We start from the raw sequence: 288,358 nt of genomic DNA on the forward strand, positions 1-288,358 counted from the left end.
ACAACAATTGCAACCCCTGTCCATACTAAAGACCGTGGAAACTTCAGATAAATGGACTATCGGCACATGCTGCGCAACTCTACTGTAGAACCTGACGAAAACGTAATACGCAGATATTCAAAAACCTAACTACCGAAGCACTCAGGTGTAATTAATTTGACACTGATTTGGAACTTGTAATATGTCACAAAATCAGTTTACTTTCCGATGCAAACGAAAAACGCGACAACTGTGGCTATTAGATATTAAATTTACACGCAGAAACTCAAGAAACTGAACTATTAAAGTATGCAGATGATATAATAAAATTCGCTTCTGGTTAGGAACTCGTAAATGACAAATGCGGTTACTTGCCTGTTTCTGGGTCTGTCTTTGTCGGCTACTGTTGCCTGACTGGCTGACTAACACCAACAAGCGTAACTCATCAATTATTTCTTTCTTTACTTTTTTCCTTTTTTTATTCTCCACACTTGCCTATCACGGTCTCTCAGAGGGTCAAAAACTTTTCTTAGAAACCTCCGTTCAAAAGCTACCAATTTCTGTCCAGCTGCCTTCACGAGGTTAATGTCTCACATGCAAGACCAAAATACGCTCTTTTAGACGCTGAACGACTCGCCTTAATTTCGAACTCACACCTATTACATTAAGTGGAAAAACAGCCCCGGTGTTTAAAACTGTTTGTTGTTTTGAATGCCAAATCACTGGTTATTAGAGGTGTCTTTCTATCGTCCGTCTTGTGGGTAGCCGTGTACTTCCTTTTCCCTTCACTAATTTTTATTCTTGTCTTCAGTGCAATGTTTTCATAGGCACTAGTGATGTCAGCGAGATTTGGTTTGCTTTTACTTATTAGAAAATCGTTATTTGTGTAAGTAAAGTGGAGGGGATTTGCTCATCCTGCTTTTAGGCCTCTTGGTTTGTATTTTTGGAAGTTTCTTTCAAATATTTCTAGTACTAGCTCCAATAGTAATGGGGATCGTGCATCTTCTTCCCTGAGGCCAATTTTGATTTCGGATTGCTCAGAGTTCGGTGAAATCGGTGACCAAATTTAAAAGTTATATGTTTAGACTTTTGTATGTCACGCAATAAAACCAAAAGGGCCTTACAGGTTTAAGTACTTACTGGAAACAATACTACGACTATTGGACCACAAACCAGGAAGCGATGTGTTTCTTACATTATGTAAAGTAATTACGATATAGTTCCTGATGCAATGAAGGGATAATTGTACCTTTGCATAGTCCGCCCCCGGTAGCTGAGTGGCGCCGGCACGGTAGCTCAGCGTGTTCGGTCAGAGGGTTAGCTACCCTCTGTAATAAAAAACTGAGTGACCGGATGAACGAACAACCTGAACGGGTGTCATGACACGTCCGCCCCGAGCATATAGAACGAGCAAAGTAGAACAAAATGAGATCAACAAAGAATTAAAAAAAAAAAAAAGTGGTCAGCGCGACAGACTATCAATCCAGGCTGGGTCGGAGATTTTCTCCGCTCTGGGACTGGGTGTTGTGTTGTCCTAATCATCATCATTTCATCTCCATCGACGCGCAAGTCGCCGAAGTGGCGTCAAATCGACAGACTTGCACCAGGCGAGCGGTCTACCCGACGGGAGGCCCTCGTCACACGCCATTATTATTATACCTTTGCATAAAATCAAAACAGAAACGCAGAAGCGTTTTAAATATAGTATCTTAAGATATATGAGTTTCGATAGTGTGAAACAAGTCTCTTCTACCACAAATTTTGGGAGGCGGTGGTATGGACAAAAAAAAAAAACTTCGCTAAACATGGACTCTAAAGTGCATATCAGTAGTAGAAAACAACCAATCAATGTTTATTTCTCTCCACGACGCGTGATTGGTAATAGTAACTTGTCACGCGTCGTGGAGACAAATAAATATGATCGGTAACAGTAAACTTGTTTTTTTTATTTAAACATTTTTTATTGTTTTGATCCACACTACCACCTCTCAAAATATGGAAGTGGAGAGTCTGCAGTAGAAGAGATTTGTTTCATTGTATCGAAGATGAAAAGTGCTCATAGCTCTTAAGGTATGTGTTTCGGAACCCATGTTCACTGAGCCTTTTTTTCTTATAGTATCGTGTACATTCAACTGTATATGTTTACGACATTAATTACAGTTTTTACTCACTGTATGACCACAAAACAAATTAAGAAAATATGAAGATATCTATTCATTCAGAGAATCGAAGGTATGAAACGAAGTATCTGGCTTTCAGAACTTGAAAAATACATTTGAGTCTAGATTAGCCAAAGTAACCGCTCCTAACGAACCATCAAGGCTAGCAAACATAAGAATACCCATTCAAAACGTGGAGGGATCAATAAGTTGTGGAGGTTTAGGGATTAAAATATGATGCCAGTGATGATAATGAAGCTACTGAGGTTTTCCTGTGATGTCTGTCAAAGTATGGATTCAAACTGTTCATCACTAACCATATTTACCATGCTTTGCTGTTTAATAATTATATACAAATTACCATAGGCTATTGCAATGCTTAAAATAATTTAGTCTAAAGAAAAGAATTACACGTGTTCTCGCATCAGGGTAGTAAACAAAAAATGATTATTGCGGCTCTTGCGAAGGTATAAAGTTTAATTGCAGTGTGACGGATGAGAATGGTCTCAGATTGACAATTTGATAATTATTTAGTCTTACACTCGCACCAGCACATTTCTTGATGAAAACACGATCACTCCAGACAGAGGAGCCAGTGTTTCAATTTAACGTATAGGTCAGTATTAATGACGTCAACATTAGACCTTTCTCCAAACCAGTGCAGGAGAGAGAGTTTGTGACATTATCATTGCATATCCAGACCAGACTGTTTACATTAGCGCTTCTGATTTTTTTTTCTATCAGAGTAACAGATCACATTACACGACCACGAAATTCAGCCCTCACATAACATCCTAAGACCGGAAAGAACTAATTAGCTGCAGATACCGTCGAGCGGTAACAATGTCAGTTTCAGAGGTGGTAAACATTACATAATAAGATAGCATTCTGATGTTTGCTGGCAGTGAGACTCTTGTGCTGATATGCGTTGCGACCCGGGATTCTTTCCATGGACGTTTTCAGAACACGGAACTCGTTTTTAACGCAACCCACATCGCTTACAACGAAGTCTACATATTCAGATTCACTGATCAATGATAAATATGGCAATGAGTGACAAAAGAATTCTCTGCGTCGGTGTGATCTGCTTCGACGAATTGTTGTACTGTGAAAACTACCCCGTCGAAGATTCTGTGGAAATGTACGTATGTCTAGAAATCGTAAGTAGTTACTTCATACTATGTTATGTCGTAGAAAGCTTTTATCTATCATTTATTTATAGGTTACTTGTGGTATGTGGAGAATAAGTTTTTATTTCCTTGGCACAATCAAATGTTTGGGAGTTTAACTCTGGTACTACATGTAATCAGAAATTACAATGACACTTAAAAAATGAATCTGGCTCTTATTTGTTGAGAGAGGTTAGGAGACACTGTCAAGGATGCATAGACAGTTGAATTGATACCTTTTGATGAGGGGGATGTTCATAAAACGGCGAATGTATGTTTCACGACAATCACGTTACAATGATATGGAGATCAAATGCTATCGATCGTAGAAGGAATTTATCGTTAATGCTCGATCAGTCATACGAAGAAACTGACATCGAATAACATATTTTTGTGTGTTCATTCGTTGTCCTCCAGCAAATGTAGGGGCAGTCAACTCAGACTGCTGTCAACTGAGTGTATTACATCGCGATAGCGTCACTATAAATCACCTCAAAGAGAAAGACATAAAGTTGAGATCTCCATCTGTCAGACGTGACAAGAATAGTGTACTATCCAATACATTTTCAACACTTCAAATCATCTTGCAAAAATGTTAAAATTTCTTCATTTTTTCTGATGAACTAACAGCTAGACGAAAAATATATGATTACCTTAAACAGCACAGGTAAAATATTATTCAACAGCAAAGACGAAATGAAATGTAAGTCACAAAGTAGTGTGTATATGGTCACCTGCAAGTACTGTTAAAATTATATATAAATCAGTCATGCAGGTTTACGACCGTTGGATTATATGAACATCGGAGAAGATGGAGAGCACAAAAACTTTCTAATCAAGCAATAATGAAAAACTAGCCAAATGATCTAACTTATAACTTGACTATCTTGACCCTCCCCATACAGCTTGGAGAGGTAAAAAGATGACACTAATGATTGACATTAGAGTGCAATAAAAATAGAACCTAAAAGCTGACAATGAATCTGAGCACTATGGGACTTAACATCTTAGGTCATCAGTCCCCTAGAACTTAGAACTACTTAAACCTAACTAACCTAAGGACAACACACAACACCCAGCCATCACGAGGCAGAGAAAATCCCTGACCCCGCCGGGAATCGAACCCGGGAACCCGGGCGTGGGAAGCGAGAACGCTACCGCACGACCACGAGATGCGGGCTAAAAGCTGACATGCAGAGTCGCGCGGCGATAACATTAAAAAAATATATGATCGGCGTTCCAGTGGCCTCCAGTAACTGAAATACCACAAATTTAATTGCTGCTTGTTAAAAGTGATTTTCTGATTATTTCGACGAAACATGGAATGTGTCGTCGTCGTGGACCTCAGTCGTTATCTGCAATAACCGAAAACTGTTCCTTACCTTTTTACTGTTACTGGATCGCCATCTGACTGCTACATCGAACTGGGACATGAATATACTTACTCTGGTTTACTACACTCTATTAACTGCTGGTGGGCTATCATATTAAGTGGCTGTATTTATTACCAAAGCTGACGTTATTCTTTAATAGCAAAGCTGACGTTATTCTTTAATTAATTTGGCTGAAGTTACGTAATTCATAGTTACACTTTTTCTTGACAACAATAAAATTTTTGCAAAGTTTTACGTCGATAGTTTTTTGGGATGGATGCAACATTGCTGGCAAAAATTAATTATATTCTGAAAACGTTTCTGGTAATGAAATGATTTTACAAACGTTCAAATTGGACTTACCTTTTACAATAATCGTACAACTAGCATTGCGCAAACATACCATCAGTAGTCTTGAGTTTCGCAAAGAAAATAATTCAATAATGTTAGTTCCTCTTATGATAATAGTTAGCTGATGTCTCTGTTCATCCGTTTATGATCTCCTGTAAATCATAGCTGGTGACTGGCAGGCACACTGCTCCTCTCAACCTCTTAACTTCAGACCTGCTACCAATTCGCTTCACATCTCGCTTACTACTGACTTCCTACGAACGCTAAAGTGCGGTCTCTCCTGCCAACAATGCTTTCTGGTACAGACAATCCCTGCAACCATTACAAAATGCATCAATGCGAGGTCTTTCCCACTCTTTCCTTAAAACGTATCCATACACGGTCTCTCCCGCCCTTTTTAAAATTATATCAATTTGCGGTCTCTCTTGTCAACAATACTTTGGTGCAGACATTCCCTGCTACCACAATTATTTCCAAAATGACAAATATCAATTATTCCTACTTAATTCTATTAATAAAATATGAACACCTTTCATAAATTGTGGTTTTGACAATAGACAATAGAAATATGCACGTCTTACACTTGGAACAGTTTTATAGTGGTTGGCTCACCCACCAAGGATCTCAATACTTTAGAGCAAAAGTCATCTACTCCAGGGACCTTGTTTTTCTTAGGTCTTTCAGTGCTCTGTCAAATTCTTCTCGCTCTATCGTATCTCTCATCTCATGTTCACCTACTTCATCTTCTCTTTCTACAATATTGTCATCAAGTTTGTTTGTCATATATAGTCCCTCTATATATTCCTTTCCGTTTTCACTTCTTTGCATAGTACTGGCTTGCCATCTGAGCTCTTGATATTCAGACACCTGCCTCTCTCTTCTCAAAAAATCTCTTTAATTTTCCTATGGACGATGTGTGTTTTAAACATTATATAATTCAGTCCGAACCTTCAAGTGTCCCCAAGTCTCTTCCGCGTACAGTCTTCTTCACTATTTTTAAACTATGAGTAAGTTAAGATTAAATTATGTTCTGTGCAAAATTCTATCAGGTGGCTTTCTCTTTCATTCCTTTGCATTAGTCCATATTCTGCGACTATTTCTCTTTATCTTTCTCTTCCTACTACCAATTTCCGTCCCTCCGCCTACCACAACTAAATATTCGTGTTTGCTAACTACCTGAACTCCGAACTCCGAATATGAGAATGCTACGTTTTTTTTCCTGATGACGGCAGCTTTCTGACTCGTCCCCTCCCGGAGACCCAAATGGGGACTATTTACCGCCGTCACCATTTAGGGCGTACTGTAGAGCTGGATGCTCCCTGGCGACAAATATTGTATGTAGTTTCCCGGTGCTTTCGGTTATTTACAGTATCAGCACAGCACGGCCATGTTGGGTTATATCATAAGACCAGATGAATCAGTTATACAGACTGTTGTCCCTGCAACTACTGAAAGGGCTCTTACCCCTCTTCAGAAATCATGGGTTAGTCTGCCCTCTTCGCAGGCATCTCTCAGAAGTGGTTGTACCAACAGTATGGCTATTTACCCCTTTGAGGCACGCAAATCACCCAACCTCGGCAAGGTCTGTGGTTCACGGAGGATGAGGAAGGGCGTGTTGTGGCTATGGACCTGTCAGTACAAGGCGCCACACTCAATATACAAGGGAACTCTCTACGTCCTCGAAGAGAAATGCAATTAAAAATTATTTTGCAGTGCTACAAGTCCAGCATTTCAAGCCATCGTACAGAATTCATTTGCGTAGCACACCACATACTTGTAGGAAGAAGCGAATGCTGTTGGCGCAAGAACTGCAAAGGTTGTTTGCACTACAAACGTTATGAAGAGGTCTTCATGTAATAATGCTGGTTGCGAATGAAGCAACAGTTCAATGACTGCCTGTAATAGAAGAAAAAGAATCAAAAGATAAGTTACGAAAGAAGAATATGACAGATAAAAGCAAAGAGAACGAATAATTAGATACTTAAGGAAAAAAGGTAAATACGAATGCAAGAGAAGAGACAGTAAGAGGGAAGAAAGAGTGGAGAAGGAAGATACGAGGTGCAGATAACGGGAAGAACAAACTGAGCGTAAAAACCATAAGAAAGAAGAGAGATAGAGAAGAACTGAGAGGAGAAGCAGGAAATATGAAGGAGAGAACGAAGGAGATCTCTACAGTAAAAAATCGAATGTCCATGTCCATCCAAATGTAGTCCAGCTTACATGTATCACCTCTGGCTTAACATACAGCGCAAATAATGAGGCAAATATCAAGAAATAGTGCAGAAAGCGGAGCTACCCTCGCGTCAAGTGCGAGACTCAGACAACCAAAAGAAAAAAAGGCGCACAAAAATAACAACAACTAGAGGAAATAATGCTAGAAGCACAGAATCTAGGATTTTCTCTTAAATTTAGATGCTACACATTAGCTTTAAAGTTTTTTGGTCCTCTCAGAATATAAAGTTGCGGTACTATACGGGAACAGCTGAGATAAGGAATGACGGCATGCATTGCAAGCATAGCGTGAAGTGACCCCGTGAGGCGGTCGTCTTTCTCAAGTACTGACTGGAACCCACAAGGCGCAACGTCCGATATAAACGGTGTGATCGAAAAACTAGTAATGACTGAGAAGTGACTGAAAAGTGACAAATATTCAGAGTTACTTCTTCATACTTCACTTAGTGACCAATTGGCCACTGTCATAGTTACTAGATTTGTATCAGCTAAATGTTGAAATTGCGTGTTTAATAATCATAGATGTCTAAACCAGCATCGAGACGCTACCAACATGAGGGCTCCAATCACCTTCGATACGTCATTATTACAGAGAACACAAACTTGCCTGTGGCAGATTTATTTGCCCACTTAATCATCACCAAAACTGCAGAAGCAAAACACTCTGTGTTTTCATTTTTCCTGTAAATATATTTTCATTTAAAGCTTAGAATGATGTCCAGTGAATACCGCAGTCATTTTATTTAGTCTGTGTATTCTGGAAGGTTGTGACGTTATGAAATGAATTAAGGAATGTTCTTAATCCCTTGCTTTTTGGCGCTCGCCGCGGTTTCGTAAGTGTTTTCCTGACGTTTCGCCATGCACAACAGGCTAGCATTGTCAAAGGCTGAGCCGAGGCCGCGTCGTCGGTGTGTGGGTGTGGATACTCGTCTTGCTGCAAGAATGCCGATTTCCTGTATCAAGGTGCTTGGCGTGGCCCTCTACGAGCCTGCTCGGCCGAACACACGGTATGTCTCTCCTCTCGGGCGGTAGCCATGCGGGGTCACCGAATCCCTGCATGGCTTTGAGTTTGGCTACTCTGAGCACATGGTACTCGTGGGATTTCGCTCGATGTAAACGGCAATAACTGGGAACAAGAAATCGCAGATTCGATAGGCCACGACCTTGCCTATGTGTAATTCCGATACACGAGGATAGACGTTTCACCTTCTTACTTTCCACAAGGAACCAACATTTAGGTGTGATTCCCGACTGAGAAAGCCACTGCAGAATATTTCTTTATATGACGACGTTCCTCCTAGTTACTTTGTGCGCTCAAGCTGACATCTTAATAATTTACATATGCAAGCGTGTAGCACGCTTCATGACAGTATGGCATTTGTTACATGCCGTCTTCATGATGCTGAAATATTAATGGCCAGCAGTGTAGAAGAGACACGGAACATCCAATGAAGAGCGATACATTTCGTCACGGAATCGTTTAGTAAACGCAAGAGTGTCAACGGAAACGCTCAACAAACTCTATGGCAGCCGTTAATGGAGAGGTGATGTGCATCATGGACGAATTTATTGATGCGTTTATGTGAGCATACATTCAAGGAAGAGTCTTGAAACATATTACCTTCCTCCTACTTATATCTCGTGAAATGGCGACGACGACAAAATTAAAGAAATTAAACTCGTATAGAGGTTTATCAATAGTCGTTCCTCGCACGCGCCATACGTGAATGGAAAAGAATAGAGGCGAAATGACAAATCGTGCTAGGATTACTATCTGCCACATATCGTAAAGTGGATTGGAGAGTACAGATGTACATGGGGATGTACATGCCGATATCAGGGAACGAACACATCGAAAACTTCATTAGACATTACAACCCTCGTGTCTATCAGGCAGGGACAGAGGGATTCTCGTTCAGTTGAGGATTACAATTGAAGAAAAACTGGCCTAATAGGCGTCCATCTCTATGACAGGCGAGTGAAAGATGAAACTACTGTTCGATCACGTGGATCCGTTTGTTCACCGATAGCCCCAAAACAATGCACCACTCCATATCCGCCTAATTGTGTCGCAATAGTTTTAGGAACTCTCCATGGACGTGAAGTGGTTTGTGTGGGCCAAAATACTATTTAGCACATGTGATATGCCGCAGGCACACATTCCCAGCAATCATCACAAGTTATAGGCTGTGGTTAGGTGATCATAGATGAGGATGGCTGTCAATGTATTTGATGTTTCGTGGAGTCATACTGAGATGCGTCGTCTCTGTCGTCAAAAGGTGAAGGATGCTAAACTCTACAAGGTATATGAGCCTAACTCAGCTGCTCGTGAGTGTTTATTGGTCTAACTAGATGAGTAGTAGAATCCTGTTTCACGAAACAAGTACACTGTTAACCACGAAAACTGCAGCACCGGGAAGGGTATGATGTAACGAATTTTACTTATTGTGCACATACAACACAATAGGTGATATTAGGGTGTACAGGATACGAAATTAATTTGTAGGGCTGCCACTTCTGGCAGAAACAGCATTAGTATAGCTGGGCATCGTGTCGAACTGAGTTTGGTTGTCAGATTGAGCATATCATTCCACGCTGCTTCAACACTCTGTGCCAGTCAATCGTCATGGCTGGCGACTGGTGGCGCGCCAGTGTCCATGATCAGATATTTCCAACTGGTGAGAATACGGAGAATGAGCTGGCAAGGCAATGGTTGAAAACCCTCAGCATCGAAGTAGGTCATGTTATTGGTCTTGCCATATCTTGTTGAAAGATTATGGCAAGGAGACGTCAAATGAAGAGCACAGCCATCGGCCTTACCACTTCAGGTATGTAACGCCTGCTATCACAGTCAGTGGCTGTGCGAACAGGAGGTGACCGTACTGTGTACCCAGTGGCATCACGTACCATCACGTCAGGTGCTGGACCCATATCACGATGTCGAATGCGATCTGGCAATAATCGTTTTCTTTGGAGGTCCCACACAAGGAAACGCCCGTCGTGATGGTGTAGGTAGAACAGGGAGTCATCTCGAAAGACGACATGGCGAGTCTCCCAAGACCAGTGTAGTCGTTGGTCGGGCAAGTGTTTGCGCGACTCTCTGCTGCTATATATTCTACGTATATACTGAACGCCAAAGAAACTGGTGTAGGCATACGTATTCAAAACAGAGACACGTAAACAGGCAGAATACGACGTTGCGATCGGCAACGCCTAAACAAGACAACAAGTGTCTGTCGCAGTTGTTAGATCGGCTACAGTGGCAGGTTATCTAGATCTAAGTGAGTTTGAACGTGGTGTTATAGTCGGCGCACGAGCGATGGAACACAGCATCTCCGAGATAGCGATGAAGTGGGGATTTTCCCGAACAATCATTTCACGAGTGTACCGCCGTTATCAGGAATCCGGTAAAACATGAAATTAAAACATGAAAACTCCGACATCGCTAAGGCCGGAAAAAGATCCTGCAAGAGCGGGATCAACGACGACTGAAGAGAATCGTTCAACGTGATAAAAGTGCAACCCTACCGCAAATTGCTGCAGATTTCAGTGCTGGGTCATCAACAAGTGCCAGAATGCGAACCATTCAACGAAACATAATCGAAATGGGCTTTCGGATCCGAAGGCCGACTTGTGTACCCTTGATGACTCCACGACACGAAGTTTTACGCCTCGCCTGAGTCCGTCAACACCAGCATTGAACTGTTGATGACTAGAAAGATGTTGCCTGATCGGGCGAGTCTCGTTGTTTCAAACTGTGTCGAGCGGATGGACGTCCACCGATATGGAGACAACCTCATGAAACCATGAACCTTGCATGTCAGCAGGGGACTGTTCAAGCTGGTGGAGGCTCTGTAATGGTGTGGGGCATGTGCAGTTGGAGTGACATGGTACCCCTGATACGTCTAGATACGACTCTGACAGGTGACACGAACGTAAGCATCCTGTCTGATCACCTACATCCGTATATGTCCATTGTGCATTCGGACGGACTTGAGCAATTCCAGCAGAACAATGCGACACTCTTCGCGTCCAGAACTGCTACAGAGTGTCTCCAGGAACACTCTTCCGAGTTTAAATACTTCCTCTGCCCACCAAACTCCCCAGACACGTACATAGTTGAGCATATCCCGGATGCCTTGCAATGTGCTATGCTCAGTTCGCAGAATTCCTCATCTATTCTAAATCTTAATAACTAACTATATGAGTGAATGCTTATACATACATATCACAATATTCAGACGCCATTTTCTGTTTTTCACTTGTTCCTTGTGTAGTATTTTTTGAATTTCTTGACAGGGTTGTTACTCGACAACTGAGACCAGGAGGGAACGCTGCCAACAACTGCGCCGTTCTGGGTGAGCTGGGTGTTCAGTGCGACTTGTTTGGAACGCTCAACAATAATTCACGATCAGGAAGGTACGTCCGATATACATAGCTTTCTTATCAGTGTTTATAGGACCTACGTCAGCAGTCTCGTCATTCTTATATGTAACTTCGTTGTTGTCGTTGGGAACGTTAATATATAAAATCTCGTCAAATAAATAACCTAATGAAAAACCATGACAATGATAAAATATCAGGATATTTTAAAATGATTAAATACACAGTAATGTATTCAAAAATGTCTAAAGAGCTACGATTTGAATATTTTCAAACTTAGATGTTAGAGCCAGACTTAAGTTACTTGCTGTTTGTTCTATTTTATCACCTTTGATACGATTTCTAAAGAGATAACAAAATTTAATAATCGTTTGACTCTTACTGCCTTTAAGAAAACAGAGAGAATATACTCATACAAGCCATAGGTTGCCTTTTCATTTCCAAATTGGGTGCACTTTTTCAAGCTATGAGGTTCTGTTGTTTTTACTGCAAATCCCTCATAGTGGCGATTCTTCTCGTTAGTCGAGGAAACAGTGTGTCCAAGAGCAGAGTCGTTATGATACACCCAGAGTAAGAATGAGCAATGCCTCAGTAGCTGGAATGAACTACGCTGCAGCCAAATAATAAATTTTACTGATTACAGTTTGTTGTGTCTCACATCCAGCTATTGCTGTCTCCGCTGACGGTTTGATCTGTGCCTGAACAGCGATGGCATTCACTGTGTGTAGAGAGAATGTACACTATGGTATTATGTGCATTTTGAAATTCGCCTTGTGTCTTAAACACGCCGCGTGGTATTAGCTGAGCGGTCTAAGGCACTGCAGTCATGGACTGTGCGGCTGGTCCCAGAGGAGGTTCGAGTCCTCCCTCGGGCATGGGTGTGTGTGTTTGTACTTAGGATAATTTAGGTTAAGTAGTGTGTAAGCTTAGGGACTGATGACCTTAGCAGTTAAGTCCCATAAAATTTCACACACATTTGAACACTTCTCACACCCGCCTTCCTATTTTGTCAAATACGCACATGCTCTGATACGAAGTATAATATCACTTTGTTGTCACTGTAAGTGAAGGAGGATGTCCGAATTATACGGGATCTGTCTTTCCGCTATGTACGTACAGCGAATAGGTCATAGTACAGTGGAGGAGTCACACAACACAGATGAGGAATATCCTGATTGAGCGCACCTCATCTACACCAGTGTCTTCAAAATTACATCTATCTCTGGATCTTAGTATAGGCGAAAAAGTCACTGAGCAGCCAGTAATTTCCTCATTTTACGATGCTACAGAATAAGGGTAATGCATTCATCAACTCAAAGGTTAGTTTGAACACTACAGTGCGGTAGTAGGCATCATCCTTTGCGTTTTTCCCATCTTCTGAGTTACGCAGCCAGTGATAGGATATACGTTCTAATATGGAGAATCACAGTGGAGCTTTTGTATGGAGGCACGTGAATAAAATGCGGGTCCACGTGGTCCACATTAAAATCTACCCGTCATGGTGATTCCTTAGGGGTCTCACACAGACAAAACTTGTTTGGGCTTTGAGTGAGGACTTGAAATCACACTTAATTTGCAAACTGCACTTAAAAGCAAACTGGATTTCGGTTGGGTTTTTAAGACGTAAAGTTTCGACCTTAATGTACGACATTTGATCTTCAAAGGACGCAGTATCTGAGATGTATGCAGACTCCATGTATACAGCGCGTTACTTGAAAACAGATGCTGCTATGGATGAAACAAAACATTTCTTTCTTTGTCAAGCCTCCAACGTTTAGTTTCCTGATGTAACTTCCACCATTTTTATGCCACCCATCTTCTTCTTTCAGTCTGGATTTGAGCGAGGAAGCAACCAGGAATGTACGAGACCTAATTTTTTGGGGCACCGTGATTTTTACCGGCAGCGTTCAAATGGCTCTAAGCACTATGGGACTTAACATCTGAGGTCATCAGTCCCCTACAGACAGGGCCTTGAACTAAGGAGATCTCCTTTCGGCAGAGAAACTAGAATAATTTTTGATAGCGAAAATGCAAAAGATCTGGAATTATTCAACCTTACACTTACCTAAATGTCCTCATTCATGTATGCATCTGTGATTTCTTTTGCATTGAAGAATGTCCCGGCAGACAATAGATTGAGCCTAAACGAGAATTTGAAATATTATTTATTTAGTGTACAGCTTTTACTGTCGGAAATCTCAGAAGAGATGCTTGGCTCGCCTTCGATGCAGCTCTTTTACTTAAAATGAAAATGGGAAACGACAGTAAACCATTTTCAAGCTAGCGGACGGATAGATTCACACTACATTGCCTCCCGAATCCATGGATTGCTAGTTAAGAGGCTCACCACGCAGAGCTACCCCAAGCTGGTGCAGAATTTGGAAAAATTGGTTGTTGTACATTGTTTTAAAACAAAAGAAAATGCTTCACAACAATCGACTAAATTCTGACATTGCATGTTTTTCCTTTAATTGTGTATGTTTACTCATTTGATAGTGCACGAGTGCATGCATATTTTAAGATTTAATTGCGCATGGGACTGCTGGCTTCAGTTACAACAGCGTAAACAGATTTTGGACGAAGAGGGAGAGATGCAGGCATAGTCGGCTAGGACGAAGTCAAGCAGCCTGCTGAAATGTTTTTCGAAACGAATGAATTATAGAATGTGCTGTCGTTATATGCCCCTTCGACTCTCCTTGAGAAATACTGCAATCCCAAAGCTCTACGAACCTCCAAATATCGACTCCAGTGCTAGCATTAAACTGCTGTTGATAGGTACAAGGTGACAATTATTGAACTACTAGGAAAAAAAGAAAACCTAAATTAGTTACAAACTACGACGTGCCCACACTTTATTCAACATCTAAACGTCACTAAAGATTCGGATTTAGGTTATGACACGTTCGATATGCCTGCCGTCGTGGGCGATGATGTGGCGCAGACGAATAGCGACATTTTTTCATGACCCGCTGAAGTGTCGGAACATCGATGCTGTCGGTGACCTGAATTGCTGTTTTCAGCTCAGCAGTCGTTTTGAGGTTAGTGCTGTACACCTTGTCTTTAAAAAAGCCCTACAAAGAGGAGTCGCATGTGTTCACATCCGGAGAATATGACGGCCGATCGAGGCCCATGCCAGTGGCCTCTGGGTACCCCAGAGCCAGAATACGCTCCCCAAAGTGCTCCTCCAGGACATGAAACATTCTCCTGCTTCGATGAGGTCGAACTCCGTCTAGCACGAACCACATCTTGTCGCAATCAGGGTCACTTTGGATAATGGTGATGAAATTATCTTCTAAAACCTTCACGTACGTTGGTAATCACCGTGCCATCAAGGAGTATCGCACCGATTATTCCGTGACTGGACACTGCACACCACACAATCACCCGTTTAGGGTGAAGAGATTTATCGATCGCGAAATGCGGATTCTCAGTCCCTCAAATGCGCCAATTTTACTCATTGACGAATCCATTCAAATGAAAGTGTCGCTAAACCAAAACATACTAATTCCCATCATGGCTTCCGGCCAACCACGCAGTTTGAACGTCCTAACGCACGCCGTTCAAATTTGACGATTTTATTTCGTATTGTTCAATAATTGTCACACTTCAGAAAAATGGAGTCAGAAGTGTCTGCTCAGATCACATTTCGCCACATTTTGTGTAAATGCATGTGAGGTGAACCAGTGATCAAAAGTTATGTGACAAACTGTGTGGAAACAGTGCACTGAATAGCTGTTGATCGAGACACCAACCTGACACGTAACAGGACGAAGAAATTTTGCAGATGACATGCTGTAAAAAAAACGACGAAAAAGAGCACAAAAAAGGGATGTGTAATAATGCAGTTCATCTAGCGAGGTAATTTTAAGAAATAAAAATTTGAACCACTGAAGATGACACATAAGTGTCGAAAAATGTCTGGGTAAATACAAAAATAAATTGCGTTTGCATAAGGCGAATTTTCAAAACAATCTAATTTTAAATCGCAAACACGGAAGAACATCAAGAGGAGCTTCAAGCCTTAGTAAAACGAGAACAAACACAACAATTACTACAAATCTTTATTCATCAGGAGTATAGTAGACAAGCAGCGTTAACACATTAATCGGCTCACACGACGTAGTTGGGTGGCATCAACAAAACGCTCTCGAAGCCAACAAAGGCGGCTTCCGAAGTAATAAACGTTACGCACGTGGTCACACAATTCAGTCTGAATACAAACTCAATCTGATTCAACATGTGAAAACTAAAGAGCTCCCACAGTATGAACTCGCGAGATTTTCGTGATTTTGCAGAGAAGATCTTCAGCACTGACGGGGAAATATTATTTTGTAAACTATGTGCAGTTAACATGACTGTAGAAGAGCGCTTAAATTTGCAACAACGCTCTAATACCGCCAAACATAGCAGAAATACGAATATCAGTGCTGAAAATGACAGCAGAAAACCGCTATTATCTGAGCAAACAGGTCCACTTTCAATCGTGCAATCGTCCTTGAAAGACTTGTGTGACATGATGAGGTCTTGCAACATCCCATTGGGTAAGCTGAAAAATCCACGCTTAAGACTTCTCTTGGAGAAGTACACAACACACCCAGTTCCAGATGAACCTACGTTCAGAAAGAACTGGTTGTCCGTGTTCTACGAGGAGCAGCTCAACAAAATACGAAGTAGTGTTGCTGACCAAAGGTCTGGGTGTCTATAGATGAAACCACCGACGTGGGTAGGCGCTATGTTGCAAACGTTGTTGTTGATGTTCTAAAAGTTGACGGGCCTGGAGAAATGGTCCTCCTAACGTGGGAAGCTCTCGGGCATTTTGTCTGAAGCTACTGTGGCCGATTGGTTTGAACAGAGACAACTTTTTGCTACTAGTAACAGATGGTGCTTTGTGCATGGCTTATGCGGCCATGGGGCTTCAGGTTCTCTACAACAGTATTGTATACTCACTTGCCTCGCCCGTGCATGGCTAATGCGGCCATGGGGCTTCAGGTTCTCTACAACAGTATTGTATACTCACTTGCCTCGCCCATGCGTTATACAGAGCTGCAGAAAAGGTGCAGCCAAATTACTCTGATACGGACAAATTAATCTCCCGTGGCAAGAAAATCTATATGAAAGTCTTCTACAGGTGCAGTAATTACCGGAATTTCACTGTCCCTCCCGGTAAGCCTGTTCTTACATGATTTGGCTTATGCTGCTGGGCATTATTGCACCAACTACACCAAAATAAATACGATCTTTTGTCGCATTGATAGCGGCGAATCAAGTGTTTCAAACCTGTGAAAGAGGTCTTTACAAATACCTTGTCTGGACACTTGGCATACATCAACGCCAACTTTTCATTGGTATCAAAAGCCACTACGCGAATGGGAGCTGCTGATACTCCACTGTGTAACGCCTTGGGTATTGTGCAACATGTGCAGAGTGAGTTGGATCGAGCTCGTAGTCATGTGGCTGAGAAAGTGAACAACAAATTGCGAAGTATTCTTCAGCGGAATCCAGGATATTCTGCACTGTGCAAAATTAGTGATAGTCGTTCTGGGAATGCCACAACATTTGAAGACAATGAATCAAAACTGGCCTGCAGTTACCTTGCCGCCTTCAAATACACTCCTTTGGCGTCCTGTGATGTGCAGAGCAGAGCAAAACATGAAAGTGCAATTTATGATCCAATGAAGCTCTGCAGAAACTGAGTACTGGCAGGACTTTTCACTTTTTATAATACTTTAAACAAGTGTTAACATCACAGTTCGAGCGCTTGGCGTCGACTTTCGCAATGTGCTGAATACATGCCCTTGTTACATTTCACCTAGGTACTGAGGTGCTTTCAACACCCACTTTATGACGTCGTTTTGCTGAGTCGGTCACAAGAGTCATACACTTCGCCAGGCAGAACCGTGGCGTAACATATTAATGCTCTACTAGCGCTTAGCCTGTTCGTTGGCGACATTGAAGGGCCTATCAGCCTTCGTTGCGTAATCCAAAGCTGGTAAACAGAACGAGAGGTGTTCTCTCCATGGCCTTAAAGCGAATACTCTATACGCTCACGTGTCAAGCCGATTTTATTTATAACACCACTGCTCATTAGCTACGACAAGCAAAATGAGAGTAGTAATAATTGTGACTACCTGGAGACTGGTTCATTAGTCACAGGCGCTGACATAATCTTAATGAAGTAGATTTTGTTTCCTTGATGTGAACTGTTTACCCAAGAACCTGTAATTACCTTTTTCTCTTTTTATTACAGTTTTGTCACAGAGCAACTGGAATCATATGGTGTCAACCTGAAACAATGTGAGATTGTAGAAGGCAAAGAACTACCTATGTCGACGTGTATAATTAATAAGAGGAATGGATCGCGAACGATACTGCACCACAGTGGCGATTGGCCTTGGGTTTCATATGAGGCTTTTCTTAAAATAGATTTGTCGCAGTATACGTGGATTCACCTGGAGGTATCGTAAACTGGGAGACATAACATATAATGCATTGTGTAAAGCTCATTAAGCGAAACTGAATGATTACAGACATGTTCTATGTTACTTTTTTCTGTTTTCAATTTCCTGTTTTCTGTTTTCAATTTTTGGTGGAGGCAAGAAACTTCGACCAGCTGAAGAAAATGGTAAAAAGGATTCATGCGTGGAATTCTGAAGAGCGAAGACGTATTCCGATGTCACTGGAAATCGAGCATTATCATGACCATTGTCTGGAAATGATACCCACGGCAGATCTTGTTATGGTCAGCAAGGATTTCGCGAGAGCGCTCGGATATAAGTCAATGTCTGATACACTGGATGGACTTCATGGATACCTCAAACCTGGGTAACCTCCGTTTTCTAACAGATTTGTATGATATTTTAATTTTCACTACGAAATTCTTACGCGCACATTGTCTTAATGTGTTACATGTTCTTTGATGATTAGCTATGAGCCTCTGTATTACTCGCACTCTGGAAAAAAGGGTCGAGGCATTTTTTAATTCGATACATTATACAGGTATGGAAAACTACCTATTAAACTGCAGCATTCGTTTTCGCCTTGATATAGCTGGTTTAGAAGTAGCGACTTTGAGAAGTAGTCAAAACGTGCTTGGTCCCGGTTTCGATCTCAACAGCTGCATAATTTCTGTATAAAACTCGTCTGCCGGCCGGGGTGGCCAAGCGGTTCTAGGCGCTACAGTCCGGAACCGCGCAACTGCTACGGTCGCAGGTTCGAATCCTGCGTCGGACATGGGCGTGTGTGATGTCCTTAGGTTAGTTAGGTTTAAGTAGTTCTTAGTTCTAGGGGACTGATGACCTCAGCAGTTAAGTCCCATAGTGCTCAGAGCCATTTTTAAAACTCGTCAACAATGGCGGCCAAATACTCCGGGTATAAGGAGTCACCGTCGTTCTGCCAACGGTCTTGTCAAAAGGGACAGAGGAACGGACATTTTCATGGCAGTCTCTTGCATTTGGGAACTGGCTCTAAATGGCAGAAAAATCAGCAAGAACATGCAGTAGGCAATCGAAGCGGCTCCATTAAAGAAACATAACGTGTATCCAAAGGAGATATGGTCTGTAGTTGAAAAAGTGTGATGATGATCTATTCATTAGCAATGGACGGGCAGCCAAGGGGAAGGTAGCGCTCGGAAAGAGTCTGAATAGCCAACGAAAGATTAGGATTTTACAAACCGGCCTGTGGAATGTCATATGTTTGGAGGTGGTAGAGAAGCTAGCAAGTCTGAAAAGGGAAACGCGAAGGCTCAATCTAGATGTTATAGGAGTCAGTGCATTGAAATGGAAAGAAGGTAAAGATTTCATGTCAGACGAATATATGGTAAAATCAATAGCAGCAGAAAATGGTACATCAGAAGTAGGCTTAGTTATTAGTAGGAAGGCAGGGAGAATGACTTAGTCAAAGCATCTCAGTAATAGAGTTGTTTTCATCTGAATCAACAGTAAACCAACGCCAAAATCAGTAGTTGAGATGCACGTGCCGATGCCACAATTGGAAGACGATGAGACACAAAAAGTATACGAACATAGTGATCGGATAGTTCAATATGTAAAGGGGGACGATAATCTAATAATCATGGGAGATTGGAATACGGTAGCAAGGGAAAGATAGAAGACAGTGCTATGTGAGAAAGGCTAATTGATTACTAAGCAAATTTTAGGTAGTAATAGACAACACACTGTTCTAAAATTACAAAAGAAGAAGGTGTACTTGGAAAAGGCTCAGACACACAGAAAGATTCCAGGTGAATAACGTCAGGCTTAGACAGAGATTCGACATCAGATATTCGATTCTAAGGCGTGAACAGGAACAGATTTAAACTCGGGTCACAATTTCGTAATGATGAAGAGCAAACAGAAGTTTAAAAGAATCGTTCAGAAGAATCAATGTGGAAAGAAGTAGGATACAGAAGAACAGAGGAATGTTGATATGTATTCCAAGTTCTCTATGGCTACGATAATTAATATCGAAATAGATAATACTGTTGATGGGAACTGGCATCTCTAAAAAGGGGAACCACAGAGACTGGACAGTCAAACATAGGCACAAGGAAAGTGAAACCTTGGGTACGGAAGAAAGATTTCAATTGATCGACGAAAGAAGAGAGTACAAAAACGTTCACGGAAAACCGGAATTACGGCAATATAAATCACTTAGGAACGAAATAAATAGGAAGTGCAGGAAAGAAAAAGTGAAATGGCTGCAGGAAAATATGAAGAAGTAGAAAAAGAAGTGGTCATCAGAAGGTTCAAAATGGCTCTGAGCACTATGGGACTCAACTGCTGTGGTCATCAGTCCCCTAGAACTTAGAACTACTTAAACCTAACTAACCTAAGGACATCACACACATCCATGCCCGAGGCAGGATTCGAACCTGCGACCGTAGCAGTCGCACGGTTCCGGACTGCGCGCCTAGAACCGCGAGACCACCGCGGCCGGCGGTCATCAGAAGGACTGATGCATCATATATAAATGTGAAATCAAAAGCAGGAGCAGCAACATTAAGTGTGCAATTGGAATTCGCTGTTTAACGCAGAGATGAGAGCGGGTAGGTGGAAGAAGTGCACTGAAGGCCTCTATGAAGGGGATGAACAGTCTGATGGCGTAGTAGAAGAAGAAATGGGAGTTCATATAGAAGACTTAGGGGATTCTGTATTAGAGTCAGAGTTTAAAAGACCCTTAGAAGACTTACGATCAAATAAGTCAGATGGAATAGATAAAATGAAGTGTAAATGATTTAGATAACATACCAGACCCCTTAGTAGCAATTAATTCTGAGCGAATAGATGGTGTCATGACGGGTACAGGGATTAGTGGCCAACAAGGTCGTTCTAGGGCGAAGTAATACCGTAACATCCAAATCCAACAAAAGAAACGCAAAATATGTCCATTTCAAAAAGGTAGATAACAGTTTGCTTGACCCCTTTCTAAGAGGCAGGCTCCATTCCTTCCAAACCAACTATCTATCCGTAAACCACATGTTGATTGAATTCAAGGAAACTGAGAGATTTATGCCAAATAAATTGATATGAAATAGAACTGATCCCCCATGGTACACAAAACAGACTAGAAAGCTCTTGCAGAAACGACGACAAAAGGATTCCAGATATTGAGACTGCAAAATCTCCAGGATTGGCAATGTCTCGCAGAAGCTCGAATTTTAGTGCGGAATAATTTACAAGTAGATACCCTATGCGTAGTGAGCAACTTAACTCACTCAATAAAGCCAAATCTTCTGGTTCAGGTAGTATACAAATTAGGTTCCTTTGGCAGTATGCAGACGAAATAGTTCCATTTTGTAATCAGATACGACCGCTTACTCGACGAAAGGTCCGTACCTAAAGACTGGAAAGTAGCACAAGTTACAGCAACACACAAGAAAGGCAGTAGAAGTAATACGATGAGCTGTAAACCTCTATCACATACATCGAATTGCAGTATGATTTTAGAGTACGAACTGTGGTCGTGCGGTAGCGTTCTCGCTTCCCGCGCCCGGGTTCCCGGCTTCGATTCCCGGCGGGGCCAGGGATTTTCTCTGCCGCGTGATGACTGGGTGTTGTGTGATGTCCTTAGGATAGTTAGGTTTAAGTAGTTCTAAGTTCTAGGGGACTGGTGACCATAGATGTTAAGTCCCATAGTGCTCAGCGCCATTTGAACCATTTTTTACAAACTGTGTTCGAACGTTATGAAATACCTCGCGGAAAATTATCTATTGACACATAGCCAGCAAGAAATATCACTCCTGTGAAACACACATGGCTCTTTACTCACACGAAGCAATGGGTGCTATCAACAGAGGATCTCAATTAGATTCCATATGCCATCTGCTTGTATCACAATTGTGTCCTTGATCGAGTCAGACTCAATAATGATTGGGAAAAACGTGATAACTAATGTGGGCACTGCAAGCCCTTAACTTTCGCACTGCTCGTTGAAGTCTGTGGGTGGTGGTACGTCACCGGTGCTTTTAAGCCCAAAGTTTAACACAAGTATGCATCAAGCCATTTAACAGCAGGACAACAATTTACCGGACTGACTTATGAAATAAATAAATAATTGAAAAGTGCAACAACTAAATGAAATCCCGTATGATACTAATGTGAACGATATCAGATGAGTTGATGTTTCAGCGAAATGTTTGCTTCAGAAATCTGCATATAACAATACGAATCGTTGCTTTATAACGAGAAAATTTACAACAAAATTTATAAATAAGTTGGATAATAATAAAATCAATAGCGCAATTGTTGTTACTTAGTGCAGGCAGGGCATTTACAGGCAATAGCATGCGTAAAAGGAAATGCCGTGTGGCTAGGGCCTCCCGTCGGGTAGACCGTTCGCCTGGTGCAAGTCTTTCGAGTTCAAGCCAGTTCGGCGACTTGCGTGTCGATGTGGATGAAATGACGATGATAAGGACAACACAACACCCAGACCCTGAGCTCTCAGAAAATCTCCGACCCACCTAGGAATCGAACCCGGGCCGTTAGGTATGACATTCCGTCGCGCTGACCACTCAGCTACCAGGGACGGACGTAGCAGGAGTGGAATAAGTACATAAAGCCGTGTTTTAATTAACTTCCTCGTTAAGCGGTGGCAAAATCACAGAGTGCGTTGGTACGAAATTCCTCTAACGTTCTTGTAATTTGATGCAGCTCTCAATACTACTCTATCCTGAGCAGCCTCTTCATCTCGAATAAATATTTCAATCTACGTCCTTCTGAATCTGCTTACTGTATTCATATCTTGGTCTGCCTCTGCGATTTTTACCCCCCCCCCCCCCCTCCCAAACTTCGATTCAGTACTAAATTGGTGATCCCTTGATATCTCAGAATTTGTCCTAACAACCAATCCCTTCTTCTAGTCAGGTTGTGCCACAAATTTCTTTTCTCCCCAACTCTATTCAGTACCTCCTCGTTAGTTACGTGATCTACCCATCTAATCTTCAGCATTCTTCTGTAGCACCACCTTTCGAAAGCTTTTGTTCTCTTCTTGTCTAAACTGTTTATCATCCATGTTTCACTTCCATAGATGGCTGCATTCCATTCTAATATTTCATAAAATACTTCCTAACACTTAAATCTATATTCGATGTTAACAAATTTCTCTTCTTCAGAAACAATTTTCTTGACATTGTCAATCTACATTTTATATCTTCTCTACTTCGACCATCGTAAATTATTCTGCTGCCCAAGTAACAAAACTCATCTATTACTTGAAGTTTCTTGTTTCCTGTTCTAATTCTGTCGGTATGACCTGATTTAATTCTACTACATTCCATTATTTTTGATTTGCTTTTGTTGATGTTCATCTTACATCCTCCTTTCAAGACACTGTCCATTCCCTTCAATTGCTCTTCCACGTCCTTCGCCGTCTCTGACAATAGTTACAAACCTCAAAGTTTTTATTTCTTCTTCCTGGACTTTAATTCATACCCTATTTTTTCCTTTGCTGCTTGCTCAATGTACAGACTGAGTAACATTGGTGAGAGGCTAAAACCCTATCTCACTCCCTTCTCAACCATTGCTTCCCTTTCATACCCCTCGACTCTTATAACTGCCGTCTTGTTACTGCACAAGTTGTAAATATCCTTTTGTTCCCTTATTTTAGCGCTGCTACCTTTAGAGGTTCAGTGAGAATATTCCAGTCAATGCTTTCTTTGGAATTGGAATTATTACATTCTTCTTAAAGTCTGAGGGTATTTCGTCTGTCTCATACATCTTGCACACCAGATGAAAGAGTTTTGTCATGACCAGCTCTCCCAAGGCTGTCAGTAATTCTGATGAAATGTCGCCGACTCCCTGAATCCTTGTTTTGGCTTAGATATCTCAGTTCTCTGTTAAATTCTTCTCGCAGTATCACGATTCCGCATCTCATCTTCATCTACATCCTCTTCAATTTCTATAAAGTAGTCTACAAGTTCATCTCTCTTGTATAGACCGTCTATATTCATTCCACCTTTCAGTTTTCCCTTCTTTGCTTGAGACTGGTTTTCCATCTAAGCTCTTGATATTCGTACATCTGCTTCTCTTCCCTCCAAAGGCCTGATAATTTTCCTGTAGGCGGTATCTATTTTTCCCCTAGTGAAATATGCTTCTAAATCCTTAAATTAGTTCTCTAGCCTTTTCTGCTAAGCCATTTTTCACTTCCTGTCAATCCCATTTTTTAGACTTTTCTATTCCCTTTTGCCTTCATCATTTACTGCATCTTTATAATTTCAGCTTTCATCAGTTAAAATCAATATCTCCTGTGTAATCCAACAACTTCTATTAGGTCTTGTGCTTTTACCTATTTGACCCACTGCTACCTTCACTATTTCATCTCTCACGGCTGCCCACTCGTCTTCTAGTGCATTCCTTCCCCCTATTATTGTCAACCATTGCCTAATGCTCCTTCTGAAACTCTCAACAGTCTCTGGCCATTTCAACCTTTCCGGGTCCCGTCTCGTTAATTTCCTACCTTTTTGCAATTTCTTAACTTTTAATCTATATTTGATAACCAATACATTGCGGTTAGAAACCACATCTCCCTGTGAAAATGTCTGACAATTTAAAATCTGGTTACGAAGTCTCTATTTTTACGATTATATAACCAATCTGAAACCTTCCGGTGTCTCCAAGTCTCTTCCACGTGTACAATTTTCTTTCATGATTCTTAAACTAATGCTCAGTGCAAAATTCTACCAGTCATTTCTTTCCCTCAGTCGATATTCACCTACAATTTTTGCTTATCTTCCTTTTCCTACTACCGAATTCTTCTCCTCCATCACAGCTGAATTTTCGTCTCCGTTAACTACCTGAATAATTTCTTTTATCTCATCATACGTTTCTCCAATCTCTTCATCGTCCGCGGAGCTGGTTGCCATATAAACTTGTACTACTGTGGTGAGTGTTGGCTTTACGTCTGTCTTGGCTACAATAGCGCTATCACTACGCTTTTATAGTTGCTTTCCCACATTCCTATTTTTTTATTCATTATTAAACCTACTCCTGAATTATCCCTATTTCATTTTGTATTTATAATCCCGTAGGCACTTTGACAAGAGGTCCTGTTCCTTCTGCAACCGAGCTTCACTAATACCCGCTATATCGAACTTCAACATATCCACTTCCGTTTTTAAATTTTCTAACGTATCTGAGCGATTAAGGGATCCAATCGTTTCACGCTTCGATCCGTAGAACGCCAGTTTTGTTTCTCTTGATGATGACATTCTCCTGAATAGTCATCGTCCGGCGATCCGAATGGGGGACCATTTTACTACTGGAACTTTTTACCCACCAGGATTCCATCATCATTTAACCACACAGTAGAGCTACATACTCTCGAGAAAAATTACGACAGAAGTTTTCCCTTGCTTTCAGCCTTTCGCAAAACCGGCAAGGCCGTTTTGGTTGATGTTACAAGGCCAGATCAGTCGATCATCCAGACTGTTGCCCCTGCAACTACTGAAAAGGCTGCTGCTCCTCTTCAGGAACCACACGTTTGTCTGGCCTCTCAACAGATACCCCTCCGTTGTGGTTGCACGTGCGGTACGGCCATCTGTATCGCTGAGGCACGCAAGCCTCCCCACCAACGGCAAGGCAGGTGGCTCTCTAACATATGCAGTGTAACCTTAAGTTCATAATCATCAAGAATATCGCTGCTAATCTAGAACAAATTCGTCACAAAATCTGAAATCATAACATCCAGTGAGATTAGTAAAGTTCACCGCTGCTTATAAATAGTTAAATAACGATAAAGTTCGCTTGAGCGCAAGGGAATCAGTCTCTAAAAATGACTCGAAAATTCTAAGTACTGACCGAATTCAAAGTCAACAGCTCACTCCCACACATTTCTTCAGAGTCATGAAATATTTTCAAGTGTTCACCTCGCGCACACAAAATATTCGAAGTCCTTTAAGCGCTGTGAAACCGTGCCGCGCATGGCCACCCTGGGGATCTCACCGCTCTTAACAAACCGACGGATTCACACCGAAACACCGTGAGCTCTGCTGTGCGAGTGCTTTAAGGACTCTATCTCGTTATCACTATTCAACTCAAGACGAATGAAAAGGAATTAGCATGTGCATTTTCAACTTCTCGCGGCGTAATGAATAATCCATTAAATTTCGGGCATGCAGCCGGACGATACGCGGCCGAAATATCAGTAGAAGAAATTTTATTTGCGCGGCTGCATGCCCGAAATTTAATGGATTAGGAATTAGCATATTTCATCAAAATATAAAAGTATTAGGGATAAATTTAGAGAAATGCTTACAGATGTTGACTCTGACATTATTGATATATCGGAGCACCACAATTCCGAGGCTTCCTTTACCAGGATACAGATTAGCTAGCTGTTTTTCAAGGAGTTCTTTTCAGAGTGGTGGAGTGGCTATGTGTGCAAAAAACAGTATTCCATTTGAGTCCCTAGACGCATCACGGCGTTGCACTGAAGAGATACTTGAATGTTGTGCAGGGGCAGTTGAATTTAGTGAAACTAAACTTCTAATTGTTGTTGTTTATAGATCACCTAACTCTGACCTCAAAGCATTTATGCTCAAGCTAGAGAGTGTTCCTGGTTTACTTTATGGAAAGTACCAAAAATTAGTTATATGTGGTGACTTCAATATTAGTTTTGTATGTGATTGTGCAAGAAAAAGGATGTTCGTTGATCTCCTAAAGTCATATGATCTGATGCAGATTGTGTTTTTTCTAACCAGGGTGCAAGGGGACAGCAGCACAGCCACAGACAATATTTTTATTCATTCTTCATTACTGAACGAGCATTCTGTTAGTAAAAGGGTGTATGGCCTTTCTGACCATGATGCACAAATTTTAACACTAAAAGGCCTTTGTACTTAAACCAATGTCATATTTGGTTACAAACTATGTAGGAAAGTTAATCCAACAGCAATAGAGAGTTTTTTAAACCTTGTCAAGGAACAAGAGTGGCAGGATGTTTATAGTGCCGATGACATCGATGATAAATGCAATGCTTTCCTTAACAAATTTCTCATGCTCTTTGAGAGTTGCTTTCCATTACAACGTTCTAAACGGGGTACTAGCAGTAATAGGCAGGCCAGGTGGCTGACTAGTGGGATAAGGATATCTTGTACAACAAAGTGGGAATTATATCAAAATGTTAGAATTAGTTACAAACAAGCTACAGTACCCCATTTCAAACGGTGTTGTAAGGCGCTCAAAACGTTATTACGAAGGCGAAGAGTATGTGGTGCAAATAGAATAGCTAATTCACAGGATAAAATTAAAATAATAGTTGTGAAGGAAGTGTCTGGTCAATCAAGGTCGACGATTTATAGTGAGTTCGTAGTAAAAATATTTCTGTTACTGATAAGTCATCTATGTGTACAGTATTTCACAATCACTTTTTGCGCATTGCTGATGAATTAAATAATAACTTAGTTTATATAGGGAATCATATAACTCTCTTGGGAAATGCTTTTCCGAGATTGATGTCTGAAATACTCCTCTGTGATACTGACAAGGGAGAGATTGAGTCAATAATTAAATCACTGAAGACTAAGTACTCTCATGGATACGATGGAGTGCCTAGCAGAATATTAAAGTACTGTGCAGCACATGTTAGCCTTCTTTGTAATTTTTCCTTTAAGAATGGTCAGTTTCCGGAACGATTAAAGTACACAGTAGTAACGCCGCTTTATAAAAAGGGAGAAGGGATAATGTAGACAATTTTAGACCTATTTCTACGCCGTCAGTGTTCGATAAAGTCATTGAAAAGGCTGTGTATGTAAGGATAATTGATCATTTTATATCACATAATTTGCTGTCAAATGTACAGTTCGGCTTTCGACGTGGTTTTATAACTGAAAATGCTCTATTCTCTTTTCTCTGTGAGGTACTGGATGGATTAAACAAAGGTTTCGAAGGATATGCATATTTCTTGATTTAACTAAGGCGTTTGATTGTGTTGATTACAAAATATTCGTCCAGAGTAGCTCACAACGGGTTCACCCTTTGCTTTGATAACAGACAGCAAAAGGTCATTATTCACAATGCTGAAAATGTCTGTGATGTGTGGTCTGAGTGGGGCTCGGTTAAATTGGGGGTGCCCCAGGTATCAGTGTTGGGGTCACTCCTGTTCCTTATTTATGTAAATGATAGGCCCTCTAGGATTACAGGTAATTCTAAAATATCTCTGTTTTCTTGTGACACTAGCTTGGTAGTAAAGGATGGTGTGTGCAACATTGGCTCCATTTCAAACACTGCAGTTCATGACATAAGTTCATGGCTTTTAGGAAATAAACCAACGCTAAGTCACAGCAAGACTCGGTTTTTACTGTTTCTAACACACAATTAAACGGAACCTGACGTTTTAGTTCACAGAATGGGCATATGATTAGTGTAACTGAACAGTTCAAATTTCTAGGTGTTCAGATAGATAGTAAACTGTCGTGGAAAGGACACGATCAAGACCTTGTTCAAAGACTTAATGCTGCGATTTTTACCATTCGAACGGTATCTGAAGTGAGTGATGGTTCGACACGAAAATTAGTCTACTTTACTTATTTTCATTCGCTTATGTCGTATAGTATTATATTTTGGGGTAACTCCTCCCATTCTAAAAGGATATTTTTGGCTCTGAAAAGGCCAGTTCCGGCAATAAGTGGTGTTAAGTGCGTGAATCTCTTGTCGACCCCTGTTCACGAATCTGGGTATTCCGACATTGTTCTTGATATATATATTCTTTGCTGTCATTTCCTGTTAACAATATCAGCTTATTCCTAAGAATAAGCAGCTTTCATTCGGTTAATACTAGGCAGAAATCCAATCTGCATTCTGATCGCACTTCCTTGTCTCCTTTGCAGAAAGATGAGCAGTATACTGCGCCATCCATTTTCAATAAGCTACCACAAGAATCCAAAAATCTTAGCAGTAATCCACAGGCTTTCAAATCGAAACTAAAGAGTTTCTTCATGGGTCACTCCTTCTATTCTGTCGAGGAGTTCCTTGAAAAATTAAGCTGATTTCTATGTTATATTGTCGACTGCGTTTACTTGAACTTAAGGCTTGTCTTTTTTTGGGTTCATAAACAATTTATTTTATCTGTTATTACTTTTATATTGTAATTTCATGTGCTGGTACGTCCCATGACCTTGGGGATTTCCTCCTCAATTTAGTCCAACGGAACCAGACGGGTAAAATAAAAAAAAAATCATGACGGCCACTCCCTTATCAAGACACACACACACACACACGCTCTCAAACACACGCAACGGCCTGATCGGCTAATTTCAAGGCTAATTAACTCGGAAATGGCGGAACGTATCGAATTTTTTTCTTAACATTTATTTTTCAGCACAACCTACTCTGCGACACTCTTACAATCTTTTCAGACTATCTGACCACTCTGTATATTAGCCTTTCCCCCAACGACATTTTCTGTGTACTCGTTATATGCATATACTCCAAATATTCCATCTCTGTCTACATCCTCCTCGTCCCTGGAGATGTGCAGTGTTTATTTATTTCAGTCTGTAATTGTAAATGAAATAATATGAGCTGCCTTTACAGTACCACAGCGAGAAAAAGGTGCTATGTTGACAGTTATCGCTTTGATGTAGTAGTCGATAGCGCTTTGTGATTGAAAGCTGTCCAAAGCGTTCCCAACTGTGATGACTTTCCTTATGCTGTATGGACTATTGGGGTATCTTGTCACTATGGTATGTATATCAGTGGTCCATTTAATACGTGTACCATGCTTTTGTTCATCTACACTTCCTCATCGCTGTCTCTGTCCATCTTCCTCTCCACTGACTGTGTATGTTCGCTCCCTAAGTCTCTGTGTCCACCATCCCTATCTCTGTCCATCTCATCCTTCCCCTCTCTATGACCATCTCACACTCACCCCTCTCCAACCATATCCTACTCCTCTCTCCCTCTATTTATCAGTCTGTCCCTTCCCCCTCCTCTGTCCAACTCCTCCCCACTATATCTGCCAAATTCATCTTCAATTTCTCACGACAACTCCTCTTCCCCCTCCTCTCCCATCTCTCGCTCCATCTCCTCCTCCCTCTGTCTCTACGTCTATCTCCTATTCTCAACCTCAGTCCATCTTATCCTCCCCCTGTCGCTGTCTCCTCCTCCTCCTCCCCCTCTTTAATTGTATCGAATGTTGGGGTGTCTTTTCACAACAGTATATGTAGCCACGATCCATTTCATACATGTACATATGTATATCCACCTCTCTATGTCCATCTGCTCTACCTCTGTTCCAGCTCATCACTCTCTATGACCATCTCTTCTTCACCCTCTGTCTATCTTTTCCTCCCCTTCTCTCTGCCCATCTCAGGTGGGAACCTGTCTCTATCATCTCCTCCTACAGCTTCTGCATCTGACCACCTCTTCCTCCCCCATCTCTCTCTTTCCATCTCCTAGTATCTCCTACCTAACTGTCTCTCTTCTTCTCCCCCTCTCTCTCCACCTCATTCTCCACCTTTTTTCCCCCTCCCCTCCTTCTCCCTCTCTTTGTGCATCTCCTCCTCTTGCCTGTCTCTGTCTCACTCTTCCTATCCCTTATCATATTCTCCATCACCTCCTTCCATCTCTCTCTGTCTGTATCCCACAGCCACCTCCTCCACCCCCTCTTTTCTGTCCATCACCATATGCGCCCTCTCTGCCTGTCCATCTCCTCCCCTCCTCTCTCTCTGTCCACTTCATCCTCCTACCTCTAGCTGTCCATCTTCTCCTCACCACTTCTCTGTCTCCACATCTCCTCCTCCCTCCCTATGTCCATCTCCTACCCCCACCTTCCTGTCTGTCCATCTCCTCCCCTGTTTCTCTGTCCATCTCCTCACCTCACTCTCACTATCCATCTCATCATCTTCTTCCTTCCTCTTTGTCAACTACTGGCGTGTTTTGTCGCCATGATATATGTATCAATGTTCCATTTACATCTCTCTCCCACTCTCTATATCTGTCCTCCTCCTGCACCCCCATTTCTTTGTATGTCTCTCCCTCTCCTGTTTCTCTATATCCTAATTTCCACCTCTCTGTATCCATTTCCCCTATCTCTTTCCATCTCATCCCTGCCCTCTCCATGACCATCTCATCCTCACAACTCTCTGGTCATCTCCTCCTCCCTTCTTTCTCTGTCCATGTCCTTCACCTCCAACTCTCTGTCCATCTACTCCTCCTTCAATATCTGTCCATCTCCTTCTCCTATTTGTCTGTGTATGTCATCTTCACCCTATTCTCTGTCTGTGTCATCCTCCCCACTCTATCTGCCAAACTCATCCTCCAAAATCTCTCATGCCAGAACTCCCTCTCCCCTCTCTCTGTCCACCTTCTCCTCTCATCTGTGTCTGTCCATCTCTTCCTGTACTCTCTATATCTCTCTACTTCCTCCTTCCCATTCTCTTTGTCTATCTTCTTTCTGTACACCTCATCCTTCTGTCTCTATCAGTACATCCCATCCTCCTCACACATTCTGTCTCTCCATCTCCTCCTCCCCATGTCTCTATATCCATCTCCCATCTCTCTGCCTGTCCATCTCCCCTCCCCCTTTCCTGCTCATCCTCATCATCCCTCCTCACTATCTATTCCTCCTACCCTCCTCTTGAAGCCCCTACAATGCATACTGATATGAACCGCACAACAAGCCTGTAGTAGGGTCAAAGGGTAACCCTCAACTACAATCTGCTCATCTCTTTCACAGTTGTATGCAGTGGAGTGGCCTTCCTAATCACCTAATCTTAAACTCTTTGGGAGTGTTTGGGCTGCTCCCAGAATGTGTTGATCAGCTCTGAAAGAAAAAATAGCATCCACTTGTATAAGTTCATAAACGCTGCCATTAGCAGAAAATATACTAAACCTTATCGCTTTGCAAGGTAATCATACTTTGCCAAAATATCAGTTTTCTCACAGGAACTTGACATATGTACTCCATAGTTTTCAATTATGTGACAACTTCAGATGTGAAACTTTGTTTCATGATTTTATTTACAATGTGTTATGTTTTCTATATGTTGGTTTACGTAGACATATCACGACACTGCACTGAACAGATACTTGAATGTTGTGCAGGGGCAGTTGAATTTAGTGAAACTTAACTTCTAATTCTTGTTGTTTATAGGTCCCCTAACTCTGACCAAAGAGCATTTATGCTCAAACTAGAGTGTGTTCCTTGTTTACTTTATGTGAAATACAAAAAATTAATTATATGAGGTGACTTCAATATTAATTTTGTATGTGACTGTGCAAGAAAGAGGTTGTTGGTAGATCTTCTAAACTCATATGCTATGATGCAGACATTGAACAAATAAATTGTTGAAGTATTCTCATTTCTATGATTTTTCCCTTGATTTATGGATGTGTGTTCCTGTTACAGAGCAACATTGGTGGTGCCGTGGGGAGAGCAGGGAGCGGCTGCAAAAAGTCCTGAGGGCGTCTTTTTTGTCCCCGCCTATCCTCCAGAGCGCGTGCTGGACACGCTGGGCGCTGGAGACACCTTTTGCGCTGCGCTGCTGTCAGCGCTGTCTGGCGGCCACCCACTGCAGCACAGCCTGCACTACGCCTGTCAAGTTGCTGGAGCCAAGGTCGGCATGCACGGATACCGCGGACTTCAGGATGTTCTCAGGGAGCGTGGTGTACGCTGTCAACACTAGACGATATTTGTCCAGTAGTAGGTGACCCTGAGGAGCTCTTTTACAATATGGGCGGTACATATTCGAGTGACTAAAAAGAGATTTGTGATAATTACATCGAGATTAATTTGCTACATTTACAGAACTTTAGAGTCTGGTAATTGTTTCGCTGGTCTGCCATCACACATCATAGCTAGAGTCGTGAACAGATTATATTGCAGCGTAGTTCGATCCTGAGGTAAAAGGTTTGAGACCAGATTGTGCAGAAAATAATTGTCGCCAATATTTCAGTAGAAGGGTAGCAGAAATGGTGGAACTAGGTTAATATTCACCGGGCCATGCACCAATGCAGTGAACTAAATCACAGGTATCTCTACAATTTCTCATAGAGTGATGACATAAAACAATCATCTTGGTTGCCAGTCTGCCAGATGGGGAACATTAACTTTATGGACCTCTTGGTCCAATCTCAGAAGGGTATGCTGTATCCTAGAATCCACCTTTAGCCAATTCACTTCCTTTCATTCCAAACCCGTCTATGATAGTACGAGTTGAAGCGTGATACTAGGGACACATCAGTCACTTGTAAAGAACTCGAATTACTGTGCGATAGACAGAAGGCTAAGGTCACGTGAAACCTTCTCACCTCTGTGACCTGCTGAATGGCACTGCTGAAAACCGACGCAAAGATCTCTGGTTCAGTACCCGATAATCTTCTCAAATCTGTATTGCAAAGCTTTGGGAAGGATCCACCCACTTTCAAGAGGCCAACTGAGAATATGTTTGAAATAAAGATGCAACACAATTGACATTCGAGAACGGTTTGCACCAAGATGCGGTCACAAGACTCACATCAGTACATAGGTACATCACTCATTTACAGAAAGAAAAAAATGGGTCTCCATGTAGTCCAGCATTGAACCAAGAACTATGCAGACTATTTCCATGGACACTCTAAAAGTCTTTACAGAGCTCATCATATGTTCCCAAAGCTTTTATTATCTTAATGATTATCGAAATATTACATGACACATAAAAGTATGTTGCCCATGTCGGAGTCTAAAGGTGCATTTGGACCTGTGTGTCTACTGTTGACTCAGAAACAGAAAAAGGTTCATGCTTCTTATTCAAGACGTTTGCATGTCTCTTCCCAGTCACCAGCAAAGAAGCCTGTACGCTTTGTTATTGTTTTGAAGATGTCCGTTTTAATAGCAGCAGCTCCGGTTGCAGCCGGAATTGTTTTGCGACAAATACTAAACCGAAGAAAGAAGCTCAAGTGCTGAGTAAATTATATGTTCTGTGCTGTGATACCTGTGTTAAAGTAACTGATGAGATCAAGATATGAATCAGTGTGTTCATTAAAACTTTACTTGGATGTTGGCTAGTGATTTTGAAATACATCGGTTATTTATAAAAGCCCATGAGTCACACAAAGTACGTTTTTAGATAAGTGGAAAGTCTATGCGGAGTACAATAATTTGACGTAGCCCTAGCAAGTTGCTTAAGGTAAAAATAATGTAACACATTTTAATAGAGAAACACAAAATAAGGAACACTGTCACAGATTTTTTGCAAAATTGTTAAAATACCTTTATTTTAAGAAGTGTCCAACATTTAGAACTCTGAAGCCATTAAAATATGTGATGATTTTCTATTTCACATTATGTAATGAATTTTCTTTTATTATATATCAACTGATGCATAACACCAAAAAGAAAGATATATACTGTTGTGCTTTCCTAAAAAACTAGAAAATACTTATTACACATAAAATAATAATTTTTATACTTTATTTCATTGTTTATTCATGGTCTGTGTCTAGCTTTTGGAAGTATCTAGGCCATTCCATTAATTTATCGTAAAGTCAGCATTTCATGTGGCATATATTGACAAACCTCCTGTACATCCAGATCATTTTTAGGGATAAGCGCTATGGAAGAATATGCGTTTTCTGTAGGAAACAGTAGTGTCTCTACTAGCTTTTGCAGATGAAATAAATCTGTCATTAGTGTATTAATATGTGTCATCTGCAGAATGGTGACATAATTGGAGAACACCATGAAGTATGTGACAGTAAACAAACCGTTCCTGTCTTTACGTTGTCCTGTGACTTTAGAAGCGACTGATAAAGCGTTGTTGTTGAAATATAGGTACCATTAACGCTTGCGCTCATTTTTCACTAGTATTACTGCAAATTTACTTTACTTCCTTAATTTTAACATCACTTTTTCGTACTCAGAAGATTAACATCATTACGCCGAATTAATCGTTTTATCACTCCAAATATTACAGAGAGAGTATGAGTGATGCCTGATAGGAAATTAATGCACTATTTTATTGAATGGACTTGCAGCAGCGAACGAGACAAAAATCGAACAACATTATAGTCTCTGTTCTGGTCATCACGTATTGATGACAATAGATAAGGCTCCTTAACTGTATGCGAAATTTCATCCTTGATGTATTTCACAACAAATGTGTAGATTAGCTTTGGTCTCTTTTCTCATTCCCCATTGTGTTAGAAGTAATATTGTGATTTACCAGTTTTGACATTGTGTTCACAAATTCAATGCATTACACATATTACTCCATTGCATGACCACTCTTGTCATTACATGTAATAAATGTAATTCACCTCCACATTCTCGAATTTCATGCAGAGTCATTTTTAAATGGGAATATTAAGTTAAGTATGACGATTACCGAAATTTGGGCACTTCACCATGAAGTTGACATATAAAGCTTCATGTAACATGAAACCGTTTTTTGGCTTATTAGTTAGGAAAAACTTTTTTCTTTAAAAAAATCATGGAATTGAAAAATATTAACTTATTGCATGGCTAAAGGCCACAAACAAATTTGAAACAACAGCTGAAGGCCTGAACAATTTAAAATAAACCCCTCCCCTCTTATAAAAAATTTCCTTTAAAGTATACACATGGCTGAAGGCCTTATTAAAAGGGGTTCACGTAAATCCTCGACTGATGACCACACATAACACATCAAACAACTAACGGCTTAGGGCCTGGATTACAAACAATTTCAGATAGAACCAATATTAAGGAAATTTTTTTTTATTTTTAAAATAAAATCAATCTTCAAAATTTTAATTCAATATAGCTGAAGGCCTTTATGTAAAATTTAAAAGTAACTGATTTAATACACAGCCTAAGGCCTCGCACAATACTTCAAACCAAAATGAAAATCACAATCTGAAACAAGCAGAACAAATGGTGCTCAGAAGTGTTCCAAGGGTCAGCCTGAGAAGGTAGCTCAAATGTAAGGTAAGGTGAGAAAGGCAGCCAAAAGTTGGAGTTAAATAATCGGATGACAACCCATACTAGGGACTTCCCAAGGACTGACCAACAATTTAACCAATTCCCTTCCATCCAACCAATGGCACAACGATGGAAAATATCGGCCGAGGACGAGGACGAGGATACGAACAGCACTACGTCTCCAGATATTCGCATTTAAAAACAGGCAAGGGAACAATAACCACTGTAAGCAAATATGACCCAAACTATTTAAAAGGCTGTTGAACTACACACCGTGCTGGACAGCATCAACACAACGAGGAAAGGCACACTGCCGGAAAAGTACACTAACGACCAGGGCAGGTAACTGGGGCGTTAATGTCCACAGGACAGAAAATACTGCTGGTGTACTTCAAAGGCATGTAACAGTCAATTTAATAATTAATCATAATACAGGATGACGGCTGCAAGATTTTGCCGACCCCAACACATCATACGTTGCTGCTAGCCCGAATAGCCCAGGGAGCAACAACCCACAATTGATCAAAGAGATATTACAATAGTTCAGGCTTCATAACAGGTTAACTGATCACTCAACTGCAGCGACCAGGTTCGGTGGGCAACGAACTTTGTCACTCTTGCAGCTAGCGCCTCACAATCCGACAGGGCCTGCACACCGCCAGCAGTCCAGGCCTGCCCTCGAGCTACGGAGAGTTCCTTGCTGCTCTGTCCCAACCGACAGACTACCATACACACCACCACCACCCGGAAATACTAGTGGTCACACCAAAGATAGTACGACAGTATTAGTATCGATAAGCGCTGCTGCTGCCACTCAACGAGGCAAGCCAGCAACTTTGTTACACAAGTAAGTAAGTAAGGAAGAAACAAGATGCCACTCGATGTGACAAAATGCCAAAGAACAAACAGCATGAATGCGAGCCACACACGGCTCAACCACGCACATGCCTGAGGCCTTTATACAAATAAAATGGCCATCAATGCTTTTAGCTTTATGCAAACAAACTGCTCACTTGCTTGTGGCCGTTATATAAACAAAATGACCATCAGACGCTTCTAAACTAATTTGTTTATGATGCATAACTGGCATCTTAATTTCTATAATTTATAATCGACAAAAGGCCACTTCCCCTCCCTTGTGGGTGGGTTTTGGACCATACGGGCAGTATGGGAATGTGCATGTGGTGTGGATAACAAAATTAAATACAATCTCTCTCATCAACTTGCGAAAAATCCAAGTTTTTAACTGTTCACAAATTCTGTATCAGCTCAGAGCCCCAACATGCTACTGCATGAAACAATTTACGCACACATTACACAGCACAAACACTTCAATGGGCCCCCGTAAATGTGTTTCGACTTACAAGTTTTGCTAAGTTTCGTCTATGGGGCACCAACTCACGTTTGTCGCAATGCACCCAATGTTTCATAAAAATATTTAATATAAATGCAGGCAGGATTTGCTTGGCAAAAATCACATACTCAAGCACTTTTCAAAGTTTCACAATTTCGAATTTATTTCCAATAAGATCATAGAACAATCGAAAGTCACAGTTCACAATAAGTTAATTTCAGAGCCCGATTGAATTTCTTAAGTTCTTGGAGGTGGTTCAGTAAACTATGATTAATCGTGTTTGTCATCTTCAGAAATTCGTGGAAATTCCACAGTACCTCAAACTATAAATTCCACAATGGCTTCACACATAATGAGTTCACCATTATAGAAATAATAATGATAGATTAGTACATTGTTGGAAGACTGCCACATTGTGATGTAGGAATTACATGAACGGAAGTGCTGACAACAATAAGATTGTTGTATTTCAAAATCAGTAAGGTGGAAGCTGGGGATACAACAAGCAAATTGCATTTCAATATTTGGAAGATGTATGTTGAAAATCAAATGCTGTATGTTGAAGACCAGTTTTAGTGGATCATTTGTCGATGACAAGAATTTAAGGAAAAGCAGAACCATGCAGTGATACTCTAAAATACACCTGAGGTGGAGTGGTGTAGATAATCTGTTTTTAGTATAGATTTGTTGTCGAGAATATTACGAAACATTTATTTGCTTAAAAAAGGATGGTTACATTGTATCAGCATGTCATGCACTGGGCACTGTATATATTGTTATCCCATACATTAAAATAAGGACACATCATAAACTGCTCCCACAAACACTGTTACTCCCCATATCTTAAGAAAATGAGCAATGACTCTAAGAAATTTAGACTAATGATTATGAAAGAAATTACTTCCAGACTTCTGCAGCAGACAGAAGAGATATATGTTATCCATACCCTAAATTTGATATTAAAGTTCTTCCACTCTCGAATAGCATGTGGGGAAAATGAACAGTAGGCTTGTTCTATGTGTTGTATTGGAAAAAGATCCACACCCGTAAGGATTAAATTCATTTTTCTTTCCCCAGATGTAAAGCAGATTACTGAGCATGGAGACAGTGCATGCTACAGATTTTGATGTCCCTATTAATACATACTGATCGCAGTAAACTAACTGGTGGTCTGCATCTTAAAAATATTATGTAGCTCTCCATTGAGGAACCTTGTTTAATATATATTTCACATTAATTATATTGAAAAAATATGATCTACTCATAGCAGTGTTCCCAATCAGAGGATCCCTAGCAGCATACAGTGCACAATGACATTGGCAAGAAAGAGAGCTTGTATTTCTAATCACTGCAATAATGTGAGTGTTATTAGTAAGTATCCAGACATATTTGAAAGTCCCTATTGATACTGATTAAACGAATATCACACTAGACTAATTTGGGACTGCACTATCCAATGATAACATAAAAAAGTTTTGTTCACCACAACCAGACACAATTTGTCACTTTACGTCGACACTTGCAGCCTATGAAGTACCTGATGTGTGATATTTGTTTTTGTGGACTCCAGCTACAAACTGCAAAAACAAAATTGCAAATATAGTGTGAAACAGTAGAGAAAAACATACCTGATGACTCTTAGGGGAATGACACACAATGCACTATGAGGGAAATAAAGAGACAGCCGTCTGCCATAATTGTAACGTTAGTTACTGGTTGATAAATTCAGCAACGATCATTTTGTGAGAATGAGTGGCAAATACTACATCTACCAAACCGTAATTTGATATGAATTTCATAAACATTTGAACTCATATACCTCTGGAAAACTATAAAGGCCTTGTGTCACTTAGAACTGATGTTGTATTCTGTGTAATTTGTATACCAACACTCTATTAAGCTGACAGAATGACTTACATCTGTATTATTCATGTATAGTTTAGCATATACATTTTAGCCCATTGCTACCAAGTGTGCTCTGCGAAGATAAAGTAGTAGAACTGCGTATGTTAGGTGCTCTGTAATATCCGTTTTATACATACTGTAAATAAGCTGTGTTGAGCAAAGATGAAATTTTAAGGGAATTACATAAGAAAGTGATTGAAGCTCTCATTTCTCATTTAATTATGGTAATATATATGGAAGGATCTTAGAAAGACTTGGGTGGAGCAGTGGGGAATGGTATTGCGTCTTGCTTATTTGCCCCTGTGCATTGGTTGGGTGCTGGAGTGCGGTGGAGAGCTGGAGAGCTCAGTCTCCTGTCAAGACAATGTAAAGTCTGCACTCTTAATGTGTTTATGCACTTGCAATGACAGTTGTAGGCTTCAATGTGCACTGTGGTAGTGAGCCTTTACTCGATGGCTGTACTGAAGGCAAGTGTTGCTCCCAGTCAGCGCTAGGTGGTGAGGTGCATTAGGGATTCACTGCATGGAGCACTGAAGACGGCCTCCATATTTTTTTTGCTTAATTTAAATAAACCCCATTGGTGGTGGTAGCAGTACAAGTGTAGTTAGTTTTGTGTGTACCTACATGCCTGTAGAAACGTTCCAACTTAGATTTCATGCTGTTATTTACAAGTCGTCCATAATCTTATAGTGACAGAGCACTCTAAGGCAGGCTAATAGTGACAGTGGGGACTGATGACCTTAGATGTTAAGTCCCATAGTGCTTAGAGCCATTTGAACCATTTTGAATAGTGACAGTACTGTTTTTAACACATTAATAACGCAGTGGTGATTCCTTACAGTGAAATGTAGACTTAGTAATTAGCAAAAGAGTATTTTTGCACTGTGATAACTTTTAAACATTAAAACATTGGGATTTTAATGTATTTGTTTAAATAATGTACTGTGCTGGTATTTGTTAAATATTTGAAGCCTCATATTAATGTGTGCCTTCTTGAAAAGTGGGTATTTGTGGAATACTGGGAGAAAATGGTCAGACTTTTAAGGAATTTCCCCACAACTGTAAATAGCGTTATACATTGGCATGTTTGCAAAAAATACCATTGGTTGCAATGCTCTGCTGCAATTTGCAAAACCAAATTGCGAGTATCACCAGAATTTGCTGCTGCTACTGCTGAAGATACTTCATGATGTTGATCAGCCAACGTACATAACAAGAATGGTAAGTCCATCTCTTGATTGTCATACCCTGATGTGTGGTCAGGGGGGTCAACCCCACCAATAGGACTGCACTAAGGGAGTAAGGGAGGGGAGGTGGGGGTTTTGGATCATAAATTATAATAATTAAGATCACAGCTGTGGGTCGTAAACAGATTAAGGTAAAAGCATCAGGTGGCTGTTTTATTTATATAAGGGCTGCAACCAGGTTAGCAGTTTATCTACACAAGACTAAAAGCATTTTCAGATGGTTTCTTTGTATAATGGACCTCAGGCAGAAGTGTGGTTTGTTTACATAAGGGTTATTAAGTGGGTGGAGCCTTATGGCCAGTTTGTTTATATTACAAGAACAAGAGGCCGCTTGATCCAGTATACCCACTGCGCCACTACTCTCCTGTGCTCTTCAGTTGTGCCAGACCGCGGTGTGGGGCACTCCACAGACATGAGGCTAGCTGACATAAATCTTACTTGGAAATCTGTTACACGACTGATTGAGGTTTAAATGCCTCAGCTCTAGCTCTGGCCAGTCTCCCGAAGTTGCGGGAGGTGACTGAGTCACCATAGATCAAAATGGGTCCCAAAACACCGTTCCACATCCGAGGTAGTTAACACGCGCTTGTGAAGTAGAAATCGACTGGGAGGTACACCAGTGGTGGATGAAACTTTCACTGCCAGTATTTCGACAGCAAGTGGAGAGCGTAAAGCTGCCTATCGCCAGTCTTTGCGCCAATGTCCTGGGTTAAATCCCTAATCTCTCCACAGTGTCCCATGAAGTGAGGACACGTGGTTGTGTTGATAGTGATATGCTTTCTACTACTGTCTTTTATTTATACGCTAAGACCAAAAAACGGGGCACCACGAAGGAGTTATGCAAATCGGTCACAAACCAATATCCATCCAGGTACTGAGGGAAAATGCGTGATTTTAAACTTTGGCGGCAGATGGATGAATGTGTAGCGCTGCAGCTGCCAAGCATAGTAAACAGGGAACATCTCGATAGCAGGGCATAAAGACTTTGCAAATTTTATTCTGTGTTCTTGAACAGTAATCATGCCTCGCAGACAGGCACGTGAACAATATAGGCAGACGTCAGCATTTGAGAGGACGTGTTGTTGGGCTCAACGATAGCGGTTGGATTAATCACTCGACATTTGAATAGGGGCGATGCCACTATTCGACGAGTTTGGGAGGAATATATGAACCATGGCCGAACAAAGTGTCAAGAAGCGTGCGGTCGACCTAGAGAGACGACGGAACTTGAGGACAGAGCAATCGTCAGAGGGGCACCCAGAGCCCAGGGTTCATTATTATTGTCGATCCGACGTGCAACTGGTACGTCATTGACCACAAGGATCATTAATACGTGGCTCAGAGAAAGGGAGCGACCTCGTGGCGCCTTGCGCCATCTACCATTGACCACTGTACACCAACAAGCCCGTTTGCAATGGTGTTGGGCACATTGTGTATGGAATTTCATTGAATGGAGTAGAATTGTGATGAGTCCCGCTTCGAACTTAGCCCCGATGATCAGTGAAGACATGTATGGAGATTCCCGAGACAGCGGTCGGACACCAACCTGACTGTCGCCCGCCATAGAGCCCCATAATCACGATGGTCTGGGGTGACATTTCATTTCACAGCAGGACCCCTTTGGTTGTCATCCATGGCACCCTTAAATCGCAGCGATAAGTCGATGATGTTCTACGTCTCGTTTTGTGTCCTTCATGGCAAACCATCCTGGGCTATTTCGGCAAGATAACGCAGCCTGGACACGACGAGACTTCTGCTTTTCTTCGTGCTTGCCAAACCCTACCTTGGCCAGCGAAGTCGCCGGATGTCGCCACAAGAGGGAACATTTGGAGCGTTTTGGGTAGGGTCCTCCAACCAGCTCGGGATTTTGACGATCTAACGCGCCATTTGGATAGAATCTGGCACGATATGCCTCAGGAGGACTTCCAACAACTCTACCAAACATTCAAAAGACGAATAACTGTTTGCGTGAGAGTCAGAGTTGAACCACCGCGTTATTGATTTGCTCAATTTGTGAAGCTCTTTCTCTTGAATAAACCATCCAGTTTTTTTTGAAATTGTAATAATTTGTTTGTCTTTACATGTACATTACATCTACCGAATTCGTCCCATTCGTATAATTCGTGGTATGTCAATGACATATTCAAATGTGTTTGTTGGAAATCGAAAACAAATCTTACGGTCTATCGCACAGCGTTATGGGTTTATTACAGCCGATAATGTTCAAATAGAACTGACCACACTGTACACGCACACGCTGTTCGTAATTGTAAAGTATTTCAGCCTTCTATTCTTGAACCTTGAACACTTATTTATTGCTTGAGACAGAAAAGACACTTCGCTCTATGCATGGAGCACATCTAAATGTTAATGATCTTCCCTGCATATAAATTCGTCTACTTTAGGTAAGCCTTTAAGCTTCAAATAGAGTGATAATCAAGCCTTTTACTGGTAGCAGACAGTTGTATGTAGGGAGCACGTTCCCAGTTCTCTTCACGGGAAGACTCTTGGCCTAGGTCCCTGACCTGCTAATCGCTGATAACCTCTGCTTCTCGATTCAACGTTCGTTGTGTAAAGGCACAGATGTCGCCAGCAACCAAGTGCACGAAATAGAGTTACGTTCACATACAAAAGCCGCACAGCAATCCAAGTGAAGGCCATGCTGCCTTGAACAGCTGTCCAAATGTAAAGAGGTAATTCCACCATGTGATAAGCATGACGTAACGTGCTACTGTCTCCATGTTTGCCGTGTGCTAGTGCATACAGTATGTTGATAGCCTTAAGATTCAGAGACATCATCCACGACTTTGTTCAGCGTAGAGTCCTCACGTTTTCTCCGCATTCAGCACCGCGTGAGTGCGTAGACAATGGCGGGGAATGAATTTAAAATACTCTGCATTGGCAAGGTATGCCTTGACGAACTGCTGTACTGCGACAGCTATCCCGTCGAAGATACAGTTTTAAGGTAAATATTCGTGCTGTTTACTAAAAGCAATAGTTTTTAAGTGCCTGTTTGTTTTCGTACTTGTCCTGTTTGATAAAAAGAATATAAAGTCGCCATTAGTCTTTCTGAAGTATTCCCAGGTGAAACCTACGTAACAGATATGTTAGGACTAGAAACAGAAATGCAAATTTCAAACAAGAGGGCTAATTTCAATAAATGTTTCAACACGTCTCTATATGATCCACTTCTTGATTCGTGTTTGGCATATAAATGCTTTCCTTTTTCTCTGACATTTCAGCAGTATTTGTCTCCACATTGTCTCACCACTGCGCAAACGCTACGTTGGTGGTGAACAGTTCATCACAAGTTGCGCAGTATTAAGATCAATACAGTAAACAAAAATTATCTATCGTGAGTCATAAAACAATAAGTAATTCAGTTCACTGACTTACGCTAGATAAGGAAAGAAAGTTCTCGCAATTAAAGTGACAGATTATAAAATAAAAAACTTGTTATGAAATATGTCTGACATTTATTTCATACCATATATTCATCAACATGAAACGTGACACCAAGGAGGAACGCTAAAACAGACTTTAACGAATATGTTTTTCGTAAGTTATCATTTCTAGCAATTAACCGATCTCACTGCACTGTCGAAATGACCTTCAAAACTGATTCTGTACTTAAATAAAAGTTTGTACGAAATACTGTTACTGCTGTCTAATGTAAACAAGTATCTACTGTCTTTATTTGTAAATGAAGTTGCACCTCCAGCCAGCTATTTACGAAAGGAATATTTTTAAATAAGTAAATTCTGCGACGTATTCCGGATTAAGCACGCTAATACATAGGCTAGTGACAGCAGAAGTTCAGTAAACATTAGAGATCGAATGGTCCAAGCGGACAACATAAGAATGTTTATACTTCGTACTTTTTGTTGTTTTCACAGGATTGATGTCGAAACCATTCAGTTCACTTGGCTGTCATTTATTATATATTTACTTAAATGATTGAAAAATTTATCCACAAGTTCTTTAGTTATCGTGTTTTCCTCACAGCAGAAGAAGGCTAAGTGTTCAATGTCTGTTTATAATGTGCTAGATATTTCTGTTCCTGTTTTCTTCAACCCAAGCTATCCTGCAGCTTTATTTCTAATGAAGCAATACATTTATTGGTGTTATCGATCAATACTGTGCCACGTTAAATCAAATTATGAGCAGATTCATAATTTCATTACGAAATATTTTTATTTGTATAGTAACATAAACATGATAAAATCCTTTGTGACTCTCGACTGTATTTCTTAGGCTATGTCTCAGTGTAGTATCCAAAATGCACTCCATTCTTTACAATTTTTTATTCAAAAACTTCTTCATTTAAAAAAGTTGTTGGCTTCAATCAGGTCAAAATTAGTTCTTAAATTACCGGTGCATTTCAACTATCATTACCAGAGGCTTATGTACACTCTAGGGAGAAGTGTTTCAGCGGTTTCAAATGTTACTTATCCTCAATTTTGATCATTTTTTATTTTTATTTATTTTTTTATCATCCCCAACATCCTCTTCAATATTTAGGCCTGTGGGTCTTTTTTCTTTTTCAAGTTGAATTGTTCTTCCATCTGATGAGGAGTCTTGCTACATTCTGTTGTACGACTGCATTATTTTCTGTTGAATTTACGCTGGCGAATTAGGAAGATGCTATGTCATACGAAAACTCTTCAAACACAGCAGCACATTTCAATTGCTACGATACTTACTGTTGTGCTTTATAACAACTGAAAGTCGAACTACCCCTACGCTCAACAGAACAAAACACATGTTGCCGTGCCTGATACTAGATCAACATTAAACAACGTATCTTATCATTGTGTAAGATTATTTGATATATTAGAGATGATACAAACAAAAGAACTGTCGAACGACTTTTCTGTGCAATAGTTTGCTAACCGCCTTTATTTCTCATTCCATGTATGGATTGTAATGTTTTCTCATTTATTCATGACTGGAGAAAAAGTAAACTGTTCTTTGCTCACATTTTTAAAAAAATCTGTGAATATAACCAGAATTATTCTACTGTTTGCTTTCTCGTGGTTACATTCCATATGTATGTTATATTTAATTGATACTTTAATCGGTATAAACAACCACCTAATTTTCTATATACTAGTCTATACGATTTACAAGTTATAGTATTAAGAATAATTTTATATTTCTTAGGCTCTTGTACTTGACCAAACATGGAAATATTGGGTTTCATCTTTCGAACAGAATCTTAAGTATGGTAAAAGATTATTTTCAGATAGTACAAGAATGAGATAGTAAGTTTACATCGAGAATTTTGAATAAACTGTATTACAGAAAGAGACACTGAGTTGGAGAATTAAATACTGAATCAGCTATATGGGTGATGTGATGTGGCCTGGTATCATAAGACAGTTAAATATGTTCTAACAACTTTGAAACTCCCAATATAATAAAATTCAAATCAAACGCACTTCTATAAATTTCTTGAACCTTAATACAGAGATTAGCGCAAAAAAAACATTCAATTATCAATTACAAAACGCAAGAGTTACCGAAATTGTAATCTCTGCAAGCTTACAGTATCCACAGACACATATGTGCCGTTTCCCATTCCACGGTGCATCTCTTCGTATCAGTTTCATGACTTGAATGTGCATTTAAAAATCAAATTATAATCAATTAAACTTACATTTTCTGTAAAGGGTCTAGCTCTGATTTGATTCATACCTTTCTAGGAAAAAATAAAAAGCGCTAAAAACACCGTTTCCCTACGTTGGCTAATAGAGAACAATCAATGACAAAAACTGGTGCACATCCCATATACTGGCACATTCCAGATAGTCAGACAAAAACGTAAAATCCGGCATGTACAGGCCTTCATTATAAAATAACAATAACATTCCTAAGGTTTTCAGTAGTAATGACAAAACGAAACCTTTGGCACAGAATGGTATGTGTAAGTTCACTTACAAGCACTATGAACAATTGTATGCTTGCCATTCGGGCAGAGGTATGACATTTAATTAAGTTGTCAGAGCACGAGAGAAACTAGAGACTAGAAAAGATGGATTCATCCTTTGCGATGCATCTTTTAACACAGAAGCAACCACCTTGTGATGTTTGATGCACTGTAAAAAAAAACAGAAGCACTTGAAAACAGTAAATATATGACTCAAAATTGCAATTTACTTTAAATGTCAAAACACAATTTCCTTTTTCCCTTCGTGAAAATACGTTTCACTTACACAAATGTTTGATTATAATAGTAAAAACCATTTTATTGCTGCGCTCACTTTTTCAAATAACAGTTAACTTTGCAACGTTTTCAATATTCTGTGTCTGTACACTCATCTGTCTTACTAAACGACTAAACTGGTCCACGGTCACCTGGTTCCAGTTACAGGTTGCTATCTAACGACTGCCAGGGACAATAAAAATTTTACTTTCAATATTTCATATAAATACAGACCAGATTTAAATATTTAAAATACTGTCATAATCCACACATTTAGAGCTGAAATCTTATGTTAAACGTTTAACACAGTAAGACTAGTGTTACAGTTAGAAAGCGTCCATATGTCTTGAGGCAGAATAATTCAAAGAGCCAAAATGACCCAGATTCTGATCATTTAGTATTTGAGAGTGAGAGCAATTAACGACTTCCTACATTCTGTACACATAATTTCAAATATTTACGAAACTTTTTCTGCTAACAACCCCCATCCCTCCTCCCAAGGGAATCATGAAAAGGAAAAAGTTTATCGCTTACTATAGTTTCGCTGTTCATGCAGTAAAACTTGAGCACCAGGCATGAATTATTAATTTATTGCTTCTTTACTACTAGCTCTATTAACAACACACTTTACAACAGTATCCACATAAACCACCGAATGTATCTACAATGTTATTTGTATAGGGGACTCTTAGATTCTTCAGGCGTTTTTTTTATCAGGTGTTTCGGAGGATACTTGCAATTTCGTGTCTTGAATGTGTAGCTGGGGTCAGACCAGACATACACCAAAACTCACGTCTTTCACGCGACACCGAGTGCCGATGAAAAGCGTCGGTTTATTCCCCACTGCAAACAAAATAGTTTTAAAGCGGAGTTTTCCGTGCCACTTCGATAGAGTGGTCCCAAATTAGTCTATTATGATACTAGTTTTATCGATATGTATTATCAGGGACAGTAAAACATGATGAATAACAAGAACTCAAGGGCGACTGCGAAGCGCTGCTGCATGGCGGTAGCCAGTGCTGGCCAGAGCTATCCTATCGCTGCTGGAATACTGATTATTCCTTGTGTTTTACTGTCCCTGGTAACGCATATCAATAAAAAAAATATCTCACTAGTTTAATATGGGACCGCTCTATCGAAAGGGCACTTAAAATTTCGTTTTAAGAATAATTTTGTTTGTAATAGGAAACAAACTGACGCTTTCTGTCTACACTGGGTCTCGCATGAAAGACGTGATGAGAATTGTCTGTTTGGGCCAACTCCAGCTACACATTCAAAACATGAAATTGCAAATATCTCCCAAAACAACAGAGAAAAAACTCCTCACGACTCTTAGCTGAGACGCCCTGAATATATACATATAGTTTAGGTGTAATGACATCGTGACCAAACGAATGCGTGAAAAATTAACTTCTGCTTAAAACAGAGCATAAATTTGCCAGAGTATACCCATCCATTGTTTCATAGCGAGAGCACTTAGTGATCTCCAACAAACCTTAAACTTCATATCAAACCTTTTCTAAACTTTTTTCTCACTTACATGTTTAACGTCAAGTATTTAACACATTAACTCATTTGTAAAGTAATCAGACATTTGAAGCTGTTTTATACATGAGAGTTCGGCGGAGGGAATTTACTGGCATTTTATAAGATGCATGTCGTTATATATGTGGTCGTGACATTCATTTGTCACCTGAGGACTGCCTGAAGCCCCCCCCCCCCCCCCTCCTTCCCTTCCCCCCCCCCCCCCCACACACACACACACCAATTCATCGGCTATCCAACCGATTTTTTTTGTCGTTTGGCTTCTTGGGTATGGTCATCCGACAGCATTTTTTTTTTAATTCTTGTTTCCATTTCTCTAATATTTGATTTCAATTTCTCAACAGAGTCCTTGATCGGAAGTTGAGTTCAGGAGGCAATGCTGCCAATAACTGCAAAGTTTTGGCGGAATTGGGTGTCAAAAGTGATTTGTTTGGGACGCTTAACGTTAACTCTACAACTGGGAGGTAAGTTCTGCATGATTTTATTTTCTTCTTTTGGACGCACTTAGCAACACACTGAATGTGACAACTGTTTTTTTTTTTTAATTTTGGAGATTGTTCGTCGAAATGGGTAAACTAACTGAGAGAATCAAAACATACAAGTGAAATGAAAGCTAATTATGCAGTGCTTGTTACTTGAGGAAGATGTATATTAGGCAAGAGCACTTTCCTGCCACGTATAATGTCAATATGCCATACCACTCATACAGTTCAGTCCCGCCATTTTGATTCTGCGAAAAGTAGAATCCCACTGTCAGCTAGAAAAATCATGTTATAGGGAGTAGTTGTTATTGCTGTTGTTGTTGTCTTCAGACAGAAGACGGTTTGATGTAGCTTTGGACACAAGTGTATCCTACACAACTCACAGTATAACTACTGCAACCTACATTCACTTCAACGTGCTTATTGAAGTCAAGTATTTGTCTCTTTGTAATTATAGAGTGAAAATCAATAATAGGCTAAGTGCCAAAGACTAATTCCGAGTTATTCAGGTTTTTTTTTGTCTTGACAAAAATATTTTGATGGGAAAGCCTCAATAACACTTCTTTATTTTTTCTACAGTAAGAATCACACAAGCACTGCAATTTTTTAAAGTTCCCTTCCTTTCATCAATGAAAATACATATTTTATTCTGAAAAACGCAGAACTTGCTAAATGCCACACAGCTATCGGCAAGAAGAGGTAAGTGCCACTGAAAGGAATCTCAAGTATTTATCAGTTTGGTTAATGATAAACATTTTTCAGATACATTTTACGGACACATTGTTCTGTGATTAAATTATTTTTAATCCTTCTCTTAACTTTATAAAGTACAAAGCAATTTTAATTGATTAACGTTCGAAAAACGTTCTATTAGCTGCTTTGAAATGCTGCAGCGTCTGTTGCAGATACTTTTTATTTTCAGCAGACGAGTTGTTTTTACATTGTTGTGACGGTAAAACAAAGTCCTTTATTATGTAAGTGGGAACCCCTTACTTGAAAATCTTGTAGGTGCTCCAGTCTTCAAGTCCGTTAAACATTGTTCTCCTCTCGACGACACTAAGTGCAGTTTCTTTCACTTGAATCCAACCATGTTTGGAAATATTTATTTTCGTTGTGTTAATATGTGTATCGGCTGTTTTTTTAAAATAAAAGTACTCAGATTGAAGCATAGTAACCACATGGATTCGTGAATGGCGCATGGAAAGAATGATTGACGGTAAACCTCTGCATTACCTCTAATTTCACTAATTTTCTCGTTGTGCTCATTTTGTGAGACGTATGTGGAGGGCGCAATATGTTGCCTAACTCTTCCCAGAAAGTACTTTCTCGAAATTTCAGTATTAAAGCTCTCTTTGAAGCATAACGCCTCTCTTGTAACGTCTGCCACTGAAGTTTATTAAACATCTCTGTAACGCTCTCATATCGTCTAAACAATCCCATGACGAAACGCGCAGCTCTTCGTTGTATCTTTTCTACCTCTTCTAGCAGCCCTACCTGGTAAGGGACCCAGACTGATGAACAACACTCAAGAATTGGTCGAACAAGCGCCTTGTAAACCACTTGTTTGTTGGATGCTAACATTCCACCACAATTTCTAAAATCATTGGGGGTAGTGGCAACAAAACGACTAATAACACTAATATATAGAATCTATGAGACTGGCGATATACACACATAAAAAAAAGTTTTGTATCACCTCGGATCCGAAAGTTCTGGAACCTGTACAGAAAATTGGAATAGAGATCAACATAAACATCATTTCCGCCCTTTTTATTCCTCATGAAAACCACACATTGCATGTTGTACCACCATACAGCGAAACCTTCAGAGGTGGTGGTCCAGACTGCTGTACGCGCCTGTACCTCTAATACCCAGTAGCACGTCCTCTTACATTGATGCATGCCTGTATTCATCGTAGCATACTATCCACAAGTTCATCAAGGCACTGTTGGTCCAGATTGTCCCACTCCTCAACGGCGATTCGGCGTAGATCCCTCAGAGTGATTGGTGGGTCACGTCGTCCATAAACAGCCCTTTTCAGTCTATCCCAGGCATGTTCGATAGAGTTCATGTCTGGAGAACATGATGGCCGCTCTAGTCGAGCGATGTCGTTATCCTTAAGGAAGTCATTCACAAGATGTGCACGATGGGGGCGCAATTGTCGTCCAGGAAGACGAATGCCTCGCCAATATGCTGCCGATATGGCTGCACTATCGTTCGGAGGATGGCATTCATGTATCGTACAGCCGTAACGCCGTCTTCCATGACCACCAGCGGCGTACGTCGGTCCCACATAAAGCCACCCCAAAACAGCAGGGAACCTTCACCTTTCTGCACTAACTGGACAGTATGTCTAAGGTGTTCAGCCTGACCAGGTTGCCTCCAAACACGTCTCCGACGATTGTCTGGTTGAAAGTCATATGCGACACTCATTGGTGAAGAGAACGTGATGCCAATCCTGAGTGGTTGATTCGGCATGTTGTTGGGCCCATCTGTACCGCGCTGCATGGTGTCGTGGTTGCAAAGATGCACCTCGCGATGGACGTCGGGAGTGAAGTTGCGCATCATGCGGTCTATTGCGCACAGTTTGAGTCAAAACAAGACGTCATGTGGCTGCTCGAAAAGCATTAATCAACATGGTGGCGTTGCTGTCAGGGTTCCTCCTAGCCATAATCCGTGGGCAGCGGTCATCCACTGCATTAGTAGCCCTTGAGCTGCTTGAGCGTGGCATGTCTTTCTGTATCTCCTCCATGTCCAAACAACATCGCTTTGGTTCACTCCGAGGCGCCTGCACACTTCCCTTGTTGAGAGCCCTCCCTGGCACAAAGTAACAATGCGGACGCGATCGCAGCGCGGTATCGACCGTCTAAGCATGGTTAGCTAGAGACAACACGAGCCGTGCACCTCCTTCCTCGTGGAATGGCTGGAACTGATCGGCTGTCGGACCCCGTCCGTCTAATAGGCGCTTCTCATGCATGGTTGTTTATGTCTTTGGGCGGGTTTAGTGACATCTCTGAACAGTCAAAGGCATTGTGTCTGTAATACAATATCCACAGTCAACGTTTATCTTCAGGAGTTCTGGGAACCGCGGTGACGCAAAACTTTTTTTTGTGTGTGTACTATCAAACTTTCGGAAAACCTTGATCCACTCAGTTTCGAAGAATGGAAGAGCCGACAAGTGAGAGAATTGTTGTACAATTAGCTTAACAGCGCCTGCATACAAGTTCCTGACAAGAATAATATGCGGAAGAATGAAAAAGAATATTGACAATCTGTTAGGTGACGGTCAGTTTGGCTTTAGGAAAGATAAAGGCAACAGGGAGACATCTATGACGTTGCAGTTGATAATGGGAGCAAGACAGTAGAAAAGTCAAGATACGTTCGTAGGATTTGGAGACATGGAAAAAGCGATCGACAGTGTAAAATGGTGCAATATGTTCGAAATTCTGAGAAAAGTGGAGTAATCTATAGGGAAAGACAGGTGATATACAACATGTACAAGAACCAAAACTGAACAACACGATGGGGAAACCAAGAACGAAGTGCTCTTAGTAAAAAAGGGCGTAAGACAAGGATGTAACCTTTCGCCCCTACTGTTCAATGTACACATCGAAGAAGCAATGACGGAAATAAAAGAAGGGCTCAAGAGTGGGATTAAAATTCAAGGTGAAAAGACATCTATAGAGAGTTTCGCTGATGACATTGCTATCTTTAGTGAAAGTTTAAAAGAATTAGAGGATCTGTTGAATATGAGAACAGAATATGGACAGAGTAAATCGAAGAGAGAAGAAAGTAATGAGGAGTAGCAGCCCGCCCGCTTGGCCGTGCGGTCAAACGCACGGTTTCCCGGGCGGGAAGGAGCGCCTGGTCCCCGGCACGAATCCGCCCGGTGGATTTGTGTCGAGGTCCGGTGAACCGGCCAGTCTGTGGATGGTTTTTAGGCGGTTTTCCATCTGCCTCGACGAATGCCTGCTGGTTCCCCTTATTCTGCCTCAGTTACATTATGTCGGCGATTGCTGCGCAAACAAGTTCTCCTCGTTCGCGTACACCACCATTACTCTACCACGCAAACATAGGGGTTACATTCGTTTGGTGTGAGACGTTCCGTGGGGGGTCTACCGGGGGCCGAACCGCACAATAACCCTGGGTTCGGTGTGGGGCGGCGGAGGGGTGAAGTGGACTGCCGTAGTCGTCGTGAGGTTGTGGACCACTGCGGCTGCGGCGGGGACGGCGCCTCTCCGTGGTTTCTAGGCCCCGGCTAACATGCAATACAATGACGAGTAGCAGAAATGAGAAGAGCGAGAGACGTGACATCAGAATTGAGCATCACGAAGTAGACGAAGTCAAGAAATTCTGCTACCCAGACGGCAAAACAATCCATAACGAACGGAGCAAGATGGATATAAAAAGTAGACTATCAATGGCAAAGAGGGTATTCCCGGCCAAGAGAAGTCTACTAGTATCCACAACATAGGTCTTAATGTGAGGAAGGAATTTCTGAGAACGTACTTTTGCAACACAACATTGTATGGTGGTGAAACATTATGGACCCGGAACAGAAGAGAATGGAAGCATTTGAGATGTCGTGCTACAGAACTATGTTGGATCTTAGGTGGACTGATAAAGTAAGAAATGAGGCGAGGAAAGAAGCATATGGAAAACACGACAAGAAGAAGGGACAGGATGATAGGACACCTGTGAAGACATCAGAGAATGACTTCCATGGTACTAGGGGGAGTTGTAGGGTGCAAAAACTGTAGAGGAAGACAGAGATACGAAGAGATCCAGCAAATAATTGAGGGCATAGGTTGCAAGTGTTACTCTGAGATGAAACGGTTGGCACAGGAGAGGAATTCGTGGCGGGCCGCATCAAACCACTATGAAGACTGATGACTGAAAAATGCTGGTAGCTGCTTCCTGAAGTTTCACAGAGGCCCTGTAGTATTCATCATTCCGTCTCCACCATGAACATGATCATTTTCATGTACTACCAGCATTACTACTATAGCATAACAGCATCGACATTGTCATCACTGACTTAATTTTAACGGCTGTGTAAAATCATGTAAAAAGTTTTAAACGTTGTAAGTTTTGTGTACACATAAAAAACCAGATTTTACTTTCATCTGATTTACATTTGCTAAAATTTTTGTTAGGCATGTAAAAATTTGAACAATTTTATCCACTAGCAGCCCAACTCCTTGCCGGGAATTCAAATAACAATAAAGAAACAAATGAAGTCTATCGGTATAAAGCGTCCATTGCTGAGTGCGTAACCTCTGTCTCTATTAAAGTCGTTGACACACATTCCATTTTCTACAGCGCCTTTGATTGCTCAGTGCCAGTAATTTGAGTGCAAAATGGCTCTGTTCAGCCATCGGCTACGAACATGTATAGCCATTAGTTTCGTGTCTGCAACATCTTCGGTTGCAAGTTCGAACACATGCCAACGCCAACATTTTGTCACCACAATCTAGTCTGCTACAAACCGGATTTCTTTGATCCTTCACGATTGTGAAGGCCTCATGCTGACCTAGAGCTTAACAGATGATATGAGCGACAGTGTAAGTTGACATTTCTCACATACCCTTCATGTTACCAAACACGAAGGTCACACTAAGTGTAAGAAAATCCTTACTCTGAGAATCAGTCGCCATACTTTTTATTTTTCGTCGCTTATTTTCTGGTAACTCTCGTCGGATGGGGTGATACAGTGGTGAAGATATGAGTTCAATGATGATGTTGCTGAACACTGTATAACTTACAGTGCTCGATGTCACGGTCATAAGCGCTGTTCCCAAAATCGATTATATCAAGTATGTTCGAAAAAGGTTAAAATTTAAAATTTTCCACTACAACTCATAAGCTACACCCTAGTCACACACATAAAAAGTGCACACCACTTATGATAGAGCGTTTACTACGTCAGATATTACAACATACACTAAAATAAAAAGAATTATCAATAGAAATTAACTGTGTTGGCCTATTGAAGAAGTTTCTTTCCACCCGACTGCGTTTAATTCGTGACTGCACAGTTACAAAGTGAACAACTTCGCCATATGCTGTGACAATCGGCAAGTAACACAGTCTAAAGATGGCGTGGCAGGGCGCGCGACCTGTTTTGACAGCTGAGGGGCAGGGCCGCACGTGGCTCGCCGTGGTATCAAGGATGCACCAATCTCCAGGAGGTGGTGGTCAGGTTTTCGGGCACTGGCCGCGGGGCAGAAGACAAATTAGACTCCGCTACTGATAGGAGCCAGAGCCTGCGAAACAGCCCAGCTATCAGAAGGGCAGCAGGTGGAGAGGTGCATTACTGGCAAGTGTTACTGAATGCCGTGCAGTTGCGATCGCGATCATTGGCGGTCGGCATGGCTTGCCGGACGTTTGTGGTCACCCCCTTCGCCAGATAGTTTGAGCAGCGATCCCTCAGGCGAGGATAGCCCTTCCTCGTACTCGTGTCCGCTTTCAAGCCGCCGTCTCCGCATCTTACCCGAAACAGCCAGTACGTAAGGAGCGTCCTTCTTCTAAATCTTGACTTCTTGAAATCAGGTTGGCAAATGAAAATACCGACCATAAGTATTAATGATCCCCCTCTGAACAGTGCATTTTAGACACACTATAGTAGCTGCATCTAATACCAACATATTTCCAACTACCTTTCCATTGTGCCGAAATATAAAGCTTGTTTTCAATATCTGGAAACCGAAATATTGAAAACTTTTGGGAAACGAAACCAGTACCTTCGACTATATCAATATGTAATTAGTTCTTTCCAGCATAAATATAACAGCATCCTCACTCCGTTTGTACGGTGGCTTCTTTCCACACTTATGGACTGCGACAGAATTATCCCATCGCCATGGGAGGAACAAGAAAGGAACGATGTAAAAAGAAATCAAATGTTCGCTAAGCATTTTCAACGCTGCATTTGCGACTATTTTAATTACTACGACTGACAGTCCAAAAAAATAAGGAAAGAACGAATGGGCACATGAATGGTTGAAAAGAAGAAAGACATAATCCATGTTAATTTACTCACCAAAATGCGATATCCTTTACTACAAAAATTTATTAATAACGTGTTGCGGCACAACGTACAAGATAGGTAAAGAAAATACTGTCACTGAATAGGAAATTGCAGTTGAAAATTGTTAGATGTAACTGTAATTTCTGATGACAACAGGGTCACTTGAGTGACCTTTAATGTTGGCTTCGTTAAGCTAAACCTCACCGCTTATTGTACTGTTGTAACGCCTGACACACTCTTTAATTTTTTGAAGTAATAAATTCTGATTCCCTTCACACTTTGCACAGGTTTCAGAATGTCAAAATTATAAATGGGTATTTACCATTTCGGCATGTCTAAAACTCAGCCTAAATAGACAACATCGTTTTTATGCAAGAATTATAGTGCACTTTATTTATAACTAAAACTTAATATAGCGCCGATAATACCAATGCAGTATACTTAACAGCTTTAACGAAACAATCCGCGAAGACTTAGTGCTCTTCATAGGTTACTTTTTAATGTATATTAGTCTTGTTTTTGAATATGGGCAAAGGCTTTCAAGCTACACCTAATGTTGCCAGTCTCTTTATCCTCTTGCCCAGCTTCAAGTACTTCTTCTTCCCCGTCTTCCCTTCGAGATTCATCTCCAACTTCATGCGCACGCACTTTTTGAGCTCCACTCCCTTCTTTCAGTACTCCACTAAATAAGTGATTCTAGGGTGAGAGTTCCCAATAACATTATTTATATTGTTGTTCCAACCTTCAACGACATTCGTCGTTCAGTGCCTTTTTTCGAAGCAATTCCACACTACTATGGGGATATCCTCACTCTGTAACCACTTGGCCATGAATTAGTTAATATATTGAAAGAGTCTTATGTTATTAGCAGATTCTTTCTTGAATCTGAACCCATCCGTGCACACATGCTGACAAGAAGTCTAAAACCTTCGTTCTTGTTGTAATCCTCAGTTAGATAGAGATCCTTACGTTCTCTCCACAAGCTCTTCTTTATATGGAAATCACATCCATTTACTTTACTTGAGTGGAAACTTGACGAATGGCCGATACCACAGCTGCCTGAAAATCGACGTTCACTTCTCTAGGACACTGGTTTAATCAGACGAACGTGTGTGTCTTTCTTCTTATTAGGGAACAGTGTAAATACAGCAGGAAGAATTTTTGTTTCATCACTGGGACCTCCTAACACAGCGTGTGTGATGTAGATCTGTGCAAACTGCCTGCTGCACCTTTTAAATGTTCCGTCCATTAAAAAAATGGGAAGACGTTTTTAAGCTACCTTTTCTTTAGTTTCGACTACGAAAGAATATTCTCTCCTCTAATCCATCGTCTTCTAGAAGGAAAACTACTGCCATCTCGCATTTTTAAGAAATCTTCATGAAGATCAATTTCATAGGAATTCTTGGACTCTTGTTGGTTCGCCTGAGCTCTATGCAGCTGACGACACAAGATCCGCTTCGTATATTCTGAGTTAGGAATCACTGTATCAAAGTCATAACCATTGTAAGAAAGCATAGGAATACAGCAATCGGTCGCAGTCTTGTTGGGTTTTTTATTATTCTTGTATGGAATTGCAACTGATTGCTGTATTCCTATCCATCCTTATAAAAATACGCAGTCGTTGTGCACAACCGTACCGTATGGGATCACGCTGGTGAAAATCCATAACCATTATTATGACGATTTCCCATTTCAGCCACCATACATCCCGGATAGCTGCGCTGTTTCTTCCTCGAGCGCTCTTCTCCGCCCTCTCCACTTGCTTCTCCACTTCTAGAACTGCATCATCAGGTGGTCTACACGGCTGTTCTGATACGTTAAATACTTTTTAGTTCTTCGATTGCATCCTTCTCTTGCAATGATCCGATTTTTGGTGTTAGCACACAGCACATCCACGTAAGACCAACTTCTTTAAGTTCCTTCACCTCACTATACGCGTAACCACTGTAATGACCAGAATGCCTGCCCTTGGTCGTTGTAATAACTTCCGTTCTGATGGTCACAGTAGGAAGTTCGGAGCCAAAGTGAGCATAAGGACTTGTGTTTCGGCCAGCGTGGCGCTATCCCTTCGGAGCAGGGAAAACATTGTGTCTGTCTAGACACCGTCCAGGGGAGTTCCAGCGGTCGGGTGGCGTGGGAGGTGGAGCAGACAAGGGTACCCAACTATTCGGAGCAGGTAAAACCGCAAATATCCGGAGTCACATGTGTCCGCTTTCGCTATTGTCCAGACACCGTGTTACTGACGCTGTGGAAGCCCAGCCCATACGACAGTTATGAGACTACAGTGGGAGGTTTCCCCTTTGGCGGGAACGAGTGTCTGAAATATTCATTGCGCGGACACAGTCAATAAAAATCAAACTAATACAAATATAAAATAAGGAAATACACGTATTAAAGAAAAAGTTATCTTTTTAAATAACTATGTTGGTTTCATCATGTTTGTAATTAATTATTAGCAAATTTGCATATAGAAACTACCAAATTGATTAAACTGTGGTTGGGTTAAAAACTAAGATAACGAGAAAAAGTCCAAGGGCACCGTCAAAAATCTGGTAAAATTCTAATTTAGAATTATGTGCCATATTATGCTAGATTTAAGAGAAATGTGTATTTGAAAATTTGGATGACGACAGGTGAGGCTGTTTAAGGGCAGCGGCCATCTGGGCTTAGGGCATTGCAATCTGAGTCTCGAAAGCAAGAAAACGTATGATTTCATGAGCGGTGCGTTGGTCGCACAGTTAAAGTGAACGTAGAATTTTTCTGAGGACATTTCTGTGAACTTGTCATAATTTTGTGCTACTATCAGGCAACATATCAGTGGACTTGGAATTTTCGCCAGTAGGTTGTCTAGATAGGACTTGTAATATTCGCCAGTTAGCTTGGTCTTTGATTTCTAGAGCAAGTGTTGGACTTGTGCTATTTTTCGATGTTCAGGAACTGAATGCTTGACAAAATTTATTTACTTTAAAGTAAAATCAATGTGAATAGTGAACATTGTTTAATTTATCACCAGCCTCATTCCTGCCTGCTTTTAATTAACTTGTGATGTAGTCAGTCCGACTATTTACTGTGTGATACATTGGGCATGTGGTTGTCCCCTAGACTTTATATAGCTGTATTAAGAATCCATCACACACCTCGTATCCTTAACTTCATAGCACCAAACGGACACAAAATCGTCGCACGGTGGGCCCCTACATCGATGTCACAAAATTCGCCACTGCATCAGCGAAATCAGAAACAAGCGCAATGTACCCAGAAAGCAGAATTTGAAAACGGGTCAGTGAAAATATGAGACGACAAGTGGAGAACCTCACTGTGACTTCTAAAGCAAGAAAACAGGATTAAGGTTTAATGGCCCATCGACGGCGAAGTGATTAGTGGTGGGTCAAAGTTCGAAATGAGGAAGGATAGGCACAGAAATACGCCACTTCCTTTTTAAAGGAACCAACCCGGCATTTATCTTGTTTATGAAAACCACGTAACACATAAATCTGTACAGGGTGTCCTAAAATGTTGCGACAATTTCGAGGCCTTTTAGAGCGTGTCTTTAGGAACCAATCGAGGATAGCAACTCGTGTCTGGAAACTCATTCGACGACGAAGTTAAAGACGCCAGCTCCAGTCACTGGGCCACTTCTTCGGCAATAAACGTGACTTTGCACGCTGAAGGACCGTAGGCACAGCACCTCGCAACATTGTTTATTATTCAGTGTGGCACCTGGTTGCCACGATCGCCAGTGTAAAAAGGCTTTGTCTCCTATGAATGCGATGCTCTGTTGCCTTGGTGGATGACGGATTTGTATACAGGTTTCCATCTGCAGTATGTTTCTCTCCTATACACCGAAAAACACTGAAGATTTTAGAGGGTTCCAGATCAAAACCTACGTCCGAAACCGTTATCCAGTGAGGCAACAGGACATCGGATTCATAGGAGACAAGGCCTTTGTATGCAGCAGCCAGCTCCATCTTCTGCACTTGATAACAATCAGTCGCCATCACTTATTAACGAACAATATAGCGAAATGTTTCGCCGTCGGTCCTTCGGCGTACAAAGTTAGGTTTGTCACCGAAGCGTTAGCCTCGTGGCAGGATCCAGCGCCTCTAACTTCGACGCCCTGTAGCGTCCTCGGATGACGTTTCCAGACACGGGTTCCTATCCTTCCTCAAGACACTGTGAACTTTGTCGCAACGATTATAGGACACCCTGTATAGCCACGTGAGATTTAAACCTTGGTCGTCGTGAATACAAGTCCAATGTGAGAACAACTGCGACACATCTCTCAGCAGTGACTTCTAGTTCAAACTTAGTGTTATCCCTCGTTTTCAACCACTGCTTCCTCAAGTGTTGAAATAAAATTTTGTTATTGGTCTCAGAGAAGTTATAATTTTACCTATTTTCGACAAGAAAATAATAGTTTACATTTTGTAATCAAGCTAACAATGCCTTAACTTCTTTTCGGAGCCATAATACCGCAAACTACGACTTTAAACAGTTGTCCAGCGTCGTAAATAGGCATTTCTCGTTGTCCCCTTTCTCTTTCTTTTTCTTCTGCTCGTCATAAGTTTTGATCTCGTAACGCCGTTACTACTATATTCAATACATAGATCTTGTTCTGGCACAGTTGTTGCTTAACAGTTCTTATGTAGACTTTATAAAATTAAGTACAGTACCCTGCTCTGACGTAAGAGAGGAACCGCAGTCGCTAATCAAACTGGAGTAAATAAATTAGTGAAATATATTGCAACAAGTTTATTCATGGGCGACAGTCTGTAAGTGGTCTAAGTCATGGTAACCAATTCACGTCTATGAAGCGTCCACTCCTGCAAACCTAGAGCAATTTTTTGATGCAGTAAAGATTATTTTATCTTTTCTTAATTTTTCGACACAGTCACACGAACATCTCTCAAAGGCGTAGGCGGTGTCAATCAGCCAGTAGTCACGTCGAGCTAGGCATTGTGAAAACTGATGTCACTGTGTCGGCATAAAAAATAAAAGAACTTTAATTTCTTAATTTCTAAAAGAGTACATCATTTTTTTTCAAATTAAAGTTTATTCCAGTTAAAAATACGAGTCGTAAGATTGTAGGTATACCGATTTCGGCTGTCTGGTTATTACCAATAGCCCAGCAGATGTACATTGTCCAATGGCTGAGTTATAAAGTTATAAAGCATAATTCGGCCAGTGAGGAGATTTCTATTCTGCGTGACACGTTATATGTTATGATGCAGTCATTGGGCAAGATCATTAGATACACTATTTATAATGGATGGATAGTCAAAATCAGTAAAATCAAAGTATTTTGACTTGATTATTTTATTGCAATAACACTTACTGATTCGCATAAACTTCCGGTTGTTCTCGCCTAATACGGCACACACACACACCCACACATATAAATATATAAATATATATATATATATATATATATATATATATATATATATGTGTGTGTGTGTGTGTGTGTGTGTGTGTGTGTGTGTGTGTGCGTGAGCTTTTTCAAAGTTTTATGCTTACGTTAGCATAAAAAGATTTCAAATTGAAATACGCTACGTACTGACAGCGTCTAAAGATCAAAACGGGATATTTTCCCGCATCATCTTACAGAATAACATGATCTTACTTCAGATTACAAACTTTGTAGTATGTTCGATGATAATGGTGCCCTATTGCTTTTTAGCACAAAGACATGTAATTTTTCTGGATATTTATTCTTGCTGTTTTTTGCACAGCCTTATTAAAGAAGAACTGGAGTCGTTTGGCGTCAACGTGAATCAGTGTGAATTAATTGAAGGCTGTGAAATACCAATAGCGATATCCATCGTTAATGAAGGAAGTGGATCGCGAACATTCCTGTACTACACAGAGGACTGGCCGGAGGTTTCGTACGAAGCTTTTCTAAAAATAGATTTGTCACAATATTGTTGGATTCACGTAGAGGTATGTTCTCAAAATAATTCGATAAAGATTTATATTTGTTGTTGCTGTCTGGGCCAAGCATGTTATATAATATCGCCTGGTACTATTTATTAATTTTGCTTTTATCTGAAATTTCGTTGATTCTGTACCGTGTCATCCAATCCATGTGTACTGTATTTTCTCCTGGACGTAATTACACCTGTCCGTTATGTCTGTTCAGATGCGGAAAAATGACCAGCTGAAGCAAATAGTACAAAGGATTACTGAATGGAATTCGAAACGTGCGGCTTCTGGAAAACACAGTCCAGTTCCAGTGTCTCTGGAAGTAGAGAACAACGATGATCGGTGTCTGGAAGTCATGCCACTTGCTGATTTCGTCGTCGTCAGCAAAGACTTCGCTAGGGTTCACGGATACAACTCAATGCCTGAGGCGCTGGATGGTCTTTATGGACGTCTGAAACCTGGGTAAGATATTGCAGCAGTTTCCTTCAAAAAAATGAAGGTACTGTTGCACATAAAGCGAATGATCGTTTCCCAAAGCGGGTATCAAATTCTGTTCCCTACCTTGCGAAACAATTTTCTTTGGTTCCTTAGACAATATTTGACGAATGTTGACTATGTTGCATGAAAAAACATTACATACTCGTAAATCGCGTTTAATAAATATCGCGGAGAGGCCTCTGTAGATTTGGAATCAATTCAAGGATACAGAATGACTTTTTCACTCTGCAGCGGAGTGTGAGCTGACATGAAACTTCCTGGCAGATTAAAACTGAGTGCCAGATCGAGAATCGAATTCGGTACCGAGTTCGAATCTCGATCAGGCACACAGTTTTAATCTGCCAGGAAGTTTCAAGTCAAGGATATATATTTTCGCAGGTGTTCTTCATTTTTAGCGTCCATCTGAAAACTGTATTGGAAATGCTTCATGTCTCCAGTGTTCAGTTTTTCTCTTTCCTGTTCTGTTCTCATGGAGAATTGTATTCCAGATAGTTTTAGTCATTTGGGTCATTCATTTTGCTAATTCACGACCCTCACATTGATCACTGCTGCATTACATCTAGTCCCTAATGAGATTCATTGTTGGTAATAAGTACTACATCTATTAAGCGAACACCAGACAGAGAAACGATCTATACGCTGAGGGTGTTCAGAACTAGTATAAATTATTCTGCTTAAGATAGTATCAAAGAGGCTTCAGTAAAAACTGCAAGCCCTTCGTAATAAGCTGTATAATAGAGACCAGTTTGAGGCGTTTCGTCCGACGTATTCCTTGTATTCCATATAGAAATGTCTGCGATTCATTAAGCTGTGATTGTTGCTACTGGGTTGGTGCATAGGTTCCATATGTTTAATAAACCAAGATACACATACTGGCTTTATTGATCAATAATATATTCTCTTTCATTATTTACAACAGTCTAGCAACGCTGTGGTTACTTTTTCACTCCGCGATTATAGAAATCACGTTGGTTCGAGGCGAAGAACTCGTAGAACCTTGTTTGGACAGCATTTTCATCCGGAAAGGAAGTTCCGTGAAGGTTGTTCGACGGAGAGCGGAAAAGGTGAAAATCTGATGGCATAAGACCAGGTGAATAAGGTGGGTGCGAATGAATTCCCAACCTAACTCCTGTATTGTCTTTTTTGTTAGTATAGCAGAACGCGAGCAGCGTCATCGTGGATCAGCATTTCTCGCACTGTTCCTGGTCGTTGTTCTTGGATTGCATCTGCAACACTCTCCAATTGCCTGTAAATGCCAGCAGTGATGATAACGCCTCGGGGAAGAAATTCGTAGTACATCTCTTTCACCAGATGCAAAACATTATCTTTTGTGGATGTGCGCAGGTCTTAGTACGGGGAGTCGCTGGTTTGTTTGGGCTCAACCATTCCTTTCTTTTCCTTATGATAGCAACGACAAAGGATAAGAACAGTCGGTGTTGTTCACGAACCAACTGATGACGATCAAGCAGAGATGCATATATGGCCACCCACATAATTTTGTGATTTTGGCTTAGAGCATGCCATACGCCCCATTTTTGAACCTTCCCCATCTCATGCAAGTGTCGCACAACGGTGGAATGATCACAGTTCATCACTTTTGCCGGTCCCTTGAGCACACTTACATGGATCACTGAGAATGAATCTGTTGAAACGATCTTCATCAAACCTGAAGGTTTTCCTGAACGTCAAGAGTCAGTAATGTCAAAACGATACTCCTTCAAACGAGAAAACTATTTGCTTGCCGTGCTCTGTGCAATGGCATCATCCTCATACAAGACACAAATGTATATGGCTGCCTCAGCTGCTGTCACCCCTCTATTGAACTGAAGAATATCTCGGAAATGTTCCAATATTTCCACTTGGCACCCCATTTTCTGTCGTCCACAGCCTCTCTCATTATCTCAGTTAGCATAATGACATTATGTAAACTCAAACAACAACAGTGAAGTACAAATAAAAAACGACAATCGATATATAAATCCTTAGCAATCGGAATATCAACATGCAAAACAAAATCGCTACAAATTATGCACCAACCTAATAAAATGAGGGGAAGTTAGGATTTTTACTTGATCCAGTCGTCTTGATCTGGATTTGCTATGGTTTCCCAAATTACTCCGGATGAATGTCGATAAAATTCCTGATGACAGGTGTAATCTAGGTCGACCTAGTTATAGTCACAATATAAACTAATCTAACTCAACAACAGACAATTCCAATGAACCTTTCTCACGCCCAGAGCAATTAGTAAACTTATGTAGACATGCATGATGACTTCGTGTGTAAACACTGGTAAGTGACAGTTGATGAGAAACAGAGTTATTGCATGTAAAACATGATGTGTGGTCTGCCTTATTCGTGTTAGTTGATAGTTCCATGATAACCGAGAAATGGCATCTCGATCTCTGATTTCAGATTCTCACTAATGGCAACTTTTTCAGGATTGTCACGTGTAAACAGTGGTACGTGCCAAAACATGGCTACCACTAGTAATAAGCTAATAACATGTGTGTGCTTGAGAAAGGTAAACGCTTTATAGGGACGTTTCGTACAAATGAGAGATGACGTGGACAGGTGCTATTAAGACAAAGATTCTGAATATGTTCCTCAGCGCAAATGCGTTCAAAACGTTTTTGCTAGTCAGGCAAGCGCGAATAATTATTTAAGCAAGTAAAAAATTTTAGGTTGTATCCATTGCCACTGTTTACGTGAATTTAGGTGACAGTGTGAACGCGGGAAGGTTAAGGCTCATTCTTAACTTTGTTTACGTGCTGTAATGAGGTGACAATTAAATTAATTTTATATTGTGTTTGATCATAGATTAATTTTTAAGGTTGTTATACTTCATTATTGCAAAAATTGGTAACACAATTCTTAGCATCATAAACTGACACTATTCAGAACTTTTAAATCTGTATTTTTGAGAGGTTTCACAGCAATCTTTCGTTCAATCGTGCAGCAAGTAAAGAATGATAATGACATTTTGTCAAATGGAAGACACGGTTGGAGACCGTGGCTGTTATATGAAATAAATTGTTGATTTTAGGTTACTTTATTCAGAAAGTACCGTTACCGGTTATGAAATTATATATTTCATGATCAGAGATTTTCATGCGTTCGTCAAAACATATGCTGCATTGGCTTAATGGTGCTGTGAAATGTCCGCGGGAGCATTTGTTTCCACTGTTTTCTTTAACAAATCATATTCGTAATGTTGTTTCTTTCACAAAAACATACGTCGGTTTGCATCATTAACACTTTGGAGAGCAAGACCACAACATTATTGTGCTTCAAAGACCGCACCCGAGTATAGATCGGGCCGCGATTTTTTCAGCATACGAGCCCGCAATCGCTCGAAAACTGAACTTGTGTCATAAATGCAATGACCTGCCCCTTGACTGCTGCTGCCCTCTGTGGTCAGTTTCTAGAATTATTTCGACAGAAACATTAGCAAACTTACCAGCTGCTGTCGTGAACGGCTGAGTCAAAGATCGCACTGACGTATTTCATGTGTGTACTCGTTAGGTTTCGCAGTTTGCTGTAATTCTGCTACAAATAAGTCACGTTTGTTGAGTGAGAATGAAATTTTCGAAACTCAAGAGGAAGAAACTGCTCAAAAACTCACTTCACACTGTTTTCTTGGGAGGACAATTATATTTTCTGCCACCATTATTTTAAAATTTGTAATACATCAAAAAACTAAAGTAAATACGAAAAATAAATTTTGAAGCTTGGCCCTTTTTGAATATGTGTTACTCTTGAAGATACATCAATTAACTATCTGCAAGTAACGTTTTAAAAAACGGCATAAATGGTCAGTTTCCTAAGCCCAATATTCTTCTAAGTGGCCAGTCTCGAAAGTGTTAAAACACTTTCACCTGGTCACAAAACGAATTTACAAAGCGCACCACATGTTTTGAACTCAGTTACAACACATGTTGTCGTCTTCCTAACTCCATGCTGGCGAGCCATCTGGCTTGTGCTGCTGACGGCGTAACTGTCAAAGATCTTGTATCTCCCCACCTTCAACAGGATGGAATTCGTTTCAAGCTACACTTCCATATGATATTTTTGCTTCTTATGCTTTCAAGAATCGTTTCCTGTAGTTTGTCCTCATTTAACAAAATCACCCGGTAGACACGAAAGCTAATTACCGTACGAGTACCAGACTTGGTAGCATTAATATCAAGGAAATAGGGAAGAGAAATAATGCATAATCAATTCAATTGAAACACTTTTAATGTGCTGCTATGGTACATCATACCATTACCTACCGATACCTTTACTGCTACAAAAGGGGCGTAATAAGGCGTCCATCACTGTCCAGAAGGATCTGAAAAGGCAGGATTGCAATCTGCACAGCAGAGCGAAGCATGTCCGTAGGTATGCTCTTGATATGCTGCGCTTCACATCAGCACATATGTGAATGTTCCCCTTGTAAACACTGTCCCTCAGGTAGCCCCACAACCAGAAATCACAGGGCGTGAGATCAGGTGATCGTGCCGGTCAAGTATTTGGAAACAATCGGCTGATAATTCGATTGCTTACAAATGTATTTCGGAGAAGCAGGTGATCTTCACGAGCGATATACGGTGGGGCCCCATCTTGCGTGAAAATTGTTGAGTTCAGGAGAGATCCTGTAGGGTGGGTATGACACGCTGGCGAACCATATCGCAGTAACTCTGGCCAGTCACACTGCACGTTTTTGGTCCTTGAGCGCCAAAGAATGGGCCAATGATGAACAATGTAGCCGCAAAGCTATGCCATACGGTGTCACGTTCACCATACAGAGGAACTTAATGCACTGTAAAAGGAGATGAAGATGCCCACACTCGGTAATTCTGTGTGTTCACCTCACCCATCAAAGAAAAATGAGCTTCGTCTTTCCATAGGATGGTCCAGGGCCAGCCCTCGTCAACTTCAATCGTTGCGAGAAAGTGGAGAGAGAAGTCAACACGTCGTTGTGCGTCCTGTGGTGCAAGCTGCTGTACGATATGGATTTTTTACGGATACCATTTGAGAATGGTTCGAAGCACCTTCCGCACAGTGGATCACTGAATGTTCAACTGTGACACAGCACGCGCACTGCCTGACGATCGGGTATTGCGCGCAGCGTTTTCCACCGTAGCAACAGCGATTTCATCAACCACCTGTGGTGCGACCGGTCGGCGGGCTCTTCCCGGAGCAACGCCCAGTTTTCCAGTTTATTCGAACTTCTTCATAATGCTCAGCACAGCAGATGGAGAAGGAGGAGCCTTCCGTAATCGTTTCAGTCAGCTATATTCTCAAAGTGCAGCTGCAGCATTACTGTTGCTTTGAGCTTCGCCAATAATGCCCTGCTCCATTTGTCCAAGCTCATGTTGCCATGTCAGCAATTGCACTGCGACTAGTCAGGTGACGCTATGAATCACGATGACTGATCACGGCACCTGGTGACCATAGAACTGGACGGTAGCGCTCTGATGAATGGAAATTATGCACCCAATACTCTGGATATTAATGCTACCAAGTTTGGTACTCGCACAGTTATTAGTTTCTGTGTTATAATGTGTTGGAAAGGGAAGTTTAATTATAACCAGCCGTTAGTATAGATGTAGATGTGTTTTCCACATCCTGCTAGGTGAATACTAGACGCAGACAGCTGGGGTACACTCATTCCGTCCCGGGGGAGATGGGGTGGCGGCAGGAAGGGCATCCGACCACCCCTTAAAATTAACCATGCCAAATCCGTACCTAACCCTGCCGACCCTGCGCCCGATGCGGGATAAAGGCTGTAGCAAAAGAAAGAAAAAAAGGAGGTATAGATGTAGATGTAGATGTGGTCTCAGAGTGCTTTATTGACAGGAGTGCTACTTTGCAGGGCGACGCTGGTGGTGCCGTGGGCGGAAGAAGGAGCGGCTGCCCGAGGTCCTGAGGGCGTGTTCTTCTCGCCCGCCTTCCCTCCGGATCGCGTGGTGGACACGTTGGGGGCGGGGGACACGTTCTGTGCGGGTCTTATGCTGGCCCTGGCCAGGGGTCGGCCGCTGGAGCAGAGCCTGAAGTTCGCCTGCCAGGTCGCTGGTACCAAAGTCGGCGTGCGTGGGTTCCGAGGTCTCGGGGATCTGCTCAGGCAGCGAGGCGTTCGGCTCGAGTAGCCGCTAGCTCCGCAGATTACACGGATCTGCAGCGTCAGCATCTTCTTCGTCCATATCACTTCTTGTGTTACAAAATAAACTTCACTGACTCTATATTTACTGTATGTATCTCATTTCCAATAGAGTAACCGTCTGAACAGCTTTGGCTCTCAACTCGGCGGTAGCCGACTCAAAATCTGGTGGCAGGGAAGTTTTCAACGCCAGTAGTTGGCGAGCAATGCGATGAAAGGTGGCTGTGTGACATTCCTTATCGACAGACTTGCCACCGTGTCCTGGATTAATCTCCAAGACTCATGGAGTGAGGGCATGATAATCAATCCTTTGGACGGAAGTGTCAAGTTCGGCGGCTGTTCGTGAGGAGAAGGCTATGTGCCAGCATCGAGCTTCACTTTCTCTCTTCGCTTTCGTCCTCATCATCAACAACAACAGAAATACGAAATTGCACACAACATACATTCACCAGTCACCTACACTAAAAAGTTAAAAATGGATGTGAATAAAGAAATTTTTGGAAATATTGAACCTGTTGATACCACCCGCTTGTTTTGACACATTACAACATCAAGATGTCAGATAAACCACTCATCGGTATCAAACACGTGCAAATAATGCGCCATAGTACGAATTATAGTTATTATCATGACATCAAAGCATTGGCTTCGCTAGTTCACGACCGAACTGTCACGTCCCAACCTAACGTCTAATCTAGTTCTCAGGCTACACCATAGAGCAATATTTCACCGCAACTTACTTCCCAAAAAAGAACTTCGAAAGCAAAATAAATATTATCAGTGTTCCTTTCTAACTCCGTTTGAAATGTATGATGATACATGCAACATATCATTACGTCACGATTCAAAGCTAACGTCCAATGTGGCTGAACCCATCCGAAATCCCTTCTGAAGGAAAAAAGGGAAGAAGATTCGGTTAAACGTCCTGTCTACCACGAAGTCATTAGAAGCGGAGTAAAAACTCTGGTTGTAGAAGGAAATGGGCCTCTCTCTTTCAAAGACACCGTCCCAGCATTTTCTTTCAGTGGTTGCGGAAGTCATGGGAATCCTAAATCAAAATGATTGGACGAGGATTTGAACCTCCATCCTCCGGAATACGAACTCATGTCTCACCATTGTGCCATTTTCTGGATTGGGCGCGAGAGAAATTACAACGTATCAGAGCCAACAACGAATTACAGCAGGTACTACTCACCAGTGGAGTGATGTTATAATGATCATCAGCTGTCAGCAAGTACAGAAGACAACCATACGAAATGAGCGTCACTCAGTAAGGTGTTAATAGGTCGCCATAGCTAGATGGAGCCATGTTGCCAATAGTTGAGCTTATGGCTGGTGAAGAGTGCATCGTGTAGAATCCTCAAAGTGTCGCGATGTTACTGATAACACGGGAGGAATTTCCCAGTAATGCTGATTGTTTTTCCAGACATCTCACTATCGAGTGATTTAAGGGGGGTAGGACGTGAAACGGGCTGACTTGGAGCAGGAGAGGCACCACAGGACATTTTAATTCACACTGTCTATACTTTTACAAATAAATTCATAAAATTTTGTTAGCATGACCAGGAAGGATTCAGGATTCACACTCATAGCAGAGGAAGTTCAAAAACATAAAAATACAAATTTTTTTTACATGTGAAATTCCATCTTTTTTTCACTTGGTATTGGCTGCATTTGTTGCTGTAGGTACACTATTCTTCATAAGTAAGAGAGATCCTTCGATAAATTTTACACAGCATACAAACCATACTTACAGGTGTATGAAACTCTAGAATTTCCCAAATATGTTAAAAACTGTGGTAAAATTTGAGATAATTAACTATAAAATTCGAGTTTTCTCCAAACACGAAGTTTAAAACGTAACAGCCCATTCATTTTTTCGTAGATTAAATAAATTCTAGAGTTTCATACACCTGTAAGTATGGTTTGTAAGCTGGGCAAAATTCATCGAAGAATCTCTCTTACTTATGAAGAAAAGTGTACCTGTAGCAACAAATGCAGCCAACAGTAACTGAAAAAAATCATGAAGTTTCACATTTAAAAAATATTATTTTTTCGTGTTTTTGAACTTCCACTGCTATGAGTGTGAATCCTGAATCCTTCCTGGTCATGCTGACAAAGTTTTATGAATTTATTTGTAAAAGTATAGACAGTGCAAATTAAAATGTCCTGTGGTACCTCTCCTCGAAGTCGGCCCGTTTGACGTCCTACCCCCCTTAATGGTTATGTGTTACACTTCATTATATCTCATTGTTCATTACGGATGACTAATAATATACTAGGAGGATCACTCAGAAATTTTTGAGAAATGTTATTCAGACTGTTTGTTCAGCAAAACTTCCCTTGCATCTTTACAACGTCATTTCCTTCAAGTTTCTCGTACATGTCAACCCTCTCAAAACACTTACCGATCATTTTAATAAGTATTTTTAAACAATGTATTTACTCTTAAACAGGTATATGTAAAAAATAAATATAAAAAGCCATGAAACCATTAATTCTCAGACTTACAAGGGAACCTCCCCATCGCACCCCCCTCAGATTTAGTTATAAGTTGGCACAGTGGATAGGCCTTGAAAAACTGGACACAGATCAATCGAGAAAACAGGAAGAAGTTGTGTGGAACTATGAAAAAAATTAGTAAAATATACAAACTGAGTAGTCCATGTGCAACATATCCAACATCAAGGAGATTGTAGCATAAGGAGCGCCGTGGTCCCGTGGTTAGCGTGAGTAGCTGCGGAACGAGAGGTCCTTGGTTCAAGTCTTGCCTCGAGCGAGAATTTTACTTTCCTTATTTTCGCAAAGTTATGACCTGTCCGTTCGTTCATTGACGTCTCCGTTCACTGTAAGAAGTTTAGTGTCTGTGTTTTGCGACCGCACCGCAAAACCGTGCGATTAGTAGACGAAAGGATGTGCCTCTCCAACGGGAACCGAAAACATTTGATCGCAAGGTCATAGTTCAACCGATTCCTCCAGAGGAAAACATCTGATATATTCTATACGACACTGGTGACGGCATGTGCGTCATATGACAGGAATATGTTGTCGACCCACCTAACTTGTACACTTAGCGAATGGGTAAAAAGGTTCTTCTACCTTGCCCGATTTAGGTTTTCTTGTGGATGTGATAATCACTCCGAAAAAAAGTGATGAAAGCATAAGAGTTTGTCACATAAAATGAAAATAAAAAATTAAACTTTTAACTCGAGGGAAGACTTGAACCTAGGACCTCTCATTCCGTAGCTGCTCTCGCTAACCACGGGACCACGGCGCTCCCTGACACACATTGTCCTTTATGTTGCCTATCTTCGCATGGACTACTCAGTTTGTATATTTTACTAATTTTTTTCATAGTTCCACACAACTTCTTCCTGTTTTCTCGATTGATCTGTGTTCAGTTTTTCAAGGCCTATCCACTGTGCCAACTTATAACTAAATCTGAGGGGGGTGCGATGGGGAGGTTCCCTTGTTAGTGAGAATCCATAGCGGTTGGGCCAATGAACTCTTTTTCGTAAGGAGTAGAGTTCTAATTCCTCTTTTAGCCATCGTATTTACGTCTCTGCTTGGGTTCGAATTCCAGGATGATTTCTTACTGAAGACCAGGTTGATTTCCTCCCCCATCCCTGTGCAGGCAGAGTTGTCGCCTGTCACTAATGACCAGAATTTTATGTGATTTGGTATTCTGTGACAACGCTCGTTCTCTTATTGGTGCAAAATCGCAAAACACTTGCCTTTGGCCACATTTCCTTTACCTGAAGCGTGGCAGGACACCTATTAGCAACATCAATGGCAGTTAGCATCTTGCTTTCTTTCAGTAGGACTAGAGTTGTGTCCAGTCGCTCGTTCATAAGTTCGTCTGCCAAAACGACTTGCACTAAACACTTTTTGGGTCATCATCATTGTAGAAGTTAAAGGAGCTTGAATGACGGTTAATCGCTCCACCGCAATGGAATTATCATGTTCCCTCAATATAAAATAATTAATGTACATTTTGGCTTTCGAAATTAAACCCATTGACTATCTACTGTCGGAACTTCAAAACACGATTTTTGCATTCGTGGGTTAAATTTTTTGGTATTCCCAAACGCAAACCTTCTTCATGGGAAGACCTCCCAAACTCCATGTACAGTCTTGGCTATATCCATAAATTCAGTTCCAAGTAGTAGTAGTTCCATTGGACATCCTGTTCCATCAGCCCCCTCAATTATTACTGGTTCATACGAAGAATTTTCTCTTCTCTCCTGTCACACAAAAAGTACCATCAAAATGCCCCAATAGATGCTTCCTTGCACGTCGGTGGATTGACATGTCAGTTGCCATTTGTATACCTGTCGCACTCAGTACGCTCCAATATCAAATGTAGGATGAAGTGATAATATGCGATTCCGTTATGTATATTTGATCTACCGACTTGAAACCTGTACTGTCAATAATCTACATCTATACTCCGCGAGCCACCTTACGGTGTGTTCAGTTTCAAATAGTTCAAATAGCTCTGAGCACTATGGGACTTAACATTTGAGGTCATCAGTCCCCTAGACTTAGAACTACTTAAACCTAACTAACCTAAGAACATCACACACATCCATGCCCGAGGCAGGATTCGAACCTGCGACCGTAGCAGTCGCGCGGTTCCGGACTGAAGCTCCTAGAACCGCTCGGCCACCGCGGCCGGCTTCTGTTCAGTTTCCTAACCTGATCTGACACAGAGACAGCAACAATAACAAAAAGATTAAGTTATGTAGGTGCGTGTTGCGAAATAATAAGTGAGAAATATGATTTTTGGGTTTAGTTGCATTGAATAGCTTCGTGAAGTATTTTTGCTATATGTGTTTCATTAGATCGGATAAAAGCTGGAATACAATGCCATCATTCAATTCCTTGTTTTGAACGATTTATAACAAATGAAAATTCATCAAAAGCTAGTGAAGGTTTATAATGACCCTGTTCCTTCATTTTCAAAAGTGTCTGATTTGAAGTAAGCAATAATTGTCTTGGGAATGATCCACGAGCAGAAAGTCTCAAAACTGCAAGCAAATATGAAAATATTTTTAGGGTTGTTCGTCTGTGTGCTTCAGTTTTTGGCAATATTATATTAACGATTTTTTAATTATGTTTGTCTGTGCAGAACTGAATAAAATAATTTTTGTTTTGCTGCACACCTTTCGATTTAATTTAGTGTCGCATCTTTAGTGGCCTGAAAATTGGTATTCAGCTAGTCCTTGTAATTTATTTCTCTCATGTGTGGAGTTGATTAAATTTGATTGGCCTGTTTCATTACAACGTATGCAACTTTATGAATGCACTTTATTGTCACTCATGTTCTTTTCTTTCGTGTTGTATAGCTGGTGTCCGTATGTTTTGTCTTTCTTTTTTGGTATGTTGCTCTTCGTATTTCGCTATATTTTCTGTGTAGATTGTGCTCAGTTCTTCATTTTTAATGTAATTCGGTCTATCGAATGCCTCTGTGTGACACCGGTTGTCGATTGCTTTTTATGTTGTTGTTTGCACCACATCCTCTTAATTTTTATATAATGTCTTTCAATGTGCAACTGAATTATGAAAATTTCGTTTCACCGCGTGTGTTTAGCCTTTATCCCTCTAAGCTATTGATATGCTTCGGTTTCCTTCGAGGGTCCTAGTTCTTTTACATGCTCGGCAGAGCTTGTTTCTTTACAACGTTTGCAAATTTTGTGTGTTAATTTATGTGTATAAGTCATTGCCTGCCACGTCCATTTCGTTTGTGCTGTTTAGCCACTGTATGGATGTTTTGTCTTTGTGTGTGGACTGGTGCTTTGTACATTTTTCTGTATTGTGCCTGTGTAGAATTTTTTCTGTACTTTTAATTTTGTTTTTCCCTACGAGACTAAAAAAACCTGCCAGCACAAAGCGCAACCATCACATACACTTTCCCCCCACGTCATCACGTTCGTTGGGTGTACTGTTACGAAGGAGGTAAGAATAAAGGAAGATGGAGTTACACGTGCTGAGAATAAGCATTGGCTGAAACGATGGGGTGGGCAGTCCACCATCTTACAAAGACCAAGACGAGTGTTTCTCCATTAAAACCCGATGTGAAACTTGCCCTCTCTACCTAAAGCCATTAAACTGACAATCACTTCTGAATATTTACTTTCTTGTAGGAATAATCATAATCAGTCAGCTGACAATTTATTGATACAAAATTTCATTAATTAACCGTGGACTACATCGCGGCAAAACAACTGATCATTACAATTTAAATCGATCTGTTGGCTGTAATACTTCACAGTACAAATGGCACGAGATGTTTCTGATCATTACACTATCAAAATGTACAATTTGAAGAATGCAAACGTGAAATGATACGTTTTCTTCAGAGGAACACAAAAAACATTGAATGGAAATATTGTCTGAGCTTAGTTGGAATTAAGCATTACCACGAAAATAGAAATGCTGACATTTAATGCCACGTAAAGCCTGTTCTTATCTCTCTCATAAATTTTTCCCTTCTAAGAACGTTTAGGTCATTCTACAAGCTATCTATATCGTTTGACAATTCTTCGCAATCAGAAATATATATTTATCATGATTTTAACTCACCATGTGCAGTTATTAGTGCACATATAATCAGTTAAGATGTCGGTACAAGGAATTTCAGTGACAAATGGGTTATACGCTGAAGTGATCTTTTTATATGCAACCAAACAATACCACAGTGCTTTGTGAAATTAAATCTCGATTTCACTTTCCTTCCTTGAACCTATGTCTGACTGTCCAACATCTGTGATTCCCCCTTTCAGATACGTCCACTTTTCTTCAACTGAACTGCGTCCTGTGCTCTTCATTATCGCAATATCCACATCTTTAGCGAACTTCAAACGCGTCACATAATCCCTCTGCACTTCAGTACCCCACCTCCTTCCACACTGATTCTTCCGGACGATTATCTTTAGCTTCAGCCTACTCTTCATCATTACTAAATTATGACCTGAGTCTACATTTGCTCCTGGGTACGGCTTACAATCCAATATTTCATCTCTGAATTTCTGCCTAACCATGACGCAGTCTACATCTACATCTACATCCATACTCCGCAAGCCACCTGACGGTGTGTGGCGGAGGGTACCCTGAGTACCTCTATCGGTTCTCCCTTCCATTCCAGTCTCGTATTGTTCATGGAAAGAAGGATTATCGGTATGCTTCTGTGTGGGCTCTAACCTCTCTGATTTTATCCTCATGGTCTCTTCGCGAGATATACGTAGGAGGGAGCAATATACTGCTTGACTCTTCGGTGAAGGTATGTTCTCGAAACTTTAACAAAAGCCCGTACCGAGCTACTGAGCGTCTCTCCTGCAGAGTCTTCCACTGGAGTTTATCTATCATCTCGGTAACGCTTTCGCGATTACTAAATGATCCTGTAACGAAGCGCGCTGCTCCCCGTTGGATCTTCTCTATCTCTTCTATCAACCCTATCTGGTACGGATCCCACACTGCTGAGCAGTATTCAAGCAGTGGGCGAACAAGCGTACTGTAACTTACTTCCTTTGTTTTCGGATTGCATTTCCTTAGGATTCTTCCAATGAATCTCAGTCTGACATCAGCATTACCGACGATCAACTTTATATGATCATTCCATTTTAAATCACTCCTAATGCGTACTCCCAGATAATTTATGGAATTAACTGCTTCCAGTTGCTGACCTCTATCTTTCTATGTATTCGCAGCACATTACACTTGTCTACATTGAGATTCAATTGCCATTCCCTGCATAATGCGTCAATTCGCTGCAGATCCTCCTGCATTTCAGTACAATTTTCCATTGTTACAACCTCTCGATACACCACAGCATCATCTGCAAAAAGCCTCAGTGAACTTCCGATGTCATCCACCAGGTCATTTATGCATATTGAGAATAGCAACGGTCCTATGACACTCCCCTGCGCCACACCTGAAATCACTCTTACTTCGGAAGACTTCTCTCCATTGAGAATGACATACTGCGTTCTGTTATCTAGGAACTCTTCAATCCAATCACACAATTGGTCTGATAGTCCATATGCTCTTACTTTGTTCATTAAACGACTGTGGGAAACTGTATCGAACGCCTTGCGGAAGTCAAGAAACACGGCATCTACCTGTGAACCCGTGTCTATGGCCCTCTGAGTCTCGTGGACGAATAGCGCGAGCTGGGTTTCACACGACCGTCTTTTTCGAAACCCATGCTGATTCCTACAAAGTAGATTTCTAGTCTCCAGAAAAGTCTTTATACTCGAACATAATACGTGTTCCAAAATTCTACAACTGATCGACGTTAGAGATATAGGTCTATAGTTCTGCACATCTGTTCGACGTCCCTTCTTGAAAACGGGGATGACCTGTGCCCTTTTCCATTCCTTTGGAACGCTACGCTCTTCTAGAGACCTACGGTACACCGCTGCAAGAAGGGGGGCAAGTTCCTTCGCGTACTCTGTGTAAAATCGAACTGGAATCCCATCAGGTCCAGCGGCCTTTCCTCTTTTGAGCGATTTTAATTGTTTCTCTATCCCTCTGTCGTCTATTTCGATATCTACCACTTTGTCATCTGTGCGACAATGTAGAGAAGGAACTACAGTGCAGTCTTCCTCTGTGAAACAGCTTTGGAAAAAGACATTTAGTATTTCGGCCTTTAGTCTGTCATCCTCTGTTTCAGTACCATTTTGGTCACAGAGTGTCTGGACATTTTGTTTTGATCCACCTACCGCTTTGACATAAGACCAAAATTTCTGAGGATTTTCTGCGAAGTCAGTACGTAGAACTTTACTTTCGAATTCATTGAACGCCTCACGCATAGCCCTCCTCACACTACATTTCTCTTCGCGTAATATTTGTTTGTCTGCAAGGCTTTGGCGCTGTTTATGTTTGCTGTGAAGTTCCCTTTGCTTCCGCAGCAGTTTTCTAACTCGGTTGTTGTACCACGGTGGCTCTTTAAAAAAAAAATGGTTCAAATGGCTCTGAGCACTATGGGACTCAACTGCTGAGGTCATTAGTCCCCTAGAACTTAGAACTAGTTAAACCTAACTAACCTAAGGACATCACAAACATCCATGCCCGAGGCAGGAGGCTCTTTTCCATCTCTTACGATCTTGCTTGGCACATACTCATCTAACGCATATTGTACGATGGTTTTGAACTTTGTCCACTGATCCTCAACACTGTCTGTACTTTTGTGTTGAGGTACTCTGTAATCTGCTTTTTGTCACTTTTGCTAAACAGAAAAATCTTTCTACCTTTTTTAATATTTCTATTTACGGCTGAAATCATCGATGCCGTAACCGCTTTATGATCGCTGATTCCCTGTTCTGCGTTAACTATTTCAAATAGTTCGGGTCTGTTTGTCACCTGAAGGTCTAATATGTTATCGCCACGTGTCGGTTCTCTGTTTAACTGCTCAAGGTAGTTTTCAGATAAAGCACTTAAAAAAATTTGACTGGATTCTTTGTCCCTGCCACCCGTTATGAACGTTTGAGTCTCCCAGTCTACGAGGGCAGGTCAATAAGTAATGCAACACTTTTTTTTCTCGGCCAATTTTGGTTGAAAAAACCGGAAATTTCTTGTGGAATATTTTCAAACATTCCCGCTTCGTCTCGTATAGTTTCATTGACTTCCGACAGGTGGCAGCGCTGTACGGAGCTGTTAAAATGGCGTCTGTAACGGATGTGCGTTGCAAACAACGGGCAGTGATCGAGTTTCTTTTGGCGAAAAACCAGGGCATCTCAGATATTCATAGGCGCTTGCAGAATGTTTACGGTGATCTGGCAGTGGACAAAAGCACGGTGAGTCGTTGGGCAAAGCGTGTGTCATCATCGCCGCAAGGTCAAGCAAGACTGTCTGATCTCCAGCGTGCGGGCCGGCCGTGCACAGCTGTGACTCCTGCAATGGCGGAGCGTGCGAACACACTCGTTCGAGATGATCGACGGATCACCATCAAACAACTCAGTGCTCAACTTGACATCTCTGTTGGTAGTGCTGTCACAGTTGTTCACCAGTTGGGATATTCAAAGGTTTGTTCCCGCTGGGTCCCTCGTTGTCTAACCGAACACCATAAAGAGCAAAGGAGAACCATCTGTGCGGAATTGCTTGCTCGTCATGTGGCTGAGGGTGACAATTTCTTGTCAAAGATTGTTACAGGCGATGAAACATGGGTTCATCACTTCGAACCTGAAACAAAACGGCAATCAATGGAGTGGCGCCACACCCACTCCCCTACCAAGAAAAAGTTTAAAGCCATACCCTCAGCCGGTAAAGTCATGGTTACAGTCTTCTGGGACGCTGAAGGGGTTATTCTGTTCGATGTCCTTCCCCATGGTCAAACGATCAACTCTGAAGTGTATTGTGCTACTCTTCAGAAATTGAAGAAACGACTTCAGCGTGTTCGTAGGCACAAAAATCTGAACGAACTTCTCCTTCTTCATGACAACGCAAGACCCCACACAAGTCTTCACACCCGAGAGGAGCTCACAAAACTTCAGTGGACTGTTCTTCCTCATGCACCCTACAGCCCCGATCTCGCACCGTCGGATTTCCATATGTTTGGCTCAATGAAGGACGCAATCCGTGGGAGGCACTACGCGGATGATGAAGAAGTTATTGATGCAGTACGACGTTGGCTCCGACATCGACCAGTGGAATGGTACCGTGCAGGCATACGGGCCCTCATTTCAAGGTGGCGTAAGGCCGTAGCATTGAATGGAGATTACGTTGAAAAATAGTGTTGTGTAGCTAAAAGATTGGGGAATAACCTGGTGTATTTCAATGCTGAATAAAACAACCCCTGTTTCAGAAAAAAAATGTGTTGCATTACTTATTGAACTGCCCTCGTATATCCGGCAAATTAAAATCTCCACCCAGAACTATAACATGGTGGGGAAATCTACTCGAAATATTTTCCAAATTATCCTTCAGGTGCTCAGCCACAACAGCTGCTAAGCCCGGGGGCCTATAGAGACATCCAATTACCATGTCTGAGCCTGCTTTAATCATTTCACATTTCGGATCTCCGTCAATTTCCTTCGATACTATTGCACTTCTTATCGCTATAAACACGCCTCCCCCTTCACTGTCCAGCCTGTCTCTGCGGTATACATTCCAATCTGAGTTTAGGATTTCCTTACTGTTTACGCCTGGTTTCAGCCAACTTTTTGTCCCTCGTACTATATGGGCGTTGTGACCGTTTATTAATGAGAGCAGTTCTGGGACATTTCTATAGACGCTCCTGCAGTTTACTATTAGCACATTAATATTGTTATTCCCTGTTGCATTTTGCCTACTCCTACCTTGTCGCGTCTCAGGAGGCGTCTTGTCGGGCCTAGGGAGGGAATTCTCTAATCTAAAAAACCCCCATGTGCACTTCACACGTACTCCGCTACTTTTGTAGCCGCTTCCGACGTGTAGTGCACGCCTGACCTATTCAGAGGGACCCTACATTTCTCCACCCGATAGCGGAGGTCGAGAAATTTGCACCCCAGATCTCCGCAGAGTCGTCTGAGCCTCTGGTTTAAGCCTTCCACTCGGCTCCAAACCAGAGGACCGCGATCGGTTCTGGGAACGATACTACAAATAGTTAGCTCTGATTCCACCCCGCGAGCGAGGCTTTCCGCCTTCACCAATTTCGCCAACCGCCTGTACGAACTGAGGATGACCTCTGAACCCAGACGGCAGGAGTCATTGGTGCCGACATGAGCAACAATTTGCAGTCGGGTGCACCCAGTGCTCTCTAACGCCGCCGGTAGGGCCTCCTCCACATCTCGTATGAGACCCCCCGGCAAGCAGACAGAGTGAACACTGGCCTTCTTCCCCGACCTTTCCGCTATTTCCCTAATGGGCTCCATCACCCACCTAACGTTGGAGCTCCCGATAACTAATAAACCCCTCCCCCCGTGCGCCTGTTCGGACCTTGCTGAAGGAGCAGCCACATGTCCACTCACAGGCAGAGCGGGCGATGCCACACGGCCAGCCTCCACATTGACCCTCCGCCTCGTGCGCCGCGAACGCCGCTGAACCCGCCACTCCCCTTGGGGAGAGGGTGGCCCAACCGCGCCCAGTACACGCGAAGATGTCTCGACAGCAGGGACAGTGGGTGAAGCATGTAACACCTGGGGTGTACCTTGCGACGCACCAGACTCCCCACTGCCGCTACACTCCGAGGCAGCAGCCTGAAGACGGCTGACCGCGGCCATCAACACGTTCAGCTGTTCGCGAACAGTGGCCAGCTCCTCCTGCGTCCGTACACAGCAGTCACACATCCTATCCATCCTAAGGAATCAATTTACTGAAGAGAGTTAATCAACTTTTAACTAGACTGCTAATTCTCTAAAGGCGGCTGATTATTGACTAAACTGTGATTGCTAGCCACTTCTTGTAGGAAACAAAGAAAATAGCACTACCTGTCTCTGGACTGTATTCAAAACAAACACGAAATCTATGGACACTATTAATAGCACTCGACAATTAAAGCTTCCTAAAAGCAAAAACACACGGAAGAAGAAGTGACAAGTAAGAAAAATACAGTTAATACTTAAATTAAGGTAGCTCGCTGCACAGCAGACGTGACGCAGACGGCGGTTAGGAAATCCACCCGTATCTCCCGGTATTTTGCTAGTATACTTCCTCCGCTTGTGATTATTGAGCAGCGTATTCGCTATTACCATCTAAAATTTATTGCAGAGCTCAAGTAGTCTCTCTCCTCCCTCATTCGTTCTGCCTAGGCCGATTCTCCAGCAACACTTTCTTCTGCTCCTTCCCCTACCACTACGCTCAAATCCCCTATCACTATTAGATTTTCATCTCCCTTTAGATACTGAATTACCCGTTCAGTGTCCTCATATTCTTTCTCTGTCTCTTCATCTTCTGCTTGCCACGTCGGCATGTATACCTGAACCATCGTTGTCGGCTCTAGTTTGCGGTCGAAACTGATAAGAACAACCCTATCCCTGAAATGTTCACAGCAGCTCACTTTTTAACCTATCTTTGCCCCATTTCACTTCACTGATCCCTACTGCACCAAGACTGAGCTTTGCATTTCCTTTTTCAGATTTTCTAGCTTGTCTGCTACTTTCAAACTTCTGACATTCCATGTTCCGATTCGTAGAATGATATTCCTTCGTTGATTATTCCATCTTTTTCTCATGGTCAGCTCCCCCTTTCTCCGAGGGACTAATCCGGAATCTTTTGCCAAAGGAGAGATCATCATGTCACTTTTTCAATTACAGGCACATGTCCTTTGTTCACACGTTATGTGTGTAAATTCCATTGTCTTCTGGGTCCTCATGCCGTTGATCATTACTGATTATTGCACCTTTTGGGGCAGTTCCCCACCCCAAGGGCAAGAGAGTGCCTGAACCTCTGCACTCTTTAACAAGGCCATTGGCAGACTGAGGGTGACTTCTTATGTCGGAAGTCTTCGGGCGCCATAGCTGATGACTTTCATTCAAAATTTGAGCAGTCGTCAGATTTGGGTACTAATCTAAGAAGCTACCCATGGAACACGGGTTCCTGCCTTATTACCATATTAACTTTGCAAATCTACGGAAATAACTCAGGCAAAAGAATTGAAATACATTTCGTCATCGGTAGACGCAGGTTAATTCGAATAATTCGTTAATTTACTAATAGAGAATTTTGATTTCCTTACGTTATTTTATTATTTTTTTGTCATACGCATGTTCAGTTGACATGACAGAAAAATCTCCCGTCGTTCTCATATGTTCAGGCTACAGATAATACATTATTGCATTTTTCTTGATACACACATGGAGGTGAATTAACACAATTTTATCGAGAGCAGTAGGCCTACCTTCAGACAAACTGTTCAGTTCATTTCGTGTTTCATTATCTCTCCCACTAACCTATTGTTAACTATATGTTAAACCATTTTATTAAGGAATTGTCACGAAATGCAAAAAAAAGTAAGAATTGAAATAATCGTCCTCTGCAATAGCTTTATAGCAGTAATTGTTGGATAAATAGTTGATTTTACATGAAACAATCTGCTGTCGCATAATTTTCCAGTTGACCTTCAAAATAGTAGTAAATAAGACAGAACTCAAGATGTACCTACAGCAGTATTACCTTTGAAATAATTTTCATTTCAATGATCACTACCACCAAAAAATGGTACCATCTCTTTCATGCTTACTGTGTCATTCGTAGAAGTGGATTTAGCATGTAGGCCTAACACAAAAGCGAACAGAATCAAGAGCGAGAGCCAAGTATCTCAAGTAGGAAATGGAGATGGAAACAGCAAAATGAAAACAAAAATTAGCTACTAATTTTTTATTTCTGAAGCTCGCGGCAAAATTTATCTCTGAACTGTCAGCCAACTTTATACTTTTTACTCAGTTTCTGATTAACCACACTTATTTTCTTATTACAGGTAATGGTGTGTTCCAGGAACCCAAAATCCTACTTTCTTCATTAACAGATGTCTGTAATAAGACTGTATACTCTGCACAGTGTAGATTAATTTTCAGAGAAAAAGGATTTAAGAAGTAGGGGTATATCTCTCAAACCATTGCTCTGCAGGTTTCACCTGCACCATTTCCGGTATTAGAAGCTACACAGGGAACGCTTGTCAGATGTTTTGGAAACGCACTCTTGTTAAACCTATGCCAGCATATTTTTGTTCACAGTCTCTTTTGCGTAAAAATGGTCCTCACAAGCAATAATACTAGCACAGTTCAAATCAGGTGACAGCTCACAATCAACTTTTCCACTTCATAAGCAATTCTTCAGGCTGTCTGGGAAGCCTGTAGAAACGCTTGTTGTTAATTTTCTCCATTGAAACAGTAAGCAGATATGAAATTAGATATTCTAAAAAGACCAATACAGTAGACTGCAGTGACACGACATAATTAGAAAAGAAACTCACGCAACTATAACTTTTCATCATAGACTTCTCAGAAGGTAAAACATAAAAATGTTAGAATTTATGGAGATGCACTAACGCTGTAAACGCATCCCCATATCACTTGTGGTGTTAGAGGATCAAATGAAGCAATTTAGATGGCTGGGTCTGTCGTATCAATTGTGCACTGCAGTCTACTGTATTGGTCTTTTTTAGAATATCTAATTTTATATCTGCTTACTGCGAAATATGTTTGGTTAAATTTTGTTATAATAAGGTTTAATAGATTAAATTTCATAACCTTCATCTTGGGACTGAATAGAATTTATGCTGGAAAAGTCCACAATTAATACTAGGGTAAGACATTTAATTGATGAAATACTCCTGCGAATACCCGATTGTTCATCTGGGTTCTTCGTAGTTTCAATGGAGAAGCTCTCCTGCGAACCCTGCAGAACTAGCACTCCTGGAAGAAAGGATATTGCGGAGACATGGCTTAGCCACAGCCTGGGGGTTATTTCTAGAATGAAATGAGTGTGCGCTGATATGAAACTTCCTGGCAGATGAAATGAAATATCGTGTGGCTAAGGCCCCCCGTCGGGTAGACCGTTCGCCTGGTGCAGGCCTTTCGATTTGACGCGTCGATGGGGATGAAATGATGATGATTAGGACAACACAACACCCAGTCCCTGAGCGGAGAAAATCTCCGACCCAGCCGGGAATCGAACCCGGGACCTTAGGCTTGACATTCCGTCACGCTGACCACTCAGCTACCGGGGCCGGACTCCTGGCAGATTAAAACTGTGTGCCGGACCGAGACTCGAACTCGGGACCTTTGCCTTTCGCGGGCAAGTGCTGTGAGGACGGGGCGTGAGTCGTGCTTGGGTAGCTCAGTCGGTAGAGCACTTGCCCGAGAAAGGCAAAGGTCCCGAGTTTGAGTCTCGGTCCGGCACACAGTTTTAATCTGCCGGGAAGTTTCATATCAGCGCACACTCCGCTGTAGAGTGAAAATTTCATTCTATACGAGGTTTGTTTAAAAAATTCAGGAACTTTGTCCATAAATTTTTTCTACGCTTACCTGTTACTTGTTGTGCACGGTCTCTTTCAAAATACTCTCCTCCACAATTGATACACCGCTCCCAACACCGTTTTCACCTCCGGAAGCGGTCTTGGTACGCCTCTTGCTGGATCACGTGAAGTGTCGTCTGCGAATTTTGTTTTATCTCGCCTCTCGTAGCAAATCTTCCTGCTTTCAACGATTCTTTCAATTTTAGAAATAAAGAAGAGGACCAGGTCTGGAGGGTATGGAGGATGAGGCAAGGCAGTGATTTCGTTTTTTGTGTAATAGTCAAACACCAATAGAGATGAATGTGCAGACACGTTATCGTGATGCAAGAGCCATATTTCAGGCCGTTTCCTTTTCACATTTTCTCGCAGGCATCGCAACATGTCCCGAAAGTGCGATTAACAGTTGGTCCCTGTGGCACGAATGCATGATGGAATAATCCTTCAAAGTCAAAAACACATCAAACAGTTTTGCAACACCCCGGTTCCCAGAACTCCTGAAGATAAACGTTGACTATGGATATTGTATCACAGACACAATCCCTTTGACTGTTAAGAGATATCACTAAACCCGCCCAAAGATGTAAACAACCATGCTTGAGCAGCATACATTAGACGGAGGAGGTCAGACAGCTGATGAGTTCCAGTCATTCCACCAGGAAGGACGTACATGGCTCGTGTTGTCTGTAGTTCAACCATGTCTAGACTGTCAGTACCGCGGTTCGATGGCGTCCGCATTGTTACTTTGTGCCAGAAAGGGCTCTCAGCAAGGGAAGTGTCCAGGTGCCTCGGAGTGAACCAAAGCGATGTTGTTCGGACATGGAGGAAATATAGAGAGACACGAACTGTCGATGACATTCCTCGCTCAGGCCGCCCAAGGGCTACTACTGCAGTGGATGACCGCTTACCTACGGATTATGGCTCGGAGGAACCCTGACAGAAATGCCACCATGTTGAGTAAAGTTTTCGTGCAGCCACAGGACATCGTGTTACGACTCAAACTGTGGGCAGTTGGCTATATGATGCGCAACTTTACTCCCGACGTCCATGGCGAGGTACATCATTGCAGCAAGACACCATGCAGCACGGTATATATGAGCTCAACAACATGCCGAATGGACCGCTCTGGATTGGTATCACGATTTCTTCACAGATGAGTGTCGCATATGCCTTCAACAAGACAATCGTCGGAGACGTGTATGGAGGCAACTTGCCCAGGCTGAACGCCTTAGACACACTTTCCAGCGAGTGTAGCAAAGTAGAGGTTCCCTGCTGTTTGGGGGTGGCCGACGCTGACGTACGCCGCTGGTGGTCACGGAAAGCGTCGTAACGGATGAACAATATGTGAATGCCATCCTTCGACCGATAGTGCAACCATATCGGCAGCATATTGGCGAGGCATTTGTCTTCATGGTCGACAATTCGCGCCCCCATCGTGCACATCTTGTGAATGACTTCCTTCAGGACAACGACATGGCTCGACTAGAGGGGCCAGCATATTCTCCAGACATGAATCCTATCGAACATGCCTGGGACAGACTGAAAAAGATTGTTTATGGACGACGTGACCCACCAACCACTCTGAGGGATCTATGCCAAATCGCCATTGAGGAGTGGGACAATCTAGACCAACAGTGCCTTGATGAACTTGTGGATAGTATGCCACGATGAATACAGGCATGCATCAGCGCAAGAGGACGTGCTATTGGGTATGAGAGGTACCACCTGCGAAGGTCTCGCTGTGTGGTGGTACAAAATGCAATGTGTGGTTTTCATGAGCAATGAAAAGGGCAGAAATGATGTTTATGTTGATCTCTATTCCAGTTTTCTGTACAGGTTCCGGAACTCTTGGAACTGAGGTGGTGCAAAACCTTTTTGATGTGTGGAGAACTATCAGCATGGCTTTGACATTTGACCTGACCTGACGAGATTTTGGTCTTGGAGAACCGTTCCCCGCCCATCGGGAAGCTTGAACCTTGGTGCCAACATCATAACCGTAGAACAACGTCTCATCACCAGTTATGATCCTCTTAAGGAACATCTCGTTCTCATTTGTACGACGCAAAAGCTCTTCACAAATTGCGACTCATGAGACGTGGGACGAACATGCCGGAAACACGATGTATTACAAGATGGAACTGAAATGCTACATTTTTTTGCAATCTCTGGGACAGTTTGTCTTCGATTGGCATGCATAATTTCGTTGGCGTTCCTGACATGAGCGTCGTTGGTACACGAAGGGGGTCCTGACCGAGGGTCATTTGTAACTTCCGTCCGGTCATTTTTAAACCGTGTGAACCATTCGTAACACCGAGTACAGCTTAAGCACTCATCACCGTTGACTTCCTCCACCATTTGTTGTGTTTCTGTAAAGTTTTTCTTGAGTTTCACGCATAATTTGATGCAGACGCGTTGCTCCTCTAACTCTGCCACCTCGAAATTTGGAAACTGTGCCACGCAATGTTCTACTCAGTACAGCATTGAACAATAACTAACAGACATACAACACTGAAACTTCCGGGAGCTACACATTAAACACAGGCGTGTTCAGGGATGCCAACCGCATTTCGCTCCAACACAGCATTGGCACGGAATTTTAAAGTTCCGGAATTTTCTGAACACGCTACGTAGATCCCGTGTCAAGCCCTCTGCTGTCTACTATCCTCATAGGTGACCCTCTTTGTTAGAACGTTACTGCTCCTAAAGTTGTTGTTCGGTTCTCCTCTTCAGCAGTCACTGTTAAAGCACCCTGCCAGTAGTGCACTGAGTTTTCCTACAACACGTCGGCGTAGTTGTTATCTGATTTGGCTTGGTTCGGTCTGCGTTTTTAGTTCCTATCAACAGACCACGTTCTACGGATCTTGCAGCTTATTAATTATTTGCTGATAATTGTAATCCCAGAACAGAGGATGATCTGGAAGTTAAAGTCTGAAAGATTCTCACTAACCTTTAAAGATGTTTCATTGTAAACTTACTATTTTCCGTACTGTGAACATGTGTTTAAAGGTTTATTTCCCTCTTCAAAATTTTCTTAAGCTTTGACAAGTTTTTTAATTCATTTCCAAAAGGCGCCCCAGGATAAATATTCGCTATTTCAATCCACCCGTTAAAGGTGATTCAGAATAATTTGAACTAACATTTGGAGAAGGTTTTTATCCACCCTTTCAAGGTGGATCAGTTCGGATTGTGCTCTTTAGTTTAAACTAAACTTTGACGTTTTCTTGTGCTCTGGTTAGTGGCAGTGTTAAGGCTAAGCATGAGTCCTAATCACTTGTTGATTATCCCAGTATATTAACTGCCTTTTGATATGATTAGATCACCTCAACCTATTTGTGTAACATTGCTGAAGTTATTCCCCGCGTACCTCGGCGCCTAGGTCAACTAGAGGACCAATGTGCGATCACTATGTTATACGTTGGCCTTAACTTGTAGGAAAATTTCCTTCTATCTTATTTCTAAGTAAGGTTACGAAATTCGTATGCAAATTTATTTTCGAGTATCTGTAATTCCTCATGTTCATTGAACTGGAAAACTTTTAGTAGTTTTACATTTCTAGTCAAAATTTGCTTGAATTAAAAGTTCTCTGAGTACCTGTTTTGAGGCAAAGGTCCCGAGTTCGAGACTCGGTCGGGCACACAGTTTTAATCTGCCAGGAAGTTTCATGTTTTGAGACTGTTTTACGGGTTAAAATGCTGAGCCTATTGGTAAAATCATACTATGTCTAATAGTTTCATGTTATATTTTGCTTTGATCTAAGTTTGTTTAAACATTTGTTCTGAAGCTCGGTTGTACTACTTAGACTGCTGACCTTGTCTGTAAAGCCATAAGTCGCTTAATTGTTCAATGCATACTACCAGTGTATTGTGTATAGGTAAATAAAAGGAAAAATTATATATTTGCTGTATCCTCGTCTCGGGTTTGGTCTTTCCACTCGAGCGGCCCGTATGCTGCTATCCTAACATATCAGAATACCTTCAGCCACAGGCACAATACTACACTCCACATTACACCATCCTCAGAACTATAAGCAGTGTACTGAGAGACAACAAAATAGGATTCCACACAACAAGAAAAATTGTGAGTAGATACAAACAATTAAACATACAGCATTGTTAGTTGGTATGAAATACAGGTAGACCGTAGTTTGAATTCTAAAGTCAAAACATATGTATAGAACAAAAACAGTATAAGTACATTACCATACAATATACAATGCTAAAAACTGCACAGAACGGCAAGACATAAAAATAATGACTACATAATGCAAAAGAAAAGGAGATAACATAGAACGACATATACACGTGAATTAGCACATAAATCTGCAAATATTGTAAAGAAACAAGGACTGTACATAAAATTCGAAAAAACCTAGCATCTTTTAAGCAAATTAAACAACAAAACATTCAACAGAGGAAAATAGTAAGAATAAACAAATAGCCCTACCAACTTAACTGTAAAAACTACACTGCTGTATATGTAGGAACGACAAACAAAAATTTTAGAAAATCGAACAAAGAACGTATCAGATGTTTTAAGTATGGCATTAGGCATTCCACGTTCACAGAACATTTGAAACACCTTTGCCATCATGCCACAAATATAGAGACATCTAATTTACTGAAATAAATAATCGCAACAAATAACTCAGCCCAATGCAAGAGAACTGTTATATTCAAAAAGCTGTACCAGAGACCAAGCAATGACTAAATGGTCTAAGACACAAAAACATTAACTCACTACTTAACCCAGTCTAAGAAATAAAAGAAGTTGAAACATACACATAAATATAACTGCTGATCATAGACATCACAATTTGCAACACTACACGAAACAAACGTAATAACACTGTGGAAAGGTTTGTGTGCAGTTTGTGTTCTCCACTGATAAGATATTTAGAGTTGTAGGGAGGAGAATAGTTTCACCGGAAGAAAAGTAAGGACACACTAACACATACAGCAAGTAATAAAACTTATCTAATGAGCCAGAAAGTGCCAGGAGGAGAACAGCTTTTAACTTCTAAGACGATGGCACAATACATAGATTAAAACTTTTGCATTTAAGTGAGAGTATGTATGTCTTTCAGCCCACTAAAGATGTCTCTATTAATGAAGGCGAAACCCATGTGGCTGAAGAAAAACTGGATACCGTAGTTTGGTTGCAAGTGGAAAAAAATGACAAAAAATGTGAGAAATGGGTGGAGACAATAAAACAGATAGCAGTCAACAAACGTTATGGTAAGCAGACACAATGCCAAAATTGAAACTAAAATAGAACAAACCACACGATGATGAGAGTTATACAGCTCAACACATAAAGTAGCAAACATTTTAGAGAAACAGGATCTCTGTACAGGTTACAAAACTAAATGCCATCCAATAGAGATACATTTCCAGGACCAAACATTATGGTAATTTTACAACATGATTCAAAGAACATATCAAATGTTGAAAGTGTAACACCTACTATTAAACGTCTGCAGAACATTTCAAACAATATATCTATCACCTCATAAGTATATAGCAAGACATGCCAATCATCGGAATAAATAATCACAACAAATATCCCTGTGTGAGAACTGCCACATGACAAATGTCATGACAAGGAGGAAGCAGCAAGTAAATGGTCGAATAAACGTAAACAACAACTCACTATTGAGCGTAGCCAGAGACACGACATAATTAGAAAAGAAACTCACGCAACTATAACTTTTCATCATAGACATCTCAGAAGGTAAAACATAAAAATGTTAGAATTTATGGAGATGCACTAACGCTGTAAACGCATCCCCATATCACTTGTGGTGTTAGAGGATCAAGCAATCCAGATGGCTGATGGCCGGGTCTGTCGTGTCACTTGTGCACTGCAGTCTACTGTATTGGTCTTTTTAGAATATCTAATTTTATATCTGCTTACTGCGAAATATATTTGGTTAAATTTTGTTATAATAAGATTTAATAGTTTAAATTTCATAACCTTCATCTTGGGACTGAATAGAATTTCTGCTGGAAAAGTCCACAATAAATACTAGGGTAAGACATTTAATTTACCAATACAGTATTTTAATTACACTTAAATGAAAGTTTTATCTTTTATCACGAATTGCGCTGTGTGGTTTCCGTTTGTTTATTCGAATAAGCTTGATGTGTCTTTAATAATTGTTCTAGTGTTGTGTTTTTCAGAATATTCAACACAAGAAATTGATGAAATACTCCTGCGAATACCCGATTGTTCATCTGGGTTCTTCGTAGTTGCAATGGAGAAGCTCTCCTGCGAACCCTGCAGAACTAGCACTCCTGGAAGAAAGGATATTGCGGAGACATGGCTTAACCACTGCCTAGGGGTTGTTTCTAGAATGAAATTTTCGCTCTACGGCGGAGTGTGCGCTGATATGAAACTTCCTGGCAAATTAAAACTGTGTGGCGGACCGAGACTCGAGCTCGGGACCTTTGCCTTTCGCGGGCAAGTGCTGTGAGGACGGGGCGTGAGTCGTGCTTGGGTAGCTCAGTCGGTAGAGCACTTGCCCGAGAAAGGCAAAGGTCCAGAGTTCGAGTCTCGGTCCGGCACACAGTTTTAATCTGCCAGGAAGTTTCATGTCAGCGCACACTCCGCTGTAGAGTGAAAATTTCATTCTATACGAGGTTTGTTCAAAAAATTCACGAACTTTGTCCATAAATTTTTTCTACGCTTACCTGTTACTTGTTGTGCATGGTCTCTTTCAAAATACTCTCCTCCTCAGTAGAGCACTTGCCCGCGAAAGGCAAAGGTCCCGAGTTCGAGTCTCGATCCGGCACACAGTTTTAATGTGCCAGGAAGTTTCTTAAACCTCGTATATTTCAAAAAATTCCATGAGACGGCACACAATGCCCAGACGACAGCCAGTTCCTCCACACGACACGCTGCTCCTGCGAGACGTTCCGACAACCACCGGCCGTTTCGATGTCACCGCTCCTGCCCGAGCGCTATCCTTGCACGTGACACTCCGCCGCGGACTTCCGCTCCTTCACACACTCGGGCGGTTCAGCCGGCAGCCCGCGCTGCCCTCTCTGTGCCGCTCGTAAACAGCGGCTGTCCAACAGCTGCCTCTCCATACTTTCCACACGACTTCCGGATCGCTCCCCGTTAACCCTACTACTTATTTTAAGCATATACTTAAGATGTTCGGGTCAAAAAAGAGTCAATGTTTTTTATGTTTCTTGTAGGTATACATTTACACATTTGTGTATTGAATTCATGAACAATAAATCATTCAAACTGCACAATAGAATAGTACAAAAATTGGCTCTAAGCACTATGGGACAACATCTGGGTTCATCAGTCCCCTAGCCTTAGAACTACTTAAGCGTAAGTAACCTAAGGACATCACACACATCCATGCCCGAGACAGGATTCGAACCTGCGACCGCAGCAGCAGCGCGGTTCCGGACTGAAGCGCCTAGAACCGCTCGGCCACAACAGCTTAGAATAGCAGAACAATACAATAATCGAATAATATGCATTGAATTCATGACTAATGAATCATTCAAACTCCATAACAGAATAGTACAACAGTACAATAAGCGAATATTATAATTATGTGTGTGTTGATTTTATTATACTATGCCTAACTTTTACTAGCAGTTTTTATATGTGGATGTAAGATGTTTGTTGCAAGAAAAATTTTTACACTTAACACATTTCATTGAATTTCTGTTATCATTTTTTCCACATAGATGACATCTGCCTTTCTTATTAATCGTAGGATCATTTTTTTCCGATGTGGAACATGCATATTCAAACGATGTCCTTCTGTCTACAGTTTCTCTTGCAGCATTTCCTCTTGGAAGATGTCCTCGTTTCTTCATATCCCCATCAGCTGCTGACGAAGAGTTTCTAGGAGTATTCTTCTTCGCTGTGGGATGTTTGCCTTCCGTTGGACGTAAGTTGTCTCGTAGAGTTATATATAGATATGTCGATTATATTTGAGAACACAACAGTAGGACATCTCTTTGTCTTCCTCTTTACTGTATAATTCACCATCGTCTTGTCTACTGTGTCCAAAGCTCCTTTCGTAGCGTTGTAGTCTAAAATAATTTGAGGTTTTCTTTTGGTGCCATCACTGACTTTTTGAATCGTGGGGCAGTGTGTTTTGCATAATAACATATTTGTTTTTCTTTTGGATATATGATGCAGTCTTTGTAACCTTTGTTAAAGCAAATATTGATGTGTAATTAGGAATCAAATGGGTCTGAGCACTATGCGACTTAACTTCTGAGGTCATCAGTCCCCTAGAACTTAGAACTAATTAAACCTAACTAACCTAAAGACATCACACACATCCATGCCCGAGGCAGCATTCGTAGCGGTCGCTCGGTTCCAGACTGTAGCTCCCAGAACCGCACGGCCACTCCGGCCGGCGATTAGGATCCCCCTGGTCTCTAGTAGTTTCGGTAGAATGGAAGACTTGTTTTTTATTGTGATAATTCTCTTCAGCACCATTTGTCCTAGGTCCTAGGAAGTGAAAATGTTGTTGCAGGTTGTGTTATGCCCTTTCAAGCCATGAGACAAGTCAGTTACAATCCTTAGATCTTGGTTCTTTTCAGAGGCCCTACCTGGTCGCTTCCTAGTATATGGCTGAATATTCTATTCATTGTCACAAAGTATCCAAAACTTGATACCATACTTTGCCCGTTTACTGGGTGTATACTGGGGGAAAGAGCAGCTTCCCCCGAATGCAATAAGTTGTTCATCTACTGTAAGAACATATAGGGATTGTATAGTTTAGAAAATATCTCTATCCATTTCTCCCACAAATCCCTTATAGGTGCGAACTCATCTTCTTCAAATCTAATAACGCTTGATATCTTTTTGACAGTTTCTAGTGATATTGTCGCTCTGAAACAGGGCGACCTTTATACGCATCCCATAAACTTTCAGTAGATTCATTATGTGATTCATAAACTCTGCAAATAACAACAGACCTGTGTAAGCATCTACGTCAAAAACATCTAATTTTTTCCACTTATCTCGATATAAACACATTGCTTCAACATTAGACTGGGCGAGTATAATATTTCCAATTGATGGAAGAAGAAATAAATTGAAATCTCATTATTCATCTGTGATGTGAAAAGTGGCATACCTTATTGGTCTTGGAGTCAGGTGAACTATATTACATGCTGCATGCTGTTCATATGAGGTAAAGGTTCTGTCTTCCATTCAATTGATTTATCCTTTGACATCAAACTGCACTGCTTACCATTTTCTGTTCTGATGTATCGTCTGCGCCTCCTAGTGAAGATGAAGAGCTGCATTCCGAAGCATGATCATCCTCCGAAATTACTTCCTCACTATCAGATATGCTCATCACCATATCTGCTACTTCATCATCTCGCAAAGAGACTATTTTCTTAAAAAAAAAAAAAAACTTGCAAAACGTATGAATTGTAAAGGTAGGTACCCAGTGACTTGAGTAGAAGTGAATCACATTACTAACTGATTTGGTTACAGGAGAAAACGATGACTCGCAATCCCCCTTCCATCCTTTCCATGGAAATAGACGTTCCATTGTTCAAAACAACAATGACTTCGATTCTTTATACGTATGTTACTGCACCCATACACATTCCATTGCTGCTAAACTGAATATTGTCAGAATTTGCTGTAATAATTAACATTAAAATACACAAGGTCTAAAATCACCTGAATTGCTTGAGAAGCACTATTCTGTGGATGCCAAACTAAAGTTCCAAAATAATTATTTTTCTGTCAGAATGTACTTCACTGAGGTGGGAACAAAGTCAATGAAGGCAGTTTATTAAAGCCAAATATTTTCAAAATTATAGACCATCAAAAATCCTTCTGGGTCCAAATAGACCCGAACGCCTTCCGAGGGTTAAGAACCTGACAAATTAAAGAGATCACTCGCCACCAGTGATACCTGCGAGGAAAACCCTCTGGCCAACAAGGGCGCTACGTACATGGAATGCAAGTACCATATTCTATCAAACGCGCTGCTTCCCGAGCAGGATGGCTTTCCGGTCCCTGGCACAAACCCACCCGGTGGATTAGTGTCAAGGTCCGGCGTGCCGGCCAGGTTTTTAAGACGGTTTTCCATCTACCTCGGTGAATACGGGCTTGTTCCCCTTATTCCGCCTCAGTTACACTGCATTGGCGATTGCTGCGCAAACACAGTTTCCACGTAAGCGTACATCGTAATTACTCATCTTTGGACATGTTTGAAAGCTGGCACTTTTGGGTCTTTCTGAAATTTATTACGATTACCATTCATATATTGCATTTGTCCACTTTTCGTTGACTGTGAAGTGCTATTGCCTGTAGATTTTTCTTTGTTGTGTAGTGCTGAATGTTCTTAAGGGTTCCCAGAATGAGATTTTCATTCTGCAGCGGAGTGTGCGCTGATATGAAACTTCCTGGCAGATTAAAACTGGAAGGTAGGAGACGAGGTACTGGAAGAAGTAAAGCTGTGAGTACCGGGTGTGAGTCGTGCTTCGGTAGCTCAGTTGGTAGAGCACTTGCCCGCGAAAGGCAAAGGTCCCAAGTTCGAGTCTCGGTCGGGCACACAGTTTTAATCTGCCAGGAAGTTTCTTAAGGGTTCTTGTTACATTCGTTTCAAATTGTGAAGTGGCAGCTGATTTCAGTATCTGAGTAGTGTGGTTTTTCTAAACTCCTTAGTTATTTTGATATACTGTTCTTTGTTCATGAGTGTTATTTTTGTTTTTTTATAATTCAACTACAGGGTCCTAATTGTAGTTTCTTGTGCGTGGGTGTGCTTGTTTTATAATGTCCTTATTTGTTTCCTTACTAATTGTCTTGCTAGGCCCGCAGTTATTGTTTGTAGTTTCTTGTTTGTTTTGTTTATTCTATTTGGGAGTGTTCAGTTTCTACCGTTAGATTTTCTTTTCATTTCTTGACCAAATTCAACTCGCTGTTTGTAAATAATTTTATCTTCTAGTAACCGGTTTTGGCTATATGACCTTCGGATCAGATTGTTATTGAGGCAGACAGTCTGGAAGTAGTAGACCCAATACTAGGCACCTGTAAACTGTGCAAACTTCAAAAAATCAATTCATTTTACGCCCCAGTTTGTTGTAGTGAATGAACCATGGAATCCTGGTCCGCCCCAGGAATAAAACAGCTGCCGAGGTAGTACGTGGAAACTGGAAACTATGTGCTAAAGAGATGCAGTTGATTTCATCTCCGAAAAAGGTTTCAATTTTTTTATGGGATACAAAAGATGTCCTTCTTATTGTATATTTTGTAAAGCGTAAAATTCTTATGTATCAGCTGGATGCAAGAATATGTGATAAACAGACTATATTGTCGAAGACGGAAAGTATCTTATACCTGCCACAATGCTATTCTGGAAATTAAAAGTGTGAGGGATTTGATGTATGAATTGCTGGAACACCCAGCCTATTCATCAGTTTCGGCGCCCTCTTACACTACCCCATATTCACACCCAAAGAGACTTTTTGATGGAAAATGTTTCGATTGTAGTGAAGAGGGAAGACCGAAGAGTTGTATGGAGTACATAGCAGGCTAGCGTCCCCGTGTTACTGAATTAGATGACAAGTCAGTTGTGTTAAGGGCGTGTGGTAGTGGGGATAGGACCGATGGGTGCAGAGTAACAGTCTTTTGGCTCACGGACGGTGCACAGCACGTACTGGAAACGAGAAAAGAAACATAATTATGGAACATGGCGGTGACTGAATATAACAACATTGTTATCGATTATTAGTGATGTATTTGGAACGCTGATGGAAGCAACAGCTTCAATGCGTACGAATAAACTCTCGAAAAAAGAGAGAGATTGTTATTTGAGGTCAATGAGTAAACAGCCAAGTTATCACGTAATTTGTCGGCGGCGGAAGGATAAAGTCGTACCATTATCACGTTCGCTGTCTCATAAATTTACGACATATGACTTGAGTGTTAGATGTCTGTGTTCCCTTCATTTGTTATGCGGCGATAGTTGAAGACATCTTTACCTTGTTAGGGGGAAAAAGTATCTTTGCACCGTACTCATATTTGAAAGAATTGACATGGTTCCCACTGAGAAAGTATTTCTTAAGATTTTCCCCCTCCATCCAAACTCAAATTAATTGTACTCATCTGCCATCAATTACTAAAATCAGCGCCATTCAACCAGCTGCACACTCTTGTTTAAACCTTACAGCAACGCTACGATGGTGACAGAGGAAATTCTCCACAATGAATCTTATTTATATTGTGTTGGTAACATCCTGCTGCAGTATTAATATGACTGCCAAACCATCGATGGACGAATGTTAATTACTAGCGGACCCTCCAAGAGCGGTAAGAATGCTGAAGTAAGACAAAACATTTCCACCTACGTCCTTTCCTATCATCATCCCATACTTACTACCCCTAATACCCCAAATTTAGCAGTAGGCACACTAAGGGTTCCTCCTCCGTTCCACACAATGCTATAACTACTGCTTCTTTCCAAACATCAGTATCAACTTATCAACCCCAACATTACCTCACTCGCCCATACCTAATGGTTGTAGTTGGTCATCAGCTATTGTACATACATTCGGAACACGTAGCATCACGTGGACTACTATCAGCAGCATTAAAACTTACGCGTTATCCTAAGATGGCTCTATACCCACCTAACACACCGGCACTCCAACCCAAGCAACACCAACCTGTAACTTTCCTGCCTGTGACCTGCCCCCAACGAACCAGCCGTACACGAAACCTTAACCCATAATCTTCCTCCCTTCTCCGAAAGGGTCAATGAAACAGCCAAAATAGAAATGGAGGTGAGCTTAGTTGATTCAGTGAAGAACTTTGATAATTTGTTACTTCTGATTTTAGAGGACAGTCAACTGTTTCTTCTAGCACACAGGCAACATTAACCCATTGATTTTTAATTTCTTTTGCTACTTATCATGTTATATCCAGTACTACATTATATTCAGACGAAGATTACTCCCGTCTTATTTTGTTGGAGCTTTAGCCTGTTACACCGCACTCTCTTTTTTTTCGCTTGTTACTTCGCTCTTTGTCACCTTTCCCTGCTGCTGCTGGTCTTTTTGTCACCTTTTCCTCTCAGTCTTACGTTTTTCGCACGTTTTACACTCTGAAAGAGACAGTGGAGTCTTTCCCTACAAATGCTGAAGCGATGTGGACATAAAAATTTATCACAGGCAGTTCTTTTACGCTACATGCCCGGGTACTGGCATTTGAAGCGTTGTGGCGGAAGACGCCTGGTGTCTTTGGTGAAATTGACGTGGCCAATGCAAAAATACACGCCAGTCTGAAAACCTGGATGTTCAGGGAAGCAATAAAAGCAATACATAATAACAGAAACTTGCTGTTTCGTACACAGACTCACCGTACGATGAATAATGACAACGCTACTACATTGTCTTTGACTTCGTTTGACCAACTGTAGACACCTTGCTTGGAAGGCTACAGGTTTATTCTCTGGGCTGTCCCATTGGGTGCCAAAAAGGAAGCATGCTCTTCTAATTGTGCAGATATCTTCGTCGTTCAAAGCTTGGCTATCACAGTCTCATAGTCGTCTGTTAGATATGTCAATATTTATGATCGTACTATTTTTTGCTGTGAAATTTGATTGAGTCTGAAGTTATTCAGAAACTCACTAGGTCAGGTGACCATTGTTCTCCAATCCTTACATGTCACTCAGCTTCTAGGCAGCTTCTTCAATACGTATTGAGGTATTTGGTTTCCTCTTCGAACTGTTCTTATTTTTGTTTTGCAGGGAATATTCTTCACTCATACCCTAAAACTGCAAGGATAAACGTTATAGATATCAGTACTTACATTGTTCTAAGGTAGCTGAATTTGTAGAAACTCAACAAGAATTCAGGACAGACAAAGGTTTTACACAGATTAATCACGACTGCTGCAAAAATCTATTCACAAGCTGGCAGTTTTCACAGTCCACACTAAACAAATTATATATTCAAACACTGAGATGAGTGTGGCGCATGTGAAACTACAGTACTGTTCCTCTTGCGAAATTAAAAAAAGTGATGAACAAGAAAGAAATACAAATGCGGCATAACAAAAAGAGGGTTCAAAAAAGGCGAAAAATTGCGATAAGGAAATATGTGAGAAAGTTTTCGATCTCAACTTCCGCTAATAACGGAGCAAGTGGCAGTCGACTTCAGAATATTTAAACAAGAGACAAAAATACCATAACTAAATGCACGACAATGTTTAAAGAAAAGCTGTTTTTAAAACTTAACAGTGCTGGTCTTGTACGTAGCTGCTATTATCTACGGACTGGCTAAAGTACATGGTTTTTTGGAAGTCGTAACTCGTATGGACAACTACCTATTTGGAATTTCAAAACATTTTTAGGTTTATTGGATTTTCCACTTGAAATAAGTATATTTTGGCATTGCTAGTGTTAAATCTGAATCCACAGATGAAAGTTCAATTTAATAGCAATCATCGCAGAAAAATTTGAAAATTAGTTCTGCTGTTCAAATACATACTCCAGTAAGCAAACAAGTGATCTTTCTGATTAAGTGTCTTTTACGGGTCATTTAAATCTAAAGAAACACACAAAACACAAGAACAAAGCAAAATTTAGCGTTCACAGAGGAGTACAGTGTGATATAAGCAAACATGGAGATGTACGTAGTCCAACGTTACACTCACAACAATCATATGCTCGCATGGTTTTCCTGATTCAGCTGCTCGAAAATCCTTCATAACAACACAATCTCCGAAAATAATTCGATAAACGTGTAATCTGAATCTTCATCAAATATTTCGTTCTCGTCACCTGCAGACTCGTCAGGGTTTTTTTAAAAATCATTTTCCCCAACTGCTTCCCCTCTTCATTGCACATTTTGAACTCAAAATCAATACAATAGCATACAAAACGCGCAAAACAGAGATAACTTGAACGTCAGCTAAAGCCTACGAAACAAGAGACGATAACAAAGATTTCCAGTGACACCACTGCTACCTTCCAGCAGGAACTACGAAGCCAGCAGACCTGACAGACGGTTGCGGGAGCTATAAATCGTCATAACTCGAGGCCCACCAGAAAGACAGGCCTTGGGCTTACGTCAGAGCACGTGACACTGCAGGTCTTACGAGTGCCAGCAGCCGTCTCCGGTGGATAGCGAGTAACCATTTCAGACGAGTTTAATAACTCTTGACTGCGCTTTTAAATGCATGCAAGCTCTCGATAGCAGACTGCTAAGTTAAGCACTTTAGTGGGTACCTTTTCAATTACATACTGATTTCCCGTGGGCCCTGCAAGGAGCTAATAATAATGTCGTGTGGCTAGGGCCTCCCGTCGGGTAGACCGTTCGCCTGGTGCAGGTCTTTCGAGTTGACGCCACTTCGGCGACCTGCACGTCGATGCGGATGAAATGATGATGATTAGGACAACACAACACCCAGTCCCAGAGCGGAGAATATCTCCGACACAGTCAGGAATCGAACCTGGGCCCTTACGATTGACATTCTGTCACGCTGACCACTCAGCTACCGAGGGTGAACAGCAAGGAGTTGAGCGTTCGCCAAGTGTGGCGGACAAGCCGACTAGTGTGACGTCACAAGTTCGTTGCAGGGCCCGTATTTCTAGTGGGCCCCAGTCATAACTAGTGTGACGTAATATTACGTCCACCGCATATTCCCATTTCCTGCAAACGCTATAATATCAACTCAGGCGCACGCTGAGTGTTAAACTATAAATACCAAAATGCAGAGAGATATTATGTGTATCGTATCTCCAGAATGACCACAGATGATGCTTTATAATTAAAAACGAAATGCGTATGGTGAAAAATACGCTTTAATCGCTGTCAGCTTTGATGAAAATAACAATAATAATTATTAATTTATACTGCAGAAGACGCCCATGGAAAACATGTTCTACACACACTTTTCAGGCTATTAGTTTCACTTTAAATATATTCTGACTGATCTGTTGCGTAGAGAACTATTCCCAGCAATTTTAAACCAACACGGGTAACACCCGTTCGCTGAGTCACAGAACTGCCGTAGCGAAGTTCAAGAAAGTACTCTGAATTCCGACGATATTGAAGTGGACTGACAAGGCAGCCAGTCCACAGTGACGGGTAGCCGATAGAAAGGCACGCGTACACACTCACGCCGACGGGCGTCAATTCTGGAACAGGATAACTATTGAATGGTAGCAAGAAAAGTACGTAGCTGCTTTATACTTAACTTTATTATTTGATGACTACAGCATTCTTCTTGAGACATTTATACTATAACTCTCAAAGTAGGTAAGGCTAATGGCGCCTTGCTAGGTCGTAGCCATGGACTTAGCAGAAGGCTATTCTAACTGGCTCTCGGCAAATGAGAGGAAGGCTTCGTCCGTATGGTCGCTAGCAATCTCCTCGTACAACTGGGGCGAGTGCTATATCGTCTCTCGAGACCTGCCTTGTGGTGGCGCTAGGTCTGCGATCACACAGTGGCGACACGCGGGTCCGACATGTACTAAATGGACCGCGGCCGATTTAAGCTACCACCTAGCAAGTGTGGTGTCTGGCGGTGACACCACAGATATGATGCACGCTTTATCGAAATGGCATCTCACCGCACCGCCAGGAATTCCGAAAACACCGATAATTTCAAACCAAACTCGAACTCTTCGCAGTTGACACCGTAACAGAAACAGAAGCAGGTAATTACTCTACGTGAGTGCAGTGACTCTGGCCTTACAAAAGCTTTCGATCCAGATTGATAGCGGTCTTTTTTACAGGAAAAATTCAGTTTGTTATGCCGATCCTTGAGTGAGGTGCGGACATACAATTAATACCTGAAGTGAAACTTCCTGACAGATTAAAACTGTGTGCCAGACCGAGACTCGAACTCGGGACCTTTGCCTTCCGCGGGCAAGTGCTCTAAGGTAGGAGACGAGATACAGGCAGAATTGAAGCTGTGAGGGCGGGTCGTCAGTCGTGCTTGGGTAGCTCAGTTGGTAGAGCACTTGCCCGCGAAAGGAAAAGGTCCCGAGTTCGAGTCTCGGTCCGGCACACAGTTTTAATCTGTCAGGAAGTTTCATATCAGTGCACACTCCGCTGCACAGTGAAAATCTCATTCTGAATACCTGAAGTGACTGACGGGTATTTGGTACCATTCCTAATTATGTAACACATAAAACACTTAGTGTATAGTATTATTTGGACTACTAGATTTTTTTGCAGAGGAGAAGTTACCTCTAAGAAAATATTATCCAACATAAAATGTAGTAATAGATATTTCTTAACAAAGTATCATATGTTTCGCAGACTGGCAACTATCTCTTAATGCAAAATAAGGATGAGGGGCTTAGCAAATCTTTATATTTTAGTCTGGAAACTGGAAACAGATCTAGTATAAGGAGCGGATTTTTTTTTAAAAAAATCGATTACAGCGAATAGAAGATAAGTGCAAAGCTATGGTACATTAGACAAGTAAGGTGTTCTGAAGTTAAACTATCTTAATAAACAGGTATGGGCAGCTGAAACAGGCCATGTGTTGGTTGACATTGTCGTGATGCTCTTATGATGCCAGTCTGCATTCCTCCCTGATAAGTCGCTTGATATTTCAAAATACGGGCAATACCTGGTTTCAGATGATATTATCTTAATAGATTGCATTTTGAAAGGGCATTTACAAATGTCTTTTGACGTTAGTGTTTTCTAGCCCAGCACCATTTCTTCATTAACATCTGGACGCTTCGATTATTTCTTTTAGATGTTCAGTTGTTTCCATTAGTACCCTTGGGTTCCACAATCCAACATTTTACCGCACTATAAGTACTATTGGCCACCTACAAAGAATGTGATTTTGTGTTTTCAGGCTACTAATTTGTCTGAGAGTTACACAATTAATGAAGCGGATGACGGTGAAGTTCTTTATTTGACCACCAGAAGGCTCACAAAATGTATAGAGCTCTTTAATATCATCATCCAAGATATTAGTGATGAAGTGAAAAAGGAATTATGCATTTCATTTGCGCACTTTTTTGCAGTGCATTCACGATAAACATAAAAATCATACTGAGAGAGAGATTGTATAAGAGTTCTTTTTGCTCTGCCCTGGGTGAGTCACCACTGTCATGCTTGCTAGTTTCCCCTGAAAAATTAGCTTACCTGTTGCTTTTCCCTGAGAGAAAAACTGTGAATGATAACATCTCGCTTGCTTGTTTTTTTTCCTTTTTTTTCAGTTTTACCCTCTCCGCTGGTGCCTGTGATCAGTCTGAATCGAAATGCAGTAATAACTCAATCTTGAAGAAAAAAAATGACTTATCTGGTTTTTTTCTCTCTGACCCAGTACATCCTAACGTAAAACTGGGCGCGCCATGAAATTTAAAGATTTAATAACTTTGAACTATAGGATAAGTGAGAAATAACTGGAGTCCCTCATGTCATACAGATACCAGGGAGTAACAATATGTGGGGAGACGAAGTGGAACGTTGCAGGTAAATCGAATAACTTATTTTATCTCGTCTACGTCCACATCTATACTCTGCAAAAGACTGTGAAGTGCATGGCAAACATATAATGGTTAGATACGAGGTAGCTGCAGTGTGATGACGATTGTTTGCAATACATTATTTGGGTGCAGACTGGTATACAAGTCAAATGCAAGGAATCCGAATTACATACAACTAACAGACTGAGCACGAAGAAGAGGACGCGAATGACTACAGACTTGTTTAACTGGCGGTGGAGTTTAACAGAAATGCTGAGCAATCTTAAGAGACAGACACTACATCACTGACAAAATCACGTTTAGCAAATTCCAAGAATCGGTTTTCAGTCCAGAATCTATGAATATTGCTCAGTGCCCTGTGTACAGGGCCTACAGTAAATGAAGCATTATACTAATAACTGTTCGCACAAAGTGAGCTCAATGCATAGCGGAGTACATGTGCAGAATGGTAAAAATAATTTTTTGTTATGGACCTGTACTGTATCTCAGAGTAAATATTATGTACATCTAAAACTAGTAAATACTTTCGTACAAAAGAACCATCCCGATGTTAGTCTTAACCGATTCATGGAGAGCGTGGAAAACTTCAATCTGTATGACCGGATGGTATTCGAACCCTGTTCCTTCGTAATGAGATTTCAGTGCTTTTACCAATGCCTCATCCCACAATGTGGAAGTAAATGGACGTTATGGCAACAGTACTCAGCTCATTTACTAGTGTAGTCCAATAAAAAGAATGATATTTCAACATAAATATCAGTGAGCTAGTGTTTTCAGCAAGGTATTCTACATCTGTTACATTGTTTACCCATTGCTTACGAAGTTGCTCCAAATTGCCAAACTCTTATTGTGCTGTAACAACCAGTCTCCAGCTGGGTTTAATTCCTGGCTGCAAGTAAATAAATGGCATACGACACTTTCATTGAATAGCTTCCGTATGGTAACGTACCTGCTAAATAAGGACATTCGAATGTCAGCAATATATCATCCATAATCATGCTTAAGGTACTCTTTTTTTCTAGGTTTTTTCTTCAAAGGACTTTCTTTTATTTTCCTCGAGCTTAAATATTTTCCGCCATCTATTGTTAGCTGCATACTATTATCGCACTTCAAGGGGCATAATAAGCTTCCAGCTGAATTATTGTCATCTCTATTACGTGAACTTCTACAAGCTGTTGTAAAGAAACGCGTGACGCACCGATAAAAACATGAGAACTCTCTAAATGGTCGTTTTTCTGTTTGTGATAAGTCTATCATGTGTGTATATTTCAGCTGCCTCTCTAAACAAACAAACGTCGCTCCAGGGACACGAGTTTTATTAATTTTAATGAGTAATCGATTTGATTTCAAATTAATGTGTGAATTTATGCCATACTCTTGTTGGTTTCCAAAACTCATGGTGGAATATAGAATTTGTGGAAACATTAGACGTCACTAAGCGCACAGCGCAAAATTCCAGTTTCGTTTGAAATAGTTACGTTTTCTCTCTCGGCTAATCAAAATTTTCATTTGTGTTTTTACGAGACAAGTAGTCCGTTACAAATATAAAATCAGCTTTGTCTTCAGAAATATATAATATTTTTTTATACAAAATCTACAAGGTGTACCCGGTTTCTATTTGTAACTTTCATAATTTCTGTATTTGTTAATAAATTTGTCTGTCTTTCGCTTATTTTATCTGTGATTGTGACAATTAGTTAACGTCCAGTTGTGGTACAAGAAACTGAGATCCGATAACAAAGATTATTAGAAAACTGAAGAGAATTGGTTTCTTTTTGAAAGTATAATTTTTTAATTGTATTCACGAGTAAGTTCAGGACGATTCATAAAGTAAATCACTTTGTTTTCCGTGCAGCGTCTTGAGCATAAAATTCTGATCTTACAAAAAAGTGTTGAATATTTTGCATTTTCCGTGAATAACATTCTGATTAACAAATACTGAATTTCCGACTAGTGCCAGAATCTGAACTTTCTCGAAACATGTCATTTTCTTGCATGAGATTGTTTTCAGTATGACATGAACACTTTATTTCTTTTGCGATTAGCTAATTTCACCTCCTAGGACATTCTCAGGCAATATCATGTATGAACTACGTGATACGATTAAATTTATCCGCACTCTTAGGTAAAAATAGGTCATAACTAGAAATGGGCAAAACGCACTTTTCATTGGCGGAGATACCAAAGGAGGTGGTGCAATGGCTCGCGCGCTGGCTCCCTGTCCGGTCATCAGGATTTAGATTTTCCCTGGTTCCACAAATCGTTTTAAGGCAAATTCCGCCACAGTTCCTTTGAAAAGGACATGGCCGATTTTCTTCCCGTAGTTCAAGCTTGTGTTCCGTCTCTAACGACAACATCGTCGACAGTATATTAAATCCATATTTCCATTCCTTCCTTTTTTACTGTCAGAGATCAAAGTAGCCAAGAGTTTAAAAATTTTAGAACCAACTGAGATTTGAAATCCAGACGTTTGGACTTCTAGTCCCAGTACTTATTCCCTCAACCACCCAGCCACGTTATCCATAACTTGTTTATTTAAGTAATAGTGCGACATAAACGAAAACTGTAAGTTCCGTGGCCTCATGCCATTTGGATATAGTTATATAAATTGGAACATTATTCGTAGTCTGAAGAACTGCTGATAGGGTCATGGATGAGACAGAAAAACACACACACACACACACACACACACACAGAGTGTGGCGCTTTAGGTGAACTCGGAATGTTCAAATTAAATCTTACTTTACTAACAAATAATTAATTTCCTGCAGAAGAGTGTGACAGTCGCAAAAGAGTGAGTTGTGTTAGCCGCACGAATTGCATACATATTCACCACAAGCACTTTCATTTTACGATATTCGACAGAAGCTCGTAGAAAAATTTCATTACGACTACACACTTCAGACCACATTTCTCTTACAAAAGTTCAGAATTTAAAAAATTCTTAAGTCACAGTTTAAAAAAATGTATTATCCATTCTACTTATAACAACAGAGTCAGTATTCTTTGGGATTAAATATTTACCTTATTAAGCGACATAATTTTTCCGTAATTAGGCTGTTTTTATTATTCCATCTCGTACATCTGATTCTGCATACCGCGATTGTTATCAAGTGATCAAACTGGATAGATAACCCAAAAAAGTGTGCGTAACACCCAAAATACATTAGTACCTATGTATGCACATAACCTGAAATTCATTTGCCGGCAAGCAGTGCTTTTCTGTATTCATCAATTTAAATAAACATAAAATGCTTCTCTTTCTGTATGGGCTGAAGATGACTGATGACAACCGAAATCGATAATTTCTGTAAAAATTTGCATGGCTACGCTAATGAATAAGCAGTTAAAAAGTAAGAAATTCGTCAATCATAGTCTGGTCTCTGTTACCGCAAAAAAGTTCTTTCCTTTCCAAAACTGGGATGCGTTAAAGGTCCTTTGGCTATTTCTGTATAGCAGTAGGTGTCTTTCTTAGACTTTCTGATTCTTGCAAGGCTCTGAGAAAATGCAACCCGCATTGCAGACGAACAATGAGCCGACCACGTTTAAAATTGTCAGAGCCGGCCGTTGTGACCGAGCGGCTCTAGGCGCTTCAGTCTGGAACAGCGCGACCGCTATGGTCGCAGGTTCGAATCCTTGCCTCGGGCATGGATGTGTGTGATGTCCTTAGGTTAGTTAGGTTTAAGTAGTTCTAAGTTCTAGGCGACTGATGACCTCAGAAGTTAAGTCGCATAGTACTCAGAGCCATTTGAACCATTTGAACCCTGTAGTGATCTTACCTTGGCACAAAATAGAGTGCAATACACAGCTACAAAAACTCTTTAATAATCTGGCCATTGTGTGAGGCACACACCCTAAGTTTTATTAACAACTAGATTACAATTGTGAATTGGGTTTTGTTTAAAAATAGGCGTACTGCTGTAAACATGTACGTAATAAACAAAGTTACACGGAAGACAGTCATGCTGGTTAATGTTCCCCTAGTAGCTAAGCAACATTTTTTCCCTAGACAATAAAATTATTTGGGTTGGTCAAGATGTGATAACAATAACACCATCTACATTCTGCACGAAAGGAAACATTACGCAGGGATTTCTCAACGGCAAATCGCATTTGTATGTCTATATCTGTACTTCACCAGCAACCTGTCCGTCCCCGGTAGCTGAGTGGTCAGCGTGACAGACTGTCAATCCACAGGGCCCGCTCAGGGACTGGGTGTTGTGTTGTCCTAATCATCATTATTTCATTCCCATCGACGCGCAGGTCGCCGAAGTGGCATCAAATCGAAAGACCTGCACCAGGCGAACGGTCTACTCGACGGGAGGCCCTAGCCACACGACATTTCATTTACCAGCCACCTTACGGTTTGTGGGGGAGAGGGGTGGACACTTAGTGTATCAATGTGACCTACCGCATCTTCTGATCCTACCGCATATCTTGCGAAGAAAGAACTATAGCTGGTAAGTTTCCGTGTGGGCTCGAATATTTTTAATTATATATTCATGGTCTTTTCGTGAGATACACATAGTAGGAAGCAATATATTTGTTGCACTTTCTGGAAACGTACATCGCCTCATGGAACTTTCGACGTTACCTACAACGTCATTTACATATATTGGGAAAAGTAATGGTTCTATAGTACTCACATGGGACACGCCCGAAATTAGTGCACACAGCGAAAAAGGTTTTGCATCACCCTGGTTCCCAGAACTCCAAAAGATAGACGTTGACTGTGGATATTGTATTACAGTCCCTTTGGCTGTTCAGAGATGTCACTAAACCCGACGAAAGATGTAAACAATCATGCATGAGCAGCGCTTATTAGACGGAGAGGGTCCGACACCCGATCACTTCCAGTCATTCCACCGGGAAGGAGGTACACGGCTCGTCTTGTCAGTTCAAGGATACCTAGACGGTCAATACCGCAGTTCGATCACGTCCGCATTGTTACTTTGTGCCAGGAAGGGCTCTCAACAAGGGAAGTGTCCAGGCGTCTCGGAGTGAACCAAAGCGATATTGTTCAGACATGGAGGAGATACAGAGGGACAGGAACTGTCGATGACATGCCTCGTTCAGGGCGACCAAGGGCTAATACTGCAGTGGATGACCCTACCTACGGAGGGATCCTGACAGCAACGCCACCATGTTGAATAATGCTTTTCATGCAGCCACAGGACGTCGTGTTTCGACTCAAACTGTGCGCCATAGGCTGCATGATGCCCAACTTCACCCCCAACGTCCATGGCGAAGTCCATCTTTGCAACCACGACACCATGCAGCGCAGTACAGACGAGCCCGGCAACATGACGAATGGACCACTCAGGATTGGCATCACGTTCTCTTCACCGATGAGTGTCGCATATGCCTTCAACCAGACAATCTTCTGAGATGTGTTTTGAGGCAACCCGGTCATGCTGAACGCCTTAGACACACCGTCCAGTGAGTGCATCAAGGTGGAGGTTCCCTGCTGTTTCGGGGCGGCATTATATGGCACCGAGGTACTCCGCTGGTGGTCATGGAAGGCGGCTTTATGGCTGTACGATACGTGAATGCCAACCGATAGTGCAACCATATTGGCAGCATATTGGCGAGGTATTCGTCTTCATGGACGACAGTTCGCGCCCTCGTCGTGCACATCTTGTGAATTTCCTTCAGGATAACGACATCGCTCGACTGGAGTGGCCATAATGTTCTCTAGACATGAACCCTATCGAACATGCGTTGGATAGATTGAAAAGGGCTCTTTATGGACGACGGTGACCCACCAACCACTCGGAGGAATCTACGCCGAGTCGCCGTTGAGGAGTGGGTCAATCTGGACTAACAGTGCCTTTATGAAGTTGTGGATAGTATGCCAGGACGAATACAGGCATTCATCAATGCAAGAGGACTTGCTACTGGGTATGAGAGGTACCGGTGTGTACAACAATCTGGACCACCACCTCTGAAGGTCTCGCTGTATGGTGGTACAACATGCAGTGTGTGGTTTTCATGAGCAATAAAAATGGCGGAAATGATGTTTATGTTGATCTATATTCCAACTTTCTGTACAGGTTCCAGAACTCTCGGAACCGAGGTGATGCAAAACATTTTTGATGTGTGTATTACGTCTGAAGACTTCTCTCCGTTCAGAATGAAGTGATGTGTCCTGTTTTTGCTAGAAATTCTTCAGGTCAATCACACAGTTGGTCTTATTTTCGTACGCTAGTAGTTTGTTCATCAGGCGGCAGTGCGGAACTGTATCACACACCTTCCGGAAGTCAAGGGACAGGCCATTTATCCTGGTGCCGGTATCTACTGCTTTTTGGATATTGTGGACTAAGAGAGCGAGCTGTGTGTCACTTTAACATTGTGTTCGGAATCTATGTTAGTTCCTACACAGGAGTTTTTTCGCCTAGAGCAATGTAATTATATGTGAGCATAAAACGTATTCCAGAATTCCACAACTGACCGACGTCAGAGATATAGTCCTATTATTTTGTGTATTTATTCGACAAGCCTTCTTGATAACAGGAATGTCTGTGCTTTTCTTCGGTCATCAGGAATGCTTCGCGGCTCTAAAACTGATTAGGGTTGTAATTTTCAGTGACAGGTAGAACAGGCACAAAAGTCCAGTATGGTTATTCGTGATTAGTGTAGTTACCAGACCTGGCAGGGTATATAAGGGACGCGAACAGCGTCACATATTTAGTTATCACTGTGAAGGACACGAAGATGGTTCAAATGGCTCTGAGCACTATGGGACTCAACTGCTGAGGTCATTAGTCCCCTAGAACTTAGAACTACTAACCTAAAGACATCACACACATCCATGCCCGAGGCAGGATTCGAACCTGCGACCGTAGCGGTCTTGCGGTTCCAGACTGCAGCGCCTTTAACCGCACGGCCACTTCGGCCGGCGACACGAAGATGCCGCGCCCGTTGTGAAACAGCGTTATCAGCTCCTGATGGAGTTTGAAAGAGGCCTCATATTGGGTCTTCGTTAGTCCGGTTGGTCGAATCGTTCGGCATATAGATTTGTGGGGCATTCGGATGTGCCAGGGGCTCGATGTTCGACTGCATCGGCACATGAGGATACATGTACTCGTCGTCAAGGTTCGTGACTGACCACCACGAGGATAGGTCATCATTTTGTGCACCAAGTGCATCCAACCCTTTCACATCTGCGCCTATCACCCGAGGACAAGTAATGAATTTCCCGCATCATTTTGTGTCATCCATACTGTTGGTAGGAGACTAGCAGCAACTGGATGAGAGAAATACAGTCCCATGCGAAGGGTTCCATTAACACGACTACACAAAGGTCTGCGTTTGGAGTGATGCTGTCACCGGGAAGCACGGACTGCTGATGACTGATGTCACTTTGGTTCAGCAATGAAGCACAGTACTGCACTGTATTGGATGTCAATCGTCGGTGAGTATGGCGGCGACCTGAGGAGAGGTTCCGTCCTTCTAATGTTTTGGAGAGGCATAGCGGTATTACTTCTGGCATTGTGGTGTGGGGGGGGGGGGGGGCATGGGGTATAACTTCAGGTCACTGTTGGTAGTGAGTGAGGTATTCTGCCAGCACGACGGCACACCACGGGCACCCTGTGTCTCGTGTGTTACATCTCAAGCAATAGTATTGTGGTGCCATTTTTCAGTAGGACAATGCTTGTCCACACATGGCATGGCCATCTTCAGTTATTGAACTACATGAAAAAAAAAACGTAAATTAGTTACAAACTACGGTGTGCACACACTTTATTCAACATCTAAACGCCACTACAGATATTCGGATTTAGGTTATGACATGTTCGATACGTCTACCATCATTGGCGATGACGTGGCGCAGATGAATAGCGATATCCTGCATGACCCGCTGAAATATCGGAACATAGATACTGTCGATGACCTCCTCAATGACTGTTTTCAGCTCAACGATGGTTTTGGGTTTATAACTGTATGCCTTGTTTTTAATATAGCTCCACAAAAAGGAGTCGCATGTGTTCAGATTTAGAGACTATGGCGGCCATTCAAGGTCCATGCCAATGGGCGATGGGTACCACAGAGCCAGAAAGCGGTTCCCCAAGTGCTGTTCCAGGACAACACTCTCCTGCTTTGATGGGGTCGAGTTCCGTCTTGCATGAGCAACTTCCTTTCTTTCTTTCTTTCTTTCTTTTGCTTGTGCCTTTTTCTGCAGTTAGGCAGGGTCGGCAATGTTAATCGGATTTGGCAATGTTAGCAGAAGGGATGGCCGGATGTCCTTCCTGCCGCCACCCCGTACCCCCCAGGACCGAATTAGTGTACCCCAACTGTTTGCGACTAGTGTAATCCATGGAAAGTGTTCAAATGTCTGCAAGCCGTGTAACTGAGGCGGGATGTGGGGAGCAACACGGTATTCACCTAGGGGGATGTGGAAAACCGCCTAAGAACCACATCCAGGCTGGCCGGCACATCGGCCCTCGTCGTTAATCCGCCGGGCGGATTCGATCCGGGGCCGGCGCGCCTTCCCGAGTCCAGGAAGCAGCGCATTAGCGCTCTCGGCTAACCTGGCGAGTCCGTCTTGCATGAACCACATCTTATCGAAATCAGGGTCGCTTTGGATAATGAAATCATCTTCCAAAACCTTTGCGTGTCATTCGGTAGTCACCGTGCCACCAAGGAATATCGCACCGATTATTCTGTGACTGGACATTGCACACAACACAGTCACCTGTTGAGGGTGAAGAGACTTCTCTATCCCGAAATCGGGATTCTCACTCCTCCAAATGCGCCAATATTGCTTATTGACGAACCCATCCAAATGAAAGTGGGCTTCGACGCCAAACCAAACCATACATACGCATACTAGTTCCCATCATGCTCCGCGGGCAACCGTGCAGTTTGAACGTTCTAGCGCAGACCGTTCAGAAGTTATGACGATTTTATTTCATATAGTTTAGTAATTGTCACCATGTACCTATCCGGTGCACTGCAATCTCGCTAACGGTCAGTATAAACTCTGACGACAACACAGTCACGCGTCACGTCTAACTGTTCCTTTCACCATGGTGACAGACACGCTCTCTGACTGACGCAACAGGTCTGTAAAGCCATTTATCGTAAGTGTTGGTATTGACTTGTTCTAGTAACTGCGGAACAGGATCTATACACAGACGAAATTTGAGGTTTTCATGTTCGAATGCCAAAAGGCGAGTATTCTTTCGTATTCGTTTACGAGACTCATAAATAAATTCTTGAGGCTTATATTGTACCTTTGGTACTCACTCAGACATTTCACTGCCACTGCACACGTGCGACAGTCACGCTGCGATGTCGCCCCTGCAGTCGTTTACGAGACTCATGAAGCAAATTCTCAGCTTCCTACGTAGAAAAACTTTTCGCCTCTGTCTTTGACCCGTGTTCCGTTGATAACCGCGGCTATTACTGCTCCCGCCCGTTATGTCACCAGTAGTCGGCAGCAAGGCCGAGTGCAATGTTCTCTCACTCATTTTCATGCTAAGCAGTAGCTTTAGAACGCGTTCCTTTTGCATATGGTGTAAATGTTACAAGGTAAGTTTTTGAAATCATGAACTTAATATTATGCTTCCTCGTAGTTCATGTGCGTGCTCGTGTTTCTAAAACACCATGATATCTTTCATAGAAGTATTAAGTGCGCCGTATATTCCCGCCATTGGGTATTGCCGTCAAAACTAGTCTACACAATCAGAGACATACACAAATGGCTGGGAACGACCTCAAGTTCCTGTGTATTGGTATGGTGTGTCTGGATGAACTGTTATACTGCAAATATTATCCGATAGAAGATTGCCTTCAAAGGTAAATAGTAGTAATATATTTCAGTAATTGTTTGTTAATTCAATTTATTTCGCATGATCAAGTACAAAAGTAAACTAATTAATTATTTTCTCCCAGTTCTTAAGAAAATTGAACGAACTGGTCAACTATTTTAATGCTGTGATGAATGTAGTTACAGCAACATAGCTTACGTGCTACAGCGTATCCATCAATGAACTCTATCTAGGGTCATGCATCTGAGTGTCATTCAAGTAACGCTCTTCATTCACAACTCCAGCAATATTCCGCATCATATCTCCTTTTATTCGGTTCTGTAAGTCTCCAGAAGGTTTCACCATCCCAACGTACATTCCTTTGCGTTTGACACATTGAATTTAATAACAGTCTATAATATCAATAATTCGCTACACAACATCATCATCTTAATTTCGAGATTTAAAACAAAAATTAATACTACCGTTAATGATAAAGTGACAATAAACATGCGCAGTGCCTGACACTAACTATTGTTTTGTTTGTATATTACTGTTAAGCCGATGCTCTTTCGCAGAAGCTCAATAGGGGCAAAATTATCTTGTAGGTATGCGGGCGGCGTTATCAGAAAACGTTCGAGAGCTGATTAAAAAAAAAAAAATACGTTATTGTTCGCTCTACTAAGGAATTGCTTTTCATTCGTTACTAACCCGCGATTGTTTTTCGACCGCGAACTGAAACCTTACGTGACACGTTGGGATCTACATAGTGTTTAGCTTTGGCGGATAAACGAAGCTCTAAGTACATAAGTTTCTGGTTTCTGAAATTCGCAACTTTGTTGGGTATACTTATCTTTTGGGGATCTTTGGTCTGTCCAGAAGTGCAGGCATATTTTAATGTTGCAATGTTTATCTATCATTTTGCAACTCAATAAAAAAGAGTAGACCACACACACACACACACACACACACACACACACACACACACACACACACACACTGATTAATAATTTAAGAATGGTTTACATCAGTGTTGACAATTCAGAATAAACTACTGATGCAAGACGTGTATCACACATTGCGTATCAACCTCCTATTGGCGCTTTTGCAGCGTGGCTGGTGACAATACTCAAGCGTCTGACGAGTCACACGTCATATTGACACGTCTTTCAGTTCACTTTATATTTTATATAATGTTAAATGAAGCTGAAAGCTAAATGCATGATGCACAGTATCATAATACATTGGCGGAAAAAAATCGCAGCATCAAAAAGCAGTTTTACGACATAAACGGAAGTTGGTAGGCGTGTTTCTAGGTGTGAAAGATGATGTCTACTCAAATTCGCACCAGGCGCACGATAGTGGCGCTAGTACTGTCACAATGGAAATGCAGATCACGTTTGTATACACTGTAATGGTTGTGAGAGTTAGTTACCTCTGACGGGGGATGTGGTAAGTTGATGTTTGTGGTGTCACCGCCAGACACCACACTTGCTAGGTGGTAGCCTTTAAATCGGCCGCGGTCCGCTAGTATACGTCGGACCCGCGTGTCGCCACTGTCAGTGATTGCAGACCGAGCGCCGCCACACGGCAGGGTGCGGGTGGCACAGCCTCGCCTGTTGTTAGGCTCCCCACCTCGTCGCATACGTCAACATGGGGTCCTTCCCCACGGCGGGCGGAAGCCTTATAACACAACCGTACGCCGATTTGCGGGGGAGGAATGTGGTGTCACCGCCAGACACCACACTTGCTAGGTGGTAACCTTTAAATCGGCCGCGATCCGCTAGTATACGTCGGACCCGCGTGTCGGCACTATCAGTGATTGCAGACCGAGCGCCGCCACACGACAGGTCTAGAGAGACGTCCTAGCACTCGCCCCAGTTGTACAGCCGACTTTGCTAGCGATGGTTCACTGACAAATTACGCTCTCATTTGCCGAGACGATAGTTAGCATAGCCTTCAGCTATGTCATTTGCTACGACCTAGCAAGGCGCCATTATCATTTGCTATTAATCTTGTGGTGCATGTACCGTCAAGAGCGATGTTCACCAATTATGGATTAAAGTTAAGTATTCCAGAAGCCACGTACCTTTTCTACTAGTCTCACCTCCTTTAACTGCTCCAAACCTCACGCCAGCCTGCGTGAGCTTAAACGCGTGCCTTTCGGCTTCACCTCATAGTGGCTTGGCTGTCTAGCCAAGTCACAACAATGTTAGTCAAGAATGCCTTTAAGGCGACAAAGACGTCACAAACAACACCTCACTGAGTTTGGATGAGGTCGTATTATAGGGCTACGAGAAGCTGGATGTTGTTTCTGCGATACTGCAGAAAGACATGGCAGGAATGTAGCCACTGTACATGATTGCTGGCAGCGCTAGTAACGAGGCACTATCGAAAGAGAAGACCATTGTGTTCGGCGTATGGCTCTAGCGCATCGTACTGCTTCTGGAGCAGCAGTCTGCGCAGCTGTTGGCATCGCAGTGACGCAACGAACTGTTACAAATCCGTAACTTCAAGGACAGTTCCGAGCCAGACGCCCTCTAGCATTCCAGTGACTCCAAACCGCCGCCATTTGCGACTTAAGTGGTGTAAAGCGAGAACTTTGTGGGTCAGGGTGGAGGTCTGTTGTGTTTTCTGATGAAAGCTGGTTGTGCTTTAGTGCCAGTGATGTCCTGTGTTGGCAAGAACGAGACCAGTTGGAAACATTAGATTTACGCCCGGAGATATGGTCTAGGGAGCGATTTTGTACGACAGCCGCAGCGCTCACACGGTTACCCCACGCACCCTGACTGTAAATGTGCACGTCAGTCTGGTGATTCGACCTGTCATGCTGTCATTCATTGACATCATACCAGGGGGTGTTTTCCAGCAGGATAACTCTTGCACACATACCGCTGCTGTAGTGCAACATGCTTTACAGAGTGTCGATATGCTGCCTTGGCCTGCTCGATCGCCAGATCTATCTCCAGTCGAGGACACATGGAACATCATCGGACAATTCCAGCGTCATCTATAAACAGCATTAACCGTCCCTTTATTGACTGCAAGTGCGACGGACGTGAAACTCCATCCCACAAACTAACGTCCAGCACCTCCGCATAGGATGCATTCACGTTTGCATGCTTGCTTTCAGCATTCTAGCGGTTCCATCCATTATTAATGTACCAGCTTTCATATTAGCACTGGCTTACCTCACCATTACATTACTTGTGATCTTGCAATATTAATCACTCAAATATGTTACCCACACAAATGTAAGTATTATTTTCTTGGCACTGTGATTTTTTTTCCGTCAGTGTAAAAATGGAACTCCTTCATAGAGTATCTGTTCTGTAAGCTTGAGATAATGCTTATAATACGTTGGTTCAACCGATATGGTATGAAAAGAATTAAAACCAAATTGCCACAATTGAAATTCAACAGAGTTTCATCATTATGAATGTCGACGGTAGCGTTTGACTTGAGGGGTTTATGGTTCAAATGGCTCTGAGCGCTATGGGGCTTAACTTCTGAGGTCATCAGTCACCTAGAACTTAGAACTAGTGAAACCTAACTAACCTAAGGACATCACATACATCCATGCCCGAGGCAGGATTCGAACCTGCGACCGTAGCGGTCGCGCAGTTCCAAACTGCAGCGCCTAGAACCGCTCGGCCACTCCGGCCGTCTGAGGCGTTTAAATTTGTAATCAGATTTCGTCTGTGCATTTAGAATGAAACAGATTTATTCTTATTGGTGTTTCAATTAATTCATATTAATTAGCACATCTTATTTCAGAAGAAAGTAGTCTAAAAGAAATAAGAAAAAAGTAGCTGCATCCGTGCTCTATCAATATCTTGCAAATCACTGTGAACTGCGTGTCAGAGCATACGTCCCATTGAACCAATCATTACGTTACATTCACTTACGAATCGCGGGGGAACGTTTGTTTAGACGCCTCTGTAATCACTTTGATCTTGTCCTCGCGATCCCTATGGGAGTGATACGTGGAGGCTGTAGCATATTCCTAGATTCATCATTCAGTGTCGGTTCCCGAAACATTGTATGAAGGCTTCCTCGAGATCGTTTCAGTTCTTTCAACATCGCTATGACACTCGCCAACAAGTCAAACAAACCTGTAACCATTTGTGCTACCCTTCTATGTTGTTGTTGTGATCTTCAGTCCTGAGACTGGTTTGATGCAGCTCTCCATGCTACTCTATCCTGTGCAAGCTTCTTCATCTCCCAGTACCTACTGAAACCTACATCCTTCTGAATCTGCTTAGTGTATTCATCTCTTGGTCTCCCTCTACGATTTTTACCCTCCATGCTGCCCTCCAATGGTAAATTCGTGATCCCTTGATGCCTCAAAACATGTCCTACCAACCGATCCCTTCTTCTGGTCAAGTTGTGCCACAAACTTCTCTTCTCCCCAATCCTATTCAATACCTCCTCATTAGTTATGTGATCCACCCACCTTATCTTCAGCATTCTTCTGTAGCACCACATTTCGAAAGCTTCTATTCTCTTCTTGACCAAACTAGTTATCGTCCATGTTTCACTTCCATACATGGCTACACTCCATACAAATACTTTCAGAAACGACTTCCTGACACTTAAATCTATACTCGATGTTAACAAATTTCTCTTCTTCAGAAATGCTTTCCTTGCCATTGCCAGTCTACATTTTATATCCTCTCTACTTCGACCATCATCAGTTATTTTACTCCCTAAATAGCAAAACACCTTTACTACTTTAAATGTCTCATTTCCTAATCTAATTCCCTCAGCATCACCCGATTTAATTTGACTACATTCCATTATCCTCGTTTTGCTTTTGTTGATGTTCATCTTATATCCTCCTTTCAAGACACTGTCCATTCCGTTCAACTGCTCTTCCAAGTCCTTTGCTGTCTCTGACAGAATTACAATGTCATCGGACGAACCTCAAAGTTTTTACTTCTTCTCCATGAATTTTAATACCTACTCCGAATTTTTCTTTTGCTTCCTTTACTGCTTGCTCAATATACAGATTGAATAACATCGGGGAGAGGCTACAACCCTGTCTCACTCCTTTCCCAACCACTGCTTCCCTTTCATACCCCTCGACTCTTATAACTGCCATCTGATTTCTGTACAAATTGTAAATAGCCTTTCGCTCCCTGTATTTTATCCCTGCCACCTTTAGAATTTGAAAGAGAGTATTACAGTTAACATTGTCAAAAGCTTTCTCTAAGTCTACAAATGCTAGAAACGTAGGTTTGCCTTTTATTAATCTTTCTTCTAAGATAAGTCGTAAGGTTAGTATTTCCTCACGTGTTCCAACATTTCTACGGAATACAAACTGATCTTCCCCGAGGTCCGCTTCTACCAGTTTTTCCATTCGTCTGTAAAGAATTCGCGTTAGTATTTTGCAGCTGTGACTTATTAAACTGATAGTTCGGTAATTTTCACATCTGTCAACACCTGCTTTCTTTGGGATTGGAATTATTATATTCTTCTTGAAGTCTGAGGGTATTTCGCCTGTCTCATACATCTTGCTCACCAGATGGTAGAGTTTTGTCAGGACTGGCTCTCCCAAGGCCATCAGTAGTTCTAATGGAATGTTGTCTACTCCCGGGGCCTTGTTTCGACTCAGGTCTTTCAGTGCTCTGTCAAACTCTTCATGCAGTATCTTATCTCCCATTTCGTCTTCATCTACATCCTCTTCCATTTCCATAATATTGTCCTCAAGTACATGGCCCTTGTATAAACCCTCTATATACTCCTTCCACCTTTCTGCTTTCCCTTCTTTGCTTAGAACTGGGTTGCCATCTGAGCTCTTGATATTCATACAAGTGGTTCTCTTCTCCCCAAAGGTCTCTTTAATTTTCCTGTAGGCAGTATCTATCTTACCCCTAGTGAGACAAGCCTCTACATCCTTACATTTGTCCTTAGCCATCCCTGCTTAGCCATTTTGCACTTCCTGTCGATCTCATTTTTGAGAGGTTTGTATTCCTTTTTGCCTGCTTCATTTACTGCATTATTATATTTTCTCCTTTCATCAATTAAATTCAATATTTCTTCTGTTACCCAAGGATTTCTATTAGCCCTCGCCTTTTTACCTACTTGATCCTCTGCTGCCTTCACTACTTCATCCCTCAGAGCTACCCATTCTTCTTCTACTGTATTTCTTTCCCCCATTCCTGTCAATTGTTCCCTTATGCTCTCCCTGAAACTCTGTACAACCTCTGGTTTAGTCAGTTTATCCAGGTCCCATCTCCTTAGATTCCCACCTTTTTGCAGTTTCTTCAGTTTCAATCTGCAGTTCATAACCAATATATTGTGGTCAGAATCCACATCTGCCCCTGGAAATGTCTTACAATTTAAAACCTGGTTCCTAAATCTCTGTCTTACCATTATATAATCTATCTGATACCTTTTAGTATCTTCAGGATTCTTCCAGGTATACAACCTTCTTTTATTATTCTTGAATCAAGTGTTAGCTATGATTAAGCTATGCTCTGTGCAAAATTCTACAAGGCGGCTTCCTCTTTCATGTACATATGTATAAGTTCAATATCCCCTGTTAATCCTGTCTGGTACGGTCTCCATAAACTAGAGTAATATTCTCAGGCGGGTCGCACGAGTGATTAGTAACAAAACTCCCTTGTAGACCGATTGCATTTCACTAGAATTCGACCAATAAAACGAAGTATGCAATCTGGTTTACCGACGAATGAGTCTTTGTGGTCTTCCCATCTCATGTTCACACACAAAGTGTTACACCCAGGAATTTTACGAGTTTATCGACTCCAGTTGTGACTGACTGATAGTACTGTCATAGGATACTACTTTTTTTCGTTTTCTGACACACAAGTTCACATTTCTGAACATTTAAAGCAACTTGCCAAACTGCACCAATTTGAAAACTTATCAAGAACTGACTGAATCTTTGTGCATTTTCTTTCTGACGGTACTTCGTTACAGATAACGGCATCGTCCGCGCACAACTGAGGCTCCCATTAACACTGCAGGCAAGATATAATATAAAAAGCGAGAGACCGAACACACTTCCCTCAGGTACACCCGAATTTACCTCTAAATCTGTCGGTGACTCTCCATCCAAAATAACTTGCAGCGTCCTTCCTAGCAATAAATCTTCAATTCAGTCACAAATTTCGCTTGATACCCCATACGACTGAACTTTTGGCAGTAAAGCGTAGGTACAGTACTGAGTAAAACGCTTTTCGGAAATCCTGCTGCTTTTCTCCATGGCTTTCAGTATGTCCTGTAAGAAAAGAGCGAGTTGAGTTCACGTGTTAGGTGTTTTCAAATCAATGCTGATTAGCACGGACTAAGTCATTCTGTTCGAGATACCCCATTATGTCGAGCTCAGAAGATTCTACAGGTCAAGGATCTTGGACGGTAGTTACCTGGATCAACTCTGCCACCCTTCCTGTAAACGGGTGCGTCCTGTGCTTTCTTCCAACAACTGGGCACGGTTTTTTGTCTGAGGGATTTGCCATAGATTATAGTTATCAGGTTTGGCAGGATTGTCTCATTGATTCTGTCTCTCATAAAATATTTTATCTCACTGCGAACAGAAAGTGGCACTAATTTCAGTAAAAGCAACGTTACACGTTGTTTTACAAAACCTGAAAGCTTGAATTACACGATGATAACCAACTGAGTAAATGGAAGTCAAGTTTGTGGTTTGAAAAGAGACGGATAATTGAGGCGATTTTATTTTTCAACCGAAAGTGTGTGTTGCGTTACATCAGAACTAACTTATAATACGCGAAAATTTGGGTTAAAAGGAACAAGGAACTTCAGTCAAAAGCAGTCGATCAGATGTCGAACGTTTCCCTGCAGTCGGTCTTTGATTGTTAATAAGTGGTGAGTTCGACACAGTTGCATCACGATGTCTCACCACAATCGACAAACTCAGTGAGAGTGGAGCAGTTCACTATTGACGAGCTCTTGCGGGACTCCCGTGTGGTCTCACGGAAAATGACTTGCGGAAACGTTTTGAGCAGCAGGAAAACGAACGGAAGTATATATATCGACTGAAATGAGTTCTACTTTGAATGTGGCCAATACTAATCGAACATACCTGTATGAACGCAAATTGCAGCACGAATTTCGCACCAGTTACACGAGTGGCGCTAGTAGTGCCATTATGAGGATCCAAATCAGGTTTCCTTTAAATACACGCTGTCATGGTCGTGAGCGTTAGCTACCTTTGAAATTGGACGTGCTGAGTTAATGCTAGTCAAGAATGTCTTTAAGTCGACAAAGACGCCATTATCAACACCTCAATGAGTTCGAACGAGGTCGTGTAAAAGGGCTACGATAAGCTGGATGATTCTTCTGTGATATTGCAGAAATACTTGGCAGGAATGTAGAAACTGTACTTGGTTGCTGGCAGCGAGAATGGTCGGTCACAGAAGACACGGCTCCAGACGGCCATATGGCGCCGACGAGAGGGAAGACCACCGTTTTCGGCGTAAGGCTCTGGCGCATCGTACTGCATCTGCAGCAGCAGTTTAAGCTGCAGTTGGCACCACAGTGACACAACGAACTGTTACAAATCTGTAGCTTCAGAGAGAATTTCAAGCCTCACGCCCTGTAGTGAGCATTCCACTGACCCCAAACCACCGCCATTTGCATCTTCAATGACGTCAAGCGAGAGCTCCTTGGAGGGCACAGTGGAGGTCTATTTTCTGACGAATGCTGATTGTGCCTCGTTGTTAGTGATGGCCATGTGCTGGTAAGAAGGCGGCCAGTTGAGAGCCAGCAACTAACCTGTCTGCGTGCTAAGACACACTGGACCTATACCTGGATTTAGGGTCTAGAGTGTGATTTCGTATGGCACTCTCGTGGTTATCCCACGCACCCTCACTGCAAAATTGTACGTCACTCTGGTGATTCGAGATGTCGTGCTGCCATTCATTAACAGCATTCCAGGGGTGTTTTCCAAAAGGATAACGCTCCCCCACATACCGCTATTTTAACCCATCACGCTCTACAGAGTGTCGACACGTTGCTTTGGCCTACTCAATCACCAGATCTATCTCCAATTGAACACACATAGGACATCATCAGACGACAACTTCAGCGTCATCTACAAACAGTCCCTGTCCCTGTACTGGCCGACCAAATGCAACAGGCATGGAACTCCATCCCACAAACTGACATCCTGCCCATGCCCAATACAATGTATGCAACTAGCATGCTTGCATTCAGTAGTCTGGAGGTTACACTGTTTATTAAAGCATCAGACCTCAAGTTTGCAATAGTTTATCTCCGCTTGCATCAACCGTAATCACTTAAATATGTAACCTAGACAAATGTATTCCAGAAATTTCATTACTCTATGTCAATTAGTTTTTGGTTTGGCGATTTTTTTTCCATCAGTATATTTACTTTACTTTACTGTATGATTAAATGATGATGGCATCCTCTTGGGTAAAATATTCCGGAGGTAAAATAGCCCCCCACTCGGATCTCCGGGCGGGGACTACTCAAGAGGATGTCGTTATCAGGAGAAAGAAAACTGGCGTTCTACGGATCGGAGCGGGGAATGTCAGAACCCTTAATCGGGCAGGTAGGTTAGGAAATTTAAAAAGGGAAATGGAAAGGTTAAAGTTAGATATAGTGAGAATTTGTGAAGTTCGGTGGCAGGAGGTACAAGACTTCTGGTCAGGTGACTACAGGGTTATAAACACAGCCGGCCGAAGTGGCCGTGCGGTTAAAGGCGCTGCAGTCTGGAACCGCAAGACCGCTACGGTCGCAGGTTCGAATCCTGCCTCGGGCATGGATGTTTGTGATGTCCTTAGGTTAGTTAGGTTTAACTAGTTCTAAGTTCTAGGGGACTAATGACCTCAGCAGTTGAGTCCCATAGTGCTCAGAGCCATTTTTTATAAACACAAAGTCAAATAGGGGTAATGCAGGAGTAGGTTTAATAATGAACAGGAAAATAGGAATGCGGGTAAGCTACTACAAACAGCATAGTGAACGCATTATTGTGGCCAAGATAGATACGAAGCCCACACCTACTACAGTAGTTCAAGTTTATATGCCAACTAGCTCTGCAGATGAGGAAGAAATTGAAGAAATGTATGATGAAATAAAAGAAATTATTCAGATAGTGAAGGGAGACGAAAATTTAATAGTCATGGGTGACTGGAATTCGAGTGGAGGAAAAGGGAGAGAAGGAAACGTAGTAGGTGAATATGGATTGGGGCTAAGAAATGAAAGAGGAAGCCGCCTGGTAGAATTTTGCACAGAGCACAACTTCATCATAGCTAACACTTGGTTTAAGAATCATGATAGAAGGTTATATACATGGAAGAACCCTGGAGATACTAAAAGGTATCAGATAGATTATATAATGGTAAGACAGAGATTTAGGAACCAGGTTTTAAATTGTAAGACATTTCCAGGGGCAGATGTGGACTCTGACCACAATCTATTGGTTATGACCTGTAGATTAAAACTGAAGAAACTGCAAAAAGGTGGGAATTTAAGGAGATGGGACCTGGATAAACTGAAAGAACCAGAGGTTGTACAGAGTTTCAGGGAGAGCATAAGGGAACAATTGACAGGAATGGGGGAAAGATATACAGTAGAAGAAGAATGGGTAGCTTTGAGGGATGAAGTAGTGAAGGCAGCAGAGGATCAAGTAGGTAAAAAGACGAGGGCTAGTAGAAATCCTTGGGTAACAGAAGAAATATTGAATTTAATTGATGAAAGGAGAAAATATAAAAATGCAGTAAATGAAGCAGGCAAAAAGGATTACAAACGTCTCAAAAATGAGATCGACAGGAAGTGCAAAACGGCTAAGCAGGGAGGGCTAGAGGACAAATGTAAGGATGTAGAGGCTTATCTCACTAGGGGTAAGATAGATACTGCTTACAGGAAAATTAAAGAGACCTTTGGAGATAAGAGAACCATTTGTATGAACATCAAGAGCTCAGATGGCAACCCAGTTCTAAGCAAAGAAGGGAAAGCAGAAAGGTGGAAGGAGTACATAGAGGGTCTATACAAGAGCGATGTACTTGAGGATAATATTATGGAAATGGAAGAGGATGTAGATGAAGATGAAATGGGAGATACGATACTGCGTGAAGAGTTTGACAGAGCACTGAAAGACCTGAGTCGAAACAAGGCCCCCGGAGTAGACAACATTCCATTGGAACTACTGACGGCCTTGGGAGAGCCAGTCCTGACAAAACTCTACCATCTGGTGAGCAAGATGTATGAAACAGGGGAAATACCCTCAGACTTCAAGAAGAATATAATAATTCTAATCCCAAAGAAAGCAGGTGTTGACAGATGTGAAAATTACCGAACAATCAGTTTAATAAGCCACAGCTGCAAAATACTAACACGAATTCTTTACAGACGAATGGAAAAACTAGTAGAAGCCGACCTCGGGGAAGATCAGTTTGGATTCCGTAGAAATACTGGAACACGTGAGGCAATACTAACCTTACGACTTATCTTAGAAGAAAGATTAAGAAAAGGAAAACCTACGTTTCTAGCATTTGCAGACTTAGAGAAAGCTTTTGACAATGTTAACTGGAATACTCTCTATCAAATTATAAAGGTGGCAGGGGTAAAATACAGGGAGCGAAATGCTATTTACAATTTGTACAGAAAGCAGATGGCAGTTATAAGAGTCGAGGGACATGGAAGGGAAGCAGTGGTTGGGAAGGGAGTAAGACAGGGTTGTAGCCTCTCCCCGATGTTATTCAATCTGTATATTGAGCAAGCAGTAAAGGAAACAAAAGAAAAGTTCGGAGTAGGTATTAAAATCCATGGAGAAGAAATAAAAACTTTGAGGTTTGCCGATGACATTGTAATTCTGTCAGAGACAGCAAAGGACTTGCAAGAGTAGTTAAACGGAATGGATGGTGTCTTGAAGGGAGGATATAAGATGAACATCAACAAAGGCAAAACGAGGATAATGGAATGTAGTCGAATTAAGTCGGGTGATGTTGAGGGTATTAGATTAGGAAATGAGACACTTAAAGTAGTAAAGGAGTTTTGCTATTTGGGGAGCAAAATAACTGATGATGGTCGAAGTAGAGAGGATATAAAATGTAGACTGGCAATGGAAAGGAAAGCGTTTCTGAAGAAGAGAAATTTGTTAACATCGAGTATAGATTTAAGTGTCAGGAAGTCATTTCTGAAAGTATTTGTATGGAGTGTAGCCATGTATGGATGTGAAACATGGACGGTAAATAGTTTGGACAAGAAGAGAATAGAAGCTTTCGAAATGTGGTGCTACAGAAGAATGCTGAAGATAAGGTGGGTAGATCACGTAACTAATGAGGAGATATTGATTAGGATTGGGGAGAAGAGAAGTTTGTGGCACAACTTGACCAGAAGAAGGGATCGGTTGGTAGGACATGTTCTGAGGCATCAAGGGATCACCAATTTTGTATTGGAGGGCAGTGTGGAGGGTAAAAATCGTAGGGGGAGACCAAGAGATGAATACACTAAGCAGATTCAGAAGGATGTAGGTTGCAGAAGGTACTGGGAGATGAAGAAGCTTGCACAGGATAGAGAAGCATGGAGAGCTGCATCAAACCAGTCTCAGGACAGAAGACCACAACAACAACAACAACATTTACTTTTTTCCCAAGCTCTCGTACAAGACACTTCTTGATGAAGCCTAAGGATACGTGGATAGTAAGGTATTCCTCCAAAATCACCGAGTTTATCAGTTTCAGCGAAACGTGTCACAGAATGGGGATACAGTTAAAGGTAACAAAAAAGTGCACTCTATTACGCCATGAATTGCATTTCGTTAGTAATCCGAACAGTCTCGTTTGTTTATGGTCGGACTTTGTACGTCAACACTAAATTTAACTGTTGCCTTTACGAAGCCAAACATTGCTCAGTCTTTACGAAATACACACATCAAAAAAGGTTTTGCATCACCCCGGTTCCCAGAACTCATGAAGATAGACGTTGACTGTGGATATTGTATGTTGTATCACAGACACAGTCCCTTTGACTGTTCAGAGATGTCCCCGCTGTTTTGGTGTGGCATTACGTGGGGCCGACGTACGCCGCTGATGGTCATGGAAGGCGTCGTAACGGCTGTACCATACGTGAATGCCATCCTCCGACCGATAGTTCAACCATATCGGCAGCATATTGGCGAGGCATTCGCGCCACCATCGTACACATCTTGTGAATGACTTTCTTTAGAATAACGACATCGATCGACTAGAGTGGCCAGCACAAACATGAACCCTATCGAACATGCCTGGGATAGATTAAAAAGGGCTGTTTATGGACGACGTGACCCACCAACCACTCTGAGGGATCCATGCGGAATCGCCGTTGCATTGTATCGAACAGGTGCAGGTGTCAGGCTGTAGGATGGAGTCCCATGCCTGTTGCACATGGTCAGTAATACAGCGACGGTTAACGCTGTTTGTGGATGCCATTGGAGTTGTCGTCCGATGATGTCCCATATGTGCTCGATTGGAGGAAGACCTGGTGATCGAGCAGGCGAAGGCAACATGTCAACACTCGGTAGAGCATGTTGGGTTACAACAGCGGCATGTGGGCGAGCGTTATCGTATTGGAAAACACTCATGGATTGTAGTTGATGAATGGAGGCACAACATGTCAAATCACCAGACTGACAGACAGATTTGCAGTCAGGGTACGCAGGATAACCACGTGAGTGCTCCTGCTGTCATACGTAATCACATCTCTGACCATAACTTCAAGTGTAGGTTCAGTGTATCTTACATGTAGACAGGTTGTTGTAGGCCCTCAACAGGCCTACTTCTAACCAACGCACGGCTATCACTGGCACCTAGGCGCAACCAGCTTTCATCAGAAAACGCAACAGTCCTCTGTCCTGCCCTCAAACTAGCTCTCGCTTGATACCACTGTAGTCGCAAATTGCGGTGATTTGGAGTTAGTGAAATTCAGGCTCGAAGCTGTCCTTGAAGGAACCAATTTGTAGCAGTTCGTTGTGTTACTGTGGTGCCAACTGCTGCTCAACCTGCTGTTGCAGATGCAGTACGGGGCGCCAGAGCCATACGTTGAACACGATGCTCCTCGCAATTGTGAGTGCCACGTGGCCGTCCGGAACCCACTCCTCTTGCGACCGTACGTTCTCATGACCGCCGCTGCCAGCAGTCTTGTACACTGGCTACATTCCTGCCAAGTCTTTCTGAAATATCACAGCAGGAACATCCAGCTTCTCATTGCCCTATTGCAAGGCCTCATTCGACCTCAATGAGGTGTTGATGTGGTGTCTTTGTCGTCTTAAAGGCATTCTTGCCTAATACCAACTCACCATGTCCTGTCTCAAAGGTAATTAACACTCACGATCGACACAGCATGTTTTGAAAGAAAACCGATTTCCATCCTCATAGTGGTCCTACTAGCGCCTCTCTTATACGATTGGCGCGACACATGAAGAGTCATCATCTTTACGATGCAGAAACGTGCCTACCAGCTTTCGTTTATGTCGCACAACTCCTTCTTGGTGGTGCAATTTTTTTCCGTCAGTGTATTTAGGACGTTGTGGACCGCTCTGGGGCACGTCCGACAGCTTTCAAGATTCCTTTCAGAGTGAGCTTCTGGCTCGCTGTTATTTACAGGCTGCCGTTCATATTGCCTTCAACTCTAAATGAATCAGTGGGCGACCGCCGTATACCCCACTACAAGTCATGTCTCTTTCCCATTAATAATTAGCGATTTCCTCGCCAGGGGCTGTTCTCACAGTTTCGTGTGACCATTGTAAAATTCTTCTCTCGAGGGATAGCAGGTCTACGGAATGTCTCGCCATTGTCGCTACGGACGTTTTAGCGAAAAACAACATGGGAATGCGCCCCTCTGGGCGTCTGCTGATCTGTACCCTCAGCACCACGGCCGATTGGTCATATAGGCCCCCAAGCACACCAGCTATCCATCACCTTATAGCAGAAAATAATGGCAATTCACAGCTGGACAAAAGCCAGTTAGCAACAGTGAAATCGAGAATCACTTCCTGTCTGTGAGTACGGAAGTCACAGCCCCACATACTCTGAGGACAAAAAGTCATGCGATATCTCCTGATATCGTGCCGGAGCTTCTTTTCTTCGAAGTAGTGCAGCAACTCGACGTGACATGAATTCAACAAGTCGGTGGAAGTCTCCAGAAGAAATATTGAGCAACGCTGCAGCATTCCATAATTGCGAAAGTGTTGCTGGTGCAATACTTTCTGCAGGAAGTGATCTCTCGACTATGTGCTATAAATGTTCGATGCGTGGTCAAATCATTCGCTAGAATTGTCCAGAATGTTCTTCAAACCAGTTGCACAAATTTGTGGCCCCAAGACATTGTGCATGGTCATCCGTGAAAATTCCATCGTTATTTGGAAATATGAAGTCCATGAATGGCTGCAAATAATCTCCAAGTTGCTTAAAGTAACCATTGCCAGTCAACAATTGGTTCATTTTGGCCAGAGTACCCGACCCATTCCATGTAAACACTGTCTGTACCATCAGTGTGCACAGTAGCTTGTTGACAACTTAGGTCCATGGCTTCATGGAGGCTATGCCACACTCCAACCCCACCACCAGCTTTTACTAATTGAAAGCGGGACTCATTTGACCAGGCCACGATTTTTCAGTCGCATAGGGTCCAACCGATATGGTCACGAGCACAGGAGAGGTGCCGCATGCGATGTCGTGTTCTTAGCATAGGCGCTCGCGCCGGTCGTTTGCTGACATAGCCCGTTGACGCCAAATTTCGGTGCACTTTCCTAGCAGATACGTTCGTCGTACGCCTGACATTGATGTTTGCTGTTTTTTTTTTTTTTTCACCCAGTGTTTCTTGTCTGTTAGCACTGATAACTCTACAGAAACGCTGATGCTCTCGGTCATTAAGTGAAGACCGTCAGCCACTATGTTGTCCGTGGTGAGAGGTAATGCCCGCAATTCTCAGCACACTCTTGACTCTATGGATCTATGAATATTGAATTCACTAACGATTTCCGAAACGGAATGTCCCATGTGTCTTGCTCCAAGTACTGTTCCGGTTCAAAATATGTTAATTCCCGTCGTGCGGCTATAAGCATGTGGGAAATCTTTTCACATGAATCATCTGACTGCAAATGACAGTTCCGACAATGCACTGCCCTTTTATACCCTGTGTACACGATACTACTGCCATCTGCTTATATGTGTACGTCTATCCAATAACTTTTGTCACTTCAGTGTATCTATCTCTAGTTTTCACACATCACAGTGCACAGATACACTCCTAGAAATGGAAAAAAGAACACATTGACACCGGTGTGTCAGACCCACCATACGTGCTCCGGACACTGCGAGAGGGCTGTACAAGCAATGAGCACACGCACGGCACAGCGGACACACCAGGAACCGCGGTGTTGGCCGTCGAATGGCGCTAGCTGCGCAGCATTTGTGCACCGCCGCCGTCAGTGTCAGCCAGTTTGCCGTGGCATACGGAGCTCCATCGCAGTCTTTAACACTGGTAGCATGCCGCGACAGCGTGGACGTGAACCGTATGTGCAGTTGACGGACTTTGAGCGAGGGGGTATAGTGGGCATGCGGGAGGCCGGGTGGACGTACCGCCGAATTGCTCAACACGTGGGGCGTGAGGTCTCCACAGTACATCGATGTTGTCGCCAGTGCCGTCGGAAGGTGCACGTGCCCGTCGACCTGGGACCGGACCGCAGCGACCCACGGATGCACGCCAAGACCGTAGGATCCTACGCAGTGCCGTAGGGGACCGCACCGCCACTTCCCAGCAAATTAGGGACACTGTTGCTCCTGGGGTATCGGCGAGGACCATTCGCAACCGTCTCCATGAAGCTGGGCTACGGTCCCGCACACCGTTAGGCCGTCTTCCGCTCACGCCCCAACATCGTGCAGCCCGCCTCCAGTGGTGTCGCGACAGGCGTGAATGGAGGGACGAATGGAGACGTGTCGTCTTCAGCGATGAGAGTCGCTTCTGCCTTGGTGCCAATGATGGTCGTATGCGTGTTTGGCGCCGTGCAGGTGAGCGCCACAATCAGGACCGCATACGACCGAGGCACACAGGGCCAACACCCGGCATCATGGTGTGGGGAGCGATCTCCTACACTGGCCGTACACCACTGGTGATCGTCGAGGGGACACTGAATAGTGCACGGTACATCCAAACCGTCATCGAACCCATCGTTCTACCATTCCTAGAACGGCAAGGGAACTTGCTGTTCCAACAGGACAATGCACGTCCGCATGTATCCCGTGCCACCCAACGTGCTCTAGAAGGTGTAAGTCAACTACCCTGGCCAGCAAGATCTCCGGATCTGTCCCCCATTGAGCATGTTTGGGACTGGATGAAGCGTCGTCTCACGCGGTCTGCACGTCCAGCACGAACGCTGGTCCAACTGAGGCGCCAGGTGGAAATGGCATGGCAAGCCGTTCCACAGGACTACATCCAGCATCTCTACGATCGTCTCCATGGGAGAATAGCAGCCTGCATTGCTGCGAAAGGTGGATATACACTGTACTAGTTCCGACATTGTGCATGCTCTGTTGCCTGTGTCTATGTGCCTGTGGTTCTGTCAGTGTGATCATGTGACGTATCTGACCCCAGGAATGTGTCAATAAAGTTTCCCCTTCCTGGGACAATGAATTCACGGTGTTCTTATTTCAATTTCCAGGAGTGTATGTGTGCACCGGAATGTCATCACTGGAAGCATTGGAAAAATGTTTTCTGGACTGATGAGTCGTTGCACATTTTCATACTTGCTGACAGAAGAGAGAATGAGTATACCGAAAACTGTGTGAGGTGAAGTCTGTACTTGTCAATAGACCACCGTTCAGGCATGTCCTAAAGGTAATAAGGTGTGGGGGATCTTTACGTGGGATGAAATAGGAGCCTTAATTGCTTTATCACGGTATCAAACCGGTGTTCAATGCAGGTGATCGCCAACAAATTGAATCGTGACAGTTTGAGAAAGAGTGCACAGATATGGGGGTGCTTGTGTGGCCCTCATGGAAACCTGATGTCATTGTACTGAGCAAATGCGGAACGCCGAAGAGCGAGAAATGTCGCCGTGGACACAGGTACGCCTTATTTTATTTATTTATTTTTATTTATTGATTTATTTAACCTGGCCTTATGTCTGCGAGCTGTGAACGACAACTGACAGGTCACGGATCAGGATGACACCACAGTACTATCTGTATCTCCTGGAGTACATACCACGATATGTAGCCTCCGTGAAAAGAGGATTCTACACGCTGCTAGCCAAGTGTCTCTAAGTCTGTTGCTAATCAGTGCTTTTAAAAAGCATCAGGCTGCACTGTTACCATACAACTTCCGTCAGACAAAGACATAGCAAATACGTCGCCTGAATATGAAAGCATCTGGATATTGCAGAACTTTGACTCCACATTTTCTGATCATGTGCTAAGTGAGGACCAGCCGCAGTTCCATGTTCTACAATTGGCAAAGAAAAGACTATGAAGTTCAGCTGAAGGCCATATACTAAACATAAAACAGACAATATTAATACACGGCTGAAGGCCTGACACAGTACCTGCGACCAAATAAAATGACAATCACAAACAGCAAACAGTGGTTATCAGAAGTGTTCCAAGGGTCGGCCTGGGGAGGAAACTCTAACCACAGTTTAGGTGAGACAGGCAGCCAAATGTAACACTAAACAAGCGGGTTGCAGCACGACGTACGGACGGCTGACAAACCAACCAACAATCTAATCAATTCCCTCTGTCGCAACCGACCGACTGGCTACTCCAGTACGCAGACAGCATTCATCTGCTCAGCGGAAATCACAGAAGCTACACACAGTTCCACGTAAACATTTGCACCAAGAACTCCGACAATCCTAAAACCAGTCACCATGGAACAACAAGGAGAGCTGACAAATCACACACACACAGAGCTTCCATAAGAGGTCGGCGACGAAATACGCGTCGTCCGATGAGACGACCGACCGAACGACCAACCAAGGTCGTCCCAAGTTATGAGTGTCGGCAACGGTCGGGCGAGTCTTGGCTGTCCGGAGCTCACTGCAGTTCCAACCCGACTCAACTCGATGTCCGTTCAGAGCTCGGAGACACGGCGGCTCTGGGCACACTAGCTCGGACCCACCCATGCAGAGGGAACACTTGCCCATTGGCCATGACATCTCTGCACGAGGAAGGAACCGACGTACGGCCGGCAGGATGAAAAACTGACGCGGCCCAGAAAAGATCAAAAGACCAAATACACGCCGCCCAATTAGACGACCAACTGAACGACCAACCAACAGTCGTTTCTGCTCAAGTCTCCTTCCGTCAGACTGTACATGTGTATCGCCAGCGGTCGGCAAGTACTGGCTGTCAGCGCCTCACTAGCGCTCTGTCCCCGACTGAACTCCAGACACACGACGAGCCGGAATACTAGCGGTCGCTCCAGAGATAGTACGACAGTGCTCTTATCGATAAGCGCTGCTGCTGCCACTCACGGGCAAGCAAACCAGCAACCTAGTGACGCCAGTAAATCGAATTAAAAGAAAAACGAGGTGACAGAACCACCAAAACAAGATGACGAGCAACAAACGGCATAACCGCGAGCTGCGTGCGGCTCAGTTGACATGTAACTTATTTGGGGTATTTCACATTACGTTTGTCAGTTCTATCTTTCACACTATATCTGCATCACCTTCTATGGGCAATATCTATTCAGTTTATTCTCCAGTTCTCTTGGAGTGTATTAATATTTTTTTATTGTGGTTGTAATTTTATTATAATTTTTAGCCGGCCGCGGTGGTCTAGTGGTTCTAGGCGCGCAGTCCGGAACCACGGGACTGCTACGGTCGCAGGTTCGAATCCTGCCTCGGGCATGGATGTGTGTGATGTCCTTAGGTTAGTTAGGTTTAAGTAGTTCTAAGTTCTAGGGGACTGATGACCACAGAAGTTAAGTCCCATAGTGCTCAGAGCCATTATAATTTTTACAAGCCTACTAGGTTGTTTCACTATATTCATATCTTCACTCCTGTTGAGTATATTTCTTCGCTAATGTTGTCCTCCTTCTCTTCCATCTCATCTTAACACGTACACACACACACGCAAACAGATTATTTTTTATGTTTAGTCTTAATATTTTTCTGGCTAGTTTGCTTTATATGTATTTACTGTCTAATTTCGTTACGTTAACTCTGCACTGTCAAAGATGAAATTTACTCTGATTTCGCGCTTCACTCTCCTTGTGTAGTATTTTTGCAATATTGTGAAATTTTGTGCATCAGTGCTGTATCCTCATTGACGATGTTAATCAGTTAAAGTCTGATGATGGCTTTGTAAGACGAAAACCGACTAACAAAATAAATTAATAGTGTACAACGTCGCCGCGCGGGATTAGCCGAGCGGCCTAGGGCGCTGCGGTCAGGAAGTGTGCGGCTGGTCCCGGCGGAGGTTCGAGTCCTCCCTCGGGCATGGGTGTGTAGGTTGGCCTTAGGACAATTTAGGTTAAGTAGTGTGTAAGCTTAGGGACTGATGACCTGAGCAGTTAAGTCCCATAAGATTTCACACACATTTCAACATTTTTTTGTACAACGTCACAATTTAGTGCTTTTCACCTATAATTATGACGCTGTTCTACCAAGATGTGACAGGATAATCAGCTAATACAGGTACTGCCTTTTAAAACAGTGAGGTTTTAGATAATATCGCAACTGTTTAAACACTTTTAGATTGTTAATAATTCCTACCGGAAACTTTTCCAACAGAGTTCTTGAGCGGAGGCTGCGACCAGGAGGCAACGCCGGCAATAACTGTAAAGTGCTATCGGAGCTGAACGCTAAATGCGATTTACTTGGATCACTTAATATCAACTGCACATCTGGTCGGTAAGTGACACACAATTTTACTTCTTTTACTGATGCTGACAGTGACATCAAAAGTTATGAACACTTCTTTTACCTTAATATTACAATTTTGTGAGCTAGCAGTGTCAGGCAAATGTCGGAAATGTAGTTCCATAACCGAGAACAAAAAAAGGTTCAAACGAACATAGAACCCTGAACACTGTTTTTTCTAAATGACACACCTCCGAAGGTGTATAGTTTGACACTGACATGCACGATAGAAACATTGTCATGCATAGAGGCTATTAAGAAGCGATTTTTTTGTGGGGGGAGGGGGGGGGGGGGAAGAGTGGAGGGGTGTGCAGGCGGGGGCAAAAGAGCAGTGACGAAAGAGAGATGATATTCACAGTTCGATGGATACTGTTGCACCAGTCTAAAGTAGAATAAGGCAAACAACAAATCATTTGTTGGTGCATGGGTGGATGGCTACCTCATTAAAGAACCTAGACTTGTTCTTGGAAATGGATCGGGTGGATGGCTGGCTAATTCGCTAATAGATCCTTAACATAACGGACTTGTTCTTGGAGACGGGGAAAAGCTTTAGCATGCTAATGGATTCCTCTGTAGCTGCCTGTCACAATCATTTCATCTCTATGGTCTGGCCAGAAACACCAAAACTGATCTATCCTACAAATAAATACTGTAGAACATTCACAGTAGGTGTTCGGCTTTTTCGGTGATTTATGTGGATTATTTGCTACATCAGACTACTTACTCATTTTCCAGGAGTCATTGAATGCCAGGAACACTAGAAAGTGTATGATACCAAGATACCGAGACACAGGAAGTGTTCGCCGAAGGTCAAAGAGCCACCCAAAATAACCATCCAACAATAGTGTCCAAGGCACTGACTGCAAAGCTTACATCTGCCTCAGAGGTTACAGTTTTCTAACTTGTGTACGTGCCGTTTTGGGAGTCTCTGCCATGTAGACTGTTTAACTGCTACTGCTGCTCTTATAATATCGTGAAATTATTTGGCTGTTGTTCATTTATACTACTAGGCACGATGATCTCACTCGAACATTGTCACTAAGTGAAGCAGCAAAGTTACGTATAGGGTCGCCACTGTTGGTTGAAGCGAGAAAAAACGGAAATCGCCAAGTCGCTGTTCCTTGTAACGGGAGTACTTCGTAGCGACGCAGGCGCTCATTACATTTTAGTTTGAATAATTTACGTTGACAGTTTTCTGCAACACTTAGTTTACAGCACAGATCAGCGAAATTGATGGAGCTGAAATATCTAGGTGCATCCAACAACAGGTTAATCAATACTATTCTCACAAGGCTGACTAGAGCCAAAACAAATTTTCTGAATGACAGCCGGACTGTCTGTCATTACTTGCACGAGAATATCCTTTTATTTTGTCTTTAAAGTTGATGTGCAGTTTCGGCGATGTAGCGGTTTTCAAGTGTTTGGTATAACCAGTAAAACAGACATTTGTGAGTTACTGTCAAAGCTTAGGTTGGTCATACATTGTTAAAATGTACAAAACTTAGATCGAAATCAATGGGAAATCCAGGATATAATGGAACAATATTATGGAAAGGGAAGTTCCTACTCACCATGTAGAGGAGATGCGGAGTTGCAGATAGGCACAACAAAAAGTCTGTCACAAATAAAGCTTTCAGCCAGTAAGGCCTTCGTCAAAACTAGATCGCACACACACACACACACACATGACTGCAGTTTCAGGCATCTGAAGCCACTCTGCGAGCAGTACCAGTGCATGATGGGAGTGGCGACTGGGTGGGGGTAAGGAGAAGACTGGGATGGCCGGCCGGAGTGGCCGAGCGGTTAAAGGCGTTACAGTCTGGAACCACACGACCGCTACGGTCGCAGGTTCGAATCCTGCCTCGGGCATGGATGTGTGTGATGTCCTTAGGTTAGTTAGGTTTAAGTAGTTCTAAGTTCTAGGGGACTTATGACCACAGCAGTTGAGTCCCATAGTGCTCAGAGCCATTTGAACCAAGACTGGGATGGGGAGGGGCAGGGATAGTAGGAAGGGTGCAGTGAAACGGAGAAAAGTAAAAAGACTGGTTGCTAAGGTGAAATGAGGGCTGTGTACTGCTGAAATGGCAACAGGGAAGGGGCTTAATGGGTGAGGACAATGACTAACGAAGGTTGAGGCCAGGAGGGTTATGGGGACATAGGATATATTGCAGGGATTCCTGCGCAATTCAGAAAAGCTGGTGTTGGTGGAAAGGATCCATATGGCATAGGCTGTGAAGCAGTCATTGAAATGAAGGACATCATGTTTGGTATCGTGCTCAGCAACAGGGTGGTCCACTTGTTAATTGGCCACAGTTTGTCGCTGGCCACTCATGTGGCCAGACAGATCGTTGGCTGTCATGTCCGCATAGAATTCAGCACAGTGGTTGCAGCTTAACTTGTGGATCACATGACTGGTTTCACAGGTAGCCCTGCCTTTGATAAGTGATGTTTGTGACCGGACTGGTGTAGGTGGTGGTGGGAGGATGTATAGAACAGGTCTTGCATATAGGTCTATTACAGGGGTATAAGCCATGAGGTAAGGAGTTGGAAGCAGGGGTTGTGTAGGGATGGACCAGTACATTGTGCAGGTTTGGTGGGCCGTGAAATACCACTGTGGGAGGAGCGGGAAGGATAATGGGCGGGACATTTCTCATTCCAGGGCTTGACGAAAGGTAGACAAAGCCCTAGCAGAGAATGTAATTGAGTTGCTTCAGTGCTGAGTAGTACTGTGTTATGAGGGGAATGCTCCTCTGTGACTAGATGATGGGACTTTGGGAGGTAGTGGGAGACTAGAAAGATTTGTTTTTGTACAAGGTTGGGAGGATAGTACAGCCTGTGAAGGCTTCAGTGAGACCCTCGGTATATTTCGAAAGGGACTGCTCATGACTGCAGATGCGACGGGTGGCTAGGCTGTACGGAAGGGACATCTTGGTATGGAAGAGGTGGCGGCTGTCAAAGTGGAGGTATTGTTGGTGGTTAGTAGGTTTGATATGGACAAGACACGTGAATGACCACAAAATACATGTAAAAACAGCCGAATCTCCCTGATTCAGTGACATAAGCTACAGCTTAATGATGAAGATATACTTTCGAATATGTGTATAATTGCAGCTTACTCCGCTGAAAATAAGAGAATATAAACACATACACTCCTGGAAATTGAAATAAGAACACCGTGAATTCATTGTCCCAGGAAGGGGAAACTTTATTGACACATTCCTGGGGTCAGATACATCACATGATCACACTGACAGAACCACAGGCACATAGACACAGGCAACAGAGTATGCACAATGTCGGCACTAGTACAGTGTATATCCACCTTTCGCAGCAATGCAGGCTGCTATTCTCCCATGGAGACGATCGTAGAGATGCTGGATGTAGTCCTGTGGAACGGCTTGCCATGCCATTTCCACCTGGCGCCTCAGTTGGACCAGCGTTCGTGCTGGACGTGCAGACCGCGTGAGACGACGCTTCATCCAGTCCCAAACATGCTCAATGGGGGACAGATCCGGAGATCTTGCTGGCCAGGGTAGTTGACTTACACCTTCTAGAGCACGTTGGGTGGCACGGGATACATGCGGACGTGCATTGTCCTGTTGGAACAGCAAGTTCCCTTGCCGGTCTAGGAATGGTAGAACGATGGGTTCGATGACGGTTTGGATGTACCGTGCACTATTCAGTGTCCCCTCGACGATCACCAGTGGTGTACGGCCAGTGTAGGAGATCGCTCCCCACACCATGATGCCGGGTGTTGGCCCTGTGTGCCTCGGTCGTATGCAGTCCTGATTGTGGCGCTCACCTGCACGGCGCCAAACACGCATACGACCATCATTGGCACCAAGGCAGAAGCGACTCTCATCGCTCAAGACGACACGTCTCCATTCGTCCCTCCATTCACGCCTGTCGCGACACCACTGGAGGCGGGCTGCACGATGTTGGGGCGTGAGCGGAAGACGGCCTAACGGTGTGCGGGACCGTAGCCCAGCTTCATGGAGACGGTTGCGAATGGTCCTCGCCGATACCCCAGGAGCAACAGTGTCCCTAATTTGCTGGGAAGTGGCGGTGCGGTCCCCTACGGCACTGCGTAGGATCCTACGGTCTTGGCGTGCATCCGTGCGTCGCTGCGGTCCGGTCCCAGGTCGACGGGCACGTGCACCTTCCGCCGACCACTGGCGACAACATCGATGTACTGTGGAGACCCAACGCCCCACGTGTTGAGCAATTCGGTGGTACGTCCACCCGGCCTCCCGCATGCCCACTATACGCCCTCGCTCAAAGTCCGTCAACTGCACATACGGTTCACGTCCACGCTGTCGCGGCATGCTACCAGTGTTAAAGACTGCGATGGAGCTCCGTATGCCACGGCAAACTGGCTGACACTGACGGCGGCGGTGCACAAATGCTGCGCAGCTAGCGCCATTCGACGGCCAACACCGCGGTTCCTGGTGTGTCCGCTGTGCCGTGCGTGTGCTCATTGCTTGTACAGCCCTCTCGCAGTGTCCGGAGCAAGTATGGTGGGTCTGACGCACCGGTGTCAATGTGTTCTTTTTTCCATTTCCTGGAGTGTATGAGAATAATATCTTTCTTTTGTTGTCTCTTCTTATTATGACAGATACTTTCTTTGACATATAACGACTTTGTAGGGAGCCTAGTGTTTCGCATAGTTTTACACTTCACTCGACTTTCTAATACACAAATATTTTAGTAAATTTAACTACTTTACTTCAAAAGCGAATGTGTTGAAAATGCTTCCCGTTTGTGCCTCAGAGCGCAACAGTTGTGTTATTGGTTTCTTCTGTGTTGGGAAACAGTTTCATGGCTTTATTCTCTTATTATCAAGTCAGTCTGGTTTTCCCTTCAGCTACAGTTGCGGTAGTTTATCTGCTACGTTAAATAACACAGGTTGCATTCCATACACGTTTACCATGTTCCACATCCATTGATTTGACGGGATGTGTAATGAAGAAAACTTCACGTTTTTGAATGGATATAAGACGGTTTTCTGCAAAAGGTTGGATCTTCTGCGTTTACTTGCAATTGTTTTGTTCTTAAAGAACACTACATTCCCCAGTAAATATCTGTAGGTTACAAGATAAACGTAAATGAACGGTTCTCTAATGTAGCGGTTCACTTTACTATGATATCACCCTGTCTGATAGTTATTATTAATCAAGAAAGAAAATAAAATTATCGGTGCCATTTCAGCACCTGTTTCAGAGTAGCATCAGAGAACTATTGACAATAATGGGGAAAGGAATACAATAGAAGAAGAATGGATAGCTTTCAGAGATGAAATAGTGAAGGCAGCAGAGGATCAAGTAGGTAAAAGGACAAGGGCTAGTGGAAATCCTTGGGTAACAGAAGAAATATTGAATTTAATTTATCAAAGGAGAAAATATAAAAATGCAGTAAATGAAGCAGGCAGAAGGGAATACAAACGTCTCATAAATTAGGAAGTGCAAAATGGCTAAGCAGGGATGGCTAGAGGACAAATGTAAAGATGTAGAGGCCTATACCACTAGGGGCAAGAAGGGAAAGCAGAAACGTGGAAGGAGTATACAGAAGGCCTATAGAAGGACAATGTGCTGGAGGGCAATATTATGGAAATGGAAAAGGACGCAGATGAAGATGAAATGGAAGATGAAGAATTTGACAGAACACTGAAAGACCTGACAAAATTCTACCACCTGGTGACCAAAATGTATGAGACAGGTGAATACCCTCAGACTTCAAAAAGAATACAGTAATTCCAATCTCAAAGAAAGCAGGTGTTGAGAAGCGGGAAAATTACCGAAATATCAGTTTAATAAGTCATGGCTGCCAAATAGTAACACGAATTCTTTACATACGAATTAAAAACTGGTAGAAGCCAACCTCGGGGAAGATCAGTTTGAATTCCGTAGATATTTTGGAACACGTGAGGCAATACTGTCCCTACGAATTACCTTAGAAGATAGATTAAGAAAAGATAAGCTTTCGAAATGTGGTGCTACAGAAGAATGCTGAAGATTAGATGGGTAGATCATGTAACTAATGAGGAGGTAGGGAACAGAATTGGGGAGAAGAGGAATTTGTGGCACAACTTGACTAGAAGAAGAGATCGATTGGTAGGACATGTTCTGAGGCATCAAGGTGTCACCAATTCAGTATTGGAGGGCAGCGAGGAGGGCAAAACTCGTAGAGGGAGACCAAGAGATGAATACCGTAAACAGATTCACACTATTGTAGGTTGCAGTACGCACTGGGAGATGATGAAGCTTGCACAGGATAGAGTAGCATGGAGAGCTGCATCAAACCATGCTCTGAACTAAAGACCACAACAGCAACAACACAATATTTTTCAAAAAAAGTTCATTTCATTTGTTTGAGGATGTTGTCGAAGTTAGAAATACAGCGTCTTGTCTTCTAAATTACTTCAATGAATAGTTGTTCCAAGAAGCTGCAACCTGTACAGTCATTGCATGATTAAAACAGGACAACAACTTGAAACAAGTTCATAGGAAATCAAGAACTTCTTCAGCGTGAACATCAAAAGTATGCAAGTGCAATCAATCAGTGGAAGGAACGTGTGTGATCTACATATGGAGACATATCGTACACACATTAACACTAAGAAGTGGACCCTGAAGAAAAATTTACATGGCTTCAGTACAAGAATGACAGCAAAGCAAATAAAGTTCTAACAAAAGACGTACATGATCTGCCCGCATTCTGGATGGCCATGAGGGAATACCTCATCACAGCACAAAGTGGAAGGCCATGCGAGGATTAACGATCATGATGAAAGAGAAGAACATTTAATTATAGCTGAAAGCCAAAGAAATAATCCATCATGTTCATCATGCACAGATACGACTGGTTCAAATGGCTCTGAGCTCTATGGGACTTAATTTCTGAGGTCATCAGTTCCCTAGAACTTAGAACTACTTAAACCTAACTAACCTAAGGACATCACACACATCCATGTCCGAGGCAGGATTCGAACCTGCGACCGCAGCGGTCGCGCTATTCCAGACTGTAGCGCCTAGAACCGCTCGTCCACCCCGGCCGGCGCACAGCTACGAGATTGGACAAATTTGATCAATATCCTGTTATTGATGATATAAAACCTGCAAGAATTTGCCACATTACACTCTGAAAATAACATATTCACATCTACATGATTTCTCTGCAGTTCACTATTAAGTGTCTGGCGGAAGGTTCATCAAACCACTTATAAGCTACGAGGGTTACCCAGAAAGTAATGCACCACATTTTTTTCTTCAACAATTTGTTATTGAACATAATGAGAATTAAGCACATGAAAGAATGGTGTGTTACTTAGACACCCTATTTTTCCACGTTGGAAAAATAGGACAGTAGACGTTCTACAGTCTTCCTCCTGTGCGAAACAAGGTCGTGTATGTCCTGTCGGTACCAATACTTGTCACGGTGGCGGAGCCAGTGCTTTACTATGTGAATCACCTGTCACAATCTGGGACAAGAAGAGTGCGGGTAATTGCAGCCACACTTCCTTTGCTGATTGGCAGATGCAGCGCCAACTGCCGGGTAGCAATCTGTCTGTGCTCACAAATGACATCAGCAGCTCGCTGCAACATGTCAGATGTGATAGCCGTGGATGGTCTCCCCGACCGCTAAAAATCGTGGAGCTCCGCCGAACTGCCTTCTGATGACTTCACCCTCCGTGCGCAGCGAGTAACTGTACTTCTGTCGACAGCAGATGCTCCATAGTCTTTGCACAAACATTTGTGAATATTCCCCACAATTTGTTTCTCCGCAGTGAGAAATTCAATGAAGGCACGTTGCTTGTAACGTACATCACCTACAGACGCCATTTTGTAACTGTCCTGCAGCTACGCTATCTGAAAGGAAGTGACGGAAACCTGGCGCGCTCACTCAGGAGACTTCAAATAACACATACGTAACGTTTCGCGTTCGTAGCATTGTTTTTAGCTAAGAAAAAAATGCGGTGCATTACTTTCTGGGCAACCTTCGTATTTCTCTACTGTTCCACTCTCGAACGGCGAGCAGGAAAAAAGAGCACTTCAGTCTTTCTACACAAGCTCTGATTTCTCTTACTTTATATGCTGATCATTTCTCCCGCTGTAGGTCGACGCCATTAGAATATTTTCGCAATCGGAGGAGAAAGTTGGTGATTGAAATTTCACGAGAAGATCCTGTTGCATACAAGTACAAAATGTTATGTGTGTGACGTGTACCTCTGTTTATCAAAAGATGCCAACTGTTTTTGTTTGTACCAAATAAAGAAATGAGAATGAAAATGTGACACAGCTAAATTGTATGTATCATAAAAAAAGTCGGGGTAAAGTCCCAACACGTACAATTACGTGGTTGCCAAATTTCTAGAAATTTCTGAAAATAAATTTATTTTCATTTTTAATGAATTACTAACTGGTTTTTACATCCCAATAGTTACTATTTTCCAAAAAAAACCGCACAAAATGCAACCTTCGGGCTGTAAGGGCTAGTATTTTGTGTATTACTACAACAACCTGGGAGCGCTTTCTCATAGCTCTGCAAATAGCTATAAGCCATGTTGCTTGAACACTTTTATGCTTCATGAGTTACCTGGGCCGCCCGGAGTGGCCGAGCGATTCTGGGCGCTATAGTCTGGAACCGCGCGACCGCTACGGTCGCAGGTTCGAATCCTCGGGTATGGATGTGTGTGATGTCCTTAGGTTAGTTAGGTTTAAGTAGTTCTAAGTTCTAGAGGGCTGATGACTTCAGAGGTTAAGTCCCTTAGTACTCAGAGCCATTTGAGTTATCTGATGTGTTGCTCATATTCACTTGAAGTCAATTTTCATCATTCTGTGCAGGATATAAATCATTGTGCAACTAAAATAAGTGTTAACAACCTAACTTTGCAGTTAGCCCTGATTCCTAAATTGGTTTCATGGGACAGAAGTTTGTATATGATGGGCATGTTCGAATTTACTTTTACTGGTAGTCGAAGCTGAAAAATTGCAGGTACCTTACACAATGAGGCAGATTATTGCTGTTTAGATAATACTTTAAAAGTAAAATGCAGTCTACCTTTATAATCAGCTTTGTGAGGTGGTGCTCGACTTGGACGTTGCCGGTTCGGATACTAGTGGTGAGAGACTTTTTTGGCACCAGTGTTTGTCTGGCAAGACAAGAAGAACCGTGGCACAAAATTCCTCGTCACGACGGTTTTGGCAATTTCTTGGGTTAAATTCCGAAACTATCCGCTGTGTCTCATGTAGCGAGATTTTGTGACACTTGAGGGTAAGCAGTTTGTCATATGACAGTTGTTCCCACAGTGATATTCAAGACGAAAAGGCTATATGCTAGTGCTAAGTTTTACCCTCTCTTTTCTCTCAATACCATCATTAACGACACACAAACATTACACAACACTATACTTACATTCATCAATCGCCTAATACATGCACATGACACGAGGGAGTTATTAAACAGCTGAAAACTGAAGACCACAGATTAACCATCATACTTTTGTGTAGTTTAAAATGACTCCTCAAGGTATTCTACAGCTAATAACTCTTAGTGTTTCATATACAGTATAATCAAGGAGCACTTGGAGTCATTTGGCATCAACCTGGACAAATGTGACTACATTGAAGGCTACGAAGTACCTATAGCAACCTGCATTATTAATGAAGAAAACGGATCGCGCACGTCTTTGTATTACAGTGAGGAGTGGCCTGAAGTTTCGTATGAAGCTTTCCTCAAGATAGATTTGTCTCAGTACTCCTGGATCCACTTGGAGGTAAGTCTGCGGACACACAACTCTCGTTTTTCTGTACACTGTTTATTTATTCTTTTGCGTCAGCATTATTTCAAAGTATTTATTTTTGTCTCCAAACACTTACGTGCCTCTTTTATACAGATGCGAAATTTCGACGAGCTGGATAAAATAATACCAAAGATTGCGGAATGGAACTCTGGGAGGCGCAATCCAGTCCCAGTATCACTGGAAATGGAAAATTATGACGAACGCTGTATGAAATACATGTCCTATGGAGACGTAATCTTCGTCAGCAAGGATTTTGCAAGAGATCTCGGATATAACTCGATGTCTGCAGCCCTGGATGGATTTTACGGACTTCTGAAACCAGGGTAAGCTAGTTGGAAAGATGCTGCGGGAACTGACTATAGCTCTGCATTTCAAATGCGGTTGAACTTCGACTTCCCACTCGTGAAGTCTTACATTCTGTTAATTACATTGAATCGTGGTCCGTATTGCTTTTGTAAGCTGGCTGAGATCTTAACACTTGTCGACAACTTTCTTCTATAAAAGTCGTCGCTTTTACCCCATTTCTGTATGCACAGGGCTTGGGCAGAAATATGGAAACATTGTGGGAAATACGCGCTTGAACAGAAATGCGGAGGCTAGGGCAGTTTTCGCTATTGTATCTGACCACGAGCGGTACCTGTGCACTGTTTTCAATACTTTGCCTGTGCTAGTTATTGTGTCTCACTGTTTAGACACACAAAACGCGTGGGTGTTTTCAGCTCGTTGCTAAATGTAGGAGGCCGAGTTGATAGGAGCTGAAGGAGTCCAGGTTGCAGGAGAACTTCTGTGAAGTTTGGAAGGTAGGAAACGAGGTACAGGCGGAATTAAAGCTGTGAGGACGGGTCGTGAGTCGTGCTTGGGTAGCTCAGATGGTAGAGCACTTGCCCCCGAAAGGCAAAGGTCAAGAGTTCGAGTCTCGGTCAGACACACAGTTTTAATCTGCCAGGAAGTTTCAAGAATAAAATTATCTATACCAGTTACCTTATACACGGTGGTCCATTGATAGTGACGAGGCCAAATATCTCAGGAAATAAGAGTCAAACGAAAAAACCACAAAGAACGAAACTCGTCTAGCTTGAAGGGGGAAACCAGATGGCGCTATGGTCGGCCCGCTAGATGGCGCTGCCATGGGTCAAACGGATAGCAACTGCGTTTTTTAAGTAGGAACCCCCATTTTTATTACATATTCGTGTAGTACGTAAAGAAGTATGAATGCTTTAGTTGGACCACTTTTTTCGATTTGTGATAGATGGCACTGTAATAGTCACAAACATATGGCTCGCAATTTTAGACGAACAATTGGTAACAGGTAGGTTTTTTAAATTAAAATACAGAACGTAGGTATGTTTGAACATTTTATTTCGGTTTTCCAATGTGATACATGTACCTTTGTGAACTTATCATTTCTGAGAACTCATGCTGTTACAGCATGATTACCTGTAAATACCACATTAATGCAATAAATGCTCAAAATGATGTCCGTCAACCTCAATGCATTTGGCAATACGTGTAACGACATTCCTCTCAACAGCGTGTAGTTCGCCTTCCGTAATGTTCGCACATACATTGACAATGCGCTGACGCATGTTGTCAGGCGTTGTCGGTGGATCACGATAGCAAATATACTTCCTTCAGCTTTCCCCACAGAAAGAAATCCGAGGACGTCAGATCCGGTGAACGTGCGGGCCATGGTACGGTGCTTCGACGACCAATCCACCTGTCATGAAATATGCTAATCAATACCGCGCCAACCGCATGCAAGGTATGTGCCGGACATCCATCATGTTGGAAGTACATCGCCATTCTGTCATGCAGTGAAACATCTTGTAGTAACATCGGTAGGACATTACGTAGGAAATCAGCATACATTGCACATTTAGATTGTCATCGATAAAATGGGGGCCAATTATCCTTCCTCTCATAATGCCGCACTATACATTAACCCGCCGAGGTCTCTGATGTTCCACTTGTCGCAGCCATCGTGGATTTACCGTTGCCCAATAGTGCATATTATGCCTGTGTACCTTACCGCTGTTGGTGATTGACGCTTCGTCGCTAAATACAACGCGTGCAAAAAATTTGTCATCGTCGAGTAATTTCTCTTGTGTCCAGTGGCAGAACTGTACACGACATTCAAAGTCGCGCCATGCAATTTCTGGTGCCTACGGTAAGGGTGCAATCGATGTTTATGCAGCTTTCTCAACACCGGCGTGTTTGAGATTCCCGATTCTCGCACAATTTGTCTGCTACTGATGAGCGGATTAGGCAAGACTGCAGCTAAAACACCTACTTGGGCATCATCATTTGTTTCAGGTCGGGGTTGACGTTTCACATGTGGCTGAACACTTCCTGTTTCCTTAAATAACGTAACTATCCGGCGAACGGTCCGGACACTTGGATGATGTCGTCCAGAATACCGAGCAGCATACATAGCACACGCCCGTTGGGCATTTTGATCATAATAGCCATACATCAACACGATATCGACCTTTTCCGCAATTGGTAAACGGTCCATTATAACACGGGTAATGTATCACGAAGTAAATACCGTCCGCACTGGCGGAATGTTACGTGATACCACGTACTTATACGTTTGTGACTATTACAGCTCCATCTATCACAAAGCGAAAAAAGTGGTCCAACTAAAACATTCATATTTCTTTACGTACTACATGAATATGTAATAAAAAATGGGGGTTCCTAGTTAAAGAAACGCAGTTGATATCCGTTTGACCTATGGCACCGCCATCTAGCGGGCCAACCGTAACGCCATCTGGTTTCCCCCTTCAAGCTGGACGAGTTTCGTTCTTTGTAGTTTTTCTTTTGATGCTTATTTCGTGAGGTATTTGGCCCGGTCACTATCAATGGACCACCCTGTATACTATCAAAACTTCCAGCCTGTGGGTCGTGGTCGATAGTAAAACAACACAGCTGGCCTTCAAAACTGCAACGCCATGAAAACGGCATGCAACAAACGTCAAACTGTTATTAAGAGCACTACTCCGTAGGATCTGCTGTTGATTATCATATCAGCGTAACCGCACAAAATAGTTAAGAATTAAATTATCTATACAAGTTACCTTATCTAATGTAATGTACCTATTTCTTCATTTGTTATTAGCTTCCGTGTAACTATTCTGTATACACCCTATTGTAACAACTATTTTACGTCTTGTCTGCCTGATTGACTATCGCTGACGTATTTCGGTATGCAGAGGACGAAGCACCGTGCATCTGAGCAACAATTACCTTGTTCTCCTGGTAGTCAGCTGACGTTCGTGGAGTCATGACACCTGCTCCGTCCATCGCCACCACCTACCATAATGGGCACTATTTCTTCTTTTAATATTTGTTAAATGTGATGTATTTTAAATGTTACTACTATTATGAGACTTCCCTCTATATCCATTCTGTGTTCATATTTCCCAATAAGGGGTCTGAGGGTGGTCACATTCCGACCGAACCCGGTAACCATTGAGATAAATATTTTATTGCGGTCGAGAACGTTTGTAATCCATTTTTTAGAAAAGTCTACATTTTGTATATAAGGAAAAGTTACGCAGCGAGTTTCTCATCCAGAAATCCCATTTCTTCATCTGAATCTATACTCTTTAATCTACCTTACGCTGTGTGAGAGAGGGTACTTTCTGTATGTCACTTGCCCCTTATCCTGTTTCAGTCGCCGCATGGAGGCGGGAAGAACAGTTTCTGGTAAACGTCCATTTGATCTCGGATCTCACTCATTTTATATTCGTGATCTTTTCACGAGTTGTATATGGGAGGAAGAGATATATTGGTTGACCCTTCTAGGAATGTACGCTCTCAGAGCTTTAACAATAAACCACACTGTGATGCAGAACGCTTCTCTTACATTGTCTGCGACGAAATGACCATCTCCGCGGCGCTTTCGCGATTACCAAATGAATTTGCAACGAAACGTGCTCCTCTTCTTTGTGTCTCCCCTATTTCCTCTTTGAATCCTATCTGGTAGGGATCACAGACTGAAGAGCAATATTCGAGCATTGTTCGAATGAGTGTTTAATAAGCCGCCTCCTTTGCTGGAGAACCACATTTCCTGAGGATTCTTCAATGAATCTCAGACTGGCATTTGCCTTACCAGCGATTAATTTCATGTGGTCGCTTCACTTCAAATCGCTCCGTACACATAGTCGTGGATATGTTATGGACAGAACTGCTTCCGATCATCGTTCTGGAGTCGTACATCATACAATACATACGTGTATCATACAATGTATATCATACAATCTATGTATTCGCAATACGTTGCTTTTGCTTATGTTGAGAGTCAATTGCCGCTCCCTGCAACAAGTGTCGACCCTGTGCAGGTCTGCCTACGCTTCGCCACAGTTCTGTGGCGTTACGACTTCTCTGTATAAAAGAGCACGCTATTATTTGTTTGTGAGAAGGTCGTATTATGCCAAGTGTAAAAAGGATAAACGCCAACCAGCTCGTGTCAGAACTGGAGAACGGCAGGATCGTGGTATATAGGGACTACAGTTTACCTGTTCGCTCGGTCGGGATCACGCGATTGCCATGCGTATATGGAATCGATAGGTTCAGAAGTGCCGTACTGTAAGTCGTGCAGGTTCTCAATGGACCCCATATGATTAGCGCACAAGAGGAAAGACATACGTATTTCTCACTGGGGCGTGCAGTGTCGTAAACCCATGTCACATACCTTGAGTTAGGGTACAGGCTAGTTTGCCTCGAGACAAGTAGCCACACGGCTACTGTGATGACGTGACGTGATCTTGTTATCCTTTCACACAGCAGCGGACAGAAGCGCGTCTACAATGGTGCTCCCATCAACAACGCACCGGTGGCGCAACATCGTCTTTTTCAAACACTGGTTCTGCGTACAACATCATGATGGACAAATTCCAGTGTGAAGGTTCTGAGGAGAACCAATGTTGCCAGATTGTAATCGCCAGTTTTATACGGGCCCAGCACCTCTAGGGTGATGATATTGGTGTCATTGAGTAAACAATGCGATCATCTCTGGTGAACATAAAAGGTAATTTAGAAACAAGTCGTCACATTTTTTTCTTGCTTGTTAATGCTGGTGGTTGCATTCCATAATAGTTTAGACAAGAAGAGAATAGAAGCTTTCGAAATGTGGTCACAGAAGAATGCTGAAGATTAGATGGGTAGATCACATAACTAATGAGGAGGCACTGAACAGAACTGGGGAGAAGAGGAATTTGTGGCACAACTTGACTAGAAGAAGGGATCGGTTGGTAGGACATGTTCTGAGGCATCAAGGGGTCACCGATTTAGTATTGGAGGCCAGCGTGGAGGGTAAAAACCGTAGAGAGAGAGACCAAGAGATGAATACACTAAACAGATTCAGAAGGATGTAGGTTGCAGTAGGTACTGGGAGATGAAGAACCTTGCACAGGATAGAGTAGCATGGAGAGCTGCAACAAACCAGTCTCTGGCCTGAAGACCACAACAACAACAACAACGATCAGATTTGTCAAAAGCTGCTAACATGAAGTTCTCCGTTACATCTGAGAAAGTACTAAAACCGTTGATAAGAGTTTCATCTCCCTCCCCCTAACTACAACGCCCATCTCTCTTTACAATCATAAAAACTATATATAACTGTTTTGTTACAGAGCATGTGAATTATTCTTTGACTTCATTCCCAGTATTTGTGACAAAGAAGATAAGGTTTCACCGCGCCTAACAATCCCTATATACATTTATATCAACGAATATTTTTATATAGAATAAAACATACATTTTTATAACCTCGCTAAATTAAAACTGTTGATGAATTTCTCTTCTTTCATTCAAGTTTCCGTCACTCATGGCCAGTTAGCACTGAAGTCGTTTTCTTGGATTGCCTCTTTCTCAGTACAACAGCAGTTTTTGTAGTGCCATGAAAACAAAAGCAAAACAATAATTAACTCCACTCCTTTAATTCCTGTCCAATAAAATAAAACATTTAAATCAAAATTTCATTTGTTTACTCTATGATCAGTAGATATCTGTATATCTTTCGGAAAAATACATGCAGATTGTGACTAAGCTCTCAAATCCTCACCAGAAAAATCATCCCACATCCAAACATGTTTCCTTAACTCACCTCTTTGATTCAGATATTTCCTTCAGGAGACACGATGTTAAAGAAATTCGTATTATCCTTCATATCATTTTTGAAGCTCTCAGTAATATTCAGATTGTAAAAATATGTTTAATCTTTGCTACATATTCATTGTCTCCTTTTCGTGCAAAAATCCAAATTTACATCTTTTATCGTTGTTACTCTACCTGGTAAGCACAAACATAAATTTTTGTACAAAGTATAAGCTGATTAAATCACATTTATTGGTCCATTTATCGTCACATTACCACATGCATGTTTGTCCACATGTCAAAGAGAATTTATGAATTCTCAGAGTTCTTAATGCACACTTCTCCAGTTAATGATATCATGTAACAGATTACAACTGGTGTTTGAAAGTCATCTATAGCTAAAAGATGTGGTACATCACGTTCACATTAAAACTCCCATCCATACTTAGCAAAGTGTCAACACCACTTTCCTTCAAATCAAATAGTTCAGTGTTGTACTTCAAACTTTTCATTAGACATTAAACACTAAGTAGTCTTCTCAGTATTCCTCTACAACTTTACCACACAAATCGCCTTCTCAGGACTCCTCAGATAATTAACAAATAATTCCTCTCTTCTTCTCTCTATAGCATAATAATCCATTCTACACCACTCACACAATAAATAAACAAATAAATCTGTTATTTCCCAGAATGACACTTACCTTTTACAGTCTTCACAACACTCACAAATAATAGTCACACCACACTGTCAAGTACACTCAAACAAAATCATCTCATTCACTTGAATATTACTGTTACGTATAAACAAAAATCGTTTGCCCCCTTTTTTATGTCATTTCAAAGCTTTCAGTAATCTAAACCCCTTTCTCATCTTCTGCATTACTCACTAATAAAGTTACCTGTATTGTACCTATTTATTTATTCATACAAAATGCAAATGTTTATAACATGTGTCTTCAACACTGTATAATGTGCAAAAAGTAGAAATAGCCCTTTACTAAAACTAACCAATGTATTGTACAATGATAATCTTCATACACACTGTATGCATAATTTTACAAGTAAATTTCATCTTCAACTTTACAGTGGCATGTCTCCTTCTGTTTCTGGAAAAAATCTGTTCTCTCTTTGGTTCTCAATTCTTATATTTTCTTCACCAGTGCATAAATTTACTGAATTATTTGTTAACCAATCCATTCTCCAAATAGTCTCCACCCTCATATTGGCACCAACTAATGCTGATTGCACAAATCACATTATTTTATAGAAAATTCCATTAGTACTTACTTCTTGATCTCAACTTTGTTCCTTCCAGTGATATCCTTACTACAGACACCAGCCACTGCGACTACTGACTCCTCTGAATTTTCAGTTTTTCCCCCATGGCTGTTCCTGAATGAGACTCACCCTATGTACTTCCTGTATCCAAAATGAAAACAACTTTTATCTCATCAATGTCTCTAATCACACCAGCACATAGTTCTCCCTTACTGTTTAATTCTTTTGCTCTCTTAGGCTATCTTAGCTACAAAAATTCCTCCTGATCCAGCAATGGATAAAGTTCTTATTTCACAATGTCAGTTTCTTGTGCTGGTACACCACTTTAGAAATCTTGTTTGTTGTGTCAGTTCATAATTTTTCTGAAAATCTTTTAACACAAATGCACTTGAGTGCTTCATCTCTATGAGTGCAACAACATTTGATTTGTTTCCCAGTTTGGTGACTTTGTTTGTGTGTCCTCACATAAACACTTTCTCCTACTTTGCTGCTTGGTAAGTCTGATGCTTCATTTTAGTTACAGTGATAATACTCTGCTGTGCATTTTAAACTGTTGTTAGAAATCTCAATAATCGCTTTCATGCCTACATTCTCCTTAGTAATCCAATTAATTTCCTTCAAAACTGGTTATGATTCTCCTCCAGTGACTGCTCTAGCTGCTACACTTGTATTGAGTTAGATCATTCAGAATACTTCTTCATCTGTCTTCAAATACAATTACAGCAATGTGTAACTGTTATTGTAGTAGTTTTGAAATAATCTCTGCTGTTCTCATATAACTTTTTCAGATGGTTTCCTTGTAGGTGGAATTTTGAAATCAACAATGGGTTTACTCCCTGATGCAGTAAGAATTCCTAAAATAACACAGGCTTGGAAAAATAAAACTAACGAAGAAAATAATAATTGAGCATTGTATACCCATAAATTGTTTAATCTACATGTGGATTAACACATAGAGGAAAACAACTCTGTGGATATTTCCAACATGAGGGAGCAATGGCATACACCGCCTTCATAATATTATCATGAGTGCAGGAGGTGTTAGGAGAGGACACACAGTAGAGGTAGTGAAATCTCCTGGCCACCATGATCATGTGGTTTCTCTCCTTGTGATTTTTATTCGTGGGGAAAATTCAAGTTTCATGTGCACTAAAATAATTTTCATACATTGAAAAAACTACAGCAGTACACTGATAATACCATTGCCATTATGCCTTTGGCAGAGCTGCTATGCAAGTCGTAAAATTGAGCATAGCACTGCATTGATGTCAATGGTAGCCTTTTCCAGCCTCTTCTGTGGCGTTCTTTTTCAAGAGTCAATTGTATGTCAGTCTTATTGCAAATTATTATTATTATTATTATTATTATCATTATCTTCCCTTTCTCAGACGTTATGTGTGGTTAAAAATGGAAAGTGACGCGGACCTTAATCAAGCATGACTTCCTTTTAACTGTACGGTATATGTTATATTGCATTTAACAACTTTTGGGTAATTAAACATGTATCAATAATTACAGATTTCTGTGGTTGTATATATACGTTTGGATGTAGCTGTATTGTGTTGATATACTGGTGGATATTGTGTGATATGGCTCCTGTAGTTGATAGTGTAATTGGTATAATGTCAACTTTATCCTGATGCCACATGTCTTTGACTTCCTCAGCCAGTTGGATGTATTTTTCAATTTTTTCTCCTGTTTTCTTCTGTATATTTGTTGTATTGGGTATGGATAATTCGATTAGTCATGTTAATTTCTTCTTTTTATTGGTGAGTATGATGTCAGGTTTGTTATGTGGTGTTGTTTTATCTTTTTATTGGTGAGTATGATGTCAGGTTTGTTATGTGGTGTTGTTTTATCTGTTATAATGGTTCTGTTCCAGTATAATTTGTATTCATCATTCTCCAGTACATTTTGTGGTGCATATTTGTATGTGGGAACGTGTTGTTTTATTAGTTTATGTTGTATGGCAAGTTGTTGATGTATTATTTTTGCTACATTGTCATGTCTTCTGGGGTATTCTGTATTTGCTAGTATTGTACATCTGTTTGTAATGTGATGTACTGTTTCCATTTGTTGTTTGCAAAGTCTGCACTTATCTGTTGTGGTATTGGGATCTTTAATAATATGCTTGCTGTAATATCTGGTGTTTATTGTATGATCCTGTATTGCAATCATGAATCCTTCCCTCTCACTGTAAATATTGCCTTTTGTTAGCCATGTGTTGGATGAGTATTGATTGATGTGTGGCTGTGTTAGATGATACGGGTGCTTGCCATGTAGTGGTTTCTTTTTCCAATTTACTTTCTTCCTATCTGTTGATGTTATGTGATGTACAGGGTTGTAGAAGTGGTTACGAAATTGCAATGGTGTAGCCGATGTATTTATATGAGAGATTGCTTTGTGTATTTTGCTAGTTTCTGCTTGTTCTATAAAGAATTTTCTTAAATTGTCTACCCGTCCATAATGTAGGTTTTTTATGTCGATAAATCCCTTTCCTCCTTCCTTTCTGCTTAATGTAAATCTTTCTGTTGCTGAATGTATGTGATGTATTCTATATCTGTGGCATTGTGATCATGTAAGTGTATTGACTGCTTCTAGGTCTGTGTTACTCCATTTCACTACTCCAAATGAGTAGGTCAATATTGGTATAGCATAGGTATTTATAGCTTTTGTCTTGTTTCTTGCTGTCAATTCTGTTTTCAGTGTTTTTGTTAGTCTTTGTCCATATTTTGCTTTTAGTTCTTCTTCAATATTTGTATTATCTATTCCTATTTTTGTCCGTATCCTATATATTTATAGGCATCTGTTTTTTCACCGCTTCTATGCAGTCGCTATGGTTATCCAATATGTAATCTTCTTGTTTAGTGTGTTTTCCCTTGACTATGCTACTTTTCTTACATTTGTCTGTTCCAAACGCCACATTTATATCATTGCTGAATACTTCTGTTATCTTTAGTAATTGGTTGAGTTGCTGATTTGTTGCTGCCAGTAGTTTTAGATCATCCATGTATAGCAAATGTGTGATTTTGTGTTGGTATGTTCCAGTAATATTATATCCATAATTTGTATTATTTAGTATGTTGGATAGTGGGTTCAGAGCAAGGCAGAACCAGAAAGGACTTAATGAGTCTCCTTGGTGTATTCCACGCTTAATCTGTATTGGCTGTTATGTGATATTATTTGAATTTGTTTGGGTATTAAGTGTGGTTTTCCATTACTATGTTTAGGAACTGTATCAATTTAGGATCTACTTTGTTTATTTCCAATATTTGTAGTAACCATGAGTGGGGTACACTATCAAAATCTTTTTGGTAATCAATGTATGTGTAGTGTAGCGATCTTTGTTTAGTTTTAGCTTGATGTGTCACCTCTGAATCTATTATCAGTTGCTCTTTACATCCTCGTGCTCCTTTGCGGCAGCCTTTTTGTTTTCATTTACAATTTTGTTCTGTGTTCTATGTGTCATTAATTTCTGTGTAATGACTGAAGTTAATATTTTGTATATTGTTGGTAGGCATGTTATTGCAAGATATTTTGCTGGGTTTGCTGTGTCTCCTTGATCTTTAGGTTTCAGATAAGTTATTCCTTGTGTAAGTGTATCAGCGACTGTGTATGGGTCTGCAATGTAACTGTTAAATAATTTATTTAGATGTGAATGTATTGAGATGAACTTCTTTACCCAGAAATTTGGTATTTTATTTTTTCCAGGGGCTTTCCAATTGTGAGAAGAATTAACTGCTCGGGTAACTTCATGTTGCAAAATTATCTCTTCAGGCATTTGTGGTATCTTCTTGTATGTGACTGTTTCTGCTTGGATCACTGTGCATGCCTGTTATGTTGTACCGGGTTTGATCATATGTTGCTCCAGAAGTGTTCCATGTCTGTTATGTTTGGTGGATTGTCTATTTTAATGTTATCTATTGTCAGGTAAAACTTCGTTTGGTATGTGTTGAATGTTTCGTTTTGTTTCCTTCTATTTTCACTTTTTTTTGTATCTTCTAAGTCACTTGGCCAATGCTTGTAATTTCTGCTTCTTTTCATCTAATTGCTTCTTGTTGTGAGATTTTAACTAACCTTTTTCGTTTCTTTGTCTCATATTTCATTTCTTATAAATTGTGTTAGCTGTCTGATGTCTTTGCTCAGTTTTTCTATTCTGATCTGTAGCCTGTGTTTCCATGCTGGTTTTGTGGGTTTCTTCTGTGTGTTGGTTTGTTCTGATCTCTGCCTAGCGTGTATATTTAGTGTAGTGAGTGCTCCTATATAAACCAGTAGTTGTATCTCTTCCATAGTTGTATTTTCATTTATTTTGTTGTGTGTGATTGTGTTGAAAGTTGTTATTGTTGTTTCGACTTGTGGGTTCTTTGGTGGTCTATGCAAGAATGGTCTAATTTCTGTATTTGTGTCTTTGTATTCTATATATGTTAGCTGAAATTTTTCTTCTATATCTAACATGTGTGTCACTTCATGTTCTATTTTTGCTTGTTCTGGTGACTGTCTTAAGATTTCGTTTTCTTCTGATTGTTTAATTGATGCATGGTGTTCTTTGTTTGTTTGCTCTGGGATGTTTGAGTCCATTACTTTATTTTGTTCTTCTTCTGATTGCACATTATTTTGTACCAGTATTTGTTGTACTTGTTGTTTGATGTTTCCTAATTCCGACTGGGGTATCCCGTTATTTTTTATTATTACACGGATCTGATCAGCTAGTCGTTGTTCTGTTAAAAATTTTAATTCTGGGTATCTGGTAATAAATTTTGTGTATACTTGTTATCTGTATCCAGTTGTGTTGGTTCCTAAGTTTGTAGCTTGGTAATAACAGAACATGAGGCGTCGGTTATCTTCATCTGACCATCTCATCCTCTGTCTTTGTTTTCCTTCTAGAGTGGTTGCAGGAAGCATATCCTGCAAAACACCTCTATTTGGATTTAAATCATTTTCCATGTGGCTAGCAGTGTCGTTACCATTGTGGACGGGCATAGGGTTCAAGCACCGTCCCCGACAGCCCTTGTCCAAGGCTTCATTAGTTCTGTCCTGAACCAACTACTCACACTAAAAGGAGGGTTAGCCCTCTTAGTGGTTTGTTCTTTTCGTCGCCTTTTACGACTGGCTGAATATACTGGAGGCCTATTCTTTTCCCGGGCCTCCATGGCAATTATTATTATTATTATTATTATTATTATTATTATTATTAGGGCCACTTTGACAATATCATGTAACACACAGTTATTGTGTTTCAATATTCAGAATTTCCAAGAAGCTCTCATTTTATCTCTGTGGCTTCTTTTTCCTTCTTCAGATCACTTTGCCACTGGTAGGGTGGTGACCTCCTTCTTTAGTAGTAATTCCCTTGTGCTAATTTTTGGTTGTATGATTTCCTATTGAACATGTCTGATGGCCTCACATGAGACATTTCTAAATAATTTTTGACTTGTTGGATCCAGAGTATAGTTTTCTGTTATTGTATGTAATTGCAATTTTGTGAGAGAATCTTGTTGTTGAAAGTCTGTGGATACACCTCTGAATTTTCAGTCTTCTTTTTCTGATGTCTGCCACAAGATTCGGTGCTTTTTCGATTGTTTTTCGGAATTGTAATCGGTGTACATCTTCTGTTCCTTTAGGCTGGAGTATCTTTCTTAGAATTTACCATTCTTCTGTTAGGATATCTTCCAGGTCGCCTTTCAGTCTTATTGTCAATATTTTTGAGGCCCAGTTCCTTTTTGCCAACCCCATATCTGAGCCATGAATTGTGACCCAATGTCTTATAATAGTTTCAGTGGATTGTCCATGTTGTCAAAATATTCATCTCTCAAGATAGCGATATTTGTTTTTTTCATTAACTCTCATTTTCGCTTATAGTTTTTTAACTTTAGATCAGACTCCTAATACTACCAAAACATATTGTACTCCTTTTTGTAGCTACAGCAATGCTCCATGTAAATCAATTGCTACTATGAACAATGGAATACTCAGTTTTGTAAGTGTTCCACTTTGCCTTGCAACACATTTCACATACTGGGTAACTTTTCGAATATTCCTGCTTGTCCCCTAAAAGTAACAACATTTCTTCAAATCATTTAAATGTTTATGGTACTGAACAGCCATATCCAGTGTGAAGATATTTGGTTAAGGAAACTGTTCCTTCAGCTGGGATACATAGCTTCCACTAATGGATCCCAGGTCCTTGAATCCTGAACAACAGCCCTTTGTGTAATTTTTCACTTGTAATTATGTCTACATGTACTTCTGATATCCTTTTCAATCCAGGGGCCTTCCCTTTGTTTCTCCTTAATTTTCTTATCTTTTACTCCTTCACAACATGCACCTTTCTAACAACATATCTCACACATGGCATTCTCTCGCATCCTGACTGGAAAACCAGACAGTGCATCAATATGATTCTCATTTCCTCTCAGATAGCAAATGTTGAGGTTAAACTCATCCAAAACCAATGCTACTCAAATCATTTGCATAGCATAAAAAACAGGATGGTTGGGATTGGTATGTATGACCATATTTCTATCCAGCTAATAGGAACCCATATTTTCTTCCTCTGTGATCGAATATCTCCAACAACAATGAGTTGTTTCTCAGATTGTTTAGTTTTGTCTGTTCTCAACCTGATGAACCCCTACTGATATTCCATTACTCGAGGCATCAGAAGTAACATGAAATTCATACAATGAAGGCTTTCACGACCGGATGTTTCAGCTGCCGAGAATTCTTCCAGGTTGCATGGCTGTGGTGCATGGAACTCTTCTATCCTTGACGTTTCGTCCAAAGCTACGTTGGACATCTTCGGAGGTGCTCCTGGTTGTGCAGAGTCTTGCTGACTGACGAGCCGGACGTCGAAGAACGGCCTAAATACTGTGAAAAGAGCGCTTGGTCTCGATTTCACGTGATAGCAGAGATAAACCTTGTTCAAAAATGGTTCGAATGGGTCTGAACACTATGGGACTTAACATCTGAAGTCATCAGTCCCCTAGACTTAGAACTACTTAAACCTAACTAACCTAAGGACATCACACACATCCATGCCCAAGGCAGGATTCGAACCAGTGGCCATAGCAGCAACGTGGTTCTGGACTGAAGTGCCTAGAACTGCTCAGCCACAATGGCCGGCTGATAAACCTTGTCAAGGATAAAATATAACTATCGATCATAGTACATCAAAGATAAAAACTTCTCATCGATTCTCTACCCCCCATCAAAAAAAGTAACGGATTAAATTGGCAAGATTTTATGGAAACATAATGTTCGACCGATTTTCAGACCACCTAAGAAAATAGCCCAAGCACTTCGTTCTGTTAAGGATAAATGTCCCCCTCTACCTGCAAGTGGTGTATACAAGATCCATGCACATGTGGTAGGGTCTACATTGGAACTACTAAGAGAAGTGAGAATACATGGTTGAAGGAACATACATAAAAGTCTTTGCTGACTAGGGAAAACAGACAAGTCAGCCATGGCAGAACACATAGTGAAATTTTCGGAAACTAAAGTTTTATGTACTATGGCGAACTATTATCCACAGCTATATAGGGAAGCCATCGAAATATATAAACATGGGGATAATTTTAACAGAAAAGAAGAAGCTATGAAACTCAGCGATATACAGACAGTTGGGCTACAGAATCGATGAGAAGTTTTAATCGTTGACATGCTGTGATCGATAGTTATATTTTATCCTTGACAAGGTTTATCTCTCCTATCACGTGAAATCCAGACCAGCCCACTTTCCACAGCATTTAGGCCATTCTTCGATGTCCGACACATCAGTCAGCAAGACTCAGCACAACAAGGAGCACCTCCAAAGATGTCCAACGTATCTTTGGACGAAACATCAGGGATAGAAGAGTTCCATGGACAACCTGGAAGAATTCTCAGCGGCTGTAACATGAAATTCTTTCACCAAGTCAGGATAATTTAATATTTTTTAGCTCCACAATGTTTCTTTTATTTTTTGATGCTTTTTGTTGTACCCAAGGTCCATCTTTCTTCAAAAATTACATTGTGCATTCGTAATTCATTATCTGCTCTGTGGAAAAGAGCTCTAAAAATTTACTTGTCCTGGAAATGCTTTCAATTTTTTCTCATTTTTCGAGTTGGGCACTTCAAAATTGCCTCCATCCTTTTAGGTTTTGGTTGAACTCCTGTACTATGTAGCACATGTTCGAAAAACATTAATCTTACACAGATAGAATTAGACTTTTCCAACTTAATAGTGATGTTCTTCTCCTCTAATTGCTTAAGCACTAAATCTGGAATACTGATATGTTTTTCCCATATCTTGCTAGAAACTACTATCTACATATAACATGATTTTTCTAGAACCTACTTTCGAGTGCCTGGTCCAGTGCCAACATGTTTAAGTGAAAAGGCACCTTAAACTGATAACTGTTTTCCAGATAATAAAAAGGCAGTATGTTTTCTTGACTCAATCACTAATAACAGTTGCCCATAACCTCCAGTAAGGTCTATAGCACTGAAGCACCTCACTCCTAGAAATTTTGCTAGTAACTCCATAATATTTAGTAGTCAATATTTCTCTACTTCTATATGTCTATTTAGTGTTCACACTTCTAGTTCTAACCTAATCTCATCATTATCCTTCTTTACTGGAATAATATGGTAATTAAAGTAGCTGTCTTGTCATCCAGTAACATCCCACACTAATATTTTATTGATCTCTACTTTTACATGCTCTCTAACACTCAAAGATATAGGATTTTAAGATCTGTAGAATCTATACCTAGGACATTTCCAAGCCTTTTCGAAAAATCGAAAAAACTTACCTTTTACTAGTTGATGTATCTGTACTGGTTCCAGGTTTTCACATTCATCAAGTGGTGTGGGTAATAACTCTTCTCTTGGGTTACCACATCTACACACAATTTCTCATTCCTGTTTACTAAATCATTATGCTGGCCACTTATATGCATATTTCTATGAAACCTTCTCCTTCAGTGCCACTTGTCCACCTAAAAATATTACTTACCTTCTCTTTCCCTCATAACACATTCCCATTTTCAATTCCCAATGAACCTGTTGGTTTGGTATTTCCTAAGCCAGTCCACTCCCAACGAAATTTTTACTCTTAATCCCACTACTGGAAACCCCACTCCTGGAAATTCATTCCTGCAATACAAAATTATATGGTAACCTTTTCCTTCACAGTCTTACGGCGAATTATAGTCACCCCAAACAAAATTATACCTTTGATGGGTGATGTAACTGCCTCCTCATGCCTCTTAATCACATTCGAACATGTTCTGTAAACTAAGCATATATCGCTTCCAGCATTAATAATTATGGTACCTTTGTGTAAATCCATTTGGGAATGATTTTGACCAGTCTGATGGCTCCATTTTTCCACTAATAATACTTCTTTTAACTCTACTCCTTCGTGAAATCTGAGAAAATTGTCTCATATACTACTTCATTGGGTCTGACATTGGCAGCTGAGTTGGTTTCTGGTTCAGGTCCAGACACTCACTATTTCTCATAAATTCTGCAGAAACTAGCTCTTTCCAAGATATATTTTACTTTCTCTTGGCGCTTGCCACATTTATTGACTCCCTGGAGTTGCATTGACTCTTCCATAGCTCTTCCCATTATTGTTCCTACTATTGTTTTGATATTCCTTATTTCTATAAGGAAACCTATTGTTTCATTACCTATACTTGTTAGTACTCTGTTGGTTGTGTACCATCCATCCATCCATAACCTCCTTGACAGGTATAGCCCTCCTTGCTATTCTCTCTTCTTGTCTACTCTGTTCAATCTTATTACTACAACTGTCTCTAGATGAACTCAAAATAATCAAGTTGGTCAAGAAATTCTAATAATTTCTGGACACTGTCCCAGCAATTTTTCATAGCGACTGTTGGCAGTGTACTGATAAGCACTTCAATCAGATAAAGTTCATAAGTACCTTCATCTAAATATTTCACGTGATTGATATACCACTCCACGAAATTCAGTAACTACCACACATCTCTCTGTACACACATGATCCCAGCAATTGCAACCTTAGTCTTTTCTGTGAGCCTATTGACCAAAATTTCGACTAGAATTCTAGTTCATGTCTCTCACAAAACTCAAATCTGTCTATATTCAACAGACCTCACAACAAAGTACTTTCATCAGAATGACTTAACACACACACAAAAAAAATTCTTCTGCAGTCCCAAACTACTGAGAATGTTACTTCAGAAAGATAACTGGTTGGCTTTTTCCCTCTGGCTCAAAGGTCAGAAATTTCTGTTTACACCTCTGCTCATCTCAGATCTAAATTTTGCTCAAAACTGATTCCCGCTAATACTCCATTCTGCTTGAGAAGGAGTACCATTTCTAAAATTGATCTTTTCCTGTCTTCCTCGAAAAGTCTCACACCATTTACAGTAGTGAATCCTAGCTGTCCAACCCTCAAATGTAAGAAATTCTCATCTTTCTGACCACTATAAGGAGTTGGTGTCTCATCAAAAAAAAAAAAAAAAAAATGGTTCAAATGGCTCTGAGCACTATGGGACTTAACTTCTGAGGTCATCAGTCCCCTAGAACTTAGAACTACTTAAACCTAACTAACCTAAGGACATCACACACATCCATGCCCGAGGCAGGATTCGAACCTGCGACTGTAGCGGTCGTGCGGTTCCAGACTGTAGTGCCTAGAACTGCTCATCCACTCCGGCCGGCAGTGTCGCATCACTACGCTGAACTATTTTCTCCTGTCAGCTACTACACCCACTATCACACTTATCGCACAAACTATCCACGGATCTCTCAACTTATTTGCTGCCCATTTCTAGACCTCTGAAAGTTCTGTATTCACTTGTCTAAGCATTCCAACCCTCCTTGCAGACGTTGAGTTTCAGTCTTATGAAAATGTAAAATGACTTTCATGTTGGATCAGAAATAAATGAATTTTTACATCACAACCTCTGTTTTTACTCAACCCTGCTCCGGCTCTGACAGTGTTCTTCAATTACAGGAGATATAATTTTAGACATGTCTCCTATATATCTTTGGAAGTGGATATGGTCATGTGCCTCCTGCTCCCATAATCCAATCCGTGCTGCATGATAGGCTTAATTACATACAACCATTATATATATTTTGTTATCTTCCATCTTAAACTTCACCTCCTTAATAGCACTCCTCTTCAGCAAACACTGATGTCACTTGAGACGGTGCTCCCACACTGGCAGCAGCATCAGTTTGACGGGTAAATTCAGTGACGATCGCTAGAAAGAATGCATCCTGCGCTATTCTGGGAAGCACTGGGGCGTCTGTCTCGTTGCTAGACCTGCATCACAACTATGCATCAAATGGTTCAAATGGCTCTGAGCACTATGCGACTCAACTTCTGAGGTCATCACTCGCCTTGAACTTAGAAATAATTAAACCTAACTAACCTAAGGACATCACACACATCCATGCCCGAGACAGGATTCGAACCTGCGACCATAGTGGTCGCCCGGTTCCAGACTGTAGCGCCCAGAACTGCATGGCCACTCCGGCCAGCAACTATGCATCATTGCGCCAGCAATGGTACCTAGGTGAATATGTGTTTCGACAGGAATTTCACAGGTGTCATGTATGATAGAGATGTCGGCACCTCATCCTTACAGGACCTGAACTAACACCTATGCGTCGTTCGGCAGCTGACGGTAGCTTACACTGTATTCCACCGATTTCACTGACCAATAGAATGCTGTGAATTTAAAAAAAACTAACCCATATATGAACAATAGTTATGTGGGAGGGCGGGGGGGGGGGGGGGGGGTGAGTGGGTGACATGGAGCAGAACAGCAGGTTAAATGCATAACACTTGGTTAATTTGCATAATTTTTATGTAAAATGCAGTACAATAGTTTAAGGGGTGGGTGATGAAGAATGCGCCAGAAATGGCATTCAAAAGCCTGTGAAATTCGAAAAGTGTACCATAAAATGGTGGGAGGACATAACTAATTACTTAATTTGACATCAAAGGTGGTACAATAGTTTAAGGAAATGGGACTTAACAGAACAATCCTATCCAGCACAGTCTGAGTCCTTTTCCAGCCAATTCCTGGGAAGAGGTGGCAGTCGCATGACTTAGGTTAGTGGAGGTAGCCCAAGTGCCCTTTTTCCCGCCATTTTTTTTAGGTTAGTGGAGGTAGCTGTTGTATGTTGCATTGTCCTGATAGAACCTGAACTTCCCGCCATTTTATGGGGGGGGGGGGAGGGGAGGTGTTTTACCAGTGGGTGAGAAGTTAATTAATTGATCAATTTAATTAAGAAGTCAATAAAATTGATAAGAGTGAGAGGAGCTATTCCAATAACTCAGACCTGAATGTGTACCGGTAGCACGAGAGGGGGAGGGGGGGTTGGGGGAGGTGGAGGGGGTGGAGGGACACTAGGATATGTGCCTGTCAATGAAAAGGAAATGGGGGTTACATGGAAAACCACTTAACGGAACAATAGGTTAAGTACCTGTCAATCAAAGGAGAACAATAGGTTTGCCCCAGAGAGCACACCTTCCTCTGATGTAGGCAACCCACACAAACAAAATGCACTGGCACTGCCCTTGTCCCGCTACTTACAATTGCACTGTTAAATACTCACCAGAAAAAAATGCTCACACACCTCCTTGTGATGCAACTGGGCAGACAGAGTGGGGACTCGCCTGCCCACTCTTCAGTATGTAGACAAACGATGATGATTATTGATTCTGAACATTCGACGGTACAATCTTTCTCATCTTTTCATAAAGTGGTATCAGTATTTGATTAAAACTAAGTTGAAATATTGGAAATATGATGAGAAACACATTATTCTTATTCTTCTTCTTATTATTATGGTTATTGTTGTTATTATTACTGTTATTATTATTATGTTTGTCCCCATCTCGTTCTCACAACACAGTAACTCTCTAACAGCACGCTACTTTAGACGATCGCTGCTTTAGTGACTGAATGCTACAACAGCGCAACTTACGGAAACAGGGTGACTTAAATTTGAATACAACCAGCAGGAATATTTCTCTGACCTCTGCCAATAGCAAAGATGTAAAGCGAAAGCTGGAATAGCAAAGATACAGAAGAAAAGTTTGATTGAAAAAAAATGTCGTGCATTTCTTTTGGGCTGACCCACATATATTATCTTCATTCCCATCCTCATGTAGAAGAAATTTCCTGGCAACTCGAAATGGAAATGTTCATATCGTCGGTGGCGTATGTTGCAGGGCGAGACTGGTCGTACCGTGGGGGGAGGAAGGAGCTGCTGCCCGAAGTCCCGGCGGCGTGTTCTTCTCGCCCGCCTTCCCTCCAGAGAAGGTGGTGGACACGCTGGGGGCGGGGGACACGTTCTGCGCGGGTATTATGCTGGCTCTGGCCAAGGGTCGACCACTGGAGCAGAGCCTGCGGTTCGCCTGCCAGGTCGCAGGCGCCAAGGTCGGCATCCGCGGCTTCAAAGGTCTTGGGGAGATCCTCAGGCAGCGAGGCGTTCTCCTCGACTAGCTGCCAACATCAGCAATCAGTCGGCGGGGCGAGCCGACGACAAGTGTTCTTGTGTCGTTTTTTTTTGCTTTTGGGTCAATTTCAAAACGAACAAAGTAAAAGATCTGACGTTCCTACGTTAAAGCTTGTGCCTGTACGTTATTTGTTGTATTTAGCTGTTTACAGTCTGTGATAAACCTGCTTTAATTCAAAGGAATTGCGTTATTGCTACAACTCACTCCCAACGTCGGGGAGGTCTGTCGGTTCCTCCCCTGAAACAATCTGCCAGGACTGGAACTGAAGTCTTCAAGCCAAGAATAGACTATCTGATGGAAAGTATCCAGGCATCCCCAGGTAATGCTATATTGACCACTAGAAGTCACCTACCAGCACAAAAGGAGGCAGGGAATATTGTGTGGTCAGTGACAGCAGAATGGGTCGGCCAGCCGCGGTGGCAAGAGGTTCTCGCGCGCTACGGTCGCAGGTTCGAATCCTGCCTCGGGCATGGGTGTGTGTCATGTCCTTAGGTTAGTTAGGTGTAAGTAGTTCTAAGTTCTAGAGGACTGATGACCTCAGACGTTAAGTCCCATAGTGCTCAGAGACATTTGAACCATATGAAGAATGGGTCGGTCAGGACAGCTCTGTAACTTGGAACGTGGACTGTTCATTGGATATCATCTGAGTAGTAAATTAGTCTAGATAATTTCAATCCTTTTTAGCTGCCGAAGTCGACCGTTAGTATAGTGATTTCATGAAGCGGAAATATGAAGGAAGAACCACAGCTAAATCAAGACCAGGCAGACATCGTGTACTGACAGATAGGGACCGTCGAGCATTGCAGAGGGTTGTTGTAAAAATTGCATGAAATCAGTAGAAGGAATTACTCATGAGGCACAAAGCGCTATTAGTTTTCCAGCTAGTACAATAACTGTATGTAGGGAGTTAAGAAGAATGGGGTACAGAGCAATGATAAAACAAAAGTCGTCTACCACAGATAGCACGAAAAGAGGACAATTGAATGTTTCGCAGTAAATTAATCTTCATAAGCATTGTTTACAACATGTTGATGTTGCGGTTCCTAGGATGGTGGGTAAAATTAGACATCCTGCTACAGTTTGTGATGGTGCGGTGAGTTTATTTGGAGGGCAGCACGTTCCTACAGCCAGATGGATGCCAAATGATAAATCACAGAGGCAGTACAATGTAGGCCATTTATCCAGTCTGTACAGTATAGGGGTTGCATTGTTGTCTTGCTGCAGTCATTGTCCAGGAGCGGATGCAGGCCATGGAGTGAGGAGAGGTTGCTGAATTCAGCATATGCCCTTCGAAGACAAGACTAGCTTGCAGCATCACCCAACCAAGCAGGTGGCAACAGAGCAGACTCGTGGTGTCAGCGCTCTGGCACTGAGAGAAGTGTAGTGTCAGGACCCAGACAGGTAACAGGCTAACAGCTATGATAGTTTCCACAGAAGTCAGTCGCGTTGACTAGGACAGACGTGAGGCTAAGTACAGGAAGCATCTGAGCATGCAACAGTCTACCAGAGACCTCAGTGTGCAATACAGGGACAGCTACCTGCAGAGGCATGTCTGCAATACTAGAACATGCCTGCACAGGGTAGGTGGCTGTTTAGTCGGTGGTCAGACTCAGGTGTGAATCATGTATCCTCGAGTAGGCAACCAGAAGTCAGCAGGAGTCGGCCAGCAGATGGTCCCCTGGCTGGAAGGCACTAATTGAGCCCCCAGCGGCAGCAGGCCAAGGTGCAGCCCATAGTTCCGCAGCTAGTGGAGGTGGCGCCTAGCAACAGCAGAAGATGATCCATTTCAGTCGACGACTGTTATGGAGTACCTGTCGAAGCTGGCTATAGATGGTGACAGAAACTGCACAGCTGAAATGGGTGGTATCTATGATGTTTCGACCCAGCACTCTTGTGTCAGGCTATCACTGTACGTCACTTATAACAAGCCAGTGCCCCAGTGTCAGGCCAGGTCATGTAGTAATCAAGGTCAGTACTGCTGTAGTCTGTCTTCAGTACCTGTGCTGTGAGTTACACCCCTGACAGTGGTATCAAGGCTGAACACGTGGTAACTTGTTCTGCTGTGGGTTCCACCTGGTGATTCTTGCTGTGTTAACAGAGCCCACTTGATGCTTCTTCCAGAAGAATGCCTTGCAGGATTCCATCTGCTTTTCCTCCCTAAGGCTTCTTGCGTAAGTTCTTGGTGGCAACTGTCCACTTGCTTGGTGCAACACTGCTCCTCTCTTTGTACGATCCAGTCCACTGGATCACAGCCTGACAAAATCTCTAAAAATAGCTTAATAATACATATTATAATTTTGCATATATGTAAATTCTATTCAAGTTTCACTTATATTAATTCAGCTTGAACAGCAACTTTCATTGGCTGTGTACCTAATTACTGACTATTTACTACAGTGAACTACTCGGTCGGTATTTGATGTGCAGAGAATTCAGGTGGGCAGGCAATTCTCTGCCTTTAATAGATATAGGCTTCACAGACAAAAATTAGAACCATGATTGTAGCTGAGGTTGAAATACTTATTGCAACAGCTCTATGGTGGTGAGTACTATGATACTGCTCCACGTGCTGAAGGATTTGCTCTGCACTTATACAGTCCGCCTGCTTAGCTGGGTAGTAACGTGCTCGCCTCCCTTGCAAGCGGGCCTGTGTTCGATCCCCAGCCGGGTTGGAGATTTTCTCCGCTCGGGCGCTCGGGGTATGGGTGTTCTGTTGTTCTCATCATCATTTCATCCTCATCACCGGCGCCCAAGTCGCCCACTGTGGCGTCGACTAAAATAAGACTTGCACTTGGTGGCCTCGTGCCCAACGATGCCATACGCTCATTTCATTTTTTGCACTGATACATGCTTTCTGTGTTGCTATTAACACACCGAACTTCCCTCTTTTTTCACTCATAAATATTTCTATATTGAATAATCACATAAAAATGTAGAGAACAAATTAACAAAATAATATTGGAAAACTTTTTCTTTCCGGTCATCTGCTGGTTTATTCATTCGCTATTTTGATACTCAGCTTGGTACTTTTTGTTTGCAGCTAAGGTTCCCATAATTTTTTCCCAAGAAAACCGTCCCTAAAACTATGCTGGCACATAACGTACATATCGTATTACTTGTATCCCTTATGGCATTCTCACCTTCGTAGCCCACTCCAATATTAATTACAAGATGAACCGTATCTGCTTCGGGTATTTACTGTACTCCCCCACTGAATTTTTCATGCTGTATGTTTTGGCTGCCGACTTCATCCCAAATCCTCATGGCCGCTTCTGACTGGTATCAGAAGTCACTTTTGTCTCCTGTTGTAGCTTAACTGTTGTGGATACTTCTGACGTCAGTTCTATTGGGGATCAGGATAGTGGCTGCAAAGAGGTACTGCATGATGGCAAGGCGAGTTGATTAGCAAGGCAGCAGGTTCTTGGAGCCAGGTGGACGTCTGCTGATAAATCATAGAAGCAGTACAATCAAGGCCATGTGTAGGGTGCTGCACTTGTATGGTTGTCTTGCGGAGGTCAGCAGACAGGGATGGACGACAGCCCTGGAATGAGGAGAGGGTTCTGAACTCAGCACATGGCCTTGGAAGACACAGCTGGCTCAGAACTTTACCCCACAAAGCAAGTGGTGACAATGGAGCGGAGACACAATGCCAGCACTCTGGCGAGCTGAAAAGTCCAGCGTCAGGCTCCAGGATGGTGGCGACTGGCACACAGTTACAAGTAACACAGTCTCCACAGAAGTCGGTCACGTTGGATGGAGTAGACGTGCGGCTCACTGTAGGAAACACCTGAGCAGTCAGTGATGAACCAAAGACTCCAGTGCAGGATACAGCGACTTTAGCCTGCAGTAGTAGATTGTGCCCACACAGAGCAGGCGGCGGTTCAGCGAGTGGTCAGACCCATGTGTGAACCATTAATCACTGAGATGTCAACCTGAAGTCGGCAGAAGTCTGCTCGAGCAGATGACACCCAGCTAGAAGCCACCTATTCAGCACCTGGTGACAGCACGGCTCAGGTGCAGCCCATAGATACTCATAGGCGCTACAGTCTGGAACCGCGCGACCGCTACGGTCGCAGGTTCGAATCCTGCCTCGGGCATGGATGTGTGTGATGTCCTTAGTTAGGTTTAAGTAGTTCTATGTTCTATGGGACTGATGACCGCAGCAGTTAAGTGCCATAGTGCTCAGAGCCATTCGAACCATAGATCCGCAGCAAGTGGAAGTGGCGCCTAGTGACAGCAGTTAGACGACACGCTTTGGGTCGACGACTTCAGTACCTCACGAAGCTGGCTTCATGCAGTTATAGCGACTGCATAGTTGAAACAGGTCGTATGTATGGTGGCTTGATCCACTATTGTTTTGGCAGACCATCACTCTTCACGATGTAGACCAAGGCAGTGCCCTGGTGCCAAGCTTGGACGTTTGGTAATCCAGGTCATCATTGCTACAGCCTGGCCTCCGTATTATCTCTGTCACAGTGGTGTTGCAACCCTGGCAGCACCAACGAGGTTCTGTACAGTATGTGGTAACTTGGTCCACTATGAGGCACCGCTGGTGATTATTGCTGCGTCAGCACAGCCTGCCTGGTGCTTCTTGCGAAAGAACGCCTCCCTAATGCTTCTTGCGTCAGTTTATGATGGCAGCTGCCCACTTGCTTTGCTGTGGGTTATAAATGCAGAGTCACAGAGCAGGAGCGCAACAAAAGTATCTCGAAATCCAAATATAGCCTCAACTTGTCACATGGTGAATTTTTTGATCTGGTGAGCTGATTGGAGTGTATGGCTACACAAACGGTAACTGCGCTATCACTGCAAAACTTATCTGCTATTTGTAACAGCTATCATGACGCATACGTTACGAAGTTGTAAGTTATTGCACACGCAGCCAGTGGAATATGTAAGCAGGTAATCATCCAATATCTCAGTGGAAGTTCACAAGAAGAAAAAACGCCTGGTTCTTCAAGGTGTATAGAATGCGCTAGCCTGACGACCTCGTAAAGTTTTTACTCTCAGCCTTTATTGAGGAGCTTATCACACGGACTGGGAACAATAGGCTATAGCTGACGATAGGCAGCGATACAGTTCCACAGGCTGGCATCGTTTGGTATAAGAAACAGCTGCAAGCTTCCTTCTTTTATCAGCAGACATGTTAGTGAGCAAGAAAAGTTCCACCATCATAAACAGGGTGGTTATATAGGAGCGAAATTTCTATCTCGCATAAGCGGTGCCACGTATCTTAGAAACACGAGCGAGTTCTCATCAGCATCAGCACGAACGTCACAGAGCAGTGATAGAAGTGGCTTGTATCTGCAGAAACGTCATATCGATCCAGGACGTTGTAGAAATACGAAAATTGACAGCGGAGTTTTCAGAATTTCACAGATAAACCTTCTGTATGCTACAATGTTAAAAGGTCTCGCCTGTGCCTTGAGGACCGATAGCCGCGAGAGCTCTCACCGTTTTCGCCAGAAATGATACAGAGAGGCTCTGAAGAAAATCACACCGTATTTTGTCCTGGAAATTCTCTTGCAAGTCTGACGGAGAACTGTTGAGACGACTGTACGAAACGGCAATAAGGTTGTCTTTCTGACAGAAATAACAGAAACCCTTGTCGGTATCAGATGTCGCAACGGTTTCTTAAAGAATAATAAAGAGACACTGTAATTCGTAATAGTTTGTCATTCTACAAATGATGTACGCAAGTACCAATTACAAAAAACTGATGGCTTACAATAACTATGCTTATAAGAATGCATAGCTTAGCTTCTGGGTGAATATTTGTTCACAGTCCTGATGAAAAAGAGAAAGCTTTCTTCCAAAAACTACCACTGTTGTCACTTAAATTCCATAAATATATTTACATTACCTTAAAAGGGTATCAACAAATGGTAAAAATGTGAGTTTAAGAATACTATAATACTTGTTAGTGTGAACAGATGGCTGAAGTCAAACATCAGGAGTTCGATCCACAGTCGGTCCTACAATTTTTTTGTCACTTATCGTTTCTTTCACGTTGGGTAATGATTGGTTAAACTGAAAACGCCAACTTGCGCCGTTGTCCGAAGTTCACGCTAAGCCGTACGTCCATCTACAGGATGATCAGAAACGGCCTGAAAAGCTTGTAAGGATGCTGCAGGGTAGATTGTGCTAAGAAACAATTGTGAAGAAAAAGATTCGATAGGCTGCAGCGTTTCCGATTTAGGCTAAGTCCGGGAGAGTTGGACCACTTTTTTTCTTCAGCACAAACTTCATGTGTTTTTCAACTTTTCTGAACTTCTGGCAGCCTGTTCGCATAGAGGGTCATATCAACTTAAGTACAATATGTCACTGAGGCACTGCCACTTAGTCCAAGAATTATGTTTAAATCAACGTGTACAAGAGTGGCCCAGCGCACTCATAGATGTATGAGTGAGATGGACTACTGTTCTGGGAGAGATGGACAATATAAAAAATTCCATATTTTTATTTGGAAAATGTTGTAAATAATACAGAATTATACTATTAAATATTTTAGTCCAAAACAGTTTTATCGATTTATTATAAATTTTGATTCAACATTGGCTTCTTTAATGGATTGTTGCTTTTATTCAAGCATTAGCTTATCTCTCTCTCATCAGAGCAATTACACTTACTACCAAATGTTGAACAACATTCATGTGATCATCGTGAACGGGAAACACACTAAGTCCAATAGTCTGCTTTATTAGTTTCGCAATAGATTTCACCACAACCAACACATTAATCTTCAACCCATTCATCTAAGTTACTTGCGTAGTCTTATACAATGTCTTCAATGTTCTAGCATTCTGTATCTGATGAACACAGTGAGCTATGTGCAGTATTTTTCCTTTTTAGCATTTTCGGTCTGTTTTTCTTTTCACTAGTACTTTCATTTGGTGATCTTTTTGTGCTTTTTTTCTGTTTCGTTTCTTTTCTTATCCCTCTTTTCCTTTAAAATTTCAATATTTTCAGCAGATTTTAGCACTTTGGCTATAGTTGCCGCCTTTCTCTTATAATTCATAGTTGTATCCAAAAGTTTGGTCTATGTTGGCTTAGGAGTAGTGAGCTCTGAAGTGGTAATTCTGGAAATTTCAGGTTTAGTATGACTGGAATCTGAATTTGTATCAGTGAAGGAATTTCACTTGTGCAGGTAAATGTTCTTTTGATGTGCTTGGTGTCACTACGTCTTTTGATAAGCTTTGAAGTTGTTAGTTTGCCTGTGTGTGGAATTCTGCTCTTCCATTTCTTGGCACAGACGTATCTTGTGACAAACAACCATAGCCTGGGACTGCGACCATATTCAGTGGGATTATTTTACATGCCTTGAAGCTAAATTTAATTGTGGTCCATCGCCCACATTAATACATGTGGTCCATCTCTCCCGATTTTCTGGGAAAGATGGACCATCCCGACTTCTGTCTGCAGGTAGCGAACTCGGCGGTGATTTAGTTTAGGTTAGGTTCATGCCTAAGTATTTGTCAAGCTTGCAGTAAAAAAAATTGCGTCAAAATTACGCAAACTAAGCATTAATGCTAAAGTTATGTAACTGCACGATAAAACTTTTCGGCTTGCCAGAACAGAGGATGTGATGTTTTACTAGAACTAATACGAAAATTACATCAACACTTTTGCATCATCATTGTTCGCAAAAGAGCTTCCTCGCAAGTAACGTAAGCTGCTCTAGCGGCATATTTATGAAATACGCCACTGATCTCTCTCACCCATTGGTCCAACTCTCGCAGGCTTACCGTAATTAATACTGAAGATAGCCAATCAGCTCGCTGTGCGTGCAAATTCAAGCAGCCTACCAGAGACAGTGTCGCCAAGCGGGTTCTTCGTTTGGTTTCCTCAAACCGAACTTACGCAGCTTTTGCTCGGCTGTCTTAAATTTATCACTGCCAAAAAAGGCACATTTTAACTGGTACTGAGCATTTGAAGAAGTGGTAACTCACAGACCCATAGATATTTGAGCATTACCGCATTTTAGAGCGTGCAAGTGTTTGAATTTGAGCGTGCAACGACCTTTTCGGCTAACGTCAATGCTAACTAAAACGGGAACGGCGCAACATATCGACTGGTTTCCTAACTATTATTTCTCGACACAGTCTACTTTGCAATAGGCTTACAAGCTTTTCAGACTGTTTCTGATCACCCTGCATAACTGGCTTCTACGAAGCTCGAAAAAAGCCAAGGGAAAACCCCTCCTAGCAAAGCACTGTGTTGTAAAATTTTAACTTTCTGTTGAGGACAGTTTTACTTTTCTTAATACTTGTAAATAAAAACACTGACTGTGAATATTCCACAGAACTGCCCACCCTCGTTAGCTGAGTGGTCAGCGTAGCGGAATGCCACACCAAGGGGCCCGGGTTCGATATAATTTTCTCCGCTCTGGGACAGGGTGTTGTGTTGTCTCCATCATTTCATCCCGATCTCCGACGAGCAAGACGCCCAATGTGGCGTCGAATGCAATAAGTACTTGCCCTCGGCGGCAGAACTTCCTCGAATGGGGGACTCCCGGCCCACAATGCCGTACGCTTATTTCCATTTCCACAGAACTGAGAACTCACTTCGGGATGACTTTCTCCTTCCTCAGCGTTTGTCCCGCAATGCAGTAGGGATCTGTTGTTTTGACACTCTGTCTCCATTGCGTCAGGGCGGAGTGCCGTTGTCTTGAGGTTTAAATGTAGGTTAGGAGGGTATCCAGCCAAGGTTGTGTAGGTCTCCCAATAGTTAGTTTACCACCGAATATCAACGAAAGCCCTTGTTTTCTCTCTTACATGTCAGTACCACAATAGAAGACTTTCCCCTCATCTTCTGAGCGATAGGTTGCCACTCTGTACCGCCTCAGAATTCCATCATTGGTGACATGTTCATAAAGTGTCAGGCCAAATGTCCACTGTAGCATTTTCGTTTCAATAAGTCGTTGTTCTCTTAATTTTGTCGCGAGCCTTCATTCTGCACAACCCGGCTGGGCGGTTGCAGAGCATATTATTCTCCACTTGTCTCGCCTCACTATCTTCTTGCCACAAAGCACTGAAGTCAATGGACGCACTATAACCCATGTAGTTCTCGCGCCGTCTGTAAGTGAGCCGTTGGCAGCGATTCCTGAGCCAAGAAACTTAAAATTATTATTTTGCAGATGTTGATGGTGCTTGTTACGACCAGACGAAACAACAATCGTCCAGCCATAACTGTGGGTTCTTTTATTGCCAGGGATGATAGCTAATTGGAGCTACATCATATAAAATATTAGTTCACTTTATGACATAAATGATAAAAAGATTTACTTAACTTGATACAATCCTTTGCCACATGAGTGCTTGATAATTTACAGCTGTCATTGAATATTATACCGTGACTTGATGCACAAATTAACAAATCGTTCTCCTGAAGTACATTTCCATCCGGGACTTGACTAACTCTTTAGCCCTAATCGATGATGATGACTGCTTCAGCTGAGGTCATGAACTGGGCAGAGAACTTCCATACTCGGCTCCACACTGACTTCCATGCGAGGGCGCTGCGGCCCTGAAAAACAGCTGTGGTGTTCAGGAGCGCATCCCATTCGTTGTTGCGGATTCCTATCACATCACTAATGTCTGTCGTATCGATATGCGTTTCCAACTTTAGTGTGATACCGTGACCATGGATGGTACCGCAGTATTCATATTATTTGTATCTGCGGACACTGTAGATTACACGCTATAATTCACGCAAATTAAGGGCTGAAAACAGGTAGGCTATATAAAACAATGTAAAGTTCGCACTAATGAAAATGATCTTTTGCTAAGGCATCAAAAAACACCTTCTACAGTACATGTAATGTTGCTTCTTTCATCTACAGGAATGAACGAAGCAACTAAGGCAAACGGCCAAAAATTTTGTGGTACGAAGAAAGCACAAGAAAATGAAATCTGAGATGGGGATAGGCAGTTATTAAAGAGACTTCGAGAAATTCAAGCAGACAATAATAGGTACGATATGGCAGAAAACGCTGAGTTAAAAACATACATTCGGAAAAGGAGAGGATGTGAGCAGATACGAGAAAAAAATGATAACAGAAACAACTACAAATAACAGTATGAAGTCAGAGAATACCGACGATCTGAGATCGTTGAAAGTGTCAACAACATTAATTTTATAAAAGAGGGAGGGCGGAGGAAAAGGCGAACAATACTACCACGTAATAATACACACCTACCTCGTGCAATGTACAGCACGAAACGGAGAGGTTTAGTTTCTGTGAGATTCGATCACATTATTTTGCTGCAGGCACGTCACGTTCAGATACATGCGATAGCTTCTGGACTCACAGTCTCAGCAGTTTTTGATGCTGGCATGTGACATCAGGAGAATTTACAGCTTTAATGGTTGCTTGGAGAACAGCGACTGACGGCGTAATAGTTTTGAGATTTCATAACAAAGGGATCTGTGTACGTTTCTTGTTAGTAACAGTTACATATTCTGGCTTTCTTCTAACTGAGACATCTGTCTGTGTAGCAGGGTAGAACTCGAATTTGGTTTGCGAAGCACATTTTTATCTTTTTTAAGGTGGCGGATGGTACAGCAACTAAGAAGAGTAAGAAATTTGTACGAGCATTTACAGGATTCTTTTAGCTCTTTTGTGTCTTGATAGGAAGTTAGCGATGAATATAATGACTCCGGAAGTAATGTAAAATGATGTGTAGAAAATAATTCAAGGTACTGTACGAAGAAAGCAAAACTGTAGACCTATCAGACTCCTCTCTGTAATGAACAACGTATTCAATAAAATTATTATTAACCCATTGTAAAAACATTATATTTTATTCATATAAAAAAGGAGGTTGATTTCAGATACAAGGATTTTAGCAAGTCATGAATAAAATTCTGGTATGGAGCAATGAGTATGAATTATCATTTTGCCTGTATTTCATAGACTTCGAAACAAATTTTGTCTCGGTTTCGACGAAATCTGGACTAGTATCCCTCGAGAAACAACGCATTGGTTCAACGTATTTCAGTATACTGAAAAATTAATATCCTAAACTTACATTTTCTATTGTACTCTATCCGAATAGGGGGAAATTCAGAATTTAAAGAGAATTAAGGCAAGAAGATGCAATATCACAAAATCTATTCTCAACAGTCTTACAGGAAGTTTTTGCACCCACAAAACTGGAGAGGTGATGAGGGAACGTGTGCTGATGGATCAAATCTGAACCACCTTTGTTTTGTGGATGAAATTTTACTGTTTACTTATAATGAAATGCAACAGCGAATAGAAAACCTTAATGAAGTAGTCTGAAAATAGTCCTCAAAATCAGTCATAATAAGGCGTAAATGATGTACAAACAGAAAAGGAAGGAAGCTGCTAATGTGTTTTAAGTAAGACAAAATTAGTAATACAGTAGGTTTGAGTACACAATAATAATTAGCTAAGTGATGCATCGTGCTCTCAGCCCTTGCCTTCCTGGAATGAGCTGCCTCTGTACAGTGGCCTTGGCTAAAACCCAGATATGTCAACAGTGTCAAACCTCATATGAAACGGTCACATACACTCAGTGATGAACTGACTAAAGGGAAGATTTCGAGTCCCTGTTAGGGTAACAAGAAACTGTAATATGGAATGAAGAATATTCTTTAACCTATTCAATTCTGTGAAGTATCAGATGCTGATATATTACAAAAATAATAGATACTGTTTGATAATTAGTAATTAAATATCAAGACTAGTATTTTAAAAGGACAGAGTTATTCCGTAAACTTATTTCCTGTTTAATTCAACGCATTTATTTAGATACACAAAGCAACATCAAATGCTATATCTTATGCAAAAACTTGTCAGCATGAGGTGTTAGAAAAGGCATAAAAGTAAGACTTGAACTTTAAAACGAGCGGTTTATGTAAGTTTCGTAGATACTTGTAAATAGCTCCTAACCAATTCTTTGCCACTAACCTTTGAAAAGACATATTTCATACAGTTAAGAAGTTGTTTTCCTCGCAATGTATAACTAAAATATTTGTTGCTGATTGCGTGATTCACCAGCTAAGTATTTGGAGTGTTGTCAGACATAGCTGATATAAAAATGAAAATGCGACCATATTTCGCTTATCATTATTCGATAATGTCATACAAGATGACTTTTTGGGATAATCATCAGGCCATGCTAAAGACTTTCATGTCGAAAAGCGTACAATGTGATCTTTTTGCGAACTGAACTTAAGAGCGCACTGCAGAAACATATTTTAGAAACTACTTCTTCGCAATATACTTATTCCTTAATTAAATTTGTCATAAATAATACTTCTTTCAAACCACCAACTCAGTTCACGGAATCGTGGATCTGTTTCTGGTCAAATCCTTTCCAAGATGCTACTTCATGCGGGTGTAAAATGAATGTTCGCAACGAAAAATAATAAACACTAAACATGATTTGGCCCTGTCTCACTACCCCCTGAAGCAGATCTTAGGATCTCTTAATTCTTTTGAAGATATAAATTACAATCTAAACATAAATGAGTGATTAAGGCAATTAATACTACTAAATGATAAACGTTGTTCCTGCTTATATATTTATTGTAGATTAAAAAGAACTTTTATATTACAAAGTTTACACTTCGTAAGTAAAATTACTAATCAATTGCCCAACTCTGTCCCTTATTATGACTGCGCGATCTAATATCAATAACGCGAAATGACTAAAATCATCAACATACCAAACACTAGAAGACACTACTTTCAAAGATAATCTACGGTGGTGTGGAACCTCAGTGGAAATAAAGTAACGTGATCACAGCTGTTTAGCCCTAATAAGCCGAAGCAATTTGTGATATCATCGTATGTACTGCGCCAGTGTGTCGAAGTGATGGTTCTCGTACTCGTCTGCGACGATGGAAGAACTCCAGCCACAAATAAGATCTTTCTAACACTACGACGGCAGAAGGAGGTCCTCTGACTAATATACTCTAATACTGTCTTCTCCTTTGTGTGTTCTACAGACGAGAAACGCGAACTCCCAGCCACAAGGACGGAGTACAGATAACATCTCAACGTAAGTATAGCTGGGTGTTGTGTGCTGTCCTTAGGTTAGTTAGGTTTAAGTAGTTCTAAGTTCTAGGGGACTGATGACCATAGATGTTAAGTTCCATAGTGCTCAGAGCCATTTGAACCATTTGAACGTAAGTATAGGCAGAGGAAGCGCATTCAGTTACTGAATGCTGAGTACTCAACGACGACTTCCAACTCGGAGGCGAAGTCCAGAATCGCATAGGTTCGCAACAGTATAGTGCCTAACTGTTCTAACCATAAACTCTCCTGAGAGCAAAGACAGCAAGTCCGTCTGTACCAACAAAGCTGATATCGAGCTACCAGCACACACGGGCGCTCACAACGGAAGACCACGTCTCTCCACCGCTGGCCCCATTGCAAGGCTCGGCTCCCCACCCTCGTAATTCCGAAAACGAATCATATTCCCGCAACCACGGAATATTCTCCGTCTCTACAGATTTTTCCGAACGCCGACCAACCATATTTTAGTCTTTTGTCGTCCATAGCTGAAAGTTTGCGAGGCAAAATCTATACTCGTACAATGGTACGCTTCTGAGTAAATATCCTTGGAAATAACCCAGCCTGCATGGTTTCCGAGGTGACGCTTCCTCGTTCCTCTCAGTTGCGGGCAAGAATTCGTAGTTTCAGAAGTATAATCCTTCCCATCCGGCTACACACCGGCTGGTCACGACTCTATTGTGCTCCAGCGCTTGGATGCTACGACGTCCGTCTTGCTGCTTCCTGTGTTTAAGCAGGACCAACACACCTGTATGGGCCTCCCACCCAGGGCTTGAGCTCCGCCTGCCGTTTCATTTCCACTGGCGTTCCAACCTCTAGTAGTATAGGCAATCATTCATTACGCCGTTTTTATAATAGAGACACTCCGTCACCTTTCATGCAGTAAGCGTTAACAATTATTTGCAAGGTGCACGTGACAATGTCAGTCTCCTTTAAATATACATATATACGATGTACAACCTATCAAACGATATCTAATTGTGGTTGTAGTTCACGGCAAAGTATGTATATGAGTGCTTGTAAGGTGTGAAATTACAGCCACCTTACACGTTCTACTTCACAGACAAATTTCTTTTAATGACCGAGTGATGCGATCCACAGGTAGCACTAATTAACTACGGTCAGACGGCTTGTCTGACGTAGAGATAATAAAGTATGTACAGAAATCTTACTAGTGAATCAGTCGATCTATTTGTAAAACTGTATCAAAATTGCTACAGTAATACCCGAGATTAGCCTTCACGTACAGACAGAAAAACGCTGTGATGGACTTTGTAACACACTCTACGACAAAAAAAAAACGACGTGCCACGAAGGAATTATCCGAATGGAACGGAAATTGGTTGATGACAATTTCAGAAAAAAATAGGTTGATTTATTCCAGACAAAGAGCTTCACAAATTGATTGATAGAATTGCTGGATGTCCTCCTAAGGGATATCGTGCCACATTCTGTCCAGTAGAAGGGTTAGATTGTCAAAATCCCGAGATGGTTGGAGGGCCCTGCCCGTAAATACTCCAAACGTTCTCAATTGGAGGACCTTACTGGCCAAGGTAGGTTTTGCAAGCACGAAGACAAACAGTACAATCTCTTGCCGTGTTCAGGAGGACATTATCTTACTGAAATGTAAGCCCAGGACGGCTTGCCACAAAGGGCAACAAAACGGGGCGTAGAATATTGTCGACGTACCACCGTACAGTAAAAGTTCCGCGGATGACAATCAAAGGAGTCATGCTTTGAAAAGAATTAACACCACAAACCATCACTCCTGGTTGTCTGGCCGAATGGCGGACGACATTCGTTGGTATCCCACCACTGTCCGGGACGTCTTCAAACTCGTCTTCGGCCTGGAATCTCATTGACTTGAGTAGAACTGTGTTCAGTGATGAGTCTCACTTCGAACTGAGCCCCGATGACCAGCGAATCCGATCACACTCAGTATCTGTATGTGAAGAAACCATCATTTTAAGTTGCTCACTGGTTATCATTGTACTGTCCTGCAACACAGTTTGTTGAATCTATTACTTATCGTAATGCAGCAAGTTGTAAACAGTTCACAGATGGTATTTGAACGAAGCTCAACGTCATGAACAACTGCAAGACGCTACTGCAAACTGCGCGCTTAGCTACATGTTACCACCATTTGTGGTTCTTTTACAAAACGCATTGTAGCTACGTACTAAGTACAAATTTTTATTCTTAGCTAATGTTTCAAGATTTAAGTCTTAAATAAGGAGATTATACTACTACTGAAGCCGGGTCCAGTACTACGGCTAAATGAGCGACGTGTATTGTCATACATTACGTTGTAGTTGTGAACAATATTGTCTTCACAAGAATTTATTAATTATAATTTCCCCTTATTCCATGCCTTTTTTCTTGACTTTATTGGTTTCAAATGAGTTTCGTTCTCTTTTTAAAACAAATTTTTCACCTTTTCAGAACTCACGTATCAAATTAACATCGCATATATCAGTCATTGGCATACAAGAAAAATGAAACAATCATGACACATGTACGTTTTGAAATATAATTACATAAACCTCATATTAATTATCTCTTTTAACTCTGGTGAGCTATCGTCAGTTTAATTCTACTGGAGAGTTAAAATGAACCTGGACAGAAAATCTTCAATTTGCACAAAATACTCGTATGTTTCGTGAATAAATGGCTTAGTTTCCTATTTTTGCGACGGTGTCAGCTTCGAATATCTCAAGTGCGCCAGAGCCGTTCGCGATAGCAAGTCGAACTTCGTAAAATTAAATAGCAACCAGGCCCTGAATAATTACTATAATTCTTGGCGGTATCAGTGAGGTAGCATTTCCACTGTGAAACCTGTCAATAACATACCAAGAGCATTAGTGGTACAAAATAAAATGATATTAATACAATGTCTGAGCAAAAGGAGTGATTCTTTTCACTTAAAAAAACTTACACTAATACATGCGTCTAAACAGATTGTGTCTGGGAGGAGGAAAGGTAAAGAGGAAAGTAAAGGCGAAGTATGTCGGACAAAAGACGAATATTTCTTTGTCAAGATGATTTGTTGTTATAAGCTGACCAGCTCATAGGTCCCACCATTGTTAAAAAGTATCACTGCTGAAACCAATTAAACGACGATTAAAATGGAACAGATAACAGAATATATACGAGTACTACACGGATATTATTGCTATGATTATAATTTATTTAAATAAGCCTTGCTCGTGAACCAGTCTGTCTTTTTGTGAAAATCGTATCAAAATCCCTACAGCAGTTCCTGAGACTAGAAAACGCGTCTGGGTCGTGAGGTATTTGATGTCTTCTTATCTTCCGGTAAAATATCTAGAACATGAAAAAATTACCACCAAATCGTTTCTTGACGTAACCCAATTTACAAGCAATCGCCTATCATTGTACGTGATTGTATGTACAATAATAAAAAATATATCGCATGTACTTAACCAGTTTCGGTTTTTACATCTAGGAAAAAAATCACATGTAGAGGTGTTGAGAAGGTTTGAAACTTTGTTTGGCGTGCTCCAACGGAAAAATGTCGAGAAACTTGGATCTAATCAATGTAAGTATGCGTTGCAAACTGCTTTTTGTTTGATAATGTCTGCCTACAATAACGTAACAATTATCAATTGCAATTCCTTGTTTATGCATTTGCATGTTTGCGACAAGTTTGTTATTACCTCTGAATTCAAAATATGCTCCAGTTTTGTTGACTTATTAAACATCTAAAAGGGTTATTTCATATAACATCTGAGGAAGGAACATAGCATATCCCTTTCTTTGGTAAATATGCGTTATGTATTACGTTTTTATGACTTTCTACGTGCTTAACTGTCTCCTCGCTCTGGATTTGTGGACCGAAATGTACACATAACCTATCTCATGTGCTATGTCGTCAACGACGAGGCCATTAGACAGAGGTCATGCTAGGATAGAACCCTGATGGAGAAGAAAATTGGCCAACTCCTTCTCCGAGGAATGATATCTATATCTACCTTATACGACATAGAGAAACCTAGACCAGGATTGGCGGGAAGAGACGCGTAGCTCGCTCCTAACGAATGTGAGTCAACATTCTTATCTAGTGCGACCAGAGTGCCGCCTGACTCGGCCGTAGTGTTTCATACACTGGACTCGTATTCTGAAAGACAGAAGTTGAAACTCCTGAAGAGGAAATTAAGATTTAGATTTTCTGAGTTGGGTCCTGGGACGGTTCACTTAATATAGCTAAATTATTATTACGAAATAAGGTCACTTTAACCTCTGTAGACCATTGATCTCGATATCCAAGTACAGTGTTTCATACACTGGACTCGTATTCTGAAAGACAGGAGTTGAAACTCCTGCAGAGGAAATTAAGATTTAGATTTTCTGAGGTGGGTCCTGGGACGGTTCACTTAATATAGCTAAATTATTATCACGAAAAGAGGTCACTTTAACCTCTGGAGACCATTGATCTCGATATCCAAGTACACTTGGGAATTCGCAGTCTCTGACACATTTTATTTTCCCAGATAATGATTTCTGCTTTACAGCGACCATCATGTTTTAAAAAGAGCCGTGTTTATACGTCTCCTGTGTGACGTTGCTCTTCTTAATATCTGATGGTGAATGTGATGCCGTAACTCTATATCTATTCACATTTTATTCATACACATGGAGCACGCTCATAAATAGCAGAAATTATTGTATTCGAAGGGTGATGTTATCCAAACGAAATGAATTCGTAGGTCCAATAATATTGGAGAGCAACGTGCAGATAGGAATGAAAACACTTCTGGTGAGGGAGATGAAAAAAGTACCCAAACCTAAGTGACGAATCGTACAGCAAATGAAATTGATGAGATAGTACTCGACAAACAATTTATTTGTTAAAAGCTGTGACTTAGAACAATCAGGTATGTAGCATCTGTGGCTGGCCTTGAAGATTATGACTGACAGTTTTGATAATAAGCTGCGTAAGAAAACGTCTGAAGACATGATTTCAGAATGAAAGAACACTATACAGTGAGTGAAATATTTCTGCAACATGATTAGTTGTTTGCTATTGATATGTAGTTGCACATTTATTACACTTCTCAGTAAATAAAATAGACGCTTAAAATGTGACTAAGACAATGAATTCATCAATCTATCATCTTTTCACTTCTCCCTCTCTGTTCTATCGGGTTAACATTCCGCCTGTGATGATCTCGATATCGACGAGTTGTTCCACTGCACCCTTTATCCCTTTTTCCGCACAAATGTGATAAAACGGATGGTTTTAAAAGCTTATTTTCTCTCTTCACACAGATCGATAAAAGCTAGTGATGACTACAGTTTATATTCAGGACGGTAGTTACTGGAAAAATATATTTTTTCTTGATTTCATTCAATGAAATCCAGCACTGAGGTTCGACTATCGTCAACAGACAATAGACAATAGACTATTGCCCACCAGCAGGAAAGTGAAACAGTTCTAATTCTATGTAGCCAAGAGAGAAGAATACATACGATACGTGAGATTAGAAACAATGAAGCTGTTGTATTGTTTATATTACTCAAGTATGAGGACAAAAGCCTAGAGAGATCGACCGACAGGTATTTGGTAGCAGATAAATGATAAATTGCAACTTTCCTTCGTGAAGTGTGTGTTTTGCCTTAAATGTACTTGATCAGTGTAAGTGACTTTGATGAGTACATGCAGAATTTTAGTGTCATGGTTAGGTTGAAGGTGGTGAGGGAGAGAGATAAGGGAGAGGGTGAAACCCTGTGTCGGCACATAGCCTGCTCCTGTCGAATATCACCGAGGAGGCCACCGACCTTAATGTCACCGTCAGCAGTATCACATGTTCACACAGTAGACAGGTTCTGAATTTTAATCTGCGAATTATGCGAAGAGTATGGTATCAGGAACTGATACATCCAACCATCGCGAGTCAAATAATTGCGATGAAAATCCCTGCCACCGTCAGGATTCGAAATGACTAACCCCGAATCGGACACCACTGCACAATCTTGCGTCAGTGTCATTGGCTGCAGAGGCGGATACTGTATAGAGATACATAAATGTTACTAGACTGCCGGATTGGATAGTTTCCACCAAACTGCATCGGCGGAGGCCTCTTCAGGCTATATTTCAAATCAAGACATTGATTTTAAATGTAGACATTCAGAAGAAGAATAACTAACAAAATATTCGAACCACAGTATCTGTTGTCAGGGCTGACACGAACGCTCTTAGTTAAAGACGAAAAGTCTGTGGCGATATTATAGGTGGAACACTCTACAGCACTAATGAATCGTTAACTCTGAAGGATAGTTCCGTCACTGAACTGGAAGGTTTTGTTCCACGTACGGAGCTGATGACAGTCGCTACTTAATAAAGATGAATTTCTAGATTATAATACGCGTAAATACCGAACACTATACTGTTTTGACAGCACAACAGATTCAACTTTTGTCTTACTTGAGCACAACGGAATCATGTTGAGTTGTATACTTCACATTCGATGATATTTGAGCCGAAGAGTGAGTTACAAAATCACAATACAAGTCTCAAATATAATCGTCAAGCAGACTTTGTAAGTAGGCTGTTTAGGTTTTTTTATTGGTAACGCCACCTCTGTATGAAAATCACTGGCTGTGCTGTGCGCAGTCTGTGTCTAGTTTGCATTGTTGTCTGCCATTGTAGTGTTGGGCAGCGGCAGCTGGATGTGAACAGCGCGTAGCGTTGCGCAGTTGGAGGTAAGCCGCCAGCAGTGGTGGATGTGGGGAGAGAGATGGTGGAGTTTTGAAATTTGTCATGAACTGCTATATATATTATGACTATTGAGGTAAATACATTGGTTGTTCTCTATCAAAATCTTTCATTTGCTAACTATGCCTATCAGTAGTTAGTGCCTTCAGTACTTTAAATCTTTTATTTAGCTGGCAGTAGTGGCGCTCGCTGTATTGCAGTAGCTTGAGTAGCGAAGATTTTTGTGAGATAAGTGATTTGTGAAACTTATAGGTTAATGTTATTCAGGGCCATTCTTTTGTAGGTATTTTTGAAAGTCAGATTGCGTTGCGCTAAAAAAATATTGTGTATCAGTTTAAGGACAGTCGTGTATAATTGTTCTAAGGGGACGTTTCAATTTTATTTAATGTCTATGTTCCAAAATGCAATTATGTATTGTGGTGGAAGGGTCTACAACAACCTGACGTCAGGCATGAAGTAAGAATTACGAAACACTTACAAATGTGGGAGTAAATGATGAATTTTCCTTGTAGACATTCTTACCACAAATTATCTAGGTTTATGGATTAAAAAGCCTTACTGAGTACACGAGAACTAGCAATATATAAAAAAGACAGATCGTAATTTCCTCTGAGGAAACAAAGATTTTTCTAAAAATAGTGTTATTCCTTCAAACTGCTGAGCCACGCCCTAGTCTCACGCAGTGAACTGCCTCGTGCAAATGCAGCAAAGCGACATCAATAGAAAGAGAGATGCGGTCAGTGAGGTGAGCACACACCATGAAGTAACAAGACGTACTCAAAGAGCAAGAGCGCCTACTCAGGAAGCTGACAAGGGAAACTCCACATAGCTACCCGCTCATATTTATGCTAACATGACCCAGTGGATAGCCCGTCAAAACCTGAACACAGATCAAGCATGAAAATAGGAAGAAGGTGTACTGAACTGCGAAAAAATAAGCACATTAGAAACCGTGTAAGGTTCAAGCGGAAGATGTGAAACGTCGAGCCCGTTGGAATAGCCATAGTGCCATGGTTACAGAGCCATGGTGTTGGACCGCAAAACAGGAGATCTATTTTCAAATGTCCCTCGGGCCCCTTTTTTCACAAAATTGTGAACTGTCCGTCCGGTAATCGACGTGTCTGTTCGCTGTATTCAAATTCGTATCTATGTCTTCGTGTATCGTACGTTGGTAACAGCGAGGTCTAATGAAGGGGCCTATAAGTTGATTCCGCACAACTATTCTATTAGCAGTGGAAAGGAAGTGGCTCTCGAATGGCAACCGAAAACATTTGACGACAAGGAGGCAAGGCAATCGAATCCTCCACCGGAAAACACGTTTGGTGTGTCATACATAACATTGGTCACAGTGTGTGTGTGTGTGTGTATCATATGACAGGAATCTCCAATCGACGCGCCATTCTTGTGAGTGAGACATTCTTCCTTTCCCAATTTAGGTGTTCGTATGAATGTGAATGCGATCACTCCCAAATAAATGATGAAAACATAATAGTTCGTCACATGAGCTGCAACAAATGAACTCAACAGATCCACAACCATACAGTTTTCCCTGTGCTCTTTCAAAACATGAATTTTAACGTTTCTGAAATTTTCCATGTGTACATCATCAAATCATGCATATGTCCAAGTAAATCTGAACATGTCCCGGAAATTTCTGAGAGCGAAGTTGATTCTATGTGAGTGCTTGGACCTCGGTAAATAGACATACGATTACGTAAACAATAGTGTTCTGTGTATCTGTGCAGCTCTGCCAAATCGTAGAGTCTTTCCACAGAGTATTCCACTTCTCTAAAGCCAGACACACGTAACGGTAGCACAGGATGTGTACAAACTTGAGGAATGGTAATTATATCTACTTCTACATCAAAATTGTACAACGCCTGATCCTTCTGCGCCGTATTGCTGTCAAGGAGTAAAGCAAAATCTTTGTCTGCTTAAGCAACAATCGCACGTTCATTAAAATCTTTCACTAGTCTTTTCTCTATTTTACCTAACTCGCTACAATTCATAATGGCATCGAAGGTTTGTGTAAGTACCCTATTCGCCTGTTGCTGAACTTATTGTCAAAATACACCATTTTTTTCCTGCAAAAGTATACGTAGCGCTTCTTTTGAAATGCTGCTTTGTTAAGAGCACATTGTATGATGTAATAGCGGGAAGTGGCATGCAGCTGGTCTACACCTCATTTAGTGTCGTCTTCTCCAATTAACGATAAAGTTCGGTCGATTTCATCTCCTAGTTAAAACCAGACTGATCTCTGCTGATGACAGATGCATCTTCGCACTGTTCGAATTTGACGTTAGTTGCTGTAATAAATTTCTTGGAACAGTCTACAAGTTCTTCCAGTTTATTGACATTGTTTTTGCTTACAAATTTGGTAATCTTTCCGTTCGTAATTTTGAATTTCCTTTTGAAAGTAAATAGCCAATGAGGTGGAGCCTTGAAGTCCAGACCAATTCTTTTAGCACAATGCAATCGCCAGATTTGTAAGTCTATATCACGTACTGCAAGTAACTCATTTCTGGCTTGAATAAACTAATGGTATACATCGTTTTCTAATTCACTGAACTTCAGTCTTCGGGTTCCACCTCGTTCCATGACTTGCAGACACTTAAATGACTGGGCACACAGTTAATGAACTTGTGGGAAAAAATGGAGCCCGAGAGAGAGTTGAACAAGGATCTCCCACTTTACAGTCCATCTCTGTGACCATATAACCACGACGCAGTGGCTTTTCCACTTCGGCCGATGTTGCAGATCTTGAGATTGGACCATTCACTGTTACTATTTTGCTTGTTTTTTCACAGTTCAGTACACCTTCTTCCTGTTTTCATGCTTGTGTTCAGATATTGATGGGTTATCCACTGGGTTATCTTACCACTTAATCTGAGGGGGCTGCGATGGAGACTTTCCCTTGTGAGAATGTGGAAAAAGCTAGCCAGCGCGTCTGAAGAGTGGATTTGGGCAATATTACAGCTCCAGCTAGGTTCCTTCACGAGCTGACTAAATAAGTAGAGCGAACTGAATGAAATCATCATCATCCGATGGCGACATCCAGCTGCTACAATATGTTGTCTCTAATGGAGTGGAGGTGCTGCTGTTGGAGAAGTACTGGTCAGCAAATTCTCATAAATATCCCCCAGATCAGACTCTCACTTTCAGATGTTCTCAGGCGCTCATCAGCATTCTCCGTACACCACGATATTGGGATGTGAAGGTGATGCCAACCACCAGCATCTCCATCAGCTGCTAACTTTGAGGTGGAGACGACTGCAGAAGCAGGTGAAGTATCCAGTTATCTAGCAGGGCCTTAGACTCCAGTAGCAAATTGGCTCTAAGCACTATGGGACTTAACAGCTGAGGTCATCAGTCCCCTAAACTTAGAACTACTTAAACCTAACTAACCTAAGGACATCACACACACCCATGCCCGAGGCAGGATTCGAACCTGCGACCGTAGCAGCAGCGCGGCTCCGGGCTGGAGCGCCTAGAGCCGCACGGCCACCGCGGACGGCCACTCCAGTAGTAGCAGGCGATGGATCATATGCCGATCAATTAAAGCCTTCATGCTGTTTAGTCTGTTTGAGCCCGGGCTCGGGGGGGTCTGGTCTCTCTGTCGCTGTGTTCTGGTTCCTGGGGCTTTCCATCAACCTTGATCATTGTCCAGGATGGGCATACGCCTTCGATTTTGATCATGCTGGGGGCTACGGTTTGATATCCGTCCTGCCCTGTGCTGTATTCCACGATGTGAGGCAGGCCAGCACCTTGGACTGGCTGCAGTACATCAGCTGCAGTGCGCGGTCTCTTCCATATACGCCCCCCCCCCCCCCTGCTGACTCCACCGGGTGACGCTGCCCACGCACGCCGCTGCCTGGGCGTACCTGCTGACAAAGGCTCACTGAGCTATGCGGCTCACTACATCCTCCTGGAGTCGACGGCCACTCCTCCAGCAGCTACAACACCTCTGTACATTCAGACACTTCTTAGTGGCGGTCGTGTGCTCGGTCCAGTCAGCAACACCACTCTCTACTCGTGTCCTGGCGAAGGGTGTGGCGTTACTTCCTGACGTTTGCATACCCGTTTCCTCAGCCACTGTAGAGATCACACCTCCGGCCTCAACGTAATTTTACATTATTAATGTTAGCCTATATGAGTACAAGTATTACGCTTCGGTGACAGAAGTCATGGTACAGCGATACCCAAACATACAGATGGCGCTAGTACCGTATATACAAAGTATAAAAAGGCAATACGCATATACAAGGTACAAAAAGGCAATGCATTGACGGAGCTGTCATTTATACTCAGGTGATTCATGTTAAAAGGTTTACGACGTGATTATAGCCTCACGACGGGAGTTAAGATACTTCAACACAGAATGGCAGTTGGAGCTAGACGTGTGGGACATTCCATTTCGAAAATCGTTAAGGAATTCAATATTCCGAGATTCACAGTGTCAAGAGAGTACCGAAAATACCAGAGTTCAAGCATTATCTCTCACCACGGACAACAGACTGGCGGACGGGCTTCACTTAACGACCGAGAGCAGCAGCCTTTGCGTAGGGTTGCCAGTGCTAACAGACAAGCAATACTGCGTGAAATAACCGTAGAAATCAGTGTTGGACGTACGACGAAGGTATCTGTTAGGATGGAGCTGCGAATTTTGGCGTTAATGGGGCATGGCAGCAGATGATCGACACGAATGCCTTTGCTGATAGTACGACATCGCCTGGGCTCGTGACTTTATCGATTGGCCCTAGACGCCTGGGAAACCGTGGCCTAGTCAGATGAGTCCCGATTTTAGTTGGTAAGAGCTGATGGTAGGGTTCGAGCGTGGCGCAGCCCCCACGAAGCCATGGACCCAAGTTGTCAACGAGGCACTTTGCAAGCTGGTGCGGCTCCATAATGGTATGAACTGTGTTTACATAGAATGGATTGGGTCATCTCGTCCAAATGAACCGATCACTGACTGGAAATGGCTATGTTCGGCTACTTGGAAAGCGTTTGCAGACATTCATTGACTTCATGTTCCCGAATAACGATGGAATTTTTATAGATGACAATTCGCAATGTTGCGAGGCCACAATTGTCCGCAATTGGTTTGAAGAACATTATGGGCAATTCGAGCGAATGATATGGCGGCCCATATCGCCCGACATGAATCCCATCGAACACTTATGGGACATAATCAAGAGGTCACTTCGTGCACAAAATCCTGTACCGGCAATGCTTTCACAATTATGGACAACTATAGAGTCAGCACATGTCAGTATTTCTGCAGGGGACTTCCAACTACTTGCTGAGTCCATGCCACGTCGAGCTGCTGCGACAGGGGTCCGACACGATATTAGGAGATATCCCATGACTTTTGTCATCTCAGCGTACATAGCAGTGTACTGACAGTTTATCGTTGGTTCATTGTAGAGACTCACCCATCAACAATTAAATTAGAGACATTTACTTAGTAGCTTGTACTACAATCTTTCGTCCAGAAGATGTAGGCGATGCGTCATGGCATAGACTCCAACTGGGAGATTGGCCAATGTTGGGTCCATGAAATGTATATCTTATTCGATGGCGTTCAAGATATGCTCAATAGAAAGCAAGTAACATGGTTTATAGGCCCTCACTAGCACTGTCGTGTCCAAGGAATGTTGTAGGGACCATTCCGATAAAATTTGAGAGAAATGGGAAGGCACAATGTCGGGTCGAAAGTACATGTGGCCATCAAGCTGATGTATAGGAAGCAATGTAGGTTAGGATTTACCTTCACATCAATGACGAGGTCATTAGAGACGCAGCACAAGCTCGGAGTCCGAAAGGACGTCGATCGTGTCCGTCTGAAAGGACCTACCCCGCCATTTGCCTTAAGTGATTTAGTGTAATTATGCAAAACGTAAATCTGGCTGGCTGATGGCGACAGAACAGTCGCCCACCAAAATGCACGTGCAGTGCCTTACCTCTGTATCTCCTCTCTCGCTGACGTGCTGTGGTGAACAAATATCAGCATCTGTATTCCGAAAGCCACCCTACGGTATGTGGCCGAGTACAAATATTAATGGTTAATGAGAACCGCAACAGCTGTACTGATACACATTTATTGAGTCACGACTGGTTTCGTTCGTTAGAGTATCATCAGTTTGCTGAGTTCTGCCAATATAATGCTGTAAGAGATGTAGCTGTCTAATGCGAAGTTAGAGACAAAATCTGTAGTTGCCTCTAACGCTTCATAAAACAACTATACATCTTATATCATGATACTGGCGAAACTCCGCATCCTGATGATGTTCTAATGAATGAAACTGGTCGTGACACAATAAATGTGTATCAGTACAATTGTTGTGGTTAGCCTGCCAGGTTAGCCAAGTGCTTTAACGCGCTGCTTCCTGGACTCAGGTAGGCGCGCCAGCCCTGGATCGAATCCGCCCGGCGGATTAACGACGAGGACTGGTGTGCCAGCCAGCCTGGATGTGGTTTTTAGGCGGTTTTCCACATCCCCCTAGGTGAATACTGGGCTGGTCCCCACGTCCCGCCTCAGTTCCACAGCTCACAGACATCCGAACACTTTCGCACTATTCCATGGATTACACTAGTCGCAGACAGTTGGGGTACACTAATTCCTTCCCAGGGGGTACGGGGTGGTGGCAAGAAGGGCATTCGGCCACCCCTTCCACTAACATTGCCACATCCGAGTAACCATGTCGACCCTGCGTATCTGCGGGAAAAACAGCACAAGCAAAAGAAAGAAAGAAAAGAAAGTACAATTGTTGTGGTTCTCATTAATCGTTAATATTAGTGTCAATCAGATGTGGAGCTCAATGTGATCACGATTAATTCTGATACCACAATCATTTCTCTTCTGTTCCACTCATGAATGTTCCGTAGGAAGAAAGCCCTCAGTAAGTTCCCATATAAACTACAATTTCTCTAATTTTCTCGTCATGGTCATTTCGCGAGATATATGTGGTTTACCTGTGGAACATCTACTCTCGGATTTTTAAGTGTAAACTTCACTGAACTCAGAACGCCTCTCGCGCAACATCTGTCAACAGAGTTTGACAAACGTCCCTGTAACACTCGTGATTACTAAACGAAACCCACGAGGCAATGCAGCGCTCCTTTTGGCTTTTAGATGTCTTCTCTATTAATCCTGCATTGTAATTGTCCCAGACTGACGAACAACACTCAATAATCGGTCGAGTAGTTGTTTTATAAGCCATTTCTTTCACGGATGAATTATATTTTGTTAGGATTCTTCCAATGAATCTCAACCTGGTATTTGCTTATCCTACAACAGTTTTATGTGCTCATTCCACTTTAGGTCACTACAGTCGGGTAAACATGGAAATTTTACACTTGTTACAGATTCCAGTGATTTATCATGACTCACGCTCTCAAATAGTAATTGGTCTATCCGCCAAATTTTTTGCATTACGCTACATTTATATGCGTGTCATCAAGTGAGGTGGTTTTAATTGTGTGTTGGACCTGTATGTAGTCCATGACTGTTCGTGTGCTTTTTATACTGTGGCCGACTTTTAACTTGTTTTTGCCTCCAGTGTTTTTTTTAAAGTGCTCTACACATTGCCAGCTGTGTTCTTTTTAACTTTGTGTTGATTTCCAACTGTCGATTTACAACTGCCCCCAGTGCATGTCCCCGTATTAGTGTGTATTTTAACTCCCATCGTCTCCATTTACAGTGTTTTTTATGTCCCCCTTTTTATCCCCCTTTTATGTAAAAGTTCTCCTTCTATATTTGTAAAGCCCTTTGACTGAAGCGTGAAGAGTGGTGGACTGTGCCATTTCCAGCTCTCCCCTGCCCGTGTGGGGCAGGAGAATGAAATTACAATGAAGAAAAAAAAAATGTGCGTTGTGAGTAAACAGCCAATCTGTGAACCAAGCGGCGATCATCTGCAGGTCTTCGAGCACTTCGCTGCAGTTTTCTGGTGTTGTAATGTTACTACACTGACATAAATAGAAACTGCTACACCATAAAGCTCCATTTTGATGATACATATCAGACTTCGTGGAGATGTTCATCACAGAACAGGTAGTAAACGTCCAACATCAACATTAGTATGAGATCCACAGACGAACAAATGGTCCCTTGCATTCCTTGTGGCATACAAACAGCCTTCGAATGTCATCTTGGGTAATTTCTCGCCACGTCTGAAAGATATATTGTGTTAGTTCGTGAAGTCTTGTAGTTGGCTGTGCTGCATGGTTCAAATGGTTCAAATGGCTCTGAGCACTATGGGACTTAACTACTGTGGTCATCAGTCCCCTAGAACTTAGAATTACTTAAACCTAACTAACCTAAGGACATCACACACATCCATGCCCGAGGCAGGATTCGAACCTGCGACCGTAGCAGTCGCGCGGTTCCGGACTGCGCGCCTAGAACCGCTAGACCACCACGGCCGGCTGTGCTGCATGCATCTGCTTATTGTATCGCAGAAATTTCACCAGTGGATTCACAGAGATTTACAACGAAAAAGGCAAATTATAATAGCAACAAGAATTGCTCCAAGAGTTACAGTGCGAAAGCACAGTAACAAAATACGTATATGACCGAGCACAGAATCACAGTTTGGAACGGTCTTAGTGCTCGGTTCTTATTTGAACTAGGAAGATGGGGCACAAAGTTTTTGGTTTAGCCCGGACAAGCGGCCATTTCTATAGCTGCAGCTATGTTACAGTATATTAGGCAAAATTTGAACGATGAACTGGAGCTGGAGCCTAGCCAAATTTTGCGAATCGATGATATCCTTTCGCAAAAGATTTTAATTGGGTTGAAATTAATGCCCATGTGCACCGTTCGGATTTTTGCATGCAAAAAGTCACTCTCGTTCGGATTTTACGTGCAAAAACAGTCATCCTTAAATAAGTCTGGATCTGAGCGAGACTGATAGTTCATATTTGGTCCATCTGAATATCGGACCTTGGTCTAGGATAAGTTTTAACTGCTTGAAAAAACTTGCTTCCTTTGGATTTTACGTGAAAAATGCACATTTTCCTGGGAGGGTTTTGAATCGCGACACTTCTATACTTTAAACTTGTACGAACGGGTTCAAATTTTGCACGATGGTAGATAAATGGATTACGCGAATACGATTTGTTTTATCCAATGAGCTTTCTTCGTTGTCAACATATGGTTGTTTAAAGTCGAATTAAACGTAGCACGTAAAGTTCATTCTCACTTCAGTTAAAGGCGTGGAAACGGTTTAAAGTGAATCATATAAATAAATGTTGCGTTCTTATGATCGAATTGAAAGCTCGCTTTCAAAAATCTAGCTTCAATCGAATTTTACATACAAAAACCAGGTTTTATGTGAGTTTTTTTACTCGTACCACTTCTATGTTTCAAACTTGCGCGAATCCGATCACATTTTGTATGAAGGTAGATAAATACCTGTAATTAATGTTCATCGTGTTGTTTTGTGAAAGCTTTATCCGTTGATCGGTTCATATTTTGTAAGAAAGTAGACAGATAGATGTAATTAAGGTCCTTCTGATGTTCTGAGAAAGCTTTATCTGTTACTACGATAATAGCAGCACGGTTCGAAAGCCAATAAAAAACCAGTACCGGATCAGTCGTCACGTGAGTCAACACAAATCTACGTCGGGTGCCAAGTTACGGCGGCCTAACGTCAAAATTATGGTAGAGTAAAAGCTGGGAGCAAGAAGGAAAAATGTTCCTACCATGGTACGAAAAAGGGGAATATGCCCTGGACAGAGTTAGGGATGTAAAAGAATGGAACTAGCTGTTCGATTTATCTGGCAGCTTCAAAGACATTTAAATCAGAACATCTGGACATATTCGTGCTTTTTTACGAGTTAACCCTACTTCCCCAGCGCCGTAAGCTCTCTTAACTGCAAGTGTTTGCACATCTGCATGTTGCAACTTATAAGCTAAGTTCCTCATTCCGAGCGCAAAATGCAGAAGACTCGCCAGCCGTAGTAAACAATGTATAACATCATATGGATCTTTAATGACACGTTGTGTCATATTGCACGACATTACACATGCCATGTTGGATGACATGATGGCATGTGTCATGTTATATGACGCATCATCTTGTATCACGTTACTTTACTTGACATGATGCATTCTATTACATGACATGTGTACTAACACTGGCAAGTAAAAAAGTGCGAATATGTCAAGATGTTTTGATGTAAATGTCTTTGAAGCTGCCAGATAAGTCGAACAGCTAGTTCCATTCTTCTACAGCCCTAACTTCTGCCCAGGAAGTATCCGCTTTTTTGCGCTACGACAGGAGCATTTTTCATTCTCGTACGATAATAATTAAGAAATGCGTATCACATTCAGATATAACATTACGTTATAAGCCTTCCACAAGGTTCCCGATGTGATTAATAAGTAATGTACTTTACAATCAATGTTTGCTTAGCACTACTTTGTAATAACTACGTCAGCAGATCAACATTACAGTAGTTTTGTCCCGTTGATACGAGTGGAGCTTAGATTGCCGTCATGCTTTTGTTATTTAGATTTCTTATAGTTTTTGTATAATACTTGTGTAGAATTTTGGACGACTCCTTTAGCGGGACATTTGCCGATTCACTACCCGTCCAAGGCCATCTCAGGTAATGCCCGTCTTGGATGATGTCAGCTGTAAATGTTATCCTGTTTCAGTACGGGTTTATTATCAGTCTTTCACAAACTACTCATATGGTAAGCCCATTATGAAATTTTTAAACCTCGTTTCCGCTCTTAAATGCGCTAATAAATCTAGTGAGATAGACAGAAGATAGACTCGTGACACCGACGAGAAAGGACAGAGTTAATCTTTATTGCGATGGTCCGCCCACAAAGAGATTATTGTGCTTCGTCATACAAATTTCTCACACGCTTTTGGACATGATTATAGTTTACGCCTTCCTAGATAAAGTGAGTGACTCCCTTCGTATTGAACAGATAGGAAGCAAAAGGTCATGTTGTGTAGCTCATGCAACTTTCGTAATGATTCTTCGTAACTGTGGCAAGAAAGGTATGCCATAGAGTCGGTCGTTGTGGAGAACGATATTGATGAAGGCGACGAGCAACTCTTTCATCATCGTGAGATTCGCCATTTAGAAAGATCATGTAGATATATTCTGCAAACGTGTGCTATACCATGTTGCTCTAACACTCACAGACAAGTGAATGAGGCCTGAACCAGGTGGTTGTGGTTAAGTGCCTATGGGATCAAACTGCTGAGGTCATCGGTCCCTAGGCTTACGCACTACTTAATCTAACTTAAACTAACTTACGCGGCTACCCCGTGCAGCCTTGAACCAAGTCAAACAGGCAAGATAGGCATCAAATTATATCAGACGATCAGACGTAACCACCTCCTATCATGACTATCCTGTTGCATACCTGCCTAGTAAACATGTTTTCAAACATTTTTAGCATGGAAACAGTACATTTTCGGACATGGGGCCCTATCCAAAAAATTAAGAATTAACTGCCCTCTACAAGTCATAGAAATTCCTAACAGGAATTTCCACATACCCAGTACATAGCGTTACCACAACGCGTAAATGCTAACTGCCAGACGGCTCTACTAACCAATCAAGTTTTACAAGGTCGTTGCTGTAGAGTAATACAAAGAATTGCAATGCAGCGAACTTTCTATCTGATTTACGTTAAATAAAATGTAAGGAACTATGTTCAGTTTCTACCATTTGTAGCAACCATATACAGAACATAAGCTGTTCGTTAAGTAACGCAAAACCAGGAAAAGAAGGAAATTAATATGGCCACAATTGAAAGCAGTACAATATTTTGAGATACAGGAAAGTATTTAGAGTAGCAATGATCAAAAAATCATAAATCCATAATCTTGAATAGTAAAGCGAATAATACCGTAACCCAAAGTCGAGGTTGCAATTACAACCATCGTTACACGTGGCTTCAATTATCTACCAGTAAATAGAAGGATAAAACCTAAGTGGTACAACTGAGCCATAGGTACTCGCTATAGATTACACATCAAACAATACACACACGATGCATGTCAAAATACACATTAACTGATGAACAGAAAGCATTATTTCTCTATATTTCGTAATAAATGTTCGTGAAGTCAGTCATATTCGACCCAACATTCAGAGGACGTGGACATCTATATAATCTAATTAAGCTTAAGGGTTCGTTGTTAAACACACAATAGGTACATACCCAGTAAGACAACTCCGTTTTAGTGCTTCATATAAAAGAAGTGAACAACGAAAATCACAAATGTTGTAACGTGAGGTGTAGGTCCAAACGGTAACCAGCATTATATGTAGTCTTTATTATGAAACATAGCAAACAGTATAGGAAACAAACTGACACACTGGATCCATCAGAGTTTAATTACAAGTGTAAGTCACTCGGGACGACGATTGTTCAAACTCGTGCCCGGAAATCCTGTTTTAAGGGTTTCTGTGATTTCCCTAAATCGCTTCAGGCAAATGCCGGGATGGTTCCTTTGTAAGGGCACGGCCGACTTCCTCCCTCATCCTTCCCTAATGTGATGCGACCGATGACCTCGTGGTTTGGTCCCCTCCCCCAGATCAGCCAAACCAACAATCGTAACTAGCCTTAGGCTTCTGTATGATATAGAATAAAGTATCTCCTGTGTAAAGGCACAAAATAACTGACATATTTGAAGACCAAGGTACAAAAATGTAAGCCACAGAGAATAGATATGGATCAAATGTACCTGAAGGTCTAGGTGCTAGATACACGGTAATACATCGAGTGAAACACACTGAAGCACCAAAGAAACTGGTATAGGCATGCGTATTCAATTGCAGAGATATGTAAACAGGCAGAATACGGCGCTGCGGTCGGCAATGCCTATACAAGACAAGTGCCTGTCTCTGTTGTTAGATCGGTTACTGCTGCTGCAATGGCAGTTATCAAGATTTAAGTGAGTTTGAAAGTGGTGTTATAGTCGGCGCACGAGCAATGAGACACAGTAACTCCGACGTAGAAATGAAGTAGGGATTATCCCATTCGACCATTTCATGAGTGTACCGTGAATATCAGGAATCCGGATCAAATCTCCGACATCGCTGCGGCCGGAAAAAGATCCTGCGAGTACGGGACCCACGATGACTGAAGAGAATCGTTCAACGTGACAGAGGAGTAACCCTTTCGCAAATTGCTGCAGATTTCAGTGCTGGGCCATCAACAAGTGTCAGCATGCGAACCATTCAACGAAACATCATCGACATGGGCTTTCAGAGCCAATGGCGCACTCGTGTACTCTCGATAACTGCACGACACAAAGCTTTATGCCTCGCCCGAGTCCGTGAGCACCGATATCGGACTGTTGACAGCTGGAAACATGTTGCCTGGTCAGACGGGTCTCGTTTCAAATTGTATCGAGCGGATGGACGTGTACGGGTATGGAGACAACTTCATGAATCCACGGACCTTGCATGTCAGAGGACTTTTCAAGCTGGTGGAGGCTCTGTAACGGTGTGGGGCGTGTGCAGTTGAAGTGATATGGGACCCCTGATACCTCTAGATACGACTCTAACAGGTGACATGTAGGTCATAATCCTGTCTGATCACCTGCATCCATTCCGATGGACTTGAGCAATTCCAGCAGGACAATGCAACACTCCGCACGTCCAGAATTGCTACAGAGTGGCTGCAGGAACACTCTCCTGAATTTAAACACTTCCGCTGCCCACCAAGCTCCCCAGACATAGACATTATTGAGCATATCTCGGACGCCTTGCTACTTGCTGTTCAGAAGAGATCTCCACCCCCTCGTACTCTTACGGATTTACGGACAGCCCTGCAGGATTCATGGTGTCAGTTCCATCCAGCACTACTTCAGACATCAGTCGAGTCCATGCCACGTCGTGTTGCGGCATACGTGCGTGCTCGTGGCGGCCCTACACGATATTAGGCAGCTGTACCAGTTTCTCTGGCTCTTCAGTGTAGTTCACAGCTAAGTGCTTCATATACGAGAAGCACTTAATATGTAAACATGACGGCCAACTGTAGATAAATGTACTTTGTACCTCTTTCTTTCTGTCATAATCTATAAAATTTTTCACTGTGCACACGACAACGAGAGCGATTCATTTCAATAGATTATGACGCTGTGTAATGCTTGGTGGCTTATACACACTGAATTAAGTAAAACGTTTTGTTGGTATGTAACACAGAATGGAAGTTTCAATATATAATGTATGATGCTATTGTTCACCTCTTTTAAGTAATTTTCTGTTTTTTAATGTAAAGATGGCTGAAATTAGTAATCAATGAGGAGTTTTAATTATCTTGACCTAGGAATTTTTATCCATATATTTTATATCTCTGACGACGGTCTGTTGTACAATTTTGGAACGTGTTTCATGCTTTCGTATTGTCACATTTCCAGAGACCGAAAAATCGCCTCTGCAGGTATCAACATTGGTTCCGAAAACGACGATCGTGGGGCATTCAGTTCGCTCTCCTCACTCAGGGGACAGTAGATACCGTTGCCCAGCTTGACGTCGTTTTCTTTCACTTCCGGAAGGCATTCGATACAATCGCGCCCTGCCACCTAAATGAAAAAATACGGGAGAACAGAATGTCAGACCAGCTGTGTGACTGGAGTTAAGTGGTGTCAGCAAACAGAACACGATGTGTCACTGTCAATGGAGAGATATTTTCAGACTTAAAAGTAACTTCGGGTATACCGCAAGGTAGTTAATAGGACCATGACTTTTCACAATACATATACACTGAAGTGCCAAACAAACTAGTATAGACATTTGTATTCAAATACAGAGACATGTAAACAGGCAGTATACGGCGCTGCCGTCTACAACATCTATATAAGACAACAAGTGTCTGGGGCAGTTGTTAGATCGGTTACTGCTGCTACGATGGCAGTTATCAAGATTTAAGTGAGTTTGAACGTGGTGTTATAGTCAGCGCACGAGCAATGGGACACAGTATCTTCGAGGTAGCGATGAACGACCATTTCACGAGTGTACCGTGGATATCAGAAATCCGGTAAAACATCAAATCTCCGACATCGCTGCGGCCGGAAAAAGATCCTGCAAGAATGGGACAAACGACGACTGAAGAGAATCGTTCAACGTGACAGAAGTGCAACCCTTCCGCAAATTGCTGCAGATTTCAACGCTGAGTCATCAACAAGTGTCAGCGTGAGAACCATTCAGCGAAACATCATCGATGTCGGCTTTCGTAGCTGAAGGCCCACTCGTGTACCCTTGATGTCTGGACACAAAAAGCTTTACACCTCACGTAGGTCCTTCAACACCGACACTGGACTGTTGATCAAATTCAAATGTGTGTGAAATCTAATGGGACTTAACTGCTAAGTTTACACACTACTTAACCTAAATTATCCTAAGGACAAACACACACACCCATGCCCGAGGGAGGACTCGAACCTTCGCCGGGACCAGCCGCGTAGTCCATGACTGCAGCGCCTGAGACCGCTCGGCTAATCCTGCGAGGCCCGACTGTTGATGACATATTGAATGATCGAACGAGTCTCGTTTCAAATTGTATTGAGTGAATGGAAGTGTACGCGTACGGAGACAAACTCATGATTCCATGGACCCTGCACGTCAGCAGGGGACTTTTCAAGCTGGTGGAGGCTCTGTAATGGTGTGGGTTGGGTTGATTCGATGGAAGAGACCAAACAGCGAGGTCATCGGTCTCATCGGAGTAGGGAAGGATGGGAAGGAAGTCGGCCGTGCCCTTTCAAAGGAACCATCCCGGCATTTGCCTGAAGCAAAGTAGCGAAATCACGGAAAACCTAAATCAGGATGGCTCGACGCTGGATTGAACAGTCGTCCTCCCGAATGCGAGTCCATTGTGTTAACAACTGCGCCACCTCGCTCGGTAATGGTGTGGTGCGTGTGCAGTTGGAGTGGTATAGAACACCTGATACATCTAGATACGACTCTGACAGGTGACATGTACATAGGTATCCTGTCTGATCATCGTAGCCATTCGTGTCCATTATGCATTGCGACGGACATGGGTAATTCCAGCAGGACAATGTGACACCCTATACGTCCAGAATTGCTAGAGTGGCTCCAGGAACACTTTTCTGAGTGTCCACACATGAACATTATTGAACATATCTGGGACCCTTGCAACGTGCTGTTCAGAAGAGATCTCCACCCCGTAGTACTCTTACGGATTTGTGAACAACCCTGCAGGATTCATGGTGTCAGTTTCCTCCAGCATTACTTCAGACATAGTCGAGTCCATGCCACTTCGTGTTGCGTACTGGCGGGGGTCCTACACGATATTAGGCAGGTGTACCAGTTTCTTTGGTTCTTCAGTGTAAATGACCTAATTGATAACCTCGGAAGTTCCATGAGACTTTTCGCTGACGTTGCTGTTGTATAGAGAAGTTGCAACGCTAGAAAACTGTACTGTAATCTTGATGCAGGGATTTACGGTTGAGCCTCAACACAGACAAACGTACCGTATTGCTCATAAATAGACAGAAAGACCACTTTTTGTATGACTAGCTGGGGTATCCACCTTCGCTCAGGCAGCTGATGTGAGACTATGCAGTAGATGGAAGAAAAGGACAAACTTCAAAGTATAAGAGGTAAAAAATTTTCTTTGAAAACGTATTCTAACTGTTTACAATACTTGTTAAAGAATAAAGATAAAAAATTCTTGAAAGTAGATTGTATCTATTTACAACACTTGTTTATAAACAGCATTTTCCATTTGTTATCTGCGGTATATATGGACAAAATTTCCGAATTTTCTGCTCGAGAGCCGTGACCGTGAGCTAATTCGATTAGAAATTGCAGTCTTTCAAATTGTAATGGCTCTTCAGTAGAAATCAGTGGTATTCTGGGGATAAATAGTATGGGTGCTTTGTACTTTCCAGTCATAAGTTCGACTTCGATGATGTTATTCGATAGCTGTTTTACGATCATCCTTGTTCTATTACACAGTTTTGGTGAGTTGATATTTCTGAGCAGCATGACCGGAGGCAGTGTAATGGCATTCCTGGTACTTGCAAAGAGTTCAGAAATTGTGTAGGGCACTTCACACTTTCTTTAACGTTTACCATCGTGTCGATCGGTTTGTATATTCTCTCTTCACCGGAATTTTCTTTTGAATATTAAAGTTGATCTCGTCGATTATATCATTTTAGTTGCCAAAATTGCCCTTTCAGATAGTGCGTCCGGACTAGTATATTTTTGAACAATGTTTAGACAAATTTCGTCGGTGAGTCCGTTTTCAGCAGTCTATGTTGCAGAAATCACTGTTGAGTTTAATGAGGCCGGTCTTCTGGTCAACAGGATGTGCCTTCGCCTGTTTGTAAAAGTTGTTGAGCAAAATGTGGCGTTGTTTCGTCTTTCGACATTTCAACTCTCACATTTTTTGTTAGTCGCAGTATTTGTGTGCTGTGATTTTTTTAAACATGCGTTGGTTTCGTCTGCTGGTGTTGACTTGGAGATAACTGGAAGTGTTTGTCAAAAATCTTCTGAGAGTATGAGTAGAGCTCCTCCCATTACTTCAAAGTTTCCTCGCAAGTCTTGTAATGTTCTGTCCATGACTTCGAGTGTTTATGTGCCATTGTGCATTCGTCGCAGAAGATAATTTTAGTATGTTTTAGAAGTTCACCGCATCCAGATGCTCTTGAGATTTTACATACCAGGCATTGTTCTTTGGCTATATTCAACGGTAGTTGTCGTGCGGAATTGGCAGTTCGTCCCTGCAATGCCGTATGATGCCAGCGCAAGTGTGATGTGTTGTTAAGCTCGTATTTCCACCGGCAATAGATTTGTTAGAAACGTTTTCCCGGTGCGTCCAGGTAAATTTTTCCGCTAGTGTTGTTGTTGATCGGGACCATGATAACGTTGTAAATTTTCTATTGGTTGTCATTGAAGAGTGGTTTGTTGTGAATAACGTATTGAAGTAGTTCATTAATATTATAGCTTTCTTCCTTTGTAATTTCACAATTTAGCACACTGATAGCATTTTTTCGTAGTGCTTGCATCCCAAGTACTACTAAGGTCTGGTTGTTTATTGCTAAACATTTATCTACTAGGTGAATGAGTATTTCACTGAATATGTCGTTGAATTCGATGATCAGGTCACAATGAACTCTACAGATTTGGTACAGTACGTCTTCGCTCATATTCTCTTTGAAGGAGTCCCATAGCTGCTTGATGTGTTTCATGTTGTTAGGATTATTGAGAACAAGTCTCTCATTTGTTCAGCTGAGACTGTGAGTGAGGCTTCTTCTACTGTTAATTCCCAGTGGTTGTCGTTTTCCAGTAGCCCTAAGTGTTGGCATGTTTCTCTGTACGTATGATATAGGTAACTGTTAACAGTATTGAAATCTGTGAAACTTGTCGATACCCGTATTTTGTGCAGCAACATCTGAAGATAGAAACATTAGGCATTGTTCGGATGTACAGTGAATACTCGACCTAGTGCGCCAATTTTCATGGTTCCTGGATGATTTTCTACTGGGACGTCGACATATAGTAATGTTTTCGCGAATTGATCCGTTTGGCACAATTGGTAAAAAACTGTTAATGTTTCTTTTCTGAGGTGGTTCGCTTGCAATTTCTCTGGAGGTGTCTTTTGTGAAGTAAACTCTCTGCCCATTCTCCAAATGTAGTGCTAGATGTTTCACAGTTGATTCGCGTTCGTATATGGGAAAACCAAAAATCCGCCACGCTGCTTCGTTACTGTTGATGTGTCTTCCCATTTGGTACATGAGGACCTTGCCGTTTCTGTTTTATTGTTCGCTGTCTTGGATGTTTGAAATATTGCCATGTCACTTCTTTTGTTCACATACTTACAGACATATTTGATGGGTTTCACTGAGTTGCAGTGTTCTATGTTTATGTGTGCTTGGAACATTTGAGTAAGTAGTGTGTTGTTTGGTACGTCCTATTAATTATCTATTTCTAGTTCGTCGCTGCCTCTTAATCGTTTTTTTTTTTGCTGTGAAGCCACCGTTTTTGGGTGATCGTCGTATGTACTTGGGATAGCCATCAACTCCGGTTTTTGTGTCGTCCAAGTATGGTTTTGGGTATATTTTGTACATTTTCCATCACTCATACATGGCGAATTGGGGTTTAATGGCAGCGTGATGCGCGAATCATGCTTTCACTACTTTGTCGTACAGATCTGGATCTTCTGGATTTGGAACTTCAGGTTGGATGATTTTGTCGATATCTGTGAGATGAATTCTGTCTCGTAGCCATATGAGATAGTGTCAGTGAGGCAGTCTTCGTTTCTGCCATTCGATTGTGTACATCCAGTATCTATCGGTTATAAAGATGTGTATTTTGTGAGGATTTCAATAAATCTCATTTGTTTTTGTAGGAAAACTCGGGCTATTATGTCGTACCGATGTATGGAGAGGGGGTTGCCTGTATCTTAGTTGTTCTTTGATTTCTGGCCACGAACAGTTGCATATGAATGTTACGAAGAGGTCAGGTCATCCATATTTTCTATGTAGGTCATAACATCTTGGTGTATTCGTGCGCGTGTCTCGGACATCCTATGTATGATGTTCCAATGTCGTCAATGTTTCTGTCATATGACTGCGTCTCAAAGGTGGATGAATGCTTCCGTGCGTGGCTTCTGATTCAGTTCCCGTTCCGCTTCTATTTTTGCAGTCATATCTACCAGGAATTGTTGGAATAAACGGCGATTGTTGAGAATGTGATTGTATGTTTCATTGTCTCTGATCGTTAAGCCGTAAATATAGAACTCTTTGAAAGTGAATTTTTTGTTTGTTTCTACGCCCATTTCAGGTTGAATTAGTTTCACAGTCAAATGATATCCATCCTCTCTGTGCAGAAATATTAATGGATATCAGAGGGCATCATATTAACTGTGTGTTTCTGCAATGCATTGTAGTCCTTCTCGTCTTCACTGCACAATTATGCCACGGCATTGTCCACAATTACGATGGCGACTTCGTCTGTCTGAGGTGCATTAAATCGACGTTCCTGTTCTCCAGGTGATCATCTGTCGGGTCGAATTATAGCTTTATAGTCATTAGAAATCATTCCACCTGGCGCTGTTTTGAATCTGTGAATGAGATGACTATGTTTGTAACATCCTCTATACATCTTGGACCATTTCTCGTCTCAGTCCACTGATATTTTTGTGCGTATGTGATCAATTTCTGTTTCTTCATTTCCTATGAAATATACTTGCAGAAATTTGTGGTCTTTATTGGTTATTGGCAGTAATGAGCCCATGTGATAAGATTTGTCCTTGGAAGGGAAAAAAAATAATCGATTTCGTTTCCGTTAGTGTTGATCGAAGTGGCACCGAAAGAAGTCATTTGTAAGTAGGCGTTGTATGCTTTTATATTTTGAAGAAAGTGTTTCGATTCTGGAGTTTCCCCGATCATGTAACGTAAAAATTTCTGCGGAGTTTCTTCTAGTGGTGGTAATCGAATGTTTAATCGAATGTTTCCATTCATGCAACTGAATCCTGGTGTTTCTCTACGGAATTTTTTCGCGTTGCAGAATTGTAGATGTTATAAATTATTCCCATTACGACGTGTTCTTGTTCGTTATATTCTTTCGTTGAGTCGTAGTGGAATGCTTCATTTGTTAGGTTGTACTGTGTACTTGTCCCTGTCGGCGCTTCTCGTAGGGTGATATTTTCATGGCTGGCTTGAGTTAGCAGTCTTGGAGATTCTCAGCCAATGCCAGTGATAGTCGCTGCATGAGAGGCGTTCTGCATCACACTGCGACTTACTGTCAAACTTTTTGGGACCGTACTTTGCTCAAATAGTCAACCAATACACTGCCTCCTCCTATGCATATATTGCAAAAAGACCATGAAAGTAAAATTAGAGAAATACGAGCTTACACAGAGACTTACCAACAATCGTTCTTCCAAGGAACCATACACCACTGGAACAGGAAAGAGGGCAAGTGACAATGGTATACTAATTACCCTCCGCCACACACCGTAAGGTGACTTGCAGAATATAGATGCAGATGTAGAACTTCTCGACCACTATTAATCCATTCTCCGTCGTTTGCTTTCTGTTAGATGAGTTTTTCAACAGGTATGCGAGAGAATCTCTGTGGCGTTAGGCAAAATAAGAGAGTGGCATTGGAATATTAAAACTCCGATTTTGAGCTTTGATGGCCCAGTTAGTAAAAGCTAACTCACGAGACCTCAGGACGCAGATTAGAATCTTGTTCACATATTGTTAAATTTGTCAAATATGTCACTATAAGCACTGCTGCGACATTCCTCAAACTTCGTGAAACGTTGTGGCGAGATTTGGAATTTAGCCCAGGAGTATAGATCAGAATCTGGTGATACGGTACATTCCGACTGTTGTCCGAATATTCGCGCTGAAAAGTTTTACATCGCCAGGTTTTGAGCCGAATAGCTACTAGTCGAGAGCCGCCACACAAATACGTAACGCAGCAGCTGTTACGGAGGTAAGGAGTGAAAGTAGGTGCCAGCTCATGTCCATTCCTCTCGAATGGTGCCGAGGGAGCTACCGAGTTCAGTGCTAGTATTTTCGAAAGGTAATTGCCCATCAAAGTGAGACATGTCATCATTTGATGAGCAGCAGTGGAAAGGTTTCCAACTTATGCGCGCATACCGGTTAACAATCTGGTGATCAGGAACGCTTCAATATAAGCCCATTTCGTCACTGCCGACAGAGCGACACCAGGCGAGTGTATGTTATCTACTCCGGAAACATATGGCGACAGATACACGCACCTGTGTATTTCTGAATTACTGACTTCGACATAAGCATTACATGCAAGTAAGAGACTACAGAACTATTCTGAGATTTTGTTTAAAGCGCGAGTGCAATACTTTCGCATTTATTGCTGTATGTTAACCTCAATTAACAATTTACCGCAAAGATTTTTGAAATTATTGGACTTTTTTTATAGACGGTACCATAAATGATACCTTGGAACTTACGGAGGGCAATAATGATCTCTTGTCTGCTAGTCCGTGGTTAGGTTATAATTTAAAGGAAACTGGCCATAGACAATAAACTGGCACACTTTTCTTTTTTAGAATGAATCACTAAGTAGTCTTACAGTAGAAACTTTGTAATAAAACTTTCAGTACATCTTGCAGTGAAAAAAAAATGCAAGGCCATTTAACACCTCATGGTGCTGGGCGACACACCCTTGTACCGAAAAGTCAGCTCATTTTATTCACTGAGGTCCACGCCTTGCGAACATGTTGTTAATAGTCATCTCCATCAGTAAGAGCATTCAGTTCACAAGAAAATTCCTCCGAACTTCTGCGAGAACCTTCTACTTCCGAAATCCTCTTTCCAGGAAGTTTCAAATGCCAGTAAAACATATATAGTTTAATTTCAAAACCCATACGTGATTCTGGTATATCGATAAATAAAAAGATAGGAGTATTGTGAATACAATAAATTACTTGCCACATTGTAGACTATCATTTGTCAGAAATTCTCTTCGACTCCTAGAAGTGTTTTGAAATATTTGAGGTCTCCACTTACGTGGTTGATCCTGTATGTTAATGACTTGGCGGAATGTAGCGCAATTGGCTATCAGAAACTATGGTGTGAAGGAAACTTTGTAAATACCGTGTCAAAGTTTCGACATGGGGAAGTGCATAAAACTCTAAACGCGAAATATTAATCGATCACACACTTTACACAATATACTAGATCAGACTAGCATTGTAGTTGTCCCATAACATTGCCTTGAGTGGAGCAGAATTATAAAAAATCCTTAACTCAGTCAAGTCTATATTGTATAAGATGCTGAAAACTAAAACAATAAAGACAGTGTTTGATAATTAATAATTCAGTGACAAGTACAGCATTTTAAAATGCGACAATTATATAATTTTTTATTTTTCTTTCCTATCCAGTCCATGTATTTAGAGAAATACAAAACAGAACAAATTCTAACATACATCTCTTGGGACCCGTGAAATGATCCTTTCCTGAAACGAGATATTGTATATGATGATAAACATGGCGCTGTCTGAAACCTCTTACACGTCGTTGTTGCGAGTACAAACAGATGGCAGCACTCAGCTTAAAACTTGGATTCTTCAACTGCGGGGGATGTCTCGGCAAAACAAAGGTAAATACTAATTTTTTGCTAAAAACAAATGTTCTCACCTTTTAACAAAGTATTAAAGCTTTACATAGATTTCTTAGCTAGTAACAAGTGATAATATTGTGCAATAATGGGTTTAAAATGTTACTCTTTAGATGCCAAATATGATACATCAGAGTTCAGTGCTAACCCAATTCCAAGCTCTGACATCCACACTGCTAAAAATTCCTCACATACAATGAACGTCTAATTTATAAATGCAAATACTCAGCCACCTGTCCTCATTGCAAATCCAATAATCGCCTAAATCATTGTCGCAAGATACAATTCCTGCTCTAATGTAATTCCTGCAACAAAACTCTGCCCACCTACTCCTACAAATGTAAGTAAAAGACCCTTCCAAAACAGCGCAAATATCCACCAGCTCCATCCACCCTATCGACACACCACTACTCCCAAATAACTTCCTGTCTCTAGCACCCGTCAGAGAAGATATAATCCCAACTGTAGCAACTGCCATCCACAATTTCCATTCCGTCGAGCAACCCTAATTCCTTCAACAGTTCACATTGCTGCCGATTCTGTATAGCACCAGAATGCCATCATCGCATGCTCCACAATCATTCCCATTTCTCTTTCTCTTGCATAAATACTCTTTCTTGATCCAATGCTCACGCACAGCATCTCCTACCCTATAACATGAAGGCAGCACCACAGCATATTAAATGTCTTATGGGTAATGAAGTGATGTTTAGTCCTTAATTAAAGATTTTTTTGAAATATAATATTTTTGCGCAATATCTGTACCGGTGCGTAATATTATTAAACCTAACAGTTTCGGTCAATCAACAGACGCTCCTACAAAACGACAGTAATTACGGGACTTGCTTCCAATCATGGCCGTTTGCACCTAGATCAGAGTCATACGTTAACTGCACCCAAATTAAAGCACACGGGAAAGTACCCAATACGGTGACGGTCCTTAAGAGTACTTAAGAAGTATGCGAGAACACTTCCCTGCATAGTTTCACACGTAGTAATGTTCTTTATTCGTCGCTAGTCATGCCAACCCCCCCCCCCCCTTAAAACAGATTTAATTGATTCTTCTACTGTTCATTATAATACATGTCACCAATAAATATACCTTTTAGATACAGTTTTGCTGATTATTTGGATTTCTAACACTCGCAGTAATACAAGATAGAGATTTTTCTTCATTACAGAATCTCATACATCACACACTGTCACAAATGCAGAGACACTAGAACCCAAACACATGCTCTCAGAGGTGGTGGTCCAGATTGCTGTACACACCAGTACCTCCAATGCCCAGTAGCACTTCCTCTTGCTTTGATGCATGGATGTATTCATCGTGGCATACTATCCACATGTTCATCAAGACACTGTTGGTCCAGATTGTCCCACCCCTCAATGGCGATTCGGTGTAGATCCCTCAGAGTGGTCGCTGGATCACGTCGTCCATAAACATCCCCTTTCAATCTATCCTAGGAGTGTTCGATAGGATTCATGTCTGGAGAACATGCTGGCCACTCTAGTCGAGCGAGGTCGTTATCCTGAAGGAAGTCATCCACAAGATGTGCACGATGGGGGCGCGAATTGTCGTCAACGAAGACGAATGCCTCGCCAATATGCCGCCGATATGGTTTCACTATCGGTCAGAGGATGGCATTCACGTATCGTACAGCTGTTACAGCGCCTTCCATGACCACCAGCGGCATACGTTGGCCCCACATAATACCACCCCCAAACAGCAGGGAACCTCCACCTTGCAGCACTCGCTGAAATGTGTGTCTAAGTCGTTCAGCCTGACCGGGTTGCCTCCAAACACATTTCCGACGATTGTCTGGTTGAAGGCATATGTGACACTCATCGGTGAAGAAAACGTGATGCCAATCCTGAGCGGTCCATTCGGTATGTTGTTGGGCCCATCTGTACCGCGTTGCGTGGTTTCGTGGTCGCAAAGATGGACCTCGCCATGGACGTCGGAAGTGAAGTTGCACATCATGCAGCCTTTTGCGCACAGTTTGAGTCGTAACAGGACGTCCTGTGGCTGCACGAAAAGCATTATTCAACATGGTGGCGTGGCTGTCAGGGTTCCTCTGAGCCATAATTCTTAGGTAGCGGTCATCCACTGCAGCAGTATCCCTTGGGCAGAGTGTGCGAGGCATGCCATCAACAGCCTGTCTCTCTGTATCTCCTCTATGTCCGAACAACATCGCTTTGGTTCACTCCGAGACGCCTGGACCTTTCCTTTGTTCAGAGCCCTTCCTGGCACTAAGTAACAATGCGGACGCGATCGAACCGCGGTATTGACCGTCTAGGTATGGTTGAACTACAGACAACACGAACCATATACCTCTGGAATGAGTGGAAGTGATCGGCTGTCAGACCTCCTCCGTCTAATAGGTGCTGCTCATGCACGGTTGTTTACATCTTTAGGTGGGTTTAGTGACATCTCTGAACAGTCAAAAAGATACAATATCCACAGTCAACGTTCGCCTTCAGGAGTTCTGGGAACCAGGGTGATGCTAAACTTTTTTTTTTTTGATGTGTGTATATGTACATATACCGCGAACATGCATTAGTGTTGTTCGTGTTTAGTGTTGTTACCAGGCCTTGCAGGGTATATTAGGAGCGTGAACAGTATCAGATGTTGAGTGAGCACAGTGAAGGACACGAAAATACTGCTTACTCATGTGAGACAGCGTTACCACCACCTGAAACCGGCCTCGATGTGGGCTTCCATTTGGCTGGCTGGTCGAAACGTGCAATATTCTGATTTGTGGAGTATTCAGATGTGACAACCGTCCCCTGTATGGGAACGCGAGGGCAGTCACCCTCCTCGTCAAGGTGGCAGCCGACCACATCTGACACCCAGAATGGAGGATCGGCGTATTGTGCACCAAGCACATCGGAAAGCTTCAAGTCTGCGTCCACCATCCGAGAAGATGTCATGGACTCCCTGTAACGTTCTGTGTAAGCGCGCACCATTGGACGTAGACTAACAGCAGTCAGACTAGGAAATTACTGTCGCAAACGGTTGCTACTGGAGTGGCACCATGACTGGAAAGTGTGGACTGCTAGTGAATGGCGTTGTATTGTGTTCAGCGATGAATTGCGGTACTGCACTACTCAGAATGGCCATCGTCGATAAGTGTGATCCTGCCTCAGGACATGTCCCTTTCTTCCAACTTCTGCAGAAGCACGGCGGAGTTACTCCTGGTGTCACAGTGCGGCGAGCCATAGCTTACACTTCAGGCCACGTCTGGTAGTGACTGAGGGAACTCTGATAGCACAATGGTACGTCACAGTCATCCTGTGTCCTCATGCATTACGTCTAATGCGAAAGTACTGTAGTGCCGTTTTTCAAAAGGACAATGCTCCTCCGCTCATTGGACTTCTTTTTATGAACTGCTGCGTGATGTTGAGGTACTGCTGTGGCCAGCAAGATCCCCAGATCTGTTCCCGATAGAATAGCTCTTTACTCACACGAAGTGTTGAGTGCTATTTACAAGGGATTTCAAATTAATTCGGTTTTTCTACTTGTAGATTTCCAGAAAGTTTTTGACACTGTACCACACAAGTGGCCTGCAGTGAAATTGCGTGCTTATGGAATATCGTCACAGCTATGTGACTGAATTCTTGATTTCCTGTCAGAGAGGTCATTGTTCGTAGTAACTGACGGAAAGTCATCGAGTAAAACAGAAGTGATATCAGGCGTTCCCCAGGGTAGTGTTGTACGCCCTTTGCTGTTCCTTATCTATATAAACGATTTAGAAGACAATCTGAGCAGCCTTCTTAGGTTGTTTGCAGATGATGCTGTCGTTTATCGACTAGTTAAGTCATCAGAAGATCAAAACAAATTGCAAAACGCTCTAGAAAAGATATTTGTATGGTGCAAGAATTGGCAGTTGAACCTACATAATGAAAAATGTGGGGTAATTCACACGAGTGCTAAAAGGAATCCATTACACTTCGGTTATAGGATAAATCAGTCAAATTTAAAGGCCGTAAATTCAACTAAATACCTAGGAATTACTATTACGAACAACATAAATTGGAAGGAACGCATAGAAGATGTTGTGGAGAAGGCTAACCAAAGACTGCGTTTTATTGGCAGGACATTTAGAAAATGTAACAGAGCTACACTGCACTTGTCCGTCCTCTTTTAAAATACTGCTGCGCGTTTTAGGATCCTTACCAGTTAGGATTGACGGAATACGTAGAGAAGGTTCAAAGAAGAGCAGCACGTTTTGTATTATCGTGAAATAGGGGAGAGAGTGTGATACAGGATTTGGGGTGGACATTATTTTAAAAAAGGCATTTTTCGTTGGGGTGGAATCTTCTCCCGAAACTTCAATCACCACTTTTCTTTTACGAATACGAAAATATTTTGTTGACGCCAATTTACATAGGGAGAAACGATCATCGTAACAAAATAAAGGAAATCAGAGCTCGCACGGAAAGATATAAGTTTCGTTTTTCCCGCGTGCTGTAGCAGTTTGGAATAGTAGAGAATTATTGTGAAGGTGGTTCGATGAACCCTGTGCCAGGCACTTAAATATGATTTGTAGAGTATCCATGTAGATGTGTATGTAGAATATGTGTCCGATTAGCCCCGACGTCACCTCCACGCCAGAGTCAGTATCCAGGATATCACAGATCAGTTACAACAGTTGTGGGCCAGCTTGGCTCAAGAGTGGATCAACTGCTGTGTAACGCCTTTCCCAGTCGAACCACTTCATGCATCCAGGCCAGAGGGTTACAACGCCGTCTATTTGACTTGATTTTGTCATCACTGAAATAACAATACATACCCTCACAACCCTTTAAGTTTCATTTCGTTTCCTCCTCTCCTTCTGGGTGCCTCACTCTTTTTGTCAAGTATCTATAAAATCTTAATTTTTGTCTGCGACAACGGAAAATCACCCTGTTCCGACCTAGATTTTCGGGACGTTACCAGGCGAACACCGGAACTGGACATCCTCTCCCAACCATTCCTAATTGCGATCCTCTCCGCCCCACTCCCAGACAACTGGGATATTTGACTAAAAAAATCAAAATTGTACAACAGCCTGCTCAACTGTCCTCAGTCGGGAATGAAGGACGCAAAAAAAACCAAAGCAACACCTTTTTAAGGCACTGCGCCAATACCTATTCAGTGATGTGTACGCATTATGTGAAAGTAAAACGCATCTTGGCCCTCGGCTTGGAACATGTGTTTAGAAAATTTGCTATATTTTTTTCCCAAAATTTCACTACTGACTTTTCAGACGTTATATTACAGACTGTCTCTCTCCAAAAGATTTTGAACGTGTTTCAAAATGTACGTCATTCCATTTTAAAAAAGAACACCTCGGCAGAGAAATAAAGTAGAAGGGTTACGTACTATAATTTGTGAGAAACTACGTTTCGATCCCAGAACACTTTACGAAATGTTTGACTTGTCTGAACTACGCTGTCTGCCCTGTACAAAGTGAAAACTAGGGTTTTATGACGCTGTACAGAAACATGACTGAGATACCCGGTTAATCTTCTCATTTGCACCAGTAATGCAACTTTTAGGGTTAGAACTTATCTGGAAGTTCTGAACAGACCGAGAAATGGCATAACTAAAAATGAATATAATATTCCGATTTCAGGTTAACTACTGAAAAGGGAGCAAAATGTACAAGTGGGATGGAATAAGTAATTCTGTGCCTGTACAACTGCACAAGCGCTTAGCATCCTACCCTTACAAATAATTGTAAACAGAGAAGGATGCAACTAGAGATCACACGTTGTTTGAGTATGAGAAGTTAGCTGCATGTTCTTCAGCATTTTTTTAATAACTGCTCATGAGTTTTGTGTATGTACAATACTATGGATGGCGAAACGTAAGGAACCATCACTATCCGAACAATCACAATGGAGCTTGGAAACAGTTTCACAAAGAATACAGTGTGATATTAAACTGACACTGGTGTACCAAATAGTTCAAAATATCAGAAGGGAGTATTGTGCAACATCAGCATGTAAGATCTCTTTTATCTCTCAGCCGAGGATTATCTGCATTGTGTGGCGAGCTCTTTATCTCAGCGTCAGTTACGCGGAAGAGAGATACATACAAAGGTCACGAGATTCGTTATCTGGCAAACAAACACCTCGTGAGTTCTTTGTGTAGGACGGCAGTTCATTTTCTCATCACCAGTTACCAGCAATTTTTTAGCATTCCTTCTCAAGCAAAAAATGGAAGGAAAGAAAAGGATATGGATGAACGGCGTTCAGTCGGTTATTGTTAAGGTTGAAAACTTTTTCAAACAATTTCCCTTTATCGACTGTCAGTCGTTCGAGTGAGATAATCGTCTTCCCGTAGATTGTGTGAACATGACATTCTTTTAATAGACGCTACTGGGGATAGTAACTCTTAACATTCTCCGACAAAAGAACGGTCTCCCCCAGCCAACTATAAGTGTCCTATAAAGGACGTCACAAAAATTTACGGTCAAACATTCAGGACATATCCTTCACACGAAGAAGAAGAAAACATTTTATTTGGGGTTGGGTCCAGAAACGCATCATTTCCGTGTTAGAACTCGTTTTACATTCGCTTTGAAAAGGCGAACTTGTCTACAATGCTGTCCTTGAGAATATGCTGCCTGAAATAGTTGAAGATGTAACCTAATAACAGCGACTGAACATGTGCTCCACGTTCAATCGTGCTGCTATCATTTCAGTGTTGATTCACGTCGTCTTACAAATAACAGATTCTCTGACACACCCCACATTCTGCGACTTAAATCCATTCGATTTTTGTTTGTGTTGTAGAAGGTTGTAAGGTCATACGCAGCAGTTCAAAATGTTAAAATCACACCCCACATTCTGCGACTTAAATCCATTCGATTTTTGTTTGTGTTGTAGAAGGTTGTAAGGTCATACGCAGCAGTTCAAAATGTTAAAATGAGTGTGAAATCTTATGAGACTTAACTGCTAAGGTCCTCAGTCCCTAAGCTTACACACTACTTAACCTAAATTATACTAAGGACAAACACACACACCCATGCCCGAGGGATGACTCGAACCTCCGCCGGGACCAGCCGCATAGTCCATGACAGCAGCGCCTTAGACCTCTTTTTTTTTCTTTTTTAATGTGCATTTGAAAAAAAAGGAAAAAAAGTAGCGTGACCGGTCTCGAACCAGGTCGCATGGACGGGAGTCTCGCTCGCTTGCCACTTTCTTTTTTTTATCTTTTTATTTTGTTTATTTTTTCATTCTTTTTAATTTTAAGGAACAAATAATTGCCAGCGTTTGGATTTGAACTGGCGACTTATAACACAGTAGCCAGGGTGCTAAGGATTTTTTTAATGCTCTCACCACTTTTTGTGTTAGGAAAAAGGCGTCTTTCACTTACTACAAGCAAAATTAGAGTTTACATCCATATCAATAACAAAACAAGAGTACCTTCGAAACTATGAAATAGAATTTGAAACTAATAGTAAAATGATAGGTAACAGAAAAAGAAATGTAAGCAAATCTTGCACGCCATTCCATGTGCATGGCCCATCTGCGCACAAATGCCATGTTCCAAGTTGATAAACATCCCGCAGCGTGTGGAGCTTCATGACGGCGGTCATCCTCTGCCTGGTACTCCCCAACTGTGAGGAGGGTTATCGAAGACACTGCGCAAATAGTTCACAAAAAGCTGTCGGTATCGGGGTGTACGCTCAAGTGAGCTATGACTGTCTTGGAGAAATTGCCAGTAATCAAGGACCATCTTCTCATCATCTCGAAAGAGGTAGTATATGGACATGCCTTTAAACCATGCAAGAGCGTGTGTCTTCGCAGGCGGGAAATAAGTATCCCCCGGACAAAGGAGGAGCCGTGGCTCAATTGTGCGAGGCGCGATACGTAGGTACCAGGCGAGGATCTTCTGCACTAGTAGCCATACCTCTAACGCCGATCCACATGTTAAGCGGTGTTCGTCAGTATCGACGAGGTGGCAACGTGGGCAAAGGGGCGAATCCGTCATCCCAATAGCATGCTGCCTTTGTCGTGTTACAACTTTCCCGTTCACAACCTTGTACCACGTGGCTCGTGCCCGCGTGGGGAGGAACGACTTTTGAACCGCTCTCCACACTGCAGGCCATAGGGAGGTCGAGCTTTTCCTCTCAATCACATTGCGTGGGATGGACCTTAGCAGCAAACTGTAAATATCGCTCGCCTTGGGAGTGCGAGTGTTGGGAATGTATGGGTGTACGTAACTATACTCAAGAATAAATGCCGAGAGGTGCGAGTGTGAGGGAGTAATATGCGCAATCGTGACAGGTGGCAGAAGAGACGCCGGCAGCGATTCCTCCAACAGACGTCCTGTAAGGGAAGTATCTTGATGGGTCCACAATTTCAGCACTGTGCACAAGTATAACGCTGTAACTCTCGCTCGTACATGTATAAGTCCCAGTCCACCATCACGCGGAGGGAGGTTGAGTGTTTCGTAGCGGACTTTGAATAGGAGTCCAGCGGTAAGGTGAAACGTCCCCTTTGAACAATTATACATGACTGTGCTTAAACTGTCACACAATATTTTTAGCGCAACGCAATCTGACTTTCAATAATCCCTACAAAAGAATGGCCCTGACTAACATTAACCTATACCTTTCACAAATCACTAACCTCACAAAAATCTTCGTTACTCGAACTACTGCAATATAGCGAGCGCCACTACTCCCAGCTAAATAAAAGATTCTAACTACTGAAGGCACTAACTACTGATAGGCATAGTTAGCAAATGAAAGATTTTGATAGAGAATAAATGATGTATTTACCTTAATAGTCATAATATATATAGCAGTTCATGACATCCAGTCTTACAAATTTCAAAACTCCGCCATCTCTCTCCCCACCTCCACCACTGCTGGCGGCTCACCTCCAACTGCCCAACGCTACGCGCTGTTCACATCCAGCTGCCGCTGCCCAACACTACAATGGCAGACAACAATGCAAACTAGCCATAGACTGCACACAGCACAGCCAGTGATTTTCATACAGAGCGCTACGTGGCGTTACCAATAAGAAAACCTAAACAGCCTACTTACATAGCCCCCATGCTCCCCACAAAAAATTTTACAAATTTTTTGGGCACTGGCCAATACATATTTGTTAAAATTTTTTTCACAATTACGATAACAAAGCAATCAAATGCACACACTTATTGATACAATGTTGGTCAAAAGCTAAAATTTTCTCACTGTCCATAAAGACAGTCCTGATCGTTCATCACAGTAAAATAGCAGTGTTTTTCTGAAAGTCTGAGCAGTAGAAGAAAATGCACACGGAAGTAGTGGATTTCCATGCAATCTTGAAGAAGTAGTGTTGTCCTTCCAACGGAAAGACAGTGCTGACTCTTGACATGCAGACAGGTATTGGTCCACAACAGAGCAAACCCACAGCAGAGTTAGTCGAAATTTTGAAGAGTATTGGTAGGTAGGTCATCACAGAGCAGACCCACTGTAGTCCTGGTAGAGATTACGGTATTGCTGGGCCACCAGAGGTGCAGACCCACTGCAGTCCTTGTATAAATAATGGTACTGGTGAGTCAACAAAGGTGTAGACCCACTGTAGTCCTTGTCGAAATAATGGTATTGGTGGGCCACCAGAGGTGCAGACCCACTGTAGTCCTTGTAGAGATGGCCAGCAGCCATCTGTTGCGATTGTGCAGGTGCACATTCACCATTGAAGAGTCTTGCGGAGAATATAGCAAGTCCATAAACCACCACTTGTGCACTCACAAAGTTTTTGGAATTGTCCTTAGAACCAGTTATCCAGTCCCTTGCTGAATTAGTAACCAACGTGCAAACACTAACAGTCCCTGCTTCTCACATATTGTGCATTACTATGACCAACAGAAACGTGTGGAGTGAAATGTAACTTAATTTGAAGAACTGGTGTCTATACAATTACAACATAAGAATACAATTACAAAGGTACAAAATACATCATTAAAGAACATAACAGTACAGATAACATTTGTAGTAACACAGACTTCACAAAAGAATAGAAATAAACATATACAGGTATATTACAAATGATTGAAGCGATTTCACAGCTCTACAATAATTTTATTATTTGAGATATTTTCACAATGCTTTTCACACACATACAAAAACTCAAAAAGTTTTCTTAGGCATTCACAAATCTTCGATATGTGCCCCTTTAGTGATTCGGCAGGCATCAAGCCGATAATCAAGTTCCTCCCACACTCGGCGCAGCATGTCGCCATCAATGAGTTCGAAAGCATCGTTGATGCAGTTCTGGCACGTTTCTTGGTAGAGGAGGTTTAAACACTGAATCTTTCACATAACCCCACAGAAAGAAATCGCATGGGGTTAAGTCGGGAGAGCGTGGAGGCCATGACAAGAATTGCTGATCATGATCTCCACCACGACCGGTCCATCGGTTTTCCAAACTCCTGTTTAAGAAATGCTGAACATCATGATGGAAGTGCAGTGGAGCACCATCCTGTTGAAAGATGAAGGTGGCGCTGTCGGTCTCCAGTTGTGGCATGAGCCAATTTTCCAGCATGTCGTGATACACGCGTCCTTGTAACGTTTTTTTTTTTTTGCAGAAGAAAAAGGGGCCGTAAACTTTAAACCGTGAGATTGCACAAAACACGTTAATTTTTGGTGAATTGCGAATTTGCCGCCCAGATTCGCACATTGTGTCTGTTCACTTCACCAATAAGAAAAAAATGTTGCTTCATCACTGAAAACAAGTTTCGCACTGAACGCATCCTCTTCTATGAGCTGTTGCAATCGCGCCGAAAATTCAAAGCGTTTGACTTTGTCATCGGGTGTCAGGGCTTGTAGCAATTGTAAACGGTAAGGCTTCTGCTTTAGCCTTTTCCGTAAGATTTTCCAAACCATCGGCTGTGGTACGTTTAGCTACGCATGAAACTTGCCCGCACGCGTTCAACTGTTTCTTTGATTTCCCCTTACAGAGGCATCCAGAAGCTTTAAACTGTGCATACCATTGCCGATTGGAGTTAGCAGTTGGTGGATCTCTGTTGAACTTTGTCCTGAAGTGTCGTTGCACTGTTATGACTGACTGATGTGAGTGCATTTCAAGCACGACATAGGCTTTCTCGGCTCCTGTCGCCATTTTGTCTCACTGCGCTCTCGAGCACTCTGGCGGCAGAAACCTGAAGTGCGGCTTCAGCCGAACAAAACTTTATGAGTTTTTCTACGTATCTGTGGTGTGTTGTGACCATATGTCAATGAGTGGAGCTACAGTGAATTTATGAAATCGCTTCAATCACTTGTAATAGCCCTGTACATCAATACATCAGTGATACAGGAATTATGACATAAGTAAATATATAAAATAATAAGAATAGTTTTTGAAACATTAATTTCACACATGATAATTGAAACAGAACAGAATTAATAATGTCTAAACATCTTTACAAAGAAAATAACATATTATAAGAAAATTCTACAACATAACTCTTATTAGCTAAACACATTAAGACAGGAAAAACACAAATTCACATAGTGTAATAACACAAAAATACAGGACAGGGTTTGTTTTCAGTGTGACATTTGGTACTGCAGTCCACTCCAAAACTTCATTCCATATATCTTTCCTATTATTTCAACATTAGTTTCCACCAAAAAAATTCTATCCAAGCATGCTCTCTGGATTTATATGTTCACACATTTCTTACCTCATTATTTATTTTCCATTATCTTACCTCATCATTTATTTCCAAGAAAATCCTACCTAAACCTGTTGTCCCTAAACCCTACTTTTTTTGTTCATATCCTCTTTCAAAATACTTTTTTGGCCAAACCATTTTCTTATAGCTTCTCAATGCATTTCTTCCAATTCATCACAACTTGTTCTCTTATATGGCCTACCCCATCTTAAGCTAACTTAAATCTACTGAGCTCAGATGCTAAACTGAGGGATGAGGTAATGCAGCAGCACAAAACAATTAACAGAAACAGCAATGACAAAAAAAATGGAAAATTGCAAAGCAAGCTACAGTAAATCTAAATTACCAAGCAATGCAGCATTACAACTAATATGAGCCAATGTGCAGCAACAAGAAAAATAAATCAGTAGTAAAACTAGCTTAACAGAGTAATACAAAGTGAAATTTAGTAGCACTATGCCTGGCAAACAGCAGCAGCAAATGCAATAACTTATATCTAAACATGACCAAGCTCAAGCAGAAAAATATTGCAGTAAAGACAACAATGCAGATAAGGGAAATGTCTATTCACATCTTAATGTATATGTCATTAAAGTGGTGCACCACATGAAGTTATTCTACCAAAAAAATTACCAAGTAGTTGAAAAGAAAATTCCGTATGCAATTCCTGTGAAGGGAAATGTCTTTCTATGCTCCTACGTTTTTTTTAATAGATCATAAAATTATTTACTGCATCTGTAGGCATAAAATATTTATATTAGTACATCTATTAAATTTTATTTTAACCAATGCTGCAGTGCAGCTAGAAACTAGATATTAAACAAAATGAGTAAATAAATACATAAAGCAAGCCATATGGCATTTCTGTCAACTAGCAAGACAATAGCCGTGAAATGTTTCTCATTGTTTCATTAGGCATTTTAGTAAATATCATAAATTAAGAGCTCCACAGTATAATCATATGTTTTCAAGTTTGAGCGTGTCGTATTTGCGATGCTTTCTACAAAGAAGTGTCAAATAGCGAGGATAATGGCCTCTTTTTTTTCCACCTGTGCCTCTGAAAGGCACACACTAATGGCTTTTTTCCAGGCGACTGTCGCGCAGCTGCCCATGACGCATTACGTGCAGGTGGTCACTTAACTTTCTTACGGAAATATTTATGACAGCAGTTTCCGCTTCAGTGACAGTCTCATATAAAAATATTTCACAGGTCAAGAATTTGCGTTACAAATCTGTAGAAACAAAATCCTATTGATATAACAGAGTCCAAAAAATTTTCGTCGGCACTGTAATACATTCACGCATTTACATACATTTCATAACTCTTAAAGTACGATTCTTGGTTTCCAACAACCTTTTTCACAAACCAGAGTCCCTAACCACTACTCATTATTCCTTACCTTATTCGTCGACACTTCTTCAATATTTCATCATAACAGATACGTAGCATAATCAAATAACTCATATAGCATCAGCTTATTGATCATAAACATACCGCAACAGCATAATACACATAGTCATCGTAATAATAACATCATAACACCTCAGTCAACTCTCAAAATCGTCGTAGCTTCCTCCAATAATTTCAAAACCTAAAAAAAATTCTCTGCTCATTTCAATAGTGTCATCTACCTCAAACGTACTTTAAAATCATGATCCCATACCAAATACATCATTCAAAGCTCTTGTAATATCACAATGGTTCCAAAAAAATATGAACATTTCATAAAGTACAGACAAAATACAATTTCATAAGTGTGAAGTTATCCAATTGTGTAATTACATAAACATTTGTCACTGATGTAGTAAAATAAATATTTGTCTCTCTCAGTTAAATGATCAGATAGCTGTGTAATTTGTGTGTTAGAGAAATATGATACCGATGTGTAAAGTTGTATAACCAAATACCATATTAGCTAGGACTCCTTGTGCTTGCCAAACACATGGTACACAAAGTAGGCATGTACTCCCTGAGGATTAATGTAATTATACCCTCAGGTGTTACAGATTACAGCAATGGAATGAAATGTGTCACGGAAAACTTTCTTTGCAATTCAAAAATCTTTAAAAATAAATGTTTTAAGTATAAAATTAATCACTCAAATACGTGTACTGTAGTGCTAAACTGTGCGTCTTGTTGCAAGATAATCTCTGTGGAAGTATCATACTTATCGTCCTCCGAAAGCTAAGTTCTGCAGAAGTCAATGTACTTACCTCATCATAAACAAAAGTGAAATGCTTTGCGTATAGATATCGTAGTTATTATGCTTATTGGCGTGATGAAAAAAGTACTGTACAGTAACGTATTGTTGTGCCACGAAAAAGCTGTCTCATTGTTGCTATACCACAAAAGTTACTACTAAAACATGTTTTACTTTCTAGAATAATGCAGAAAAACTGTGCAGATATAAAACAGAAACACTGCAAAAGCAACATTGTAAACTGTCACTCATTAGTAGCGTCGTGATAAAATCGTGTAGCTGTCACATAAACTAACCACTGTGTCATCTGGTATCTCACAGAAAGTACTTTAAATCAAGAATGTATCTTCAAGTAAACCAAAATGTTGCATTAAAATCTCATTAGCAGTACCAGTATATGTCCTAAGTATGTAAGCCTTATAGTCGTTATGTAATCGTGCAACTAACAAGCAAGAATGTACACACACAATAACACTGTGTCGTCTGTTCACAATAACAATGCATTCGTAATTTCCGTTTAAATAGGTTCTCTTGGTTCTTAACTGGATATTTTATTTTAAAACTTAGTTACATGCTATCAGTTTCTAAGTGTGACAAAGAGTACTAGTAACGTGAAGTGAAAAATTTTATAGTAAAGACTAAATTAAAAAAAAACAGATTATCTCTCAATAAACGGTTTTACATGTGAAATGTGGTGTAAACCTTTACTCTTTCTAGTACGCAGTGTTTCAACTTCGACGCAATTATCATGTGGTATACGTCGGTAAAGAATACTGGAATTTTTCTCAAGGTTAGCGTCTATGTAATTTTTCTCTGAGCCAGCTGGCGCACGCGGCTGCCTGCTGTGCGAGTCATTGTCTGTCTCTTTGTTGGCGCACGTCGTTATTAGTATTAGGAGACCTAACTTCTACAAATTCACCTTGTCGAGAGTGCCCTGCTCTGTTTGAATCCCGCCAGTTCTGATGAAATTCAGGTCTGTTGTTATGATTATATCGTCTGCCATCATGTCGGTAGTTCCGGTAGTTTCTTTCTTGTCGGTTAAGTGGTGGAGAATTTCTCCCTGAATTATCACTGCACGGTGGACCATTGTGTCTGCAGTTATTCTGTCTCCCGTGATAATAATAGTTCTGGTTGCCATATTGTCTGTTTCTATGATTGTCTCTGTCATATTCATTACTACGGAAATGTGATCTTTCTCTGTAACTATTACTCTGCCAGTGGTTGTCATATGGGTGGTGTCTGTTTTGTTCACGATTTGCGTTGTAAGAATAGACTTGTAGTGTCCAGTTATTGTTTCTGTCGTCACGGAATTGTGACGGATGTGACCTGTAGTGATTGTTTTCCTGTTTTCACATCCCGCGACTGTCTGTGTCAATTTCTAATTCTTGTAAGAGTCTCTGAAAAGCTTCAATGTCGTCTTTGCAACGTCCTGCTAAAATAATATTTCTTAAATGTTCAGGCAATTTCATTAAGCAAATGCGGATGAGTTCTGAAGGGCTGTATGGGTTTGAAAGATATTGATTCTTATGCAACATGTCTTCAAAATATTTGACAAGACTGGAAAATTCTGATTGTTCAAAGTGTTTCATCATCATGATGCTATGTTTTACTCGGTCTTGTGTAGCTTGAGACCAATATGCTGAGAGGAAGGCATGATAAAATTCTCCTTCACTGTGACAATCGTGAATGACTGATCGCATTCTTACAGCTGGTTCATTCTCTTTGTAACCACACATAAATTCTAATCTGTGTTCTAACGACCAGTTGGGAGGAAAGCAATGAGAGAATTGATGGAGCCATGCTTGTGGATGAATGTCGTTGCCAGAATTCTTAAATGTTTTGAATTTACGTGTAGTAATGAACAGCTTATAGTCAAAATCATCATGTCGGCGAGTCACATGTCGGTCATTGTTACGTCGTTTCGGCGGTTCCATCTCAAAGTTCGGTGTGCCTTGCCAATTTCTTTCATAATTTCCGAAGTATCCTGTGTTATTATTTTGTGGTTGTTCCGTATTTCTAAGTCCCTCTTCCCGTGTTGGAGTGTGAGTGTCCTCTGAAATATGTAATTTTTGTATTACTTGTGCCAACTGATCTTGTACTTCCCGGATTTCTCTTTTGTGTTGCGTATTAATTTGATTCTGATTTTGTTTGAATTTCTTAATTTGTTCATACTCTTCTGTGTCAGTGATGGCTACAGGTCTTGAGTCATTCAGATCATCATCTACCTTTGTAGACAAGTTAGTGAACTGATCCGAAAGTTCGGCTACTTTCTCCGATAGTGTACTTATTTCCTCAGTGTGTTTTTCTGAACCAAGTTTCAGAGTATCTACTGTGTCCTTTAAGTTTTCCTGAGTTTTTGCAAGTTGTGTAACCGAATCGGTAGATGCAACTGAGTCGATTTTAGCTTGCAAGGTGTCGTGATTTTCATGAACAATGGTTTGCAGTTCTTTTATGGCTGCTTCGTGATTCTGTAATGCATTTTCATGCAGCGAAAAAATAGGTTGAAAATGCTCACAAATTTGTGTTTTTACTTCATTACAGACTTTTTGACATTTCGATTCAATGTTATGTAACTCAGTAGTTAAATCTTCACGTGTTTGTTCAAGTGTGGTATCTAACTTTTGAAGCTTTTGCTGTGTTTGTCTCTGATTTTGTTCCATTGTGTCTAACGTTTGAAGATTTTGTTCCATTGTGTCTAACTGTTGCTGTGTTTGTCTCTGGTGTTGTTCCATTGTGTCTAACTTTTGAAGCTTTTGCTGTGTTTGTCTCTGATTTTGTTCCATTTGTTGCATTAGCTGTAATAACAATGCATTAGTGTCTGGAATCTGTTCCTCTACGCCTTTCGGCAGTGCATTTGCACCGGCAACATTCACATTTTGACAAGCAGAAAATGTGTCTTGACTTATTTGAGAAAACGGTGAGGACGCAAAACCTGAATCTACAGTATTTACAAAATTATGTCCTGTCATTTCGGATTCCTGAGGCGAGCTGTTGCCGAGCGATCGATCGATAATGCTTCCCTGTTCACTAATTGTTTCACTGCCTACGCCATTGTTTGCCGCCCGCTCCATTTCCCTATGCACAATTACCAAATTACTATGTTGAACATTAGTTAATTCATTACACGGTGGCGCTAACCCACTGCTTTCGTCTTCACTGTCATTTCTCAGTTTACTTTCGAGCCTAGTATTACGTTTTTCACACGCCATAATTGTCACAATATTTCACACGATAACACAGAAAAGCACAATTTGAAGAGACAAATAAGATAACATAGCAATGGAAATAATGTCTACTTAATTGCAAGCGCAGCTGCGAAATACTTGGTGCAAATCTACATGCATGTCACAACTGTTTTACTGTACAACAATGAAAAACTACAATTACAAAGGAAATTCTCTCTATGATTACGCGCTAGCAATAAACAAAGGCTACACTAATTACACAAACTACAAGGAAAAAATCAGAAGATTCCAGTGAGGTATCCTCGGCTAAGGGTCGACATATGAAACGTCCCCTTTTGAAAAATTATACATGACTGTGCTTAAACTGTCACACAATATTTTTAGCGCAACGCAATCTGACTTTCAATAATCCCTACAAAAGAATGGCCCTGACTAACATTAACCTGTACCTTTCACAAATCACTAACCTCACAAAAATCTTCGTTACTCGAACTACTGCAATATAGCGACCGCCACTACTGCCAGCTAAATAAAAGATTCTAGCTACTGAAGGCACTAACTACTGATAGGCATAGTTAGCAAATGAAAGATTTTGATAGAGAACAAATGATGTATTTACCTTAATAGTCATAATATATATAGCAGTTCATGACATCCAGTCATACAAATTTCAAAACTCCGCCATCTCTCTCCCCACCTCCACCACTGCTGGCGGCTCACCTCCAACTGCCCAACGCTTTGCGCTGTTAACATCCAGCTGCCCAACACTACAATGGCAGACAACAATGCAAACTAGCCACAGACTGCACACAGCACAGCCGGTGATTTTCATACAGAGCGCTACGTGGCGTTACCAATAAGAAAACCTAAACAGCCTACTTACAAAGGTAATATCCAAATGCAGCTTGCAGTCTGTGTGCCGTCGCTGTCGATATTGGTAGAACCTGAGCCATGTGGATCATCTTAGTCGCCACGTGAAGGTTGAGGTATTCCACGTGCTGTAGAAGGTCCATCCGTCAAAGTAGGTTCCAGCCAACTTCTGTGCGTATCGCCTGTAGTAATCGTTTATAGCTCATGGTAGCTGTGCGGCGCACATCCTGTGTAAATGTTATGCCCAAGGATCTAGTATGTACCATTTTTCTGTACGTCTTATAGTTCTCGAGTAGTAGTCTTTTGAAACTAGTGGGAGTGGGGCTAAAGCGCCCTCCTGTAGACCTCTCCCAATAGGCATCGCTGCCGACTTGGCCACATTCATGACGCTGCCCGCTGCCAATCCGCATCGATTGATCCATTGTATCACCGAGCGTACCTCCTCACCAGATCGGTCAAGTAATAGAAGGTCATCAGCACATATCCTTCAGTGAAAGGTGTGATCCCTCAATGACATGCCCGAGAGCCTGTTTTTCAACCCTCCGACAAGTGGTTCTAGTGCGATCGCATAAAGGATCATGGAGAGTGGGCATCTTTGGCGAACTGACCGTCGGATCGGCAAAGCACCAGCAATCCGTCCATTCACCAGTACACGGGATGCAGATCCACGGAAAAGGTGCTGAAAGATGTCGAGAAAGTCAGGTGGGAAGCCCATGCGGGCCATAACTGACAGAAGGAACTTGTGATGAACTCTGTCGAAGGCATGGTCGAACTCAATGGAGATCAGAGCAGCTCGAAGGCGACAGAATGTGGCGATGACTATTTAAATCCCTGCATTCACTGGTTGCCGTTTGCATGTTGGTCACTCCGCCCTGTGTCGTTTGCTCGAGGGGTCGGAGTAGTTGCAGAACATTCCTTATGCGGCCGGCGAGAAGTCGTGCGAAAATTTTATAGTCCGAGTTTAGCAATGTAATTGGTCTCTAGGCCTCGACCCTCCGACCTCTGGAAGGCTAGTGTATCGGTATGAGGAGACCTTCGACGAATCCAGGTGGCACGTGGAAACCGGGGCTCATCAGTTCCTGGTACATGGGGATCCATTGGGGCATCATTAGGTCGCGGAAAGTCCGATAAAACTCGAGCGGCAGTCCATCTGGTCTGGGCGACTTGTTGAGTGCTCCCTTGTTAAGCGCGTCCTCGATGTCGTCCCGTGTTAGTCCACTTAAAAGCGACGCCGCTGCTGCGTTGTCGAGGGTGTGCGACACGTGTTGCAGTATGTCGTGATCGTCCGCTTCTGCAACCGCCGCCTGAGTCATTACGACCCTACCATCGGGCAAAATGAGGTCCGTGATCAGCTGTTGGCAGCGTCGGCGGCTGTCGAGCACGATATGATGCATAGACGGGTTTTATCCTCCCGCTCGGTCTTGACGTCTCGATCGCACAACGACCCCCTCCAAACGGTGCCTCGTAGAGACAATATTTTACCTTTAATTCGGCGGCTTTCCATTTGTCGGTCTGGTGACGGTGGTTGGGTGGCGAGTTCGCGGAGCATTGTGTAATAAAAGTCCAATTTGTGGCGACGCCACGCTGCAATGTCTTTTCCATACTGTGTTAGCACACGCCGAAACTCTGGTTTTGCACATTCCATCAACTATGCTAGAGTCAAAGGATATCGGGCAAGACGACGTTCGCAATCCATCCATGTGCTGGCGATAATCCGACGGCATTCCGGGTCTTGAAGGTGTGCCACATTCAGCTTACAAGGTCGACGGCTGCGCCATGTCCGCTGCTGCTGTAGAGTGACGCTATGATCGGAGAAGGCAAGTGGCCAAAGTTCGGCGTCCAACACTCCTAGCGCTAGAGTTCGTGAGACATAAATGCGGTCTATGCCATTGGCTGAGCGACTAGTAAAGTATGTGGGTCCGGGACAGTCACCATGCATTTTCTCCCAAGTGTCGGTAAGAAGCAGATCTCGAACCATTAGCCGAAGTTCTTGAGAAGTCGAGAAATGTGGGACTTGGTCTTTGGGGTGGAGCACACAGTTAAAGTCGCCGCCGAAGATGTATTGATCGAAGCGACTAATAAAGAGGGGGGCGATATCCTATGAGTAGAACTGCGATCGCTCGAGGCGTTGGTCAGTTCCTGATGGAGCGTAAATGTTAATGATGCGCGTGCCCAGCGCAGTGATCGCCAGCCCCCTGCCTGACGGAAGGTAGGCTAAGTCACTTCTTCGATGGCAATTCCGTCGCGCACTAGTATTGCCGTTCCGCTGCCACTTCGGTCCGCTGGTGACATATATGTCACATAACCTTAGAAGACTGGGAGGGCCGCTATATACGCTTCTTGCAACAGAGCAATGTCAACATCCGAAGAACGAAGCATCTCACGCAGCAACTGGATCTTTACTGCCATTCTTATCGTATTGAGATTAATCGTGGCGAATCAATACGCTTGTTGTCGAACTGCAGGTGCTAAGTTGTCCATTAAGATTGGAATTGTCTATGGAGCTCAGTGTGCTCCCTGCCGCCGTTGGATAAGCAGCTGAGCAGCAAGTCGTATACTCCTAGCTCATTCATTTGTTACATAGTTTAATTCTTAATTTCTTTGCGTGTTTTTGGTACTTGCATTGTTTAATTCGTAAATTTCGGGCGTATTGTAGTATTTGAGAGTTGTAGCATCGCGTTTTAGTACCTGAATAGTGTAAATTCGCGTAGTCGTTTGTCTACTGTTTTGTTTTGAACGGCCAGTGTCGGTTGGTCGCAGTCAGTGTGCTCCCTGCCGCCGTTGGATAAGCAGCTGAGCAGCAAGTCGTATACTCCTAGCTCATTCATTTGTTACATAGTTTAATCCTTAATTTCTTTGCGTGTTTTTGGTACTTGCATTGTTTAATTCGTAAATTTCGGGCGTATTGTAGTATTTGAGAGTTGTAGCATCGCGTTTTAGTACCTGAATAGTGTAAATTCGCGTAGTCGTTTGTCTACTGTTTTGTTTTGAACGGCCAGTGTCGGTTGGTCGCAGTCAGTGTGCTCCCTGCCGCCGTTGGATAAGCAGCTGAGCAGCAAGTCGTATACTCCTAGCTCACTCATTTGTTACATAGTTTAATTCTTAATTTCTTTGCGTGTTTTTGGTTCTTGCATTGTTTAATTCATAAATTTCGGGCGTATTATAGTATTTGAGAGTGTAGCATCGTGTTTTAGTACCTGAATAGTGTAATTTCGCTTAGTCTCCTTCCGCCGCCGAGCAGTGTCAGCAGTGCGCAAGTAGCAGCATTACTGCATTTACTAGACAATCTTGTATTTTAATAACCGTTTAAATTTTGTCGATTTGTTTGCGCTCTCTGTAGATTAGTTCAGACGTTCTTTGCAAAACAGTTTTTAGCATGGATAGGGACTGCAACTGCTGTGTTCGGATGCAGGCTGAGTTGGCATCCCTTCACTCCCAGCTTCAGGCAGTGTTGGCTTCGGTCACACAGCTTGAGGCTGTTGCCAATGGGCATCACTGTGGGGGTCCGGATGGGGGTTTGTTGGGGACGGCCAGCTCGTCCCACGCATCCCCTGATCGGACTACGACTGTGGTTGCCCGGGATACTGCCCGCATTGAGGCTGATCCCTCACCTGTGGTAGAGTGGGAGGTCGTTTCAAGGTGTGGCAGGGGGCGAAAGACATTCCGGAGGGCTGAACGGAAAGCCTCTCCAGTTTGTCTGACGAACCGGTTTCAGGCTCTGTCTCAGGCTGATACTGATCTTCGGCTTGACATGGCTGCTTGTCCTGTTCCAGAGGTTGCCCCTCAGTCTGCAAGATCCGGGCAGTCGCAGAGGGTGGGCTTACTGGTAGTTGGGAGCTCCAACGTCAGGCGCGTAATGGGGCCCCTTAGGGAAATGGCAGCAAAAGAGGGGAAGAAAACCAATGTGCACTCCGTGTGCATACCGGGGGGAGTCATTCCAGATGTGGAAAGGGTCCTTCCGGACGCCATGAAGGGTACAGGATGCACCCATCTGCAGGTGGTCGCTCATGTCGGCACCAATGATGTGTGTCGCTATGGATCGGAGGAAATCCTCTCTGGCTTCCGGCGGCTATCTGATTTGGTGAAGACTGCCAGTCTCGCTAGCGGGATGAAAGCAGAGCTCACCATCTGCAGCATCGTCGACAGGACTGACTGCGGACCTTTGGTACAGAGCCGCGTGGAGGGTCTGAATCAGAGGCTGAGACGGTTCTGCGACCGTGTGGGCTGCAGATTCCTCGACTTGCGCCATAGGGTGGTGGGGTTTCGGGTTCCGCTGGATAGGTCAGGAGTCCACTACACGCAACAAGCGGCTACACGGGTAGCAGGGGTTGTGTGGCGTGGGCTGGGCGGTTTTTTAGGTTAGATGGCCTTGGGCAAGTACAGAAAGGGCAACAGCCTCAACGGGTGTGGGGCAAAGTCAGGACATGCGGGGACCAAGCAGCAATCGGTATTGTAATTGTCAACTGTCGAAGCTGCGTTGGTAAAGTACCGGAACTTCAAGCGCTGATAGAAAGCACCGAAGCTGAAATCGTTATAGGTACAGAAAGCTGGCTTAAGCCAGAGATAAATTCTGCAGAAATTTTTACAAAGGTACAGACGGTGTTTAGAAAGGATAGATTGCATGCAACCGGTGGTGGAGTGTTCATCGCTGTTAGTAGTAGTTTATCCTGTAGTGAAGTAGAAGTGGATAGTTCCTGTGAATTATTATGGGTGGAGGTTACACTCAACAACCGAACTAGGTTAATAATTGGCTCCTTTTACCGACCTCCCGACTCAGCAGCATTAGTGGCAGAACAACTGAGAGAAAATTTGGAATACATTTCACATAAATTTTCTCAGCATGTTATAGTGTTAGGTGGAGATTTCAATTTACCAGATATAGACTGGGACACTCAGATGTTTAGGACGGGTGGTAGGGACAGAGCATCGAGTGACATTATACTGAGTGCACTATCCGAAAATTACCTCGAGCAATTAAACAGAGAACCGACTCGTGGAGATAACATATTGGACCTACTGATAACAAACAGACCCGAACTTTTCGACTCTGTATGTACAGAACAGGGAATCAGTGATCATAAGGCCGTTGCAGCATCCCTGAATATGGAAGTTAATAGGAATATAAAAAAAGGGAGGAAGGTTTATCTGTTTAGCAAGAGTAATAGAAGGTAGATTTCAGACTACCTAACAGATCAAAACGAAAATTTCTGTTCCGACACTGACAATGTTGAGTGTTTATGGAAAAAGTTCAAGGCAATCGTAAAATGCGTTTTAGACAGGTACGTGCCGAGTAAAACTGTGAGGGACGGGAAAAACCCACCGTGGTACAACAACAAAGTTAGGAAACTACTGCGAAAGCAAAGAGAGCTCCACTCCAAGTTTAAACGCAGCCAAAACCTCTCAGACAAACAGAAGCTAAACGATGTCAAAGTTAGCGTAAGGAGGGATATGCGTGAAGCGTTCATTGAATTCGAAAGTAAAATTCTATGTACCGACTTGACAGAAAATCCTAGGAAGTTCTGGTCTTACGTTAAATCAGTAAGTGGCTCGAAACAGCATATCCAGACACTACGGGATGATGATGGCATTGAAACAGAGGATGACACGCGTAAAGCTGAAATACTAAACACCTTTTTCCAAAGCTGTTTCACAGAGGAAGACCGCACTGCAGTTCCTTCTCTAAATCCTCGCACAAACGAAAAAATGGCTCACATCGAAATAAGTGTCCAAGGAATAGAAAAGCAACTGGAATCACTCAATAGAGGAAAGTCCACTGGACCTGATGGGATACCAATTCGATTCTACACAGAGTACGCGAAAGAACTTGCCCCCCTTCTAACAGCCGTGTACCGCAAGTCTCTAGAGGAACGGAGGGTTCCAAATGATTGGAAAAGAGCACAGATAGTCCAAGTCTTCAAGAAGGGTCGTCGAGCAGATGCGCAAAACTATAGACCTATATCTCTTACGTCGATCTCTTGTAGAATTTTAGAACATGTTTTTTGCTCGCGTATCATGTCATTTCTGGAAACCCAGAATCTACTATGTAGGAATCAACATGGATTCCGGAAACAGCGATCGTGTGAGACCGAACTCGCCTTATTTGTTCATGAGACCCTGAAAATATTAGATACAGGCTCCCAGGTAGATGCTATTTTTCTTGACTTCCGGAAGGCGTTCGATACAGTTCCGCACTGTCGCCTGATAAACAAAGTAAGAGCCTACGGAATATCAGACCAGCTGTGTGGCTGGATTGAAGAGTTTTTAGCAAACAGAACACAGCATGTTGTTATCAATGGAGAGACGTCTACAGACGTTAAAGTAACCTCTGGCGTGCCACAGGGGAGTGTTATGGGACCATTGCTTTTCACAATATATATAAATGACTTAGTAGATAGTGTCGGAAGTTCCATGCGGCTTTTCGCGGATGATGCTGTAGTATACAGAGAAGTTGCTGCATTAGAAAATTGTAGCGAAATACAGGAAGATCTGCAGCGGATAGGCACTTGGTGCAGGGAGTGGCAACTGACCCTTAACATAGACAAATGTAATGTATTGCGAATACATAGAAAGAAGGATCCTTTATTGTATGATTATATGATAGCGGAACAAACACTGGTAGCAGTTACTTCTGTAAAATATCTGGGAGTATGCGTACGGAACGATTTGAAGTGGAATGATCATATAAAATTAATTGTTGGTAAGGCGGGTACCAGGTTGAGATTCATTGGGAGAGTGCTTAGAAAATGTAGTCCATCAACAAAGGAGGTGGCTTACAAAACACTCGTTCGACCTATACTTGAGTATTGCTCATCAGTGTGGGATCCGTACCAGGTCGGGTTGACGGAGGAGATAGAGAAGATCCAAAGAAGAGCGGCGCGTTTCGTCACCGGGTTATTTGGTAACCGTGATAGCGTTACGGAGATGTTTAATAAACTCAAGTGGCAGACTCTGCAAGAGAGGCGCTCTGCATCGCGGTGTAGCTTGCTCGCCAGGTTTCGAGAGGGTGCGTTTCTGGATGAGGTATCGAATATATTGCTTCCCCCTACTTATACATCCCGAGGAGATCACGAATGTAAAATTAGAGAGATTAGAGCGCGCACGGAGGCTTTCAGACAGTCGTTCTTCCCGCGAACCATACGCGACTGGAACAGGAAAGGGAGGTAATGACAGTGGCACGTAAAGTGCCCTCCGCCACACACCGTTGGGTGGCTTGCGGAGTATCGATGTAGATGTAGATGTAGATGTAGCTTCCGACTGTATCGGCCCCTCCGCATCAAATAGTTCAAATGGCTCTGAGCACTATGGGAGTTAACATCTAAGGTCATCAGTCCCTTAGAACTTAGAACTACTTAAACCTAACTAACCTAAGGACAGCACACACATCCATGCCCGAGGCAGGATTCGAACCTGCGGTTCCAGACTGAAGCGCCTAGAACCGCTCGGTCACACCGGCCGGCACCTCCGCATCCCCCCAAACCTCACCTGCAGTCGTTTCTAGAGAGCCGGCGCCAATGGCGTGGGCCCCGTTGGCGTGACTTGCATGGTGCCGTCGTCGTCGTGGTCATCCGCCCACGCCAGGGAACTCAGAGCAAGAGCGGCTTCCCTAGCTGTCTCAGGACATGGCATGGGTGCCTGCACTCCAAAATGTGGTGGGCAGCATTTGTCCGGCATATCGGCATCCGATTGCGTCTCTGTAAATATATGTGATTTGACCTCAGTTCCGTTCGGTGGTGCCACACTGCAGCAAATGGCGGCTGCCTCTGTGGAAACATCGTCATTGAAGGTTGAGTCGTCGTCCTCTGGAGGCTGTGTCGCATCCCGTTCGGAAGTTGCTCTACGCCTCCGCTTCCGTCGCTTCGGAGAGCGTTGCTTCCTGGTGTGTCCTTCTGTGTCAGACTATGGCAACGACTCAGGACGTTCCGGCACAAAGGCCGCCGTTAGCACAATAAGCGAGTCTATTGCCATGCTATCGTCATGCCTCGCGTCATCCGTCGACGGGGGTGGCACCATCGGAGTTGAATCCGTAACTTGTAGAACGGATATGTCGTCATCGCCCTGTATTGGAGAATGGAGCGGCGACTCAACAGTGGATATCGGTCGTCGTGGTGAAGTGGTAGCGGTCGTGAGGGCTGCTACGTAAGCCACAGGAAGTAGTAGCGTCGGCTGCGATGGCGGGTCCGCGTGAGCCGGCGCCAGTTGACTGATTCGACGTTGGATACATTCGGATGTGAGGTGTCCCTCCTTCCCACAACCAGAGCAGGTCTTGCCCTTCGTAGATGACGATGGCACGGCAACCACCGATATTCAGATATGAAGGTACATGTCCTTTAAGTTCCATTCGGACCTGGCGGACTCCGTTCAGTACAGGATATGTCTGGAATTGCGTCCATTTTTCCGCAGTATGATTATGCACCGTGCCGTAGGGGCGCAGTGCTGCCACGACGTCCTACGCCGGTAGTTCGAATGGAAGTTCGAAAAGTCTGATCGTGCGGAGTCCCATGCCAGAACAATCGACGTGCACAGTCCCCACATTGCCATCAGCATAGCAGAAACGGAAGCCCTGCCCTACTTCGTCTCCCGAAGGATCCTTTCACATGTTGCGTCGTTGATGATCTTGACATATACGATGCTATTCACAATGAACAAGTGAATGCCAAGAATGTCGGTCGCCGGGATTTTTGCCTCTTCTCGTATGAATCGTTCAAGTGCTTTGGGTGCTTTGGGTCGTGCAAATTCGTTGAGGACCGTAAATTTGAGCGTCGATTGCCTGTATTGGTGGGGTTCAAATGGTTCAAATGGCTCTGAGCACTATGGGACTTAACTGCTGAGGTCATCAGTCCCCTAGAACTTAGAACTACGTAAACCTAACTAACCTAAGGGCATCACATACACCCATGCCCGAGGCAGGATTCGAACCTGCGACCGTAGCGGTCGCGCAGTTCCAGACTGTAGCGCCTAGAACTGCTCGGCCACATCGGCCGGCTGTATTGGTGGGCCATGGTGATCTATATGCTGAGTACGGCACGCGTGAAACGGCCGAGCACGATGTAAACAAACACGAGCACTCGCTCCGCGGAAGGAACGCAGCGTGTCCTCACCGCAGCACTGCCAAAGGCCAACTGACCTCTTTTTTTTATCTCATTTTGTTCGCTTTTGTTCGTTGAATCTGCTCGGGGCGGACGTCGTAAGACATCCGTTTAAGTTCGTTGATGATCGATTAACTCAGTTTTTTTTATTACAGAGGGTACGTAACCCTCTGACCGAACACGCTGAGCTACCGTGCCGGCGAGCAAGGATTCAAAGCCATGCAATAAATAAAATAACTTGACATTTGTTGTGGTAATTACCGATTAACAATCCTATCATTAATACACAGGCTACCCATAATGTTCCGATGTCATTTCAAAAAATGGTAACTTGGAAACTACTAGAGACAGAGAATCTTAGTTTGTTTTAAAATGTCTAGCGGCTCTCAAAGTTTCTCTTTTTCCTTTGTTGTAGATTTAATCTGGAGCATGTTAAAATGGCGGCAAAAGCCATGCTGCGGAACTGAAGAGTGAGTGGGGTGGTGATACACACATGGACGCCCGTGGCCAAACACTGGTAACAATTGCGAAGAGGTTTATTGATCTTGGTACCTGGCACAGTAAGGCAGGCGCGTCCCTTTTCGCTGATCCTGCTTCCTCCTGATGATGTTGGGCTGCTGAGGCTGACAGTCTCTGTAGACCACGGGCGTTGACATTAGCGGCTCCACATACGGTCGCGGTGGTGCCATAAGGAGAATGATGTGTGCTGCATCCCTCAACATCACACAGGCTCAACGGGCCCTCGTCTTGTTCACGTCACCGCGGCGGAATGCCAAGACGGATGTGCACGGGGTACGACTCACCGCTCTCGGGCAGTAGTCGGCTGGTGGCTCTAGGTCCCAGAGTCGGCAGGCATGAACGACAGATTGGCAGGGCAGTTTCCTGGTTTCCTGCACAGCCCGGTCACAAACTCAAGACGGCAGCTGGTGGAGCCCAGACGTCTCACAGCGCGGTGTCACTCTGGAGTCGTCGTGGTGCTGCTGGCTTCTGGCGTTGACAGCCGATACCTGTCTTTAGACTTACTTATATGCCTCCAGTGCCCATTTGTTTCGCTAAAACTCGGTGCCTAGTGACTTGTGGCTACCGAGCTTCAGCTGTTAACGCATTGCTTTATGGCGATTCCATACCACTTCTCCTTATTTTTTTACAGATTTAAAAGTTTCCAACCAAAGACTGGGTCGCGACGCTACAGAATTATCAGCGCCAATATGGGAGGCAGTGTCAAAGCCGTTCTCGAAGAGGCCGTCGCCCTGTGCCTCAAGTACACGTTGATAGAGTGCAAGCTGCATTTTAACCCTTTCGTGGGTGCATTTTTTGTAGCAATTCAGCGAAGGTAATTTTTTTTGCTATCCTATTAGAAATGTGATCAACTGACTATATTTATTTTTTTATAATTTTATTTTTAGTGATTTGGGACCAAAAACTATGGTCGTATATATATCACCACGGGACTTGTGAGATACTAAGGCTGGTGGTAAATGGATTTTAAATGGTTCAAATGGCTCTGAGCACTATGGGACTTAACTTCTGAGGCCATCAGTCCCCTAGAACTTAGAAATACTTAAACCCAACTAACCTAAGAACATCACACACATCCATGCCCGAGGGTGGATTCGAACCTGCGACAGTAGCGGTCGCGCGGTTCCAGACTGAAGCGCCTAGAACCTGCTGAGGTCATCGGTCCTTAGGCTTACACACTATTTAATCTACCTTAAACTAACTTACGCTAAGGACACACACACACACCCATGCCCGAGGGAGGACTCGAACCTTCGACGGGAGGAGCCGCTCTGAACAGTGGCAAGGCGCCCAGACCGCACGGATACCCCGCGCGGCCTCCACTCATGACGGAAAAACATTAGATCTCATGATAACAAAGGCAACGGCCTTGCCGCCGTGGATACCCCGGTTCCCGTGAGATCACCGAAGTTAAGCGCTGTCGGGCGTGGTAGGCACTTGCATGGGTGACCATCCAGCCGCCATGCGCTGTTGCCATTTTTCGGGGTGCACTCAGCCTCGTGATGCCAATTGAGGAGCTACTCGACCGAATAGTAGCGGCTCCAGTCAAAGAAAACCATCATAACGACCGGGAGAGCGGTGTGCTGACCCTACGCCCCTCCTATCCGCATCCTCATCTGAGGATGATACGGCGGTCGGATGGTCCCGATGGGCCACTTGTGGCCTGAAGACGGAGTGCATAGTGCTCATGACAACAAACAAATATGATTTTTTTGATGATGTCCGCGTTAAACTAGCATCAGTTACTATGCAGCGACTGTAGCAAGAATGTATTACTAAAGTACGAATAGTGTCTACAGTAGGTAGAAAGATTTACATTTTCAATAAGCTACATAAAGAGTCGGTAGTGTCATATCTCAAGGAGAAAATTGAAACATTTAGCTCTGGGCAGGAGAATGTAGTGGAACTGTGACCCAACTTTAGGAGAACAGTTGGCCAAGCACTGGATAGATACATACGTAATAGAACATTTCATGATGGGACAGACCCATTATGGTTCACAGTCTCTCTAAACGAACACCTAAAAAAGCAGCAGCTACTACACCGTAGTGGTAAAACAAATCATAGAACTATAGATACAGAGATGCTAAATGAACACTTTATCGCAAAGCTTCTTACAGAACCCAAACAATTTTGGTCCTTTATAGAGGCTGTCAGTGGCACCAAAGTCAGTGTCCAGACACTCATGGATTACGCAAGAACTGAAATTGAAGACAGCAAAGCAGTGGCACAAATAACGAACTGCGCTTGCAAATGATCCTTTACAAAGAAAAATCCAGGAATGCAACAGCCCCAGTTTAATTCTAGCACTCTACAAGGATGAGTGATATAAGTACACGTATTAGTGTCAGTGGCTTTGAGAAACATCTGAAATCATTAAAATTAAACAAAACTCCAGGACCTGATGTAATCCCTAACAGGTTCTACACAGAATTTGTACCCCAGTTAGTCTCTCTCTTAGGCATAGTATATTGCACATCCCTCTAACAATACATAATGGCCAGTAGCTGTAAGAAAGGACAGGTAACACCCGTCTCCGAGAAGTGTAGCAGAAATAGTCCACAAAAAAAACCATTCAATATCACTGACATCCACTGTTGCAGAATCTTGGAACGAAGCAGCAAAGTGGCTACATCATCGCAGGGGATGTTGACGTCCAGAGTCCGCTGTCAGTAAACGAGCCGTGAAATCAGCATGCGCGGCGCAGAAAAGCCCGTTCGCAAGCCACGGAATCCTGCGTATGCACGCAGGCAAGGTGCTGGTGCCCAGCGGGGCTGTCCCGGCTTCGAACCCACATCGGTGTGTTGTCACTGGCTCCCTGCACCTGACGATATCTATGTGCCGCCAATGCGGGTTCCCACGCTTTGCTAATCTGAAGTAATCTCTTTTGATTAAATCGTTTTCTATGTGTATTTCGACCTTGTTTACATGGCGGAATCCCAGTAGGTGGAGGCAGATTAAAGGATCTTGGTTATTCCATAGTCCACGTGTGTGTCTTATCTAGACAGTGGACAGCACAGTTTTTTCACAGGACATATTTATTCTTAAGAGTTAGAATTTGCTGACAATATCAATCAATATTTTTATATGTACCATTTTCTACAAAGTCTCAGTCACGATCTATGCCCTTACGCCAACTTCCTGTAAGGGCATGTATATCCAGTTAGTAGAAGCTCTTGTCCTGTGCTCATGGCTACGTTTTCATAGTATGAATTACGCTCTCATCATATCCGAAGTGTGTTCCACGTACAGAATCCTTAAATGGTCCAAACCGACGGAAGTCGTAGGCGCCAGGTCTGGGCTATAGTGTGGGTGCGATGATGTCCAACCCAATTTGGCCAGTTGCTGTGATGGAGCAGAATTTCTTTTAGATTCTTGTGAGAATGAGCACGTCGGAAATGGTTCTTTAGTTTGTTCAGAGTCTCCACATACGTCTCCAAATTGGTGCTTAACTCTTTTGGGCCGGCCGCGGTGGCCGAGCGGTTCTAGGCGCTTCAGTCCGGAACCGCGCGACTGCTACGGTCGCATGGTTCGAATCCTGCCTCGGGCATGGATGTGTGTGATGTCCTTAGGTTAGTTAGGTTTAAGTAGTTCTCAGTTTTAGGCGACTGATTACCTCAGATATTAAGTCCCATAGTGCTCAGAGCCATTTGAACCATTTTTGAACTCTTTTGGTAACGCAGTCACAAGAGTGATGTCATTACTAACACACAATACTTGTCGGCAGAGGGAATTACCTTGATTCTTTTTGCTTTTTTTGTGACTGCGGGTGTTGTTATACCAGTGTTCGCACCTTTGAATATCCAAGAGACACAGTCACTCCACACACACATTTCCAGTGGTCACCGATAGCAGTAGAGCCAAATGCCGGGTTGTGATCTGCACAAATAACGGAGTCCACGCGATTCACCACGTCGTGGGCAGTGGCTGTGACAGGACGTCTCGAACGTGAGCGATCATGGAGCTCGGTTTCCGCACTTCTTGACGGTTTACCTCTCTTTGCCAGTCGCCCAACAGTGCCCCTATTAACTGCACTATTAACATACACTGCTCACAAACGTTTATGGATGTTCAACGTGGTTTCTTTTTTGACGATCAAGGATTCGATTACAGCACGTTATTTGTAACGAATGTCATACGTAGGTGTCACTTTTATGGCTCACTACTTCTCTGCCATCTGTCAGAATTTTCCGACTTCGCATATCTGCAGAAGAAACATCTAAAATGATTTTTTCTATACACCGTATGATTAAGGTTGAGGTTTCTAAGCGAATCATGTTTTTCATTTTGTCAATTTTAATATTTGTTAACTTACTTTCTACTTTAATTGCTTCTTTAATTGCGTGTCCATTCCCTTTAATAGAATTTGTTATTCCCTTAAAACTTGATGATATTCTCTTAAATATCTCAGCAACATGTCGTCCCTGTCAGTAAGTCTTTCTACATTATTTTACTAAATGATTCATCATCCCTATCAATGTCTGCTGATACAGATACACTTGGCCAGTCATGTCAGACCCATGGTGTTCTGAGTGTACTTCAATTGTGTACGTACAAGCTGTGCCTTCTATTATCTCTGAACTATTTTACACTTCTGAAACATTTTGCATAGACGAACTACTGTCATGTAATTCTGATACATTTAATCCTGAGACTTTCTCATGAGACTCTGTCCCTTGAGGCGAGTAATTAACCACCCTATTCGTTAGAACTATGACTTTGTTACTGTCACCCATGTTTGACAAACTCTGTTACGACCAAACTATTTAATATTAACTAATCTACTGAATTTTTGGGCTCTATACATTCGTACTGTTCTATGCTGCGTTGTGGCACTCGCCGCTCTATTCTGCAGGATCTAAGGGATACAATTTGACCACACACCGTTTTACATCACAAGGTCGTCTCCGAAGGCTGTCCACAATTGCACTTTCTGTCCAGGTATCCGATTTTAGCGGCCGCCTCCTGAGGTGAGAATTTGCCCCGCCTGCCTTGTTGTGAGTGAACTCCCACACTTGGCATCACTCTTGCATGCGCTGAAGAAGCCGCAGCTGCCACTGCACGCGCGCCTGCCTGTCATTTGCGTCGTCTGTCTAGAAAGTACAATGAATTATCCTATTCTTGACGTCAATTGTTGACTGTTAATGTCCACAAAAGTCGCAGGATATTCTGTAATGAGCACTGCTCACCAGATATCGCCCAACTCACTTCTGTATCAAGTTCACCGTCACATTCCTTGCATTTCTAGACTGTTACAATCACCAAAATCTCTAAAAATCATTCCAGTGATCCCCACGAGGGATGCCATGTACAACGCGCCCCACACATTGGTAATTACATGGGTCCGGCGTCTATCTGTAATAACCCGACCGTACATATGAGAGTTGTGTTTGGAGATGTACAGATCCACCACACCTCACCAAGAGTATCTGTTGAGGTCTCCAGCCTGGTATCTTCTACAGATGGCGTCCCATTCACAGCGGCTGATATCACCATGTCATGGACTCCTTGACAGAGCACTCTTAAGCGAAAATCGCGGGACGGTGAAGAACTTGACTACAGTAATGAACACTTAAAGCAAATTTTAGAGTTGCCAGCTTTAATAACTGTCTGTAATTCCAGCCACAGCACAGTATCAAAACATTTTTATAATCACTGATGTCACACAGCACATTACTCATACTCCATGGTATCTACCCAAGAACACATCATAATACGCAATGCTACTCCATAGCCACATTCACGTCCGATTTAATAATTACGATTATGAACATTTTTGCAGCCGTTTTGTTTCCCTTTGACTATGATATTGACTTTAACTGACGATAGTTAAGACATTATGTATTAGTTTGTGTGACGCACGACCAACACACGACTGTTCCCTTCGGCCGACACCGCAAGATTCCCCCAGCAGTGGCAATGGCGTACCTTGTCTCAAACTGTTCGGCCAATGAGGGGCTGGATGCTTCTTACGCTCAAATACCTTTCGGGTGCTGTCAACCAATTGCTAGCGAGGACATTGTTGTCAGGTGGATGACACCATAGTACATCAGTAAACTGCCACAATGGAAGTTCAACATCATCAAACCGCCACGTTTATCCTCTTCCAAGACTCAAGGTCTTGGGTAGTACTGCACGACGTTATGAAACCAAATTCAGACAAGTGTGAGTCTCAGTTTTTCTCTATTTCCATAGCGAAACAAATGCTAGGATGGAGAGAGTTCGCACATTCTAAAAACGAAGAAAGTGTTGTGGCTCAAGTTGCCACACCACTAAGGCCTCTCTACATACCTCCAAAAACAATTGCGTTTTATAACTGCTGATTGAAGTGCCTAATTCTTGAATTCTTCCACAAAATCGTTAGCTGTTATAGGGGACAGGGGGCTACTCATAGCAACACCATCAGTTTGTTCAAAATATTGGCTGTTGAATCAAAAGTAGGTAGAGGTGATGTTCAAAGATATGTACTATGTGAAATCATGTACCAAGCTTTTACAACACTAACAGCAGCATCACCTTTTTTTGTATTTATAAACTTTATCTACAAACCAAAACAGGTGCATGGCAGAGGGTACTTAGCACCATACAACTTGTTAGGGTTTTTTGCTTTTTCTATACCGTATGGAGCATGGGAAGAATTGCTTAAATGCCTCTGGGCATACTGAATTGGTCTAATATTGTCCTCACAGTTCCCGTGGGAGCAATAAGTAGGCCGATGAAGAATCTCTGTAGAATATTTTAAAAAATGGTTCAAATGGCTCTAAGAACTATGGGACTTAACATCTGAGGTCATCAGTCCCCTAGACTTAGAACTACTTAAACTTAACTAACCTAAAGACATCACACACATCCATGCCCGAGATAGGATTCGAACCTGCGACCGTAGCAGCAGCGCGGTTCCGGACTGTAGCGCCTCGAACTGCTCGGCCACAACGGCCGGCTGTAGATTATTCACCTAATGTTGGTTCTCCAAAATTTGTAAGTAGACTTTTGTGGAATGACTAATATCCATCTTCAAGAGTTTATTAATTTAGGGTCCTCAACATTTACGTGGCGCCCTCCCATGATTCAAGCGAATCTATGACCATTCTGCGCAGCAAAAAATTTTTTTTATTTATTTATTCGTTCGGCATATACAAGGCAAATATTACAGTGTCATTACAATCCACAGGAAATTACAACACTACACAATGCTACTTATAGTTTTGAGCCAGTCTATGGCTAGGTCGGGCAGGTAATGTATGTCCTTCAGTTCACCATTATATCCTACCACTTCACACACCAGTAGGTGGTCCATTGTCTGGATTTCACCACATTCACACACGGGACTCTCCGCAAGTCCCCACTTATACATTAGATGTTTGCATCTTCCCACGCTTGTTCTAAGGCGATTTAAGGCAACCCAGAGCTTCCGAGGGAGATCAAAACCATTTATCTTCTTGCTGGGGTCATCGATAAGCTTTTGGTTCTTGTGTGTCCCTTTGCGCCATGATTCCCCCCAGGCTAGCTTTGGGTCGAAGTCCTGTAATTCCCTGCCAATCTTCCAAAAGGGGGACCTAGATTTTAGCCTGTTGATGGGTGATAAGTCTTGGTGTATAGGGAGTTCTGGATTGTGTACGATCTTCCTATATATTCTTGAGGTCGCCATGGAGCGCCTTATATCAGGGGGTTCTATGTTGGCAAGGACTGGGAGCCAGTCACATGGGGTAGCGCTAAGTGCCTGAGATAATTCTCATCGTCTCTTTCAATTGGGTGTCTATTTACATGCGCCCTTTTCGCCCAGACTGGTGACAATATTCAGCCACGCTGTACACGAGGGCTAATGCTGACGTCCTTAGTGTATTAGCTTCGCACCCCCATGATGTTCCGGCCAGTTTAGACATAATGGCATTTCGAGATTTTAATTTCTGTTTGGTGTCTTCCAGATGGGAGCTAAACGTTAGTGTGCGGTCTAATTTTACTCCCAGATATTTGGGCTTATCTTCATGTCTGATATGCCGGTCATTCAGGGAAAGCTGTAGTTTCCTGCTTGAAGCTCTGTTATTAAGGTGCATTATGGTACTGGTCGTTTTATTGGGGTTGGGATGCAAATGCCACTTAAGGTAGTAGGTGTTCAGCGCTTCAAGGTCCGCATTCAATGTTTTTTCAAGATGTTCGAAATTTTTGCTTTGATATGCGATGGCCAGATCACCCGCATACGCAAATTTACGCGACCTGGTGCTCGGCATATCAGATATGCATAAATTAAAAAGGGTCGGCGCCAGGGCTGACCCCTGCGGCAGGCCGTTGTTTATGACCGTGCTTTTGCTGCTCTTTCCATGGAGATAGACCTTGATCTTCCTGCCTCTCAGCATATTTTTTAGTAATGTGTTCGTATGATTGCATTTGATAATTCGAGTAAGCTTGAGCAGTAGTCCTTTGGTCCAGACAGTGTCATAGGCTGATGTAAGATCTGTTAATACCAGCTTGTTCTGATAGCCTTTCTCTATATATGTTGTAAGGGACAAAACTTGTTCACAGCAGTTCCTTACCACACGGAACCCTGCTTGATAGTTCGGGAGGTTTCCCTCAATGTATGGTGCTAGTCTGGCCAGTAATATTCTCTCAAATAGTTTGTAAGAGGTACAAAGCAGTGAGATCGGTCTATAGTTCTTTGGATTATCTCCATCCTTCCCTGGTTTCAGTAACACTATTACCTTAGCTTCTTTGACTTCGGGAGTGCACCTGATTTAATGCATTCCGTGAAGAGCTTGGCCATCCATTTCCTCCCAATGGGTCCCACCTCCCTCAGAAATTCTGGGAGGATTTCGTCGGGTCCGGCTGCTTTCCCTGTTTTCATTAGTGTTAGGGCCTGGGTAATCTCCTCGACGTCTACTGCTTTGACAATATCTAGATTAGTTGGACTATTGGCTAATTCCTTGGTTAGATTCCTGGAGATCCTTTTCTTCTCCTCAGCCTTCAGGCGTATTTTGGAGGTCTGTTTCATGGCAGTCGCTATTTCGGATGGGCCCACACCCGCGGACGATCTTCGTGGTGTTGTGGCACCACCCAGTTTCCGTAGTAGAACCCAGCTCTTCCTGCTAGAATGGGTAAAGTCCAGATTCTCCATTGCCATCTTCCACCTGTTCCTACGTTCCTCGTTCATAGTGTTGATCAGTCGTTCTCCCCACTCCTCTCATACTGCTCTAACAATGACTCGCACTCCTCTGACCAGCAAGGAATGTATTCCCTCCGGGCCCCTCGGGGGATAGCCTTTAGGGCCCTTTTATATATCAGGTTTAAAAACCTTTGGTAGTTCTCTGGACTTGGTGGTATTCGGTTTATTGTCTTGTCAATAAAAGATTTATATTTCCCCCAGTCTGCTTTACTCAGATTCCACCGTGGAATCGGGGGGCTCTTTATGATCGGGATGGAAAGGCCGATCTCCACAATAATCGGGAGGTGTTGGCTCCGTGGGAAAGCTCCGAGGACTCTTCTTGTAGCTTGCATTGGTACGCCCGTTGCGCCGCATGTGACAAAGGTCAGGTCAGGTGTCGTCTTTGTGCCCCATACTTTTGAATTGAAGGACGCTCTGTCCTTGGGATCAAACAGGAGGTGTAGGTCCCGGTTGACAGCCCAGTCACTTAGTCCAACGCCTTCCGGAGTGGATCTCTGATATCCCCATCTGGTGTGCTGGGAATTAAAGTCGCCGGCATAGATTGCTGGATGATTAGCCTGCGGTAAGATTCCTATAGGCCATTGCTGCGAAGGTGGTTTGTAGACATTGTAGATTGTCATCTCTCCCAGTTTAATGCCTATTGCGTGTGGAACCGATTCCACATTGTTCTCGAGGTTTCCTAGAAGCTCATTTTTCACCAGGGTCGTCATACCATGTTTGTCGTGTCCTGAGTATCCCACATTAGTGAATCCTGGTATGCATAATCGTTCGATGTTTTCATCCGTCAGGTGTGTCTCCTGCAAGAGTACGACACTTACTCTTTCTCTTGTTACAATTTTTTCAAGGATTTCTCCTTTCGTCCTTGTGTAGCCTACTATATTGAAGTGGCACACTCTCACCATCTTCGTGGAGTAATTCCGCTTCTGAATCGTTTGCCTTCTTGTGGACCGGGAGGCATTTGAGCGTCCGGTCGCCGAAATTGTGTAGACTTTTTGCCATTGCATTTTACTGCAGCGTTGCCTGGGGAGCGCCATCTTGGAGATTGTCTACACGTCGCAGCAGAAATAAGAACTCTTTATTATTTGAATTAAATTCACTGAAATGCAATGAAATGATTGATGGAGACGAAAAAAGTAATGACGCAACTACATGAAATGTTATCAGTGACAACTATTTAGAAATGTTGTTGTTGTTGTTGTTGTTGTTGTTGTCTTCAGTCCTGAGACTGGTTTGATGCAGCTCTCCATGCTACTCTGACCTGTGCAAGCTTCTTCATCTCCAGGTACTTACTGCAACCTACATCCTTCTGAATCTGCTTAGTGTATTCATCTCTTGGTCTCTCTCTACGATTTTTATCCTCCACGCTGCCCTCCAATGCTAAATTTGTGATCCCTTGATGCCTCAGAACATGTCCTGCCAACCGGTCCCTTCTTCTAGTCAAGTTGTCCCGCAAACTCCGCTTCTCCCCAATTCTATTCAATGCCTCCTCATTAGTTATATGATCTACCCATCTAATCTTCAGCATTCTTCTGTAGTACCACATTTCGAAAGCTTCTATTCTCTTCTTGTCCAAACTATTTATCGTCCATGTTTCACTTCCATACATGGCTACACTCCATACGAATACTTTCAGAAACGACTTCCTGACACTTAAATCTATACTCGATGTTAACAATTTTCTCTTCTTCAGAAACGCTTTCCTTGCCATTGCCAGTCTACATTTTATATCCTCTCTACTTCGACCATCATCAGTTATTTTGATCCCCAAATAGCAAAACTCCTTTACTACTTTGAGTGTCTCATTTCCTAATCTAATTCCCTCAGCATCACCCGACTTAATTCGACTACATCCCATAATCTTCGTTTTGCCTTTGTTAATGTTCATCTTATATCCTCCTTTCAAGACACTGTCCATTCCGTTCAACTGCTCTTCCAAGTACTTTGCTGTCTCTGACAGAATTACAATGTCATCGGCGAACTTCAAAGTTTTTATTTCTTTTCCATGGATTTTAATACCTACTCCGAATTTTTCTTTTGTTTCCTTTACTGCTTGCTCAATGTACAGATTGAATAACATCGGGGAGAGGCTACAGCCCTGTCTCACTCCCTTCCCAACCACTGCTTCCCTTTCATGCCCCTCGAATCTTATAACTGCCATCAGCTTTCTGTACATTGTAAATAGCCTTTCGCTCCCTGTATTTTACCCCTGCCACCTTTAGAATTTGAACATTGTCAAAAGATTTCTCTAAGTCTGCAAATGTTAGAAACGTAGGTTTGCCTTTCCTTAATCTTTCTTCTAAGATAAGTCGTAAGGTCAGTATTGCCTCACTTGTCCCAACATTTCTACGGAATCCAAACTGATCTTCCCCGAGGTCGGCTTCTACCAGTTTTTCCATTCGCCTGTAAAGAATTCGCGTTAGTATTTTTCAGCTGTGACTTATTAAACTGATAGTTCGGTAATTTTCACATCTGTCAACACCTGCTTTCTTTGGGATTGGAATTATTATATTTTTCTTGAAGTCTGAGAGAATTTCGCCTGTGTCATACATCTTGCTCACCAGATGGTAGAGTTTTGTCAGGACAGGCTCTCCCAAGGCTGTCAGTAGTTCTAATGGAATGTTGTCTACTCCCGGGACCTTGTTTCGACTTAGGTCTTTCAGTGCTCTGTCAAACTCTTCATGCAGTATCGTATCTCCCATTTCTTCATCTACATCCACTTCCATTTCCATAATATTGTCCTCAAGTACATCACTGAATGTCAAATGTAAAATTATAAAAAATTAAGACAATTTCGTTCTTAAAATTTCTATGGACTGAAATCAGTTAATGTACAGGGAGTAGCAGCTAACTGTAAAACAGACCATTCCAAACACACTGCCTGACAAAAAAGTGAAACACCCAGAAGACATGGTCGGATGTCAATGTAGCATTATGCACATACACACCATTGGCGGATGTATAAATGATTAAGAGTTGTAATTTCTGGGACAGATAGAAAGGTCACCAGGTGCGCTAGTGTAGTTCCCATGTCGTGCTATTACCAAGCATGGTAGGGTATAAAAGAGGGGTGAATAGTGTCAGATGTTGAACAATGACTGTGAATGGCACGGTGACGCCACGTGCTCATGAGATACACTCGACAGAGTTAGAAAGGGGTCTCATTGTGAATATCCATTCTAACGGTTGGTCTTTTTTTCTTTATCATGCCATATCGAGATCTATAGGGCATTCGGGTATGACAGTAGCCCAGTGTCAGACTACATGGGAACATGAGGACAGGCATAGTCGTCGTTGAGGTTCTTGCCAAACACATCTGACCATTAGAAAGGACGATCACCGTATTGTGCACCATGCACATTGTAATGCTTCACATTTGCTCCTGACATATTAGAACAAATAATGGACGCCCTGCAATATCTGCATCATTCCACACTGTTGGTGAAAGACCAGCAACAGCAAAACTAGAGAATTACCGCCGCATGCATATGTTGCCGTTAACAGCACAACACGAACTGCTGTGTTTGATGTGGTGACCAGGAAGCATGGACTGCTCATTAATAGCGTTACATTGTGTTCAGCGATGCATCACAGTTCTGCACTGCCCTGGACGACAATCATTGACGAGTATGGCGAGCTGCGGAAAGGTCCCATTCTTACTGTATTTTGGAGAGGCACAGTGAGAGAAAAAGCAAAGGATAGGAAAGGGATTACTGATGTCAGCTGCATCGAGACATTACGCGGCATCAGCGGCGACGAGTGAAAATGTGATGTGTACCGGATTGGGATTCGAACCCCAGATCTCCTACTTACTAGGCAGGACCTGTCCGAAAGAACAGACATCACGCATTCATAGAAGTTTCACTTCGTTTCACCCTCCTCTTCTGGGTCTTCACTTTTTTTGTCAGGCAGTGTGTATTCAATGAACGTCACGGCAGCTGTCGAGGGGTAATTTTACAGACCTTCCTAAATTCTACTCCCGAGTCTACTGACTGGAAGCACGTTGGCCAAAGTCCGTTGACCTAACAGGTAATTACATCAACAAATAAGTGAATTTTTGACCTAAAGAAACATTCTTTCATTACCAGAAAGGACAATTATCATCTTGCCATAGCGCGAGAGATATGTTCTTTCCATTATCCATCCTTGTTAAAACTGGGTCTGCGATTCTTCACTTAAGTTTCACCCGTACATCGGACGTTCAAGACGATGCCACAAGTGAGGCTGTCAGTCTAAATTATTGTTTACTTATCTCTCTCGAATCTTAGTCTCCCCATCTTGCTTCAAGATAGAGAAAGATGATGCAATTTTGAGTGCATGGCATGAGATCTACCTCTTCATCGTTACAACAAAACCACTTATGACTTAAAATACGAATCTTTCTGGATTATATCAAAGTGCACCCCAACAAAATTTGAAGCGGTCAAGTGTCTCCGTCTTTTCATTGACTATAAGACCGTTGCAATTTGCAAATTAAACACGCTACTGAAAAGTGCAAAAAAATAAATGTAGTACTTTCGCTAATAGAAGTCAACGGGGAGACCGGATGGTCTGACTATCGTCGTACCGAGCTTTAGTACGGAGACATTTCAATGGCTATGAATCGGATTCTGTTTGCATGTTATCACCCCTTCTAGTGCTAATACAAAGCAGTCATGATCTGTCTTGGAGCCATGGTCTCTGCACGAACGAATGCTTCACCGGCAGAGTTGAACGAATCCTTGCTTCATGATGGCAACCTATCGCTGAGGAATTCTTATTCAAATAAGCTGAGTTCACGGAAGAAAAGCTATTAGCTAATTTTCTAGTGGTAACTGGCGGGTATTTTAGTTAGAGATATTGGCTAAACCGGTGCGTCCTGCCAAGTACTGCTGTGTTTGCAATATCCATTAAGTACGCCTACATATGAAGACTGCAATAATCTACCAAAAAATCGTACCAACTGATGGTCATATCTCTGGAGAATGAGTCTGGTACTAAAGCTGAAGACAGCAGCCAAAGAGCCTGTATCCACTCAGATCGTTTAAATATTTATAGGTACGACTAAAAAGCGATATGAATTCGGAGGCACACGTGAAATCACTTATAGCGAGGATGACTGGAAGATTTGTTGGAAGTGTTCTGCAAAAGTGCAGTTTATCTGTAACGGAAACCACACACAAGATGCTAGTGAAACCGACTCAGTGTGTTCCACAGTTACCAGTTCTTATCAAGTGAGCATAGCAGCAAAAACCGAACGTATTCAGCGACGCACTGTTAAGGCGGGTCCACACTGAGCGCGCTGCGCCGCGCCGCGCCGCGCTGCGCAAAACGGCTGTGCGCGCCTCTGCGCGCTCAGTGTGGACGGCGAACCGAGCTGCGCCGCGCCGCGCCGCGCCGCGCCGCGCAGTTTTCCGTCTGTTGTCGGCACATCAAAGGCAGTGGAGCGTTTGCGCGCGCTCAGTTTAGACGAGGCTTCGCTAGCTCCATCTTCAGAGCGTGCGCGCGCTCCAACTGGAACAGAGTGCGCGCCTCGGAGCGGCGCGGCGGGGCGCGGACGACGCTCTCCTCTCTGCTACAGCTGTGCGCGGGGTGCAGCAGCGCGGTGCAGCACGGCGCGGCGCGGCGCGCTCAGTGTGGACCCGCCTTTAGGATGGCAGAAGCAAGATATAGACTGTACAGGATGTAACAAAAGCGTACGGCCAAATTGGCAGGCAAAATTCCTCACACATATAAGAATATACGGACAAGGGTCCGAAAACGCTTTATGTCCACATTAGAGCTCATTTTCTACTTCTCTTCATACCACATTAATCATGGGAGAGAAACGCAATTGGATTTAACCATTCTCAACAAACAGAACACAAAATGTTGTGACAAATAATTCAAATAATGTGTAAAGAGAAAAAATATTGGTGACAAGGGAGAAATCACGAAGGAAGTTCTACAAAGTTCAGTTTTGGGTCCACTCCTATTCCTTATTATCCTCACGCAACTGTGCAACCACGTCGTCAACAAAGATTTTCGGCCAACGTTTGTTCCGCCGTTCTTGGTGACTGCTTGTTAGGGCTTCCATGTTCTTTCACCAAAGCTCAACGGAAACACTTACCACGCTTCCCTGAAGAATACTCTAGCTGCTCTTCTAGAACATGCGATACAAAACTTGTACTTCATGCACGATGGAGCTCTTCCTCAATTCAATCTTAATGTTCGTAAGTTTCTAAATAACAGATTCCCGACAGATATATAGGTAGAGGGTCATCATTTCCTTGGCCTTCACGCTCTTCGGCCCTAAACCCCCTTGACTTTTTTATTGGGGGGGGGGGGGGGGGCTTTGAAAGCTCTTCAGTATGAAATCTCAGTAAAATATGTACAGAGTCTTCGTGCCCATATTGTAGAAGGCAGTGAAACAATACACAGTTCTGCAAGTACACATCGGCACGTCAGGAATTCAATGCGACAGTGAATTGCTAAAGAAGGATGTTTTAAACATTTAACTTAGGAAAATGTTTCATACGGCACTAATACTTTCTTTTCCTCTGTGTTTCCCGTGATTAATGTGTTGATGAGTTGTATAAACTGAGCTCTGACTTGGAAATAAAACGTTTCCGGGCCCAAGTCCATACACCACATACTGACGGAAAGAAATCGCAGCACTAAAAAATAATTAATGTAGAGTAACGAATTTTTTGGGATACATTTGCATAGGTAACATAGGTGAGTGATTAACATTGCAAGATCAAAGGCTAACGTAATAGCGAGATACCTAGGCAAATATGAAATGCTGGTGCATCAATAACTGGTGTAACCGCCAGAATGTTGAGTGCAAGCATGCAAACGTTAATGCATTGTGTTGTACAGATTCCGGGCCATAGTTTTTGGGACAGATCTCCATGACAGTCGCACTTGGTCACTCAATACAGAGACGGTTAGTACTGGTTGTGGATGACACTGGAGTTGTCATCCGATGACGTCCCATATGTGCTCGATTGGAGACAGACCTGGTGATCGAGCAGGCCAAGGCAACACGTCGACACTCTGTACAGTAGGTTGAGTTACAACAGCGATATGTAGCCGAGCGTTATCCTGTTGGAAAACACCTCTTGGAATGCTGTGTATGAATTGTCGTGCGGTAGCGTTCTCGCTTCCTGCGACCGGGTTCCCGGGTTCGATTCCCGGCGGGGTCAGAGATTTTCTCTGCCTCGTGATCACTGGGTGTTGTCTGCTGTCCTTGGGTTAGTTAAGTTTAAGTAGTTCTAAGTTCTAGGGGACTGATGACCATAGATGTTAAGTCCCATAGTGCTCACAAGGGAACCTCTCCATCACACCCCCCTCAGATTTAGTTATAAGTTGGCACAGTGGATAGGCCTTGAAAAACTGAACACAGATCAATCGAGAAAACAGGAAGAAGTTGTGTGCAACTATGAAAAAAATAAGCAAAATATACAAACTGAGTAGTCTATGCGCAAGATAGGTAACATCAAGGACAGAATGAGTTCAGGGGTGCCGTGGTCCCGTGGTTAGCGTGAGCAGCTGCGGAACGACAAGTCCTTGGTTCGAGTCTTCCCTCGAGTGAAAAGTTTAGTTTTTTATTTTCTTAAAATTATTATCTGTCCGTCCATCCGTCCGATGCGAGGTAACTGCGCCGTAGTATGGGTTCGAAAAATATTAATTGACCTTGTTATTGAAGTCGCGAGCTATATTTGCTGGATTCATATTGCCCACGGAATACATCTCATGTATTTAATGCACTCTCGTCCAAAGTAGCGAACAGTTAACTGCCAACCAGGGAGCCTCGATAGCAGGAATACTCTCTCTTCCGTGCGCTGTAGTCGACTGACGTGTGTTTCAATGTTTGTTTAGGTGTAGCGTCCCCATATTACGGCGCAGTTACCTCGCATCTGACGGACGGACAGATAATAATTGTCTCAAAATAAAAAAATTTTCACTCGAGAGAAGACTTGAACCAAGGACCTCCTGTTTCGCAGCTGCTCACGCTAACCACGGGACCACGGCGCTCCGGAGCTCCCATAGTCCTTGATATTACCTATCTTATGCATGGACTACTCAGTTTGTATATTTTGCTTATTTTTTCATAGTTCCACACAACTTCTTCCTGTTTTCTCGATTGATCTGTGTTCAGTTTTTCAAGGCCTATCCACTGTGCCAACTTATAACTAAATCTGAGGGGGGTGCGATGGGGAGGTTCCCTTGTCAGAGCCATTTGAACCATTTGTTCATGAATGGCAATACATCAGGTCGAATCATCAGATAGACGTACAGATTTGCAGTCAGAAGTCACACGCCACATCACTACTCCAGATGTAGGTCCTCTGTGTCTAGCATGCAGGCAGGTTGGTTGCAGGCCGTCAACTGGAGTCCCTCTAACCAACACACGGCCAGCGTTGGCACCGGCGCAGAAGGAGCTTTCATCATAAAGCACAACAGAATTCCATCCTGCCCTCCAGTGAGCTCTCCCTTGAGACCACTAAAGTCAGAAATGACGATCGCTTGGGGTCAGTAGAACGCACGATACAGGGCGTTCGTCTCGGAGCTGTCTTTGAAGTAAACGATTTGTAACAGTTCGTTATGTCACTGTGGTGCCAACTGCTGCTCAACCTGCTGCTGCAGATGCAGTACGATGCGTCACAGCCGTACGCCGAACACGATGGTCTTCCCTGTCGGTTGTGCCATGTGACAATCGGGAGCCCGGTCTCCTTGCGACCTTAAATTCTCGTGACTACCGCTGTCAGCAATCATGTACGGTGGCAATGTTTCTGCAAAGTCTTTCGGCAGTATCGCAGAAGGAACATCCGGCTTCTCGTAGCCCTATTACACGATTTCGTTCAAACTCAGTGACGTGTTGATAATGGCGTCTTTGTCGCCTTAAGGGCATTCTTGACTAACATCAGCTCACTATGCCCTGTCTCAAAGGTAATTATCGCTCATGACCGACACCGCGTGTATTTAAGGCAGACCACCCCTCTTACGAGATTGGCGCAAAATTTGAATAGAAGTCATCTTTCAGGCGTAGAAACACACCTACCATCTTTCGTTTATGTGACACAATTCCTTCTTGGTGTTGCGAATATTTTTTATGTCACTGTACTTTCTTCCTTTATGTGTGAGTAATGTGTCCTTAAATTTTGGCTATATCTTTTCGTAACATTCTGTAGAAGAGTGACCGGCCGTTGTGACTGAGCGGTTCTAGGCGCTTCAGTCGAGAACCGCGCTGCTGCTACGGTCGCAAGGTTCGAATCCTGCCTCGGGCATGGATGTGTGATGTCCTTAGGTTAGTTACGTTTAAGTAGTTCTAAGTTCTAAGGGACTGATGACCTCAGATGTTAAGTCCCATAGTGCTTAGAGCCATTTGAACCATTTTTTACAGTAGAGTGTAACAGTGATTCTCAAGGAGCTTCAATGTGGACACCGGGAGAGAGATAACGTTGTACTCGCGAAGCGACAATACTGTTCCCTGAATCATGTATTGCATTTAGGGACCGTGGAAATAAAATAAGAGAGATCTGGGCGCGTACCTAAGCATTTTAAGCTCACTGGAGAAGATATTAGCCCCTTAAAATGGTTCTCTGGCCGATTTGGAGTGTTGTAGATGACGCAGAACTGGAACCAAGCGATCGCGTGACCCGCCACCGCTGACGTAAGTGAGTGAAGTTGTGTGTGCGTGCCAGTCAGTTGTATGGAATTAGCGCTGTAAGATGAGTCGAAGTGGAGAAGTAATACAGTGACGGAAACGAGCTATCATGTTTTTAGGCGTCCATGACCACATTATAATGAAGTTGCCAGATTTCTGGGTGTCTCAAGGCGGGCTCTCCAACGTGTCTACAAGGAATGGTGTACCATCCGCTGCCATGTAACACGGAGTAAGAACAGTGTTAGTAAAAAGGGTCTAACCGATAGGAACTGGAGGCGAGTATCACATCTCGCCAAAGACTTCTGGTTTCAAACCCGACAGGAAATGCTGCTTTTAGTGAATTCGGGTCCATCTCAACCAGTTGCCGAGCGAACGGCGTACAATGCAGTACTCTAACAGAGGACGGACAAGCATAGAGCAGGCAGTCTCATTAGCAGATACAGGTTGACAATTACTGAACTATATTAATTGTCTTAGCGCTCAGACGGTTTCTTCGCTGAGGATGCACTTGCTGCTGTTGACCGTGAGGGACTCTCCGTCCAGTACGGTCGCCGTTTGTGTAAACTTTCTGCCGTGCTGCTGACGCAGCCCGTCGCCCGGGAGGCACCACCCTGGAGGTTGTTTACACACTATAGGAAAAAAAGCCGTTTATTTAAGGTTTACGTACCTTAGTACACATTTTCGGATTCAGGTAATGACGTGTTCGATATGCCTGCCATCATTGGGGATAATGTGGCGCTGACGAATAGCGAAATTCTGCATGACCCGCTGAAGTGTCCGAACATCTATGCTGCGGATGACCTCCTGAATGGCTGTTTTCAGCTCAGCAATGGTTGGGGTTATTTCTGTACACCTTGCCTTTAATATAGCCCCACAAGAAGCAGGCGCATGTGTTCAGATCTGCAGAATATGCCGACCAATCGAGGCCCATGCTAGTGGCCTCTGGGTACCCCAGAGCCAGAATACGGTCCCCAAAGTGCTCCTCCAGGACATCAAACACTCTCCTGCTTCGATGGGGTCGAGCTCCGTCTCGCATGAACCACATCTTGTCAAAATAAGGGTCACTTTGGATAATAGGGATTTCACCGTGCCCTCAAGGAATATCGCACTGATTATTTCGTGAATGGACATTGCACACCACACAGTCATCCGTTGAGGCTGAAGGAGCATCTCGATCGCAAAATGCGGATTCTCAGTCCTCAAAATGCGCCAATTTTTCTTATTGATGAACCCATCCAAATGAAAGTGATCATCGTCGCTAAACCAAACCATACAGTGCATACTAATTGCAATCATACCCCGCGTCCAGCCATGCAATTTGAACGTCGTAACGCAAACCGTTCAGAAGTTATGACGATTTTATTTCATATAGTTCAGTCATTGTCACCCTGTATGTTGCATCTTCTTGAGTCATTGGTTCCCAATCTTCCTGAGACCCTTACCCCTGTGTGTAATCAGATATTAAATATTAACTGGTACCCCCACCGCCATCACCACCACTATCATCAGCATTAGCACTAAGTAGGACCTAAGGCATTGTCGTAGCCATTACACAATCACCATTGTGTTGTGTTCTCAGTTAGTTCATGTATTTGTTGCGAAGTACATAATGAAGCCATTTCTGGACCATTGCGGGAGCTACCTGCGTCTTGGAGGTGTTTTCATAACATATTTAAACGTATTTGACGTATGTGCCTCAATTGTAATGTCACAGATGCATGGTAAAAAGTAGGCTACATCTGCAGTGGGTGGACTATATGAGTAAGGTGGTGTTCATACATTCGTTTCATAAGCTGTAACTTCCATCACATCATGTTACCTGTTAATGTTAGTATTTGAAAAAAGTAATTATTGGTAACATACGCAGTCGGTATTACAGTCTTATGAAAAAACGATAACAGTAATGATATTTTTAAAATGATTTAATTTGTCACTGGAATACATTCAAACCCTTTTATTTTTAGTCTTCAGAAAGTTTCGTTTTACCCTCATGGGATACCCCCAGGTTGGGGACCACTGTTCTAAGAGTTTTGCCTACGGTGGTATACCTTCATAGTTCTGCCAATAAAACACAGTCTCTGGTTTGCCTTCTCACTAAATTTTTTATAACCCCGTTTACATGGGGTTCCCAAAACCGGATTTCATAAACCGATTTCCCAATACCGCTTCTGCGTAGTTAATGATGGTTCCAATTTAAGTTGCGCGTAATTGTAACCCATAAGTATTTTGTTGAATCGATAACCTTTAAATCTATACAAACAGAAATAAGTCGCCAAATTTATGAAAAATTATCATATGAAAACGGCTTGACCGATTTGGTTGATTTTTTTAAATGTTCGCTATTGTCAGGATGTGACTTGAATAAAAGAACATTTTTTGGAAAATCCAGTGGAAAAGTCGGAAAATAACATCAGTTACTTCACGTATGAAAAATCATCAGTTAAGAACGGCTCGACAGATTTGGCTGATTTTTGACTTTGTTGTGTTCGGAATTGTCAGTAAAACGTTTGCACGAAAGAAAATTTTTGAAACACCCACCGGAATGGTCGGGAATTAAAATCAATTGAGAAATATCATTACTTGAGAACGGATCGACCGATCTGTTTGATTTGTGTGTGTGTGTGTGTGTGTGTGTGTGTGCGTGCGTGTAATTGTGAACAGTAATGGTATTTTTGGTACGGAAAAGAAAATTTAAAAAAATTACGTTCTATTTGACAATTCTGATGTTATATACATAATATATAAAAACGTATGTGAAATATGAACAGGAAACATTGTTACCGAAAATTTTCAAAAGTTCTTGACCTATTTACCACAAATTCTTACTCGACACGCTAATGAACAAAAAAATGGTTCAAATGGCTCTGAGCACTATGGGACTTAACTACTGTGGTCATCAGTCCCCTAGAACTTAGAACTACTTAAACCTAACTAACCTAAGGACATCACACACATCCATGTCCGAGGCAGGATTCGAACCTGCGACCGTAGCAGTCGCGCGGTTCCGGACTGCGCGCCTAGAACCGCTAGCACTAATGAACATTCGGACGGACATACGCTATGTATTTTTGTAATATATTACATTTATAAATATATACAGGGTGTAAATTTTAAGTTGACAAACCAGAATAACTCGAAAAATAAGCTTCACACGAAAAAATGTGTAGAATCCGAAGTTTTATTTTCGAGGGGGACATCTGCTGGTGCTAAAATTAGCCCGCCACTCCAGCCCCCTGGGGGTGGGGCGGGAGGCAACTTTAAAATTTCAAATGGGAACCCCTATTTTTTATTGCAGAATCAGATTCTACATAAAAAAACTACGTACATTTTGTCTTAAACATTTATTTTGATCCTTGGTAGTTGGCGATGTAATTCAATAAAATCCATGTTCTCATTTTTCTTTGGAAAATGGATACGAATAATTAAAATATACTTATTTACTTCGTAAATTTTGATTCGCTAAAACTAAAACTCTCCCTCTCTCCCCATAGGGTGGGGTTTGAGAGAGAGGAATTAGAATGGTTCAAATGGCTCTGAGCACTATGCGACTTAACTTCTGAGGTCATCAGTCGCCTAGAACGTAGAACTAATTAAACCTAACTAACCTAAGGAATCACACACATCCACGGCCGAGGCTGGATACGAACCTGCGACCGTAGCGGTCGTTCGGTTCCAGACTGTAGCGCCTAGAACCGCACGGCCACTCCGGCCGGCGAGGAATTAGAGTTTTACAAATGTTGACCCCAATTTTTTTCGCAGATTCGAATAAGTTTTGTTTGTTTCGTAGTCATGAGGCCACACAACTTTTAATTATCAAACAAATCATCTGACTAGCTAACTAACTAATCAAACATCCTACTTACTAACGAGTGAACTCATAACTCACAGAGTAAAAAAAGTAAAAAACTGAGGAAAAGACTAAGACACTCGGTAACTAAAGATGAACGTATTCCCCTTTTAAGATTTGGTGGTTCTGAAAAGGAACTATTGGTTTCGTTTTATTGTTGATTATTTGTAAATACTTGCAAGTAAATGAATTTCGGTTTGCTTGTTTCCAATGAGTCTCCTCGTCTTTCACTTTCGACATGCTTGTTGTCCGTAAATCCCTTGCATCTCACCGTTTTATGAAATCAAATGTTCAAAGTGATGACCTCCAACTTCGATGCATTTATTGACTCGTGCTGTAAATCCCTGCACAAATTTTGATAACATGTCTGGTGTAATCGCAGCGTAAGCATCTCTTATTCTTTGCATCATGTTTTCACGAGTGGTAGGTGTTTCCTGATAAACGATATCTTTTAGATAACCCCATAAGAAAAAATGTGGCGAAGTAAGATCAGGTTATCTGGCTGGCCAGTTCACAGGACCTGCCCTGCCGATCCATGGTAAAGTCGATCTAGTACATCGCGCGGTACAAATGAATAATGCGCTGGACAACCGTCATGTTGAAACCACATGTTTTGTCGAAGTCGATGCTCAGGCCTTCAAGTAGATCTGGCACTTCATTTTCAAAAAGGTTTCGATATTTGTTGCCATTCAAATTACCGCCGATAAAATATGGACCGATCAGTTTATCGCTAATTATACTACACCAAACATTAACTGAACAAGGTCGCTGATGGTTGACTTCTCGAATCCAATGTGGTTCTGTTCATTCGAGTAATGCATGTTATGGTGATTAACTTCGCCATGGTTTGTGAATGTTGCCTCATCGGAGAAAAGTACTCTGGGAAAAAAGTTTTCGTTTGTTTGCATCTGCTGAACTGCCCAGTGACAAAACGTTAGACGATTTTGGAAGTCATCGCCATGTAGTTCCTGATGCATGGATACATGACATGGATGAAATTTGTGGAGCTTCAGGATTTTCCAAACACTCATGTGTGAAATTGATATTTCTCTTGTACCCGCATGTGGATTATGAGCCACAGCAGCTAGAACTGCCACTTGATTGTTTTCTCCACAAACAGTAGCTGCACGGGTTCTTTTTTACTGGTCCACATTACCTTCCGCAGTAAAACGTTTAATAACTCGAACAAAAGAGGACCCTGATCGTACTTGGCCAGAAAAACGCTGCGCATAAAGCGCAGCTGCATCGCCAAAATTTCACCCACTATCTTCATAAATGTACACCATCTCAATTTTTTCTTCCACAGAAAGATAATTCATAATGACATATATCTATCTATCGCTTGAGGCTTGTCCCGCAGTGACGCAGGGTCGGCCATCATTAATCGGATTTGGCATGTTAATGTTTAGGGGGTGGCCGGATGCCCTTCCCGCCGCCATCCCGTACCCCCCAGGACAGAATTAGTGTACCCCAACTGCCTGCGTCGAGTGTAATGCATGGAATAGTGCGAATGTGTTCAGATGTCTGTGAGCAGTGTAACTGAGGCGGAACAGGGGGACCAGCCCGGTATTCACCTAGCGGGATGTGGAAAACCGCTTAAAAACCACATCCAGGCTGGCGGGCACATCGGCCCTCGTCGGTAATCCGCCGGGTGGATTCGATTCGGGGCCGGCGCGCCTACCCGAGTCCAGGAATCAGATCGTTACCGCTCTCGGCTACCCTGGCGGGTCATAATTATTAATGACATATGCCACCTATTAATCTCAAGAGAGGAAAGATAAGGGGCGTCGAGAAAGGCAGGGCTAGAATTTCTATGAGCGAGAAGCGGCCCGCTCAGCGTAATTCCGCCTAACAATAAATACCAACTCCGCGTCAAACGCGACTGGTAGCTAGCAAAAGCCGCGAACGCGGTCACACAAGGTAATGAAACATAAGTCACCCAAAAGACAATCGTTATAAACGATGTATTGCTGTCTGAATGCTCAGACGAGTAAAAGATACAGTGAGTTTATTACATTAATGCTTTTAATTTCTAAAGCCCAGTCTTATTACGAGAAAAGGCGAATTTCTCGTCCCTGCGCTACTTATCGGCGGCACTCCGAAACATTACGCCGCTCATCAGCAAGCGCTCGATAAGAGCATCGATTATCGATCAGGCCTGAGTGGGATATCGATTATCGTACATAATTATAAAAATGTAAACGACGTAACAGCCGCGATATTCCGAAATAAAATAAAGGTGTGAACAATGTGATTTAAGTCAATAAATTTATGAATGTCGTTTTCTACGTTTTTCCACACGAAACTAAAAGACTCAAATTAAGCAAGCCCCCCAGTTGTGAGACTTCTCTGCAAACAAGAGTGATTACTCCGAATCCAATAAAAAGTTAGGTCCGTGGTTCAGTTAGTTTTTTAGTTAATGAGTGCACTCGTTAGAAAGTAGGATGTGTGGTTAGTTAGTTAGCTAGTCAGATGATTTGTTTGATGATTAAAGGTTCTGTGGCCTCATGACCACGAAACAAACAAAACTTATCCGAATCTGTGGAAAAAATTGGGATCAACATCGGTAAAACTAATTCCTCTCTCTCAAACCCCACCCTATGGGGAGAGAGGGAGAGTTTTAGTTTTAAGGAATCAAAATTTACGAAGTAAATAAGTATTTTTTATCTATTCGTTACCATTTTCCACGTAAAAATGAGAACATGGATTTTCTTGAATTACAGCGCCAACTACCAAGAATCAAAATAAATCTTTAAGGCAACATGCACGTAGTTTTTTATGTAGATTCTGCAATAAAAAATGGGGGTTCCCATTTGAAATTTTAAAGTTGCCTCCCGTCCCACCCCCAGGGGCCTGGGGTGGCAGGCTAATTTTAGCACCGACAGATGTCCCCCTCGAAAATAATCAACTTTGGATTCTACACATTTTTTCGTGTGAAGGTTATTTTTCGAGTTACTCTGGTTTGTCAACTTAAAATTTACACCCTGTATATGATTGTAACGGAGAAACGTTGTTACTAAAAATCTCGGAAAGATCTTGACGGATTTACTTCAAATTTTTATACGATATTCCGCTGAACATTCAGGCGGATACTGACATAGAGAGAGGGAAGAGGATATAGAAAGAGGGAGGGAGGAAGGGAGGAGTTTATGCACAGAGGGATAGGGGGATGAGGATTACACGGAGAGAGAGCGGGATGAAAATATGGGCAGAGACAGGGGAGCTAGGAATTTAGGATGTATATGCAATTCCCAATCATATTTAGCAATCGCGAAGCATTGCCGGACTCGCTAGATTGTGTTATTTTTCATCTAACCGAAATTTAATGGATTCTCACATGGAAGACCTCGCGCTTTTTATTGTTCAAGGTTAACTGCCTCATTACACGCCACATGCAGGCTACATCTCGTCTAAATCGTTTTGTAATTCGTATTGATCTTCTAATGACTTTACTGGACGGTAAAAGACAGCATCATCTGCAAATAATCTAAGACTGCTGTGTACATTGTCTCCCATATCGTTCACGCAAATTATAAACAGCGGAGGACCTACAACACTTCCTTGGGAAATGCCAGATATCACTTCTGTTTCATTCGATGACTTCCCATCAGTTACTACAAACTGCATCCTTTCTGACAGGAGATCATAAATTCAGTCGTACAACTGAAACGATACTCCACAGGCATCTGATTAGAAATCGCTTTTGAGGAACAGTATCTAAAGCCTTCTGGCTATCTGTAAATATGGGATTGACGAGATCTCCTTTCTATAGCATTCGTTATTTCATGTATGTGAATAAAGGGCCAACTGTGTTTCGCAAGAATGGTATTTTCTGAAACCATGTTGACTATGTGTCAACAGATCGTTTTCTTCGAGGTGTTTCATAACGTTTAAACACAGGATGTGTTCCAAAATCTTACGGAAAATTGATTCAATAATACAGATTTTGCACTCTTTTAAATCTGGTATGTTTTTTTCAGTTCTTCTGCTACTATGTTGTGATCTGTTTTGTGTACCAAGGGGGAACTGTACCATCTCTGATTAATTTACTTGGTACGAATCTCTCAGACCACGTCCATAGCAGAATGATTTCGACACAGTAGCTCTGCGTGTTCAGTCAGGAGACTGGGGAAAGCTTTCATCGTTGGTATTTGAGGGATGTCATGCGACATCTGCGCAGAACTGTAGACGAGAAAACACAGAGAAAGAACCAGAAGGAATAAGGGAAAGGAAAGATTAGCTTCGATGCCTTTGGTGCTGACGATCCGGGTTCGATTCCTAGTAACTCCTCGGAAATGAAATGAAATGAGCGTATGGCATTGTTAGCCGGGAGGCCCCATTCGGGGAAGTTCGGCCTCCGAGTGCAAGTCTTATTTCAGCCGACGCCACATTGGGAAACTTGCTTGCCGGTGATGAAGATGAAATGATGATGAAGACAACACAAAACCCAGTCCACGAGCGGAGAAAATTTCCAACCCGGCCGGGAATCGAACCCAGGCCTACTATATGGAAGGCAAGCACGTTACCACTCAGCTAAGCAAGCGGACACCTCCTCGGATCTTTCTGAGGTAGTGAGGTCTGGTACACGGCGTCCACTCAGCCTCATGAGGCCAAAAGAGGAGATCCTTGAATGAAGATGGTGCGGCATCGCCAGGATTCAGCTACTGGTATTATTGGTAGAAGAATTAGTGACTTGCTGATCGCACATCCCACGAATGGTTTCCATACAGCAGTCGGTCAATCAGAACATGCATAAGGGTTTTGGAACGTATAGTGTATTCGAACATTATGAAGTATCTCGAAGAAAACGATTTACTGACACACAGTCAGCACGGTTTCAGAAAATATGGTTCTTGTGAAACACAACTAGCTCTTTATACTCATGAAGTAATAAGTGCTATCGACAGGGGATGTCAAATTGATACCATATTTTTAGATTTCCAGAATGCTTTCGACACCGTTCCTCACAAGCGTCTTCTAACCAAACTGCGTGCCTACGGAGTATCGCCTCAGTTGTGCGACTGGATTCGTGATTTCCTGTCAGAAAGGTCACACTTCGTAGTAATAGCCGGAAAGTCATCGAGTAAAACAGAAGTGATATCCGGCGTTCACCAGGGAAGTGTTATAGGCCCTCTATTGTTCCTGATCTATATTAAAGACATAGGAGACAATCTGAGTAGCCGTCTTAGATTGTTTGCAGATGATGCTGCCATTTACCGTCTTGTAAAGTCATCAGATGATCAAAATAACTTGCAAAATGATTTAGATAAGGTACCTGTATGGTGCGAAAAGTGGCAGTTGACCCTGAATAAGGAAAAGTGTTAAGTTATTCAAATGAGTACTAAAAGAAATCAGATAAAATTTCGATTACGCAATAAGTCACACAAATCTGAAGGCTGTAAATTCAACTAAATACTTAGGGACTACAATTACAAATAACTTAAATTGGAACGATCATATAGATAATATTGTAGTTAGAGCAAACCAAATACTGCGATTCATTGGCAGAGCACTTAAAAGGTGCAACAGGTCTACTAAAGAGACTGCTTACACCACGCTTGTCCGTCCTATTCTGGAGTATTGCTGTACGGTGTGGAATCCACATCTGGTGGGACTGACGGATGACATCTAAAAAGTACAAATAAGGGCAGATCGTTTTGTATTATCACGAAATAGGGGAGATAGTGTCACAGACATGATACGTGAATTGGAGTGGCAATCATTAAAACAAAGGCGTTTTTCGTTGCGACGGGATCTTCTCATGAAATTTCAATCACCAGTTTTCTCCTCCGATTGCGAAAACATTCTGTTGGCACCCACCTACATAGGGAGAAATGATCATCACGATAAAATAAGAGAAATCGTGGCTCGCACAGAAAAATTTAAGTGCTCGTTTTTCCCGCGTGCCGTTCGAGAGTGGAACGGTAGAGAGACAGCTTGAAGGTGGTTCATTGAACCCTCTGCCAGGCACTTTATTGTGAATAGCAGAGTAATCAAGGTATAATCCCTGAGTAGTGTTCACGTTTATGAATCTCTCAATTGCTGTCAATGCTATTTCTTTGAATTTAAGCCACACGTGCTTTGCTCTTACACAGTTTAGAATGAATGGAGACAATCTGCTAGGAAGCTACCAAGCAAATTTTTATTTGCTTTTTTAAACCGATATATTTTGAGTTTATTTTTGGTGGATTTTGATGTGTCAATCAGTGACGTTGAGGTGTGCAGTACCCGTATCCGTCATGAAGCTCTCTATTTAATCAGGTCTGTTTGTTGCCGATAGGTCTGGTATAAATATTTACACGGGACGATGTTTTATGCCGAACACCGACTTTAATCACGTATTTTCACCAACAAATCTAGGGCAGACTGAAGTTTGCCACCAACTATAAAGTATGAGTCAGGCATCTATTGGAAATGACAGTCAAATTTTCCTTGAACCCTTCAGCAACTACATCATCTAAGTTGGGGGGGGGGGGGGGGGGGGGAGGGGGGAGACTGGTAAAAAGAAACCAATTTCATTACAAGATAAGCAACTAACAGCAACAAAACCGCCATCAACAATTGCATTTAATCTATCCTTTCTGAACACTATTAGGACTTCAATTGAGCTTCTCTCCAGCTTTAGCATAACCTTCAGTGCCTATAACGATTTCTGCTTCATTGATCTCTATGAACTTTCAGTGCTCGTGTCTTTTCCAACACGGCTAAGACATTTTACAGCTATATTGCCAATTTTTCCTAGGGCTACCGTCTCCAGTGTTCGGCCTAGACCCTTTGAGACTAAAAACCTGTTTTTACACTTTCACAATCCTCTGACTCATAAAACAGCCCAGTCCACTCCGTAAGGCACACACTACCCGTGCAGCTAACTTCTGTGTGTAATGGATCACTAATCTACTACGCGGATCCTGAGACGCTTTCACCAAATGACGCAAATCAAGAAATGTGCAACCCAGTCGGTCGCAGAACTGTCTGAACCTCTGATTCAGGCTCTCATCTCGGATCTGTACCAAAGATTCACAGTCGATCTTATCAACGATACTACAGATGGTGAGTTCCACCTTCACCCTGTAAGCAGGACTTGCCTGTCATTGCTAATCTGCAGGAAACCAGAGAGAATCTCTTGTGATCCAAAGTGATACACATCAATAGCACCAACATAACTCACCATCTGCAGTTGACTGCACCCCATGCTCTTCATGATATCCAGAAGAACCTATTAGAAATCTGGGATGACTCTCCTCGATATACACATAGAGTGTACAATGAATTTCTTCCCCTCCTTGGCAGCCATATGCCTAAGGGGCAGAGGGACATAGGTGTAGGCTATCAACAGAATGGCAGCCAGCACATATCTGGGAAGTATACACAGATGAATACTAGACTGAGTTGTTGTCAATTAATGGACATCTTTACACCGTTCTGGAGGCTACTGGATCATGCCACGTGACACTACATGGTGAAATAGGACGTGTCTGTGAAGAGTTGCCTCGAATTTAATGCATGCAGAACCTGCAGCGCCGCCGGTTGTGGGAGCAAATACATTGACAGAAAAATAATCGCAACATCAAAAAATAATTAACGTAAAATAATAAAATTTCAGGAATACATTTGTCTAGGTAACATATGTAAGTGATTAACATTGCAAAATCATATGTTGACATCTTGGGTTGTCGGGTGTTCTGCCGGATATCAGTGTACGACACTGATATCCGGCAGAACACCCGACAACCCAAGATGTCATTAGATCGCCGGGAAAGCCTGAAGAGTTAAATCACATGTTAACGAAAGTCGAGATAAGTCATTGCAAATGTGAAATTCTTGTGCATTAATAACCGGTGTAACAGCCAGATTGTTGAATGCAGACATGCATGCATTGTATTGTACATGTGCTGAATATCAGTTTGTGGGATGGAGTTCCACGCCTGTTGCACTTGTTCAGTCAATACAGGGACGGTTAGTGCTGGTTGTGAATGATGCTGGAGTTGTCCGATGATGTCCCATACGTGCTCCATTGGAGGCAGATTTATTGTTCAGGCAGGCCAAGATAACACGTTGAAACTCTGTAGAGCATGTTGGATTACAACAGCGATATTTAGGCGAGCTTTATCCTGTTGGAAAACACCTCTTGGAATGCTGTTCATGAATGGCAGCACAACAGGTCGAACCCCAGATTGACATACGACAGGGTGTGTGAGATAGCCACGAGAGTTCTCCTACTTCATACGAAATCGCACCCCGGACAATAACTCCATCAATGTTTTGGTCCAGTATGCCTAGCACACAGACAGGTTGGTTGCAGGCCTTTAACTGGCCTCCTCCTAAACAAAACACAAGGCCTTCACTAGCACCGAGGCAGAACCAGCTTTCATCCGAAAACACAAAAGGCCTCCATCCTGCCCCCGCAATGACATCTCGCTTCACACCATTGAAATCGCAAATAGTGGTGATTTGGGGACGGTGGAATGCACGCTTCCGCTACGGTCGCAGGTTCGAATCCTGCCTCGGGCATGGATGTGTGTGATATCCTTAGGTTAGTTAGGCTTAAGTAATTCTAAGTTCTAGGGGATAGGGGACTGATGACCTCAGATGTTAAGTCCCATAGTGCTCAGAGCCATTTGACCATTTGAATTTGAATGCACGCTTCAGGGCGTCTGGTTCGGAGCTGACCTTGAGATAACAGACTTGTAACAGTTCGTTGTGTCACTGTGGTGCCAACTGCTGTTCAAGTTGCTGCTGCAGATGCAGTACGATGCGCTACAGCTATACACCGAACATGATGGCATTCCCTCTCGACAGTGCCACGTGACCGTCTGGAGCTTCTGTACATCCTCGTGATCACCGCTACCAGCAATCACGTACAGCGGCTAGGTTTCTGCAAAGTCTTCCTGCGATATCGCAGAAGGAATTTCCAGCTTACCGTAGTCCTATTACACAACTTGTTCAAACTCAGTGAGGCGTCGATTATCACTTCTTTGTCGCCTTAAAGGCACTGTTGATCATCATCAACTCATCACATCCAATCTCAAAGGTAACGAATGGTCACGACCGTTACATCGCGTATTTAAAGCACAACTGATTAACATCCTCATAGTGGCGTTACTAGCGCCACTCTTATGCTACTGGTGCGAAATTTAAACAGTCATCATCTTTCAGATCTAGAAACATGCATACAAACTTTCGTTTATGTCGCACAACTCCTTTTTGGTGTTACGAATTTTTTCCGACAATGTACGTAATCCCACTGGCTTTTGAGTTGGCTACAGCATCCATTTCCCCCCCACCCCACCCCCCACCCCTTCCTCCTTTCCCTCTTTGAGGCCATATAGCCCTGAAAACGACCCAAGTTGTGCTCACTCCAAGGAGCAGTTAGGAGTGACGCCTCCAGTTCTTAAACAGGCAGTTGAGTGAGAAGAGGAGACGTGGGTGGATCTGCATGACCATCCTGCATCATAATGAGGCGATGTCATGGTCTGTCAGGTTAAGCAGTGTATGCAGGGTGCTACCGAGAGATATCGGGACCAGCTCGTTTCAGAGGTGAAGCAGAGAACCCAATCCTTGGTCCCTGCAGAGCACCAGCAATGACTACAGTTGTCACATATGGCTCTGAGCACTATGGGACTCAACTGCTGAGGTCATTAGTCCCCTAGAACTTAGAACGAATTAAACCTAACTAACCTAAGGACATCACAAACATCCATGCCTGAGGCAGGATTCGAACCTGCGACCGTAGCGGTCTTGCGGTTCCAGACTGCAGTGCCTTTAACCGCACGGCCACTTTGGCCGGCCAGTTGTCACATAGTTTCTGCTGGTGATGCCGAGTTGGAATTAGGGGCAGTCTCAGCTGCAAGTCGGACAGGATGACATGGATGAAGGCCTGTGCCGTAGCAAGTTTTGGTGGCGTCACCAATGGAGTTCGTCAGTGTTCACGTTGTAAAGAGGACAACCATTGGCACTAGTGATGGTAGTGCGGACCCATCCAAGGTGCTGTCGGAATATCTGTGCCCATACCATGTCTCTCTTACAGAAGCTACATCAATATGGCAAGTGCTGCCTGTGTTCTTGTGGCCAGAGAATATGGAGGATGAATCGAAATAGCCCGCCTTGCAGAAGTTCCACCAGGCTATTATCTGCAGTGTACGCAAATAAACGGTTAGAGCATCTTTGATAGAAGAAGATTGTATCACCCACCTTCCTTTTTCGCTTAAAATTTCAAACCTGTTCTCGGTTTCCCTGTTCGATTTTTTATTCAGGATGAAAATGAACAGCTGTAACTCAAGCTGAGTACAAAACTCTGGAAAGAAGGCAGAGGTGAATTGGCCACCGTGACGTGTGGGGGACCTTCAGTTACAAACACCTGCATATAAGCTGGAATCTCATTTTCAAGCTCAAGTGCACACAGAAGCATCCAGAATAAATTTTTCCATTGTTTTTGAAAACCGAATAGAGATTACAAAGAGTGGACAGCACAAATACAAGGGCTCACTTTAGCCTGCAAATTTCTGTGTGAAATGAGAAATGTAGAAAACCATCAATTTTCTCTCCAAATAACAGCTGGACTAACCCAACATCGCAAAAATGTTTGCCTTTAATCTGGGCATACAAACAGTCAGAGGCAGTCCATGAGCATGTGCGACAAGTCACAGGGCACGAACAGGCAACAGCATTCGTAAACAGATGACACAGAGACAAACTATGTTCATATGCGTGCTGTAATATTAATCAGAAGCGCAAAGACTGTTTTTTCCAAAATGCACAATGTGTATACTGCAACAAGGGAAATCATAAATCTGAAGTTCGCTAACATGAATCAAATTAGGAAACATAATAAAGTACTAAACCAATGGAAGTGGCTCTTAACAAGAATGCTGACAATAAAAATCATGTTCAAGACGAACATATGTAAATAAGAATTCACTGGTCGAAAATAGAGAATACTATTTTCTCAGTCAATAAGAAGGCTTTATCAGTGACTTCTAGCTACAAGAACACAGAGATAATAATAGACACTAGACTTTATTACTTCAAGAATACTGAGACCACAAAACACTTGTCATGGAATGGCTGCACTACTAAACCGAGACACATAGGCTGAATGTCAACATGAGACTGAGGGCGAGGCTAGCTAGGTCCGACTCTGTAAGCCATTGGCCGGCTGGTAAAGTGCACCACAGAGAGGCTGAGCGCACATCTGAGAGGGGGAGGAGGGGGCTTTGCGAGTGCTAGTATCTTGCAGCCTCTGTGGCGTGCTGTGCAGCTGTGTGCCCAGATCACAGGTGTGGAATCTAATGTGGGTCACTACACTCCTTCCCCCTCGGGAGCAGAGTGTCACTGACACCACAGGCAAGGAGTGGATGGCCGCAATGTGAAGATGATGCCCAATGTCCATGGAGGCTTCAGATGGGAGAGCAATTCTCAGTCGGTGGAGAACTTGGAATATGGGCGAAAGTGGGCAGCACAAGGAGCATAACGATGCCAGCATGAGACCACAGGACTGGTGATGAGCAGTCCAAGCCGAACCCTTAGCAACGTCTGACAGCAACAGGGAAGGTGGAGGTGACTCCACTGCAAGCTAAGGCCTTGCAAGAGACATCAAACCGGTAAGGGGGTGTGCCCACTGGCACCCAAGCAGCTACTGGAGGCTGGGATGTCATAGGCTCACCTGGGGCGCTGACAAGGCAGAAATTGAGGCTGGAACACCAATGGATAGTCGGCATCCAGCGACAAGGTCACCTGCAAAGGCAGTACTCCGGCCTGAAGGAATGGGTAGGTGCCAACCTGGACTCTGAGCTACTTTGATAGCGCAGGACCTCCTGGTCTACAGTCTGGAGAGTGTAGACACGGCAGCCATTCTGATGCACAATGGCAGCCAGCAATCAGTGTGGGTGTTGACCAAAAACACGATCTCAGACTGCTGTCTCTGGCAGAAAGGGTGGTACAGTGGAACCAAATAGCAGGCAAGAACCCAGATGGAGGAGGTGGATCAGCTGGCACCCATGGAGATGCTCAGCAGAGGCATGGGAAGTAATGAGAGTCGGCTGGCAGGCCATCAGAAAAAATAGTAACGCCTCCTTGGCTGGAAAGTCCTGCAGATAATTTGTTTCATCTGAGTCTTAAAGATGCAAACCATGCACTCAGTCTTCCCATTAGATTGGGGGTTAAGAGAGGGGAGAGAACATGGCGAATGCCTGATCCCATAAAGAAATCACGAAATGCTTGGGACATGAACTGAAGTCCATTGTCTGAACCAAGAGTAGCCAGTAAACCTCGTACACAAAAAATATTTGAAAGAGCCTGAATATTGACTTCGTCAGTGGCTGAGGGGCACCATACTACGTATGGAAAATGCCAAAACATGTCAATGACAATCAGCCAAAACACATTCGGAAACGGACCCGCAAAATCCATATGGATGCGCTCCCAAGACTAGGTTGCAGGAGGCCTGTTGACTAGTGCACTGGAAAAACAGGGCAACCAAATGCTCCACTTCCCAGTCAATGCTGGACCAGTACACATCTCTGCAAGCAGAGACTTTGATGTAGGAAACTCCCTAGTGACCCCCAGGCAACAGCTGTAGGACCATCCACTTCTAACTCCCAGGAATGAACACCCTAAGAACTGTGTCATCTGTGGATAGGAGGAGGACCCCGTCTAACACCAAGAGGCGGTGGTGAAAGATAAAGTAGCTATGAAGCATATCAGAAGTGTGCCCAGGGGAACGAGATGAGGAGGATGAACTGATAGAGGACGGGGTCAGACTCTGTGGCATTGTCGACCCAGGTACTAGTGATCAGAAAGCCAACTATCCCTTGGCAGGATGCTACATCCAAATGAAAACATGCAAGCTCCCCTTGATCAAACTCCAGGAACGGACTGTAGGGCAGCCTGGGTAAGGTGTCTGCATTGGCATGGCGCCCAATACGGCGAAGATGGATGTCATAGTGGTCTTTGCAGAGGAACAAGGCCCATCATTGCAACATGTGGGCTGCCTTATTGGGGACCCGGGCATATGGACTGAATAACGAAACTGACAGCTTGTGTTCCATAATGAGTTGGAATTTAGTGCCATGCAAGGAAACATGAAATTTGATGACTGCATACACAATGATCATAGCCTCCATCTCGACCTGAGAGTAGTGGCATGTGCTGGGCTCAAAGTTTTGAAGGGAAAGGCCAGTGGCTGCTCCAAGCAGTCTGCTTTTTGGTGGACAAGGTCTGCCCCACACCATACTGCAATGTGTCCATACCCAAAAGCAGTGGTTTGTTAGGATATGATCACTAGTTCTTCAGATGGGAAATCCCTTTGTTGCACACTGGAGACTAGATCAAGGAAGTACCCTTGTAGAGAAGAAGTTATAGAGGGTGCGCAATCGTGGACAGCTTGGGAATGAACCAGTGGCAACAGGCAATTTTACCCAGGAAAGCCTGCAGTTTGTGCAACAATGAGGGACATGACAGGTCCACAGTGGCCTTGACCAGATTCATCAGGGGTTGGACACCCTGCCGTGATATTGTGTGGACCAGATACTCAAGACAGGGTTAGAAGAATTCAGACTTCTGGAGATTGCAACATGTACCCACAGCCCAACGTTTTTAAAAAAGTGCTCGGAGATTGTGCAGGTGCTTTCTTGAAGTATTTCTGGTAACAGCAGTGTCATCCAGGCAGTTGAATTAGTGGAGAACAGTAGACGTGACCTACTCCAGACAATGTGAAAAATTGTGGGGCATACACAAAGCCAAACATTAACTGTTGATATTGATACCAGCCGAAGGCATACTAAGAACTATGCTATGCTTGGACTCCTCACCCAAGGGAAACTGGTGATATGCGTCAGAAAGACCAAGTTTGGAGAATAATAGACCCCATGCTAAGTGTGTGAACAGCTCTTTCGAATGTGTCAACCATGGACTGTGAATTCATGGTGACCTTAAAACCACTGCAGTCACAGTTTACCAGAGGGTTTCATCATGACAACAAGGGGTGTGGCCCACTCACGAGAGGAAATGGGAACCACAACCCTGAGATTAGAGGTGGTCCAGCTGCGCCTTGACCTGGAAGTGGAGAGCTATCAAAATCTCCAATCACAAAAAAATCTAGGACGAGCTGACTGATTCAATATTACGTGCACTTTAAAGTCTGTGGCGCACCCTAGGCCTTTCGCAAATATATCCTGAAATATTAGAGTACAGAGATTGCAATGATTGATAGGTGTAACGACAGATACCAAATGTATGGTGTCTGTGACTCTAAAGCCAAAGGCCTCATAGGCATCACACGTGAAAATGTTTGCTGAACTAGCCTCATGAACGCCAATAAAAGTAATAGGCCACGTTACTGATCTACTAATAACGTCAGCTATGAATTGACCTAGCAAAAGGATTTGCTGTTTATCACATCCCCATAGGTGCCCGTTTACCAGCGACAGCAGAGGAGAGCCGAGATCTCAATATGTCTGGGCATTACGCAAGGAGCCGGCCGAAGTGGCCGTGCGGTTAAAGGCGCTGCAGTCTGGAACCGCAAGACCGCTACGGTCGCAGGTTCGAATCCTGCCTCGGGCATGGATGTTTGTGATGTCCTTAGGTTAGTTAGGTTTAACTAGTTCTAAGTTCTAGGGGACTAATGACCTCAGCAGTTGAGTCCCATAGTGCTCAGAGCCATTTGAACCATTTGAACCATTACGCAAGGAAACGGCAATGCCGGTGTTCATAGGCAGGAGTAGCTGCCACAAGAGAACCAAACCCTCGATAAAAAGTTTGTTGGACTACTGATCGAGAATCGGTCTTTCTGTATATCTGTGTTATCTGATATAGCGTCCTGTGCCGTTGAGTGACAGAGTTCCACAGTGCGGTTTATTCTGACTCTTACAACAGACAGCCCAATGCTGGGGACACTCTGATCTGTCATGTTGGGAGTAACAACATGTACCTGACAGCAACAGGGAGCAGCAGCTGGAATGCTGTTTAAATGCTGCATGGAAGCTACCGGATCGGCTGACTTGCATCACTTGTATGTCATCCTCCCTGGACGCAGTGGACGCAGCTGGGCCACACTACACCTCCATGATGTCGCCCCATGCATCCAGCTGCCGACCAGCACCATGTGAGACTTCATACCACTGGGAAATGGACAACATCTGTCGAGCGAAGGGTTTTCTAATTGCTGGACTTCCTTATCCAGGGCAGAATGGATTATAACATTGTGAACCATGGCATCCGCATACAACTCTTTTGACTTGAACGTGACAAAACGGCACTAGCGACTAAAGCCATGTAGAGTCAAGACCCAGGCATGATCAGTCTGATGGGGCTTTTACTTGCATTGGTAGAATTCAGCCCTAGTGGTCATGACGTGTGTGTGACAGCAATAACAGGAAGACAACAACGAGCATATATTGACAAAGGGCAATGAACAACGTTCCTAGAACAGCGCCAACTGCCGCGACACCTGATACGAAGCGGAAGAAATCTGTAACAGAAACAGTGGCAATATACCTCCGCATCTGTAACGAGGAAGGTCTGGGAATATTGCTATAGGCGGTGTTTGTATGCTTCCCAATCTTCTGCCGCCTCGTCAAACAGCAGGAAGGAGGAAACGTAGCCAGAGAGGAAGGAGGAAAGAGCAATGCCAGCACAGCCTGCCACATAGCTGTAAGAAGTTCCGTCCATTGTTGCACCAACGTTTTAAGCAGAGCTTCCATGTCACAACCAAATGCGAAAAGCAGCCACACAACGAAACACGTGAAAAATGACCCCATTCAATGCCAGTTTGTTCTTACTACAAGATCACACTGATAATAACAAATACAACAATTTATTACTTCAAGAATACTGGTACTGGAAAGCAACTGCCATGGAGGCACATAGGCCAAAAGTCAACATGAGACTGAGAGCTAGGCTGACCAGGCCCAACTTTATCAGCTTTTGGTCAGTCTGTAGAGTGCACTACTAACTGATCTATATCCAATTTCAATACTGGAAGAATCAATGTTTAAAGTAACTGGCAGTGTATGTTTTGCAAAACTAGATCTGAAGATATATATATACTCCATTTGAACTTTATCAGTACAAAGGATTGCCTTTTGGGACTGCCAGGGCTATGTTCCACTGATACTTAGAACAGTTAATTGGGAAAGAATCTAAAACTGTTAACTACCTAAATAATATAATTTCCTCAGGAGAAAATACAAATTTTGAAATGTCTATTTAAGATTTTAAAAGCAGCCAATCTAAAATGAAACAAGGAAAAATGCACACTCCTGTGAGAAATCCATTACCTAAGACACATTCCACCACAATGAAGAATCAGGCCAACAACCTGTAACAGAACAAGCAGGAATCTCCCAAACGCTCCTATTCCACATCTGCTACTAATTATTAATTTTTTTCAGTTTAGGTACATTTTCTAAGTAAAATACATGTGGGAGGTGCTCAAAAATTTCAAAATCTTACCTAAGCTTTTCTCCATTTCAGTCCATTACCCGAAGTATTATTTTCAATGTGGTGATTCCAATTATGCATCACCTTGTTAATCAAATGATATGAATTACTGAAGCTTTTAATACAGTATGGCTTTGCAGTGTGAACTAATATGTATTTATGGACATAGTGACACCATTAATTAGGAAGACTGGCATTTGCAACCCCTCATTACATGTCTGGTCTTTTTTTTTTTTTTAACTAAAACGTATTCCAGTTGGCCATGAAAATCACGAATTATCATTTTAAAGCAGAAAAATTAAATAAAAGAATAATAAGAGCTAATGGACTAGAGTATTATATACAAAGTCGTAGGTGTCTTTATTCAAACAGTTCCATAAACCCAACGCACGTATTTTTAACGCCTCTAGCGTCTGTGAGTCTTTGTGTTAGAGATTTTAGTGTCCGAGCTTTTAGCGTTTGAGTCTTGAGTATTCGCGTCTCTTAAGTTTATGTGCCATTGCGTGAAATAGTTAACTTCATTGGATGCCGGGCTAATTAAATTTCCGTTCGTTTGATTTATTGTCAAAAATACGAAAATTGACAGAACTGAGGTAACACTAACATCCAGCGAACATCTTAATCGATAACAGATTGAAATCATTAATTCCAGTTTCAGAACTTCAGACGTTGCCAAAGTTACAACCCAAACATTGTTTTGCAATTTGACTTTCGGTTACAGACCCTGTTTGGATTGTCTAACATAGACTGTGGTATCATGAGAAGTGAACCCTGTATTGGATTATCTCTGGACAATAATAATAATAATAATAATAACAGTTTGTTCCGTATCAATATTAAAAGGAATAATTTTCAACAGACAAAACGTTGTGCTATGTTAAATGAACCATGTGACCTTTGAAGGAATCAATTTGCTGTACATAAGCTACGCAAATCAAAGAAATCAATCCATTCTGAAGCGCCAATCGGCCGACTATACTCCGTTCATTATAAGAACGTCCGCCCCCGATAGCTGAGTGGTTGCCGGCACGGTAGCTCAGCGTGTTCGGTCAAAGGGTTTAGCTACCCTCTGTAATAAAAAAAAAAAAAGTGAACGGATCAATGAACAACCTGAACGAGTGTCATCGGACGTCCGCCACGAACAAATTCAACGAACAATATAGAACAAAATGAGATAAAAAAAGTGGTCAGCGCGACAGAATGTCAATCCTAAGACCCCGGGTTCGATTCCCGGCTGGGTCGGAGATTTTCTCCGCTCAGAGACTGGGTGTTGTGTTGTCGCAATCATCATCATTTTCATCCCCATCCACGTGCAAGTCGCCGAAGTGGCGTCAAATCGAAAGACTTGCACCCGACGAACTGTCTACCCGACGGGAGGCCCAAGTCACACGACCTTTATTTATCATAAGAATACACCTGATGTAAACAAACACAAACGCGATGATTAGTCAGAAGCCGTAGCATACGTACACTGGTGTTGTTACACTCTTAGAAGTAGTGTATGAGATATATTATTACTGAGTTATGTTAAATGAAACTTCATGATATTCAAATGTATAAACAATCATCAATGTATTTCTTAATCACGCTTTAGCTATGTAGATTTTATTCCGAAAATCGTGTACAATGACAGTCTCCGCACTGTTGTGCTCTGATTGTCGTGCGGTTAATACGCAGTGTGAAAATGGCTGAGGCTGCTGTAGTGAAACACGCGTGTGGAACATGGTTAAGAAGTGCCGAGAAGTAGGTTGTTCTTAATATTTTTCATAAATTCACAGAGATGACCGGCATTGAAGTTTTTCGAGGGATTGTATTACATACAATTGAGACACGCAGTTGATTGTATGTTTAGCGGTATCTGTAGCGTAACAATAGTTCATAGTTCGCTGAATCTAGACTTGCCTGACTCAATTTTTTTTCTCGCTCAGTTTGAAATACTTATATCTCGTGAAATTCATCATTTTTATGAATAAGGACGTCTTCTTGATTGTAACTACATGTTGTTGTTGTGATCTTCGGTCCTGAGACTGGTTTGATGCAGCTCTCCATGCTACTCTATCCTGTGCAAGCTTCTTCATCTCCCAGTACCTACTGCAGTCTACATCCTTCTGAATCTGCTTAGTGTATTCATCTCTTGGTCTCCCTCTACGATTGTTACCCTCGACGCTGCCCTCCAATACTAGATTGGTGATCCCTCGATGTCTCAGAACATGTCCTACCAACCGATCCCTTCTTGACAAGTTGTGCCACAAACTCCTCTTCTCCCCAGTCCTATTCAATACTTCCTCATTAGTTACGTGATCTACCCATCTAATCTTCACCATTCTTGTGTAGCACCACATTTCGAAAGCTTCTGTTCTCTTCTTGTCCAAACTGTTTATCGTCCGTGTTTCACTTCCATACATGGCTACACTCCATACAAATACTTTTAGAAACGACTTCCTGACAAATCTACACTCGATGTTAACAAATTTCTCTTCTTCAGAAACGCTTTCCTTGCCATTGCCAGTCTACATTTTATATCCTCTCTACTTCAACCATCATCAGTTACTTTGCTCCCCAAATAGCAAAACTCCTTTACTACTTTAAGCGTCTCATTTCCTAATCTAATTCCCTCAGCATCGCCCGACTTAATTCGACTACATTCCATTATCCTCGTTTTGCTTTTGTTGATGTTCATCTTGTACCCTCCTTTCAAGACACTGTCCATTCCGTTCAACTGCTCTTCCAAGTCCTTTGCTGTCTCTGACAGAATTACAATGTCATCGGCGAACCTCAAAGTTTTTATTTCTTCTCTATGGATTTTAATACCTACTTCGAACTTTTCTTTTGTTTCCGTTATTGCTTGCTCCGTATACAGATTGAATAACATCGGGGATAGGCTACAGCCCTGTCTCACTCCCTTCCCAACCACTGCTTCCCTTTCATACCCCTCGACTCTTATAACTGCCCTCTGATTTCTGTACAAATTGTAAATAGCCTTTCGCTCCCTGTATTTTACCCCTGCCACCTTTAGAATTTGAAAGAGAGTATTCAAATCAACATTGTCAAAAGCTTTCTCTAAGTCTACAAATGCTAGAAACGTAGGTTTGCCTTTCCTTAATCTTTCTTCTAAGATAAGTCGTAGGGTCAGTATTACCTCACGTGTTCCAACATTTCTACGGAATCCAAACTGATCTTCCCCGAGGTCGGCTTCTACTAGTTTTTCCATTCGCCTGTAAAGAATTCGCGTTAGTATTTTGCAGCTGTGACTTATTAAACTGATAGTTCGGTAATTTTCACATCTGTCAACACCTGCTTTCTTTGGGATTGGAATTATTATATTCTTCTTGAAGTCTGAGGGTATTTCGCCTCTCAACATATTGCACGCAAAATTCCTGTTTTCATTTCAAACATAAATTCTGAGGTATCGATATTTTGTGAGACTGTTAACTTAAGAAAACATAACAGTTTAATTTTTGAAGGGAAAAATGAAAAACCAAATACTCTTTATTTGGACTATGTCTATTATTTTATACAACAGATGTAGATAAGTGGCGTAGAAACATGGAAAACAATAATTTTCATAGCATCGAGCAGACCATACAAATGTTGCATTTTTATATTTGCCACTGTGCCATTACTACAGGAATCTAACAGAACGGATCTGGAGCCAAGTGAAGGGATTTGGCCCGAGAACTAATAACACTGCTAAGCTGGAAGACATACTGGATGGAGCTACCGCAGGCAGCTTCTTCACATGTCACTGCTGAACACTGGCGTGATATGGAACCGCACCTCTAAAAGAAGAATGCGGCGACTGGGTGGCTTCGTGGATTCTGTTGTTGATCGACTCGTTATCAACGCAGCGGATGACAGTTCCAGAACTGAAACATACTTCTCGGATTCGGATAAGGAAGGGGCCAAGAGATTACCTGACCACTGACTGTAATTAATACCTTCATTGCCGTCAGTAGTCAACAGTACGGTGAAATCCCTGCAGTCAGCCTTTGCATCACACATAGCTCGCTCAGAAAAATTACCCTGTGGTTAAGTTAGAAATTTTCGTCACTTTTGTATGTAATTACGTGATTAATGTAAGGTGAGAACGAGGCATTTTATCCTTTCCGTCTGGTCACCTAAGAAGCGCACGGTAGTGCCGGAATTTTACCATATATTATTTCATTCTTTTTAAAAATTAAATGACACTCGAAGGTATATTGTTTCTTTGCTAGTCTCCTTTTACATCTGAACTGCAACTGCTCACACCATTGCAGGTTAGTTGGCCAGTGCTGTCAAAGTTCAATGCGCCAGTAAAGCTGTTGTACCGCGTATCGCTCAGTCTATGTGCGTGTAGCGCAGCATAAAACGTATACCTGTGATCCTACTTGACTGTACTGGTCACAGCTTGGCTTTCGCTCCGCCTGACATGGCGTAATGTTCACATCAGGTTTATTCTTATGATTAACACAGTATAGAAACTGTTAATGAGCATCTTCGGTGGCAACCGATAAACAATACAGCAAGCCGATGGCAATAATTTGAATTTAAACTTATTGATCAACCATTATTGACTGGAGTGTACACATAGTGTTGTGTCGCGTCACTTTCACGTATCTCAATGAGGTGAAGAATACAGGCTGGGCATAGAAAGAGGACATTGCACTTTCGCTGATCATGGAAGTGTCAGCAGGCAGTAATAGGAGGCGTCACACATTCTAACTTTTCAGAAGAATTTTTCAACTTCTGTGAAACTATTAACTTACAAGATCAGCCAGGGACCAGTTAATATTCGCGCAACACCTATGTGGGATCTTGAGAAACCATGGCTTACTTGGGTTGATAATCAAGTTCGTAGCCGATCTTTACAATGTTGGCTTCTGCACAGATAAGTTGTGGCTCAGTATTGCCATGTTGAAACCCAAGTAAGTATTTTGTGTTCACAAATTTGATTTTTTTTTTTTTTTTTGCTGTGGAAATCTTTGTACTGTCTACATATGTCCAGCATGTAGGTGTGGATTATGTGATTCACTTTTCTCAAGTAGTGACAGTGTCAGTTTTTTCGAATTGATTGATATTGTTTTCTTCAAACTGGTATTGTGTAACACTTGACATTTAATCACCTCCTCGACTGTCTCAAAAACTCGAATATGTGCCCTGTTTACATAATTTACAGCCACTGTGTTCTGCAAATACTGTTCTAAAAAAGGGACTATAACTTCAATAAGTGATTATGCTGTTAATGCTACATCAGTTTATTTGAAATGGAGGGCCGGAGATAACTCCTGGTATTAAAAAAATTTGATTTGAAACTGAATTTGTGGTGTACATCATTTGCAATATTACTAGAAACCAATTTACAGCTATTCTATAAGACTTCGATCTCTGATACCCTGAGGGTGCAATGGACAATGCAGACAGGCACCGTGACAGCAACACTACCACATTGAAGAAATCAAGAATCTTCTGGCTCCCAAGGATCTGAAATAATTATGTGCTAATCTAGGCCAAACTGGCTACAAAATGTTCACTTCACATCCATAAGTAAACTGCTTCACTAACTCTCATAAAAAGGAACAAAATGGATCGGGAACAATGAATGCCAACACCCATCTGACAAATTAAAACAAAATTTATTGGATGCCCAATGTCTAACCACATACCATCCAACTATAATGTTTACTATTGCAGCAGATGGTTCTGAATATGGAATCAGTACAGTCTTTTAACATAGATCGTTAATTGTAACGTGATTTACAAAGGCTGATCACATTCGCATCCAAACTACTGACAATTACTCAAAGGAATTATAGTCGAACTGAAAAAGAAGCTCTTGCTACAGTATTTGTTGTCAGAATGTTCCATGAATACATTTACAGTGAAAGATTCATTCTATGTATAAAGCGTATATACAGGCTTTCTACGCCTACTTACAGATCACAAACCAACCATAACTATATTTGGACCAAATAATAATGGTTCCTCCGGAGTCGCTCAAAGCTTACAGTAATGGGTAAGGCATTTATCAAATATGGATATGAAACAGTTTACAGTTCCATCTCTCAATACATCAGTGTAGACTTGCTTTCGCAATGCCAATAGAGCAGAATAAAAATTTCAGTTCATTTGCTAATGTATGTCCTGTTTTGGACATCATCAGTCACGACACCATTGAAAATCTTCCATTAAATGCCAACTCAATAGCAGAACTTGAGCCAATGGATCCTTCATTACCCAAAATAAAATAACAATCAGAGAGGTCTTCAGAGAAAAAGTTAATCAGCCAATTAGGAATTCAATTACGTTGGCACAGGAAAGAAGCTCTCTTTGTCTACAAAGGTGCATTCTGGAATATTCAGAATTAGGAAAGCCACAAATGGTGATTACAGAAGTGCTAAAACTAAAAGTGCTTCTCATCAATGCTACTGGGGCATTGTACATACCAAACACATCACCAGAAATCATTGCTGTTGAATAGACATTGACAATGACGTAGGGGTGACATGCAAAATATTACTTTAGTTGTAAATTGTTGTTGTTGTGCTGGGAAAGTCCCTGAGCTTCAAGCGCTAATAGAAAGCACAGAAGCTGAAATCGTTATAGGTACAGAAAGCTGGCTAAAGCCGGAAATAAGTTCTGCAGAAATTTTTACGAAGTCTCAGACGGTGTTCAGGAAAGATGGATTAAGCAGAATTGGTGGTGGAGTGTTTGTGTCTGTCTGTCTGTCAGTCAGTAGTTCCTGATCTATATAAATGACCTGGGTGACAATCTGAGCAGTTCTTTTAGGTTGTTCGCAGATGATGCTGTAATTTACCGTCTAGTAAGGTCATCCGAAGACCAGTATCAGTTGCAAAGCGATTTAGAAAAGATTGCTGTATGGTGTGGCAGGTGGCAGTTGACGCTAAATAACGAAAAGTGTGAGGTGATCCACATGAGTTTCAAAAGAAATCCGTTGGAATTCGATTACTCGATAAATAGTACAATTCTCAAGCCTGTCAATTCAGCTAAGTACCTGGGTGTTAAAATTACGAACAACTTCAGTTGGAAAGACCACATAGATAATATTGTGGGGAAGGCGAGCCAAAGGTTGCGTTTCATTGGCAGGACACTTAGAAGATGCAACAAGTCCACTGAAGAGACAGCTTACACTACACTCGTTCGTCCTCTGTTAGAATATTGCTGCGCGGTGTGGGATCCTTACCAGGTGGGATTGACGGAGGACATCGAAAGGGTGCAAAAAAGGGCAGTTCGTTTTGTATTATCACGTAATATGGGAGAGAGTGTGGCAGATATGATACGCGAATTGGGATGGAAGTCATTAAAGCAAAGACGTTTTTCGTCGCTGCGAGATCTATTTACGAAATTTCAGTCACCAACTTTCCCTTCCGAATGCGAAAATATTTTGTTGGGCCCAACCTACATAGGTAGGAATGATCATCAAAATAAAATAAGAGAAATCAGAGCTCGAACAGAAAGGTTTGGATGTTCGTTTTTCCCGCGCGCTGTTCGGGAGTGGAATGGTAGAGAGATAGTACGATTGTGGTTCGATGACCCCTCTGCCAAGCACTTAAATGTGAATTGCAGAGTAGTCATGTAAATGTAGATGTACTTATAGCAGCTACCACTCAGCTTCCCCAAAGCAATATTCTCCGTGGGTACAGGTATCATAATCCTGGTCACATTTACATAAAAACTATGTTTGCCCATTTTTAGGAAGCTACTGTAGTGACTGTTTTCTAAATCTCTGTATGTGATACAAATGTCATCTATAATTTCGGTGAAAACAACCCAAGCTCTGTCAAGAATTTTCTGAGTCAAAGGGTTGCTGAATTCGGTAGTCACAGACAATAACACATTCGGTTGCAGGATTTCAAACTTTTCTATGACTGAAATGGGATATTACATTTCAAAATTACACCATTTCACCATGAAGCAAAAGGTTTCACTGAAAGATTTAAAAGGGCCTTTGAATCTCACGTGACAAAGCTGACATACGGTAAGAATAATACATTGTTAATTCACCTTTCACAGTAAAGAGCCACACCACATAAAACAAAATCTCCATTGGAAAAACTGCATGAAAGACTTACTCTACACTAATTTCAATACTACATTCACTCATATACCCACAGACAGAACAGAGCCAGTACTCGAGAACATGTTTTCAGAGTCAGTGATCAAATTCTCTTTACGATGAAGAAAAATTGAGAGAAATCGTGGGACCTAGCCAATATTATACAACAGGTCAGAAACATAATGTGCAGAGCAAACTAATAATGGTGTTATAACACAATACAGAAACCAAACGAAACTGCACCAAGCGCATACTATCTTGACAGAACTCCTATGATATTTTCTTTCACAGGTTCACACAACTATGATGCAGCCAGACATACTGGCGATCTATAGTTGCAGCCATCAGTCATTCCTGACTCCACGACCATTAGTGGAGCCTACTTGCAGCAAATTGATAATGCTCAGATGGAGGTGGACATAACGACTCACCCCACAGATGAAGATATTCATGTCGACGTGATATATCAGCTTTACAGACCACTCCCTCACCTGGCTTTTGAGTGCAGCTTTCCTAGGTTGTCATGGGCAAATGCCAGGGGGAGCGACAAGAGTGCATGTTGGCAAGCCCTGGAAAACATGAAATTAATGAAGCGAGCTTCATCAGTTTTGCCCTCACCCCTTCCTCCAGGGGAGGGATTCTGCGTCCTCTGGAAGATATGGAACACATCCATTCAAAAAAGAGCATGGAGCTGCCTAGTATTATGCAGCAACTAAGTTAAGGTCAGCATCCAGAGAGGGGGCAACAAGCAAGGCCTGTTTTATGCTTCTCCCATATGTCATTCAAATAGTTCCCATGTAGGTATCCACTGGACAACTGTGGATAGGAGTGGACACACAGCTCCCCCCAGCACCAGGACCATATCAAAAGCCACCACCAAGAAGACCTCAACTGAACATTCTACATGTGATTGTAGATATCATTTACAGGATTCAGGACCAAAGTTAAAGTGAACACTGAAAAATTTAGATTAGGCAATTCTCCATCCAATCCAGATAACGATTGCTGTATGAAACCAGACGTATCAGTGTAAGATCAAAAGAAATGCCACCCACAAGGGAGAGTATTAAAATCCTAATGGTTAACAGCCGAAGCATTTGCAACAAAGTGCCAGAGTTTGAAGCGCTCTTGAAAAGCAGTGAAGCTCACATAATATTAGGTACAGAAAGCTGGTTGAAACCTGAACTTGACAGAAGTGAGATTTTTGGGGAAAACTTGAGCTCTATCAAAAGGAAAGAAAAATCGGAAATGGAGGCGGTGTATTCATAGCAGACGAGAAACAGAGATCCACCAAGTCAGAAATTGAAGCTGCATGTGAGATTGTTTGTGCAAGACTCAGCATCAGGGGTAGGCATAAAATTATAACTGGATCCTTATATTTCCCACCAGACTCATCTCCTTGTATAACTGAAAACTTTAGAGAAAACCTCAGTTCACTTCTCCAATGACTACTATAGCGGAGAACTGCCCCAATTTGATTCTCATACCACTGAAATGATCAATGATTTTAGTATTAGTGTCAGTGGTGTCGAGAAACAGTCGAAATTGTTAAAATTGGCCAAAGCTCCAGGGCTTGATGGAATTTGAAGACTGGCTTTAAATGAGGATAGGAATACACTATAACCCCCTACATATCACTCACATAGTGATTGTGAGGATAAGACCCGAATAATTACTGCACACACAGAGGCATTCAAACAGCCATTCTTCCCGTGCTCCATATGTGAATGGAAAGGGAAGAAACCCTAATAACTGATATAGTGGGGTGTACGCTCTAACATTCACCTAACGGTGTTTTGCAGAGGATAGATGTAGATTATTACACACCATCTTCTTACTACAGTTAAGTATTTGTGAAGTTTCTATTAGTAAATTATTGTAAATTGTTGCTGACCTGCCCAGACAGCAATACACAGTAGAATGCCCCTTCTGGGATCAGGGAGGTATTCCAGCAGATTAACGATGAGAGCTGGAGTCCAAGGCAGCTTGGATGTGGTTTTTAGGCTGTTTCCCGCTGTCCATCAGGTGAACACCAGGCTGGTATCCACATCCCACCTCACTTACACATTTTTAAACATTTAGCAAAATGTTCACATACTTTCACACAGAATAACGCTAGACACAGACAGTGGGGGACACAAATTCCATACAGAGGGGATGGGGGCAAGGGGTGGCAACAGGAATAGCATCCTGCCACTCTCTACCAACAACATTGCCAAATCCGATAATTAATATGCCAACCCCATGAAGATACGGGATAAAGACCAAGAAAAAGAAAAAAAAGATTGTAAGCTGTTGCCAATTTGTGTTGGTGTCATTTTTCATAGATGTTGCGTAAGCCTGCTTGGCCCTGTGACATGGTTGTATAGCGGCAGTGTGCAAGCAAGCTACCTCATAACAGCAACTACTTTCAGTGGTAAGGGGTTCTCTTCCTACCACATTTATATGTTTGACATCAAGAGTATTTGGTGAATAAAATATGGGGCTTCTCATTCCATAGAGAAAGAAATATATGTTGTTGTTGTGGTCCTCAGTCCCGAGACTGGTTTGATGCAGCTCTCCATGCTACTCTATCCTGTGCAAGCTTTTTCATCTCCCAGTACCTACTGCAACCTACATCCTTCTGAATCTGCTTAGTGTATTCATCTCGTGGTCTCCCTCTACGATTTTTACCCTCCACGCTGCCCTCCAATACTAAATTGGTGATCCCTTGATGCCTCAGAACATGCCCTACCAACCGATCCCTTCTTCTGGTCAAGTTGTGCCACAAACTTCTCTTCTCCCCAATCCTATTCAATACTTCCTCATTAGTTACATGATCTACCCATCTAATCTTCAGCATTCTTCTGTAGCACCACATTTCGAAAGCTTCTATTCTCTTCTTGTCTAAACTATTTATCGTCCATGTTTCACTTCCATACATGGCTACACTCCATACGAATACTTTCAGAAATGACTTCCTGACACTTAAATCAATACAGGATGTTAACAAATTTCTCTTCTTCAGAAACGCTTTCCTTGCCATTGCCAGCCTACATTTTATATCCTCTCTACTTCGACCATCATCGGTTATTTTGCTCCCCAAATAGCAAAACTCCTTTACTACTTTAAGTGCCTCATTTCCTAATCTAATTCCCTCAGCATCACCCGACTTAATTAGATTACATTCCATTATCCTTGTTTTGCTTTTGTTGATGTTCATCTTATATCCTCCTTTCAAGACACTGTCCATTCCATTCAACTGCTCTTCCAAGTCCTTTGCTGTCTCTGACAGAATTACAATGTCATCGGCGAACCTCAAAGTTTTTATTTCTTCTCCATGAATTTTAATACCTACTCCGAATTTTTCTTTTGTTTCCTTTACTGCTTGCTCAATATACAGATTGAACAACATCGGGGAGAGGCTACAACCCTGTCTTACTCCCTTCCCAACCACTGCTTCCCTTTCATGTCCCTCGACTCTTATAACTGCCATCTGGTTTCTGTACAAATTGTAAATAGCCTTTCGCTCCCTGTATTTTACCCCTGCCACCTTTAGAATTTGAAAGAGAGTATTCCAGTCAACATTGTCAAAAGCTTTCTCTAAGTCTACAAATGCTAGAAACGTAGGTTTGCCTTTCCTTAATCTTTCTTCTAAGATAAGTCGTAAGGTCAGTATTGCCTCACGTGTTCCAGTGTTTCTACGGAATCCAAACTGATCTTCCCCGAGGTTGGCTTCTACTAGTTTTTCCATTCGTCTGTAAAGAATTCGTGTTAGTATTTTGCAGCTGTGACTTATTAAGCTGATAGTTCGGTAATTTTCACATCTGTCAACACCTGCTTTCTTTGGGATTGGAATTATTATATTCTTCTTGAAGTCTGAGGGTATTTCGCCTGTTTCATACATCTTGCTCACCAGATGGTAGAGTTTTGTCAGGACTGGCTCTCCCACGGCCGTCAGTAGTTCCAATGGAATATTGTCTACTCCGGGGGCCTTGTTTCGACTCAGGTCTTTCAGTGCTCTGTCAAACTCTTCACGCAGTATCGTATCTCCCATTTCATCTTCATCTACATCCTCTTCCATTTCCATAATATTGTCCTCAAGTACATCGCCCTTGTATAGACCCTCTATATACTCCTTCCACCTTTCTGCTTTCCCTTCTTTGCTTAGCACTGGGTTTCCATCTGAGCTCTTGGTATTCATACAAGTCGTTCTCTTATCTCCAAAGGTCTCTTTAATTTTCCTGTAGGCGGTATCTATCTTACCCCTAGTGAGATGGGCCTCTACATCCTTACATTTGCCCTCTAGCCATCCCTGCTTAGCCATTTTGCACTTCCTGTCGATCTCATTTTTGAGACGTTTGTATTCCTTTTTGCCTGTTTCACTTACTGCATTTTTATATTTTCTCCTTTCATCAATTAAATTCAATATTTCTTCTGTTACCCAAGGATTTCTACTAGCCCTCGTCTTTTTACCTACTTGATCCTCTGCTGCCTTCACTACTTCATCCCTCAAAGCTACCCATTCTTCTTCTACTGTATTTATTTCCCCCATTCCTGTCAATTGCTCCCTTATGCTCTCCCAGAATCTCTGTACAACCTCTGGTTCTTTTAGTTTATCCAGGTCCCATCTCCTTAAATTCCCACCTTTTTGCAGTTTCTTCAGTTTTAATCTACAGGTCATAACCAATAGATTGTGGTCAGAGTCCACATCTGCCCCTGGAAATGTCTTACAATTTAAAACCTGGTTCCTAAATCTCTGTCTTACCATTATATAATCTATCTGATACCTTTTAGTATCTCCAGGGTTCTTCCATGTATACAACCTTCTTTCATGATTCTTAAACCAAGTGTTAGTTATGATTATGTTGTGCTCTGTGCAAAATTCTACCAGGCGGCTTCCTCTTTCATTTCTGTCCCCCAATCCATATTCACCTACTATGTTTCCTTCTCTCCCTTTTCCTACACTCGAATTCCAGTCACCCATGACTATTAAATTTTCGTCTCCCTTCACAATCTGAATAATTTCTTTTATTTCATCATACATTTCTTCAATTTCTTCGTCATCTGCAGAGCTAGTTGGCATATAAACTTGTACTACTGTAGTAGGTGTGGGCTTCGTATCTATCTTGGCCACAATAATGCGTTCACTGTGCTGTTTGTAGTAGCTTACCCGCATTCCTATTTTCCTATTCATTATTAAACCTACTCCTGCATTCCCCCTATTTGATTTTGTGTTTATAACCCTGTAGTCACCTGACCAGAAGTCTTGTTCCTCCTGCCACCGAACTTCACTAATTCCCACTATATCTAACTTCAACCTATCCATTTCCCTTTTTAAATTTTCTAACCTACCTGCCCGATTAAGGGATCTGACATTCCACGCTCCGATCCGTAGAACACCAGTTTTCTTTCTCCTGATAACGACATCCTCTTGAGTAGTCCCCGCCCGGAGATCCGAATGGGGGACTATTTTACCTCCGGAATATTTTACCCAAGAGGACGCCATCATCATGTAATCATACAGTAAAGCTGCATGCCCTCGGGAAAAATTACGGCTTTAGTTTCCCCTTGCTTTCAGCCGTTCGCAGTACCAGCACTGCAAGGCCGTTTTGGTTATTGTTACAAGGCCAGATCAGTCAATCATCCAGACGGTTGCCCTTGCAACTACTGAAAAGGCTGCTGCCCCTCTTCAGGAACCACACGTTTGTCTGGCCTCTCAACAGATACCCCTCCGTTGTGGTTGCACCTACGGTACGGCTATCTGTATCGCTGAGGCACGCAAGCCTCCCCACCAACGTCAAGGTCCATGGTTCATGGGGGGAAGAAATATATAGACAACTGTTTCTGTGTTTTATATGTTCATACAATAATGACAAGACAATGCATAAAAGTGTTGCCATTATTTAAGTAAAAACAGTTCTACTATTTTATCATAAGAAAAGTGTATATTAATTTCAAATTGCAAAGAGTCCAAATTTCTTTGATCTCCAACCATAAAAATTTCTGGTTGATAGCAAGATGTTGCACATAGAATAACATTTTCCAAAGTTGTTTGTAGGAGATGGTTTTGAACAACCTAAGTCAAAGAAGCAAATCCTGAGCATTTTCAAAATACAAACAAATATGGCTAGCACATGGAATATAGTCTAGCACAATATGTATGGGATTTGGCTGCTGATAAGCTCACTGATTTACTAATAGCTTTAGAGAGTTGAAGAACACACTGAAGCTGGCATCAGAAACAACAAATGCCAAGTGTGGTGCGGCCAAGACAATACTGACATGTGAAAATATTATAAGCCATTATCTTAAGGCCGGTCATAGATATCGATAAAAATAATCTCAGTGCAGTGATAAAAGAAGGCAACCGTTATCACCTGTGAGATGGTTGCTTTTCATCTTATCTGCTGAAGACATACTTTTAGTTTATGAGGAACATCTTTAATAGGCAGAAGCAGAAGAGTATTTCACAATCCAGTGCCATATGTATAACATGTATGAAATGTAGTCCTCTGCCCTATTTGTTGTTCACACAACAATGATTCAACAATGTTCTCAGAAAAACATCTCTGGCTGACATTTGTGTGTGCCTGTAACTCTAGGAATTCAGCGTCAGAATTCTTCTGACTTCCAGCTATTTACATCATCATTGTTCACATTTAAAGTGCAACCCATGTTATCAAATTTACTTTACTGTTCTTGTATTTGGTTCTCAAATATATTGTCAGAGACGTCTGCTGAGGTTGCAGGCCACATTAATAAA

The 288,358-nt window shown here is 42.3% G+C and overlaps 2 protein-coding genes across 5 annotated transcripts; both read left to right on the plus strand.

The window, feature by feature from the left end:
- Positions 1-3,181: 3,181 nt before the first annotated feature.
- Positions 3,182-34,153, plus strand: LOC126474704 (ketohexokinase-like). The gene is made up of 5 exons (XM_050102181.1): positions 3,182-3,279; positions 11,563-11,682; positions 17,894-18,101; positions 18,239-18,468; positions 32,488-34,153. Exons 1-5 carry the CDS (start codon positions 3,182-3,184, stop codon positions 32,762-32,764), a joined length of 933 nt encoding a protein of 310 aa, XP_049958138.1. The 3' UTR covers positions 32,765-34,153.
- An 8,954-nt stretch (positions 34,154-43,107) lies between these two features.
- Positions 43,108-164,238, plus strand: LOC126473208 (ketohexokinase-like). Of its 4 annotated transcripts, none has more exons than XM_050100113.1 (6): positions 43,108-43,220; positions 43,343-43,492; positions 48,622-48,741; positions 61,522-61,729; positions 61,929-62,173; positions 68,070-68,438. In XM_050100113.1, exons 2-6 carry the CDS (start codon positions 43,395-43,397, stop codon positions 68,341-68,343), a joined length of 945 nt encoding a protein of 314 aa, XP_049956070.1. In that variant the 5' UTR covers positions 43,108-43,220; positions 43,343-43,394; the 3' UTR covers positions 68,344-68,438. The 4 variants fall into 4 exon arrangements, with proteins under 4 accessions (XP_049956070.1, XP_049956069.1, XP_049956071.1 ...); XM_050100112.1 differs by adding an exon at positions 163,864-164,238 and having other exon boundaries at positions 43,109-43,492; positions 68,070-68,160; XM_050100114.1 differs by having other exon boundaries at positions 43,114-43,220; positions 43,348-43,492.
- Positions 164,239-288,358: the final 124,120 nt, after the last annotated feature.

Source organism: Schistocerca serialis, chromosome 4 (assembly GCF_023864345.2).
Source record: "Schistocerca serialis cubense isolate TAMUIC-IGC-003099 chromosome 4, iqSchSeri2.2, whole genome shotgun sequence".
NCBI classification, from domain to species: Eukaryota; Metazoa; Arthropoda; class Insecta; order Orthoptera; family Acrididae; genus Schistocerca; species Schistocerca serialis.

Bases quoted from the DNA above. Each gene is read 5' to 3' on its own strand.
- LOC126474704 (XM_050102181.1), top strand. From the start codon at position 3,182: ATGGCAATGAGTGACAAAAGAATTCTCTGCGTCGGTGTGATCTGCTTC. The intron at 3,280-11,562 runs GTACGTATGTCT...ATTTCTTGACAG, and splicing joins GTCGAAGATTCTGTGGAAAT to GGTTGTTACTCGACAACTGA. The intron at 11,683-17,893 runs GTACGTCCGATA...TTTTTATTACAG, and splicing joins AATAATTCACGATCAGGAAG to TTTTGTCACAGAGCAACTGG.
- LOC126473208 (XM_050100113.1), top strand. From the start codon at position 43,395: ATGGCGGGGAATGAATTTAAAATACTCTGCATTGGCAAGGTATGCCTT. The intron at 48,742-61,521 runs GTAAGTTCTGCA...TTTTTTGCACAG, and splicing joins GTTAACTCTACAACTGGGAG to CCTTATTAAAGAAGAACTGG. The intron at 61,730-61,928 runs GTATGTTCTCAA...ATGTCTGTTCAG, and splicing joins ATTGTTGGATTCACGTAGAG to ATGCGGAAAAATGACCAGCT.